This window comes from Ylistrum balloti, unplaced genomic scaffold, assembly GCF_031769215.1.
Source record: "Ylistrum balloti isolate Yb309-2 unplaced genomic scaffold, AGI_CSIRO_Ybal_v1 Utg369568, whole genome shotgun sequence".
NCBI lineage: Eukaryota > Metazoa > Mollusca > Bivalvia > Pectinida > Pectinidae > Ylistrum > Ylistrum balloti.
Window position 1 is genome coordinate 198,312 of NW_026781865.1, and position 245,053 is coordinate 443,364.

A 245,053-nucleotide genomic window follows, 5' to 3' on the forward strand; every position below is an offset into this window, starting at 1 on the left:
CGCACAGAGAAACGTGATTTTTGTGTTTAAACAAGCAACATCAGTTTATCAATGAATCACGGATAAATAAACACTACACATGTATGTAAACTCCCCCTCATCTGCTCACTTGATACATTTTATATATAATTACCTGTACATAGTCTCAGTTCTACTGGCCACGTTGTATTCATCAATAGACATAATGAGGGAATTATTGTACTGTACCTTTTGAATTACTTATAGTTAAGAAATCGCTGTTTTGCAATGGCATTTACGACACTTAAAATGACAACGTTTTGCAGACAAACAACATTGCCTTAAATATATATATATATATACCCAAGTATGCAAGGGTGGAGGGGTAGGGGATGGGCTTTCCTACGTTAGTCGCCTTTTACAACGGTCACCAGGTAACAATAGATTGCAAGGGTGGAGGGGTAGGGGATGGGCTTTCCTACCTTAGTCGCCTTTTACAACGGTCACCAGGTAACAATAGATTTTTTGTCTTTATCAATTTAGTTTAATTTCAGTTTTCAGTTTCTCTACCTTTCGACTCGCAGAGTGAACGATAAACTCGTTCTGACAATGTTTTATATATTGTTTGTATAAAGATATGTAAAGTTTATACCTCAATATACATATGTACAAACAAGCGAACAGAAAAGTCCTATAAATTACAATATTTATGTAAACATGCTCACTTTGTCAATATCGTTTGTTTACCTGTGGATATATGATTATAAAGACAGTGTCCAAAGATGATGGTGTCGCTCAAAACTCAATGTTACATTTCACTGAGTACCGTAACATATACCCTATTGTTCAAATACCCGGCTAGGTAAGATAGACCGCTCTACACGAAATAGGTTAGAGTAAAATAGGTAATATTTCACAGCAGGTAAAAGTTGTACTGTGTACCTCACACCGTCATAATCCGATATCTACATTATATGATAACATCTATATCTGTATTTGTATCTACATTTTAATTTCTCGACAAAAACATTTAATAAAAGGTTATCTATACACGAATCTTCTGACCAATAGTACATTATTTAAAAGTTGTAAATACCTTTACATGGTTTTCTAAATAATTATCAGTTATTGCCAAATCAAAACGCTCCAATAACAAATCTTACAGGAGGAACTTACAGTAAATTGATTTAATATTTAAACATCATCGATCGCATCGTTATTTCTGTAAGTTTAACCAACATATTTTATTTGACTCGGCTATATCAGTGATCTTTGTAATTGACGTCTGTTTATCATGAACACCATTTGTTAAAGGGTAGTAACGTTATTTACAAAGTGTTCAGACTTGTCACTTGTTTTATATTCTAATATGGCTTATTTTTAGCGCCTTACAAGTCAAAGTGGCTAAACATATCCTACATAAGTGTGTTTTATTAAGTAAATTAATATAGAATATATAATATGTGTGACACTCAAATATTTCACTGTATATTACTTGTTATTTAGTGACATTTTAAATCTACTTCTCACCTAAATGAATAATACTTAAAACCAGATTATGTCAAATGGCTAAGTTGAAGTAATAAAACAGTCCTATTAATGATATCAGCATAATTCAAAATCCTCCTTTTCTTTGTTAATAGAATTCCCTTTATATTTTGTTTTTCATTTTATGTTTGCCCAAACTGATCGTAACGAAACGTTTAACAAGAAAATTCTAAAAGTTATGACGAAGATCTTTTTATTGTACATGTAACTAACCCACAAACTGGACGCGACTGTAAATGGCGGTACGGGACCCAAAATATAATTTGCTGAAAATAGAGAGACTTATGTTCACGTAAAACTAGTCATTGATATTTAACAAATGTAACTTGTAAAGTAAGTGAAGATTTTGAAGATGAAACTCTCTATATTATTATTTTACATCATATGTATATATATATATATATTATCAATGAAGTAATATAACGACAGTACAGACAAGTGAATTGTCAAATTTTCGAGGCAATCTGCCCCTTTATCTAGACACATATATTACATCACATAAATGGAATATAAAACAGATACAAAGTTATAAAGTAAATTGAGAACGGTAGTGTAAATTTAGGTGTCTCGGTAATGCTTTCGGCTGATGATGATGATGATGATGATGATGATGTCGATGATGATGATGATGATGATGATGATGGTTTATCGTCTCCGTGACTCTGCCCGTCGCCGGGCATTGTCCAATCGACGTGTGTCGATTCTCTGGCGACGTGCCTTCGGCCGACACGGAAGGCCTTTTACAAGTATCAAAACTCCATCTTTAGTTGTTATAATCACCATCTTCCATATGTATATGGTATTATACACAGTGAGATAAGTAGATAAAATGCGCTAATTTCATGATCAATAAAAAGGAAATTTCGTCTTTATTTTCACATTTTAAAAAAAAAGAAAAAGAAAGGAAAAATACGATTCTAGAATTGAACAGATTGCGTATACTTTTCAAAGTAAATGTTTTGGGGTGGATACTAAAAAACACATCAAAACGATTTCAGTATTTCACATATTGTGAATGCGTTTCAAAATAAATGTGAGTTGAGGGTGATAAAAAAAAATCTGAAAAAAGATTAAAATGCAGAGTAACACGGACCAGGTACGGCCTGCAGTGTAACACGGACCAGGTACGGTTTGCTAAGTAACACAGACCAGGTACGGCCTGCAGTGTAACACAGACCAGGTACGGCCTGCAGAGCAACACAGACCAGGTACGGCATACAGAGTAATACAGACCAGGTACGGCCTGCAGTGTAACACGGACCAGGTACGGCCTGCAGAGTAACACAGACCAGGTACGGCCTGCAGTGTAACACGGACCAGGTACGGCCTGCAGAGTAACACGGACCAGGTAACACGGACCAGGTACGGCCTGCAGACTATGTACGGCCTGCAGAGTAACACTGACCAGGTACGGCCTGCAGAGTAACACAGACCAGGTACGGCCTGCAGTGTAACACAGACCAGGTACGGCCTGCAGAGTAACACAGAGTAACACAGACCAGGTACGGCCTGCAGAGTAACACAGACCAGGTACGGCCTGCAGTGTAACACGGACCAGGTACGGCCTGCAGAGTAACACGGACCAGGTACGGTCTGCAGAGTAACACGGACCAGGTACGGCCTGCAGAGTAACACAGACTATGTACGGCCTGCAGAGTAACACAGACCAGGTACGGCCTGCAGAGTAACACAGACCAGGTACGGCCTTCAGAGTAACACAGACCAGGTACGGCCTGCAGAGTAACACGGACTGTATGTATATCAAATTAGGTAGCCCCGACCCAGGAAATAGCAAACAAGCGATTGAATTACGCACGTATTCTTAATTAAATCTCGGTTCCGACCTGGTTATTTAATGTAGTAATTGTTGACATGAAGAATAGCTATTTTAGGAGCAAGAAAGTTAAGCGACTTTATTTGAAATTAAAAATATGATTTAAAATTGAAATGAACGGAAACCAACTGGCCATGACGTCATCCATAGAATACGATGTATCTTATTTATCAGAATATAGAAAATAAGTCCTTAATAAAGACCATTAAGGTTAACGTTTGGTTATAAACAACACCCAAGAAATAAGATTATCCTAGGAACTAATTAACTCTCTATCAAAATAGCGATATTATACATAAATAAATGAATATTAGAACAATGAATATAAACCAATAATGATAAATTAAAATATTTCACGTGATTAGCATATTTTCTTAAAGAATCTGAAAAGTCGTGAGACAATTATGCCCATGCCGCGTGAAATAAACACATCAGTACAATAAATTTATATTTATCTTAATTTGTCTCCTGAACCAAACATTTATAACACAAGAACACACAAGGTAGCTCTACCATGTTCTAAGTACATGCATATATATATTGTATTTGTCTTGTTCTTTGTGACCATATCTATGTCATAGTATATATCATTGTTATAAAATGTTTCCTTTCAGCATTGGAGAATTCGTATATAATCCTATTATCTTGGCTATAAATTGCATGTATACAGCGAGTGTACCTATAATATGTACTGGGATTATTTATAACACACAAGTACTGACATATCAAACAGACTGTAACTCTGTACTAACAAACATACATTTACAGTTTTTATACATTATATATATATGTAGATCAAAAATCATAAATGACGATATCCTATGATTTTGGAAGTTGTATGACAGTATTGGTTTATCATCAAGTATTTTGGCTAGATATGCTACTCAGTTCTGTGTAACGATCACTGTCCTGAATGGTTGACTGTAGATGCTCTATGTTATACTGAATACTAGTCTGTGTAGCGGCCGACCGCTGTAACTGGTAATGTAAATTCTCCTAACTTAATTTATTTAGTGACTTTGTTGATGAGACTAAAATCTCCACTTCTTTAGATGGTCTTAGACTACGTAGAAAGCTTTTCCCTGAAAAAAAAACTTAAAAGTAGATTTTTAATATTCTTGGTTTGCTGTAAGTTTAAATTATGTAATATTTCGAAATTGATCCATCCAGGTTCTTTCGACGTCGTAATTGATTAAACTATCGTTATATCGCCAACGTGTTTATATATATTTTGACAAAAATAAGGAAAGAAAATAGATAAAGAAATGAAAGTACGACATTCGATTTGACAGTATACGACGTGGCTTACAAAAGTGATGATTTTTTTTCTTACAGATGGAATAGCCGTTGTTGTAGATCTTCAACTGGTTGCGTTATAAGACCTTTTATTCTATTGACAATACCATCCCGAAGAAAATGTTCCGAAATTTTCCTATAAATACTGCTAGTAAGCGACCTATCAAATATTTGCACGTTGATATGTATGTATATTATTTATCTATAATGGTAAAAACGGTGATTGCTGGTTTTAATAATGGTTTTATTTAATTAAATCTATTCTGGAAAGAAATTTGTAATAGAAGACTGTAATTCTGAAGCTATTTTGCTGACATATCATAGCATATGTTCGGGCGTGGAACGTATTCTAATCCGTATGCATTATATCCGGGATATATTCATTATATATACTCCTTTCGGGGTTGAAATTTGTCCTAAATCTCTCTTATAAAATACGGACGTCTTTCTATTTATCTATCGGCAGTTCTTTGTCTATGTTTAAATTGTAAATCTGAAGTCGGGGTTTTAAATACTCCTAAAATAATCGATACGGTATCAAATGTTAGATCCCTCAATTCGCCACGTGTTTAAAGGAGAAAAACGATTTTCTGATAACATGGAATGCGGGCAATAGATATGAACTTCAGGCCGAAACGTTTCAATGTCTTTATAATGTCTGTTGCCAACACTTTACAGGAATAAGGCATTAGAAATTAACAAGTAATCTATAGCTATGCACGGTGATAGAAAGCACACAATTAACATACCGTATATCTGTTAAACCTGTTGATGTCACAAAAACGATCAACAATGCCGTTGTATTAAGAACTTCTTTTAACTGTCAGCAAGATTAAAAAAATTGAAATTACAAATTTTTGTTTCTCAAATACATGAAATTTATTACAAAATATCTTTACGGGTTTCAGCTATGTTCAATTGTGGGAGTAATGTCCCTTTTAATTTCTGGTACGTCCCGCTTATGGATCTGAGGAATAATTAGACAAAATATTCATCGTTGTTTAAACAACTTAAATACGTGTTTTATTGAAATGCTATAGCATATATATTCATTTAGACTTTTAAGTATTTAAATTAGTACAAATCATACCTAAAATGAAAACAAAAACTAATTAAGCACACGTAAATCGTTCAGTGGCTGAGGTTGTTGTATTTCATCAATATTATAACCTGATTTCAACATCTGGTCCACTGTACACAGGCAAGGCGTGTCCACAACACATGGACACAGGACAATAAACCTGACTACACAAATTGATAGACGAAGCCGTGATTCACAAACCTCGCCATACAGCAAGACAGTCATTCATCAGTTGAAGCTTGTTATAGGCGGCGTGTGCTAGGCATTGTTTTGTTTACTTTCCTTATTAGAAAGTGTGGCTTATATACTGAGGCAGTTTGTCACTTGTAGCCAAGAGATCGACCGACCATTGCTTATGTTATACACTGGTCATGTTGCGATACAACAACTATATTTATTCTATTTCCTTTCGTTTCGGTTAATTAATGAAGAATCAAATTTTGAAAACAAATGCTTATTTGCCAAATGGAAAACCTATTATACGATGTACTTTGGTCAATACGATCTCTTAAAACTGCCTTTGTAAGTCTGTGCACCATTAAAATTTTTGCGAATTTTTACTTTCGCGTTTACGCATTACATAGCATGTCGATATTTTTTCCCAATTGTTCTTTTCTATATTATTGAAAATCATTGTAACACGAAAGACAGACATGTCGTCCATAAGTGGCCATCACTGAAATTTTCATCACAGTAAGAGTTACATCGAATTGGAAAAATAAGGACTTTTCAAGATAAACCAAATTTCGTGATATAATGTACACTGTACATTAATTGTTTCTCCATTTCAATGTACTCTAATTACTCGGAAAAAAACATATTTCGCAAAAATGAAGTGAGTAACAGTATGCTAGTTGATGAGTTATGTATGAACTGACTATATCGTGTGTTACTTCATGTTTCTTTCCACAGCCTCTACAACTCCCGATCACTCAGCACTAACACATGGTGTAGAGACTCTAACCCCGACTCCCGTCCTAACGAGTGGTGTGGCTATATCGAGTGTTTCAGCTGCTTCGTCCCCCCTAGTTAGTATAGACAGCCAAGGGAGTAGTCAAGGTGGGGGTCAAATATTATCATCCTCAGAACATATTGGTAATCAAACCGTTTCGTCAATTGTTTCCAATGAAGGGATACAGATTTCAACAAATGACCAAATTCTTTCGTCAACTGGTGCCATTAGGGGAACGATAAGTTCAGTTAGTGACCAAACCACCAACAGTAATGTGTTAGTGGTATCGACAACGAGCAATATCGTTGGGACAAATAATAACGGTGATCAGAATTCAATGACCACAACGGGAAGATATTCAACCGCCATTGCATCAATGACTCTAGGAAGTGACGTCAAGGTTCCGGTGACAACGGCTATTGTTGCGTCTGATGTACATGGAACAACAAATCACGCGAACCCGTCACAATCTATCAATGATGGACTAGTATCTTCGTATACAACGAGTACCGAAATCAATCCGTCATCTTCTGTCAACCAGATGACTGAAACATCTGTGATAACATTAAATTCAAGCTTTAGTGGAGTGACATCTAGTAGTAGTAGAGTGAATGATGCTTTCTTCACTAGTACACAAGATCTGACTGGATCAGACACAATGAAAAGCAGCCAAGGTCGTGATGTTAATTCAGTTTTAATGGTAACTCCTACTTCAGTTTTAAACTCAATTGCCCAAGAATCGCATTTGCAGACAATCTTTTCCTCAAAATTTTCAGCCAACTCCGATTTTCAAAATTCTGCTTCTGTTCCATTGCATACGAGTAAAACCCTGAATTTCACAATATCGGTTCCGATGATGTCAAATATTGCTTCTACTCAGACTTTCGTACAAAACAGTTTTACCGATACGATATCCCCCTCATATATAGAGATTAGTTCTTTACCATTCGTCAGCCAGGATGTAGCCTCTGTAATGTCAAAATCGTATTCTTTAATGTTAGATATAACATCAAAACTTGTCGTGGATTCTAAGACTATAATCCCGACTAAAGCTTCTACATCTATGCAGACAGACGTCCATACAACCATACCAATTACAGAGCGTAGCCTAGAAATGTCATACTCGTCAAGCAGCATTTTCTCGCCGTTTACGCCAAGTGCGTCAAGCTGGTCAGTTGATACACCAATTGTACCTCCATTAGTACTTACATCAGAGTCATCAACAGTCAGTTCACCTGTCATGCCAACAATAATGTTGAGTCCATCATCCATGATGATCGCTACGGCAGTGAATCCACCATTGTCAAATCTTTCTTTGATCCAAGAGAGAAACAGTTCTGCGTTCATGTCTATTGCCATGTCAAGTTTACTATCACCGTCGGGAATGGAGTCACCAGTTACTCCTAGTTTTGCTATATCAGCTTCATACAGTATGTCACTTCCGGCTTCTCCGTCTGTGATGAGAACTTCAACATCTATGTATTCAACAGTACCTATACCAACCACAAACGTCTCTAGTTCATCATCAGCGTCTTTTTCCGGAATGACTCCACCACTGATGACGTCAATGACTTCGAAGTTCATCTCAGCGTCAGGGAGTGTTGGTATTGGCACCCCTGTTGTGACGTTAACACAAACATTGAATATTTCCGGAATGGTTTCACACGTGTCGCCATCAATGTTATCGTCAAATTACATCCCATCACCATCTGTTAACCTGAATATGAGCGCTGTGTCTCCAACATTAACTAGTCATTTGATTCCCCCGAGTGTATATCCAACTCCCTCACCTACGATGTCTCAATCAGTTCCAAGTATCACTTTACCCATATTACCAACAAGAAGCAGTGAAAGTTCGACACTCCCTTCAATGATGTCATCGTCGAACTTTAGTTTCTATTCTCAACGACCGGAGTCTTATAGTACAGGAAGAGTTCTACCTACAGTCCCATCTATATCAACTATACCTACCGGAAGTGCGTCTTCAACGTCCACGGTCACCCCTGCATCTGACTATTACATGTCATCATTATTGGATGTCCAGTCTTTTAGTTTGTCTAGTATGTCACCCAGTACTAACACCTCTCCTTTGCCTATATCCCCTACTAATGTAACTGGGTCAACGATGACCATTGCAAGCAGTATGATTACCCCAAGCTTTGTATATAGAACTGACATATACACCCCTACCCTATCAACACCCTTGCTAGTTTCACCAACACCACAAAGTGCAACTATTAACATGACAGGAAGCATCTCAGCATTAACCCCGACGGTATTGCCGTCTGCACCGTCTAGCATGCCATCTTTGGACAGGGAATTTTCTTCAAGCATGTCTATTAACTCAACAACATTCACAATGACAATAACAAACGAATACAGTTTGAACTCAACTTTCGCGGCCTCCGCTAAATCGTCAGGTGTTACTGTTTTATTATCCACAGTGACAGAGCCAACACCTATAACTGTACAGTCGACGACTGCAAGTGTACATTCAATTCCTACAACGATACATTCCTTGGCTACATCGACATATTCGCCACCTATAGTTTCACTGTCGTCTCCTATACCGATGCAGTCACCGCCTTCAGCAATATTTTCAACCCCTACCGTGATAGAGTCATCGCCTTCAGCCATACTTTCAACCCCTACCGTGATACATTCACCACCTTCAGCCATACGATCGACTCCTACCGTGATGCAGTCAATGCCGTCCGCGACACAGCCAACAGCCTCGACACAAACAGTACCAAATACAAGTTTGTCATCGGTCTCAATGGATTCATCTTCCTTGGTAATAAATATCTCAAGTGGCACTAATGTAATTGTACCCTCGATGACATCCACGATGGTGCCCGATAGGTCGTCTTCTTTGTCCTCGGTGACCTCAATTTTAACTTCTCACTCGTCAGTGCCGGTATTTAATGAATCAAGGGTATTCAATAACATGTCATCTTCACAAATGACCCCGTCAGGACCAGTTGGGATATCTACGAACATTTTGTCACCATCAGCTATTGAAATGACATCGATTCATTTAAATCTAAGTACATTTCTATCATCAGTTTTACAAACACCAAGTGATATTTCATCATCGAATTCTACTATAATGATCTTCCAAACAAGTGTGGTTCAGATGTCATCAACTGGAAGTTTACAGTCAATTAATGCAACACCAACGATGTTTACGTCAAGTATGACGTCATCAACACATCAATCAATGCCCTCTTCTATTACTTTGCCGACCACTTCTGACGTCACAACTCCAGTTATTGCAAGCGGTACGACGACGCCAGCATTAAATACAACACGTACGCTTTCAGTATCTATGACGCCTTCAGTTGTTGAAAATATGACGTCATCCAGTATAACATCAGACACCGTCATATTAACGAACGTGACAATGACAATGTCTGTTAATATGACCAGCACGATATCGCCTAACTCCACGGAGGTGATGTCTACATCAATGGCCCCAGTGACTACTGTACCCACTACTACCCCGACGACCACCACCGCCACCACCACAGAACCTCCCGCAACCACCAATTCTTTTATGGCCACCTACTGGACAGTAACAGGTAAATAAGGCCTCACGTGTTTTTTCTAAGTGATAGGTGTTCTGAAATGATTGTCATTTTCGAGAAAAATGTTCTCCGTCCACGAAAATAGTGTTTGTTTTAAATGAGAATGACACTTCCGTTTTTGAAATTTAGATCATAACCGTGATATATTTTTTTTTACTCTGACTCGTCCAAATTTCGGGAAGTCAATAAATCTCTAAGTAATGGGACTTAACAACATTTGGAATTGTGATTCAGGACTCATCTGAATAACACATACCAAAATTACTGATCTGAATGCAGATTATATTGAATTATTAATGTAACAACAATGCAACTGTTTCTGTTAGGAAAGTTCGATTGTGGATAGAGAACCCAAATCATTTAATATTTAGCATTTATCATATATACCCATTGATTAAAAGTTTCTGCTATAGTCGTCTTTCGCAGACGTTCAAAGGGAAGTAACCGGAGATAAGTTAGTTGGGTATACAACAAAATATTTAAATTCTTTTATGTTGAGTTCTGTATTACATATTGGCTAGCGTCACTTCAGGTATTTTACCTTTCTTTAGATGTTAACGTCCCTGTATCGACGAATGTGAGCGGGGAAGATTTCATAAACAGAATGGAAACAGGACTTGCAAATCTGTACGTTACAGCTTATTCAAGGAAACGCGATATTGATGCTGGTTCCTTCGACAACAACCGAAGACGACGTGCTGTTACAAAAGGCGATATCACAGTCACAGTAAGTGTAAATAAAACACACATGTCAACAAAATATTAATCTGAAACTCTAATTCTATAAAAGTAGGACAAATTTTGAACAATAGGAAAATAATACCCTAAGATATGTGAGAGAGTTGAAGGTGTTTCGGTTATTATATACCGGTATTAGAAATTAACTAGGATTCTTATTGTATTCGTTATGTTTTGATGTCATAATGAATAGATCCATTGTCTGCACATTTTCAATGTGGTAAAATCAATGAACACGAAAGTAAAATGGTAGATTCATTAAATAAAAATGGCAAACTCGGCATGAGGTGAATAATTATACATGTACATTTATTTTCTCGGTCAATACATTTCAGATAAACGGGATATGACACGGGCTGTTTAAATAATGTATGATTCTAATTATATAATACTGCAATGTTGTCTTTGAAATCATTGAAATGCGCATTAAATGCTTTCAATATTTCTATAAGAATTGCAATGAGCATTGAAAGAATAAAGTACCTTGATAAATACTCTCTTTTTTATAAATAAAGAACAATTAAAGAAATACAGCGGGATCGTGACGTCATGTAATGGTTGATAAATTGGGAAATTTGACAACGTCTTGAATATATTATTCTACATCTAGCTTTGTTATTACCTTTTCGAACAGATGCAGGATGTAACACGTGACCAGACTGACCCAGAAAATGTCTCAATGATGTATACAGTAGACAAAGCAGAAGTGCCTGTCCCGTCGGCAGCCAACGCCGAAACAATCAACTTGGTCAGTGATCAAGAAATGGCAATAGAGTTACAATACGTTGTCACAAAGAAAGCAAAACGTAAGTTATAGGGTTATTAAGAGACTCTCAATTGAATATCATCCTCGAACTAAAATGTAGTTTGAAACGCTGTACTTGATAAATAACGCATTGCACTGTATCTTACAGCAGTTCCACACTTCTAGGAATTGCCAATGATACTAGAGGCGGTTAGTATGAACAAGCCGAAGGCAAAATAGAAAAACGATAATTGGAAAAGAAATCATATTCATTGCAACTGTTAGAATGCGATTTGCAATGATGAAATGATTCAATAAAGCTGTTGACCAGTTACGGTAAATACTCTCACGTTTCCATATTGGAAAATATTTATCAGTAAACATACTCTTTACAGCATTAAACTGGGTCGAACCGGTAACAACAACAACGACAACAGAGGCGATGTCTCCTCCTGCGTCAAATAATACCCAGACATGGATCATTGCTGTCGTCGCCGCCGGTGTTACCATTCTCATTGTCATCGCAATTGTGGGGCTGTGTATTGCCACCAAGAAGAAGAAATCAGGTGTAGATGAGGAAGCCGAACCAAAATTGATGAACCTTAAGAACGCTCCATTGGATGACGTAAGTGATGCCAAAGACAACGATGAAATGAAATGCATTGTAAATATGGAAAGTAGACCTTCATTTCTCCTGTTACAGATTATAAAATGGGATAAGGTTTAATGTAGGAAGCCCTCATGAAACGAAAGGGAGCAATGAAGCTGTGAAATGGACATATATCACCTTATAAAGATATTTAATAGATTGACTTTAAACACGTGTAATTGCTGTGAATTAAACTGATAAAGAGAAAGAAAAGATATATAAAATAAGGGAGTGTTTAACGAATTGAAAGATTTTTTTTACTTACTTTAATTATCACCGAGTTTACGATGTGAAACTTTCCAGTATCCAAAGCCAACACATTGGTCGTTTGAAATGGGGGTATGAAAGACGTTAAGTAGATAATTTACCACTAAAATGTACTTAAAATGTAAAGTGAAATAATTAATGTTATTGAGAGTTGTCTCTCTTTTGGCAAAATGACATTGGATAAGGTGAGACAACTCGTTTTATTACAGAACATCTCCATACATGTACTTAAAATGTTTTATAGTCGGAGTTCCGTATTCCCGAAATAAGTTGATGATCATTGCAGTTTTAAACTTCGTGTCAGTAGGAATGTATGCATCATAAATGAGATTATGTTTCCTAATATTCCATATAAACAATGAATGCTATATCACAGTATAATGTCTGTTACGTTCTTATACAGATTCGATTTGTTGTTATGAATACAGCCGATGGGAGAACAGAAATCGATTATAATGATCTTACAGAAGGGAAGGTGTTGAATGTAAGCGGTGGTCTGACTCTAGGGGTGATACCTAATCGATGGCAAGCTTACATACTAACAATTATTGCCGAATGTCTCTTCTTACTCGCAGGACGAGGAGGATATCGGCAGCAGTGGAGGACGTAGTCATTCAAAATACTCAAGTATGGCGGACAGAGAAAGTTCGTCCAACCTGAAAGTTCAGTCACCAAAGAAGCAGTCATACGAAATCACATCTGTAAGGAGTAAGGAGGAGGATGAACATCTTTACGCCGAGGTCAAGAAACCAAAGAAGCCTGACTTGGCTTCAAGGATTGGAAAATCTAAAGGGTACGATTTTTTGTATTCTATAGGGTGGCTATGTTTTGAATCCTCATTAGAATTATTACAAGCTCCTAAGTTTTTGTAAAGATATGCTGTTGTTACACAAACTTATCTCAGGCTGGTTTGAAACTTGACCCAAATATATTCAAGAGATCAAAGTTACATAACTTACTTTTATTTAAAAATTTCAATTTTCTAGAGACAGGGGCTTGTCTTTATCACCGTATTCGCTATTCATTCCTAATGCTTACAACCTCGCCAGGAAAATAAAGCTAGGCAACAAGAATGGGCTGTGGTGTGGATGATATTAATTTGTGAATTTTAAATCATTTTTGTTTAGCACAACCTCATGAACGTCCGATTACGGTTGCACAAAGCATACAGAAATATAACATATTGTTTTATCAATGATACTTGGTGTAGAAAATTACTTGTTTATAAAAGCACTTGCAGTTTATGTATATGAGATGTAACTAAAAGACTTTCTCTGTTATATTGCATAAAGAAATCACAAACTGCAATAAAAGCCTCGTCAGAGTATAAACAAAATATATGTTTTCATGCATTGCACAATACAAATGTCATCTCCACAATATAGGATAATTCAGTCCTAACATTTCTTAAATTAGAATGATTGTAAGTATTATACAATACAAATATCATCTCCATTCCACGTGGATAATTCAGTCCTAACATTTCTTAAATTAGAATGATTTTATGTATGATACAATACAGATATCATCTCCATTCCACGTGGATAATTATCTTTGAAACGAGATATATGGTAGCAAACTATATCATATTCAGTTATACAGTCATGTATTACTTTAATATTAGATCTCAAGATGGCTTGGAGACAGAGGACATAGCAGAGGATGCTGAATTGATAAAATCCCCTAAAAAGAAAAAGGGAGAAAAAGGGAAACGGAGAAATAAACGAAAAGGTAAAATGAAATGAAAAGTTAATTCTATCGTGCCAAATTCTGTAATGTGAATATGTGGATATTCAAAACGAAGTTTGTCAAAGTATTGATTCTGCTCATTTACATTAGCTGATGTTTACAAAGACATGTTATGCAAGCACCTTCCTGATACGGTATTTGTAATGAAAATTGCTGAAACCATTTATGTTTATATAGCATATTGATACAAAATCACCATAATAATAACACGACATGCCAATTTACAGACGGAGAACTGGAAGACGAGGAAAAAGAAGTGATTACTAAAACAGTACACCCAGCTAACCTTTTAGTTCCCCAGTCAGAGCCTTTTGCTGAAAACGCATATTACTCTGCAGAGGTAAGATTTCGCCTCCTATATCCAGAGATTGCTGTAGTAATATGATTTCATTATCTTGATACAACACGTGATGCAATAGCATTTTAATAACATATATCGTATCTTTATCCAGATAGATTAATTAAGAGGATTGTACAAAAAAACTAACTTCAAACAGCAACTTTCAGGAAATTCATAGTAAAATACCGTAGAGACAAATTATGAAATAAACCATAGGATTCGTTAGTGATGCGAGGGCCTAAAATAGTAAATTAGACAGTTTCTAATACTCGATGATCAAAACTATATATACAGTCTGTAAGTTAGTTTTCTATAATGTTCAATAATTTTCAAATGCCCATTTCCGATTGTTTCTTATGATAAATATTCAAGAATGTGTTATACTGAACTGGAAATATACATTCAGGTAACAGATAATGAAATTTATGGGGGATATCTATATATGTGTTTATGAGGTATATATATATATCTATATAGTTCCGCTGTTTTTTTATAGGAAGAAGACGAACTTAAAAAACGAAAAGCTGCAGAGCGAAAGAAAAACAAACAACGAATTAGAGAAAAGAAGAAGAAAGAAAAACGGCAAGGTAATATAAAACATCTTTCAAAATCAACTGGATACGGTCAAAGTACGCTAAATACTCTATAACTCGAGTACAAACCGACCTTAAATCAATTAAGAAAATAAGCCTGTAATATCTTATATGAATAAACCTGCATATGCTTCCTATTAAAGTAAATACACCACGTCTTAGTTTTGAGTTTGAAGAGTATATAAACTGCAGTAAAATTGTGTTATTGATTCAAAGTCACCAATTTTCATTTTTGATTATTTGCATTACAACTAGCTAGGTTGTTAACATTAAAGAAAAAAACACGAGTAAGATATAGTATATATATGAAGCAGTTTAATATCAAGCTTTTTTAAAATGCAAGCATGACGCATCTGTTCAAACTCATTGCTTTGAATTAGTAAATCAGCTACATTACATGTTTCATTTTTGAATCGGAAAGATGCTATTTAAACATGGCCGCAAACATAAAGGCATGAATTTTGGAAAATTAAAGGTTGATCCTTAGATATGATTGTAATGTCACGTTCTTAAATGAGAACAAAGTCTACGGCAAGGGAACCACGATGCATGTTACTAAGTGTCAAACACATTTAACTTCATTCGCATAAGATAATTGAATATTTCCAATGAGATCATTATGCCGGTCGCAAAACTTTCCGAAAATCGTCGTCAACCTGAATTCTGAATTAAGCTGTCAGTTGTCGATATCTTGCACGGAAATCTTATGTCTTTAGTACAAAGAATACATGTGAAGACAAGAAAAACTTTAAGACGAAGACTTTGAGAGTGTTGTTTTATTGTTTAAAGATAAAAGCGCAGATCAGTTGATGGTAGAATATCTAGCTGCACAGGAGGAGATAGACTCAGTACTAGAGGCACCCCCCAATAATGAAGAACTCCCAGATGTGTTCATCCACAAGAAAAAGAAAGAGTAAGTGAAGCACGTGGTTACACTTTAGTTGTCGTATACAAAAGAGAACGCAATACTGCTTCAAATATGCATATTACAGTCACGGTTTCAATTGGTTTCAGAAAAATCGGCGACCTACGTGGTTGCCTGTATCAGGTCATAGTAAATGATTACATTACTAAAATATTATAACTTCGACAATGCAACATTTTACAGAACAAAACACAAAATAACTTAATGTTATTGATTCGTTATTATGTATAAAACTTATAATTAACCAATGTATATATGTTAACAATCAGAGCGCATATAGGAAAAATCAACAAATGAAAAATGTACAAATGAATTTGTACACACGGTGCTAATGAAGAATGAAAATACCATAAACATATATATCAAATAAATTATTTCGTTTATGTTTGCTTTACGGGAACAGAGATGAATTAATTCAAGTTTACAACGTGTATTAGAAACATTCGGAAATGTGATACACATATTACAACGTGTGTTAGAAACATTCGGAAATGTGATACACATGGTACAACGTGTGTTAGAAACATTCGGAAATGTGATACACTTGTTTCAAGGTGTGTTAAGTTCATATTACTAATTGCCTTTGATGTATACACTATCAATAAAGTACCTGCTTTCAATCCAGTCATTACAGGGAAAAGTATAATTTGGAGCGAATGAATTTACTTTATATGCATGTATAAAGAAACGTTGATATACCAGCAAATCAGCTACGGATATCTTTATTCTGTATTTAAAAGGCCCATTTTTGTTAACAATTTATATTTAAAGAATCTTGATTTAAAGGAGTGCCTATGACCTGCGTAATTACCATGTTACGGATATGCGGATATTATCGTTGTTTATTTATAGTCACAATTGTTTTGTAACAATATTGATTTATTGTATAAGCAGAGCTGACACATCAAAGATATCATGACCAATTTAATACTACAAAGATCCCGAATCGCATTCATTATTCATCGATACAACTATGTTTGTTTTTTGTAAGGAATCAATTGGTTTTTACCTTGTTTGTTTCAGGCCTACTAAGAGTACGCTGCAAGGACATGATGTAAGTAGTCTCTACATTCCAATCTATTTGGCACTACGTGTATTGCATTGAATCATCTAAACATATCGTTTTGAAAACCAAACCCTTATATAGATATTTGGCTCTGTTGATATAACATACTAATCAATAATAATAAGTGAAAAAGAAAATGCGATTTGTCTCCAGAACTAAGATTAGTGACATTGTCTCTTTGTTATTGTCGCATATTTCAATCTAACAAGAAATAAAAGATCTCATCTGCCAAGTATAGTCCCTTTGTTAGTTGTGTAATTTAACATTGCTTTTCACTTCCGAAACAAGTGCGAGTCACGATAGTGTTATCACACATGGGTCAATATGAAAGTGTGCAATCTATATTTTTTTCCAATCGAATCTAACTTGTCATGAAGAGGACAACTATATGATAAAAGTAGCATACATGTCAATCATGACAAACATATGCGATATGAACATTGTTTTCTAAAGGTCTCAGAATAACTTCAGTGTAAGATTTTTTTTTTTTTTTTGCGATTTTCTTATAGAATATGGCGTTATCGGCAGAAGAGTCCCTTAACGTAGCGCGTAGCAGGATGCATGAACTCTTAGATGACGCTTTCTCATTGATATCTCCATCCGCCGCCAGTATCACTCAAAATCAACCACCAGAAGATGAAGGGTAAGTAATATTTGTATCAATGGCAAGCGAAAATATGGTTATATAAGATATAACGATTAAAGCATATCTTGACTTTGAATAATTTTGAATCTGAGTACGACACATTTGCAAACATCTTGGATGTGATAATAGAAAATGGTTACTATCAAATGTTTAAGCAGTTATCTCGTTTATGTAAAAAACATTATTTTCATGCAGTTTTCATTCTCCGAGAACTCAGAGTCCAAGGTCACCAAGGTCACAATTGATGTTATTGAACCAAAGGTATATTTTTCATGGTTGTAAACCGCATTGGTTGCATGGTAGTCTAGAGGCATGGTATCCACCAATACTTCAAAACTGAATCTAAGACGTATCTATGTTAAAATCTATGAAAGAAAATAGATATCAGGCTTTTAATATACGTTATGTTTTGAACACATTTTAGTGGTATTACGAATCCTCAACAGCTTTGTTACTTTATCATACCATGAACACATATACTGTACACGATTACCTGGTGCATGTATTTTATTCAAAAATCTTTTTTTCTCTCCATTTCATAAAACTTTTAATTCTTGTTTTTTATCCACCTCGTATGCACTCCTTTTTTTATATCATATGTTTTTGTGTTTGGTACTTTTGATATTGCTTACTCTCATTACAAATTATTTGTTTGACATTTATTTACCAGTTCACGACTAAATGTATCGTATCATATCATTAATGGTAATAAATGTGCTTATACTCATTGTTCTCTTGAAAAATATCATGTACATGAACGGATATTAAAGTACTGGATGAAATGTATGATTGAATGTTAATTTCTTTCTTTGGGTTTTTAGATATTGTCGATATCATCAATACTTAAATCTGACACTGCAAGTTAAAGTTTTGTCAAATTTTTACATTAAAATAATTGTTGATGTCAGTTTTCAGAATGCTTCTGATATGTCCCCTTTACGTTATCTTGTAGCTCTCGTATCAAAGGAGGTGTAGAAATTACAAACGTATACTGAAATATATTGTAGTTGCATAGGACATCTTAGAAACATTTTGAAAACTATAACTTTGTTAAATATTATTTGCAAATCTCAGTTTGCCTGTTGCTAACGTGAACAACCCGTTTTAATTCCATGTTATCATTTCTCTTAATGCCTTATGGTAATACATGGCTTTGTTAGTGTTTCGACATCGTTTGAATTTTATAATTGATGGTAATGGTTATAAATCTGTGCTGAGATAGTATTTTGCTATTGTCTTGCTACAGGAATTTGAACAAAGTATACCCTGCTGATGTCGACGCTATTCCTATAGGGTAATAATTTATATGTGATATTCTCAAGGAAAAAGCCCAGACTGTAAATATGTTCCATTCTTCATACCGAATTCTTCATAAATCATCCATATAAAAAAACCTACTACATTTACCTTTCCATCCTCATGCAAATTCAATGTTTCCCTCATCGGGGAAAAATTGTGTTATTTAACATTCTTACTGAATAGAATGGACGAATTGAATATTAACTCAGATAAGTAAAAACTATTACAGTTTACTGCATCTGTTTTCTTTTCTGTTCCAAACATTCAAAAAAATCATTGAAAAGTTGGTCTACTCTTTTTAGCATTATATAATTATCTTTGTAAGAGAAAGAAAAACGTTACCGATAATCTTCTGTTTTAAGTTGTTGATCATGCTCAGGTTTTCTTATTATTTGTTTTCTGTCTACGTTTCTCAGGAACAATCGCGAGGATTTGGAGTTATACGGGTAAAATCTGCATGGATATATATTGTATTGTCAAAATTCATACAGCATGCCAACTGTATTTAAGTAGATCTTGAGTCAGTTTTCTTTGATAAGAATTAACACAAGAATGAAATTAATTCTGAAGATAAGAATGATTTCCAAAAAAAAGACGAACTTGTAGGATAAATGATGTTCTTGATTCACTGTATAGCATCCTCTCGCTCAGTCTTGCGTACTGAATGTATTATTCACAACTGACCCACAATGAGGTGTCGAACCCATACTCTCGATCGAAACGAGAAAGGAAGACCCTGCTTTTTGTCTATTTAAAGGAATAACAGGGATTTGTCTTTAATATCACCTACTGTTTTCGTCGATTAAAATTTTGTTTTTATGCTGGAAATGAAATATGAAATGATCTATATCCGTTGTAAGTTGTAATACTGCACATTCTTCCACGTTGTGCATTTTTTTACTAAATATGCACGACTGTTTCTCTACCCTTTTCACAGTAGTTGCGACAAATTTCAGTCATCCATTATGTGGATATATTTCTGTGCAGTTTGAATATCAAATATAGGCTGAAAATTGCTTGTAGATTTTACTTCATGGTGTTGTAAATGACCTTTTCTTTCTTTTGTGAAAATATTGCATGATGTCATTTTTATACATTGTATACATCATATATTCATTAAGAGCTATAGAAATTATACCGTTTGATTTTAACAATAGTTTGTCACTTAATCAAGCAAATAAGAATTTTGCTAACAAAGTGTTAATTGTTCACGATACAGTTAATTAAATTGTGTAACTTTTCCCATACAGCCGGAGATGTGTCAGAATGGGAAAGTGCGTCAAAAATAAATCTGGGCGCTTGTGTTAGAAACATGCTTATTTACCCTATATTATCTACTGTGGTTACAGGTCAGAGGTCATACTTGTTGACTCGAGAGCTCCATCACCTTATTCTGGGTAAAATATCACTTCTCGCTTCATGTCACTGATAAATAGGTTTCAGTATGATTATCTGTCAATAATAGTTTAAAATGTGACTTCCGGATTTTCCATTGATAAATCATTGGTTTATGTTTTGTGTTTTATATATACCAAACTGTAGCTTTCCCTGTATGATTGATCAGTCTACCTTTATTTCTCTTAACATTTCTTCATTTGCTGATTCAGCAATTTTCCTTCATCTGTCTGCTTCAAGTTTTACCTCATGGTGTGTCCTGTGACTGCTCTTTTGCTAAATAATTCGTCAAATCTTCGGAATTGAGCTAATGAGATGATATTGGTGTCAATCACATGTACTGTCATATTAGATACAACTAAAACGATTGTGGTTAAATACTGAGACTTTAATTATAACTTGTTTGATTTTTGTGAAACAGGCATGACATATTTCTCGCCCGATCATCGTCACCGGTTTCTAGGTAAATAAGTAATAATATTCCACTGTTCACACAGCGTAAAATCACAGTCACATACCCCTTTCGATCCCAGATGTTGTGAAATATTACAAAATGTACATGGTATATTGCACGATTTTAAAACACACACTCAAGAAATTGTTCACCTCATACATATGCTGATATTTGACGGAAATATTGTATAACTGAATCACAAGTCAAACCAATAAGAATAAAAGACATGTACATCCGAATTGGTTCTGATAATGCAATCAGTTTAAATCAGTCGCGTACATTTGTGTCAAATAGTTTATCAGAATGCTTAGTTTTTATATAATGAAATATCAAAATATGTTCATGGAATCAGGAATCCAACTATTTCAATTAAATAAGAAAAGTACACAACAAGCAAGCAAAGCCGCAGAACATTGAACACATAGGAAGATAAACGACTCTTGAAAGGCCAGTCATCGGTTACAACTTAGTCTAACATTGTGTAAAATTAGAGTTTTTGAAATCCTGCATTTAAGAACAATGTCATTTAATAATTTACACGTACCATTACAAATACATATCAATGGAAACTACGAAAAGTAGAAAAACATAGGTACTCAATCCTCTTTTTTTCATTTTGACTTTTTTGATAAGCTATCCGAATTCAATCTTTATGCTGTTTAATAGTTGTAGACATATAAACTGTATGATCTGTTACATATGATATGTTTTATATAAGTTACGATAATACACAGTATGCATGATACCGAAGAGTACTTATCCTTTTATGCTGTATGCACAACATCACAATATTTTATATACTTCATTAATATAGTATCTTCAATGTATATATCTCCTGCTTTAGCTTTTGTGAACCTTAAATGTACTTCTCTATTATAATTCCTCTTCACAGCTCTGAATCCATCTCCGTACCGGAAGACACTACTTCCACAGGGTAACACTTTATTATGATCCAGGAATGTAGTTTTTCACAATGTCGTTATGCTGAAACACTCGTGGAGTATGCAAATCTGTACTGGTATATGTTGGTAGTTCACTTTGTAATTGTTATCAATTATGTCAAATATGCATTTTAAGAAATGTGAATTTAATTTTCTTTCTTTTTTTTTTTTTGTGATATTTGCATGTACTGTATTAGTGCAGACTTGCTACCATGCAGTAGCGTTAGTATGTTGTTAGGTGCTTTCATGAACGATTAGATGTAGGGGCGTTGCTGGAAACCCAAACAGATGTGACAGTCTTTTGACTGTTATAAACCTTTTTAAGATTTGATGATAGTAAAAAAAACTCAGTTGAGAGCACATTCAGAGACATATGTGTTTTAAGACTCATAAATCATTTTCATACAATCTCGAACTGAATTGAGTTCGTTAAGATGAATAGATGTATAATGTATATCGTATTTAAACCTCACTGCATGTCCTAATGATGAAAGATCAACACTTATATATTGATTACGCAGAGAATCTCTGGGTTGGATGTGATTTGGTGCCCGTATAATTCATTATTTGGCTCTATTGTATCAAATTCCAAATATGAATTGAAAGGCTTTTTTATTTCATTTTTTATTTGTGAGGTGTGGTGACCAGAATGATGTATCCTTATGTGTGTGTTTAAAGACAGTTCTCGGATCAATATTATATTTTGTAAAAGCCTTTGTATTGATATAAAATCATACTCCGTGATCATATACTTACAGTTTGAATAAGATATGCATAGTTATCACATGATTGAAATTGACCCAAGTTCCATCCATCTGCCAAGGATCTGTGGTTTAGCATTTGTTGTCATTACAACTTTTTATTGAGAGACTTCTTCTACCTCCATGATAATGACATTTCGTGCTTAGTACATACCCTATCAGGGACGCAGTATTGTCAAATGTCACGTATTTTAAGGTACGTATGGTTTTATACTGTAAGATGATTGTCATTATCCCATTTTAAAGGTCAGAGGGGGTCAACACATCGTGCTGAATGTTTCAAGTTTCTGCTAAATATGTTTTAGGTGTAAAGTAATTTAATCGTATTTTGTCTTTCTTATACTGTGTTTCTTCTAATAAATGCAAATACATTAAAATGTACTAGTTTCCTTTGTAGTCCAATGATTCTATTCATTTAGTAAGTTCTACTGGTGCATCAATTCCGTATGGTATGGAGTTATGATGTGTAACCTTTGATAAGGGGAAGTGCTAGGGTTAACGTTGTCAGGTCGGTGGCGCTTCACCTTAAGATGTTTTTTAAGCAGTACTGAATCACAAATGCCAATGGTCTGTTGATCATAACTTAGTTCAAGCACTACTAGGATTTATTAGCGATATGGTTTACCATGTCGCTTACGTTTATGGGTCACAAAAGGGGAAACGTGTATTTGTATTCATCACCAGTAGGACTATGTTGTTCTCAAACAGCTCTTACTTAATAAGCAGGAATTATGATTTTATGAGACACGTGATTAAAAACAGCTTGGCATTTATATACATCACTAGAAATAAATATTCTTCTGTACGTCGAAAGTATCACACCATTATCCGTCACATTTAACCGCCTTTGGCTATTTTCACTTTCACTGGGCGCATAGCTGAAAGTAGTGAATACATTTTATTAACATATATGTTAGTGTGCTAAAATTCCACCAAATCGATGTTCTCACTATGAAAAACGCTTACTTGTATTTATCACAGCAACAAAATGTTAATCTTTCTATAACTTTATTAGGTTTTAATAATCGCTTTAACTCATGTCTCGACTAATCAGCACCATGTTGAAAATGTTTTTGTTTCAGGTTTGCGGTATGTTATTCCCGTTAATTGTATCGTATGCAAATACACTTTATAACATTTTGGCCATGAACTTTAAGCTTGTTTCTTTTGTTTCAGATCCTACGATGTTCGGGGTTCAAGTAAGTAGCTGAATTTTATCGATAGATAACTTACATTTTCAGTCAATTTTTATCGGTTATAACGTTTAGAATTTTCCAGGTATTTTAAGAGTATATAGGGTGTATGCTAAAAGATACGGGTTTTGACGTATTCTATGACGTGCTTCCATTCTTCCAAATACCATCAGTGAATTTCATTAGAAATTGGACACACGAAAAACAATATGTTGAACAATGTTGTTTTCTAATCAGTATTGATAACATCTTTATTATTTTGTCAACTACATGTTTGATGGAGTGAAATAATTTGTTACAAACTCAAAGTATGATATGCAATATTGAATGTTTATTTTTACAAGGTACTACGAAGCATAGCCCATTGAAAATGGAGTCTTACAAAGGTGAACCAATACTACAGACATGGAGTCCATACCGTGCGGCTGACCAGGTTGCTCTAATATCCATGCCAAATAAGATGGTAAGTTCCAGGTTTGTCAAATAGAACATTTACAAAAATGATTATCACAATTAATTCCGTTTTTAGATATGAAAAAGATTTTGATCAGGGAAACTACCTATCAATTAATTTTCATAGGATAACTTTGTAATGGTTAATTATTTTTATCGGGTGTTGAACTTTGGGATGATGTTAAGGTGTAGGGCAGTAGAATACGTTAAATTTCACTGTAGGATGCAAAAATAACATCCAATATACTGATTCAATCTCCTGAATCTTAATTAAAATTCAGATTCGATGGAACTACGTCAAAATACAAAAAAACAAAAGGAAAAAGCATAAGGAAAATAGGATCAGTTTTGTATGACGTCAAGTGCTCTTATTATCCCTACGTTGATGACGTCATAGGGACGCATTTGTTTAAAATAATTGTCTGTGTCATACATACATCAAAAATTTGTTTAAAGTTAAATCAAGCCTAGTTTTTGAGCTTTGTAGCATGTATTGTGTTGCCGGAAAGCACAGTAATGAAGTAATTCAATTAAAAATGTTGGAATAATTTTCCATGACTAAATCAATGGTATATCGCCGTTGTTTGTTGAATAACCGAAATTTTGTTTTGATTTTAGCAAACAACCATTGGCAGAACACCAAGCGGTCGAACTAAACGCCCTGCAGCTGATTTAGTAGGTAAAAAATCCAAAGACAGTGTTCCTAAACCAGCATTCCTTAAGTCTAGAGATTTAATATCTAGCAAAGGAAGTACTGTAGATCTCTCCTCAACAAAATCCCAAAATGGTGACGTCGCCAATAGGACAAGTAAAAGTAAATCTGTTTCATCTGAAAACACAGACGAACAAGAAGGGGAGACAACTGAGGTTTTACAGTCAAACGATCAATTTGAAGACTCAAAAATAAGTAATGAAAACGCAATGTTACCATCAATAAGAGAGAGGAAATTGGCAAAAGCGGCAAAGAAACGTGCAAAAAATGGAGGAGGAGGTGGGATTGAAATGAAACTTTTGAACGGAAAGGTAGGACAAAAGCATAAAGAGCCGTTCAAAACTGTGCCAAATGGTGAAGATGAGATGGACATCGTTACTAGGAGTGTTCAAAGTGCTGTGACGCCCGCTTCTACTGTTAATTCTATCAGGAACGAGATCAAGTCAGGTATACCAGACAAAAATGTAGTGACAAGTTTTAGTGGACCTGGACGGAACAGTAGAGCCTCAGGTTCATTAGTAGATATAGCATAACGTCAAACTTAAATATTAGTTCATGTTATGATTGTACAAAAATGTGAATACAATGCTTGTAAGATATCCAAGTAATATTTACAATGCATGTCAAAGTGATTAAGATAAATTATTGATTATAATCCTGAACAATTCACCTTCAATTCAAGCCTATTTATCCCTATTGTCAGCTTCATTATTTCGAGTGTGGTAATATAGAGCGCGTATTTTATTGGCAATCATAACTTTTTCTGTGTTGAAATATAATTGCCCTAATTGCAAGTTTTATATGTTATTTATATAACAATTAATTCCGATGAGCAATCTAATCATTGTGCTAATTTGCCCACTAAAATTGAAAATGCACCAAAAATTGCATGGTGAATCACGAGGAATCAGCGATACATTTACGTATGAATCTCCTAAGCATGTTTTTGCGATGAAACTTGTGACTAAAACTGAAAGTCTGTTTATAAAGATTTAGCCACGTTTAGTGACTGACTATGTTTTAACTGACGACTTACAATTTAAAACAAAAAGAAATCCACTTCTTGAAATATTATTATGTGATGCATTTCGATTTTATTATGTAATTCTGTCGATTGACACGGGTGAATTAAGATGATTAATTCTGTGATAATTTTTCTGTTTTGACAGTATATTGATTATAGATCATGTTCCGTATATTTATTTTATTTATATGATTCAACAACATAGACTGTTGTAGCACCAGCTCATTTCGTTTCATAAAAGTCACTGAAAGCGTTGTATCCGTAAACCTAACTGTGACATATATTATGTACAAAATTGGATTACGTATATGATTTTACAAGCTTTGGAAAAAAGTTTTGATATTTGATTTAAAATAATAGTTAAGATTTAATGTTCAAATACTTAACCAAAGTACCGTTTTATTTGAATGTGTTTTGATGTTCAAATTTTATGTCCGCATGAACTGCGTTCAGATTGATATTGCTTCATCTTAATAGATAACTAATTGTGATTATACATTATTCCAGTCATTTCACAACAACATAGTAGAATTCACGCATACCTAACATATAGGGAACTTCCTATAAAGCCTACAATCATTAGTGTTCGTCCTTACATTTGTAGATTATATATTTCTTTTTGCGCTATAATCGAATACTTTATCACATGGTAATTCAATATCTAGAATATTTCCAGAACTCCTGATATCTAAATTCTGTCAAGAAATCTGTTGCTTTCATTGTTAGTTTTGATTAATAGTTATTATTTATTAATGCCAATTAATGTTGTCCATATTATACATATCATAATCATTTTGTTATATTCATTATTTTCCATGACACCTTCGTGATTTTAAACTTGCCATTTTGTTGTTTAGATTTTAAAAATGAGGATGGCATTCGTTTTTTTTTTTTTTTTTTTGTTATTATTACCACATGTACCATTTGATGAAATGTCATAAAGCATATTGTAAATATGTAACTGACATTCCCAAACAACGTTTTTACTGAGGCAAATTAAGCCTCAGGTCGATCGTTCAATGACACTACGGTACCGCACACACCGTTCGTAAATATAAATGAATTATTTAAGTTTACTTAATTTTAGAAAATAATCTAATCGATTATATCAATATATATTCATATGTATTTGTTATTAGAATGAAATAACTTTTTACATCGATGACACATCAGCGTTATACGTGCTTTGCTGCATTGGCACCAGCTGATGTTTCAGTTTATTTGACTTTTCTCACATGAAGTGTCACAATATGTCAAAATCTGTATAGGTTGTCATTTTCGGGAATGAAATAAAATCATCAAAATGACTACAATGAAGACGAAAAGATTAATGGTGAATACAGAAGTCACGTATTACGTTTGTAAAAGCATTGATTGTAAGTCATATTAATATTTAAAATTTCAAGGATAAATCTAAATGTTGATATTCGTTTTTTACATTTGATTTATCGACATCGTTAAGCAGAACTATATGTCAACGCTATTGATGTTTTTTCATAGTTAAAAACTATAACTTATACATGTATATTCACACCTTGGTCGAAAGTATTACATTCAGTATTGATTCATTTACACAAAATGTGATTATTGATTTGTTAAGTGAATGGTTTTATACAAAGTGTAAAAATTGCAATGCGATGGAATTTAAAAATCAATCAATTTTCAAATAAAATCACAATTTAAATTGTTTTTGTGTTTATGTTTAAATGCTTTCCTGACGAACACCATGTTTACTGTACTGCATGTAAAATGTATTATTATAATCGTCCATGTATTTCATCATGACTTTTGATGTCCATGCAACTTACTGAATCATATGAGGACGCTTTTCTTGTATGTTTTGATTTAATTATTTTCGCAATATCTTATTATGGCAAAAGGTAAACCGCATTTTTGATAATTGAAAATTGTATAAAAGACTGATCAGATTTACGTAACAAAATTAGGTTGTTAGGATAATTTGACCTCTTTACAAAATTAGTTATCACGCTTTTATCGAGTTATAGCATTAAATATTATGCTAGGGCCTATTTTTGCATGGTAATAAAAAAAAATGGCACAACGGTTCTGATTTCTCTAATACAATGTCTATATTTCTTTCAGTATTCACTGGCAGCAGCATAGTTGACGCGTAACAAGTCTGTAAATACTAAGATACTGTTTGATGTCAGATCTCAGGCGAAATGTAATCACTATTTGTAAACTATAACACACTAATTTGAGGCTTTCTGACCTAACATCACTCCAGAGTATAAAAGTAAAAATATTACATGTAACCTATGATTACAGGACATGTTTTACTCCACGGTATAAAACGAAATGTTACATGTAACCTATGATTACAGGACATGGTTTACTCCACAGTATAAAAACGAAATGTTACATGTAACCTATGATTACAGGACATGGTTTACTCCACAGTATAAAAACGAAATGTTACATGTAACCTATGATTACAGGACATGGTTTACTCCACAGTATAAAAACGAAATGTTACATGTAACCTATGATTACAGGACATGTTTTACTCCACGGTATAAAACGAAATGTTACATGTAACCTAAGATTACAGGACATGTTTTACTCCACGGTATAAAACGAAATGTTACATGTAACCTATGATTACATTACATGGTTTACTCCAGAGTATAAAACGAAATGTTACATGTAACCTATGAGTACAGGACATGTTTTACTCCACAGTATAAAAACGAAATGTTACATGTAACCTATGATTACAGGACATGTTTTACTCCACGGTATAAAACGAAATGTTACATGTAACCTAAGATTACAGGACATGTTTTACTCCACAGTATAAAACGAAATGTTACATGTAACCTATGAGTACAGGACATGTTTTACTCCACAGTATAAAACGAAATGTTACATGTAACCTATGATTACAGGACATGTTTTACTCCACGGTATAAAACGAAATGTTACATGTAACCTAAGATTACAGGACATGTTTTACTCCACGGTATAAAACGAAATGTTACATGTAACCTAAGATTACAGGACATGTTTTACTCCACAGTATAAAACGAAATGTTACATGTAACCTATGAGTACAGGACATGTTTTACTCCACAGTATAAAACGAAATGTTACATGTAACCTATGAGTACAGGACATGTTTTACTCCACAGTATAAAAACGAAATGTTACATGTAACCTATGATTACAGGACATGTTTTACTCCACGGTATAAAACGAAATGTTACATGTAACCTAAGATTACAGGACATGTTTTACTCCACAGTATAAAACGAAATGTTACATGTAACCTATGAGTACAGGACATGTTTTACTCCACAGTATAAAACGAAATGTTACATGTAACCTATGATTACAGGACATGGTTTACTCCACGGTATAAAACGAAATGTTACATGTAACCCATGAGTACAGGACATGTTTTACTCCAGAGTATAAAACGAAATGTTACATGTAACCTATGATTACAGGACATGGTTTACTCCACGGTATTAAACGAAATGTTACATGTAACCTATGATTACAGGACATGTTTTACTCCACAGTATAAAACGAAATGTTACATGTAACCTATGATTACAGGACATGGTTTACTCCACGGTATAAAACGAAATGTTACATGTAACCTATGATTACAGGACATGTTTTACTCCACAGTATAAAACGAAATGTTACATGTAACCTATGATTACAGGACATGGTTTACTCCACAGTATAAAACGAAATGTTACATGTAACCTAAGATTACAGGACATGTTTTACTCCACAGTATAAAACGAAATGTTACATGTAACCTATGAGTACAGGACATGTTTTACTCCACAGTATAAAACGAAATGTTACATGTAACCTATGAGTACAGGACATGTTTTACTCCACAGTATAAAACGAAATGTTACATGTAACCTATGATTACAGGACATGTTTTACTCCACAGTATAAAACGAAATGTTACATGTAACCTATGAGTACAGGACATGTTTTACTTCACAGTATAAAAACGAAATATCACATGTAACCTAAGATTACAGGACATGTTTTACTCCAGAGTATAAAAACGAAATGGTTCATGTACCCTATGATTACGGGACATGTTTTACTTTAGTGTATAAAAACGAAATATCACATGTAACCTATGGTTACAGGACATGTTTTATTGACGTTTAAATGTTAATTCTTATCTACCTCGATATCGAATAATGGGGTTTTCCTATCTGAATACAGATCTAAGAATAATGTGTTGAATAATCGTCGACATCTGTCACTAGAATACAGTAAATGCTGATGCTAACGAGTTTCATAAAAGGCAAGAATACAAACAGACAAACAAACAAAAAAACAAACACAAAAAAGCAAAAAAAAAAAAAAAATGATTTGTCATTAAAAAATGTATAGAAATATATTTATTTGATATATAAGATATATATATAACAATATTTTTATGATATTTTCTTTCCTGCCTTCAATTTTCTAACATGTTAACAACGTCCTTATTCAAACTCGACATCGATAAGGCTAGGATATAAAACTGAGTTTGCTGCATTTTTATAAACACGAGACTATGTTTTGAAATAAGGTTTGTGCATGATTACACTCGTCAAGCCATAGTTCATACAAACAAACAAAAGGGGGATTAATGGAAAAGTATACAGGGAATAATATTAGATATTCCTGAAGGTTAAGTGTCGTCTGATTCATCGATGTATTTCAAAACGCTCATGAACACGACACTATGTTATAAAATAACCTTTGTGTAGAATGACACGTTGAACAATATCTCAAGTTGACTTTGTGTTATTTAAAGCAATAGATTAATCATCATTACATTAATGAGTTTTTACATTGTCCTCATAATAAATAATATTAGCAAGAATTATGCCACGTATATGCCATTGCTTACTCATCCAACAGGTGCCCGTGATTACTAAACCAACAGACTGTCTCGTTCCCACCAATATGTCTTATGAAATGTGAACATTTTACAATCTCTCTGTACAGAAGAGGTGTATTATAAAATTGTTTGTGTTATTGAATATTACTTCTCGGGCTCTGATATTCATAAAGTAAAATTCAGATGTGATGGGAAAATATCAATTATGTATCACGGGACATTGTTATTTGTGCGAAATCACGTAATCATTGGTGTAGCACTTGAAATGTGAGACAAACTTCGATAAGATAACAATATAGTAAGGTAATGTTGTGCAATCTTTTTTAAAGTTAAAATCGTTTCTGGTAGCCGATGGTCATTTACGGATATACATGTTGATTTTATGAATTGAACAATTTTATAAAAATGGATTGAAGATTTATAAATAAACGTTTTTAAGACGTTGTCTTAATCTATGTTGTGTATTATATAAGTGACTTGCTGAAACCTTATCATTACACGACTCTCTAGGCACAGAGATATCGGAAGGATTTCGCGGTTATTGACTTCTGCCAAGAGTTCAATATATAGACAGAAATACAGAAGAGCGTTGAGGTACCTTAAACGTGTTTCAGTAAGTACATGGTTATATACAAAAAACACTTAAACGCTGTACGTCGATTTTGTTGTAATTGATAAATGTTCTTTAATGCCATATGCTCATTACAGTTATAACTATAATTCGTTAAAAATAATGAAAAATATCGATGTTCCAGACTTCATACTTCTATCTTTGTAGTAAAGCCCATAGTTTGTAACTCTTTTTTCTCATGTGGCTGAATTAATATAATGTAACTCTTCCTTGTTCTTATCTATCAGATATTTTCTTTTAAAAATGTTTTCAATATGCCTCATGCTATATGGAAAATGAATCATCGTTCGCTTTCGTTGCCTGAAAAAGGTAGGCTGGGATAGATATATAATACTGAATTATTCCGAAACGCATTCTGTGATACTACTCTACTGACCAAGGTCAGGACAACAGATAACATAAGTGTAAACTGTTTGAATCGCTGACTTTGCCGAGTCTCTTAACGGCATTAGAAAAAAACTGTGTGAATGTCAAACCATGGTAGATAGGGAGATGCACTGACCCAATATTCAAGAAACTTTGTAATCGTCAAGTATATATTTTTATTCACACGTCATAACTGATGATAAATCTTGAGCCTTTCTGTTTTAGAAATGACGTTCTATGTTGTAATCCTGATCCTGATGGCAACATTCTGCAAAGGTGATAAACAATATATATTACATACAAAGTGCTTCATACCACATCAACAATACAACAAATACTATTGTCGATGGTGAAGTCAGCAATGTTTTCAAGAACCTGTGCCAATCTGTTACTCTCATTGCATATATACCATCCCTTTGTATTAAATCAATGTGTGTTATCCGTTATATACAGGTTGATAAACAATTTGCGAGGAAGTTTGAAATTTGCTTTACATAAACGTTTGATTTGACTACCACCGTTTTTTTTTTTTTTTTTTTTTTGAAAACTGATTTTAAAATCATTCTGACAGGAGTTTATGAAACACTTCTCGTTTTGACAATTAGTGATATCCTAGTGTATGTATTTAACCTCGTTTAATTTCATAAATCCCATGACAATTGCAATGCATGTTAATATATTAATTAATATTCAGTAGGATCTATCAGAAAAAAAAACATCCAGATTTCCATTTGAGAATAGAGAATTCTTTAAAATCAGTCAATGAATCTTCAATTTTGTTTTTACAGTTGCTCAATTCACAAACATTGCTAACGTGCCATATTAAAATCGAGGCAGCAAAACTTTCAAAGAATGCCTTCATTTGTCGGTTATGTACTGATATTATATATGTTACCTTTACAAAATGTAAACTTTCTTGTTCAATACAAAAGCATATGAAATGAGATTTAATTCCGCTGATCATTATAGTATTATATCTATATTATACAGAAATGAGTTCTGTTGCTAAGACAAGAGATGTAATGACACCGGTTTTGTCTACTACGGCAACGACAGAATGTGTCGACGTGTTTCACCATTGCAAAGCCTTTAACACAACAGCATGTGACGCCAACCATCAAAGCTGGGCCAAAAAGTATTGCGCTAAGTACTGCAGTCTATGCGGTAAGCTACACATTTGTTTGTTTGTTTTTTGTTTTTGTTTTTTTTTTGTTTTGTCTTTGTAATACGGCATTCTAAAAGAATTCTTAAAGCACAATAAACAAAACGTTTGAGTATGGATTTTCAATTCTCCACTACCAACATCACAAATGTATAAGTTTTGTATCAAGTAGGAGGATATTATTTCCAAAAGTCATGTTTGTTAAATATATTGTTACATAAGACTTCAAAGTACTTGTGTCTTATTTTGATGTTAAGACATATTGTCATACCATAAGGATATAAACGATAGAATCGTAACATGCGTGCAGCTGGAATCGGTGTATTTTGTAGATGACGCTTGTGTTGATGTCGAGCCTAACTGTGAGACATATGGCTTGGCTGCTTGTCAAATGGCATTCACATCTTGGGCCGCAAATAATTGTGCCCGCTTCTGCGGATTATGCGGTGAGTTTTAAACTGCTGAATATTTCTTGTTACCGGATTCGTAAAATTGATTACATCTCTGCATTAAACCTTGTTTTGTTGTCCAATGAGCTCTTCAAAATAAATTTACACTGCTTAAAAATTTACATTGCTTTGTAACTAGTTTGTGTTAAACATAAGAGTTTTGTTTCGGTATAATTATAAAGTTAGGTATAATATGAAATAAAAGTGTTCCGAAATGATTCCGTAACCATTTAATGTGATCATGCATTTTTCAATAAATGACTATTTGAAAATCTTCAAAACTAAGATTGTTTATATACGGTATTCTTAGTGACATACCCATAAGAAACGCTTTGTGTTAAACATCTGCTAATTTTCAGTGAATGCAGAAATACCTACCCCACCAAGCGGGGCAATGCCTTCCCGCGCTGGTTGTCATGACACACAAAACTGCACTGCTTATTCTCATGATGTGTGCACGAAATATAATATATGGGCCCGTCAACACTGCGCATCATTTTGCGGATTCTGCAGTAAGGATTTAACTAATTATTTTGTTAACCCAGAAACGAATGCTGCGAGATTTTCAAGACAATTCTAATTTATCTACTGTTTTGTTAAGCGCTTTTCAGTTTCGTAAGCGGTATTTACATATTGGCACAATAATCAAGAGATATTTTTATAGGAAATTGTTAGTAACAACTATATAATACAATATAATAGAAATACATTCATGCAAATGAGTGAAATGCTCTATCGAAGTCATTCTTGGTTTTATACTAGTATTGAGACTATTGAAAGTCATACTATTAAATTCTCTATGTATTGTATGTTCGGACATATATTAATGAAACCACTTATACCTTAAATGCAAAAATACAGATTTCTGACCTAGTTTTCAATTTGAAAATGTTTTGTTCTTTGTTTCAGGCTAAGTTAAGAGAATTTATGTAAACAATGCCTACACCAGCCGCAAATACATGTACATCGAGTTTAGTATCCATGCTATCTTATTAGACTTCAATTTGATGTGAAATAAAAAGAGGTTTTCGCAATATATCTCTATTTTGTCTCCTTTCATTTCTATATTTCAAACAAAATGCAATCAAGTGAAACGTATCCAAATCAAAGTAGAAATATATGGAGGAAAATATCATAAAATGATCGAGTTTCTGGTTAAAACATCTTCGTCGGCGGTAAAATCTTCCAACAGACTATTGACATACCTATGGAGACCAACTGTGCCCCTCTGTTGGCTGACTCGTTTTCATACGAGTCAGAACTTGGATTGGCCAAGGTTTACATAGCGGGTGTCGTCGATGAAGTATAAGACTATTACTCTTCCGGACCACCTGGTCTTATTCTCCATGTACGTTTTCAGGAATTTATTAATACTTTTTAACTTATTACTGATTTGTTTGGTTATTATTGCCTGAAAATTGATAATTGATTTGGCAAAACATTACATGTGTATTATTTACTTTAATGGACACCAATTGTACGTCTGTTTATGTGTGAAAATACATAATTCTTACAAGAATAGGCTTGCACTTTTGTAAACAGAACAGTTTATCACACATGAAAAATTACAGTAATATAATAAACATACGTGTGAGGAAAATAAGTACAAAATGAAAAAAATAATGAATTGGATGGGAAACCAAACATACACCCAAACTATACACCATTATATCACAAAGATAGTTCAAGGAAAGAAATGAGTACAACTAACAACATCATTTTATTAATAAATGTTTGATATGTGGAAATGCTTTATTTGGTAAAAGGCAGTATCCATTTATCGGGGTGGTTTCTGACGGGCCTTGATGTAAGTGATTACAATTTGTCCTTTCGTTTGGTTCTTTTCCTTGGAGTTTCGTGTTTTAGCATTCTTGTTTTTTTTAGTGGATGGGTAATGAGGGTCGTTAGGTTTTCTTTTTTATTACTTGATTAACTGTTTAGTTTAACATTTTTGTTGAAATATTTCGCTTGCTGTCAGCACATATATTTTGTCAATCAATTCCGAAAATGACAATAGCCCGAATAGGCAAACATATGAATTAAATCACAATATAAAAATAAAATTTAATTCAGCTATTATTTTTTTGTTTGTTTATCTATTTATCCATATATTTATTTTTTTTTTCTAATTATTTAGCAAGATTCTTTTTAAAATATACTTTGTTTTAATTGTAATTATTAAATAAGAATATTACTCTTGTTGCAACGCTTTATATATATAATTTCTATAACAAAGCAGGTTTTCCACTTAGATAAGAGGACTGGTAATTTACACTTTGGGCGAATAGATCTAATTGATTCAATAATATAATAATTGTTTTATGTAAATTGAATGTATACTGTTCTTATATTACTATATCAGTTTTCAAGGAGATAATAAACTGTGACTGTCGAACCCTGGAAATCGATTAATTTTTCAATTGATGATATTTCTTTCATTTATTCATACGACTATATACGGCATGAGAACTGTGACAAATAATAATTTAATCAATAAACCCTTAAACATTTCTTACCCTTACCCAGTTTGTTTCAATGTCTTCTTCACAAAATAACAAATATTATACATTATTTCATAGAAATATTTTGTATTGATTTGTGTATATGTGAATGATCTGATATTTGATAACGATTAACAGAATTAAATTTAAGCAAAAGATCTAAATCAATCTCGGGTGTTTAACGTCTTATCATTTCAACTATTTCTTATGAACACAAGCAAAAATAGAGAATATGTTATAAAATTACAAGTTTAAAAGGGTAATATTATGAGATTGAGAAAGCAGAAATATTTCCATAATTTTATAAAAAAAAAAAAAAAACACTTTTTTCACCAATGCATACCTACACTAAATGCACCATGACAATATTATACGAAAAGTTCGCACATACATTAATGCGTTGAGTGGAAAATAAGTGAAGCAATAAGTTCATTTCTTTGCAGCACTTTAAATTGAGATGGTGTGAAAGGGACATAAATCCTAGCATCAATACAATTTAGATTATTTTAGATTATTAAATACTTTGGTTTAATGGTAATTTAAATGCATACAATGGATTATACTTACCTCGACTTAACTATTAAGTTACATATGTATTGCTTAATTCAATCCCTTAATGTTAACGTGAAAGTTAATAACCCTTACCCCATACTTGTACGATTGTTTACATCTGTGAAGACACTTTTTAACACTTTCCTTCAGGATTTGTCTTCCGACCCGATTTCAGCGGCGATCGCCCCAACCAACGTCGTATATTCATCGACCGGTCCTGTATACAAATATAGTCACATCAAAAAACATTTGTATTAAAATGAAAGTGGTATATATTTCGGTAATTTTTTCTTTGATGCTCAATGCTCTTTTTTGATTGTTAAATGCATCATTCAGTTGCATTGTGACAGATTTGTTTTTTACAATTGGTGATCGGAATCAACATTATTGCAATCACTTGTAAGCTTGCAGGTTATATGATTATGATTGTAAGAATCTCACCAAATGATATATTTGGAAAACTTTGTTGCCTCTGTTTACCAGTGAAGTGATCGGAATCTCCTGGAGTATTGTCAGGTATTGTAATGGTTGCCACAGGTTCCATTTTATTTGCTGGATAACATTAAGAATGTGACGATAATGTAATGTGAATTTATTCTCATACTTACATTTAAGACGCACTTACGATGCAACAAGTAAATTTTGACTACTTTGAAAGTTAAATTTTAGACTGATCAACAATATAATAGGTATGTCTAACTATTTTCAAATGATTGAACGTATCCTACTTTATAACGTTTCAAATGATAACACATCAAAAATAATTGACATAATAGGAAAAAGTTTTTATATTGTTTAGTTTGGATAATAATAACGACAGACGATAATAATTTGTTTATTACACATTGCGTCAATGACTCTTCTCGCATGTTGTCGAATATGGACTATCAGAAAGAATTTATCTATATCTTACATTACCAAGGGGATGTTACTCTAATCGCCAGTTATTATAACTTTTGTAACATTATGTTATATATGTAACATAAGTATGTGATTAGATGAAAAGAGGAATAAATCTTACAGTATAATGAAACGTAACTCTTATCGCAAGCTATTTTGACATGTGTAACATTATGTGACATATATAACATAAAAGTATGGTTAGGTGTAAAGAAAGTTAACCCAATTTTTAAAGAGGGTGAGAAAAGCGTTGTCAGTAACTATAGACCAATATCAGTTTTACCTGTCCTGTCTAAACTTCTAGAAAAACATGTTCATTCTACCTTGTATAGATTTTTAACAGAGCATAACTTAATTATTGAAAACCAATCTGGTTTTAGAAGTATGCATTCTTGTCAAACTGCTTTAACAGCTTTAACAAACAGCAACAGGGTGAAGTATAATGAGTGTATACTGATGTATAAAGTTATCAACAAACTATGTCCAAACTATCTAAATTGTAATACCCTGGTCTCCAATGTCCATAACAAGAAAACTAGGTCAGCAACTTCAGGTAAATATGTATTACCTCAACACAAAACTGAAAAATTTAAAAGTTCATTTATATACAATGGTCCTTTACTCTGGAACAGTTTACCAGTTACTGTGACTGGAAGTGGGACATTAAAAACTTTCAAGGTGGAATGCAAAAAACACTTTTTAAATCTATCTTAGTTATGATTCTAACTACTTTCCAGTGGCCTTGTAAGGTTTTAGTACTATGACTATCCAGTAACTTTTAGTTTAGAATTAAATGTCCATCTTTTTAGCTACAACCAATCAATTTTAATATATGCTATATTAGCGTATAGTCGGTTAAATTTTATTATTTGTCACATTGACATATATGTATATTGGACACTTAAATATGTGTTTTAATTCCAATATATATGCATCATGAGCTTTATGTAGTGCACTACTTTTAATTAATGATCCAAATTAAAACTATCATTATGTTCACTGTGATACATTTACTCTATATGTGATGTTATAACCTTTTAATAATACAATGTAATTTAATGTTGTAAATACTGTACATTTTACTGTCGACCGCTTGTAAGAAGAGTCTTTGACTCAAAGTGTTATCGACCTGAAATAAAGTCTATTATTATTATTATTATCATTATATTCTCTTATCATGTAAATTTTACATATAAGTACTAAAGATTTATAAATAAGTCCATCATGCCAGACGCTTTACTTTTATCACAGAACACCTTTCTAGCTTCTTCACCGTTTTCTAAATGCCTAACAATTTTGTCATAAATAATTAATTGTTGATTAACAGCAGAATCTTTTGGTATGAATCCCGATTGATTTTCAGAAATGATCTTGTATGTTAAAAAGTAATTTAACATATATTTTAAAACTATTTTTTCAAGTACCTTACTAAAGATAGGTGTGACAGAGATTGGCCTGTGATTGGATGAGTCAACTTTTCCACCTTTTCCCTTATAGACTTCTGAAACATTCATTACAACCATGACATCATTCCATCTTTTTTGGACAAGAGAAGTGACGTCACCTTCTAGGATGATCACGCTTTATCACCTTCACACGTATCCCCTTATCCTTACCTAACCTAACATAACCTAACCCTAACCCTAACCTTTAACCTAACCTAATATAACCTAGCCTAACCTAATCGTAAACCTGTCGTTTTCAATTGCTTTATTACATCAAAGATGTATTTATACAAAACTGCAATCATGGAAGCGGTACTTATAATACCTTGAATACAGTGAAAATAAATTAACAATGTAAGGAAACGATAATAAGGATCAAATACAGTCTAAACAACTCTAGTTCTAGCAACAATGTAATTCATTGTATTTTTCGACAAATCAGGTGACAGGTGACACCTTAAAGTAAAAGAGACTAAGCGTCCAAACGACACCATACCAGGAAGAAGACAAACCAAAAGCTGCAAAGGAAAACCCTAAAGGCAGAAAACAGAAAAAAAGCTGGAAATCTGATGGACAGACCGAAAGCAGCAAAGGAAACCCCTAGAGGCAGAAAACAGAAAAAAAAGCTGGAAATCCGGTGGACAGACCCAAAGCAGCAAACGAGAATGGATATAAATGCCTTGATGAGGTGTTTAAAGCAACTGAATCTGTCCATTGGGTAAGAAGAGCAGAAGCCGAAACAGATCAAGATGAAGACATCAATGAAACAGCAGAAGCCAGTTCAGAAAAAACCTGACACAGCGCAAAAGCAAGATGGAAACATTTCCAGAAACAATGATGAAGCATCAGAAGCCAACGCATAAAAATCTTACACAGCACAAGCTCAAGATGTGGATTTTTTTACAAATAACCCATCAGATGATGAAATATCTTGTACTAGTACTTTATCTGCATACAGAGGACTAGACATGAGCGTAACTTTATTGTTAAGCCACAAAAACAAAACCAAAAAAAAAAACTGCGGACTCCCCAGGACTCTGATGACGATCTAGATAGAGAAAGAGTTGGGCATTCCTTAGACGACATATATTATGTTGAGAGAACCGAACACGAAGGCACCAAGAAACATCAGTGAGGCCTGTGACGAAGACGTTGATGATTCAGATAAAGACCAGGACTTTAAACCACCATCTCCAAAAAAGAACTTCTAAACCAGTCGTAAACAGTAACAATGACACAACCAACCTAGAAGGTCAGCCCGTTACCGAAATTTAAGACAATGTGGAGAATTCAGAGCGCAAACACCGAACGAGGACAATAGACCGGCCAGTTTGGTCTCCCCGGACTAGAACTTGGAAGCAATGGCCACTGTGACAAGCAACTTCAGGAGGTGTATGCAATTAGCCCGAATGGGTCCAAGCTCTTAACAAAGAAAGCTCGCTTCGTAACCAAAGATGCGGAAATCTTTAGGGGACACCTGGATGACCTCCATCAGCGGCATCGGAGAAGGTTCAAACACCACCACAACCGAAACCACAAAAGCAGCAAGCAAAGAACATCACATCAGCCTAAATCCTGCAGACTTTAGTCAGTCAGCGACCCAGTTCGCAACTTTGGTCCTAGGTATCGAACGTCTAAAAGACGAAAATGTCTCGCAGTTAAACCACCTTATGGAAGGACATAGACAAAGAGTTAGGTCTAGAAACAATAACCAGGTATGATAAGCTGCACCTGGCAGCAAGAGGTCAAAGACAAATACACGCCTGTAACCATAAAGAGCTTCCTGTGTTTCCTCAAAGAAGTCATGAACTTCCTGGAGGTAGAACAGCCACACGGAACACTATTGGAATGGGTTTTCGTTTTTTAAACAATTTCTTCTTGAGATGAAAGGTGAAAATTTATTAGATGTACCATTTACGATAGCTATGAAGCACTTATTTTACCAGATGTTATTAAGAAATATAATTTGAGGAATCAATTATTTTTATCGAAAAAATTAGAATAAAATATTCAGTAGCAGTAGACCTAAATAGGATAGATTTAAATGTGAGGAAGTGTTAATACAAGTATATTTGGGGGAAAAAATGTCGCCACCTTGACGGCATCCTTATCATGTTTTCAGCATCAAGTTCAGTTTGTCGCTGCGCAGACTTCTTAAGATTGCGTTGTACCCTCTTGATCCGAAATGCTGCTGTATGCATTTTGTTAGCATCGGTGTATAATACACCGGACAATTCTAGCTATAACAGCTAAGACATTAAGACCTTATGCATTATACAGGTGGGCGTAATCACGTGTTCTGATAAAATTCTTAATCTACTGATTAGCATAACAAATTTACAAAGGTGGGGTCAACATTTGGCCCCCACATAGATTTATTTTTTCGCCAGTTGTAGATACATGAAAATAATCTACAACCGCATAAATGATTAGTCATTTTAACTACTTATCTTCATACTGGACACCAGGTTGTGCGACCAAGGTACTCTAACATAATGGCAAATACTTGCTACATGACGATTTTAAATGAAAATATTTATATAACAGTCTAAAGTACATAAAATGTCCGTTATTGTGATACCACATATGTTATATTGGCATAAAAAATGTAAACATATTAATAACATTGATTTTAAAGAATGCAAAAAAAAATTCACAAAATAAAGAATTGATCAAAGTTTGTCATGTTCTTTTTGTATAGTTGCAATCACAGTCTATATTTCATACTTCTTAAAAACTTACTACGTATATATGCTGTCTATTGAATAAATTTTAAGTGATTTCAAAACCGGTAAAATATATTTCTAGCAATTAAAACTTGCTTATTGCATAATTTACCATAATCATGAAGATTTAATTTTCGTTATTTTTGTGCCAAACACTGCCATATTTTCCAGTTTTTGTAGTACCAAAGCACTTAAATATTTTGTATTTGTTTCAAAATTAAATTCAGTAGGTATATCTTAACATGGTGTTTTCTGCATTAGAAATCTATCCTCTAAAGAATAACTGACTGTTCAGTTTGTATTATAAAACTTAGCAATGATTAAATACTCGGTATTACTGATAATATGTTATTGTCATCCCACTTTTCTTCGTTTATAATTAAACTTAACAATAATGGATATAAATTAGTTAGATATTCTACTTAATACTTATTAAATGAGGCCAGAAAGGATAACCTTGTCCGACATCAGAATGTGCAAGTATGTTAATTTCCTGAAACATATAAAGGTATTACTATAAAGTATTCATACCATTTTTGCTATGTATCTATAGACAATTACATAAACAAAGTTACACTTATGTCAGACATTTTGTATTAAATTCAAAATACTGCACATATCCCATCAAGTCTACTAATAATCATGTCAGACGTGTGCATAAGTCGTGGTTGCAAAACCAGGTTGAAAGATTTATCTCAAGGACCCCGAGCTCAAGTAAGACATGTATATTTACCCCAGTATAACTGGCTGCACCAGCTGCTGACTGCTGAGTGGAAATTGCTACAAGCGGTACCTCAAGCAAAGGCCATTGCAGTCTGAATTGTATGAACCTTCTGGTATGAGCAATCCAGATGACCTGGCGAATGATGCAGATGATGGTTACACTGATATCATGTCATCCGACCAATTACCACTAATCTCTGTTGAGAAATTATTTTATGGTGGCAATTCACATAAAAGATGTGTCATATGTGGAAAAGAGGGCACTGACCTATGCACTATACCCCAGCGTGCCACGACAAACGTGATATTTTTTCCATTTTCTTTGGTGTCCCTCTGATGTTTGCAATGACCATTGTTATGTATAAATGTTGTGTATTAATCCAAATTCATATGTGCCATGTTGACATGCCTTGTATCATATTGATTGTTTACATAAAAATTTGTTTATAATTGTCACAATATGTGTAGATAGTGCTAGGCAGATTTTTCTAGAAAGCTCGGTTACTAGAATGACCTGTGTGTTTCCGGAAGTTTCTAAATCTGGAAAGTTCGGTTATTAGAATTACCTGGGTGTTTCCGGAAGTTTCTAGAGACACATGTAAACAAGCTAGGTACCTACTAGTCTAGAATCATCTAGAAAAGAACTTTCTAGAAACCTTTAGTGTACATAAGCATGATGGAACTGAGTCTGGGCAGCCTTTTTGAAGTATTAACGCCTTGAGTGAGTTTACTTTGAGACTTCAGTCTGTGAAGGGTGGACTTTTACGGTGATTCAATGATAGTGCCTTGTGGACTTGCACTTATATATACCCAACGAGGAAACAATTCTTGGATTAGTCTTCGGATACCCTGTTTTCTGGACAATCTTTTGTGAATTCTGGTGGATTTGGAGGACTTCCATCGCAAGATAAGTTCTGACTTTTGATTAATTAGTGGCTAGCTCTGTACACCATCGCAATATTTGTAAGTGTACTGCATAAAATTTATTTGTTGTTATTAAATTGTTGAATTGTAAACCTAGCTGTTGGGTTTCATTTGCTGTACGTTAATTCCGTAACGTAACAGCATGTAATTGGTTACATTCTGAATCCTTCTTTGGCACTAGATCTGTAAACAAGGGAACCGTTAGCTCTTCATCTTCAAGAGAGAGCTAATCAGGTTATCAATGACCTTCTTGAACTAAGCAATTTCCTTTCTGCTGGTACTCCAACCAACACAGGCATAGATGTAGACCATCTCAGAAATGAAGAATTCACAGCATGGACTGGTTACACACTTGAACAAATGCAGCAAATCCATAGCATTTGCTCCTCATACATCAATAGAGGATCACGTTCCTCTACATTCCATGCTTTGTTTCTTTTCTGCGTTAACTGAAGACCAATATTTCATGGTCTCAACTTGGTGTCCTGTGTGGTCTGACAAAAAACAGTATGTGACTCACACATTTCATAGTGTCTTAAAAGCTTTGAGCCAGACCGTTTCCTTGGTCCAAGACACATCACCAACGAGGACGCTAAGTGACACAACACTGCCTTTACAAGATGTTTCTACCGGGACAAAGTAACTCTAAACCTTGTTGATACCTATATTTATGTCAAAAAAGTGCTGATCACCCCCTTCAAAGATCCTCATACTGGGGGCAAAAGAAGCGTAACTATGTTTAATTCATGAGCATTGTCTTTCCAGATGGTTATGTAGTAGACACTATTTGGGCTTTTTATGGCAATGCAAATGATGCAAATATCTTGACAAAATTGTTGGAACAGTTGTGCACCTGACCTTGTGGCTTAGTGAAGATGACAATGTGATTGTTGACCGGGGGTTTAGGGATGTGTTGGAGCTGTTGCGAGGTTCAGGGTTTTCTGTGTACATGCCTTCCTATCTTCTGTCAGGTCAGACACAGCATGATACACTTACTGCCAACGAGGACCTCCAGTGCACTAAAACAAGATGGGTTGCGGAGAGCTACTATGGTCCACTGAAACAGTGGAAACTGCTTAGAGAACAACTCAGCTCAAACTACTTCCTTAGTGTCATAGAGGAACTGTTTAACGTAGCTACTGATTCCTTGAATGCTGTACGTGGACCAATTTATGTGTCTACACCAGAGAGGAACTTGAGGGACCGTCGCCTTGCTGCGCGAATGCTATCCCGGTTGGCTCTGCCCAACACAGTACTTGATATGGAATATTTAGAAACAGTAACCTGCGAATCATACCAGTTGAACGTAGCACCCAGATATATTGCTGAGCATCTGACTTATGCTGGAGACTTTGAAGTTTGGGTATATCAGCATGATGAAAATCTTCTCCGAGACCAAATACATTCGAAGGCACAAATCCCAGTCAAAATACAATGTTTGGATTGCGTTTGACATAATCTCTCTAATAAGGTCACTTTAGTGACCTTCATCAAAAGATTTGTATCTTCAAATTGTGAAACTAGCATAAAAATGTCTTTATTTTAACTGATTTCATTTGTGTGACCTTGTACAGAGGTCAAGTTCAACAATGTTAACCAAACTGATACAAATTGACATGAAAAAATACCTTGTCAAACAGCAAGACCTGCAGACTTTTGGTAATTAAGCTGTCACTATTTAACGAAAATGTTTCTTGGTTTTTTAAGCAAATGTGTAAAATGACAAATTTACCGGTTTTCATTTTTTCCAAGAATCCTTCGTTTGAAAGATATCATCTGTGGCCAACTTTTAAGCAAGTTTGAAAAATTGACTGGTTTCGGAAGTATGAAAATTGAAGTGTCCAAAACAGTACTTTTTTTCGAAAGTAATTGTTTTTAATATGAATTTTGGCTGTAATTTTCAACATTTAAGAAATGTTTCTCCTGAAAAAGTGTGATATGTGGTATCACAATGTTGGTTGGTACAATGTGCACACATTAATGACATAATTTCATTGGAATTGCCTTATAATAATGCACTAGAAGGAATTACATTTAACTACTTTAACACCCACCAAGGCGGCAGTCAAGGAGCTTCCATTTTATAAGAAATCAATTCCGAGACTAACTTTTCCTTATTTAAGATTCTGATACCAATATCTGTTTATGGTTATCACATTTTGAAATTCCAAGTGGGGGCCGATGCTAATCTTAAATTCCCATTTATGTTGATCCCACCTTAAAGAGTTCAATAGAGTAGTACCAATCAATTAAATAAACTTTATCATACGGCTGTTTCATTCTTCTTGGACTCGTTGGTGACAGAGGAGTTTGGTGTTTAAAGGTTATCTACGTTTGCAAACATAACATTATATCTTCATTTTTACCGCAGTGCACTTTTTGTTTTGCAAAACAGACTCGATGGTTCGATTCTTTTCGTCTTTATTTCTCAAATTTTCAAACCAATAAAGAAAAAACCCTGTAAACAAAACACATACAGTACATACGTCTTACACACAAACAAACATACTTGCATACATGGAATAGTAAAAGGGCAATAACTCTGTCGACAACTACTATTATAGAACAGATATATTCTATGAAATGTGCATAGGCAATGATATTTAGAAGTATATAATTTACAAATTTTACAAATGAATATATAAATTCATTTATCCAATCTAAACGGTGGTTATTATGTTCTTTATGAAAATATATATATATATATATCATTTCTTACAAAACTATTGCTGTAACTCACACAATTTACAAATATTTAGTTAAAAACACAGCTATAGCTTAAAACATCCCGAACCCATCAGACACTCACCCAACAGCTATGGTGTGGAGGTTTCTTTGAATTTTTCCTCAATGTAAATATTCTGGATTATCCAACCAGAAGCTTTTCTCTAAAGTAATAAATTTACCTCATAAATACTTGGAGACTTATGAACATATGGTAATACATAGAAATAGAATTCAACCAAAAGGATACTTTGATCTTAACAGACTCAATGTCACTTTGGCCTTGAAATTACTCAATGCAAAAAAGTCCCAATTATAATTTTATAAGAATAATTGAATCAGATAAAGTTGTTTAACCTCAATTAAAATACAAAATTGTAGATTGCCTACATTTTCAGAAGTATTGGTTATCCAAAAAGTATATTAAACAAATAAAATAAAAAAAATTCACCAGATAAATGCTTGAGTTCTCTCCAACTCGAAAACATGTCATGGTGTTACTGGTCAGGAGCAGAGTGCCCAAGGTGGCCGAAACCCCTATCCATGTAAACTAAGGCACCTACCCTGACCAATCATATTGCCTGTCCCAATCACACATTTCCTTAAAAGCATTATCTTTAAATACAAAACATTATTTCATATTAGGACATAAGAAACCACGAAGTTAACATTGAAACAAGCAAAGTGCTTAGATACTTGGGCACAATAAGAATAAAACTCTCATAAATGGGAATGACCAAGATAGAGCAAGTCAGAGACTGACGCTCATTCCATCGTGCCTGACCATGTCCTTGTGCGAACATCGGAAGACATTTATACCATTGGGTTTGAGGAGCGGTAAACAGAAAACATGCTTGATCAAACGTCTTACGTCATTCTATGTCCGCTTTATATATTTTGTACATGGGGCCAAAGACATATTGCTAATGTATCAGGTTATTTTATATCCATGCCACTTCATGGTTGGTAGCATATAGCAATACCCTTGACAGTCATTCCGTCTTGATTTAGATTCCACTCATCTATCTTTAATGAATTTTTTTATAGTCAATAACTTTTACGATGTGAAGGCAGTTAAAAAATCATCAAAACCGGCCAATATGAAAACCTTGTCTAACTTTAGTGTAAGTTTAAATAAACCCCTGCATTCGAATATTAAATTTCGTTTCAGATTATATACTATAGCTTCTGGAACTTCAGATTTATAGAACATTCTTTATTATCGATTCTGCAGACAGAGCATTGGTTTCCTTCCAGATTCTGTACCATGTACTTTTCAGTCGTGTATCCAATTTTATTCTTTACCATTGATTCAGTAAACACAACCTTTCATTTCCTTGCTCGTGAGTACACCTCCTATTACTCCTTTCAATTAAAGCCAAATTGCACTAAATTGTTCCTAATTTCCTCCTTGGTCGTCGGGGTTTAATTTCTCTCTGACACAACTCGTTCTATATACTTATAGATCTTTACATCCCATGTAACTTTTTTAACTGAATTTAGACGCTCATCAAACATATTCACTACGTAAATTTGATATATAACGATATATAAGAGCAGACACCTACTACAATGATAACTTCAGTTGACCAGAATAGAGATCTATCAAGGAATCTAGTGACATCGCTTTTCAGTATTTGTTTCCTCTCCGTAAGGTTTACCTCAGCATCGGATTCGGAATTGGCTGATATTTCTTTATGCTTTCCAACCATTTTCCTAGCATCTCCTTTCCTTTCGCAGATATGCCGCTGAACAATATGTATTAACCATACAGGGAAATGGTCGATATCTAGGTCTACATCACATATTAGAGACAGTATTGTCAGTAAGATAAGTAAACAACTGAAACACATTGTCCCAAGCAGAAAATAAGACGCACCAGCAATAGGATCAGATACTTTAGGCATTACTTCCCCTATGCTTGACATATAAACTGCCATCGACAGAAACATGGTGACCGAAAACGAGATTCTTTCGCCAGAGGCGACTGGAAGAAGAAAAACAAATGGGTTAAGAAAGCATAATAGTAGAATGGGAATACACGTAGACAGAATAAAATATTGCGGTTTTCTCCTTAGATACAACGTGAATTCAATCATAGATACAGCTTCGGACAATTTATAATTATAACTAACTGAAGTGCTATATATATCCCACGCACCGTTTGAAGCCAAAAAATCCATATAGATTTTAGACCCGGTGAGGTTTAGTTTAACTTCTTGAATCGTGTACATCCACGGGACAATTATTATTCTACACACATGGGAATCAGTTGGAAAATAGGTCATGTCAATATCACAACTAGATTTTATCAGTTTTCCAGGATTAAAATTCACAGTTCCAGTATTCCACATCCTTATATCAAAACGATCGTCACCGAACTCCCTCAAGTCATCAGCGGACGAAATCACAAAAATTCTCGGTGTCCATACAAGTGATGAGTTCGAGACGTAATTTGTGATTCCATCATATAAACTCGTGTTCCATGCTAGTCTGTAATCTGTCCAGGTAATACCTAGAAAAGTGCTCAGTTGTATTGTTCCAGATATTTCGTCTAAATCTAGAAGAGCCATTACGAACAAAGACGTTTCGACATGAACAGTATCACCGATGTTACTGACCGGACGTAAATGTTTGCTGTAGTTTCGAAACAAATTTTCTTCCAACCGCCTGACATCTTCCATGCTTCCGGTTGCTTTGACAGACGTATACTCCAAACAACAAGTAAAAAATAGCAATAATATCATGCTTGCCATAGCCATTCGTTTGTAATGTCTCTGTTTTCGTACTCAGTCAAAACTCTTGAATCGGATATCTGAAAGTACATGCGAAAAAAAATTATTGTAATAAGCATTCATTAAAATCATGAAATATTTAAATTTATCCTATGTTTATTTTTATGTATAGACTGGTATTGATAGAAATAACCTTTTAACAATCAATCGGATGTCCATGTTTTTTATTCTACCAATATTGTCTTATTGACTACATGCACTTACATAGAAATACCAATTCCAGGAAAACCTATCAATAAAATGATCAATACTATAATGTAGATGCTATAGTATCAAGTCTGCATGTTTTAGTAATGTAATATTCTTTTAGAAATTTCACCTTCGCCGGCTAGTTTCCAGTAGAGTCTGTGTCTGTGAAATCGTGGTTCGAAAATGTCCTGTAAGTTAAAAATACTGACACTAGAGTATTGGACATCATTTAACAATCACGTACTTAATGTGTACTAGTTATATTTGAATATAAGGTGTATTTATCTATTTCCTATTTTACATAATTCAGAAATAAACAATCCGCATAATAACACTTAACTTAAAACAAAAGCACCATTGATAAAAGTCTCTTTCATTGGTATGTAACTTTCAATACTAGATCGATCGACTGTGTCAATATATTAGACCTACGAGTTTTTATTTTATTTGTATTTCATTAACAATTAGTACTTATCACTTGTGAAAATCCAGACAGAGATGATGTTTCTGTTATAACAATAGGTATCATTGACACGCACCAACCTATACCATTGTACTGACCATCATGATGCGTATAGATCCATCAAAGTTCCCTGGTAACTGGTCGTTTACACAAGCAAATAAAGCCTTTGTGCAAACACATACTATAGTGATTTTTGACAGGTATTCGATATTCGGAATGCCAAATAATAGAATTGCTTTACACTGGTCGAACAAACTGTGATGTTACACTAGTTATAATATTGAAGGTATCAACTGTGGCCATATTCTTTTAGGTGAAATATAGCGTATCATTGTTGCAAATTATCTATAGCATCTCCTCCGTTAAATATGGGGTAATCACAGATTTAATCATTTGAACTGAAAAAGCATATTTATTTCATTTATTTGTGCGAGATTTCGTCAGCTAACAGAAACATAACACAGGATCTCAAGACATGCAGATCGAGGAACAGTATGGGGTAGCTTTGCGATTGTTACAAATTGGAACGTGTCTAATGCTCCTCCGTATAACTGTTGATTTCATAACAGTTTACAGCGTCCCCTTTTGGGAACGTGACATTACTCACATTGATTAAGCAGAAGACGTTTACCTTTCCTGAACACGTGGTCTAATTCACCATGTTTTTTTTCAGGGTTATCCGTGTAAATATTTCTTTGATCATATGTTGCCCTAATTTAATCAATTTTGAGCTTTGGTTTTTAACCTTCTGGTAAGTGGTGTGGAACCATATTTTGGTGTGGGTGGGGGATATTTAGACTGGCGGATTCAATCATGCTGAAAACAAAACCAAAATAAACACAGAAACAAAAGTTTTAACAGTAATTTCCAAAGATGCTGCAGATAAGACATAACAAGTTGCTGTGTTTTACTTAAGTTTTGAGGTACTCTGAATTACGTGATTGCAGTTACAAAAACGAAGACAATGCTATAGAATATTTTATATTCATTCTTTATTACACCAAACGAGGTGTTAAGACATCACTTATAATACTGAGAGATGCAATCTAGGCAATAGAGATGACACAAAAGATACACAAAATATCAAACAAATAACCTCTCTGAAACATAGATTATTACAAGCGAGTAACTTATTTCAAATATAGATTATTACAAACAAGTAAATTCTCCCAAATGTAGATTATTACACCAAGTAAATTCTCCCAAATATAGATTATTACAAACAAGTAAAATCTCCTAAATATAGATTATTACAAACAAGTCAATTCTCCCAAATTTAGATTATTACAAACAAGTCAATTCTCCCAAATGTAGATTATTACAACCAAGTAAATTCTCCCAAATATAGATTATTACAAACAAGTAAAATCTCCTAAATATAGATTATTACAAACAAGTAAATTCTCCCAAATGTAGATTACAGCAAATGCGCAGCTTATCCCAAATCAAGATTACTACAAAGGGCCATAAGATATATTAAAACAAAAGTTAAAGTTACAGTTAGGTAGAATGTATAGTCCTAAATAAGGAAGTACATCTTCATATAAATTGTTTCCACCAAGTATCAATTTATATCCAACATATAATGTTAGATTTAGGTAATCAATATGATGTACAAAAAATTTTATCCAGAATCTTAGGTTTTGGAGGGAAAACATACTATCTTCCTTAAACAGCTGTTATCTGCTTATTATTCCTCAATATTTTAATCCCTGGCAAACGAATTTTGCTAAAACACGTGTTTCAGGTTATTGCTTCAAAGTGAATAACAAACAAACCCGTTGTATTGTATTGCTGACAATGGATCATCCTATTGTATTCGCTTGAATGAATTAACAAATCTCTCTGAGATTCTCCTGACTACATGCGAGCTAGATCGGATTTAATTCATTTATGATTAATATGGAATCGCCAATCAAACCGTTTGGAGGGTTGCAAAATAGTGGATTATTAAGCAGCAAAACTTACTTGTGTCGAACACGCTTGAATCGAATGTTTTGTTCGGTCCCGAACACTGTTGAGTCGAACAATGCATTCACGCGTCACCTTGTCTCAGGTGAAATTTCCTGGCTTCGATCTGAATGACTGAGTGTGATCTCTCAGTTCATCTATGCTAAAGAGCCCCACTGTAATTTTTGACCGAACATTAATCCCAGTATTTACATAGGTGCGCAAGTGAAAGTTAGAATTTATACAGAATTAGACAACCAAACTTAACACAAAATACTCTGTAGTCTGTTAATCGTAAATCTACTGCGTTTTATTTTTTCCTTTTTATGCGCATAGCCGTCGGAAACTAAAAAAAAAAAAACCGTTTGTTATTGACACGTTTGTTCATGATATATACACACACACGCACCCTCACACATCAACACGCAGTTGCACATATGTATTTGGTCATTGCATGTCTTACAAAACAAGATTATTTGTAATCATACACTCAGCAATCTTTGACATCATCATCATCATCATCATCATCATCATCATCATCACCATCATCCACTCAACATTGATGCTTTCATAATCATTATGTACACTCAGACTGATCCATGAATATGTACACCTTTAATCATGTTTATAATCGCAAACATTTCTAGTAACACGCACCCATGCACACACGGATATACCCATACACGAATATAGATCTACATTCACATACAGAAATGGAGAAAAGAAAACTTAAGGGATAAGAAATTTAAAGAAAGAAATTGAAGAGAAGGAAAGAAAAGTGGCGAGGATTGTTGAGTGAGATGGTAAAAATAAGCGTAAATAAGAGTAATTCAAACTTTTAATGTTAAACTATAATTTATACATGATTACTCGGTATTGTCAAGGACTAACCTGTATATGTATAATAGAAAGAAGTATGTTAATCAAAACTGTATTAATTTGTCCCATTTTTTCCACTAATTCTCAAATTTACGTTTTACTTTATCTGTGTCATGTAATTATCTTTGATTGTATTAATTTGTGCCTGTAAGTTTAGTGAATGGTGTAAGCATCACATCTTGTAAATATACTGCTTAATAATTATTATTATTTCATTGTCTACTCGGTTACCAGGAAGGGAGTTTTCATGAAGGAGACCAAAAATAAAAGTTAGTTTATTAACTGTGACAGCTTCTAATAAAATATCAAGACTATGTAATAGTTTTTGTATTTCCTGACATTCCCAAAGCATATGAAGGATTGTTTCTTGCTCGGAGTTACACAACTCACAAAGAGGGGGAATAAGATGGGAGTTTGTTGCTAATGCCTGGTATATTACCCTATACTGGAACCACTGAAGTTTTGTATTTGCTGTTACATAGATAGTACTTATACCAAGTTTGTTTATCTATATTACCAAATATACTATTCCATTCTTTGGTGCCCGATGGTAACACGTCACATTTAATTAAAGTATTATAAAACCTTTTTGACCTTTTTTTGTCTTTTTTGGGTTAGAGATAGTATTTGATGCAATAATTTTTGACGGCAGAGACAAGACCGTGATATTGTAAAAAAAAAATGTCTATTAGATACTTTTGGGTAAATTCATCCATTCCATAGAAAATACATCTGTTGGTATCTTTAATTAGATTATCTATAATTAATATATATTTTTCCTAAACCAGTTCTCAAAAAATACAGCTTTACCTCCTGTCTTTATCTTATTGTTATACCAGATTGGAACAGATAATATATTACTCTGAAATATGTTATCCTCATTTATGTGTTAAGTGTACACCAAGCTTTGAAAACACCACACCAAAATTTATTTTTGCACTTTTTTATGCACAGATGAATATAATTATTACCACAGTTTGCAAGAAGGTCAGTGTTCAGGTAAAAAATTATCTTTGCTATATCTTTTACAATCAATCCATATTATCTGAGTTTTATCAATATTCATTTATAATCCAGAAATATTTGCAAATTCATAAAGCTCTCTTATTGTTTCTTGCAGTGACTTCCGCACCTTTAATATTTCTATTGTTCCTTAATTTTATTGCCAAATCCTCTCCACAAAAAATAAACATATAGGGCGCGACCGGGTCCCCCTGTCGGCAGCCCTTCTTGATATCAAAGAAAAAAGATAGGTAATTAAGCCCTGTCTCTGTGTTATGGATAGCTGTGTAATGACCAAAATTAATAGACCTAACAATCAATTCACCTTTTTTCCCCAAAAGTATTTGAAAAATTCTGTTGTGAACCCATCCGACCCAGGACTCTTCTTATTTTTCATAGATTTTAAGGTTTTTCCTGCTTCTGTATATGTAATTTCACCTTCTAGATTTCTAAATTCTTGAGCAGAAAGTTTAGGAAATTCATTGATTGAGATTGAGATCAATGTCTTATGTATTTCTAATATATGACACATCATAGAAATTTTTATAAGAAGAAAAAACTTCTTCCAATCTACTTTCCTGTTTTGTTATCATGTTATTATTACCTGTCTGTAATTTTGGTATTATTTTAGATGTATAGTTTCTGTTTTCTAAATTAAAGAAATAACTGGTTGGTTTTCCCTCTCCTCTGCCCATTTGACTCTTGATCTACTAATAATCCCTTTAATCCTATGCGTTGTTAGTTTTACTAAATCTTGTTTTTTTCTCATTCAATTCTTCTATATTAAAAAATTAAAGAAATAACTGGTTGGTTTTCCCTCTCCTCTGCCCATTTGACTCTTGATCTACTAATACTCCCTTTAATCCTATGCGTTGTTAGTTTTACTAAGTCTTGTTTTTTTCTCATTCAATTCTTCTATATCAATGTTTTCCTGTGCTTCTAGCTCTTGTATTACTTTTTAAAGATTATTTTCCCTTGATTGATGTTATTTTTTCTTGTTTTATGCATAAGCCATTTCCCTCGAATTTCTATGAGTAAGGTTTTAAAAATCATTTATCATTGATAGTAAATTGTATTAATGAAGAAGGAATATTTTCGATATCATTAAGATCATACACTGGTATACAATATTAATTCATTACTATATTGATACAAGTACTTACAATGTTTAAATATTCAAGATGGTGGAGAAGTGAGTTATTGAATTCCCATGTCCCTTTACCTCTCTTAAACTCGTTAAAAGTCACTGATAGGAAACGAATGGTCTGTCCTATACCCAGGATCAATACCTCTATAAATTACACTAGATAGCAAACTCTCTGATACAAGAAAGAAAACTAGACGCGCCTGTTTCACTGGGTTCTTTCTTCACCAAGTATATCTCCAAACATTTTCGTGGTGTTCTCTAAACATATTACAGTTTTCAATAACATCTAATACCCTGTCTCTGGCTTTTGGATTGTTTATATATATATATATATATATTGCCATAACCAAGATCAGGCTTTAAAACAAGGTTAAAATCACCACAAATAATAACATGTGTATTTTTAAAGTCTTCAATGATATCTGTAATCTTTGTATAAAAATCTGGATTATCTTGATTACAAGTGTAATGTGTGAGTCATTTACTTCTATGTCTAGCGCAAAAAAAATCCTGACAAATCTTTGTTTCCTTTGTGAATTTTGCAATCAAAATCATTACCTAGAAGAACAGCTATCCATTGAGAGTTTCCGCGGAAGGACGAGAAAAATTATTCATAACCCCATTCATTTCTTATTAGCTGTTATCATCAGTGAAGTGCGTATCCTGTGAACAATATATGTTTTGGTAAGTATTTCTTAAGTAAGAAAAAACATTTTTACGCTTTTCTTTGTTGGAAAGTCCTTGAACATTGGCTGAATTTATACCCTTCCCCCATTCGATCAACAGCACCGTAAGATATACCATCTCAAACCCAACAGAAAGAGAAAGAAAGGTAAGGAAAGGGAGAAAAGCAAAATCGAAAGAATAAAAAAAACATTGAATGGAATGGCGTTTTGTTTTCTTTCTGTCTGCAAACTGTACAACAATCACTAATCTCACTGGTGATACAAACGAACCTTTGGTATTTGATCACCTCGGCCCTGCGCAATTTGACCGCAGTTCTCTTGTCCCCGGTTATATCGGCCCCATTAAACCCAAGTGAAGTGAAGTGTTTTTAACACATTCCAGATCGAAAGCACTCTCGAGTATCTGTTTGTTGTATCTGGTTAAATCCTCGAAAATGACATCTGGTACATTTCAGCATCCTTCGCGCACGGATGATTTCTTGCTTTTTGCGCCGTCTGGTAAACTTTACGATGACATTCCTTGACTTGGCCTTGTTAAAATGTCATAGTCTGTAAGCTATGTTGATGTCGTTCTCCGACAAGTCAACATGTAACTTGTCCTTCATAAAGGAAACAATTTTTTCGACACACTCCTCAACGGTCTCTTTTTCCGATACGTCCTCTAATCCAACAAACCTGAGTGAGTCCTTTCTGTAGTCTAAACTCCGTCTTATCTCTTGTATCTTGAAGCTTTTATGAGGGTCCTCATTTTCTGTCTGTAGCGGGTGTAATTTTGTATCATATAAGACAAAACCGCTGGGTTCTTTTCCAAAATTTAATCATTGATCGATGTAAAATAGACACTCTGAAATATCGATGTAAAATAGACACTCTGAAATATACAATCTAACGTAATCAAACACTCTCAAATTCACAAATCTCTCGTTACATACTCAATTCTCAACAATTCATACTTCTTTCATAGACTTGTTACATTTCACATAGTCAAACTATGTCATTACTTTTACACTTGAATAAAATATAAGATTCAATAAAATACTTCTAATAATTAAAACATGACCATTCTAATTAGAGTAAAATAACACTTACAACACGTATAGTGCGCTAATGTACAATGTCACAGTCGCACCACTCCACAATATCACCACATCGTCGTTACAAGTTACGGCGCAACTACAACCATTGAATAACCTGATATTACAATTTATGTAATATCTTAAGAAACACATAACGCTTATAAATCCATCAATTACATGATTTATGGATAATACAATACATACGTGTTCACACCTAATACTATTCTGAACGTTCAGTTATATATGAAAATATTACATTCTTCATAAATACAAATACTCGACGGGAAGAATATAAAAGAAATACTAAATAGAAACAACTAGAAAGAAATAAAGCTAGAGGAAACTTACCGGAAAGATGAAATCTGAAGAGCCAAGAACGACCGTCACAGAAGACAGCGGAGATTCAAATGTACCCGATAAAAGAAAGAGACAAAAGATATATACCCAGGAGAAACTTTGGACCAATGAAACAACACCGTCCAAGTCCGTCACATGTCACGTGTCCAGTTGAACAGTGAACCGTACTCACGTACACAAGTACATACCTACACACTACTCAAAGAGTCGCGCTCGCCAATACGTATAAACGCGCGCAGGTAAAACGTGACACTAACGATGTGACCGCGAAAACATAATAATACACATATATATAACCAGTACATTATATATTATATATATATATACTACAATACAAAATATAGCTACTAACTACAGCAAACATTGCCAATATGAAATATCAAATAAATATGACTTAACATGAATGTTACAAGTTATACAATATATGACAGACAAAATATGACCCTATTACATGTCTTTAACCCAAATATTCGCTCCTCGAGACGATCTGTGATCTCAGACTTCTCGGCACAAATTTCCTTCTTGAGTTGGGTCAATTTATTGTCGAGATAGTCCCGTGATATCATAGAGGAAAGGAGTTTCTTGTCTTCCATGTTCCTTTTGTCTTTTACATCACAGAACACACTACTCTGATGTCTGTATTTACTTACAGAGCTACATCTTGTAGCTACCCCTGATAATGTATCTAATTCTGGCATGATAAAGTAGACTTTCTATCAGTAAACAAATCCAGGTAACACAGACTGACAGGTATCGAGATCCGTGTATATATATCACAAATAAATTTACAATGTGCAGTGAGTAGTAATCACTGTGTTGTGGTTCAATCCATTGTCGGGAGAAACGCTTCAAATCACACTTTTTAGAATAAAATGTCTAAAATAAGTCTAGTATTTCTATTGCCCGTTCAGCTACATAATACGGTAACAAATAGGGTGTATCGAAGCCGTCTCGAAAATGCTGATTTATGACAGTTTTATTGGAGCAAAAAATTGCCGACCGACACCGAACCACGTGACGTCACTCCCCCCTTGTTCATGATTTTTAATACATTTACTGGATATACATATTCAAACTATATGCAAGTTTTATTTCATTCTCTTAAAAAAAGTTACACTCTTACGGTGCTGTACGTGGAAAGTTATGCTTCAGTGACGTTGCCGCGGCCTTCACATTTTCGTAACCAACCTCAGTGTCATCGATGTTATATCAATGTAGAATGTTCATGCGTACGTATTTATTGAGTTTTATTTCATAATATTGGTGACAAAACTTGTTACTCTTAAGAATATAAATGTGAGTATGATATTTGTATTACTTAAGGTACCGATCTCACAAAGTAGGCGTATGAGAATGGGTGCGTATTCACGCGTTTCACATTTCATTTTTTGTTTTATATACGTATATTAGTTTCAAGGTTTCCATTTCATTTCCACTGTACAGCATAGTAGTATAAAGTCTTTTTTTCCCTTTTGTTTCGGAAACATTTATATCCATTGATAGTAAATTTCCACATATTCTCTTCTCTATAATACTACTAATGTGTTGGTATGTAACCTTTCAACGTTTTAGTATTGTATAACAATAACACATGTATTCGATCATGACTTCTGGAAAAAAAACAACCTTTTCTTCCATCTGAAAAGAAAATGTTTAATGCAAATTTTTATCGTTCTGAACATAACAGATACGTTTTAATTCACGCGGAGCCTTTCTGGTTAAGCATCAACCATTATGGTTTTACATATCAGATCATGAGCAATTAAGGAAATACATTTCAAAATTTTCCACTTGAATGATCTATTCTGGTTATACTGTAAAGTATTTTCTAGATAAAACAACACGATATATCTTTATGATGGCTGTCTCATAACATTATCATAAACATTTAAAGGGGCTATTTAGTCAAGTTTGTTTATTATTATTTTTTCTCTAGTTACAAATTCATCCGTAAAAATAAAGTTCTATAATCCTTATGAACTATCCTCGCCGACATATTGATACAATCGCGTGTTTTCCATCGGTTTTTAAATTGTTTATATGGGAAACCCTAATCGTCTGTAAAGCACGATAAAATGCAAATGAGCAAGCCGCCTATGCACACTTCGACCTGTGAGCATGCGCAAACGCGTCTGAAAAAAAAACTAAACAAAAATGGCTTCGCAGCCGAAGCGTGTCCATAGCAAGCGGGTCATGTCATCGCACACAAAACGTAGAAAAGGCCAGTGACAGAAAGCTCGTCCTCGAATAACAATAGGAGAGCAGTACGAGAGTTGGGACAAGTTTAAGAAAGAAAAAATTTCCCCAAGTAATGAAGAAGTTGTGAAGTTGTTTGTGACCGCTGGTGATATTTTTTTGTATGTCAGACCGTGTTTGGCAGATTTAAACCATCAAATAACAATTCACCGTGAGTTTTAGTAACTTTTATATGTTTCACAAAGGTTTACCACGCAATTTCTTTCAGGATTTCCTTACGAAAGGAGTTAACGTGAAATCAAACTCACCGTTTCATCATTCGATGCCTCCATATCGGGTGCATTTGTTTACAAACAGTCTTCTTCCCGCCAGAGGGCGCAGCGTTTCGCGCTATATTTGGATTATCGCTAATTTTGACGGGGGCTTCCCCATATTTAAACTGACCACACTGGACATTGGCTACGTTGGAGAAAAGTATTATGTACAGATTTGTTAGTCTGGACACATATATTTTCATTTCCAGCTGAATAGAAAAAACGTTGCTTGACTAAATAGTTCCTTTAAGTGACGGAATTGTTTATGGCTCACCAACAATTAGCGCCATTATCAAAGCAACGGTCACGTTAGAATTGTTGTCATGTTTAAGTTATTTAAAAACGAACACACAATATTCTTCTGTTTTTGTCGGTATTCCGTTCACCAACCTGGCTCAAGCAAAAAATAGCTGACGGTATTCATGCTATTGTAATCGGCAACAAGCCGATAGTGTATTGTTAATTTTTGGTTCTAATTACATGGAAATAGAAAGGAAATTATTGACCAAAAGAAGAGGTGTGAAAGGCAAGCATTGAAATATGATGCATTATCTTCCTGTCAGATAATACTGAAAATAGGTATAATCGTATCATTAGTTTATTTCATTAGATAGAAACCCCATACAAGTGGTATGTACCGGATCTGATAGATTCCGTATGTAGCTGAACCTGTGTTTAATTCTTGTAGATCAGGGAAAGTTTTGATTAATCAAAGAAAATTTGATACTGATCTCAACTGTTCTGATGCAGTTGAAATATGAATAAACAAAACACAGATGTACATAGCATCTTCCAATATAGTTCGAATTATTCTGACGTTCTGTCGACTTTAAGACATTGGCTTGGAGTCGATAAAGGTTAGAATTACGTCCTTTTAAAAAGGAAGAAAAGTAAGTGATCCGTGCTTGGGTCGGTATTCAAACGCTCATTGTGGAAAGAAATCATCATTTTCACATGCATATCGCACATGATAAATGATAAACAATAATAATCAGCACATGTAGATTTAAGATTATAACCTTGATTTAGTCATAAAGGGCCTGTTTCCAGTAATGTTAATTCTCCATAGGAGCCTGCTCCCGTATAATTTCTTATCTAGCTCTGCTACTGTTTTTTTCTTTTCCGAAAAATAATTTTACAACTTTCCGACACCCAGATTTCATAATTTCAGTGAAAATGTATTTTTATAAAGTTGTCAATTTCAGCATCAAAGACATAAGTTCGTAAATAAAAGAAGGTTATCTCGAAATTGTAATTCGCAACATAGTATAAATTTCTTTTAATAAATATTTCCAAAACATCGTGTTTATTCATAAAACATAAAAAATATATATTCTCGGATGAAAATGCACTTGCAGAGACACAATTATGAAGAAAAATGCCATAAATTTGCAATTTTCTCCCGTTATATAGTTTTGGATGCAAATTTCCATCAGAAAATCGGATAGAGCTTTACTTGTTTCATATGTGTACCAAAAATCAGCTAACTCCATGTGGTGGAACGTTCTCATATCGCCGCCTGAATGTGGTTGTAAATTGAAAGAAAAGGGAAATGAGTAGCAACCTTGTCTGAAACCCTATTATATAGCTTATTATATACAAACTTTTATATTGAATATCAGAGCGGATATTTTCATGACAGTTTTATGATGTAAAAAAAAATAAATAAATAAAGTACTGTTTCCCCGTCTCGATCTTGATTACTTGAGAACCATTACGTGTGGAACGTATCAGATATCTCTGGCTCCTGGTTACATCGCCGAACATTTAAGTGATGACGGCGACTATGAGGTGTGGCTTTACCAGCACTCCCCAGACCTTCTCCGATGTCAAATACATTCTCGACACAAAAGCCAAACGAAATATAACGTTTGGATACGGTTCACCGTTTCACCCGATGTTGAGGCCCCAATAAAGGACTACTACTGCCAGTGCCCAGTTGGAGAGAGAACGATGGGAATGTGTGCGCACATCTCCAGTATCTTGTACTACCTTGGGTATTACAGGACGCTGGAAAACTCTCGATCATTACAACCACAGGTAAAGAAATTCCGACAAAACTTGAAATAGTTTTCCATGCGGCAACAGAGTGCATATGTCGAAAGTATGTTTGGGGCTCGATATGAAAGATCCCCGTTACCATGTGACTAACCAAACGTATAAATATAGGTATTATACAATCGCCCGTAGCTATGAACACTCCCGTAAATGCGAAAACCAACCAAAATCATAAGGAACACGTTTTGTTTATTGTTCTGCCTATTTGTCAGCCAATGTCTTCAACCACGGGGACTTGCGAAGTAGCCATCTTGGATTTTTTTATGAAAAAGTGTTTCTCTCACTTTTTTTTCATATCTGTGTACATATTCTCAACATACCGAGCAAATACTCTCGTTTTTTTGTTAATTATCTAAAGAAAGTCGAAAATCGGCAATTCAACCGTAGGCTAATTCAACCCAACATTTGAAAATGTTCCACCACTTACATTTTGATGATTTTTCCTCTCATCAATAGGATATTACTTACTATTTAATAGGATAAAAATTGGTTTGCATCCAACGCCCATAAAAGGGTGTATTCTCTAAAAAACACAGTTTTTGTGTCTAAAATGTTATCATCGAAAATGGCATTTTTGAGATTGTTTCTTCCATAAAACAGCCAAATGGCGCGATGGAAACATGATTTGTTTTGTCACATTCATGCCATGAATGTATTCTTTACGGTGACTATCATTTGATTAGATTTTCATTAATATTTTACATAACATGCACACTTTATCAACACGTAGACAGCTTCTGAAAGGTACAACTTTGAGGAGCCATAAAAAACAAACCAAGTGACCTAAATCTTTATACTTTATAGATTTGTGACCACAACGCCATGGGCAATGCACCACCAACAGGAAATTTGAATCAGAGAAGGGGCCGTTATGGAAACCGGCCCTTTGTCAGAAAATACTGAATGCAAGGAGGACGTTAAGTACTTCGATATCTTTCAGATAAACAAACAAGTTTTTGGCAAGCATCCAACGCTCTGAACACGTTTAAATTCATTAATTCAGAAAATAACAAGAAGTGTTTCTCGTTCGGCGCCTTCTCTATAGATTTAAATTATTTCATTGGTATTTTAGGTGCGGCTTCAAATAATATAAGAAATGCAATGCCAACCCTGTTAAAACTTGTTAGTAGGATGAATGATTAAGTTATAAATGTATAAAGATGCATACACATGTATACTGAGGTTTAAATACTCGTCTGACCGACCGAATAATGACTGTAAACATACTTGATTTAGCTTAAATTTAGCGTATTATATCGCATTTTGGCAAATTAACACAATGATGAATTATTGCATGTGTGATATGTGCTAAATATAAAAATAGACGGAAGCCATCAATTTCTCCAATCAGATTTTGACTGAAAAAAGTTCAGTGCCAAAATCGTTAAAATAAATGTACCGCTAAAATGTTTAGGTTTACTTTTAAAAGGGCGTATTTGCGTGGTCGAAATCTTTTTTGACCAATTAAATACGTCCTTTGATATGTGAAATTGCTCCGTTCCTATTCGGTCACGCCAACAACAATGGCAGTGGATATTCTTTTGAATGGATTAACACTACATGTAATGAAGTCTATTGTCTGAATTTATCTTTGAACTTTACATACGATATAAAGTTTGTTTATATATTACCGAAAAAACTTTATTAAATACATATCAACGGCGTTTTTATTGGCTACCGGCCTTATTTATTTACTTATATTTCTTTTTATAAAATTGTAAAAGGACGAAAATAGCAAGGGGCGAAAATATCCCCGTTTACAATATATGTATTAATTTATTCTTTAACTGTTCCATACAGAAGTTTTTAAGAAAACAAATTTTATTGTTTATTCTATTCATTGCATCAAAGTCTACAACTTCACTCTTCAACTGCAGCTAGATATTTCAAATGTTTGGATTTAGCAATGTGAGGAAGATCAGCTGAAATACTTAGTCGGCCTACATGATAATGGTAGTCTTTGCGTTGTTTGATACTATGAACATTAAAACCAATCGTAAATCGTATAATAATGGTAAAATTATCTACTGTAACAATATGAAAACAACGTTTTGCAGAAGGCAGACGGGAAAATAATATTATCTTTTAAAACGAAAGCGATGTGAATATTACTTATCATGTCATGGTTACTACTATAGTCAAAGAAAAAAGATATTTTTTCCGTTTTTATTGGAAGTTCCTTTGGAGTGAACAGTTGAAAGTTGTTTCGACATAAATTCTAGAATGAGTGTTTTGCTTTAAGTTAAATGAATCAACATCTAGGTAATTCATTAAAATGGAAGGAATTGCTATATAATGTTGATATCGGCTATTAAATACTTAATTCCGTTCAGTGTAATATCAGTTCGTTTTAAAGCATGTATGACCCATTAAATAAAATGTCTTCTTTCATGTATCAAAATATACAGCGTTCTCTTTATTTATACACTGTAAGTCACATATGTCTATTGAACCTCATAAATTAAATGTACGCATTCCTTTACTCGCCTATCAATAGCCATAAATCGTCCAATAGTATCGTCAGAAATCAATGAACTTGACAAGCAGGAAGTGAAATAATAGACAAATATAATAGAATAAGGGCCTGTCAACAGAAAGACATTTGGCGGCATGTTTGGGACCATCAACATGTTCGGGAGAGCTCTCCTTGGTTTGTTGATTATATCGTATATAAGGCCATCGGATTCTTTGATAGCAGGCAGGTAAGTGGATGTCTGACTTACATAATAAAAGAATATCACGTTAATTATCGAGGGCTACATGAACGACATAAACACTACTAAAAACTAAGGAAATTGATCACAATTGAAATAAATCAGACCCAGAGTCAGTGAAGCCCAAAGCATTTGAACAGTTTCAGAGCCGTATTTATTGCATATAAGTGATATATATATTTTCCATGTTGTACTGAATACATAATGATCGTCTAAGTGGTCTTTTTGCTATATTTGCTTATTTTGTTGGGGTTTTTTTCTGAAATTTGAAAATGCTTAAATCATTTGCCCTGTAGAAGTCGGAAAAGTCGATTATATAGTAACGTTCTTAATGTATCTAAGTACCTTAGTAACCGCGACTAACACATTACAAACTTATCGTTTGAGCAGTGGCGGCATTTCATAATGTGATAATATATGTTTCAAAGAGTAAATTTCGGTCTGTTTCACTCATACACGATTCTTACTAAACGGAATATTTCGCTATTGGTCCAGGGATTAATGGTGGTTTTCTTCTACATTCATGCTGATTTAATGAAAACATTAAAACATATCTCTATGACATTTTTTCACAAAGAAACAAAACATGGGGAAATCAGCTGCTTTATTTGTAATTTGTGATGAAGCATTCGGATGTGGTCAATATTAACTTTCTTTATAGGTAGTCTTAGAGTAGCATCGAGTTAACAAGCTATTTATAATTATATTGTTTCTGTTCCTGTTGTGCTTCGTCTCTGGAATATGCAGTAGATATTTTATAAAGTTGTTAGAATACTGTTCACATTGTTTCCCTAAGCACTGCTGATAGGTGTGATTTTCGAGATTGCAGGTGGTAGGCACTGCTCGATGGATTTTCATTCCTCGATGTTTGCCGTAACCTGTATGCCACATTTGATTCATTCGTTTAATGGCACGGTTCGCAATATAAATGCTGTATTGAAATTATTCAATTGAAAAAAAAAATGAATTGTTTGAGAAAGCACATCTCCCCATCTAGTTTTGACGTAAATTTCACTTGGAAATTGTTATCAAGTAAGGCCCTTAGCATCTCTGAAGGGTTCTTGAAGGACGCGCTAACTTCATGTGACAGTTTACTTCAATATGATTCTATATTTGTACATAAAGGTGTTGTTCCCTTCTGTGTATATTTTTCAATCTTCAAGCCGGCTACACAAAAGATACTAAAAAGCAATTCAATTTGCTTTGAATTGCATATAAAGAGTGTTATTTAATACATAACTCCGGGCCCAATTGACGTAACTTCTGTTGTTGTTGTTGTTGTTGTTGTTGTTGTTGTTGTTGTTGTTGTTGTTGTTGTTGTTGTTGTTGTTGTTGTTGTTGTTGTTGTTGTTGTTGTTGTTGTTGTTGTTGCCAACAATTTTTTTCGGGAACTCCTATGTAAATTAATATTTAGGTATGTTGACATGAAAGTTTATTCATTTAGATAACTTCTTCTGTTTGAACAGTTTGACAGTGTCCTAATTAAATTAATCACATTACGGTATAGCTAATTATTTTCTCGGGAATTATATTTCGCTAACTCGTTATCATGACTTAATCAGTGTTCAGATATAAACCTACTTGAAAGTATCTCATTACATAAACATTTATGTGCTATTAAAAGTAGCCTTGCATGACAAATATATTAACGGTAAACAACTAAACAAGCCGGAAGAAGTGATTTAGCATAAAATGAATTAGGATATCTTAAAGATGAAATAGATTAGATATATTGGATATTTTCATGACATGTATGATAATTGTGTGGAGATATATTACACACTAAATCAAATTAAACTGCATTTGTCGTTTTAAAGTGATAGCATTTTCTTGAGACGTGAGAACAGATACGGGAATCAGAGTACAGTAAGATAATATATTTTCGTGGGGATTAAACTTCCTGCTTTTTCAAATAATTGCGATGCCATTTACACTTTATTTCCTTGATAAGTAGTACACATTAATCTACGAGGTTTTGTTGTTAATCATTTCATGAACATCTAAATTCGTAGACTGAGATTACTAACGAAATCATGAAAAATAAAATCAACGACAAACATTATGTGAAACTTTAAAACAAAAGAAGTACAATATCTTCAGTGAAGAGTTCGTATACACGGACCGCCTCGTAGTGTACGGTAATGCCCGCGATAATGTCTGATAGTTATCACATAAACAGCAGTGAACATAGACTTTAACACTGAGCAATTATCAGCACACATTTAAACATGAGAGTGCGTGACTCGGTATAATCTGTTATGATAATGAACTTGTTATTTGTTTTAATCACTGGTATTTTTGACAATAATTCACTTCGTAGAATATGAGTTCGTAATTTGACAGTGAATGTAATTTGTATTCACAGACTAACGAACGTGGTCATTCATACCAATATGTTTTGACTACCTGATATAGAATTTTCAATAACAGGTTGCAGGTTACATATACTGTGGAAAACAGTCATGCAAGTTCTTTATCAGAAACTTGTTTTAAGTTCCATAAAGTATAAGGACCAATATAAAAATTACGTGATCAATGACGTGTACTTTGAAATATTGAGAAATTAATAGAAAAAGAAAATATTGAAACTTATATATTGTAACAACCGGGGTAACTTAACTGAAAGAAGGGTATATGAGTTGTATCAAGACCGAGTTTGAAAATGTAATTTCTACTTGAATAGCAATACTATGAATGAATATACAAAATCTAAATTTGTTGCAAAATAAAAAGAATGAAAATATATGGTACTACCAGATTCTTATTTAACACCGATGGTGATTAAATGCATAGATCCCTGCGTTCAGTTGCACTGGTTTCATGTTACATTTGTTTCTTAGGTTGTTGAGATACTTAGTTCAGTAAATCTAAAATGATTTAGGCCTTTATAATTTGGAACTCTTTTAAAAAAATAGTGCGTCACTCGCTCACTTCAGATACCTTGTCGATTAATATAAACACACTAATAACACACAATAAATGAAGACCTCTGTCCTAGCAACTCTGTCCATAATAATAATATACTCTCCAAATATCTTCAATGTAAGCACGTATAAAAAAGAAATAAGTTTAGAACAGGTGTTCGTTGGTATTTTCGTGTAACTTTATACTTACACATATATAATTTACTATTGTTTTTTTCAGAAACCATGTTTGCATCCGACAGGAACGACGAAGTACAGGATACTACACACGATGTGGAATCTGGAGCAGGTGCAAGCGGACAAGGTAGAGTTTAGTTAAAATCATTCGTATTTATCATTTTTCTGGTCAATGCTTATGTTGACGATGTGATCTTATACTTTCGAATAAAGTTGAATGCTATGACAGGAAGGAAGGCATCAAAAACTGTTTGTGAGTTATAATATGATGAAAATATTTACAAAATTGTTTAAGAAACTATTAAAAGAGACGGTTATCAATTAGGTAATGACAAAATGTTCCTTTCAAAATGTGACTTCGTCCACGATAAAATGAACATATATTCACTTCTTACTTTGGTAAATTATTAAATTGTTTAATTACTATACTACTTCATTTCCGAGGCTGTAAGCATACTATCGAAACGAGTGTGATTTCGTCCTTAGATTCTATATCGCAAGCTTGAACTTAAATGTGGCGAGAGAAAAATATCTTGTGAGAAAGGGTGTTTTTTCAAACAAATTTTGGATTTTACTCGTGTGACAGTTGGCTATGTGCACGGTAAATTAGGTAGGGAGATTTATAACATGTACAATAATAACGGTATACCAAAACGTAGCATAAATCACTCATACATGCCGATGATTGAGAAGTTGTCAAAATTTCATTTATTTGATATAAACACGTTTTCATACATTAGAATGACGTTGATGCAACTCTTAATGTAATAACTGCGCTTAATGTAATAATTATTACAATAAGCGTTGCAACGGCTACGCTTAATGTAATAAAGTTATTTTTATTACATTAAGCGGGACAACTGTTACGTTTAATGTACTAATTATTTTTGAATTACATTAAGCGCCGAAACTGTACTATTGACAAATTTAAGAAGGTCCTTAGTGTAGTAAAGTCCGAAATGAAGGGGGACATATTGAGTCTTCTGTTTTGTATTGTTACGTCATTTTTTGGTATTATTAGGGACCCACAGGAATCACCCTGTTCGTCTGTTCGTCCGTCCGCCTGTCCATCCGGACATCCGGATGTACGGACGTCAGCACTTTTGTTTTCCGATGATAGCTTCAGTTATGATTAGATTAATGATTAGAATGCCATCAAACCTTGCATGTGGCTAAAATGCCAGTTACCTCACTTACACTTTATGATGATCCCCGTCAGCCGTGTCATATCAACGACGTTTAAAATGGCACTTGAAAAATATTTGTTTTTTAAAGATATCAGTAAAAATTGTGCATGGATAGTATCGCAATAATTGTTGATTTGAAATTAAATTGATATGGAGGGGAAAACTTGCCAGTGGTGGGAATTAACATAACTACATTGTATACTTCAGGTACTATACGGTAGATGTTGCATACTGCTGTACTGGTTATTTTTCCAAAGATAATATCGCCTGTGATTTTGGTAAGTTTGTCGTCTGATCTTGACTTCCTGCAACTTTGTTATTCTGCTTCGAAGCGGCACAATTATGGTTTTTATAGAGACAACAGATAAATATGAAATAAGCATGCTATATTTGTGAGTGCTTACTGTAACGTACCTGGTATGCCGACACACTTTCTTCTTTAGTTACGTTTTTCATTTCTGTTCAGTTAAAGCTTCGAATGTAACTAAAAGTACTTAAGATACACGTGAGAGCAGGAAGAACGTAAATATTTGTTTAAAGAACATCCAGCCCTCGGAATTCAATAACAGTTTTAACATGTTACAATTTTAGCAATATGTGCCGGAAGAGTTGATCCAAACGCTTGTAGTCTGTACAGTGCGGACTATGTAGAGTACAGAACTGGTGTTCGTCAACACGATAGTGGCGGAAGCTGTATAGCGCCAGAGGTGTGTGGACATTGTAATGATGGATTTTACGGCAACGGACCAAACTGTGCAAGTACGTCTTCTTTTATCAAGTTTTCTCCTAATACTTAAGATATTTTAATATCTAACGCAAAATAAACAAAAATAATAACTTGTTAAACCTTTTTAGTGTGTCCAAAGATTGCTAACTGCAAACATCAGCGGTGCACGGTTTCCAGTGACGTCAGGTGTATGTACTGTGATGGGGAGGTCGCTGATGTAGCCGGGTGGAGAGCATACACAAGGCACGTTGACGGCATGATTTCTTGTAAACGTACGTATTACTATTTATATTCATGATGTCTCATTTGTAATATACAACATATACATTTCTTAGCTGAAAATGGGAAATGATACAATGTAATGGACTTTTTTTCTTGAGGCGGTAGGGGTGTTTTCAGTATCTGTAGAGACAGTAAAATTGTTATTTTATTCGATAGCATTACCAATAGTTCAAATACAAGAGGAAGTAATTTTTCTTTAGAATTTTAGATATTTCATATAAAATCGTAAGATGTTAAAGTTAAATTTGATGTTTAGAGAGTAGTATATTCTACGCTTGTAGAAACGTGTTCGTGGCGGTCAGACAGTCGTCATTGCTTCCCAGGAACTTGTGATGGAGAAATTGTGGAGAACTGTCAATGTCATGAAGGGTTTACAGGAACCCACTGTGAAACAGGTAATAATCTTCATCTACTCTGAAACCCACTGTGAATCAGGTAATACTTCGTCTGCTCTGAAATGCACTGTAAATCAGGTAACGCCCCCTCAGCTCTGAAAAGCACTGTAAAACAGGGATTGCCCCCTCTGCTCTGAAATGCACTGTAGATAAAGTAATGCCCCCTCAGCTCTGAAATGCACTGTAAATCAGGTAATGCCCCCTCAGCTCTGAAATGCACTGTAAATCAGGTAACGCCCCCTCTGCTCTGAAATGCACTGTAAATCAGGTAAGGTAACGCCCCCTCTGCTCTAAAATGCACTGTAAATCAGGTAATGCCCCCTCTGCTCTGAAATGCACTGTAAATCAGGTAACGCCCCCTCAGCTCTGAAATGCACTGTAAATCAGGTAACGCCCCCTCTGCTCTGAAATGCACTGTAAATCAGGTAACGCCCCCTCTGCTCTGAAATGCACTGTAAATCAGGTAACGCCCCCTCTGCTCTAAAATGCACTGTAAATCAGGTAACGCCCCCTCTGCTCTAAAATGCACTGTAAATCAGGTAATGCCCCCTCAGCTCTGAAGTGCACTGTAAATCAGGTAACGCCCCCTCTGCTCTGAAATGCACTGTAAATCAGGTAATGCCCCCTCAGCTCTGAAGTGCACTGTAAATCAGGTAATGCCCCCTCAGCTCTGAAGTGCACTGTAAATCAGGTAATGCCCCTCTGCTCTGATAACTTATCGAAATTAATGACATAACAATGATTGATGTTATAGCATATTCTCAGCACTTAAACATAAAACAGTACATGGTAAAGATTAAGCGACTTGTACATTGTAAACACTGTAATGCCATAAAATATTATTTATTTATTATTTACTTATCTATTCATTTGTTTATTTATCTTATTTTTTCAGTTATTGATTACCCTACAGTTTTAGCCAATCAGATTAAGTTGTCTGTTCAGAACGAAAACACTAAGTGTCCGGATGATCCAAATCTGACAGAAAACCCAGAGATTGTATGGACAAACAAAGAGGATTTGAATGAAACGCATGCTTACTTTACAGCAAAAAATGCTCTTCAAGGAACAGCTCCGACACCGTATGCATTTATAACGGATTTCAAGTACGGTGTGATTTCTGGAGAAATTAATATACAACTTATTAGAGGTAATTAGATAATTGAATATGTCATGCTCTTAGTGTACCTCGTAGGTTTTGTTATTAGTTTTGCCTCATTTTGTTCTAACTGTTCGTCCTAATTACTTTAAGTCATGAATATCACCGACAAAAGTAAGGACGACAACATAAAATGTATGCAAGTTCTAAATCAGTCATTTTTTTCTCTGTGTTTTATTATACTTTCAATAACATTATTTGTCTATACAGTTTAAATATTTACCTTGCTGTTACGTTGCTCTATTTACCCATAAATGATACAGACGAAGCATGTACATGTCACTTTATACTCATTGCGTATACACAAACAAAATATTCGACATACACAGATTTGATCTTGTGTAAAATAAAGGTTCGTAAACGTTTGTATAGCTAGTCAATTTAACGGTGTTCTCCCAGGAAGTGAGCCGTATGTGTTATATATATTATATATATATATATATATGATATTGTAGAGACATTTAGATGTAGTTACATTTCATATCTTTAAAATAAAAATATCTCGATTTCAAATAAGTTAAGATATTATAGAGATGATAAACCAGATGGGAAACAACGATTCGCAATTAGACTGTCACATAAATATTTGTGCGTGCCTGCGTTTGTGCACGCGTGGCTGCTTGCGTACCTTCAATGATCTCTGTATGTTAGAAATCCAGCACAGTCATGTTTAATGTGTGTTGTTTATAAAGTACAAATAGTTCGTAGTAGACCATGTTACTTCAGCGAAATCTTTTTTCTTAATGTACATTGAACAGCTCAATGCTTCGACCAGGAAGTAATCGAAAAGGGCCCGTTTATTGGTTTGAATTACTGAATGAGGTGAAGCTTTAAAACTTCTTTAGTCACGCCCCTGTACAATTCGGCGACATTAGTTTTAAACGGAATGTGCGCCTTCTATAGTGCGTGTCTGCGTTTGCGTACCTTCAGCTTTCGTATTTTTTATTATTATTAATATTTTTTAAGAAACGGTAAAATTACATTTTGAAGTACCACGTATATTTGTTATACATGACCTGTATACAACGATGGGATATTCATCATTGATCTCAGTATGTTAGAAATCCAGCACAATCCTGTTTTTAATGTGTGTTGTTGATAAACTTCAAGTAGTTCGTAGTACACCATGTTTCTTCAGCGAAATCTATTTCCGACCAGGAAGTATTCGAAAAGGGACCGTTTATTGGTTTAAATTACTGAATGAGTTGAGGCTTTAACAATTCTTCAGTCACGCCCTGTACAATTCAGCGGCATTAGTTTTAAATGTAACGTGTGCCTTATAAAGTTTATAATATAGTATCATGAAAGTTATTTAAATACCACAGGTAACTTCTAGTTTTAACGGGAGTTGGAAATTATACTACAATACCCATATAAGGATACAAATATGATAAAGCTTTGTACCAAATAAGTATTTCTTTTTAATATGAAATGCAAGTATTTTACAGATTTATCATGATAAAATAGTTATTTACTAGACACAAAATGATTCACTTGTTCCTGCATTTCCAATTATGAATCAATGCAATAATTCTCATTTTCAACTTTTCAGTGATATCCATTAAATCATGAGATAACGTACCACATCGTAGGTGATAAAGATGTAGTACTTGTTTTGATTTTTTTTTTTTTTTAATTTTAGGGAATTTTGTAAGAACATTTAGGCAACATACACAAGACGGGATAAATAAAGAAAGAATGACATTATAGATTTAGCAATGTCCTACAGTAATGTAATTTACAATTGGTACCACGGAGGACGTAAAGCAGACAATTCAATTACATGCAGTAATATTATTCGGCGAAACAATCAGATATATTTCTTAATATAAGACGACACTAGAAAGTTAAATATCTCTTTGATACTATAGGTTTAAATTAAGGTTTAAAACATAAGTCACAACGGAAAAATAGATTATCGGTTGTAGGAAATGTCCAAATACAAACAAGGAAGTGCATTAACTTTACCATTGTTATTTCATTATATAGATTTATTCCCTGATCTATTTAACTGGTTTCCGATTATATTGCAGAGCGTAACGTGACGATATATCCTTGGGACCCTTGTGCCAACCTAACTGCGATAGCAAATAGTACTGGTATGATGGACAATCAAACACATTTTAGTAACAGTTCTGACCTTTTCAATAACACCTCAACAGAATTAGAACCTCCGGAATTATTCTGTGTCAATGATATCTATCACATGATCTGCGATTGTCAGGGGAATCCGTCAGTGAATTCTACTTACCTTCCAGACAGGTTGCACACTAACTGCAGGTGTCCTGTCACTGATACCAATGATTTGACCTCTGACCTTATAAATTGTTCATGCTGCGACTCTCCGATGAATAACGACACAAATTGTTCATGTGTGTTTGATATTTCCTACAACTATCCCACCGATCCCTTCATTGTAACAGTTGTGGACAGATTCAACATAGAAAACATATGTACGTCAGCCACTCAGGACGAACCTATTGCGCTTAATTACCATTGTGAACACGAGCAGTCATTGGATGAATGGCCACTTCCGTTTAAGCACAATGACACGTGAGTTTAGTAATTTAATGTAACATAACATACGTTTTGATTGCACACAATCATAAAATACTGTATACCAGAACACAACACTATATTTTTCGCGTTTGTTGGAATAATATTACATTTTGGAAGGTATATTATTAGACAATTTCTATTGAAGAAATAGCGACATAGTCGACCTGTATTTAATACTCCTTAAAACCGATCTAGAATTATTGTTATGAATTATTAATTAAGCACAACCAAGTACTAAATGATACTGAGATGCATAGCTATGCTCTATCACAAGTTTAACAAGAAATTGTAATATTATCGAGTTATCATTTTTATCAAATCATTGTCATTGAAAATAAATCAATGTGCTGGACAAGTGTGAAGACTAAGTAATTTCTTACAATTAACCAGATAAATCTTTTTTTCAGATTTTAAAAAACGCCTAAACTATATGTAATATTCAACATGCTCACCCAAGTACCCGATAAACATTGTAACTAATCATTGCATATTGTATATTATCAGAACATAAGTTACATTGGCTCATTAATCACAAATTAGAGAAATATATGCTGGAATATATGAATCAGTAGAGCATGGATGCAGGAATGGACCAGATTCATCATTGTCTTATAACTATCAACACTTATCAGCTCTAATGAATGACGTGGTTTAATACAAAACAGTGCTACAATTTCTTTCTTTCACTGGTTAACTTACATTTTTATCTTTTCCAGTATTTTTTTTTTCTATCATTCGATGTAAGTACGTTTTCCTCTGTGGGTGTCTCTCTGGACACGCCTTGATCCTTACGGGATACATATGCAGAATTCCCGGGCAAAAATGACAGTTCAGGAAATTCAAGTTGAAGCCTGATTTCTCATGCGACACTTATTGTTGCAAGAGAGTAAACCTGAAATAAAAAAGACTCAGCAGTACAAGTTTAAAATCTTTCAAAAACAGGATTAAAAACGTGTCACTCCTGTAATCGTTTTTTCATACTTCTTTCCTCTTACTTCAAAATTTGGATGCTTTAATCAAAGCCCCTTATGTCTTGTATTTATGAAATGTATATATCCCCTTATATTTACTAACAGTGTGACTTTCGAACTCTCCGCGACCAATGGTGGCTACGTCAAATACGTCGACAGAGATATCAACGTCACTAAGAGATACAACTTGGTCGGTAAAACCTTCAACAATATACATACCATAAGGTTTGACTTCATTGTTCCACGACACTGTCACCTTGATCCCTTGCCCTCTGACCTCTGCGAAGAGGACGACCTAGACACTCTCTCAATTCCAGATATAACATCAAATGTAAGTAATAAAGACAAATATACGAAGATGTGCTTTTTTGCATTACATACTTTTATAACCGTTATTCAGATCATTAATTTGCTTTCAAGTTAATTTTTAAGGATGCATTACAATTTATATTTTTAATGATTCTGTGTGCCCCTTTTTAAGTAGAATTGTATTAAATGTTAGTTAATAAAGTGCTAGTATTAAAACTGATTACGGTCTCGATAATGCTGCTTCACACAATGAAATACTTTGTTAAAATATAACAATGCAATACAACGTCTTCATTTTAGAACAATGCCACATTCTCCTGGTTCGGCTGGTATGACGAGCTGGCCGGTATAGGCCACTACCATTATGAGGTGTTCGACTTAGTGACAGACGGCACAAACCTGACAGAGGGCACTGCTGTCTATAGTAGTGACATCATATCTGCGGATACATACAGTGTAAGTGCATACCCAAAAAAAGATTTGCATTTTTAATTTTCATGTTTAGGTTACGTGTTTATAACGGGTCATAAAGCATGAGAGAGCAGGTTGGTCATACCGTTAAATTGTATTAGGATTTCCATTGAATAACGATTCTATCAACATTTAACAGTCGGACTATCGTTTCTGTAACTGTAAACGGAAATAAAACCTAACCGTCATTTATTAATGTCATTGTTTATACTATAAACTTTTTTATACAGCGTATCTACTTCGATAAGGAGGAAATGTAGGGTAAGACATTCTTGTTCGAAAGGTGTTTCTGTCTTTTATATGAAATTTGTTAATGAATTCACATTTTTTCATTTTGTCAAGTCTCATTTACTGAGCTGAAATAAAACAGAGGATGATCGAGAATAGCATAATTCACCTATTGATGACGTATACCATATGAATATCAATTGATAATCAAACATACACAACTATATATTACACTTAGAAATAAAAATTGTTACCGAACCTCGCTTATTATGGGTTCCATCAATATAAAAAGTTGCTTTGACATATCAATATCAATCTATATCAATGCACGATTTATTTATTACTCAGCTGCCACTTGACATCTATGATGCAGTTCTGTTTCAAAAAAATCATAACACAATACCCTCTCCCAAAATTTATTGGTGGAAGCCTTTCAGGCCTTGTAAAATATGAAAAAAATGTGTAACAAATTTTGAATTTTTTGTTATTTTACAGGACTATTTCATTTATCCACATCCGGGTATGTTCTCGATTATATTTTCTGCCTTTGACAAGGGAGGTAACCATCGTAGCATGAGACGACTTTCCTTGTTTGATAATCAGTCTCGGGTTGAAGTATTGCCCTTGGCCTATACTTATGTAGCAACAGCGTCGGAGAGGACGAACTACACCTGGCTAATTAGTGACACTCTGGCTATCGATATCACTTGGGTCGGACGATTTGTTAATGCCCGCCATGATGCGTACCACTGGCTTCATTCAGTGGAACCTCACTTTGGTGTCGAGGATGTCCTTGATGATCACGAAGGTCATAGGAATGTCAATTTCAGTGCAAATGTTCGAGGCACGTATTCAATAAATTTTGTTATATAGAATACGTACTTTTGTTGATGGAATATCGTGATTAAAAAGCCCAAGAAAGAAACCTTAATGTAGTCGAAATTTCATTAATTTTGACGTCGCTTTCTTACTTCTAGATGATTGTACTGCGCGGATTTGAACATTTACAACAAAACAAATTTTAGATTATTATTCAATGTTCTGAACAATTACTATTTGATCACAAAATGTTTCCCTAATAAATAGTTTGTCATTAAATGATGAATATATTACAGCGCTTGATAATTTTAAGTTAAACCCCATATTCTATAATATAAATAAGTCCCCATTTAACTTATATATTAACGTTTCATTTAAAAGCATACCCCCGTCAGGTATAAAAAGGTCTCTAGACGGTTTTCTGCAATAGACTCTATACTCACTTATTTTCACTTAACTATTATTTAATGGCTTTAAACGATACATGTTCTCAAAATCCTTAGAAAAAATAGACCGATATTGCAGTAAAGAATTCGTATTGGTCATCATTCATGTGTTTCCATGTCGATTATCTCATTTTCCAGGTATTGTGCGATTTGAAGTAGCAACTGAACACGAGATGTACAACGGTCTACGGTTCAGTAACTACACAAATACATCTGATGTGTATGAGGAAGGGACACGAGTCAACATTTCTATGGAAGATGGAGATAAGTTGAACATCATGGTCAGAGCATATGACGCCATAGGCACCTACTGGCAAGACAATATACACATTATACAAGATGTGTCTCCTCCGATCATTGAAGATTTATGGTTAACTCGAGGAAATCGTCTCAACATCAGCGTCCATTCCTTGGAAGAACTCACGGAGATGAAGTAAGATGACACACATTTTTATGTCCAAAATTGAAAAGCAATATATTTTATTATGAGAGTCTTAAATTCCTTAATAAAGAGTAACTCGATGGAAACACGAAAACGGCTGAATAAAATACAATAAACAAATCGGAAAATATATATAAATATATCCTTGAAAACATGTGACATTTGTATACCAAGTAGATATATTTGGGTCATTCGTTAGTCATCTAAACTCAATCCTGGTTCTGTAGTTTCACTGTTACCTATAAGAAGACATCTGGCGGGGATGTAATAGGCAGGGTAGCGAGACCATGTTGTTTTTTGGTTCTTCCAATGCAACAGGATTCCTCACTCACGGGTTTCCTTAATTAACAACACAGATTTCGAGCTTCTTTGGACATTCCTTTATGTAATATTGATCCCAAACTTTCCTGAAACCATTCCGAGAGAGTACTGCCACTCGTTATTACCATAATAGCTTAAAATTAGAATTTGCAGGAAAAAGAAATTCAATAAACAGAGCTGAAGATTCCTCTTTTTTATATGTTCGCTCTACCACTCCTACAATTATAGTTAGGTGACTTCCTTTTTAATTTTAAGAAATGTGCTGTTAGTTAAAATAACTAAGAAACTAAATCGGAATTATATGGTTTTAGCTTCAAAGTGGTATCCTTGTACTTAATCAAGGGTTTACGTATTGATCTTAGTTTTGTGTATAAATTAACCACGTTTCATCAGTTTGAATTTGATTCAAGATTTTAATTAAAACGTTTATCGGCATATTCTCACTTTTTAAATTATATAGTTTGAATTTCATGATGTGTTTACTATCTTTAAAAGTTGTAGTAGAGAAATGAATAGAGAGGAAGGCCTACGTAAATAAGCTTCGTCTCGTGCTGTCTGTAATCAAAATAACAACCATTTTTGCAGCATAGAGTGGCTTACTTATGATTACCATAGCGGTTTACACTCCGTTCAATGGAGGTTGTTTGACAACTTCACTGGAGAAGACATTCAACATGGAATGGATTGGTTAGTCGCCCAGGGAAACACACAGGTGATGTTTTTTCATCATCTGTATATCAGTAATAATATCCTTAATTTCATTTGCTGATAGGCGTTACAAAACAATTGGTTTATAACAGAAAGTAAAATAAACAAACTATACTACTAGTACGTGGAGTTAATGATACCCAATAACACAATAAGATTTTGTCATGATAATATCTACACACGCAGCACATGGCTGTTTAATTTGACGTCATAATCTAATATCACATCGTCATTTGATATAACAGTTCTCTCTCTGTTAACAATATGGGAGTTCAAATTTTGCAACGAAATCATACAGGATTGTTTGAAAGAAAACATGTTTTTAAAAGAATGTTTTTGTAAATCACACATTTTAAATAACGTCATTCATTTGAAAGATTTCAACAATAATATAACTGGAAAATCCTATATTTTCCTGAAGGTCAAATTACACGTTATCGTTAGACTTGATTTCGAGGATAAATCCACTAGTCCTATAATCCATGTCAATTTTCATGCATTTATCATTTCGTTGACACATACATTCCTGGATTTATAGTTAACGAATTACACGAAAATAAATCCCCACAAAATTAATCAGTTTACAGTAAATGAAGACTTTGCATTTGTTGAAAGTAATACTTTTTGAGTTTATTACTCGGACTTTTCTGCTTTTGACTTTTTGAGTGGCATCTTAATAGTTCAATACATACAAATTTAAACTGTGATATTTGGATCTGTCAGAATCTGAGTGAATGCGAAAGTCAGTACGCGTCGTATCCAAGGGGAGCTAACTGCTACTGCACGCGTTACTCTGGATGCTACCATCAACATTTCCATGTGAAGCCTCAGCTAGTGGGTGATCCCAGAATGGGAGGGGTATACACGGGCAAGGACAGAGGAGTTCATAACCATGATTACATATTTGAAGTGACAGCTACCAATAACGCTTTAGTGAATTCTACGCATTCTTTCAAGGTGAACATAACATGTCTTAAAAAATCAATTTGTTATAAATGATTTTATTTGACATATATTGTGATCATTAAAGCATCATTTCCATTGACGTCTTTCGTAATGTTAGCCGGAAGCACAATTTTTATATCTATGTATTTTTAGAAACGTCAACATCCATGTTCTCACTTAAAATACGTACTGTAAAACGTAGATGTATCTACATAATTAAAGATTTATATGATATGAAAATATAACAAAGACGAAATAACTTAGAAAAAATGTAAGTGAAACATGTGTTCTATATCAAAACCTAAAAGCACTTCCTCAATATATCAGCATAATGTTACCTGCTTGAATATTTCCCAATTGGTAGATAACAATTGATACCACGCCTCCTCATGTTGGACATGTCATGGAGGGTCATAGAGGTCAAAGGGAAGTAGATTTCCAACAGGACCAACGTTTTCCTATTTACTGGGAAGGATTCTTTGACAAGGAGAGTGGAGTTTTAATGTACCAGTATGGGGTCGATCTCTCATGCATTCCTAAGACTGAGTTCACTGCCAATGGCCAAGATGAAAAGGTATGCGAAATATTTATGATGTAACCAAAATAAATTTCAACCAAACCAATGTCAACCAAAATATTTCCTAATTCTAACAGTTTTATAACAATAAGATATTTCTCTCGTATAATTAAGTGCAGTCTGATAGTACTTCAGAAGTCATGAAGATTAACTAAACGTTTGTCAACACCTAAAGGTGTGATGTCACAGATTTACATCTTATTTTCCATTAAACACTACCAGCAATTACATCTATTGTAGATAAAGGAGACCTACGGGACATCAGCATTTATCAATGTATCGGGTGAGGCGACCTATTACGTCACAGTGGTTGCCTACAATCGAGCCATGGAAATGTCCGACCCGGTATGTTCTGACGGAATCACCATAACAACAACGGTGCTAGAGGTAACGGAGGTGGTTGTCCATGGGGCAAATGTCAACGGTGGTGTTGTAAGAGATGCTAACGATCAAGTGTGGATACTGAACTCGAACAGGACGCGTAATTATATCACCGATTCTACTTTAGATTGCAGGTTTGTTTAAGCGATAGCTAGCGTATGCAGAGTACTCGTACTCTGTATTGTGTGTCCATTTCATATAGGAGCTTTCGAGATTTTGACTTAAAATTAAGAAGTTTTATAATAAACCTTAGATTTTATACCTCGACGTCGTTTAATGAACACGATTTTAACGCGATATTATTTCCTGTCTGAATCATAGTCTTAATGTTATCCCTTTAATTCCCCAAAATCAAAACAAAGGCATTTTCCGTATTGCAATGATCATATGATCCACATACAGCGCGATGTCTTGAAAAGTGATACCTTTACGGGTATTTAGGGAAAATATTTTCATGAAAAAATAAACAAATAATAAAAAATACAAAATGAAATTAATACAAAGAAAAAAATATATAATATTATCATTTTCCGTAATGATCTAATTACATACAACAATTTCTCTGATACCAATGAGATATATCTGATATATTTTACAGTGAGTAATTCGGGTAGGAAAAGGTAGTGAATGATATCTAGGTTCATCATTCGGTCACCGGAGTGATTCTTGATTAACTGACGCGTAGATGCAATAAAACAGCTTATACAGAAAAAAACACTCAATAACCAACACTACGGAAAACAGATATTCAAAATCAGTCGAACGTTAAAGATTACACTAAGTCATTAAAGATACTTCTATTCCAGTGTTTCAATATTTTCTTCATTTCAGTTTAAGGGCGACATTGATGGATGAAATTTCACTGTTTCCGATCAACCGGTACAATAATGGGACCATTGTAACGAGCTCGGATGGAGAATGTATGAGATCTACTCCGGCACCAAATATCTCCGTTATTGTTCTTGGAAGGAATAGCAATGTAATACATTCACTGTTTCTTACAATCATTTATTTATTATTTACTTTTATCCTTTCATTTTTGTTTTGTTTCTTTCACCCTTCATAATTTATTTCAATATTGTGACTTAGCAATAAATTATCATATGGTGTATTGAATACTTTTGTTTTACAAGTATTTAATGTACCATTACATTTGAAAATGAAATCTGTTATAAATTAACCCATGTTTGATGTTGATATAAATAAAGAAACCAAATAAAAACAATGGAATCAATCATTAGAGTAATTATACAAAGCTGCAGGCATTCCCTCTTGCTAGAATAAATTAAAGTTATTATAACCATGTACAAGGTGGTAAGGAATCGGCCAACTTTTTCAGCTGTACTACAATCCCATGTACACTTAGGTCGAAAATAGTGTGACGAGATGGTAAGGAATCGACCAACGTTTTCAGCTGTACTACAATCCCATGTACACTTAGGTCGAAAATAGTGTGACGAGATGGTAAGGAATCGACTAACGTTTTCAGCTGTACTACAATCCCATGTACACTTAGGTCGAAAATAGTGTGACGAGATGGAAAACTGTTTATAGACAAAAATACACACGACGGTAACAATGTACTGTACGCAATTTTGATATAGTTAAATCCTTTTATATTGCAGATTGAGTTGTCGTGGAAAGTATCGTCAAATGCTAACATTGTGTTTGATTATGAGATCGGTTTGTCTACCATGCAAGTTAGCCCTTCGCCTGACTTGTACCCGTTCACTTCAACAAAAAGGCACCCTCATAGTAGAATCAAGCACCCTGATGTGTTAGAGGGGTCAATATTTTATGTTGTGCTAAAAACGACAACCAAAGCGAACGTCCACAACACCATAGTTAGTATATGGTTTAATGCCAAACTTTAGAGAACTTTATTTTGTCATAATCTACATTCATAAAAATAGAAAAAAATCTTTAAAAAGTGGCGACGTGGCCAAAGCAAAACTTAATTCAAGACAAAATGAGAAAATTAGGGCAAAATATCATCAAATGAAAGTTAGATTTTAATTGGCTACTCTATATCGGTGTACAACATAAATTCTCAACAGCATTTGTAAAGATGAAAAAAAGTTTTCCCCCGTATATAAAGCATAGAAGTAGCGATTTCTAAAAATATTGAATCTACATCACGATCACTTAGAAGTAATTCAAATACCGAACTTCTTCACATCCTTGACTGTAATTTTGACCTCCTAATTTCTAACGATTTGTTTACGTTTTAAGAGTGTTGGTCCAATTATCATCGACACAACACCACCAAACATTGTTGGACCACTTAGCTTGGAATATAATGCTGGATATCTCGTCATGTGGTGGTCTAGTGAGACTGTCTCTGATACTGAAGAGCCGTACGATCTGAAATACCAGTATGCCTTAGGTTAGTAAATTATACATATTTTATAATTTTTTAATTTTATGTAAATATTTCTTACTGTCAACATGCTATAAAAATTCATTTTACAAATTCTGAGATGAAAAGTATGCATGTTCTTGTCTTTTCTTTGAAAATTTTAGATTAAACATCCGAGATATTAATATAACTGAATGAAGATCTGTAAAAATTCCTTTTTACTTAGTACACGATAAAGAAATCAATGGAAATATGAAATACTGAAATGAAATTTTATGAAACAAGTATTTATTTTTTGAGGATTTTACGAGTTTCAGGAAATTTCAAAACAAAACAAATGAAAGATTCTTTTTATCGCAAGACTCAAAAAGAAGCGAAAAATCAAACGGAGGCAGTCATTTTGTTGCGCCCTGTTCTGTTCATTACATAGTGTCATTATCCATATAATGACATCACAAGGGCAAAAAATAAAAAAAAATCCTCCAGTGTGTATTGTAATAGTGACATTCACTCCAAAATATTACACTGCACACTGTCATGCAAAGTCTGTTTTTATTGGTAGGTCATTCACGTTTCGCTACTGATGTACAAGTATTTAGAGATCTACAAGAAGGATCCAACTGTTCCCAAGATCGCTATCCACCCAACTGTACAGCCATCGACTTATCCCAACTTTCCTGGGATATTCACGGTCACCATACTTATTATGCCACCTTAAAGGTTCAGAATACAGCCGGTTTATTTTCTAAATTTTCATCAGAACCATATGTACATGACGTCCTGTCACCGACGCCCGGAAGTGTATTCGATATATCTGTGGAGGTAATCGTAGATAATTTATAAGATAAAAGGTTTCTTAATTTTGTACGATTTATTTACTGTGTAAATTTTTACTTTTCCATAGTGGTATCATTTGGCTGTACTTACTTGTTCTGGTATTATGTAGTAAATCTTGTTTTATAGAGTGTTATTGCCAATTGTTCATGTCAATTTTTCTTAGAAATTCTAAATGATTTACTCGGTATCATGTCATTAGATTAAAATTGAATGTTACAGTCTTCCTGAATGTGGCAGTTTTAAATGACTGATGTGTTGTTTTTGCTGTTATTGTTGTTATATATGATTTTTTCAGACAAAGGATCCCCAATCTATGTGGAAGGTAAATATGCCTTTGATATCAAACAATACAGTGTGCTTCTCTATATGTTAGATTCAGTTACGACATAAGATTCACAATCTTCCATTTTTTTCTTTAAATTGTTTCATATAAAATTTTACCCGTTATCTTTTTGTAGGATATATCTGATATTGATTTCCAAAACGATACCTCAAAACTCTATGTGAAATGGACGGGTTTTTCTCATCCTCATCTGAACGTCACCTACACAGTATATGTCGGTACAAGACAGATGTCTTCTGATGTGTTTGGACCGAAGTATGTTGGATACGAAACAACACTTCTTATTGATGGATTAGTACTGATGCAATTGGAGGTCAGTAATTAAACACATTTTTAAAATAAATAGTATTTTGCAAATGGGTTGAAACTAGTCAATCATGACGTCATAATTGCAACTTTTTAAATTACCGTTCCATCTGAAGGATCACAGTGTCAATCATGCGGAAAACGTAATTGATCTACTTTTTAAATAATGTTGATTGTCGTTTGAAATGACCAAACTATGCGAATCAACATATTTCACGATTTGATATCGTAGGATATTTGTTGTTTTGACACTATGTCATTAAGTCCATATATGTCGTTTATCATTTTGATGTATGTAGTGTCTTGTAAGTAATCACTTATCATCCAAACTAATATTCTGCAGTTTACCCGGTTTTATTAAATATGACACATATCTATACATTAGTGTCCATGTACATTTCCTTACATATTTATCTGTTGTTGATATTTTCCTATTAGTTTAATTTAGCGACATATTTAAATTTAATCACAAACTACACAGTAACTTTGCAAAAGAATGACTGATTCCATTGAATATATAAAATTTTCATTGATAGACCGCAATTTTACCTTGACATTTTCCCATTTAAAGACCTACTACACGACCGTTGAAGCCACCTCATATGCTGGGACGACTTCCGTGACGTCTGACGGAGTTACCGTCGTTTCCACACAGACAGATCTAGATATTAAGATAATGGATGGACTTGGGTGTTTTGATGGAGGTAGGAAACATCATACGTAGAAGCAAAATATTTAATAACATGTTTAAAAATCACTTCTTTATCAAATTGTAAATTTATTTAGTATTAGTGTTGCAAAACCTTAGATTGGTTGATGGCATCAATTGTATTGTAGAACGAATATTATTGAAATGATTTAATCTTGATTTTTTATATGTTTTTTTTTTATAATAAATTTATAATCTACAGGTGAAACCCACAGAAATTTGAACATGAGTCAGGTATGTAAGATTTATATCTTTAGATTAAATTAATTTCTAGTGCACTTTTCTTCTCAACCATTTGGGAACAATGCCTTAAGATAGTATAAACTATGAAATCAGATACATATATTTATATATATTCCCTCCGTAATAAACACTGCATGACAAGTCATCTTGCGGTATCTCCTTATTATTTTGTAGAATAACAGTATTTGTGATTTGGAGTACCAGACATCTAGCACCACCATTGACGCCCACTGGAACATTCCGGATAATTTAACAGCTTTTATTACCAGAGCGATATGGACCGTTGAGGAGCGCTCCCCGTATTTTGGTTTGTATACTTTCAAAAATATTGCGTAATAAAATTATCGTAATTGTTTGAGATAATTTGATGGCACAACATTTGTTGACGACTTTTTATGTTTTCAATCTATTTCAATTTATACTAATTACTCTTTTTTTGCCCGGATAAAAGTGCGCGAAGAGTATTATTGTGGGATGTAACTGGAGTACCTGGATAAAACCCTTGTGGTCGGGCAGGTGCTTATCTGTGCTAATTTCCCATAGATGTCGGCCTAAAGATTTGTTTACCGTTTGAGATCATTCGCCGATTGATTGCTTTGTGCCATCAGTGTTGGTTCACTTGACTTTACATGTAATCCAAATCAATCGACGTGGCACTTGCCTTATGAACTGAATTATCGGAAAACAGATAAAAGCGATTAATTAATTTAACGAAATAAGGAAGTTTAAAACATAAACTAAATACCAAAATACTAAAACAGTATGTATACCGCAGATTTTTTTTCAGTCCAATCAAAATTATTTAGCATATAAATAGCTTTATCTCTTTTCCTAACCTTGCCCAAAGGTCGAAACTTCACCTTATGTGCAAAGTATTGATTTTTTTACTTTGATGTGTATCATCCTAATGACTTGTTGAACAAAAATGGACATAAGAGACCATCCTGTTACACTGCAAACTTTCATGTACACATGTGCCTTTCCTAATATATAACAAACCCTAGCACGCTTGCAAGTAATACCGACATGTCATTGAATGACTATGTCTGTCAATTATAATTAGGAAGTTAAATATAATATATGACCACCAGTTAGTCTTCCAACAGTATATTATATACCCCATATATCCTCAATTGTTCTTTTGACATTTTCTACTAGAGTACTCATCTCACAATGAGAGGTAGATGTGTAGGTGCGGATTGTAAAGATTTCTCTAGAAGAGATATTAAAACCAAGAAATCTGCTAGAAAATGAAATCTTCCCGGTTATTTGATGATTTAATGATATGTGCTTTTTAAGAATTATCAGAAATGGAAGCCACAACATGAAGATCAAAACGTTTGTGTTGATGATGGTGCGTTGCGAAAAATCCCACTATTATCCATAGAGTATATATGTTATGGCCAGTCTTCCCACGTAAGCTGTGGTGTTCTTGATCCTTGAGTATTTGTTTACATAAACTCATAGGGAACATATTAACCCTAAAGTGGAAATCTGCACTGATTAAAAAGAAATGTTGACTCCCAGCTACCATCCAGATCAAAGGAAATCATCAATGATCTTTAGGATATATCACATTTACAACCAAAGCAGGAGTCTTCTTTTACTTTGCATTTCCCCTCTCTGGATGATACGGATTGACAATTCTAGACTGACTGGATATGTACACAGTTCATCCTCTATTGGTATTTACACCCCAAACCACGAGGATGCACTGCTATTGTTCTGGGTAAAAATGAAGTCTGACATATCATGGAAACAGTGTTCAACTCTTTTTAACATGACAATTTCTAGTATATTGAAAATATTTCATTCCATTTTAAAGCATTAGAAATTATTATACTGTTTGAAGATATGTTTAAGCACATGACGAATAGATTCTAGTAGGAAGTTGTATTTTTGTGCTCCAGAAAGTAAAAAGAGCATGTTCTGTATCAAAATCCATCACATTTTCATTTCCTGTTCCCAATGTATTCAAAACTGTTAATCCTTGCTTTGTATATATGGTATCTAACATGGTATTATCAGGATGTTCATGTTTAGTTTTCTTTCAAGTATGAATAAATGGTATTGTAACATTTTCCAAAAATCCATACATTTTTTTCATTTTTAGCACAAAAAGGGCGCTATATTCTTGTGTATGTACATGTTTGGACTGAAATGCTTATATGTAAACGTACGACTACAGAGGCTACCAATAGTACATACAAACTATTGTATTTGCTTCTTCGGCCATTTTGAAATCCCTCCGCGTTACCTCCGCGTCACTTGACCACATCTAATTGTACTGAATGTTACATGGTTAAAATATCATCCTGCCTTGCTTAAATGTATAATAATTTATCATCTGTTTTGTTTCTTTGTTTTCCCATTATTTCATCAAATTTGTACTACCATTGACGTCATAATCCAACGTTGTCTTTCAGATATATGGTTCCAGTTTATGGATTTCCTCCCAACAGATACGTTATTCAGAACTAGAATTTCTTCATTACTACTTCAGCCGGGTCGGAGGTACCGGACTTCGGTTCAGTTCTGTGCTAGAGACTTTTGCTATAAGCCTCAGTATAGCAATGGTATTACCATTGTCTCCAGCCCGCCTGTTAAAAGCCACATTCATGTTCTCGAAAGCGACAATTCCACGGTACGTTAATGATGTTAAAGGCAGCTCATGAACATCTGAAACAACATTCATATATATTTTACATCTTGTACATATCATATTTAAATATTGCAACAGTGAATCGAATTTGTTTTCCTGTCGACCCTATGAGAAGAATGTTCAGTTTAGTTTATGAGTATAATGATACAGGTAACAGATGGCATTATTTTTATTAATCATGACTTTGACATTCTCGATTCTTTGAATTATTTCATACAAAGAATCGGCATGGCTATAACTTAATCTGTGATCGGGAATAATTTTCGTTAATTGGGTCGAATTTCAAATTTGTAATCTTTAAAGAACTTTTTGATAGCTTTAGATTCTGAGCACTGTAGTTATGTAACGTTATTAACTTATTAGATTTTACATTTCAGCTGCACAAAGAAAAAACACATGTATGTAGCATTTTAATGACTGACGACCACCAAGCTTTAGAAATACATGTTTTAGTTTTCTATGTTCCAACAATATTTCTTTTAATTGAGGTTCCATTAATGTATTTTTAAAAGCTTGCAATATTTGAACGTTTCTACGACCCTGATATTGAGGATGAGGCCACGGCACGTGATATAGTGTTTCGGTACCGCTGGGCATTGGCAGACGGTTCACATTACAATTCCTTATTATCGCCGTGGAGCGACACGTACAGGAAGAATTCAACGCACGTAAGTAGATGAAATTAAAACAACAGTTGAATACAATTAGTTTTTTAGTAATTGGATGATACTCTATATCAGTTTATTTTTGGCAACATGATATTGAAACTTTAATACGTGTATACGTGATTACATCTCGGACAATAAATGAGAAAACTAACGAAACATATAGGGTATCTTTGACACGTTCAATATTATTAGTTATGGACATTTCTCACGTTATGTGTATTCTGTAAGGCCATTATATTGCAAATAAACTTAGATAAGATCATATAATCTTACATGTTATGCTTTTAATCAGTTTTATGCTGATGGAAATGTATTCTGAATATGTGTCGAAATGAACGCAAGGAATGGTGTTATAAATTAAAGCAGTTTTTTTATTGCCAAAGCAATCGCTCAGTCAGTAGAAATAATTAACAGAGAAAATGATGTCGTTCAGCGATGTCAAAAGAAACTATTAATTGATACAGCACCTACATAGTTCAACGAATACTGTCTTTAAGCGTTTTTAAACATCTTAGTAAAATTCTCTTATATTTCATGGAAATAAGGTTTCAGATCATTTACAGAGCATCAAGTTCCTATGCTTTTCAATTGTCCATGTGGCGTCGTTCCAAAATCCAAATAAAGAGTTGAAGTAAAAGCTATCCTTCATAGTAGATATAGGGGATGTGTTTTTATTATCATGTTAACTGACACTAATTCTAATAACTGTTGTGAATATTTGCTGAATAGAGTAATACAAGTACACATTGGTACAGAAATTCATATAATTACAGGTGAAAATAACACTTCCATCTCTTGAAGCCTACTTTACCACAACATGCATCCGGGTCATTGTCCAGGGGTACAACAAAGTAAACATCCGGGCAACGGAAAAAGCTGACGTCATAAATTGTGCGAAACCACAGTTTGAATATATTATGTCTACCACGGTTTTAGATGCTGTCGGGCTACAGTCTTATAATGAAGGTACCGAAAATTGTACATTATGTAAGAAAAATGAACGAGAACATTATCGTAATGATAAGTAATAACAATTGCTTGCTTAGTGCCCTATAATTCAAACTTTTAATGAAAGAACTCTCTATTCTCCCCAAAAGGAGAATAGAAACCAAAAAAAATCGAAATATGCAAATGAAACCATTCAAAACACCATTTTTGTGTCAGATGGAACCGCAGTTGAAGGATCAGGCCGTGAAATAAACTTACCTATCAACGAAGCATGGACAGAGGAAGACAAAGACTACACGCCATATACCAACATGCTTTCAGCAGTATGGCCACGTTTGATGCATAGCGAATACACGTGGGCAGTTCTTCTAGTCACAGAGTTGGCTGACTTTAAACGGTTTACTGAAAGTGACATACAACATATTAAGGACCTTTGTTTACATCCAAATACCATCAAGTGCAACACAACAAGTACAAGTTTTAACATCATATTAGCATAACTTTTAATATATCATTATCTGAATTGAGTATTAATCGATTAGACTGGAAAACGTAAAATAAATTGGTTTTGGAACGCTGGAAGTAAGCAAAATATCAAATAAAGAGGTTTTATATAAAGATTTAATGTGCATTATTATATGTTTGCCGATTACTATCCATCGCAACTCTTCAATATTCGTAGTTGAAATCAAATTCCAGTGAAAGTTCCCAAAGAACAACCGTTTTCCATTTACAAATATGTCTTGTATTCTCTCCTAATTGCAAGATTAGCATTCAAGGTCATGCATAATTTTATTTATTCCTTGTTGTTGAGTATTGGTTGCTGTCGTATAATTAGCTTGCGTAGTACTAAGTGGTATGCATTTTATTCGAATTATTCAGGTAAAAATTTTGTCAATGTGCCATTCTCAGAAGGTCAACTCCATCACGGCAAAAGGTATATGATATGTATCCACGGAAACAATATCTCCAGAGAGCAAGAAATATGGACACTCACCTTGAATGAAACCACGGCTTGTAGTGATGGAGTTACCATTGATGTAACTCCGCCTCGTGCTGGTAAGGTGTGGATCGGTCAGGATGAACAGATTGATTACCAGGTAAACATGCTTTTTTAATTACAGACTGGAGATCAAAGGTGCCGATTTCATCAATATCGTTGTATTTATATCTTTTGTAAACCATGTCTTTATTCAAAACTAAATGAAAAATTCTAATGAACATACAGGAAGATTTTTCATTGGCATGTAGAGATGTATTATGACTGACTTTGTTAGTTTTGCTGATTATCAACACGTTATTTTTTTCGAATGTAGATATCCACGTACGATATGTCCATAAACTGGGAACCATTTTATGATGTTGAAGAGTTGGGATTCACACCACATTTGACTGGTGTGAAATCTTACTTGGTGTCTGTAGGTAGGTTTTATGATACGTGTTTTCATTATAATGTAATTAGTACGTCCAAATGCGCGCCATTTTGTGGGGAAATTTTCAATCAGAAAGTTAGAGTTGTTTCATTTTTTTAACACTGGAAGGCAAACTATAGAAGTCCAATAGAGCAAATCGGCTGAAATAGATTAAAAAATAAACATTTAGCAAAAAAAACGCTTGATTAATGATTATTAATAGCAAAAATATCATGTTCGATCAAGATTTTGCCGGGTTATTTCTTAACAGGCACTCATCCGTTTGGACGAGATATTGTACAACTAACCAACGTTGGCATTGTTGATCACGTGACTTTTCACGGACTTCGGCTACAAAATGGACATACATACTATGCTACAGTCAAAGGTCAGCAAATTAACTTTGAGGATATAATCAAGTTATTCCGAGATTTTAACAATGATTAGAAATGAAATATAATCCAAAAACGATTAGTCTGACGTATCTGTTTTCTATTTGTTAATTGTTCTACTACATTCTATTTGAACTCAGTGATAATATAACATAGAATAAATAGATATATGATCATTTAACGAACTTTTAAGACGATGCGTTTAAAATTCTGATGATTACATGTTTTGTTAGTTGTAAGAAATCTGTCGTTCACAAATCTCATTTCACACCTCATCATAATATAGATCATCATTATACAGCTCCACATTATACAGCTCATCATTACAGCTCGTCATTATATAGATCGTCATTATATAGCTCATTATACAGCTCATCATTATATAGATCGTCATTATATAGCTCATTATACAGCTTATCATTATACAGCTCATCATTATACAGCTCACCATTATAAAGCTCATCATTATACAGATGATCGTCATTATATAGATCGTCATTATACAGCTCATTATACAGCTCATCATTACATAACTCATCATTATACAGCTCATCATTACATAACTCATCATTATACAGCTCATCATTACATAACTCATCATTATACAGCTCATCATTACATAACTCATCATTATACAGCTCGTCAATATATAGATCGTCATTGTACAGCTCATCATTATACAGTTCATCATCATATAGATCGTCATTATACAGCTCATCATCATATAGATCGTCATTATACCGCTCATCATTACAAAGATCGTCATTATACAGCTCAACATTATACAGTTCATCATCATATAGATCGTCATAATACCGCTCACCATTTTAGAGCTCATCATTGTACAGCTCATCATTATACAGTTCATCATTATATAGATCGTCATTGTACAGCTCATCATTATACAGCTCATCATTATATAGATCGCCATTATACAGCTTATCATTATATAGCTCATCATTATACAGCTCGTCATTATACAGCTCACCATTATACAGTTCATCATTATATAGGTCGTCATTATAAAGCTCACCATTTTACAGCTCATCATTGTACAGCTCATCATTATATAGATCGTCATTATATAGATCGCCATTGTACAGCTCATCATCATACAGCTCATCATTATACAGCTCATCATTATACAGCTCATCATCTCATCATTATATAGATCGTCATTATACAGCTCACCATTGTACAGCTCATCATCATACAGCTCATCATTATACAGCTCATCATCTCATCATTATATAGATCGTCATTATACAGCTCACCATTATACAGCTCATCATTATACGTCTCATTATTATATAGCTTATCATCTCATCATTATACGTCTCATTATTATATAGCTCATCATTGTAAAGCTCATCATTATATAGATTGTCAATATATTAAGCTCAGTATAACAGAGATCATCATGATATAGTTTACCCTTAAACAGATCGTTATGAAACAGATTGTCATTAAACAACTTATCATTATAAAACTAAACATTATACAGATCGTTAATATACAGATTACCATTATAAAATGTATCCTTATAAAGCTCATCGTTATGTAAATCGCCGGTATAAATCATTTTTATCGTCTGTATTTCAACCAAATTGAAGAACATATAAACAAAACAAATACTCTCTTATAGTAAAAGATAAGTGTTGATATACTTGCTACTGTTGCAGCTTACGATTTCTGCAACAAGTCCACTTCTGCCACATCAGAACCTACACGTGTAGATTATAGCCCTCCAGATAAATCTACTGCACCAATCACAATGCCAGGACGACACATTGTTTCCCGTTCAGCCATACAAGCCTGGTAAGTTAATCATGACTAATATCTATACAGGTTTCGAATTTGGCAATGACGGCAAAATCCGTTGCTGCAAAGAAAGGCTGTGTAACACTGAAATATATGTATGATCTGGTAATATCGACGGTATGGTCCAATATTGACACTGGATCCTAACAAACAAATGTTCGTTGGATGCGTATTACTGGAATAGATATATGATTTAAAATGTAATAGCGACAATACGGACAAGCGAATGTCAAATTTTCTGGGCAACCTGTCCTTTTCCCAAGACACAAATATTACATAACTTACATCACATACATAAAACATAAAACAAATAAAAAAATTATAAATCTAAATCGAGAGCGTTGGTGTAAATGTAGGCCCTTTGGCTGTTTGATGCCTCAGGTCTTATATAACGGAGAAAAATCCATCCCAAATTGTACGATAGATGGTGATTAAAATATAAAAAAATGTATTATATTAATCTAAGTATGTTTTACACTCTAGACACTTAGCGTATATTTTAAAATATTCGTTCCACAACATCACCCGACAAACGTCGACACCTGATTAAATTTGTACGTCTACGTGCTCCGTTCGATATCCGTTAAGCGTAATCTTTACATACAAACTACCAATAAGCAAAAGGTCCAGGGTTCTTATACTGGATCTGTATGTACCATCTATAATGAAATTCTATCAAAGTTTGTTGAAATTAATGAGTCTTACCCTATCTAAATGTTACAGTGATCAAATTTTCTAAAACATTTTAGCAACCTATCAATAACAAAAAGCACAGGATGATGATATAAGGTCTGTAGCATGCTAAGATGCAGTGCAACCAAATTTATTCAAATGAATGATACTGACCTATTTCTGATATCTCAGGAGGGAAATGTGTTAAAAACTCCAAACAATTTCCCAATAAACAAAATTCTCAGGGTTCTGATAATCGGCCTTTACCATGCTGAGATGAGTGTTTTGATGCCTATTTCTGAATTTGATTGACAAGCAGAATTTAGGAAGCAGGTTTTTTTGTCTTGTTGTAGCTGGACTGGTGTATTCATGGACAACGAAAGTGGTATATCCTCTTTCTCGTGGGCATTGGGGTCCGAACCAGGGGATGATGACGTCATGCCGTTCACTTCAGTTGACAGCCTTAACGAATGTGCCGAATCCAACACTGACACTCACCTAAACTTGACCGATGGACAGGCTTACTTTGTATCTATTATAGTAAGTGATCCTGCTGATTCATGGTCCAGGTAATCAATTTTTGACCAATGCCAAATACAATATAATATGACACAATACTGCTAGATTTTGAGGTCGTTGAAAATTTTCATTACACCTTTGTTCTGTTTTCACTACAGAGATATTATTTGTATGAGATTTTACATTTAAATGTGTTTTCATTTGGAAGTACTTTATAGCCATTTGCAGATTGTCAGTAACGAGAAATGTATGTATATTAATCAAGATATTTAAAACACAATTTACATTATTTGTAACTGTAATTAATTTTTCCGTAGGCTCAAAATGGAGCAGGTCTGTCGTCGTTGGCAACTTCTTGGGCGTTTGTGGCAGACATGTCCCCTCCACATGCTGGAAAAGTATATGATGGCATGTTCAATGCTGATAAACATGTCAAAGACGTTGATTACCAAACAAGCACATCGATCATATCCTGTCACTGGGAAGGTTTTCATGATCCGCATACGGCAATAACACAATATAGAGTTTCTATCGGAAAGTGCAAGCAATGTGATGACGTATTGTCCAACTACATTGTTGGGTTAAAGTCAGGTATATTATAGTATTAAATCATTTTTTTCTGGAACTGAGAATTATCTGCTTTTGTAAAGTTATCATATTATTATGATTATATATTTATATTATTATATTATTATCACATATTTCAGAGCTAACTATTGATCATTTGCTACTCCGTCCTGGGCAGATTTATTATGTAACAGTCGCTACATGTAACACTGCTGACCTCTGTGTGACCTCCACCTCAGACGGGGTTATCATTGACAACAGTGCGCCAGCTGCTGGAATCGTCTTAGATGGAATTGGCGGCAAAGATATTGAATATCAATATCACAGGTAAGGCAGAACAGACGACGTTTAACGATAGAATCGACTAAGTATTGACATTGGTTTATGTATATTGTTTATATTAAAGAAAATAAGTGGATGTGTATTTGTAATAAAGGAATGATTTATTCGATTCGTTTTAATTGGGCTTTTCCTTAAGAACGTAATTCAAACTAAACTCAGTTGAAAAAACATGATTGTATTGAAAAATACTCCAATGATATGCTATATGAAGTTTAACCTGTTCGATGCTCGAATGCATACCAGTAAGATCCGATGTTCCTTGCTCCCATTGGAGGATATGGTATTACTTACTGATATGGAGGCAGTCTTTTATGAAGTAAAGGACGCTTGCTTCCCCAGAACACCTGGTCTAGTGTATTTTTTTTTCTCGTGTTCATGTGCCCTAGTTTTATTGAGCTTGGATTGTAGATCTCCTCACATTGTTGGTGTTATCTTTGTTGCTTTTGAAATAGTGTATAGTTGTCAAGTACATCTTTGGAACGGTAACACCGAATCATATTACCCAGCTGTCAAAGAATGATTGAAAATATTTGCCCACGTAAGAAATATAAAGCATAAATCGCCAAAATATCACTTGTGCAATTTGTTACTCACCAGGTACACCCTAAGTGCAAAGTGGTACGGCTTTGGTGATCCTCATTCCGGCTTAAGCCACTACGTAGTGCGTGCAGGAACATCACGTGGTAGTGATGACGTCCTTGCTCCAAAAGATTGTCACCTGAGTGAAGAGTTGGTTTACAACCAGTTAACTGCCCCGTTACCTGTTGGGAAGCACATATTTGTTACGGTCCGGGCCTATAATAAAGCCGGTAAGGACCTTTAACACCGATTTTGCTTTTGCAATACTTATCTATGCATTACATTTCCTGATATATTAACATACATTTGTTGACTTGGTTTGAGGTCAACATGAACTATTGCTTAATGGCGGAAACTGTCGAGTTATGACCGGGAAGTACCGAACAGTAATGAGCTGAGACATAAGCAATCAGCAGATGTTGTCCGATAACGATTGTTCTGCGGCAGATATCTGGATATTTCATAGAAATGTGTAGAGAATACGGAGTGAAGGTGTAAACATATTTATTGTTGCCCTTATTAACAAAATGAAAACTTAAGGGAAGAATTTCAAATCCTGTCTGGGATTCAGGATATATTTATTACCTTTATAAAACACAATAAAATATTAATATTTTGACGACTTTGTGATCTACCTGTATTTGAATATTTGCCAAATCATCATCTGTCATGATTATCTTCAAACAGGTCTATATACCGAGACCTCATCCAACGGTTTTCTGATAGATAACAGTTCTCCAACCTTTGAATTGAGACCGACTCTGTCTTCCGAAGCAGGAACCATGGTTTCCAATGTTTTGATATTTCGTACCAGTATGAAAGTAATATGGCAGGTTTCAGACACGGAGTCCTTTATTGACAGACAGTACATTTCCTTAGAATCTCACATTGGTGGTGACTTCAACCTCAGCTCCAAACAGGTATTATCATACTTTTCAAAATTTCGAGTTGGTTTTAGATTCAATAAATGTACTTTACTCAGTGCATTAGTACAATAAAATATTATATGACAATCCTAAATTGACCAAGATTTACATGACAGGTGTCGTCGATGACGCAGAAGAATATGGTCTTCTTCTCCACGTCCTTTTCAGTGATTTATGTACAAACATATCTTTTGTTCATATTTCTCAAAGTAGCATCGAATATGAGTTTGAGTTTTGAATTTGTTAACAATTTCTTTTGGTTTTGCATATACATTAATATCAACCCAATGATGACAAGGTCATACTTCTATGTATACTTCTGAAATTGAATCATTTTATTTTCAGTTGGACGGTTTCACGCGAGATACCATTCTTACTGACCTTGACCTCCATGACGGCAGTACATATTACGTCACAATTATAGCTTGTAATGGAGCAGAAATTTGCACAGACTCCACTTCACAAGGCATCCTTGTCGATTCTTCTCCACCTACCCGGGGTACAGTTGTTTACTTATCATCTCTCGTAACTCCGTATTAAGAGTATATTACTTTTATTCGAGGAGACAGAAATTCTATCGTGGAGTCAATGTAGAGATTTTAAAATACAATATCAGCAGATAAGTGTTACCAATTGTACTCATGAAACATTCAGGTAATATTTCCATGTTCCAAGTTTCTTGTTCAGTTTTTATAAAAGCTGTGGTCATATCCAGGCTGTTGTCGTGATCATAAATGAACGTTTCATCTATTTTTGTAATCAAGGTCAAAGTAAAAATAGATTCCATACTTTATTAAAACAAATGTGTTCATGGTGTCATTGTGAGGTATTTGATGTCTTATACGTAGTTTTAAATTGTAAAAATTGTTTCGTCTCACTTGTTTCGCGACATTGAAAAACCATAAAAGGAAGGCATATCCCGAGATAAACAATAGGATATGAAAAATTCCTTTGATGGCCAAATTTCATAAAAAAAATAAATCAGGAAAAAGACTTAAATGGACAAGAATCCTAATTCTGGGTCAAAGGTTAAATCGGATTAAAGGAAAGATTTCCGCGATGAGAAAGTACAAAGGTCCAAAAGGTAAAGAGGATTTTTTTTTTAAGGAACTAGTTAACATATATGTTTCTTTCGACCTAGGGATGTTTGCCTTACACACGGAACATGCGGTTAATATGCAACTTCAAAGAAACGTTACCGATTGGATGACATGGTCAGACTTTAGTCTAAAACTTGCATGGCTGGGATTTACCGATGTGCATTCCGGCGTGGAACACTACGTCATTACAATTGGCGAAACTTATATGGCAAATGAAGTGATGCTGGTGAGTTTGAGTATATGGAATGTCAATATCCATATGACTGAAAATGTATTTTTGATGATAGAAAATTACAGTGTAAAATTAGAAGTGAATGATTACATTCGTCCAAATTTTGTTTTATTGGAATCACAAATATATCTGTATATTTTCATATCCGCAATTAGTTCCTAACTTCATTAAATGAATTTGTAGATTTTGATAATTTTCAAGTCTTTTCGTAAACAACTTTCAAATTTTCATCCTGTGTTTTTGTTTATTGTTAAAAGTATCCCGATAAGCGTCTGATACATGATGTGGATACGCCATTCGCCAATGCTGAAGATGCAATACAAGTATTTAAGGTCGGAACTAAACGGCTGACCTCGTCCATGAGTGTCTTCATCTCTGTCACAGCCGTTAATGGTGTACGTTTACTTCGTATTTTATGTAGACTGTAAAGATACATGTTAACCATATTGTATTCTTTGTAAAATTTGTATGGGATTTAATTTATATATAAACGTTGTAATGCATTTTTTGTAAAATTAAAGGCAGGGAAAAGCCATTTAGACATATATTCCGTTTATATGCACAATTCTTTATCATTTGCCTCTCGTTAATTCTATTTCTTATCTCACAATTGACCTTTTATTTTCCAACTGAACTATCATTTTTTTGTCTATACCACATCCTTGAATTAAACGGGGATGTACAACATTGAAGTTTCGAATAACAATGTAGTATTTTAATGTTGATAGGGAATACTTCAGGAAGACGCGTAAGTTATGTGATGCAATTTAATTCTCCTTAGTAAAATGATAAACAGCATAATTATACCACTTGTTTGCTGTAGAAGTTACTTCGATAGTACAATGTGCAGCACAATCAACCGCTTACCCTTGACGGGATATTTTCTTCATTCTGGGATATCATTTACTCAAATACACCTGAATCAGTTTTTAAAAGGAGGAATTATTTTTTCGATAAAATTATCAACATCCATGTTTAAAATGTTTCTTTAATTTCATTTGATATACAAATACAAGAATTGTAAATCAGTTAATGGATGTGCATTTCTTAATGACAATGCAATTTGCTATGCGATATTTCACAGTGCAGATATAAAATTGTATATTTATTTTGTTCCTATACATCAGGCTGGATTGCGGAGTGCAGTGATACATAGCCAGTTTGTTTTAATCGCCGGAGGTGAAATGAATCTTGTCCGGAGATGTACCAGTCTGTCATGTGTTGGTCACTGTGTGTGTTCTCCTCAGGATCAGCTGTGTCCTTCATCACATGCATGTGTCGACGTCACTCACGGTAGCCGACTTTTCTGTTTATGAAGGGATCTAAGCGCTGTTCATGTTAGTTGGCGTGATCGAAGGTTTCTGATTTCATAAACTAATGGTCTGATTTAAAATCAGTATAACAAGTAGAATCAATGCATGTTGTCGATTACATTGTCGAATAGAATTTTCATTTTCCGAATGGAAAATATGTAAACATGTGTAAAGTCAAATATTGCATTCTTCGTAAAAGATTAATTATAGCACTGATGTATTGTGAGAAATATTGCATTGCTCTTACATGCTCGTTCCCAGACAACATAGGAGGTGTTGTAGTGAGAGATATTGAGAACATCCTTTTGCCCTCCGAATCCGATTCAGACTACATATACAGCAACATGGCTATATCTGCCTCGTGGCATTCTACTGGAAAGAAAGTTCTTTGGTAAGGTTTCCATCCTAGCAATGAAAATCCCAAGTTCAATATGAAACCTAATATATCTGATTTTTTTTTGACGGCACAAAATTGAAATGTTAAAGTAATTTAGTATTCTTTCTGGTTAATTACTTATCTAGACCTACTGTCTTTGTGTTTATATCTATAATTGATTATCAGGTACGAATGGAGTGTGGGTTATACCTACAGTGATACCCCGCATGGTGTATACGATCATTTAAACGACCGTCTTTGGTACGACGCTGGCCGATTTCACAACGTAACAGTCACGTTCCCAAAAGGTACGCTAATTCTTACGACGTCATTCTACTTCATTTCTACTTACGTCATTGTACGCTATTTCTTACTACGTCATCCTTACAACAGCTTCATTGAAAATAGTCCATTCAACAGCATCAACTGACAGCTAAGCATTTGCCAAGGTTGCAGTATTTTTGAAATTATTTCGTTTTGTGGTTAGAATTTAAAATAATTCTGTGAATTTCTCCTGGAGTCATTTGTATCTATGTTGCATTAACAAACAAAACATCAGAGTAACAGTCCAAGCGGAATCTTAATTAAGGTGTCTAAGGGCTTCAATTTTCCTTGGACAGATTTTAACCACAAATGATGCTGTATATTTACAAGACATCTTCAGCCTCTGCAAATCCTTAAGATTAAGAATACCTACACTAAATCAAACAAAGTCAGAAATAGAAATACTTCAATATAAGTTTTATTTATTTCAGCGAAGGAATTGAAGAGCGGATTTCAATACTCCGTGTTCATTAGGTCGTGGTACAGTGCCACTACTTACTCTGTATATAAATCAGATGGGGTCACCATTGTCGACCAACCACCTAGTATCACCAGGCTGTTAGGTGCAATGGTATAGTCTCTTAGTTGTTTAGCTGTAGTAATGTATGTACTTAATCAACACAGTATAATACTTCTAATTTGAAACGAGATGCTTTCTGATTTTATATTGGCTCAGCTTTGTTGAGCTTCTTATTCAAAAGTACGCACGCTCTGTTTTGAACAGCACGAAGTTTTAAAACTGGTTTAATCCATAAAACCAATATTGATGTAGTTTTATTTTTGTTTTGTAATTATACCACCCGTTTCAAAATTCTCAAATATCAGTACATTACTTTAGGGTTTTATAAGTTGTCGCAAAATTGGCAAAACTAAATCATTTGGAAAATAATATTTTATTCAAACTATACCATATCATGGAGTTTACACATATGTTCTGGCACTGACAGGTGAAGGAGCGACAGTATGGATCCAACAAGAAAGATGTTGATTTTACAAACGATCCAATGAAACTCTATATCGATTGGCACCGTGTGTTTCTCGCCTCAGAAGAACATATCCAGAAATACGTCATCTATATCAGTCTTTTCCCAGGCGGTTAGTACTGTATACGCTATGCACATGTGTACAACATGATCTCCCTGGAAACGATGTAACGATGCGGAAGACACAGCACATTTTAAGATAAAATAAACAGAAGTAGAAACGTCCTGTTGGTTCTGCATCTATATAAATTAACGGCTGTTATAGTCGATGTTCCGTTTTTAAAGCTAATGTGCTTCCAGTGTCAGAGGTTATGAAAAACATCTGAATCTTTAAGCACCCTCGGAAACAGACAGTTTGTCATATTGAAGTTTATGTTTTCTTCAAGTTCCATAATTATATTTATCATGGATATTATGTTTGTTTAGGTCATGGCATCTTTGAAAGTCGAAAAAGTGTTCCGGCACATGTGACATCATATAACATAACCTGGGCGCCTTTTCGTTCGCAAGTGAAATACTATACTAACGTGATAGGCTATGGGCGGTCTGGTATTTACAATATGGCTGTGTCGGATGGATTTATGTTGGATACTGACCCACCAAAGAGTGGCATCGTATCTGATGGACAAGGTAAGTTACAGACAGGGGAAGGTCTTTTATGGTGTTCAGTTTGAATTGGTCATCAGAGTATTAGATAGCACATTATCATCTTATCCGTATATCTAACATGTACACTTGTATTTGAAAAGTAACAAACTCATTGGTGTTTCAGGAATTCACGATATCGATTACCAAAACGCCTCTAATCAAATAGGTGTGACATGGACGGGTTTCAGTGATACAACAGCTCTGATTGGTTACTATTGGTGTGTTGGTGTAACCAGTGATAACTCGGACTGTTCGATCCTACCCTGGAAGTTTATGGGCCTCCATACAGCCTACTCCAGTAACATTACAACTCTTTTCCCCCAAGGTATTATAAGAGTAGTACATGTCACAAATATATTTTACAAATATTAAGAAATTAAATATTATCGTTACTGCTTTGTCCTTATTTGGAGTATAAGCTGCAACACGATCAATACGGGTCAAATATATCAGATTTCTAGAAAAGGATTGCTGTTATCTATTCTTCAGTATTTTATCTGATCAACCGATCAAGGCTTAACAACATATCTTTGATTACATCTTGTTTTATTTAAAAATTTGGAAAAAAAATATTCTTAAAATGATTTAGTAAAAGACAGTGAAAAACAGCATTTTTGAATTTTAAAAACATAAGATATATCTTTTATTCCCTACTTCTATTAGAAAACGTTAGATGTGGTATTATTCTATCATGCTTTAGGGTATATAATGGTAATTATTATGTGTTACAGGTTCTATGCTATATAACAAAGTCTATGCTGTGGACGTTGTGGGACAGCAGTCTTTGAAAGCTGTATCGGATGGATTCGTGGTTGACTATTCTGCCCCTATACCGACTAAGTATATCTCATGGGATAACAACGTTGTAAACAACCCTTCGTTTGAATCCTCTCTTCAAAGATCCAAACATTTATCGTTCACTGAGGAGCCAGATATATGTAGTATCTTTTCCGTTTATCCTCCTCTGAATTGGAAACTAGAAGGTTGCGGTGGCGTAGTTCATGAAACAAATGATAAAAATCCATTTCTTGTTATTCAAATGTGTGTAACCCAAACTCTGGAAAATCTAGAAATTGGAGCCGAATATAGAGTGTCCTTTATTACTAAACATGTGCCACTACCATCGTCAGTAATATCAAATGCTGAAGGATATGTGGAATTCGGTTCCGAGACACATATGTTTTTTAAACATGAAAAATATGGAAGAAATGAGCCCGGTAACCAGGACAATTCTGAATGGGAAACACATATGTATTATATCCAAGCAAAGTCTGAAAGTGAAACACTGACCATCGGATCAACAGGGCCGTCCATGGGTTTTGCCTTAGATGACATTGCCGTTCAAAAATTGGACAGTGTTACTGATTTCAGTTCTGATCAAGTGGGACATATAGAAACCCAGTTACATTTCATTCACACGAAAACTGTGATCCGTGCCAAATGGACTTTTGAAGATATGGAATCTCCAATCGTAAACTATGCTTGGTCTATTGGTATTTTCCTTTTCTTTTTCTTTTTTTTTTTAATTTCATGTAAATCCCAAATATTCACCGAGGTGCAAAAACAATAAAGTTAGTGGTTGACGGGAACTGGAATCGACGAGAGAATTTAAATTGATAACCTGAGAGCAGTGAATTATGCTGAAATAATACTTCCTTTTTATATCAATTTAAAAAAAACAAACAAAAAGTCCATGCAGTCTCATTTCACTGACTTGATAACTATTAACAAACAAGCCAGGCTTCTAGCTGACAATTCTATTTCGGAGTTACATATATCAGAAAGTATGTTAATTTAAGATATTTAACCTAAATTTTACCCAATGGAAAATGATACTTTTAAGTTTTAGTTAACTAATTGAATAACTCGTTATCATACATCTGTTTCGTCCTTCTAGGACACTTTTAGAGATTTTAGGACCAAAAGTGTGGACATAACAAAGGGTACTAAAACAAAATCGACCTTAACGAAACATCAAATAATGAAGAACTGACAGGAAATGTTCTATTGTTCAGGAAATTGTTATTTTTAGACGAACTAGATACTATACGTACTTGTACTATAATGTACAGCTATGTTTATCAGGTACTGTGAGAGGTGGACAAACCTTACAGCCTCTGAAGAGTGTCGGGAGGAAAACATATTCTTCTAACGGCAACCTCAATCTGGAGCACAACACAATCGTACACGTGACAGTGGTGGCTACTAATGCAGCAGGACTGAGGACTGTACTGCATGCTGATCCAATACTGGTCGATCTTACTCCACCTGTTGTGCTGAAGATAAACGATGGCTCTGGTAAATTAGATATCTTTTTACTTCAAATGAATAAGATATTTTTATTTTTCATGTTAAGGATTTTGTTGAATTAAAGCTTTAACTGATTTTCTTCATTCCTAATTTAGCTCTGTTGTGTAACAATGTTTATGGTAAGAAATGATGACCATATGTAATACAAGAAATTCTTGTATAGGACGCATCTATTATTGTCATGAAGTCTTTCACTGTATCTTTTCTTCTCATTATGTACTGTTGTCTTACTTTTTGTTTCGATGTCTCCAAAGAATTTATTGTCGTATCATGTCCACGTCAGGTATTTCAAGACAACAGTGTTTATGTTGTTGCAGGAGAAGATCTGTCAATGCAATCAAGTAACATTGTAACGGTCAACTGGAATATCATTGATCCCGAATCAGATATACAGTCTTGTGCCTGGGCAATCAGTAAGTGCTAGTATTTTCAAATGGAATTTAAGAAACGACATTGATACTGACATGAAGTGTGCAATAAGCAACAAAATCGTGAATATTAAAAATGAAACACGAATTCTTCGTTCACCTTGTCGTTATTAAGACAACCGCATCGGCAACGAAAGAAAAGAACTAATATTTTGATAATTCCGCTTATCAAAAAATATCAAACTTTCAAACCAATGTAAAATATTGACAATTCAAACATTTCAGAGCTTTTTTTCTTTATCGTTTTTCATTCTTGGATTCTTTCTTTGTAGAAACCGATTCACTTGAAAACGATATCCAGCCATTCACACCGGTTCCTGTGGACGCAACTTCAGCTTTCGTCGAATTGGATATGAGTATAATTGATGGTAAACAAGTGCGTTCCGTTATACAGTGTGTAAATGGAGCAGGATTAAAGGCACAAGCGATCACCAATGGTGTGGAGATCACAACCACGCCTCCAACACTACCACACGGAACCTTTGGTGTGACGGAGATGTCGGACACTGAGTACCCTGCCCAAGATGGCTATCAGAGTAGTACATTGGGTATACGGAGCGAATGGATCCCATCAAATACCACAGGTGTTCACTATGAGGTACGGCATATTAAATGATCGTAAAGACTGCACACAGAAGCACTTTCTTCTGAATAGTACTTTCAAAATTAGTATGGTAATGGATAATAGAAGAAATGAGGAAGAGTAGACTGAAAAATAATGATACCGCATTATACTGGCTTTACGTGATTCCACGACGTTTCAGAAATGTTATGGACAAGAAGCAAGGTAAAACAGAAGAAAAGTTGATCAATTAGCTATCAGCTTATATTAATCACTCTTGTTTGACCCGGATTGAAGGGTCTTATAGTAGGTAACTGAAGCAACAGGAAAAAAGTCATATTGTCTGACAGGTGACCCATTTTTTTTATTCCAATCAAAAAGTTAATTTGCTTTACTATTGAGCAAATCAAATACCAATTTGATTGGAATTTGCTGGCTTTGACTGATGAAGGATCAATTATTGCTGTGTAGATCAACATCATATTAATACTAATATTTAAATAACATGCTTTAAACCAAACTACATCTTGACTGTGATGAAGTATCGTGGTCATGTTAGAAGTACTAAGAGCCTCTGTTAGTTGATTTCCGCAATGAAATATTTACTTTGATTTTATAGTTTGCTGTTAGTGGACCCGGTATATCCTTCAAAGATGTCATTGATCCCCAGGATCCACTGGTGCCAAAAGTATGTGTGCTCGGAGAAATGTTGCTCTCTAACGGAATCTACAATCTTACTGTTAGTGCTGTCAATACGATAGGAATGAAAGGCAACACACTACTTGAGCAGTTGAGGATTCACACAGCTAAAGACAATTCATGCAAAGGTAAGGCATATAATCAACTTAGAATTGATTCAGTATGATTTTATGTCTGTTTGAAACATGTAAGGATAGTTTTAACTATGGGGTTCTACGAGAAAGCAGAAAACACTTACCCTTCCTGGAAAACCTAGACTCATAATCCTAGCACTTGATCATGGGTCTATATGTAAATATTTCTAGATTCTAATGGCATATCGGCATTTTCTATTCTGTTTTCAATTAGCAATCCAACCTATGTTGAGTAATGCTGATAAAGATATGGACGATGCCCACAAAAATAATGCTTTCAAAACTGTACTGTTTTCAGAAGAAAAGTTTGAAACCGTTGCGTCAAGTGTGAATACACTCCAGATATCTTGGTCGAATGTATTTCCGGACGGGACTGATATCCACTACTACGAGGTATCGGCTGGAACATTAGGAGGCGCGGACATTGTCCAGTGGATGTACACTACGGAGGACTATATAGAACTAAGAATCCCAGATAAGATAGTCGGCCAGGATAATGTCATAATACATGTCATAGTTAAGGCTATTGAACATAGCGGTATCTACACCACATGTAAAACAATATTTCATTATTAAACAGTGTATCCAAACAGCTTCCTAGACAGAAAAATATGTATTCAATGTGCTCTAAAATGAGCTTAGCCTCATGTTGACCGATTCTAATACCCTTCATACGGCGTCGTGCGTCTGAAAAAAATTAACACTTTCGACTTCTTCTCAAAATCCTCTGATCCGATTTCAATGAAAATTTGCAGAAACTTTCCCTGGCCAAAGATGACCCCCCTCAAAGGGATCAAATTGACTCGGATTTCAAACTTATTTCAACACCCAGATATGGTAGAATCAAATACTCTTCATTAATGAAAGCATCCTAAGGTGCTTTATCAAAATTGCGAATTTCATGGCCCCAGGGTCTCGCATTTCCCCGTGAGGAGGCGGTAAATCTTACTATAATTTTTATAGGAAAACTAGATTTTTGAGCATAATTTGTTTAGTTCCCATTGAAAATATTTCAAACTTGGTTAGAATTATGAGTGAAGGATGAAGGCTTGATGGTATGCACATTTTGATCCTGACTGACCCCCAGGGGCTGATGTGGGGGACAAAAAGGGTCAAATTTACTTAAATTTCAAAAATCTTCTTCTCAGCACCCAGATATGGTAGAATCAAATACTCTTCATGAATGGATGCATCTTAAGGTGCTTTATTGATCAAACTGAGTTTCACATTTCTTTCCGTGGAGGAATTTTTTTATGACTTTACTGTTATTTTCATAGACAAAATTGCATTTTTGAGTTGGTTAGGATGACAGTTTTGATGGTATGGTGTATTGACACTGGCTTACTATATTCAGTGTCACAATTTCTGTTTCATGACACTTGATAACTATTCTTTAACGTTTCTATTCCATATTTCTTATCTCAGGTGACTGTCAAGGTCGCTTGGCACCTTGTCATTTTAGAGACATACATTTTACAGTCTACAAGCTTCCAGCTTCACCAACAAATAAAATCTCAGCCAGGAAATGAATATGATTACTGAAATGTACATTTGTATTTGAAACTCATCAGGACATCTTATATGACTTTATAAACAAATAAACTTAAGATCAATGGATATTAGATACTTTGTTAATTCTCAAAACCCATAAGACTGCACTAGTTTAATAAAACAGATGAACTGCTGGTGAACTAAATGTTTCCCAAAGTCAAACATGATCTAATACTTTTAAGTGGATCCTATCCATATAAAAATCCAAACATTATACTACTTTCATTGCCACAGTTTCAATATGTCTATTACAACTCAAGAACTTTATTGTCCAACTTTTACCACGTCAGTTGCATCATATCTTAAATATTGTACGTACAGCTTTTTATACCTGTCATTTTTCTTGAAAACACTGTTTTCTTTTAATAAATGTCACTGTGTTTTGCAAACTATTAACCATGTTGAAGGAAATTGTTTAATCTAGGAACATATTTAGTGAACAATAACCTATAATAACCATCATCCCCATATATTTCACAGTATAGGTTTCCTGAAGGATTTCATTTCCCTTCATAATCCATATTTCTTAAATTTACACTACCATTCTCGATTTTAGTTTATAACTTTTTATTTGTTTTATAATCTATGTGTGTGATGTGATTTATATAATATTTCTATCTTAATAAAGGGGCAGATTGCCTTGAAAATTAGACAATTCACTTGTCCATACTGTCATTACTTCATTGATCATATATCTATTCCAGTAATACACATCCAACAAATGTTTGTTAGGATCCAGTACCAATATTGGACCATACCATCAATATTACTTACTAGATTCTATATATAGAAGATCCAGTACCAATATTGGACCATACCATCAATATTACTTACTAGATTCTATATATAGAAGATCCAGTACCAATATTGGACCATACCATCAATATTACTTACTAGATTATATATATATAAGTTTTCTTTTTCACAAAATATGAATGAATAAGATAACTTGAAAACTCAATCACAAAAATAATTTATTCTCTTGGCTGGAAATACCTTTACAAATGATACAGAATAGGTTACGATAAAGTAACAATAACTAAATACGTGAATCCACCGAGAAAAGAAAAGCAAAAACTATTACAGGTGAGCACAACAGCCCACTTTTTAATCTCAACAAAAAATAGCTAAATAATAACAAACATTGCACTGATAGTTCCTAGAAGTGAATGAACGAAGACAAAAAATTAACTCCTGGATGGAGACACTCTATTACAGATATTACATTGCATTGCTATATTACCTGTATATGGACACAAACCATTGGGTTCTCCTGCTCAAGTTAAAAAATCAAGAGTCTAATTAAAACTACCAATAGATTCATGGGTGGGTGTGTTTGATTCAAAACATTACCTTGCATTGTTGCTGTAAAAGTTAATGGGTACAAACTACCATCGTTTTCTGACTGGGCAAAACAAAACATAAATTATCTGACTGGGTAAGGTAAAATCATTAATTTTCACAAGGATCAAATTTCTCAAAACAGGACAGTTTTTCTTGTTGCTTTATTTAGTGGATAAGTAGTGCTAAGGAAATCTTCTACCACAGATAATTGATTCCCAAACATTTGCCTTCTTGGATTAAGGTGGCCACGAAATCACCAAAAATAAATTTCGATGAAAATTAATTACTCTACCATATATACATCAAATATGAATGTTAATATGATACAGTATAATGGATTGTAAGACAAATTTTCAAATGGAAATCAAACCATACAGGAAAGAGACCTTCAAATTTTTACATACTTAGTATTTGTAAATAATCCCCTGTTCAAACTAAACCACATCTTACAGAATTATTCCAGTACCTGATTTATGCAATGTAAGTATATTTCACGATAGCTGATAAGCATTTTTTTCATTTAATTAGCTGTCAACCTGCCAGTCTTGAATATTATAAGACCTGTATGCTGGCAATTTTTAGTTTATAATTGCAGTGTCTTCTTAATTTAGATGATATCATTAATAACTATCGTTTATCTACTAAATTTGACAAAAGTTTCATTTTAAATTACAACAACTTGAAGACATGCGTATGCCTCAACTCTGACATTCATGGAAACTGAATCAAAGACAATACCTGTGTCATTGTAACATAAATTATAGGTGACAGTGACCTTCAAATGACATGCTGCTGCAGTCCTCCTCAAAATATATTCATATAAATTGTTTAGTAAACATTTAAGAGTTATAATAACAGAGGCAACATTTGAACATTTGTGCCCTGTCAACAGTGCTGTAGAAGTATGTAAGCATTCAGGATGTGATAAAGGATACTGTATCTAAAATTCACAAATGACATGTGGAAATTGTATCATTCTTTGAAATTCCACAAAATATTTAATAAAAATTTGATCTAATATTTGAGAAACATTTTTACTACATCTGATGGAGACAAGATATAAGTACATTTTGTAATATTTCTAGTGACAGTGGTAAACCCTCTTTTGATCTATATACACATATATGAAAACAGGAGATCGCCAATAGAGTCAAATTTCCTTAAATTTTCACAGAGGGTAAGCATACACTTAGGTTAATTGCTGGATAAAATGAATGACTGATACTGCTTACTGTTGTATACAACAAAATGGCTTTAGATTATTCAATATGTTAGTTGTTTACAGGTGGTCGTTATATACTGGAGGTCAATAAGGCATGTTGAACATTTCACCCAATATTCAAAAAAGTCTTTGTTTCAGAGTAATAATTAGGTCAATATTAAGCAGCAAATGATGTTAACAATACAAAACAAATCAACCAAAAGAAAAAACACTAAACTATGATGACCTTGATAAAAAATCTCTTGTAATCAGTACCAAATTAAATGCTATTCAGAAATATTATCAGTGATAAATACATCACATCTACATTATATTTGCTGATACAATTTCTCCAATCCATACTATTCTATTAAGACTTTTAAATTAAGCTTTACTAGTTTCTGTTTAATTTAGGTCATAGCACACATTAATAAGACAGCAAAGGTGCATCGTTACAAATACAAAGGGCTGTATAGAGTTCACCATCACTCTTATCAATAACAATTCAAGTTACTTACAAATCAAATGTACTAACATCAACAAACACATTTGCTCAAAATAAAGATTTTGACATTGGAGCACAAAACGAAAACAAAATGTGATGGCTTACATTTCATAAAATTTTGAAATTAAATACTGTGAATCAGACGTAATGTGTAATTAACATGTAAAATCCTACCTCAAAACCGGTATTTATATGTATATATAACAATTCCAAAACAAACAAAAAAGTCTGCTGTTATAACTGTTTCATACCAAGTGAAAACTTTTTAAAGGTGTCAATATTTCTACAATATAAACAGTGCAAATAAACTTCATTATCTCAGGAGACAGAAAACTAACCAGAACTTGGTGTGTTTACAGCACTAGTAATAAAAGAAACAGATCTAACAAAGATAAGAACTGGGACCCATGCAATTCATTATATTGTAAGTTTACAGGATGCAACAAGAGATCCCAGAGGGATCTTGGCGCCCACCATTTGAGGATCTGTTTTCAGTTTTTGAAGATTTGTTTTTTTTTTTTTTTGTTTGTTACAGGTGTTGTAAATGTTCATAAACTGGTCTTCATTGAATGTACTCAATGATGGCACAAGATATTTTTATTAAGCACCTATTAGCAAATATCATTTGAAAAAGATCCCAAAGTATTATTAGATAGCAGTCAGTTACAGGTGGATAATGGACAATATGCTTGTGCTGTATTACTGTCGACATCCAAGATGGCTGCCTGTGGGCCACCTTGATTTCAAATCAGTCCAAAAAAGGTACAATGCACAACTAGGGACCAAGGGAAACCAATATCTATGAAATATCAGAAGGATCCATCCAGTACATCCTTAGATATAGCAGTAACAAGATTTTACTCTCAAAATCCAAGATGGCTGCCTGTCAGCCATCTTGATTTCGGATCAGTCCAAAAAGGTACAATGCACAACTAGGGACCAAGGGGAAACTGCATATGAAATTTGAGAAAGATCCATCCAGTACTTTCCAAAAAATAGCAGTAACAAACTTTTACATTCAAAATCCAAGATGGCCACCTGTCTGCCATCTTGAATTCGAATCAGTCCAAAAAAGGTACAATGCACAACTAGGGACCAAGGGGAAACTGCATATGAAATTTGGGAAAAATCCATTCAGTACTTTCCAAGGAATAGCAGTAACAAACTTTTACTTCCAAAATTCAAGATGTCTGCCTGTTGGCCATCTTGAATTCGAATCAGTCCAAAAAGGTACAATGCACAACTAGGGACCAAGGGGAACCTGAATATGAAATTTCAGAAAGATCCATCCAGTACTTTCCAAGAAATAGCAGTAACAAACTTTTACTTCCAAAATTCAAGATGTCTGCCTGTTGGCCATCAGAAATAGCAAAAAGGTACAATGCACAACTAGGGAAAAATATGAAATTTCAGAAAGATCCATCCAGTACTTTTCCAGAAATAGCGGTAACAAAAATTGTTTACGGACGGACGGACCACGGACCACGGACCACGGACGCAGGGCGATTTGAATAACCCACCATCTATTAGATGGTGGGCTAATAAATCTCAGTAACAGGATTTTAAGAGTTTCCATGCACACTAAAAGTCAATCAGATATAACAAATACTTAGAAGTAAGTATTCTTATGACTATTTATCAGTTTACATGTATGCACTGAAAACTAATAAGTGTTTAGTATAGGAATTGGGAAACATGCAATAAAATATACCTTGTACATTTTAAGAATATCCTCAAACATAGTAAGAACTTTGTGAATTTCAGCAAGCACCAAAAATCTATCAGATCTAAAAGCTTAAGAACTAGAAATCCTGCGATCATATACTAGTTTACCTACCAATATATACTGAATACTCTAAAATACTCAATGTGTTACATGAAACATATTGTGTATCTGATCTAAAGGAATTAAAGTAGCTGGGAACTAAGATACAAGATAACAGATAACAAGGGGGGATCACTGCTGCTGTACATATAAAAAAAAACATCCCACAAAAAAACAGTGATACAATATATAGCACTGTTAGTCACAATCTCAAATATGTAGCAGGAAAAGTCACATCTATAACCATGTACACAACAAAGTGATAACATTTTCCATAGGATAATGCACATCTTTCAGCTATGATAACTCTCAGTCAGTAACTGTTGTAAACATTTTTATACATGTACAATATTATAATCAGTAAAACAATGGTGATTTCATGAAGAAAATGGTGAGAGGGAAAAGTTACACAACTCTAACCTTTTATCATCATACTACCCATGAAAAAATCTACAAGAGGAGAAAATTCTTCAAATACCATAGTGACAAACAATGAACATGTGTATGTTGTAGTTTATTTACTTGGTTTGAGGAGAATCCTTACAAAGAGTCCTCTCAACATAGGACAGGAATGAAGAGGAGCCAGTTTTCTGTGATTATATTCTTTAGTCTACTGTCCTTGGTCTTTTATTCATTTTATTTTGGTTTTTCCTTTTTTTTTTTTTTTGATTCATTAAATTTCCTCTTCTGTGATAAACTAGATCTTCAACTTCTGCACTTTGCTATTTTACAAACTTGTACACAGATTTTAAAGAATTTCAGTTAGGGTCTCAAAAGAAACCCCCAATTTTAACCATACCATAATGGTGTTCCCAACAATCAAAAATATAAACAAAACAAACCATTAACTAACGATTCTTTGGATTCACAATGAGGCCCTAAACACAGATCATGTGATATCAGAAATATTTAAAACGTGCCACTACACATAAAGTACCTTGGTTACACAAAAGCTAGAAAGTACAACTAGATGTTTTCCAAAAACAGTTATGTAAGTGTAGGATGTTTTATATATCTGACCTCTATTTAACTTGTCATCATAAAGCCATCACAATACTCAAACTGTGCATTATGATGTCATCATAAAGACATCACAATACTCAAACTGTGCATTATGATGTCATTATAAAGACATCACAATACTCAAACTGTGCATCATGATGTCATCATAAAGACATCACAATACTCAAACTGTGTATTATGATGTCATGGTTCAAATTTTCTCCTTACCATTTCAGTAAGGTACACATGAAACATATATTTCTTTCACTGACATTAAAATGTCAGACTTTATTGTTGAATTTATATCCAAATCACTAAATCATGAAACGGAACAGGAGTACCAGATCTAAAACAGAATCACTCTCTAGATATTTATTTGTTTTTACAGAGTCAGTTACCATCAAGAATCACATTTAAATATCTCTTGAATATTATAATTATTATTAATCAACAGATATTAGAATGTCATTCTTTATAATTGACTCTTAATTCAAAATTCTGTTGATTATTATTATTATTAAACAGATATCAAATATCTGTGTATATAATTAAATTTTTTATATACAGAAGAAAATATAATAGAACTATTTTGTAAATTTTCAGAGGTAATGGAAAAAAAATAACTGTGATATTACTAAAGAAAACATCCAACAAAGAAATAAAAAATAAACAATAAAAATGTAGAGTGTTTTCACCAAGATAATTATGTAACAGACATTGTTAGTAAGTCAAATGCAAAATAAATAGCAAATGATACACTATAAGAAAATTCACAGAGAAACAGTTAAACAGTTAAGGAACGATTCAAAAAGGGTAGTGGATATGGCATTTTCTTTCATCAAAATTGATATACATCATTTGTATATGATATTGATTATGCTACTCAGTGGAAGTTTATATCCAAATCATTAAATGTGAAAGAAACAATACAGAATGAGTAACATGGTACTTAGTCTAAGAGTTTGGGAATAAATGAACTTTTCATGCTTCCATCTCCTTGTTTCATATAGCTACTTGCTGATAATGCCATTTACAAACTGTTTTTTCTTTCCCTAGAAATAAAGGAGCCAGGTCTTGAAAAGAAAACACAAGTTCTCAAATCAATTGTAGTTGTCAGATCAGAAAATAATTGGGCCATTTATGACTTATCAAACAGATCTTGTTTCTCAATAATCCTAACCACCAACTTAAATTTCAAAATGAACACAATTCACACATGCAGTGATTTTGTCAGGTCAATAACCAGTGTGCTTCAACTCGCAAAATAAAATTCTGCAAAAATTTGGACAACACCACCAACATAAAATGCTGTGAGTTGTGTACATACTTGGTAGTTAGAAATGAGATTTACTGATAACATGATGTAAGTACAGATGTGATAATATCATCTGATACATATCAAGGCTTCCTTCCAGATCTATAATTATCTAAAAACAAGGCAAATCATTAACAGATCAGAAATTGAAATAAAAATTTTAAATGGAAAAAACTATCAAGTCTTTTCTATACATATCAAATGAGTGATATTTTGATAGGCTTGAAGCCTACTTATGGTAGTTACCAGGTAATGGCTGTTTTTCTTAAGGAACTCCAGCTTTCCTCCACCACCTTAAACTGTCACCTTTAAATCACCCTGGCTATTAATTGGACATAAAACAACCAGAAACTGAACTCTCCAAGAATACATTGTGGGGTGGGTAGTGAGGCATACAAATCCAAAATGTTTATCAAGAGATCCCAGAGGGATCTTGGCGCCCACCATTTGAGGATCTGTTTTCAGTTCTTGAAGATTTGTTTTTTTTTGTTTCTTACAGGTGTTGTAAATGTTCATGAACTGGTCTTCATTGAATGTACTCAATGATGGCACAAGATATTTTTATTAAGCACCTATTAGCAAATATCATTTGAAAAAGATCCCAAAGTATTATTAGATAGCAGTCAGTTACAGGTGGATAATGGACAATATGCTTGTGCTGTATTACTGTCGACATCCAAGATGGCTGCCTGTGGGCCACCTTGATTTCAAATCAGTCCAAAAAAGGTACAATGCACAACTAGGGACCAAGGGAAACCAATATCTATGAAATATCAGATGGATCCATCCAGTACTTCCTCAGATATAGCAGTAACAAGATTTTACTCTCAAAATCCAAGATGGCTGCCTGTCAGCCATCTTGATTTCGGATCAGTCCAAAAAGGTACAATGCACAACTAGGGACCAAGGGGAAACTGCATATGAAATTTGAGAAAGATCCATCCAGTACTTTCCAAGAAATAGCAGTAACAAACTTTTACATTCAAAAAAAAAAGATGGCCACCTGTCTGCCATCTTGAATTCGAATCAGTCCAAAAAAGGTACAATGCACAACTAGGGACCAAGGGGAAACTGCATATGAAATTTGGGAAAAATCCATTCAGTACTTTCCAAGGAATAGCAGTAACAAACTTTTACTTCCAAAATTCAAGATGTCTGCCTGTTGGCCATCTTGAATTCGAATCAGTCCAAAAAGGTACAATGCACAACTAGGGACCAAGGGGAACCTGAATATGAAATTTCAGAAAGATCCATCCAGTACTTTCCAAGAAATAGTGGTAACAAACTTTTACATCCAAAATCCAAGATGGCCACCTGTCTGCCATCTTGAATGCGAATCAGTCCAAAAAAGGTACAATGCACAACTAGGGACTAAGGGGAAACTGCATATGAAATTTGAGAAAGATCCATCCAGTACTTTCCAAGAAATAGCGGTAACAAGAATTGTTTACGGACGGACGGACGGACGGACGGACGGACGGACCACGGATGCGGGGCGATTTGAATAACCCACCATCTATTAGATGGTGGGCTAAAAATCTGAGTGCGGTGGGATATAAATCAGTTCATAGTTAACTAATATTGGACTCCATAAGTGAAATGATTGTAAGTGGTTGTCTCACTATAAATTTACCACTCTATCCTACCCTTGCCCCTTACATTTACTTCTGTAGTTACAAAACAATAGATCCACTATGTAGCATGTGTTTATATTTCAACCCCACTGATACATACACTCAATGATTTCAAAACTTAGAAGAATGCGGTTTTGAATAGTTTTGCGTAGAACAACACAACACCCAACATGAAGCTTAGACAAGGTATGTAGCTAAATAACATATGTACGATATTTTGTGAACAAGGCATCCTGGGTATGGAAGAAAACCATGCTACATATTACAATAACATATTTACTTTAATACAGATCAAACTAGACATTTTACTTCATAGAAATCAGTTGATTATTCTACATTTGTCAAATAAATGGCATTGTAATTAACAGAAATCAGTTGAATATTCTACAGGTTGTCAAAGTCATGGCTTTGTAATTAACAGAAATCAATTGTTTAACAGAAATCAGTTGAATATTCTATTCAGTTCAACTGAAATAAGTTAAATTTAATTGGCATAAGTACTGTTTTTAATTGGTCATAATCATCTTATGTATCATGAGCATGGAGATACCATCCACAGAATTCTGACCCAGCATGCTGCAGAGCAGGAGGCAACCTGTACCAGTCAATCTACCAGACACAGTGGCAGTTGTCATAGACTAATGTTATGGTGTCGATGACATCATCAATGTCAACAACTTACACAACAGTGAGTTATCTATAAACTAGTCAGGCCTAACAATTTGTAACAACAACTAGATGCCGATAGAATGAAGACTTTTAAGCCATTAGAAACAGTCATATAGTAATACCTGGTCATCTCATCAAGTTTACAATGATGAAAATCTAAACAGTATCTTTGTAGAAAATGGAGGGTTTATGTAGTATCAACACGGACATCAAATTGTGTGTCTCTATCTCATGAAGTTGTTTTGGTCATGTATCTAAAAGGCAATGTAATTAACACAATCTTTAAATTTTTCATTGAATAGGAGATAAATATCTAACAATTTATAAAACACATAAGATAAACAGATCTTAAAATAGGTAATCTGTCTTAAAGTAGGATATATAAGAGAGATTTACAAACCTAACATTCGAGAATCTCTTAAATTTAAACCAATACAAAAGGTGATGGGGAAAAAAATCTAATGAGATATCGAAAAAGAATTCATATGAAATTTAGAAAAATATTTTCATGAAATAATGCATCAACTTCAAACAACAAATGAGTATCTGGTCCATATTTTCCCAGGTTTTTTTGTATACTCGGAACCTATAGAAATTTTGAACAAATTCAGAAATATCCTGGTTCTGTGTAAATGCATTTCTAAATTTGATGTGCTGATTTAAGGCTGTGTTGTTGAAAAAGAGAAGAAAAAATGTTGATGACTTTTTTTTAATATTTTCAAAATTTAGAAAATAAATCTTGTCATCTTTACTCAGATATTAATATGGAATGCTCAAAATGAACTAGATATACCTATATAATCATCTTTGAAACATTTAGTAAATCATATATTTATATTTATAAAATTTCTTTCATATTTCTGTTGACTGAATGCAGAAAAGGAAGGTGTCTTCCTCTACCAGTATTCAAAACAAAACAAAATCACTTTTAGATATTTTAACTAAACAAATATGAAATAACTTATAACAACCATTCCAGTAAACTATCTTCCCAACCCCAGGGCTCCAGGTTTTCTCACTGGGTATTGCCCATAAAATTTAACTTTCAATCTGCAGAGAAAAAACAGGCAAGAACATCAAAGAACCCCTGCCATGAATGGAAGCAATTCATTGTGGAGTCCTGGGGCTGGGTAGATTTTTTACTCCAACAGCCCTTATTATAACTGGCTTGAAAAAAAATGTTCTTCTTTTTATAAATCAAAAGGATGCATGTTGTTTAATACAGTTAGCACATACAATGCAGCTAGCACAAAAACGTAATCAGGTTACTTTGCTGTTACGTCAGAAAGATTCAGCTGAGAGTGGCAGGGCGGGCATCTATAGGCATGATACCAATGAGAGATGACACTTTATCAGCGACCCAAACTGGTAGCAAGGGGTACACCATTGTCAGTAAGTCTGCACCAGTCCCGCATGGGTAGCGAGCACGGGGACGTTTGGACAGAAGTCCACTACGCATAGCCCTTATGACCGGCGTAAGGTCATCAGGATAGCGTGTGGCACCTGCAACAATACTGTTATACACAGTGTCGAGATACAGCTGACCATAGGTATGACGGGCACTCTCGTCCATAGAATTCCATACCTCCTCTTTCCTGCTCTTTATATTATGTTCTTTCATATTCTCTGCAAGTTAAAACACAAATAAAAAATCATTAGAAACAGGAATTATATAAAAACTTTAATCAAGAAACGTACATAAGGCTTAAACAAAGAAATTTTTATCATAAATCCAGGAGACATCCTTTTAGCAAAACTCTAGTTGCGAAATGTAAGATCCCAAACGAAATTTTTTAAACTTTACAAGTTTTATCTTGAAACATTTGAGCAGCGTAAGTCAACAACATCAGGCATGGATCACAGAATTACTTCACTTATATTACTGGTAGATAAAACTTCTCCCACCTAGAGAAAGTTAATTGGAGGATAATAGCTGATGGTGTGGTGCCTACCTGTGTAAAAGCCTGTAGGTTCAATAACAGCCACATGCACACCCCATTTCTTCATTTCTTGTCGCAGTGTGTCGGTGAAGGCTACAAGCCCATGTTTAGAAACACTGTATGCTCCATTGCCAGCCATTGTTATCCTCCCTGTAACAACCATAATTATACCAGAAATCAACAAAGTCATGCTGATCTAAGCGTATTTCATTCTACAGCAGACTGACAGTATGTATGTTTATGAAGAACATACAGACAAAACTCGTTATCTTGAAATTCAAGGGACCATGGAAAATATTTCGACTTATCCAAAGTTAGACTCAAACGAAGTGTATAAATAAGGATGACGATATCAGTTTCCTAATGTTGATTACAGTTGAACAAAGTAGGGTACGATAGCACGCAAGCAGCGTCGTTTAATCTGTTTTTTCAAATGACGGTTAATAAACAAATAGATTTATTTCTACATTCTCCTTTTACTGTTTATTCATCTAAACAACAAAACGAGAAATATCATCTCCATGCAAATACATTTGTACTCACATTGTTCCATCCTGCACACATGTACAATACCCTTACTGACCAAGCTCATATAAATCATATATTTTACGGAATGACAATAAAATGAAATTAAATGTGCTTTTGTTACGCTACAAAAAACGATGTATAAAGATATAGATCATATCATTATGGCTTTTTTACGAATAAATAAGCACATGAAAAATGCAGTGCTAGACAGTTTTTACCTCAGAATTGTGGGGATCACATTTCGTCAAAAAGTTTGTACTGATTTGACGGTTTCATTTTTATCGTTCCTGAAGATGCATGCAATCAAGCTAAATGTTTTCATGTTTTGTGTAAACGCACTACTTTTTTAATGTACAGGTAAGTCACTGCTACAGGGTGGTGACACTAATTAAGAAACCAAACTTTATTCGGATAGTTAAACTCAAATTAATTGCAAGAGACCAAGTGTTGTGTATACGACGGACTATCAATATGCTGTAATTAGCCAATTGTTACACACATGTGACTTTCTACTTTGTGTATGTATTTGCCGATTTCGTCAGAAGATGTGCCGATGTTAATACAAAAATTAATTTCGAGACAATGAATGACTTTTCCCTTGCCTTTCAATTGAAGGGACTGGAAAATCGTTTTGACTCACCCGAAATTTCAACTCAATATAATTGGAGTCATCCAAACTAAAATTACAAAGATACAGAAGGAAAAAAAATCTGAACTTGAAAATTATTTCGAATCAAACGGAATTTTGACTCAAGCGATTTTGAAACAACAAGTTTTAACTGTATATAGATTATCTTACCTCAGCTTTTATTCATGTGAGATTAATTTCATGACTTAGAATTTTTTATTTTACTAAGCCCTTGACCAAACTTCCCAAAATGAGTCAAGGTCAATGATTTGAATAAATTTACAGAAAGATTCTGGTCTAATAGAATGACCTAAGACCTCTTGGTCATTGAAAAGAAGTTGTTGAAAGATTTCAGTACATTTGACCCGTGTGACCTTTAAAGTAAACCAAGGTTATCAATTTGAACAAATTTGGTAGCCCTTCATATGAGCTTAACACAAACTCAATATCAGGGCCATGTGCTTCTTGGTTTAAGAAGAAGTCATTGAAAAAAAAACACATAAATACCTTTGATGCCTGTGACATTGAAACTGGGTCAAGGTCATTCAAATGAACAATTTGGTTGCCCTTCATCCCAACATTCTACAGGCAATATTTTTTTGTCTTCATCAATCGTTAAGTAAAAAATACACAATATATGTAGGTAGATTGGATGTTAAAATTCTTTTTAATACATGTAAATGACAATAGCTATTATTGAAGTAACACTTTCACGTCACACGCAGCATGACCTTGTTCCATCCTCTCTATATATATATTCACCAGAATAAGGTACAGGGGTAGAACAAGCTCCCAAGATCACCTGTGTACCGGTACAGAACTCAATGATTACACAGATAATTGCATCACTTTAACATAAAATAGGAAATTAAGAAAAAATTGTGGTCAAACCCTTTTAATCTGTCAGATTATCAGAAGTGCATTGGTATGCCAAATATAACCCATATACCACCAGATGTGATTCTGATGTCACATCATGAAGTGAGAATAGTTTCTGTAAATCACTAGTGTGTATAAACTTACCTAGAAGACTAGATACATTAACAATTCTTCCCTTGGACTTGCGTATAAGTGGTAGGAGAGCTTTAGTAAGACGAATCGTGCCAAACAAGTTGATATCTAAGATTTTGTGAAACAGAGCATCTGATGTCATTTCAATCTCAGAGAAGTACCATACCCCAGCATTATTCACCAGTCCCCATAGGCCTGTAAATCAAATGTGAAGAGAAACAGATATGTAAAGCACTGTTTCATAAACCAGTAAACAGTTCATGTGAATAATTCTAAATGACAAATGATTAATCACTAATAATCACTAATAATGATATAGGTAAAATAATGTATCATCAAAATCATGATAAATCACTAATACTGTTATAGATTAAATAATTAATCATTAAAATCATGATTAATCACTAATACTGTTACAGGTAAAATCATTAATCATAATTAATTAGTAATATTGACAAAGGTAAAACAGTTCAATGAGGGTAATGCTAACAGTAAAGTAATATTTTTTTTTTCAACACTGACTGACATTCAAGAAATAATAGTACCGGGTAGGCTTTTTCAACATCTATGCTATATCATCAGTAACCAAGGTACATGTATTGAGATACAGATGTTATTTCTATATGGATGAACCTTTTATCATAAGGTTTAAACCATTTGAATGTTATATACTAACCATCTTCTCCTTCATGGACCTGTATAAAGTTAACAACCTCCTCCACTTGTTTAGTATTTGTAACATCCAGCTGTAGCACACAAACCCTGTTGTGACAAAATCATATTTTCAGAAATTTTTTTTTTTCAAAATATTTTGAAGACGACGCAATGAATAAATATAAGTCATTATAGTATCAAATTTAGTGTATTCTGTGGACTTTTGGCTTTGAGAGTATGTTTTTTACCACTCAAAAGTTAGTTTTGATTTGAGCTTGAAAGGACATGTTTATTTTACATGTTTTGACCATTGGGATTCATGATTTAACTTCTGTAAAATTTCAAGGGTCAGCTGAAGTCCCACATATCATAATTCTTTGTACAATTTGTTTAACAATCTATGTGGATGTACATTGCATACCACAGTGATAATGATTTTCAGATACATGCAAGTGACATTCATCAGTTTCATACTTGTGGAACCAAATTATATAGATATCACATACTTGTTATATGGAAAAAAATATCTAGTTTTTGTTCGTTAAGTAGAGACCAGTCAGTACAAATAGAAAATTACATCACTGCCATCAAGCCCATATCTATCACATAATAATCATAAGGTCTTTTCTTTGTCATGTAACAAGCCAAGTTAAGTTCTAAATGAAAAAGAAACAAGAGTGCCATGGCCCTTAATGGTCATCTGACATTTGACAGATGGATGAACAACCCACTGAATTTGCTGACGGTGGTCTGACAAGTCTGATGAATTCAAATTCTAAACATTCCTCAAAAGTATCAGTAACTCATAAAGCAGGTACTGTGCATGAAAAACAGTTATATATATAAACTTTATTTGTTTTACAACAATTGCGAAACAAGTTATTTAAACTTATACTAATCACTCTTGTTGGCCCGGATGTAAACTCATAAAGCAGGACCCCTTACCTTTTACGTCCTGTGCATGCGTTAACACTGCGCCACCCGACCAAACAGTTGCACAATCATGTTACAATATAATTACTGTGGTAACCATGTTGAAGTTTTGATCAGACTGAAAAACAACTACATATCATCTCTTTCTTTTCTCCAAAACTCCAAATATTTTTCTTAATGGTGTGAATGAAACATGAAAAGAAGTTCAGACTATTTGTTCTAGATGATTTATGTTGCATTTTGGACCAAAGCATAGAAATAAGATTTGGTCAGGACAATCTTGGGATCACTTCATGTATATCTGATATCAATGTCACTCCCTGATAATGTTTCAGGTCAAATTTGGTTGAAATCTACCAAAACATTAAGAAGAAGAAGCATTTTGAAGCAAAATATTGTCTAATTTCCTCTTTTGGGGCCTCGGGCCCAAGTCCCTAGGGGTCAAATCAAACTACTGAATGTAAGAATTATTTGCCAACCTCTACTGATGTTACAGACAAAATTTGAATGAAATGCATTCAAACATTAAGGAAGAGTAGCATTTTGAAAAGGAGTATTGTTTAACTACCCTTTGGTGACCCATCCCCATGTTCCAAGTGGTCAAATCAAATTTATGAATTTATGAAATCACCCTCCTCTCCCAATGATATTCCAGACCAAATTTGGTAGAAATCCACCCCGGTGTTAAGCAAGAGTAGTGTTTTAAAGGACAAGTTTACGGACGGCAAATAGCGCACAGTGCACAACGATGGACGATGCATGATAGCTACAGGTCATCTCGACCCTTTGGGTAAGATAATGTAAAAAAATGAGCCAGGTATTTTTTGGTTAATACAAACCTTTCTGAACAGTTGTTACGAATAGCTATAGCTCCTGGTCCATCTGAGTTCAGACAAGTTGCATACACTCGCATTCCTATACTGTCCAGTTTTTTGACAAGGGCACTTCCAAATCCACTATCACAACCTAATATATAATTTCACATAACAATTGTTGTTACATCACAATATAGAAGTAATTTTAGCAAACTCTAGCAAACTGAATTTGACAGAAAACAAATCAAACAAATGATCTAAATCATTTATATCAAGGCCAAATAGAAAAACAACTTTATGTACAACATACATAATTCTATCAGTAACTGATCATAAATTAATAATTTGTTGAATATTTGACAACATGAACCCAACCATTATGATAGAAAACATGTGCACAGACAAATCAAATCAAACCAATTTGTCATTAAATCTTCAAATTATCATGAATTTACAAACCATTAACAAACCCTTAAAAATATTTCAAATATAAATATTTCCTTATTAAATGAACTTTAGTCTGTTACTGTCATTTGATGAATGAATGATCGCCTGCTGGACCCTGATTAAGAAGTCACAAAGCCGCGTTTACAATATATCATGATAATAGCATAAATCAATGAACAACATCTTTAAACGGACTATTCAGTCACTTAATCCACGTGTGCAATCAAGGGCTATCTTTGGTTTCCCCTAAAAATTATCATGTTAAATTTTAATAACAGCCATGTTAGATACAACATCCTTACTGTATATTGCGAGTAGGCACATCGAAAAAAATGCTTTTAACAGCTAAGCCCCAATATTATTAAATGACATTACCTGTTATCAAAACAGCCTTGTTTCCCACTGGCAAATGGCTCGCGGGAAGCACAGAATATATCAGTAGACAACATACAGCAAATGTCAAAACACCTCCTGGACCTTTGATAAAGAACTGGCATAGAGGTTCTCCAAGAAACAAAACAATCAAACTCAAAACTGATCTGAATCCAAACCTGAACTCGTGTGTCAAAAATTTGGATAAAACGGCCATTGCAAACACAACTGTCACGCTGGAATATAAGACTGCATAAAATATAATATCGTCGTCAATTTCGTTGAAATCCTCAGCGAGATCCATTGTTACGTGTGGTGAATGTTGCAAGAATCCTGCTGCGATATCAACGAAATCAGTGAATACTTTATGCATCACAGTGTACAGCAGCCGCCATTTTTTCCCCAACGACTGAAACGTGAAATAACGGTTTACTTGATTGGGTGATATAAGTGTGCTTTTTTATACAGAGTACCTGATTGGATCATTTCTGCAGCACTATTTCAGTCACTACAATATGGCTGCGCCCATGAAGATCCAGAAGATGCTGTCGGCGATTTTCGTCTTTGTAATCGGATCTTATGGTATCCTGGTGAGTGTGAGTAGAAAGACGTGTTATTTTCTCTACAGCAGGTGTTTCTTTTTCCAAAGTAAGTGGATTAAATCATCTTGACGTAGAAAACACCTGCCACAAGATCGAAGTTGTTAAAGGGTCCTGAGGCTGAAGATTATACCAACCTAGCGTATGTTTTATATATAATTTAGGGCATTAAACTTAATACTAAATGCCTCTGTCACTTTTAGTATTTGTCTGCACCCATGGCATATTTTTTTCAACTTTTTTCTTATTTTGTATACGTGTAATGCAGTAAGATGACGTATATAAGCGTACATGGGTACAGTACACATGCGGGAACAGACAGGCTTTATGATTTGCCTTAATTTTCTTCTTCTGAAAACATGCGTTTTAATACGTCATCTCAGTCACAAGGTTAAGTGATGTAGTATTTTACCAGCCGTTAGCTTCTACGTAAATGTCCACTTTCTGTGGTAAAAACAAATCTGTTGAGTTTCGTCTGTTGCGACTTCTTTTTATTTCTGCACGTGTATCTCTCTATTTCACAAAGAGGCTATTCTCTGTCACTCACACGCTTGCACACATACACACATATAACCAAACATACAACACTCCTCCCCTTTTTCTGAACAGAGTCATCCCATTTCACATGCATTACAACAGTACAGTTCCATTTGCTCTGCTTTGGTGGCATCTATTCCAACACAACTGCCATGGAACCATTTGAAACAGAAGTCACATTGGATCATTAAGGTCCCATCATCTGGTTTCTCACACACACAATAAACCTCTTCCACCTGGTCCTCCTGACTGTTTTGTAGATTTTTGATCCACTGTGGTAACTTCCGATCATTACAGATTTTCAGTCGATCATGATTAACCGCTTTTCTGATCTTGTCCATTTGAACTTCATACACATAAGGTGAGAAACGTTTCAGAATGACCCCGGGGCCTTTCCAAACATCTTTCAGTTTTAGGTTTTGTCCAGGAAGAGAAGCATTGTCAAATAAAAAGACAATATCTCCGACTTTAAACTGCATCTGATGAACTCGAAGGTCATAATCCCTTTTCATCCTCTTTTGTGTGGTAACAAGAGTTTTTCTTGCAAGCTCATTTGCTGTCTGAATTGCCTCCACCAAGTTTTCCACATATGTATCAGAGTTGTTTGCCTTTCCATCGGAGGGAACGCGATACAACAGGTCAACTGGTTGATTAGTCTCTCGGCCCAGCATCATGTAGTTTGCTGTGTAGCCAGTCTGACGATTCACAGAGCATCTTAATGCTCCGGCTACTTGTGGTAAGTACACATCCCACTCGTCCTGAGATTTTATGAAACACCGGATAGCATTCATAATGGTGCGATTATATCGTTCGACCTGCCCGTTTGCAGATGGCCTATAGGCTGTGGTTCTGGTTTTATAGATTTGTAGAACTTGACACAGTGCCTTAAACAAACGGCTTTCAAAGTTCCGCCCTTGGTCCGTGTGAATTTGGAAAGGATATCCAAATCTGGCAAAGAATTCATTTACAGCCGCTCTTGCTGTAACCTCAGCGGTTTGTGTAGGCAAAGGAACACATTCGACCCACTTTGTGAATTGATCAACCATGACCAATATATATTCATTTCCTCTCTTTGTACATGGTAGTGGGCCCATAAAGTCTAGATGGACTCTTTCCATGGGTTCACCAGACTGAAAGAGGGTCAGTGGGCATCGTGCTTTCCGACTAGGCTTTTTCTTCGTATTGCACACAGTGCAGCTCTTTACAAACATCTGTACATCTCGGGACAACCCATACCAATGAAACCTCTGTCGCACCATGTGTTCTGTACGATTTATCCCTTGATGTGCACTTGCAGGGTTATCATGACACATTGAGATCACCTCTTCCCTCATACTTAAAGGTACTACTAAGAAGTCCACCTCACCCACACTGTCTTGGTTGTCTTGTGGATCTCTTCTCCGCAATACACCCTGTTCGTCCAGGAAATACATTTCTCTATTAATCCAATAATATTTTGTAGCTCTATTTGATCCAAAAAGTTCTCCTTCGTCTACAGTTTGTCCAGTCTTCAACCAATCTAGAATCACTTGCAGATCTGGGTCTTTTTCCTGAGCAGCTTGGATTTGTGGTTTAGAATACTGTAAGGAATATGTGTTCAAGGTATTTACACTCTCCTCTAAGTGTTCTTCCCTGGAAGTTAAGAGATTAATTCCTGCAGTTGATACCTCTACAGTAACGAGTCCGTTGTCCACTTGAGCATCTTCTCGCTCGTATCCCAGACGATTCACTCCTTGTGCACTTGGGAGGTTACTCAGAGAAACTGCTTCATCGACGTCTGATATAAAACGATGCCAGTGTTCATGGGCGCGCATGCAATATGAACAACCTCCACAGGGTAAGCTGGTTGGATCCAGGCCATGCTTAAAGCTGTCACATGGGTCCTTTTCTAAGTTGCGCGAAAGACTATCTGCATTAAGATGATCTTTCCCCTTTCGGTACATAATAGTCAGGTCATATTGGCTCAATTCCTCAAGCCATCTAGCCAGTTGTCCTTGAGGATTTTTAAAGTTCAGCAACCAGACTAAACTATTGTGGTCAGTTCGAACTACAAATTTGCGTCCTAACAAGTAGTGTCTGAATTGTCTTATACACCGAATCACAGCAAGAAGTTCTTTGCGGGTAGTGCAGTAGCGTTGTTGTTCAGGAGTAAGTGCAAAACTAGCATAAGACACAGTTCGTTCCTTTCCCTCTTGAACTTGGCAAAGTTCACAACCAATGGCAAAATCTGATGCGTCCGTGTCCAGTATGAAAAGATCATTGCTATTGGGAATTGTCAAAACTGGCGGTGAAATTAGCAGAGATTTCAGCTTCGAAAAAGCTTGCTCTTGTTCCTCATCCCACCGGAAGTGGTTTTTCCCAGTCAACTGATAAAGAGGGACTGCGATTCTGGAAAATTCCGGAATAAATGAACGATGATAGTTAGCAAATCCCAGGAACTGTTCTACCTCTTTTGACGATTCCGGTGTCAGCCATTCTTTTATCTTTTCCACATGTTTCTCACTTGGGGCAATTCCATTGTCACTGATTGTTCTGCCTAAGAATTCAACCTTCTTCTTGAAGAATTCACATTTAGCAGGTTTTAGTTTTAACTGAAATGCCCTGAAACGTTCAAACACTGCTGCTAGGTTTTGAAGATGATCTGTAAATGTTCGACCCAGAACTAAAACATCATCTAGAAAAGCCAAGACAATGTTCCAGGTTAATCCCCTAAGAACCAGATTCATCACTCTGGCATACGTTGCTGGGGCATTACAGAGTCCAAATCCCATCTTCACAAATTGGAATAACCCGTATTTCGTTGTAAATGCGGTTTTGTCCCTATCAGCCTTCCGTAATGGGACTTGCCAATATGCCGAGTTGGCATCAAGTTTGGAAAACCAGACATTATCTGCAAGTGCATCAAGACATTCCTCTATGAGAGGAAGCGGAAATACGTCCTTGGTGGTGACTGAATTGAGGCCTCGATAGTCTATACACCATCGGACTCCTCCATCTCGTTTACGGATTAACACAGGTGCCGATGCCCATTCTGAAGTGGAAGGTTCGATGACCCCTGCATCAAGCATTTTTTGTAAATGTAACTCCTCTTCATTGGAGAAACATGCTGGGGTTCTGCGAAATCGTTGTTTGATGGGTCTTGCTGATCCAGTGTCTATACTGTGTTCTAGGGCGCTAAAGTTACCTAAATCAAAGTCGTTCTTTGCAAAGACATCAGAATGATCCAGGACAAGCTTAGTAAACTGGTTCAACTCATCACCAGAGAGCCTTCCCTTGGCATCATCAAGAAGACACTGCACATGTTCAGGGAGTATGTCCGGTGTCTCATCTGCACATTGCAAATTATTCACAAATATTGGGTCACCATCTTGTTCCATAATCTCTGTGGCTTCACTCACAATAGCCATTTCTGTATTCCTCTTCAGGACTATATTTTGGTTAGTTACATTTACACAATACAGCTTAATATGGGAACTTGTATTGTATACTGATCTTGGAACCAGTAACCCGTTGTCTATAGTAGGTTCTACAACCACACTAGATCCATCCACCGCTCCAGAAAGCCGACAAGCTACCCTCGCCACACTGTTTGGGGGAACCACAACCCGCTTCTGTACATACACCTTGGTATCTGGATTAACTTGGAATTCCTTTCCAGTAGTTACATGAAGAATTTCTCCACGTAGGCGCATTGTCAAAGACTCTCCAGAAATGTCCAGTTGGGCATTGTTAGCTTTTAAGAAATCCAGACCAAGTAAAACATCATCTTCTATTGGTCCAACAAACAGATTTCCACTGTAGCCTTTTGACCCTAAAGTCAGCGTTATTGGTCCGATCACAAAACTCTCAATAGGCTGATTTTTTCCCGCAGCATTCAGTGTTACATGTCTGAGGATCGGTGGTGGGTCCTTAAGCTTTTTATAAACCTCATCTGAGATTATGGATATCTCTGCTCCAGTATCTACCACAGCTCTTGTTTCAAAACCGTCAACTACAATGGGTATCTGAAACATTGACGTTGAGCAAAGACGATCAACCACACCGGCTTCCAACTCTAAGGGCCATTTGTCTTTTTCATTATCTGTCTTGGCCATATTCTCTGTAGTTTCAACATCTCTATCCACAGTTTCGTGTGATGCTAGCTCATTGAGATTAGTGACCATTTCCTTGTCACAAACAAGGCCATTTTGGTTACCTAAGGTCGGGATTCGGCCTAGTTGTCCGACCTGGTGAAGTTTAACTGCTCACTGTCTTTTACATCAAGATCCTCGTGGAGATCTTCAGATGCCTCTAAGACTTGCACAGCTTTCTTATCATCAGCTTTGGTAGGACATTTTGTCTTAAAGTGACCCTTCTCACCACATCCATAACAAACCACTTCCTTTTTGGGGCTGTTTCCTAATGCTGCCAAAATCTGTTGTAGAGATTGTTGCATGTCTGAAACCTTCATTTCCAAGGATGCCAGTCGTTGATTTGTAGTTTGGGATTGCCAACTTGCGCTTGTCTGTTGGCTAGCTGGCTGCTTCTTTGGGAATGTTCGGCTCAAGTTTATGTTGTCCATGCTTGGTTCCTCGAGGGGTTCTTCTGAGGTCACATTATATTTGCCTCTGTCACGGCCATAAATAGCCTTCCTGTTGTGTTGGTAGAGCCGCATCTTGTCAACTACTTCCTCAATCGTTTTTAGACGAAGGTTGGAAACATATTGGCCTGCCTCCTTGTCTATTGCCCCTTGACAAATGGTAAGCATGGCTTGCCCATACATAAAATCATCAGGCAGATTGTGGTAAGCTCTTGTTGCCAGGGATAGTACTCTATCTGCCCAGTCTGCCAACTTTTCTCCTTGATACTGTTGAGCGTTTCGAAGACGGGCCTGGGTAGTTTCAGCCAATTCTTTGAATCCAAAACGGCGCTCCATCCGAGACACGATATCAAAATACTCCATATCTGGGTCACGGTCCAGAAGCATGGTGAAGTATTCACTTGCTTTGCCCTCCAGTACCCAGCACAAATTGTCCTTACATTCTCGGGCATTCAAATTTTCAGATTCAGAGAACTTGGTGAATTTGGTCATGAAAGCTTTCCAATCGGAGGTTCCATCATACTTTAACGTCTTCGGAGCATTCACACGTCCTCGCCTATGAGGTTGAATATGGCGACTCAACATTTCTGGTACGTCATACACTTCACGTGATCGACCTCGAGTAATAGGACCTCTTTCATAATGCCTTGGATCAATCTCATGCTGGTCTCGGGTTCGAGGGTCTCTATCATAATACCGGGTTTGTTGGTATGTTGCGTTGACAGATGAAGGTGAATGCCTTGGTATGTACTCCCTTTCAAACTCTGTACCCCTTGGTAGAAAGTTGGGGGTAGATCGACTTCTATAGGGGCTGGTCTCACCTGCTGATGATAATGGTTCAGTTTGGACATCTTGTTGATAAGGGTGAGGAGTACCAGAGACACCACGTTCATAACTTGGAGAGAAGTCAATGCTGCTCATCATGGCTTCTGTTGGTCTGAGATAGGGTATGGACAAAAATACATCCTGGTTTATATTTCCCATAACCTCACGGAGTTGCATGATCTTGTCTGCAAGCCGTTCTCCAATACCAGGAATGTCTAACAAAGATGTCTTCTCACAGAAGTTAATACGAATCATTGTGAAAGGGGATAAGGCGACAACAGGTCACCAACCACACGATCACAAATCAACGTCTCAGTCTTTTCCAGCTTCTGTCCTCAGTGTCTATTCGAGATTTGTCCTCAGAGGAATCTGTGGAACTTGTACTAGCCTGCACAACTCGAATATCGTTCACTGATTGTTCAAGTTTCCGTATGTCTCCTCTAAGTCCTGCAACAACTTGACCAAACCAAATGCGCTTTATGTTTGACTTTGCATGTAAACCATCATAATAATGTTCAAAACTGTAACGATAGGCTGTGACAAGATTTCGTGCCCTTCCTCGTCGCTTTTTGTGTTTTTTCACAATTGTATCAGCCCACCTTACAGTCCAACTGGTTGGCACTGTCTGATTATTCAAATGATGTATCCTCGAATTAACCTCCAGCACAACTTTATTGTGATGTTCCTGTAGGGGTCTAACTATGTCGTCCTGAACAGGTAGAGTTGAGTTCGCCAGTTGAAAAGCTCTCAAAGATGCCGGAGGGATAGTAATAAAACTTACTTTTGACAATGGTCTGACTTCCTTGATCCGGTCTCTAAATTTTGAAAGTTCTTGAATTAACTCATCTGCTGACTTCCCTGATGGTGTAATTGTTTTTCCAGAAGACTGACGGTCTAAATTCAGTAAGTCATTTATACCTCCTGCAATTTTGATGATGAGTATTTTTAATGGTTCAAATGTTCTAAGGATTGGAATAGACAATGCTTTAAGGTCCTCAATATTTGCTCCTCTCTGGATAATACATTTAAATTTAAAATCAGCTGGGTCACCAAATTGTTGAAAGTTATTTGCCCTGGAGTCAGCAATAAGCACACCTGCAAACTGTCTGTTCATCTAGTAAAAACAAAAACACAACAATAACACAAGCACAATGTGACAAAACACTTAAGTGTGTAAGCAAAGTAAAGATTTGAATATTAATTCGTAAGTCTGGGGTAGCGGTACAATACCACCCACCACACAGAAATCTAGAGTAATCTGGAACTGTAAAACACTATCGAGGTGTCCAGAATCAAATGAAACAACTGTTTAAAAATCGACCATTTCGAAACCGAAAACCAGGGGAGGTGACAACATAACACCTTACTCCAGCCAATATGGTCAAGAAATGAAATGTAATCGGTCAAGCGCTAACAGAGCACCTAACCAGATCGACAATTCACAGCAGTGTTTAATAATGACAGTTAACTGACGGACAGCTGACATAAGAAAGCGCAACAAAAACTGGGACGAAATAGTCTATTAATGTTCCCTCTACCCAGGATACATGAATAAACAAACACGAAAACGAAGTTGACAAGACTTGTAACGAGAACAAATGACATAAAAAATCAAGATGGCGCGCACCCTCTCCACGGGATTCTACACCGTCTTCCCTGAAACCGATAGAAAACTACAGCAGCAATGACAATCCCGGCAGTCCAAATTGCCGACGACGCCAATTGTAGTATTTTACCAGCCGTTAGCTTCTACGTAAATGTCCACTTTCTGTGGTAAAAACAAATCTGTTGAGTTTCGTCTGTTTCGACTTCTTTTTATTTCTGCACGTGTATCTCTCTATTTCACAAAGAGGCTATTCTCTGTCACTCACACGCTTGCACACATACACACACATAACCAAACATACAACAGTGACATAGTCAGTGTAGTCATTTTGGACAGGCGAAATTGGTTTGAAAACTTCCAAACCAAACCGTTAAAATGTAGGGCACTGAAAGATTACTGAATTATAGATAGCGGAGTATTTGGTGAAAAAACAAGTGTGTATACTGTTCACTAAAATTCTTCTGGGATTACAATTTATTATTTCTATGGGCTTATTTTCAGTTGATTTTATAATTTACACAAATATTTCATTGTGTTCGACTGTGATGATGTAGTCAGGGCCTTGTGAATGATTGTAAATCAATCTAGTTAGATCTATAAATAATTTTTGCAAATGAAGGATCATATTTTTGTTTAAATGGTAAATTGAGGTACACAATTTCCATAAGTATATAAGTAAATGAGTATTAACAGTTTTCTTCAAAAGCATTCCTTGAAATGTTGTCTTGTGCAGAACTTTACATTTACATTCTGTCAGCCAGGGTTCGACATTAAGGCACGTCTGAACAACATTGTCTAGTAAACCATCGGTTCGGGTTAGTTGAGACTGCGTCGAGATAGCCCGAATGGTCTAGTGCGAAAAGAATAAAAAATTTGTATTATTTTCATGCATTAATCGTATAATTAATCGATGGCGATAATTGAACCAGCCATTCACTGAAGACAATCTCTAGCATACCTAATAAGATGGTTACATCGCCAAGAGTGTATTGAAAACTTTTTTTTTTCCAACAGAAAAACTGTCATTTGTCACACATGCACAGCATTCCATAGTACGGGAAAAACCAACTATCGTTGGCTAGATCAATTTTTAGACTGGTACCCTGTTACTGTTTGTCGTTATTGGATGGTAAAGTTACAAAAGGGGCACAAGTTTAATGTACTTTTAGTCCAGATTAATTACATTAAAGATTTTGACATGTAGTTGTGTTAGTTTAAGATGTTGTCCTCTGGTAAAGGATCATGAAATGAATATTGACACTGTTTGTAAGATATAACATGTATTACATTCTTTTACATTGTAATTTTGTTTTTGTCTCAATGTTGGTAAAATAACACAGGAGAGAACAAACTTTAAAGATGTTCTTCATTTTTTAAAAATTGTCGAGTAGAAATCTCAAGTGGTCTAGTAAACTGTAAGTTACTAATCCACTAGTCCAGTTGAAAAAAATATTAATGTTGAACCCTGTCAGCCAAATCAAAATTGAATATTCTTAGATAAAGGTGTAATCTGTATGGAACAGAAAGATAAACTACCAACAAAATGTTTAATTTTAAGTTTACTTGTGATGGGTTAGTTGGTCCATTTGCTGCTTACACTACTCTGAAGATTGGCTTGGTTCCTGGTGCAGTATTCTTGAGTGTATTCCTGGGGAGTTTTTTTTTTATATGTTTACTTTTTTGCTTATGGTTGACACGTCTGAGCTCACCTCATATCTGAACACAATAGTACCATACAATGGTAGCAGTTTAGATTTTCCATTTAGGATTCCAGATCCTTGAGTAAGAAAGTCCATATCATAAAGACATTACCAATATACCACTACCGAACAAGAGGTATCTGTTGATTCTCTTAACTCTGAGTGTTGTGTTGTAAACTTTGTCTAGTTCTTCATCATACACATGTTTCTTATTAGCTTATTGTCAATTTGGTACTATAAAGTCCATCATCAATTGTGATTATAATGTCTTTTTGAATTAACATGGTTTTAGTTTGTGAGGTAAATCTGTAAACAAAATAACATTGTGGCAAGTATCAAACTACAGGTTGTTCAACCATCTCATCATTGTTGTAAGTTCTTTGTACATATTCTTTTATTGAAGGAATCCCAATTGTTTTTGGACTCCAAATATTGGAGTCCTTGACACATGCTTTTCCTCTGGGACTCACTGACATTTTAAAAAAAACTGGACAAACTTTTGGCATTGATGCTCTGGACTTAGCTGGGTAATATCCTACAAAAATGACTGGGAAGTGTTTGTAGTATTGGGGTTGGAAGCTGATGTATTACATTTTTTAATAATAGTAGTTGACAGGTTTGTTCTTCCTGCTAAAGTTTTCATTGCTTTCATCTATTAAGGTCACCTGTTAGTATTTTTACTTGTTTTTCTCTAGGCTGAGGATTTCTATGATGGACAAAGGACATTTGATGTTGAACACTGCCTGGATAATGGTAAGTTATAAATATTACTAAGCAGCCCTTTTTCCTACACATGTAATTAAGAATTGCAGTGCACATAGATTGAAAGACCTCTTCACAGATGCTTGACTGATGTAGAGCGTCAATAAAAGGTTAGAATTATAAGGACTTATAAACCAGAAAAATATGGTATCAAATTAGTATCTTATTTAAAATAGAATTTTGGTTTGAAGCAATCAAATTTTTGTTATATATTATAAATTGCATAATTTTGTTCAGACCAAGAAGTGCCCACATTTACCAAGCGAGGCACTGTAGTGGTGAAGTCCGTCAAAAATAACAGAGCCTTCCTTTCCGAGCCTGTCAACTTGTCACTGGATGAGAAGAGAATGCTTAAAGTGAGTATTTATATATTTGATGTCACTGTCTCAGAAAAAAGTTCCGTTTAGGTTGTATTAAAAATACCTGCTTGTTCTTGTTAAGGAATAGTGATACACAGTAACTTGAATGTCAACAAAGATCTCGGGATGACTATTTTGTCTTGGTAACTTTTAATTGTTTGTGAATGTGTGATGTACTTGTAGAATCTGGTAAGGGCCAACGACATTTACAGAGTGCGTATGCAAGTGAGGACCACTGGTAACTCTGAGGAGGACTATGTATATTCCTACACTCAGGCAGTAAGTGAACTAAATAAGACCCTTTGTTATCTTAGACACTGACTGTTTCTCTTACCTTTCCATTCTCTTCTCCTGTATTAGCTGTATATACTTTATACTACTAAAACCCATCCCCCCCTCCCACCCTACAATCCTTGTTTCCCATACCATTCCTCACCACCCAATGCTGTACATGGGCTGTTACTCCTTCACCCACATATCCTATACTTAGACAGTTTCTGTGATGTCCCTCCTCCCTCCTTGACCCTTCCACCAACGATTTGAGAAAAAAAGAAAAACTGAGCATTCACATGATCCTTGAATATGAGTCCTGGACTCCTATATCTGAGTTTCAAAAATCATGTTGCCTTTTTAAAATGAAATTGAACTTATGATATCATATTTTGAATAAAGTCTGTTTACTTGTACATGCTTGTTTATAATAAGTATTTTGTTGATGTCTGTATGTTTTTTTTTTTTGTTTGTTTTTTTAAATAGTGTGGAATCTATGAGTCAGAGTTGTCAGATCATCTATGGATCCATTTTGACCAATCAGGGGAGATAATTGGGTTTTCCATATCCACTGATCCAGCACAGTGTCTTGGTAGCAGTGTAGACAACTCTGACTTGACTCATTGGAATACTACAGTAGATATATCACAGACTATCTTAGGTCCAGCGTAAGTATAATTAGGCTACACTATTTCTTTTGTTTACATTGAAATTGAATTTTTACAGCAAATTTACTTATAAGAGTGTATATCTATACAATATTTTTCATTTTCTTTCAAACTTATTTTCTCACAAGTGTTTCTTCAAAGAAATTTATTGAATATAGGCTTGAAATCATGAATCCTGAAGACTATTATACAACATTATAAATTGAGTGTGGGTTATATCCATATAACTTATGAATCCCTTCTCTTATTAATGGAAAGTAAACATCATACATGAATATATCAGAATTATAAACAATTTAAAGTAAAATATCAGAAGCAAAAAATGGAAAGAATGATTTCAAAAAAAGTTGTTTATAATGTAAACACATGCATATGTACATATATTTATCAAAATACACTTTAAAGGGTGGTACTTAATATCAGAAGCCAGTAGCCAGCTGAAATATCTGCTGTTTTTCAACATTAAAATCTCTTTCTACAACTGTTTAGTTTAATGTGACATGTAAACATGCTTTTACCGAGTTAAGTTAACTGTTGTAACTATTCCTCTGTGCAAATTGCAAACTTTAGTCACTGATCAAAATAAAATGTTCTACAAACCAATGGCACAATTTTGTGCAAATATGAAACTGTTTATTATAATAACTTCATGTCAGATATGAAGTTTTTGAAAATAGAGACATGAAAAGGTTCCATAAAATTCTTTACAGATTTTTGAAAAAGTATATGATTGACATCTAATTTCATTTCCTTATTTGGTGTTTAAAGACCTGACACACAAAGTTACATTGAGAAGATGAAGAGGGATGAAATGGAAAAAGCTAGAGGATCACAAAGTGACAATCGTTCTTTCTTCGCAAAATATGTAAGTACAATTTTTTTCATAATTAAGGTACCTATATATTTTCCAATCAAGGACTTTGATAACTCTTCCAGGCCAGTGTTGGCCTACACAGACACAGACAGAGATTTGAGATGTGTGGGTTGATGCTTCTTATATGTGGTGGTTTGTGTTTCTCTGAACATGTGGTGGTTTGTGTTTCTCTGAACATGTTGTGGTTTGTGTTTCTCTGAACATGTTGTGGTTTGTGTTTCTCTGAACATGTGGTGGTTTGTGTTTCTCTGAACATGTGGTGGTTTGTGTTTCTCTGAACATGTTGTGGTTTGTGTTTCTCTGAACATGTTGTGGTTTGTGTTTCTCTGAACATGTGGTGGTTTGTGTTTCTCTGAACATGTTGTGTGTCTCTGAACATGTTGTGGTTTGTGTGTCTCTGAACATGTTGTGGTTTGTGATGTTGTGGTTTGTGTTTCTCTGAACATGTTGTGGTTTGTGTTTCTCTCAACATGTTGTGGTTTGTGTTTCTCTGAACATGTGGTGGTTTGTGTTTCTCTGAACATGTTGTGGTTTGTGTGTCTCTGAACATGTTGTGGTTTGTGTGTCTCTGAACATGTTGTGGTTTGTGATGTTGTGGTTTGTGTTTCTCTGAACATGTGGTGGTTTGTGTTTCTCTGAACATGTTGTGGTTTGTGTTTCTCTGAACATGTGGTGGTTTGTGTTTCTCTGAACATGTGGTGGTTTGTGTTTCTCTGAACATGTTGTGGTTTGTGTTTCTCTGAACATGTTGTGGTTTGTGTTTCTCTGAACATGTGGTGGTTTGTGTTTCTCTGAACATGTGGTGGTTTGTGTTTCTCTGAACATGTGGTAGTTTGTGTTTCTCTGAAAGCAGGGATAAGGACTGGTCTATGTTGCCATAGTTGGGTCCTTGGGCAAGACTTTTTACCCTGGTTGCTCAGGATAGCATGTGATGGGCCCTCTGTATGACATTCAGTGAGATAGCAAACAAGTACTACAAGGAGACTTTGTATGGTGATAAACCAAGTATACTATTACAAACAGGTTTTGCCTTGTATAAAGAAAATATCAGCTAAGTGTAAAACGTATTGTTTATCCTGTGATGGGCCACCATCAAAATTATGGCTGAAACTCAGGGTAGGGTTTTATTGCAGGACAGTATACGGTATAAACTGAGGGGAAATAGGTTTGACTATTGGCTCATATTAAAGCCATGAAATACGTGTTTTGTTATCTGAATTATCCAAAATAATCAGATATAGATCACCCATGTTGAAAAATTAATTTGGTAAACCTCTGGTCAGTTCAAATAAGTGATAGTTCAAACCAGATTTTTCAATAAAAACAACAATTTTCTGTCTAGGTGTAGTTTGAACCCTTTCTATTTTGTTTCACTTACATTTTGAATTTTTCTAACATATCTTGAGACTACATGTTTAACTATTGACGTAAAATGCTCTGGATAGCAGGCTGTAAAACATAGTCAGATAAAGTCTCAATCCACTCTCCATCAATGTAGTACAGTATATGATTCAAAAGATGATTATTTCATAATCAACATTTTCCCCCTCAGGAAATGCCATCTCTGACTGGTCGTTTCCTGCCTTGCTAGGATGCGTTTAGTCACTTTGTCATGATTTTGGGCAATGTCAACCCTGACAAACTCTAATTTATTTTCACAAGCATAATTTCATATAATTCAAACAGGTTCAACAGTATTTAATGATTTTTTTCAAACTGACGGATGGTTTACAGTACACTTGTCTATCTAGACACATAAGACATGACAAGATTAAAGAATTATTTTTCTGTTTACATCAGCAATCTCATTCAGACTGATGTTTTAGCATTATCATGTGAATGTCTGGCCACTGTCATATGTTTAATGCCAGTCAACAGGCTTGTTACCATTTTCTAGCAATTTTCCCAAGAAATTGTTGAAATTGTTAAATTTATATTTTTATAGAGAGACAGGTGACAAAAAAAGTTAAATCTACAGAACAGCATACATTTAGATAGGCTTATTACCAGGACAGGCTTCTGCTGGTATGTTATTAGATGTTGCTGTTTTATTGCAACTGGGAAACAACTGTCAACTGAAAATATGTGGTTGTGTTTCAGTGATACATTTGTAAAGCTAGACTCAGGCTAATAAGGTGCTTGATTTAATCACTTTTTCCTGTGTGTTTATCATCAGTGGAACACTATTTAACATATCTCCACTTAGCACAGTAATAAAACATATATCTATAATTAACGCGATTAGCTAAATTTACATTTAGAAGGAGTGTAGCTTCCAAATTTGGTATATATATAGTTATAGCTAGTTCCAATCAAATAAGTTCATTTCTGGTAGTGAACATGAAAGACACAAGAATTTGATAGATTTCAGATTGATGAAGCTTTTAATAATTTTGAGAATAAATGTTAATTTTGTACAAAATTTTAATAAGCAATAATATTTGTCACAATAATATCCAAACAGTATTTCACAATTTGAAGGACAACAAAAACACATTCAGCACTTTCATCAACCTTCTCTGTATATATCTACTCTTAGGTGTTGCATGGCCTGTACTGTTGAGGTTGTGTTATCAGGCAGGATACTTTTATCAGTTGCCCTAGATGTCATGCAATGGGCCTCCTGTATGTTGTACAGTCGGGTAGTCATCAGCTGCTTCAAGGAGACTCCACTTCAGAACAACCCCGGTTATTGATGGGATGATAAATCCAGAAATCAGATGTGTCCTTCTATGTCCTACTTTTCCAGTTTTCAAATAAGATGTTAGTTGTTTACTGAAGTCAGAGCTTGCCTCATTAGTTTTTTATCACGCTTGACACTTAAGATCAAATCTACAGACAAATCTCCAGGATACAATGCTAACTACTGCAGGAAAGAAAAGGTATTCAGAGCATGTAAAATGACAGAAGTGTCCATTTTCACATAATCACTATGTGATTTCTTTCAGAAAAGTTCTTAAGAAATGATATTGTATTCATTAAGTAATAAGACCATAATTAGATCATGCACTGAATTTGTGTCTGATTCAATGTTCTGTTTAAATCCAATGAAGCATGAGGGAAATTTCAATTTTATAAACAATTTACCAACTTCTCCACTGAGTATATGATCTCATAAACAAAATAAAGGGATACTACTTTTATTAACAATAGTTTAGCAATGACTCTATTCAAAGAATCAGATACAAGTATTTACCTACGTTCAGAATGATTTTGACATGATGTTAATCAATACACAATAGCCATACATTAACAAGAGCAGGAGACTGATAGCTTTTTTACTGAGACAACAGCAGAAAACATTTCTTTATTTCAATCATCTAAATCACATAAAATATCCAAAAAACCCGAGTTGTCCAAATTGAACTGTAAAATAAGGGAATACAAAAACCTGTGTTGTTACAGTGGAACTGTAGAATATGGGTGTACAAAACCTGTGTTGTTACAGTGGAACTGTAGAATAAGGGTGTACAAAAACCTGTGTTGTTACAGTGGAACTGTAGAATAAGGGTGTACAAAACCTGTGTTGTTACAGTGGAACTGTAGAATATGGGTGTACAAAACCTGTGTTGTTACAGTGGAACTGTAGAATAATGGTGTACAAAACCTGTGTTGTTACAGTGGAACTGTAGAATATGGGTGTACAAAACCTGTGTTGTTACAGTGGAGCTGTAGAATAAGGGTGTACAAAACCTGTGTTGTTACAGTGGAGCTGTAGAATAAGGGCGTACAAAAACCTGTGTTGTTACAGTGGAGCTGTAGAATAAGGGTGTACAAAAACCTGTGTTGTTACAGTGGAACTGTAGAATAAGGGTGTACAAAACCTGTGTTGTTACAGTGGAACTGTAGAATAAGGGTGTACAAAACCTGTGTTGTTACAGTGGAGCTGTAGAATAAGGGTGTACAAAACCTGTGTTGTTACAGTGGAACTGTAGAATAAGGGTGTACAAAACCTGTGTTGTTACAGTGGAACTGTAGAATAAGGGTGTACAAAACCTGTGTTGTTACAGTGGAACTGTAAAATAAGGGTGTACAAAACCTGTGTTGTTACAGTGGAACTGTAGAATAAGGGTGTACAAAACCTGTGTTGTTACAGTGGAGCTGTAGAATAATGGTGTACAAAACCTGTGTTGTTACAGTGGAGCTGTAGAATAAGGGCATACAAAACCTGTGTTGTTACAGTGGAACTGTAGAATAATGGTGTACAAAAACCTGTGTTGTTACAGTGGAGCTGTAGAATAATGGTGTACAAAACCTGTGTTGTTACAGTGGAACTGTAAAATAAGGGTGTACAAAACCTGTGTTATTACAGTGGAACTGTAGAATAAGGGTGTACAAAACCTGTGATGTTACAGTGGAACTGTAGAATAAGGGTGTACAAAACCTGTGTTGTTACAGTGGAACTGTAGAATAAGGGTGTACAAAACCTGTGTTGTTACAGTGGAACTGTAGAATAAGGGTGTACAAAACCTGTGTTGTTACAGTGGAACTGTAGAATAAGGGCGTACAAAAACCTGTGTTGTTACAGTGGAGCTGTAGAATAAGGGTGTTTACAAAAACCTGTGTTGTTACAGTGGAACTGTAGAATAAGGGTGTACAAAACCTGTGTTGTTACAGTGGAACTGTAGAATAAGGGTGTACAAAACCTGTGTTGTTACAGTGGAACTGTAGAATAAGGGTGTACAAAACCTGTCTTTTCAATAGAGTAATCACTCATACCAAACAGGCTCAGGCTATAGTCATGAGGATCTTTAATATTTTGATGGTGTAATTTCCTATGTTTACCAATAGATTATAATCACATTTCCTAACACATAATAATTGTTTACACAACAAGTATTTGTTTATGTTTCTACAATAAAATGTTGTAGTGGAATCATTTGTACATCATACTAGAATCATTATGTTCATAAATAGACTTTGAAAGAGAAACAGTTTTTCTATACTCTAACAGTTAACCTTGGGTTGTTTGGAAGCCTGCACCCGCCGTGCTATCAGAGACTTTCATCTCTGTGTGTGGAAAGGTCATTAATATTTATAAGACACTGCCTCTTTTCTGTGGAGATCTTAAACCTGATGTTTAGTACCAGCATGTACAGATAGACAGGGAGTGTTTATAAATCTGTAAACATTTATATCACTTTATTAGAACGATTAGTGTTTCTGACCTTTTAATAGGAAATAGACTGTTTAAAGTACAATGGTGTGGTCTGACTGCCCTAATGGTGGTGATGACTGCACTTCATAGTTTCACTTAATCTTATCCAGCTTGCAGTCTGATGTTTCATACAATGCAGAATAAGAAGCTATATATATATCAGATATCGGTCAAATGTCATTAATTTCACATCCATTTCACATGCAGTGAAAACTAATTGTAACATTAGCAGCCCCACAGGTGTCCTTTGTTGTTACCATGGTGACAAACAACTCTGTGTAAAATTGACTCCTAGTAAAAACATGATCCAATGCCTAAAAACAGAATTTACATGAGTAAAGGGCATTATGAATCACTCTAGGTAAGCTAGAACAATTGTTGACAGGCATGATTTCAAATTCATACAAATCTTTACTTCTTCCTGTCCACCCATCTGTACACATTCTTTGTCCACTTATACATACACACTTCCTGTCCATCAATCCATACACTCTTCCTGTCTGTAGAGTTGTCACCACTTCCTGTCTATCCATTTGTACAGTTGTCACCACTTCCTGTCCATCCATCTGTACAGTTGGCACCACTTCCTGTCAATCCATATGTATGCAATTCCTATTCCTTCATCTGTATATTTGTCATTAACTGTCAACCCATCAATGCATATTTCCTGTCTACCTATCTATACACATTTCCTGTCCAGCTGTCTTTAAACATTTCCTATCCACCCATCCATACACATTTCCTTTTCACCCATCCATACACATTTCCTCTCCACCCATCCATACACACTTCCTGTCCATCCATCCATACAAATTTCCAGTTCACCCATCCATACACACTTCTTGTCAACCTGTATTTACACATTTTCTGTCAACCTGTCTTTACACATTTTCTGTAAACTCATCCATACACATTTCCTGTCCACACATCCATACACACTTCCTGCCTACCTATCTTTACACTCTTCCTGTCCACCCATCCATACACACTTCCTGACCACCTGTCTTTACACACTTCCTGTCCACCCATCCATACGCACTTCCTGTCTACCTATCTTTACACACTTCCTGTCCAATCATCCATACACACTTCCTGTCCACCTGTCTTTACACATTTCCTGTCCACCTGTCTTTACACATTTCCTGTCTACCTATCTTTACACACTTCCTGTCCACCAATCCATACACACTTCCTATCCACCTGTCTTTACACACTTCCTGTCCACCCATTCATACACACTTTCTGTCCATCTGTCTTTACACATTTTCTGTCCACCCATCCATACATACTTCCTACCCATATGTCTTTACAAATTTCCTGTCCACCCATTCATACACACTTTCTGTCCACCTGTCTTTACACTTTTCCTGTCCACCTGTCTTATCACACTTCCTGTCCACTTGTGTTTCCACAGTTCCCATCTACCTATCTATACACATTTCCTGTCTACCCATCCATACACATTTTCTGTCCACCTGTCTTTACACATTTCCTGTCCACCTGTCTTTACACCTTTCCTGTCCAACTATCCATACACACTTCCTGTCCACCTATCCATACACACTTCCTGTCCACCTGTCTGTACACATTTCCTGTCCACCTGTCTTTACACATTTTCTGTCCACCTGTCTTTACACATTTCCTGTCCACCTGTCCATACACACTTCCTGTCCACCTGTCTTTACACTATTCCTGTCCACCTGTCTTTACACATTTCCTGTCCACCCATCCATACACACTTCCTGTCCACCTGCCTTTACACATTTCCTGTCCACCTGTCTTTACACATTTCCTGTCCACCTATCCATACACACTTCCTGTCCACCTGTCTTTACACACTTCCTGACCACCTGTCTTTACACATTTCCTGTCCACCTATCCATACACACTTCCTGTCCACCTATCTTTACACACTTCCTGTCCACCTGTCTTTACACATTTCCTGTCTACCTGTCTTTACACATTTTCTGTCCACCTGTCTATACACATTTTCTGTAAACTCATCCATACACATTTCTTGTCCACCTATCCATACACACTTCCTGTCCACCTATCCATACACACTTCCTGTCCACCTGTCTGTACACATTTCCTGTCCACCTGTCTTTACACATTTTCTGTCCACCTGTCTTTACACATTTCCTGTCCACCTGTCCATACACACTTCCTATCCACCTGTCTTTACACATTTTCTGTCCACCTGTCTTTACCATTTCCTGTCTACCCATCCATACACATCTCCAGTCCACCCATCCATACACACTTCCTGTCCACCTGTCTTTACACATTTCTTGTCCACCTGTCTTTACACATTTCCTGTCCACCTATCCATACACACTTCCTGTCCACCTGTCTTTACACACTTCCTGTCCACCTGTCTTTACACATTTCCTGTCCACCCATCCATACACACTTCCTGTCCACCTGCCTTTACACATTTCCTGTCCACCTGTCTTTACACATTTCCTGTCCACCTATCCATACACACTTCCTGTCCACCTGTCTTTACACACTTCCTGACCACCTGTCTTTACATATTTCCTGTCCACCTATCCATACACACTTCCTGTCCACCTATCTTTACACACTTCCTGTCCACCTGTCTTTACACATTTCCTGTCTACCTGTCTTTACACATTTTCTGTCCACCTGTCTATACACATTTTCTGTAAACTCATCCATACACATTTCTTGTCCACCTATCCATACACACTTCCTGTCCACCTATCCATACACACTTCCTGTCCACCTGTCTGTACACATTTCCTGTCCACCTGTCTTTACACCTGTCCACCTGTCTTTACACATTTCCTGTCCACATTTCCTGTCCACCTATCCATACACACTTCCTATCCACCTGTCTTTACACATTTTCTGTCCACCTGTCTTTACCATTTCCTGTCTACCCATCCATACACATCTCCAGTCCACCCATCCATACACACTTCCTGTCCACCTGTCTTTACACATTTCTTGTCCATCTGTCTTTACATATTTCCTGTCTACCCATCCATACACATTTCCTGTCCACCCATCCATACACACTTCCTGTCCACCTGTCTTTACACATTTCCTGTCCACCTGTCTTTACACATTTCCTGTCCACCTATCCATACACACTTCCTGTCCACCTGTCTTTACACACTTCCTGTCCACCTGTCTTTACACATTTCCTGTCCACCCATCTGTATACACCTCCTGTTCATCTATCTAAAAGTACAAAAGGTGTAGGATTTTGACCAAATCTTAACAAGACTGAAAATAAACAGGAACAGATCAAAGAAAGAACAGATAAAGTATGATAAATGTATGATTATTTGCTGGTTTTCACACAAAAGATAAACATTTTAGCACAATGAAATGTAACCATAAAGCAAGGTTACATCACTGACATGTTATGTCATGTCATACAGCCATGTCAGAAATATCATAGGACACATGTAATAACACTAGTGTGACATCATAAAGAAGTCATGTCTTGATACGTCACATGATTGTCTCTGTTGTGAAAGCCATACCATCTGTGTCTCTGTTGTGAAAGCCATACCATCTGTGTCTCTGTTGTGAAAGCCATACCGTCTGTGTCTCTGTTGTGAAAGCCATACCGTCTGTGTCTCTGTTGTGAAAGCCATACCATCTGTGTCAAAATAAGTCTGTCCTATAGGGAAATTAACATTGGTGGTTTCACGTATATTTCAGAAATACAAGTTATATGATAAATAGAATCTTACACTTGTGCTGATGTTATATGGAATTACCATTAAATAATTTGATGTTACTTCGGTAATGGCTTGTGACATAAACTATTGAATTCCTTTAAAGAATTCCTTATTACATTGACACTCATTTAAGATGCTCTTTTTATTATCTATTTGGTTATAGGGAAGATTATAAGACTCTTTCGTGTATCAGGGTGAAGGATAGGAATATTCCATCTGAGAGGTCACAAAATGTCATAAAACCCCAGGCTTTACTAAAGGGTTTTCCACATTTTGTGACCTACATTCAGGGTCCGTCATCTGTCATTCTGTCTGTCTATAAAAAGTTCTTGTTATCGCTTTTTCTTGAGAAGTGCTGGATGGATCTTTCTCAAATGTCATATGTAGGTTACCCTTGGACCCTAGTTGTGTCCATTTGATTGTGTGTGATTAGGAACACAAAATGCCAGACAGGTGGCCATCTTGGATTTTTACAATGAAGTTTGTTTTTGTGATTTATTGAGAAGTATGGGATGGATTTCTCTCAAATTTCATATGTAGGTTCCCCTTGGTACCTAGTTGTGCTTTTTAGGTGGCCATCATGGATTTGGCAATTAAAGATTACATCACAATTTCTGCCAAGGAATGTTCAAATTTCTTATCATTGAGAGCAGAAACAGAGAAGAGAAAAGAAGGGAAAAGATCCAACTTTTAAAGAGCAAATAAAGATAAAACAATTATGGACACAACAAACATCTTTCTGGATCCCTCTAAGAATTGAAGCAGTCCAATCTGATGTACATATATTTTACTAGAATTAAGTATTCACTTATGAAAATAAAGTTGTGACATCTGGCGACAAATTTATTTTTTGACTGTAATTGAATAAATTTGATGAAACAGAACATATCATGCCTGTATCGCCCATAGTAGATTTGAAAAGACATATACAATAATTAGATCCTTGTGACCCGTGACAAATTCTCACCTCATCCCATGGTCTGGGCCAGGTTTTATTGCTTTAGTATCCATGATAAAACAACCCCTATAATGAGAGACATTTTATCTTCAAAATATATTTAAAAACTCATGTAAATGCTTAATTGTGGATGAAATATTGTTCTGCTGTGAATTTTCAGATTAAGTTGGCCACTCCCTGTAGCACAAACCTAAAATAAGAGTGCAGTGTGCTTAGCAGGATGTTTTCTGTGCTGTTAATTAAATCAGACATCACACTGACATCTCCTAGTAAAGGTCATCACTGTATCAGCTTTAAAAAAGTAGAGCAGAAATTTTCCTTTTGAACATCCTTTTTTTTCCTTTGAGAATGGTGCCCTATATATCCTGCAATTATACCCAGGGGCCAAAAAAGCATTATTTCGAAGTAAGGGGGCCAGCTTATTACAAAACGATTAAATAGCATTTTTGGTAATTACAGTGAAAGATAATCACCCCTTCATCAGAACATCACCCTGTGAAGGAGGAGAAGGATAACCCCAGGCTTGATGGTTACATTGTCACTTGTAATCATAAGAAAATATATAATGGAGAGATATAATGGGAGATAGGACTTTTTTCCCAAACACCAAAGTCACAGAAATGCATAGTTGGAAGATAAGGTGTTAATTTGATGTGTTTTTGGTAATTAAGCTTGATGATGATTTACTGTGTCCACAAGATTTTTGTATGATCAATATACAGAAACTGTAATTAATGGAATCATATTTTAGTGCAATAAGCTTTACAAATGCTAAAATAAGAATACTTCAAAAATATGTACATTATAAAGTATAGAATTTAGGCAAAATAATGTTTACACTTATTACTTGATGGTAGGCATGACTTTCAGTCATATGACTCCTGTGATAAATTCATTAGATTTACTGTTTTTAATCTTTCAAGATATACCACAACACTAGAAATTTTACCATTTATCTGTTTTAATCAGTGTTATTGCTTAAAATACATATCAAAAGTATCTTCTTCAGTTTTGAAAAGGACAAGATCAGCCATTTATTCAAAATATACCTGGTCTTACTCAAAATTTAGTAGTTTCAGTGTAATGGCTCCATACTAATCCTGTTCTCAATAACAAAGTATCTAGAATCACTGTTTCCACTCATAATGGTTGCTTTGCGTTGATTCCGATTTTCCATCGTCCTCTCCTTTGAGTGATAGCTGCCCCAGCTCATTGAATGATTTTGTCTCTTTTTACAGCAGAACATTTCCTTATAAGTTACACAGAACTTTTTACTGAGGGCCATGTATATCAAAAAGTTCACAGAGGAATTAAGTGTCTCTAAAAAATAAGTTATATAAGATATACATTCTTTTAGATTCCTTGCCTTTCCGAATTTCGAATATTCTGTCCATATATGGGAAGCAGTGCTGTTCAACGCACCCGGTAAAATGCAGGCAGCAAATAGAAAGGTCACTATCATCAACATTATGGTAATGTGAGACTGTTCTCCCGAACCGTGTTTATACTGAACGCTTAAATTTGAAGTCATACTCTGACGTCGTGCCCACGTTTTTTTTACCACGTAGATGATTAGAGGGTTGAGAATGAATAACATTAGAATCGGCAAAAACCTGAACAAGATGTTCATAAGAATTCCGTAGGTTTCATAAAAATCTACATTAGCACCGAGATCAGATTTCAGCAATATAGAGTAGGTCATGTTTCTTTTGATTTTTTGTATGACTTTGTACCTCAGTGCATAGGGTAGAAACATGATGATTGTGAAAATGTAGATTACAAATATCGCAATAAGTGTATGTTTCTTACTACAAAAGCGTCTTGCTTTCATTGGAAAGTGCACCGCTATGAAACGTTCCACACTTAACAGTGCTGTTAACCATGATGTGATGCGAGCAGTCACCAAACTCCCATAGGCTCCAAACACTGGATACATGATATTCCGAACATTTTTTCCTCGAAAGGGGTCCAGGAATATTTGTATGTTAATTCCAGAAAAAAGCAGGCTGTGAATTAAAAACAAAAAATCAGACACAGACAAAGCCGCTAATATAAAGTTGGTTGCACTTCTCATGCGGTGTTGAAATAGGACCACCAAACTTAAAATATTTCCTATAGCTCCAAACATTGATAGTACTGGTATGATAATCATACCAAAAGCAAATTTTATGGATCGTAAACTGTCCTGCGAGATGAATTCATCTGTTGAAGACATCCTAATGGGTGAGGATATCGTTGAAATATTACTTTCGTTGAACATATTGCTTGAGTAGTTTTCTTCCACATTCATATCACAGTGATATCCAAAAATTGCACTAATCATGGGCACAATCCATGGTAATCTGTTCTTTGTTTCCATGTCTGAAGACTGATCGCGTCTTGGTGAGCTGAATAACTATGTGTATCATCACAGACAGAGAGTCTATTTGGAAAAATTGCATCTTTGTCGAACCGCCTAAAATCTGCATGATTTCCATTTATATATACATTCTCAGGAGGAAATCTGATAGTGTTTTGTCATAAGAAATTATCCTAATAACCAATGCTTTAGATCACCATGGTAACCGCATCAATATCTGTTATAATGTTGATTTCCATGATGGGTCTTTCCGCCATTAAAACATTGCCATGTTTTCAGTAATGATTTTGTTATAAGTCTGTTCCAGAAGTTTCCGTCAATAGAAATAGAAATAAATCTGATGTGCGTTGGTAGCCTACACACAATCAAGTGACGTGTTGTTTTTGAAATGGAACGCTCTTGATGATGACGGTGTTTTTCTTTTGATGTCAGATTTACGTAGATGAATTATTACATTGGTGGCTTGCTGATATTATCCTCAATTAGGCAATGATTTACTTAAATCCATTGAATTTAAATGCTGTCTGTTAATTTTCCCTCAATATCTTAAAATCTCTTCAGTTTTTTTAGGATTTTCCATTGAAATAAATTACTAATAATTTAGTCTAGAAATGGTGTTATAAAATACAGGAATACTTCAATAGTATTCAAAACAGCATCAGTAGTTATCAAAAATTCCAACTAAAAAACTATTAATACTTAACACAGCAATATATGATCCTCACTCAACTTGTGTTCAATGACAATTTTTCAGACTCCAGGTACATTTTCTGATTATTGTCCTGTTTCCATGGTAGCTAAACTGAAGGGCATCATGAATAACAAATTTCTCCTGAAATGATTCCATTTAAGTCTTTCTATTTTACGGCTGTCCAATCACATGGATTTGTCTTGGTTACGGAGGCTGGAATGATAAGCTGGTGGTTACCGTGGTGAGCTGTATTGATACCAGCCACACAACTGAAGCTCCTGACTCACAGACATCAGCCTCCTGTTGTAACAAGCAATTCTTACACATGTAAAAATGCCTATCACTTCATACAGCGTCTGAATCTCTGTGTAAATGGATATTTGACATATCAATCATTCTTAATTCATAAAAATGTCAGGCCATATACCTTTTTGTTTGTTTTAAGTTTTTTTTAATTCTGTTTCAAAGATTTAGTGAGAAATTTGAAATTGACATCTATGTGTTGCCATCATTTGATATAGCTAAGAGTCTTAATCTCAGCAGACACTGGTAACAATACATCTTGTTAAATTCTAAAATATCTGTTTGTATTGGTTTTAACTGAGAGTAATATGCAAAATAACATATTCATCATTGCCACTGCCAGATCTGGAATATTGTTGTAGATCTGTAAATGGCGTCCCATGTCATATGTCTGATGTACTTATCTATATAAATAGATGTTAGTATAGAAATAGGCCGATCAGATCCCTCAGAATGTTTAACTCACTTTAACATGTAAAATTCACACTGTGATGTAATTGTAAAAATGAAGTTATGGGTTAGAAGAGATAAAAACTTTGATTCATAAAAGGAACAAAATAGAAAATTCACTCCATTCTGACATATTGAACAATGCCAAATTTATCAGGGTTGCATTTTAGACAGAAAAATTACTTTTATGGTCTGTCTCTGAAGGGTGTTTTCATGTACGTTGTACAGGAAATGATGTATTTTGTAAAACTAAACATAAAATATTGACAAACGTGAGACTAAATGCTGTATAAATTGTGAAATTCATAAATGTAGGATGTTGAATAAGTTTTCATTTCTTATCGCAATTTATCAAACAAGTCTTGGCAGTTTATATTTTTGCAAGCCTTGGTGAAGGAACTATTTAAACTTAAAGATGAGTCTCCTAAAATATCTTTTGAAATGAAAACATAAAGTTATGATATATTGCATTACATAATGTGGAAAAGTTGCCTTTTGGCAGGTATTGAAAATTAAACGGAGGCAGCCATTTTGTTGCATGTTCAATTCATGACATAACATTATTGTCTGTATTATGACATTTTTATCAATTTCTCACTAACACAGTCAATGAGAAAGTTTCCAGTGAATATTTCACCAATGACCTATATTATATGGCAAATTTATATGGATAACAGGCTGATAATATGATAAGTATATACAAAGAAAAATCATGGAAGTAAAATAATCACTTGAAGTTGGTAGTAAAGTCATTCATATACAATAACCTGCATTAGTTTCCATTTCACAAAGTTCATGAAATGAGTCTATGCATACCTCTGGCATTTTTCTAGCAATTCTTTGATTAGCTGAAATTGAAAATGTGTGATGTGTTTATGAGCTTGCTATGAAATGGAAACAAATTCAACATACAATTTATCGTGATCCGAATTTGAGGGAAATAATTAAGAGAAATGTTTACAGTCCAGAGAGAGGATGGTATGTCTATTACCTTGTTAGTTACATTATAATGATCTGGCTGTTTGTTGAGAACAAGCTTTGCTAGACGTCTTGACCCTGACCTTTAACCTTGGCTAATGACCTCCATATTCAAATCAGATGTAATTGTTATGATACTATGATGTCAACCAGAACTTACTTTTTGAGGAAATCAAGAAATAAAGATTCATTCAATGGATATATGGAATGTAACAACATTTCAATAGCAGTTGTGAGGTCACAGTAGGTCATACTGTTTTATTTTGTCAGAGAATAACTTGACAATCACGTAAATGTATTTATATTGTTAATGTTTTTTAGAAAGATTTTACAAATCAGTATGATAAGTACATGTATAATTGCTGTCAAAATACTGTAAATTTGGGGGTATAGTGCGCACTCAGGTATAATGCACAGGTACTTTTTTGGGGTCAGATTAAATAAAAAAGTTTTCTACAGAAAGATTAATTGATTACTGGTAACCGCGATGAAACAGTTGATGTGGTTTGATCCATTGATAATTAGGAAACCACAATCATCGTGACCCTAACATATTTAATTACCTTATGTAAACAAATTCACTCAGGTGCCTGACTTAAGAAGCATGAAAGGCTTGTCTAATTCGATAATTAATGGTTCTTAACAGGTAACAAACACGTTGAGTATGAGGAGATTGATAACACCCAGCTTGGGCTGAACAGTGCTATTGCTCAGAAAACGATGTTGTTTTAACTGTCTGAAAAGTTTCAATCCTACCTTGTCCCCATATCTGTACCTACCGTGGTATCCGAAGGTACTTAATTATAGATTGTTTACACGGACTTCGACATGGGATAACAGCAAACATCGTTTACAGGGAAAGAAAAACTGGACGCCATTGACTACACCGAGAGACTTGAGTTTCGTGCCGCCGGTTGCCACTTCGACATTCAAGAGTGAAATATCAAGGCATGGAAGAAAAAAAAGACTGTCTAAAGTTCCAACCACTGACCAGAAGGGCAGACATAGGTGCGACAGAGAAACACCCAGAGATGGGAGAGAGCTGTTCAACTTTGTATGCGATCACCAAGATGCCAGCATTGCTGCCAATACAACAGAACTGGGCCTGCAGGCCATGCAGATCAAGAGAGGTCATGGGGTCACCAACTTTAGGCATTGAAGGGATGGGCTGTCCGATTTATGAATAGAACGACAATCGCCCAAAAACTTCCGGACTCATTGAATTCCAGAGATACATCATCAAAAAGAGGCAGAAATTCAGACACTACTATAGCCCCGACCAATAGTAAGACTGTGACTATTCCAACGACGGGAAACGAAGAAAAAGAAAAAAAATAGATTCACCGTAATGCTAGTGTGTATGGCTGATGATTAAAAGATTCAAATTTTATTTTTTTTTAAATTTTTTGTTGTTGTTTTTATCTCCAAACTATCATATATGACCGACGACTTTTACATATAACTATGTGAAGGGAGGTAATCCAATATGGCGGACGCAGAACTCGGGAATGATAACCCCAAGAATGGCATGTTCCTGCGTATAATGCGCACCCCCTTTTGAACATGACAGTTTTAGCTTGAAAAAGTGTGAACTATATGCGGAAATTTATGGTACTAACATTGTAGTTTTGTGTTTTATTACTTTAAAATTTGTTAGCTGCATGATCACCAAAGAGTGCCGATGTTTCGGGAATTCTATATGTAGAAAATTAGATTTGGCAATTAATCTGTGTACTTTAATTAATCTTGAGGAAATTTAGAGCGTATTTTATTTGTTTTATAATCATTGCATCATGCTCGTAATTATACCAAACGTCAGATATCACAAATATTGATTGCAACACAGGATGTCAGACTCCATGGCTGTAAGTAACACAATACTGTGTCAAACTTGACTAACCCTCCAATGTCCAGTCATTCCATTACCATTGTTTGTGGGGGTAGGAAATAGGGATGGGAAAAGAAGGAAAGAAAAAAAATAGTAAATATATTCTCAACGCATTGATGACGTGTTTCTGATACGAAATGGGAGCTTCAGAAATATTACATCAGAATAATTCAATAATAATCCCACACTTTATATCCATGTCTGTACAGGATGGTATGTGAGAAGGTATTGTGTTTTTTTCTCTCTCATTTTGTGTTGATATTAAAGGTTACAAAAAAAAAATATAGAAATAGGAGAAATGTCATTACATAATAATTCAGTGAAAACAAGTTTTAATTTAACAATCACCATTCCCCAAATGAAGCTCTGATGTCAGCTGTCAGGAAGTTCTGTCTGACATGAGATGATCAGATGCTGAAACTGACAGGAAAAAAGGCATGATGTGAAAGAATGTAGTTGAAAAAAATGTTTTGAATCTTGACAAATAATTGATAACAGCAATGAAGCATTTAAATTCTACAACTTTTCTGTAATGGTTTGTCATTCAGTTCCCACACACACATATACCATTATACCATTTTATTACCGTAAATATCCTTTTATAAGCTGACAGGACCAACATATTAACCTGAGATTCTAGATTATGGATGAGCTTGTTATGGGACAGCAAAAAATATTTATGTTGAATGCTTTTGAACACCAGTAAACATAGATGGACTTACTTCTAAGCATAGCTTGTTGTCAAATAAATACATTACTGTAATTTCATTATGTGCTATAAATAACAATGATGCTACATGAGATAGTATGAATAAACCATTTGAAGTTACATCTTATCTAACTCAACACTGTAGAAGGTATCTCTCAGGTAATTATCATTTTGTGTTTTCACCTGACTTCTAGATGTATAATACCATAACTTTTGAATTATTGTGGGTATTTTTCATGTTTTTCCAGGAAAATGTCTATGTCTGGTCCCTTTGGTTTCAATCATGACACTGTTAAAACAATTAAAACACTACTTGGTCCGTGATTAAATGAATTGTACATTAAATTTTTGCATCTACATTTCACTCTTGTGAGTTGTTTTGAAAATCATCCTAATTTCCACTCCAATTTGTTTCTTTTGTTGAACTGTAAAACTTGATAAACATGCTTCCAAATTGAAATTAGATCAGTTTATTGCAAAGAATAGCTTAATAGGATATATATCTCTACTATTTTCTCATTATACATGTTAGTGTTAAGCTCTCTCTAATTGTATTAGTTTCCCCACAGACTTTGTCCCCCATGTCAGATTTGATTTGCTGACTGGTTAGGTTTGCCCTATTGATGAGCTGTTCCCATCAGAGAAGCGTAATGCTTTCATCATAGTTCTGAGTAACATGGTAAACAATTTTTTTCCTATTTTCCTCATGATCTTAAAAACCTAGCAATGATTTAATACTTCAGACTTGGTGTATAAAAATTAGCATTTATAGTATGAATATAGTCATGGGATATATTAGTGGGGACAACTGTTACTGTAGCCATTGTATAAAGGGTGGTGATACTTCCTGTTTTCATGATGTCTGTGTGTTTAAGGTAAGGAAATTATTGCAACTTATTTTGAAGATTAGGATTCATAATGGCTTTTTTTTAATAAGGGATGGGGCATATAGTGTATGTGTTCCCTAATCTGTACATCCCACACTGAATCAATGCCATCTCTTGTGAGCCTTTCAACAAATCTGGTTCATGTTTACTCCAAAGTATCATAACATCAAGTTTTGCACCTGATAAATTTCTTGTTAGCACAGCAGCAAGGCATTCCTGTCATCTAGATATTTTCTGGTTTTTGGGGTTTTTTTTTTAGTTTTTTTGTAATGAAATGATAACTCAATCTGAAAGTGTTCTATTTATATCTGTCCTTTTTTATTGCTAGAGACGTTGTTTTGGATTATACATAACTGTTGGCACCTTTAGCATGTAGATAACTGATAAGAGACAGAAGCTCTTACAGAGTTCTAAATAACAGCTCATAAAGACAAAACAAGGCCGCTCTGTTCACAGATGTCAATTAAAATTCAAAATGTATACCCCATCTTAGATTTAATTTCTTATATACCTCAGCCACTTGGAGGAGGCAAACTTAATTTCATCTTTAATTTCTTCAGGAATTTTAATAAAATTTTGCACAAGAGTTATGTTTCTGAGCTCAAAGGTCAGGGTCAAAATTACAATGAATAGATATTTACTTATTTGCATGGAAACAAGGCTTTTTTTACATACATTTTCAAGGTTTGGGTAATTTTTTGTCAATTTTCTTTATATCATTAAGTCTATGAATGAATCTTTTAGACAGGAAGCTACAAATGAAATCTTATTTTTGTTAGGAGTGTTGAAATCCATTCATGAGAAGAAAGTAATATCCAAAAATGTAATGAATAATTATTACAATTCAGAGATTTCAGGAGAGAAAATCGTTGTATATTTTTCCTTACTTTTTCTCAGAATTATTATTCTTAATGCAATTTTGTAAAGATATTATGGACTAGGTAAACATAATTGTTACTGTGTTACCATGGCAAGCTATTCAGAATGAGAGACAAAAATTCATTGTTTACTCTGATGATGCTGATGTAGTATAAGTGGCAGAGACCTCAATAACTCAACACCTAATGATATATACAACCACATGAGATGAGAGCCAGACTCTCCCGCTAATGGTAAATTGGTTCTGACGGGTTTATATATACCTAGTATGTTTTTGTTAGATCAGGGTTTAATTGGGGCCATAATGAGGTGATAAATTCTTTTGTTTATCACAGTGAAAACCTGTATAATGGGGTGTAGTAAAATCTACATGTATTTCTTCTCTACATACAGGAACAAGTGCCAAGTAAATAGTTCCTGTGGGAAGGTATATATTAGATAGAAGAGACTGGTGTTAGTCTATCTAAACAGTTGAAAAGTGACAAGAATGTAAAATTCTTTATACATGAAGTTCCTGTAGGAATGATCTGTCAGTATGTAGATTTGATGTTCCCTCTGTTTGCATAAGTTTAAAGTATTGACACTTAAGAATTAATAACTGTTTCCATCTTCCTTCACATCACACCACAATCAATATGGTTTGTCTATCTTGAGAGTATTGTGATATTGGGTAAATGGGGGGAGCGGGGATATATTAGGATTGGTCTGTCTGTCCATCTGAAACCTTTGGTTTTGGTTTTGGTCAAAATATTTTAAAAGCTTACCATTTGTTGAATAATCGTTTTTGAATGCTGCTACACCTTAATGTTGCCATGTAAAAGGGCCATATGAGCTTATGCTGTGGGATCTTGCATCCGGCATCAATTTTTTTAGCTCACTTGGTCCTTCACATCTTAATTTTTGCCATGTTTGGAACATCGCTTCTTTTTGGTAAAAAAACTTCACCTTTCCCTGCATTATAGTACATAAATAAGGATGGCCGTACCATTTTACTTCGAGGTTTTTAGTGGTCAAACATAGAGGCTATGGATTGGAACTGAAACTAAGTACAATTTGTCCAAATTTTCTGACACCTTCTTTAAAAGTGGTTACTTTTAGATATAACACAGGATTTTTCAGCATCCAAGAGGGTTCTTGTTTATTATGATGATGGTATTGTTGACTGTGATAAACAACAAATCTGCTCTTAGATGTTGAGAACTCGTTATCTATACCTTTACCACATAACAAGAATCCCTACCACGTAGTATCCATTGAGGAACTTGCCACAATCTCGAACAGGTTTTCCCAATGTAACATTTTCTCTTTGTATGTGATTAGTTTGTAATACTTTGCAGAGGCTGTTTTACTTCAGTAATACTAAGTATGCTTGTTTATTTGAGTGGCGTTTTGTCTTTAGGCTTCTTCAATAACTATTACCAATACACAGGGTCTGATCAAGAGCTTTCTGTCCATGTATACTGACATCTCCATATTTGTTCTATAATAATGAGATTAGCGGTAGTTTATCTTTTTGATAAGATACATCAGTTTGATGTCAGATTATTTTGAAAAATATTGATCTTTAACATGTTTTAACAGAAAACTTCTTTCAAGCTTTCTGTTTTCTTTGTAAAGCAAAGACTGAAAGTGATTGAGTCTTGACAACTGTTGACTATTCTGCGAAGTGTGATCTTAGCTGTCAAATTGTCAAGATGCAGTTTTATCCCAATAGCAATCTAACACTGCTAGCAGTCTAAAGGTTATGTGATATTTTATCCTGGTCCATATTGGATGCTAAAATGGGACCATAAAGATGACTTAATTACAGATTTTGCATTATTTCAGACACTTTTTGTCTCCAAGCAGAGATAATTTTTCATATCCAGCCAGCAAACCACACTAAACAGTTATTTGTTGTAACAAGATCCTATCTGGAGGCACTCGCTTGTGTGACCTTATGTCATTAGTTGGTGAGGATATCTAATGAGGATAGTAATTGAAGAACTACCATCATAATCATCAATTAGAGGAGAGAAAATTTAGACAAATGTTCTTGATTTACCTGATGTAGAAGTGTCACCTTTATAACAAAAAGAACAATGGATGTCTAATGGAGTGCCTGGATTAACCATGGTGCTGGCAACATTGTGAACGCTTCGTGTTTATACACTGATAGATTTTAGCTTTGATTTAGGAAACGTGAAGAATTTTCACTGCGAGAAAATTGGTAAATATACAATCACGTTGTATGAAATGCTCTCTGATGTTGTATATATCATGGTCAAAAGTGAGGAAGGTAGAATTTTCAGTGGGTTTGATTAATGTTATTTTTCGTATGAAAATATCAAAGGATTGAGTCATATATTTTCTATCATGCCCTAAATTTTTATTGATACATGTCAAGATTTTTCAACAGCTGGTCCATATGAAACCTGGAATATGATACACACGTCTTAGAGGATAATTTTGTTATATTCTGATTCCACCATTTAATAAGTTGAAAGGTTGTAAAATGTTTATACTCTCTTATTCTTCTTTTATTTGTATGTATTTGTCTGAATGTTTAATTTTAAGATTTCATAAATACACATATGAACAATTCAAACTACCCATACATGTGTAATATACAAATGAAGGAACTTTCATTTTGGTCAATCTGGTGTTATATCAACTTGACTATCATGAAAGTCCTCACCCATCAGTAGATTTCTACCAGGTTAAAATAATACATACTGACCTCATCAATGGTCTGATAATCAACAAATGTCTAGCTGTAGGAAGTATGCAGACCATCATGGCTACCATGTTTGAACGATGATATAGCAAGTGTCTGGTTTCCCCCACAAAGCATATATCCCAAAGTTAAGTACAGGGAAACAGGCCTGGTGGAGGGAAACCAAACCATTTCATTACACAGACACAAACTGGAATTATAAAAATGAAAAACATCAGCTTAATGGTTATAGCCATCTGAATTGGAAAGAAAACATTTAATGTGGTCATTGTAACTGAGTCCATCTCTAGATCTTGTGTCATCTACATGTTATGGTAACAAGCTGCATCCATTTTGTGTATGATCAGCTTTGCAGATATTCCAGAATGTAAGTGCTTTAGCTCTGCAGCGATAGAGGGAGTATGATTATTTTATACTTAATTACTGTTTATAGAATATGTATCTTAGAATGATGTATCACATCATCATCATTGTTAAAAAGAAACGTTAAAACAGCATATTTACATTTGAAACAAACAAGACTATTTCATGTTTTTTTTTTTGTGGGTGATATTGCCATCATCTTACAAACATTGATGGAAAGCCATTTTAGAGTTTGTCATGATTAGAGTTGACACCATCAATGGTGTCAATCAAATTATGACCAAACTCCTGAGTGGTTTTCCATCAATGTTTGTAAGATGATGTCCTAGAATTGTGTGGTCACTGCAGCTTTATTATAATTGTTCAATGTAGCCCTGGACTGATGTGTGTCAGTGACATGAGATTGCTGTCTGGAGTCAGTAATTACCTGCTGCAGTTACACTTTGAAACTGAACACATCTCAGCACTGTAATAGTTCAGATGACAGCTCTGAGATTTTCATTTACAAATTTGTGGCCAATGGAAACACAAATGTCACTTAAGTTATCTCCTTTGAAGAACCCATGTAATTCACTTTGAGCTGCACATAATTTTCAACATTTAAAATTGATTTTATTTCTAATTGATTACTTTGCTAAAAAAAAATTATGTTTTGTTCAAATTAATGTGATTGGGCGTGCGATTCAATTTGAACAAAAATGACTTTAATTGTAATCTTGAGATTACAAAATATAAGGATTTTACTACTAGATGCATGGATGCACAAGCTAATTGTTATGGAGAAATGAGTGACAAAATCCTTTGGATGGTCTGGGACACTTAGGATATTTTAATCCTTGTTATTTGTGAATATGTTCTCTCCAGTTGCTCGTTTTGATTTAACGGTTGTGAGTTTATGCAGGATTTATTATCTTTTTGCAGCCTTTATTTTCAGTTGTGAGTCATGTTTGTTTTGTTTTAGGTTATCTGACCAAAGTTCATAGGGCTGTTTCAGAGTTCTTATTGTTTTGTTTTAGGATTTTTTTTAGGTCACCTGAGACTAAGTCCCAGGGGGACCTATTGTGATCCCCTTTTTGTTCAGCATCATGCCTTATATGGTCCCCAACCCCAAGCAGCCTGAGAAGATGGAAGATTTTTTATAGGAAAATTAAATTTTTGGGTGTAATTTCTTTAAATTCAGACTTGGTTAGAAGCTTTAGCATGGGACAGCAGTTAATCTTACGCACAATTTACATTTGTATTATGTGTACAATGTAGTTAAAGTTATCTTTTTTGTTTTTTTACAAAATCATTTTCTATGATAAGAAGGATTGTAAATCAAGTGACTGTTAAAAGCCTCTTGTTTTTTGCTTATTACTTTATTTCTTTTGGAAATCTACTCTGTCATATTCAATGAAATGTTTCAAGAAACATTTTTAAGCATACGGCAAAACAGTATTTTGAAATATGTTATATTACCACTGTAAGCCCAGGAGTTGTAAGGGTGAGAGCTGTTAAATACCCTTGTATAAGAAAGTAAATGGTTTTTAAAATCTTATATTTTAGATTCATAATTCTTAGAAATAAACAGTAAACATTTTTTTTTTTTCATATCAGTGGAATATGATAGATATTATATACATCAACTGAATTATCAACCAGTCTGACTGAGTCCTGGACACTAGATGGTAATTACCTCTGTCCAATACTGAACAATATCTTAAGGACTGTTGGGCAAACTTCATTCGTACTTCAAGCAAATCGATCTCAGACCAGAATTACATTTCTATTCAGCTTCTTACTAATGGTGAAACATCAAGATCGTATTATGTTGGGTGGATTCACTCAATCCTTTGCTTTCAGTCATAAAGTAAAAGGTCAAGGTCACTTTTACTATAAATAGTAAATTGGTTTCTCCTCAATCTCATTTCAACTATGCATTTATTTTTAGTTTCTGTAATGTGCAATTTGACTGCAGAATAATGACTGTTAAACCTGCCATCCAGTCAGTGTCAACACTGTTTTTTGGGAATACTGGTTTTGCTTTGAAATACTTTGTTTTATTATTTTCATTAGAAAATTTATACAAACTTTAATAGAATTATCATCATAGAATTGAAATGTTAATGGTGGGAACTTTGGACTATGATATCCCTTCCTACTGCTGATTGCTACTCTGGTAGTTACTTATTGGTTTAGGCCTGTCATTTCTCTACTCTCTTTGACACAGAGTATGTATGGGATGTTAAAGTGAATACCATGTTGTGAATTCTTTTTCAGGTAATTATCAAAGTCTAGCTTGTCTCTGAAACCATTTCAGAAATACTATGTTCACAAAACACTGAATACATCTACCATATGTTACACATTCACAAAACATTTGGAAAAGTCATTTGCCTTTACAGAATGTTCTCATATATTTACACACCAACATTTGATGTTTTTAAACAATATTTGATCATTCTACATCAAACAGATTTGGTTGTCCTATATTACATATTTGTTTTTAATAATTTTGTTAGTATTGCCTCGGTATTGAAATATGTTTTAAAAACTCAATATAAAGGTGAACTGTCTATAATGACCACTTTTGTCTGCTCCTTTTAGTGGCCTTTATGGACAGGTTTCACAGGTGGTTTTTATGTGTGATTCAAGAGAAGTTCATCATTAGATATTCTGTGAGAATGATAAAAAGAAGCATCTGCATACACATTCCTTTATACTGTAAAAACATATTTTTTGTGAGGTTCAATTTTCATGGTTTTTCACAAAATCACTATTTCATGGATAGATATAGCTTAACAAATGTCCTTGAAGTAATGATTTCACAGTATCAACAGTATTTAAAGTTAGTATAATTCAACATTTATCCTGCATTAAGCTCAAAGCCAACACAATCTCTGACTCCAGAGTAGAGGGTTGGCTTCTTACACAACAATGAAAAAACATTTGGTTAGCAATTCTGTTGAAGGATAATAAAGGAAGGCTGATAACCAGACACGTGTAAGTATTGGTGTATGACCAGAATCAGCTAAATTTCATGAATTGTTTATAATATTTTTCCAGTATAAAACAGGTTATGAGTCAGCTTATACTGATCTGCCAATGTCTTAGTCTGTTATCCCACCTGAATACCTTAAGGTTTCTGGTGAATTATCAGCGCTTATAACTCGTCTCAAATTCATAAATCACAGTATCTAGTGATCATAAGATTTCTTCTGGCGGCCAATATCAGTCATTTCTGAGGATGGAGTTTATTTGATATAAATGCCAAACTGTGGTTATAACTTTGATAGAAGTTTGATAAACTAATTGAACAAATGTTTTTTAGGCAGAGCTCTAAATGATGTTTTCACAGTGCTGTAGATGATAATGATGATGTGATGGTTTATTTACAACAGTGAGCTTCAACTGATTTGATATCCCACGATGCAATGTACTTTTAATTCTATTAACCGATAAACAGCATTTTCATAAAATTTTGGATTTCACAAATAAATAACGTTTTACAATATAGTAATAGACTATAGACAAATTTGATTGTAAATCATTTTAAATATTTTCAAACAAGGATGAGGCATCATTCACTTATAAACCATCTATAAGTATGAAGAAGGTACAATTCAGAAGTTGTTCTGGTTTCCTAGTAACATTCCTGATAACATCATACTGGGAAATATTGGTAAAGGTTCAGACTGGAATTTGTGATTATCAACCAAGATTGATTATGATGGAAGTACATATAGAAAACCTAAATGGTAACAAAAATGTCTGTATCTATTATTGTACCATACATGTGTATGTGCAGGAAAATATTGTATACAACATATCTCATGAACCCATGGACAGATTGGTTCACATTACCATACATGTGTATGTGCAGGAAAACATTGTATACAACATATCTCATGAACCCATGGACAGATTGGTTCACATTACCATACATGTGTATGTGCAGGAAAACATTGTATACAACATATCTCATGAACCCATGGACAGATTGGTTCACATTACCATACATGTGTATGTGCAGGAAAACATTGTATACAACATATCTCATGAACCCATGGACAGATTGGTTCACATTACCATACATGTGTATGTGCAGGAAAACATTGTGTACAACATATCTCATGAACCCATGGACAGATTGGTTCACATTACCATACATGTGTATGTGCAGGAAAACATTGTATACAACATATCTCATGAACCCTTGGACAGATTGGTTCACATTCTAGTTCCAAGTTCTACACCTGATTAAATTTTTATCTTCCTTTGTCAAGTTAAAAGTTGAAGATCATCCTTGGTGACTTTTCTGGAAAAAAACCTAGTGTATAAGATATCGCATGAACCCTGTACCACTTTTAGTCAATATTCACACCAGAACATCACACTGTCAAGCTCTATACCAGATTAAATTTTGGTTGTTATCAATCAAGGTCAAAGGTCACCCATGACCACTTTAGAAATAAATAGATTGTGTACAAGATATCTCATGAACCACTGGAAAGATATTAAATCATACACACGACATGGCATCACACCCACTTAGGTCTACATTTGATTAGATTTTGATCTTTGTTCATAAAGGTTAAAAGTCGAAGGTCATCCTTGACCATTTCTCAATTTAAAACCATGGTAAAAACTTCCTATGAACCTCGACATTTTAACTTCATTTTTCACACAATAGCATGACTACAACAAAGTCAACACTTGATTATATTCATGTGCTCATCAGCCAAATCCAAAGGTCTCCTTTGACCACTTTTAAAATAAAAACCTTGTGTGTAAGGTAACTCCTTGACACCATAGCATCACACTATTTAGTTCTACACCAGCTTAGATTTTATTTGTCATCGGTAAACATGAAAGGTCATCCATGACCACTTTAGAAATAAAAAATGTTGTGTACAATATATCTAATGACACCTTAATAGATTAACCCTTCAATAGATTTAGACCAGAAGAAAAAGACGAGGAGTTGGAGTTAAATCAGTGAAAATGAGTCCCTGCTTACTTTATTTTTATGTAATTTTATTTTGAAAATTAATATTTCAGTTTCTAATTAATTTTTCATAAGATCATTTATTCGTTATGTGTCATATTCAGTTTGTTTCCTGTCAAAAATCAATTCAGCTGTAAGATTACCAGTTATGTATGAACATTTAGAATAGTTCTGTAGCATGGCTGCAATATTGCTATGGGAGATAGCTTTAATCATGATATTCATACAATCCTGACATCTCCTGCTATTTCCAACACAGTGCGACAGGAAATGTGACTGTATGTCCCCCGACAAAACAGATCATATTAGCGGTTACAATATGGAAGCTTGCCAGACTTAAAACAACTCTCAAAAAACAATTATACCATTATAGAAATCTTTTTTTATCTTGACATTTGTACAAGGAATATAATGTTCATGTCTACCTGTACTTACATGGAATGTTGACAGGTACAATCTGTCATTGCTATTTCTCAAGAAAAGACTATATTGATTTCTTTGTTCTCAAAGATTCCTAGTTGTGTATATTCAATATGTAGACTTATCAGATGAAAAAGTCAATAAAGTCAACAGGAAACCTTGTTCATTTGACAATGAGATTGTTTTCACTATATTCCTGAAATATTCATGGGGCCCATGTTTTTAAATGTTTAATTGAAAGAACAATATGACCACCAGATGGATATAATTGACCATTTATCCTTAAAAAGACATGAAGATTATCCCTTTCTCATTCCTTTTGTATGTTAAAATTTTTCAATCATTCTCTAGTTTCATTTAATGGCTACCTTTTGTACAAACATCGTAATTGTAGCAAAGCTCCATTTAAGATAGGTGGACCAAAAGACCTATCACATGGACGTCTTTGATTTTGACAGTTCATGTTTATCAGAATATGTCAATTTAAGTACATGTGGAATTTTTAATACCATCACCTCTTTGTTACCTGCCAAACAGTATACTTCAGTGTACCTTTAATACTGAGATAACAAATTGAATGCCAACATGTCAACAGAAGCTTAATTCAAACTCAAATTCAATGAAAATATCAACAGGTGTTCAGGAAGGGTACTAGTCTTCTGTTTTATCAACAATACCTGTCATTATTTAATTAAGGAATTCTTACAACTTAAGACCACTTACTATACCTTATACTTATTATCTGTCACAATGATTTAATGATTGAGAGAGTTTTTTTTCTAATTTGAAAAAAAAAAGTTAGGAAGTCCTATCAGTATTTAAGACATGTTATCATTGATGTGTATTTTGGAATCCATTGCCTTCATTGTAGATTGTGTATATGTAACCTTAAATGTGTTGTATGACCCTTTTGATGGTATGTGATGGAAATCTGCATTAAGACTTTGTCTTATATTACAGTAATCATCTTTTCAAAAATGCTCGCTACTAAAAGGAAAATGCTTGGCTTAAATGCTTCTTTTGACTTTCTTATATATAGATGTTGATGTCCACGAGAGTTAATGACTTAATCAAAAAGTTAACAGAAACTGATGATGTATGTCACTATTTTGAAAGGTACACAAGAATTGATGATGCATTCAGAACAAATGTACAAGAATTGATTGATGTCAAAGGTAAACAAGATTTTATGAAAGGGGATTACACAAGTATGATGAATATTTGAAGGGTACTCAAGTATTCATGACACATTCAAAAGTACACAAGGATTGATGATGTATGATAAATATACACTAGATTTGATTACACATTCAAAGAGTGCTACCAAAGAATGTCTGTATGGTAAATAAATGTCAGGTCTGGTTTGGAGAAGGAATACCTTGACCTTGTTGAGGAAAATGAATGTCGGGCACAACAGATTAATCTCTAATTGACTTCTGTAGCTTCAATTGTATTTTACATTTTGCATCAAAATTCTAGTGATATTTCCACAGTTACTTTTAATATGAACTGCTGTAACAGGCATGAAAAAGGTTTTTATAACAGAGCAAAGCATACTTTCCTGCACTACATCATCATATATCATACCAATAGAAAAGTCACAAGGGGAGACAAATATGACCCATTTATGATGTTTTATATATTGTAAATGACCATATGACCTATAACAGATTAGTGAGGTGATATTTTTGTTTTTGATCATCATGACATCAAATATCAATAAAAGTTCTAAAATAAGATTATTTAGAATTACAGATATACCTTTACCTACTTCTTGTAGTTTACTACAATTGTATGCACTGTAATTGTATATTAACCCTAATAATTGATGCATTGAAATACCTCCTTGTTTCTTTACGAAAGAATGCACACAGATAATATCCTAATTAATAATTAATAAATATATAGGTATTTTGTACCTCAGTTTACATAAATGGTGATAATTTTAACATCCTAACAAGTCAAGAGAAGTTAATTTTTCAGCTCTTTTTTTTTTTATCTTTTCCACATTTAAATTTAATTTGAATAGTTGCTTATCAAACTAGTAGAGACTGAAAAGGAGTATGTTTGTGACTTAAGCTTAAGACATCTTCACTTAAATCAATTAATCTATAAAATTTACTTACTCTTAGAAGTAGAATAAGCCCAGAGAAACAATTAAGACAATGATATAGGCCTGGCTAGGATCATATTAGGCTTTCATTCTGTGCTCATATTGATTATGTGATGCTATAGTTTTTTAGAAGCTTTGATTGAATTTGTCTCTCAGCTATCGTGAGGAAGGCTTAAGTACTAGTCCCCCCAGTTTTTAAGGGTGTGTGTCTGATATGTTGTGTGATCTATTATCTTTCTCAGGCAAAGTAGAGATTTTTTCTAGAATGGGAGAAGTCAGTTTTGGTCTAAAATTGGGTTGGAGTGTCCCTGCACTACAGGAATTCTGTGTATAGTGCATACAAAGGAAGGTATAAAGTATTCTCTTGGAATATGAATGGATAGATTTTCACTTATCTAAACATTGAGCTTTCCTTTAAAAGAAAACTCATTGTCATATAAATGGAGGGTACCCCTAGGGGATGAGGCCAAAAGAGGAAAAATAAATTTATAACATATACTTGCACAAGCACAGACGTGGATTTTGACATAATTTGACAAAGAGAGCAATCATTGACAAACAAATTCACCAAAGTGTAAGTAAAGTGTTTTGATTTTTTAGGAAGAGAGTCTGGTTCAGTCCACACGATGATGAAAATCATTGTTCATGCAAACAGTCAAGCTAACGATCAGTTGTTTATTTTTTCAGACTGATTTGTAATCTAAACTTGTGCTTGAGTTGGGCTAAAGAAATCAATTTCATTTCTTTTTTTTTATTAATTTTAGAAGACTTATTTAAGGGGTTAATTACAAAAATAAATTAGCTGTTTTATCATCTGATTGGCTAGGACATTCTTAACTTATTTTTAATTTTACAAAGTTGATTTAAACCAAAAAAAAACCTACAAAAATCCTGTCATGCTTTAATGCAAAAGCAAAAGAAGGTGGGTTGTAATAATTGACTCTGTATTAAGTCTGAGATGTCATTTTTTAACATTTCAACTTCCTGTCAGATTCAGCTAGCATTAGTAAGTCATTAAGGTACACAACTGATGGGCCTCTGGTATGATAATGGATGATGCTTTGTACAAGCATGCTGATGTAGTTTGTATTCTCACAGAACCATGGTCATCCATTCTAACTAAATGCTGTAGTAATGGAGATACATACAGGACGACAGTGTTGACAGTATCTTTGTGAGCCAATGGTGTTCAATATGATTCTCTTTTTATAAAAGGATTGTAAATGATGATAACCCTTGAAACATCGAGGACTGATTGACAGCTGAAGACTGGATATGTAAATACTTGGGTTCCAGGATTTCCATATAAGGTCCTGATTGTATAGAACTTTTCTAGGCAGATACAATCCTGCAGTCAGTGGGTGCTACAGCTAGTATTGTAGTGTTGGACACCTTTTATCTGTCCATATACAGAATGACATACAAGATGGGCGAGATACTCAAATTGTCAATCTAGTGCTTGATGGAGAGTCATTTAAGCAAAGTCAGCAGATTGACACGTCATGTTCACAGGAAGTCGGTCACCCCTTATCTGTTAGGTTTAATCATCACTGATCATTCAAACCTAATAGACTAGACATGTTTATGTTGATATCAGCATGAAACATTAACTCCAATTTATAACACAATCATCAGATAAAGAACAGCTTTAAATCATGTTAAAACATATTTAGTGATACTGAAACCTATAAAGAAAATTTATCTTATATTAATTTATTTTTCTTAAAATTTTAACTAATTTACAACAGATTTCAAGCGTATAAGGATACAATAAACCAATATGTCATTCTTTGTTTCACAACAATTTTTAGCTCCTTGTTCTGACAACTGTTATTTAATCATTTTTCCTTAAATGCTTCTTGTCTAGAGTGGCTGAAATAAATTTGACCAAATTGAGTCTGAAGTATTTTTTGCGATGAAAGAGATACAGCTAAGGACGAAAGGAATTTTTAAGTCCTAACTTGCTATGAATAAAATTCTGGCTGTCCTGTTTGGTACTGAGAAGCCGATACATACTGGAGAAATGTCTATGATATTACCTAGAGGAGCCATGGCTGTCAGTAGAGCATTTAACTACACAACCTCAGGTGAAGATCAGGACCATGGTAGTTTGTGTTTCTCAAGAAGGGGGTATATGGAATGGTCTGAGCTGTGTTAGTTGTGTCATTGGGCAAGATGCTTTACCCCCATTGCTCAGGATGGCATGTGAATGACCTCCCTGATGTTGTTCAGTGTTAGTCACCTGTTACTACAAGGAGTCCCAAATAGTAGCAATAAACCCAGCAAATGTGATCCAAATGTACTAACGTAACAATTTGCTATAGTTGCTACAAACCCTCCAGGCTTCTTGTTATATCTCACTTGTATAGTTAATTTTGATGGGATTCAAATTGGTGGTAAGGCTTTAAGTCTACTCAGGCCGGTGAAGTAGCCCACACAAGCTGTACTGTTGCTTTAGATTTAATGACCTCAGCATGGGCTTATCTTGTTAAGGATCAATAGGTTTTTCCGATTGACAGGGACACCACAGAGAGTAATTATACTATAAAATCAATGTTTCAGAACATGCTGAGGTGATGGAAGTCACGTATGCAATTCATTTATGAAAGGTCGGTCAAGTTGGCAAAATATTTAACAATCAAATAAAGACATAACAGCTGTCATTTCTTTGTTTTTTTTTTTTTTTTGTCATCAGTATCTAATCCATGTTCCTTGGTCTGATTTTTTCAGTGGATGTACATTGTACCATTTGTGCTGATAATGATGTTGGCATCCAGTGCTGATCCACAAGCAGCTGGTGGTGGATCATAGTCCACAGCATCAAAGTAAACTGACTGGATTGGAGAACTTGATCAGCTGAGTGGAACCGTGGATTAGAAATCAACATATCTACTGAACAAGAGGAGCTGTGGACTAGGGGAGAAGTAACAACAGAGGGCATTACCTGTTCTAACATATAGATGAAGGGGGTTGGGGCAAAAAAACATTTAAATATTGGATGAACAGGATGAGAGGAAATAGATTTAATTAAACTCAATTACGAAATAGAAGGAAAGGGGTTTGCTAAGAATAGAAAGGGACATTGAAAAGGTTTTGGGGTGTTTAAGAAAGGAAGGGGTATTCTTCGTATTCAGGGTTTCAAAGAATGAGAAGGGGCATTCTTAGGATTTCTAAGGGGTGTTCCCAGGATGGGGGATTCTAAGAATGGGAAAGTTCAGTGTTTGGTTGGAAGTGCCCAGGTTACCTGTAACAGGCTAAAAAATAAAGAAACATGTCTTTACCTTTGAAGTAGATGGCTTTTAGGTAATTATTTTTGGATTTCACAATAAATAAAGAAATTATGTGTTAAACTTTGTGTGTGAAACTTTGATATCTTATCAGTGTTATTAGTCCAGATTTACATTTTTGTCTGATGCATGGCTTGTCATATTCATAAGCAGTCCAAATATTAACATTGGCAGATTACAATTAAAATGTAGATCTATCTGATCAAAACACTTTTTTTCTTTAAATATATATATGTCAGATGACTGGATGAACTTGATTTATATCTTTAATACTTTCATTTTCCCAGATTAGCTGGTATGTTATTGAAGGTTAAGTGTTCTAGAAAGATGTTTTTGTTTTTGATATTATGTTGTGAGTCACCACTGTCAAGGGTAATGAATGGAGCACCTAGTGTAGTTGTTTCTTAGTCTGAAACTGTAACTGAAACTGGGTTCAGGACGAAGTTTGATCCATAGTTTGATGTATACTGTAAGGTAATTAATTTTTGTGGGAGTTTTGTTTTCATTGATTCCATTGGTATTGTTAATCCATGAATATGCGTGACCATGAAATTCCAAAATCAAGATTTACGTTAATTTCACCTCTTATAGACTTCAAAGTGCTTCTTACCAACAAAACCAAGTACCAACCAAACAGTGATTTCATTTCTTTTTTTATTCATATACCCATGGAAATCCCCAACAGTTGTCTGACTAGAATTATCTGTTGTGTTTGGCCTTCATTATATCCAGATGAATTGACATTGTCTGATGAATGTTAAGAATCAAATTAGAATAAGTCTGTCAGAAACTTTTTATATATCAGTAGGCATTTCCTCCTGTGCAGTTTCAAACAAGTTTATCACGCTGACATAGTTACCTTTTCAGAGTTTGGAAAAAGCAAGTTTAAAAAAACAATAGTACTTGTAAGGAAGGATGGACACGGATTAACTAAAGGGAGATAATTCTGTCAAACTTTGCTGGTGAAATATACAATCTATTAGGTATCTTTCAATAGCGTGAAAATGATACACAGCTCAATTAATATAAACCAAAAGATATAGAAGTCTAGCCAGCCCATTTATTTATGAAAGCACTCTCTTGTGGTCAAACTTAATCTAGAATATTGCTTTTTTTTTAATGGTGCGTGTTCAATTAATTTTAGTGCTAAACTGCATCATGTTAGCTGTGTATCTGATAGCAGAAAAAAAAATGTTGTTTCTGATCAGAATGTTTGGATAACTTTAAAAAGAATGCTGTTCATTACTAGTTTTGTTCTGTTGATTGAATTTAACATTTAAGGTAGGTTTTCAGCATCAAGCAACCAGCTACTTCGTACGTTAACAAAATGATACACAACCAGCTATTTCGTACATTGACAAAATGATCATTTACTAGAGTTTCATTTTCATGAGTCACAGCAAGATAAAACAGCGATGCATGTATTACAGGGCAAATTTGATTAAACATCCTGTAGGGAGTATTCATTATTCAATGTCGACAGGTGTACAGTATTTTTATTGTTATTTTCAATAAAGTATTGTATTCCAGAAAATGTATCCAGATAATTTTTTCCGAAAATCTCTCGACTTCTGTTAGTTTTACTGTGAAATGATTGGTAATGTATTTTATCTAATGTGTTTACAATAGGCAGTATACAAGGTATGATAGTAATGTATTTGATGTATGAAAAGTGTTTAAAAATTGTATAATATGAAAGTGTATAAAAAGTATTTATTACTATTGTATGTTGCATCAATGCTTGTTACACTTCGATTGCACATTCTCAATCATGTATTGCATTAATTAAACACAAAAATGTAGTTTGTTGTATAAATTTCCCATGAAGTGTAAAAAAAAAAAGTTCCATTTAGTACACATTGCGAAATGCTATCAAGCCATGATATCAGTATTCATAATACTAAGTGTGAAAATGTTTAACTAAGATGACTGACTGATTTGTGTCATAATTTAAGCTGTTTTCTATAACTGGGAAACTCCAGTTCCATTACACAAAGTGTGGAGATGTTCAACTGTGATGGTCAATTTATGTCATAATCTAAATGTAAATTTTTTTCTTGTAATAATTCAAGAAGCCACATTGCAAGATTTCATTTCTAAATATGGAAAATTGTTAAATCATTTCGTCGTTACATCTCGTAAAATACACTTGTATGGGTAATTTAGATGTTTACAGGATTCAAGTTGAGCGTGTGTAGCGTTATGATGTAAACACATTTAAGCAGTTTTCTTATCAAATTTTTTATTTTCTTTCCCCAACACAGCTGCATTACATTCCTAAAATATCCTTTCATGAGAGAGAAAATACTTGACTGAACCAATCGTATAACTGATGATGTATGAATACCTGTTCAACACTTTGACAGAAGAAGTAGAAGTATGGTTGTCATACTTTTATATTGTGCATTATCAGCCCTTGCTGTTATGAATCGAAACAGAGTGAAGTAGTGTGTGTTGGTGTGTGAAAAAAATTGTGTTCCTTAAGAAGTTACATGTATGAATCTGTGTGAACTGCATATAAAATCCAGTGGCAAAGTTTGAGATAAGTGTTGATGAATGACACGAGTATTTGTTCCAATAAAGAAGAAAAAAATCAATTGTTTTAACTTTTTAAAAATCCCTTTACAGCCAACAGTATCTTGTATCTCTCAGTGCTACTTGTCTCTCCCCAATCATATAGTACTACTTTCAATATTTCTTTAGAAAACTTCATATATACATTGGAATTTTCAAGATAGACACCACTTTTGTCCAGTTTATTTTGAAGCTCAATTTTAAATGTTTACAATGTAATTCTCTTTTCAGTTTAAATATTTCTCTATGTTTATGTGTTGAAGTTAAAACTTGTGCCAAAAGTTTAACAATTTGAAACAAAATGTAAAAACACTAAATTAAAACCCAGTGAATCGCAGGTAGGTTGTTTACAGGTCGCCATCTTGAAATATCCAGTAGACTTCTAGAACACATACACAACATTGCAACACCTATGGACTGAAATCAACCAAAGCAAACATCACTAGGCCAAAATCAGAACCTTTACCACTGGGCTTAAGTCTAATCCAACACCCATGGCTGAAATCTTTCTGTGATAATGGGCCAGAATTAAATTTACTTCTGCCATGACAGGGCAGAAATCCATCCCATCCAGGACCATCAATATCATGGATTTCTGTCAAAGTGCTGAAACAGGTGGAAAGTAGTCCGGCGTCTACCTAAATTTCTGGTCAGACTGAAATTAAATATTACTTACTATTTGGTTCTGTATCAAGTATATAATGCGTCACACATTTCTTAGTGCCTACCTAATGGTCTTGGTCAATTCAATTAAAGCTATTGTTCTTTTACAGTATTGACATGTCATTTAAAGCACATACTTAAAATGGTCCTTTCAAGTTGAAATAGTCAGTGGGAAGGCTTTTCTTTTTAAAATATGTATGTTGATTAATGTCACTTGCAGTTTTGGTTGGTTCACTCGTCAAAAATATGTATGGGAAATATGATGGATGGCATGGTATTGCAAAACATTTTTTTTCCCCCAAGAGATCTCCTCCAATAGTTCCTTAAGGGGAAATGCAAGACACTAGGGCTAATGAAATTCACAATTTTGGTAAAGCACCTTATAATACTTCCACTGATGAAGAGCATTTGATTCTACCATTCTGGGTGTTAAGAATTTTTTTTAACTCTGCACCCCAGGCCCCTTTGGGATGGGGAGTGTATAATTCATTATTTTGGTTATCTTAGACCAGGGAATGTTCCTACAAAGTTTCATTGAAATCGGTTTAGGGGTTTTTGAGAAGAAGTCAAAAGTTAACAGACACAAGACGCCAGACAAAGGTGATTGTAATTGGTCACCACAAGACTTTGTCTCAGGTGACTTGAAATCTACTTGCAGAAAATATATTTTATACTTTTGTATACTGTAAAGGTTATTTTTATAGTTCAAATTTTCTGCAGTTTAATCAAAAGCATGAAACAAAAAGAATATTATTTCCATGAAACTATTTTTCATAAGGTTCATCTATCCTCAAAAATCACAAGGAAAGAAACTGAACCCTTCAAAATAACCTTTACATTATCAAAGGCAATTGAAAATAACACCAAAGACTGGACTAGTTGTAGTCACCAACTGTTTTATTCAAAGAAGGCCCAAGATTTTATATGGTAACCATAAATTCCATGATTATCTCTACTCTCAAGCGGAGACCCTCAAGGGAACAAAAATAAGGAGTGAGAAAATAAGTAAAGAAAAATGAACAAATCTATGCTTATGGGATATTTCTTCTGAAACATTTTTTTTAAATCATATTTTGTTTTTTTACAATTTTTTTACATATTTTTTTTCAAGTGAAATAAGAGTAACTGCTTCAAACTTAGCATTCATATAATGACATGACGGAAACTTGACGCATCAAAACTTCTATATCACTTGGAGTTTTGCATCTGAATAAAAAATCCTTATGTATCATGTAAATCGAGTTGCACTTTGAACTTCAGCTGTTTTTGCAAGTTGGACAACACATAGTTTCTGTAGTCTTTTGATCGTTAATCACAGCACTAAGTTTTGACTTTGTAATGCTTCGTTTTAACAAATATTTGGCCTCCACGAAACTAATGTATTAATGCCATACACCTGTGAGCTCTCGAGGACTAGCTCAAGGACACACATGTTCACTGTCATCATTATGCCTTTTGATTGTTGTGGTTCTTGTCTCGATTTCCATAATGAGTACATGAAAGGAAAATGTTCGTGTTGATTGCTGTTGAAGTTGCCATACCACATCTACAATACTCACAACTGTTACCATAGCAACATAGTACCCACTATCCAATGCTGAATAAGAAGGTGTGGATAAATGGTTGTAGTTCTTTTTCATAATGCACGATTCACTAAAATAAGGAAATTCGCCGGACAAATAACATAAAAAATTAAATAAAAAAAGACAGGAAAAGAAAAAGCAATCATGCACTGTGACAAAATTCTTGATTTGATTGGTTTTCATCCACAACTTAGAATTCATATTGAACAGACATGAGCTGAGGAAAACTCCACTACTACATCCAGTCTGTTATTATCACGTGATGGTCATGTGACCTCAGGCAGTCTGCTGCTGTGGGGGACGCCCAAATCCTCCACCTTGTCCTCCTCTGGAGTTCCCACGAGCCGAACCTCTTGGTGCACCACCCCTTGGAGCTACATTATACAAAGAAATGCACAAGTTACAACCAAATATGTTCTATCTTTGATGTAAAGATTTCTTTCCAAAACAACATAAAGATAAAAATGCTTTAATACCTGTAAAATGAATCCAAGATGAAATTTCAACATTCCTGATAAATGTGAAAATATCATCTTAAGTAAACAACTGTGCAAAATACACAAGAAATTTTCATACGATATTTGCTAAAGTAAAGCAGAGAAAGTTTTTGTACATTTTCAAAAATGTCAGTTTAAGTCTTAAAGGTGAAGAGACTTTGTATAGGTGGCACTATAACAAGGAACACATTATGAAAGCAGTCTGTTTGCTTGGAATTCCCTAAGCTATCTATACTTGGATTTTTTATTCAAATTTTTCTCTGCAATTTTGTTTGGATTAGATCATAAAATCGTCATGGGTCTGTTAAATAATTTCTAAAAAATAATCAAAATATGATAAGAGTTTCTACAAGTGGTCATAGTCATAAAAAAGTCCCTGAAAAATATTTGTGATGATAACCACTCCTCCAAGTCTTTCTACATCAATACCAGACATTGCCTACATGAAGCTGCTATCCTTGAAATGCATTTGTCTCATATCTATATTTATTCGCTACCAAGTTCAAAAATAGGAATTTCTTTTCTCAAATTTTGTCACAATGCTGATGTATACCACCAGAAATCAGTACAGAATGACACCTTAGGTCAGTGAATGATACTGGTAAATTTATAGCCACCTTGGTAAGTGTCTCCTTTGATCAGTGAATGGTTAATGAATGTCTCCTTTCACAAGTGAATTGGTGAATGAAAATGGCAGAGAGAACTAGTGTCAGATAAGTAAACATATTTTCAACAACATTGATCGTAATGCATTACTGACATTTAACATTTGGTCATTGTGGTTAGGGCAAGGAGTTGGTTGGGATGGCACAATCACAATTTCAAGATTGGATATGAATAAAAAAAAAGTTTTCAAATGTATCACACATCAAATACAAAATAAATTTGTGTACAACATGCAAGGAAAAAATGAAATAACATCATGCAGATATTTTCCTACACGTTTTACATCTCAAACTCCATCCAGCTAAGTCACAAATTTTTCTTATATTATATTATATTTTTCTTTGATCAAACTGTATGCTAACAAGACCAACTTCTTTGGAGTCAGTTTTATCAAAGTGGTGTAGATTAAAGTACATATTATAATCTAAAATGTCAAAACTAGACAATATATGAAAATGATTGTGTACGAGGCCTATCTAAAGGATAATTTATCATGACACACACCTCCTCCTCTATTGTTTCCCCTTGCTTGGCCTCCACCCCCACGCTTTTGGAATCCACCACTGTTGTTATTGCCTCCAAAGTTGCCGTTGTAATTTTGATATCCATCTGACCTATTGTTGTAGTCATTGGAGCGTGGAGGGAAGCCCTGGAAAGCCCCTGTAATAGAAGTATAAGGTCACTAACATGGCTGCGCTGCAGGCAGACTTAGATGTCTCAGCCCCAATTAGTGACAGCAGTATTCTTTGGATTCATTTGGAAACTAGACATAAATTAATTCAATTTCACATACCACTACTATTTACTAAAATAAATTTTAATGTTCCCCTAAAAATTCATTTTCCTTCATAGGTTTACTTCATTCATATCCTACTTGATCAGTTGAATATCTGGTCCTCATCAACATTTCCTTTATTATGACCACTTAAATGTTTTAATTTTTTCTATGTTACATGACAAAAAGCTGTAAAATAACTATAAATGTTTAAACGTACTTTATCAAAATTGTCTGCCTATTTCCTCTAAAAACTTATAAATATATTGTCAAAGAAATTCTTTTCACTGAAATATTGATTCATTCCTTAATTATTTCAATATCTATTTGATTTACTAAGAACAGAACCTGAAGCATGCAAAATAAAAGAAAAATGGGTCTAATGTAAAAAGGTAATAAATAAAGACACAAAGCCATCCATTATCATTGGGATAACTGGAAGGGGAACATACTTTTGTCTTGATCAAAGGTGATGACAAATCATACCATCAATCTATTCAGGGTTTTATTTCCAGATGACTATCAAAATTACCAAATTTTATTGCATTGGATAAAAGAACTGAAAATTTCATGCAAAACTACTCTTCATTCATTGTTCACAACAAGTTTTGAAAAATGGTATGATTCGTCACAAGAATCAAAACAAAATGAAAGTGTTAATAATAATAATAATAATTAGATGACTGACCACTCTGACCACCGCCTCTATTGCCACTGTAGGAGTTGCCTCCCCTTGCACCGCGACCTCCACCAAATCCGTTGGCCATATTTCCACCACGTTCACCACCTCCTCGATTGTTCTTTACTCTGAATCCACTGCCACTGCTGCCTCTGTTGCCACGGTAACTTGAATTGTAATTGTTTCCTGTAAATGTAAGATTTCAAAAATCTTTCATGTCCTTATGCAATGAAATTTTAAACTGAATATCTATTAAGTTTATACAAAAGGAAGGATGGGACCATTGCCAACAGCAATTGATGTAGTAGTGTAGAGGTTTACCCCACAATTGGGACAAAATGGATGGCCTGCAAAAAGTACACAATGTAGTGAAACACCACAAAGTCTTAAGGATCACAAATTAACATTTTGTCCTGTTATATTTTACAAAGTCATTTGTTGATGATGCCAAAAAATACAAGAAAATTTGCCAGAATCATATTAAAATGGTCTGACTAATCCAAAACCACTAAACACTGAATCAGGTGACCCCTGTGTCATCTAAAGGGATCTCTCAGTAGGTGAATCAGACAGAACACATGTGGCACATAGTTTACCCTGATCTAGAGTAGCAGAATTTTTACCAGGTATAAGGTTCAAAGAACCAGATGTAGCCAACTTCTAACTTTTCTGCATATGCAACATATATTCAGAAGACTAACCCTTCTGCTGCATCACAGACATAAATATATTGTATAGCTGTTTAATTAATGTAAGTTAATATTTCAGTTGTTACAGGTTAAACAAGTTCACAGGTGTTAAATTTTGTACATGTTTGTAAACTGATCTTCACTTATACAGGCATGGCAGATATTTTTTTGAGAATTTTATTCACACCATCTTTCTTGAAATGGTGGTCAGTCAGGAGCTGAAAAAAGTATGAGTTAAACCAAAATTAATTTCTTAAGAATTTTTTACCTTTATTGCTAATTAAAAGTGCACATTAAGCTAGTGCAGTGTTTGCTAGAAAGAAAGACAGCATTTAAAATATGTCTTTTAGTGTACAGACAAGTAAATACAAGGCATTGAAGTATCACAGTTCACGATGTTGTTGCATTGTATGTAATTTTTTTATTTGAGTTGAATCCTGATGTTTTATGTTTCAGAATAAGGAAGATAAAGTTTCCTTATTAGTAACTTTTCCCAATTCAACAGAAAATTGTTAGGTTTGGGTTATTTTTTTAATACCTGTATATTGTAGAATTTCACAATAAATTTGTTTTGATCTTTGGCTCACACCAAGAAACGTTTTAAGCTGATACACCCCTTCAAACCATATTTCCCAGCAGAACAGGCATATCCCATTCTTCTCCAGCACCTTACTCTTCACTAAACTATTGGAATTCGCTCCTTAAAAAGACCAACAGTCTCTGCAAGCCTCTAAGTTCTGATCATTAAAACTTGCTCAAGTGATTTAATTTTAGGCGACTCTATTCTCCCTGGCCATTAATGGAATGAAAGAGTTTGCTTAAACTTGTGGTTCAAGATCATCTCAGATCATAATCTTCAGATACTTCTGTTTGTTAAAGTCTGTTGTTGTTAAGTGACATGATGCCATAATTTAAATAAGGCCTTGACCTTTGACTTACCCTGATAGTTTTGCCTTCCAAAGTCTCCCTGTTGTTGACCAAATTCCTCCTGAGCTGGTGTGGATGATGCACTGTACAATTGGGATTGGAACATCTCTGCATTTGGATTCATCGTAAATTTCTTTTCTGCTTGGGTGTCGGTTGACGATTCCTGACCAGCGCAAGAAAAACATTATTTCATCAATTGCTACATTTAAAACGAAGTTTCAACAAGAGAATTTCTCATATTTTTTTCATATATGTGAATGCTGATTCTCATCTAACAGTTTAGTATATAGCTAATACATCTTTGGAATATAAAATGTTGCAACTGGGTAAAAGCAACAGATAAAATTTCAAAACACTTTTCGCAATAAGTACATAACACTAATAAAAGACCATTTCGTTAATATATGTATATATAGCAGTCATATCATAATGCCAACTTAACATTTGAACAAATTAATATGTTCGATATATAGATACAAAGTAAGACCTTTGCACTGCAGAGGCTTAAATACCTTTTTTCAATGCAATCAAATCAATCTTTATTGTTTTGCTTCATACTTTACTGTGAAATTCAACCAACAGGAAAGGCATCAATTACCAAGGCCCCAGTTGGACATGAGAAAAGCATGAATTTAGGAGGGAATTTTGAAGTTGACAGTATGATCAGTACTCAACATAAAGACGACGATTAATTAAGCAAATAACACCTCATGTACACCTTCTATTAGTATCAACATTAGCCTTTAGTAGCCATGTTGAAAATCCTATGATACATATACACTTATTTAACAAATCTTAATCGACTACAATCCACACTGGACTCCTTAAATTTATCTGACATTTTTGAAAGAGATGAAATCAGTAGAAATTTATACCTTGTCTAATGTAAAAAAACAAGTTTTTTATTAAATGTTAAGAGGGTTTCAACATGATGAATGCACCATCAGTGTTCCTCATTATCCCTGAACTAGAGTACAGCTCCCCCCACCTCCATCTGTAAAATTCAAGACCTGTGACCCCAGTTTTCATTGACTCTCCTATATGAATACATTGCTATAGGTAAACTGTATCCCCAAGTTCAAAGAAAGCACACTGCATCACTGTTTCTTACAACTTACCTGTGCATTTGACTGTAATCCAGGAGGCAATGGGATGCTTGGTGGAATTTCATATTTAGATATTGAATTGTCATTTGATTTTCCCATCACACTTTGTGCAAGTTGGGAGGAGGAATCTTTCACAGCAGAGGAAGGAAAAAGGGCATCACTTTGTAAACTCTGTCCAAATGTTTGAGAGGGAAAGTCATTTGTGCCCCCAAGGGACGACTGTTGCTTTGAAAGCAAGGATTGTGTGGATTCTTTATTTGATGAGGTGAGATCATGTGGTGCCTGTTGGGCAAGGTCTCCAAACCCTTGATTGGAGAATGTCTGTGATGATAAACTTTCAGTTTGATGTCCAAGTGGGGCAGGAGGCATTGGATGGGCTGCCACCACTGCAGGGTCCATGTGTGGTGACTCCATGTCAAGTGTGGATTCCTGTAGGAAGTTGAAGTTACCTTGAACTTTGGATACTATATCTTGGAATGGTCGTGGATTGTAAGCATTGTCTTGTGTCTGGTCCTGCTGCTGTTGCTGGGTTGCTGTCACTGTGGATACTTCTGCCGGATTTGTTGCTGTTGCCTTAGAAAAGAATGAGTCTGCCTCAGCCATGGTGGCATATTCGGCCTGCTGTTGCACACTACTTTGACTAGCCTCGTTGGTTTGTTCAATCTGTTGTTCATCAATGACCTGTGGTGGAAGTGATGCCTGAACTTCTACAGAATCTGCTTGAGGGACTTCACTGGAATTGACCACAATAAATTCCTGATCACCAGTAGCATCCTCTGTTGCCTCTTCCTCTTCAGCAGCGGCTTTCTCAAAGTAGCCACAGTTGTTGATGAGATCAAGCAGTTCATTAAGATCCTTGTAGTTTGTTCCGACGACTTCCTTCTCCTTAGCATCCAGCAGACATAGAAGGTGCTCTGAAGCCTGGTTGAGTTGTTCTGCGTAGTTCTCGCTATCACGTGATGGACTGATAAGTTTATATAACTCATCTAGGTGTGTTAGATTTTCTTCCGTCAGAACCTACAAAGATTTTTTAAAAATACACTTCCATATTGAAGATTGTTTTAAACTTTGTTATCAAGTTAAGAAGTTCGCAACTGTGATAATTTCAGTTCGCTTTCCAAAGTGGTAGACTAGTCCAATGTATTTCCAATCTATATAGGTTTCCTCTGGACTTTAAACATTTTATTGTAGTAAAGTCACAAAGCAATTTACTATTAGAAAGACATGCTATGTTTTGAAATATTAGGTGACTATCAATTTCTTAGTGAACCATAAAATTCTTTTCCTAAATCAACATGGAGTATAGTATCTGATGTAACTGCTTACCACTGCACCATGTTTGCCGGTCTGAAAGTCACTTCGGACTTTATCAGACCCCATACTATCCAGCAGGTTCTGAACCTTCAGCATCTCCTGCATGCGTTTCAGAACCATATTCTGTCGCTCTATCTTTTCTCTCTTCAGTTGCTTCTTCATCATCTTCTCTGCCTAAAATTACATAAAAAGGACGATTGTGTATGGAAAGAACATTTTCACTAACAAAGTTTGCTAGCATCCCATATTTCAGAGTGATCCTTCCAATTTTAAGCAAATTTTAACATATTACTTCAGTTTTCAGCAAAATATCATTCACAATTAAGAAGAAGAATTTGTGCATCAGCTAGAACTGCTTCATATTTTGTTTCAAATCTTAATTTGTCAAAAGAAGTTGAAAAATATACTTTATGAAGGATTGGAAATTACAATAAGTATATCAAAATTCCATCCATATTTCTCTTCTCCAAGACTGATGGTGTGTTTTGCTAAAGCACAATCTTAAAGTGGGAGACAATTCAAACAATGATTTTAGATATATTTATACCTTAAAGCTAGCATGATAAAATATGTAAACCTTACATAGATACGTACATGTAGAAAGCTCTGTTCGAATGACAAAAGTTAGTCAAACTTGCTTACTTACATCAGCACTAATGCTTAAGAACTGTTTCTGCAGATCTCTAGCGAATTCTAGTGTCTGCATGACCTCGTCATACTTGTCAACAGCCGCCTGTTGGGGATAGAAAAAAATCACTGTAATTGAACTCAGCCACTAAACATGCATTAAGAAGTAATACAAAATAGCAATATATTTCAATGATTGACAGAAATTTGCCTGCTGTGTTACCTGACCACAATGAAACTCCTGAAAACTATATATTATTCGGCAAACATAAATGTTTCAGGTTTGTAGCAGAAACAATCATGTGTAGCATTTCTAATATACCTTAAACAAATTTTAATAATTGCATTCCAATAATAAAATCAAAGGAAAAACGAACACTTTTAGACCTGTTTGATTCACTAACTGCTGCAATATCATGGCATATTGAACAGCCTTCCCAACATTTTTTCAATCAAAACATTTTTTCATCAGTCATGTTTTTCCCTTAAAAATTGAATCTTCACTTCTTCACTCTTCCTGTTTTTAAATGCTGAGAAATATGAAAATTCCTTTAAGAAACAACAATAATAACTTTAACTGCCAAATCCAAAATGGTTGCATAGTTCATCTGATCAGTCCCAAAATCAGGAGGGCTAAACTAGGGACCAAAGGAAAACCTCTCCAGCAATTCTCATCTAATGAAGTGGGCTAAAAATAGGATTATTTATAATATCCGTCAAAAAAATGGTAAATAGTATTGTACTTACCTGTTGGTCTTTCTCCAACTTTGTTCCAGAATCTGCTTTGGCTTTATAGCCATCCAGCTTCACCTTAAAACAAATATACAATCGAGGCATTAACATCAATATAACACTGGAATCTTCCATCTGCAAGAATTTGGTTGTAATAAACTGGAAATATGCAAATAAGTCTATTTAATGACTGTTAACCTTTAAGAATATTTTCTTTTCTATGACAAGTTTTTAATAATTTCATAAAAGTAACATTGAAAATTAAATATCTGGAGATAAAATTTTAGGATTTGCAAAGTATCTGAATACAACAATTCATGCATCAAATATTGATACTTTGTTACATATTGTTTGAACTGATAGCACCAGTACAGCATCAGTTTGCATTGTACATATCCTTTGTTCATTTTGATTCCGCAGTTCTATTACATATATCAATGATTGTGCTTTCAAGTTTCAGCACTCCAATGGAATTGATTGCCAAGAGGGTAATTACCCTCAAAGTTGAAAAGTTAGGAGTGAAATTATCTTTTACTTTCCAAAATGAGAAGGAAACTTTGTTAGTATGTCATCTGTTTCTAATCGTTATACACATGTAATTCTAATTCTTAATGTGTTTTGCTTAAGCCTAGGCATTGTCCCATGTGTACAACATAGACAAAGGTGTGTTCCGATCCTGGCCTTGGTAAAACTTCCTATCATGCCCTTAGTAAAACTCATAAATTACCAGACCAATGATCTGGGCTTAATGAATTTTACACTCTACTACAGACTAATTAAAAAACCCTGGATCTTGGATCGGTCTTCAAAGTATACCTTGATAAAAAGTTGACAAGAAAAATACCATTCCATAACAAAACTAAGGAACAAATTATCATGCTCAACTGTGAACAGAGTAGAGTTCTGTCAATGTTTATTAATTTACTAAAAATATCATTCATTATTCTCTACTGTTATGTGGTTAGACTGAAATCACTACTACCAGTACATACATTTATAAACTGTATAAAACTACAATTATTTTTTAATTATATACTTATCAACCATTATGTCCTATATCCTTCCTTCCTTTCTCCTTGTTAACTAAACATCTGCCTTCTCCATGTAAAAAAAACACTTCTCCTAAACTACCTCTCTGTTCTTTCTCTTTAGAATATTCCTTCATTTTTCTAGAATATAATTGCTAATTTATACAAGGTAACCGGTTTACTTAATCTAAACCACTTGTCTCTATTTTCCTTTTCTACTATAATGTATAATCTATATTATCTATGATATAAAAAAATGAAAGAGTTAAAACCAATGCCAAATACTACTGCAATTTGTATGAATACAATTTCTTCTGCATAGTCACACCACATTGACAAATTTTTCATGTATAATTTTACAAAAAGGTTTTGTGTGTAATGCAAAAAGGACACATTTAACCTGGAGCACTGGGTTTATCTTTTTAATTAACCTTGAAACTTAAAGCCAGATGCTCAACATTATGAAGAGATCTTAAACATATGATAATGGGGGATTCTATGTAATTTGAATCGTAAATAAAATACCTTTAGGAAATAAACTAGACAGAAAGTTTTTAATTTAGTTCAGTTCTGACTATGCTACTTTACACACAAACGAAAGATATCTATCAACAATTTTTAGACAGTGACCTACTCAAGATTCGGAATGAAGATCGAGTATAAACAATATTTTCAGGAGCATCACAGCATTTTTATGAACGTTCTACTTTGCAGCATGAAGTGCCATTGAAATTTTCCTAGTGCACCAACACTCAGCCCCAAGACCAAACACATCAGAAATTTATGCTAAATAAATTACTTCTACATATGACTGAACAGACTTTCAATGAAAATTACTACTTGCGAATACATCTATTAAGCCTACTTCAGTACACGTTATTGGACTCTCCTCCCCTCGAAGTCAACGGAAAGTACATTTAATGAGGAATGTGTCGATCCGCTAAAGAAAAGTGTTAAATTTGATTTTAATATTTCGTTTAAGTTTCCATAAACAAAACAATATCTTCCTTTACACGTATTAAGCGACATGGATTTCTAGATTATCTTCCTCAATTTACAACATGCTTTATATGTGGGCCGCCATTTTGAAATAGAAGCCGGATTGTATGCCAGTTATGTTCACAGTAATAAATCTGATCATAATGCTTCACGTTTACCAATATCGCCACAAAATAGAGCATTTGTTTGAACCTTAATAAGGAAACATATATGATCAATGATTGTAGTGAACCGCCGTCATGATCGATTGGTAAATACGAGCACCGATTCCATGACACAATTAGAAATATGACTAATTTGTTTCTCGAAAATTCCAATTCTTATTATATTTAAGCACCAAAAACAATACCTTTCGCTTTTCCAAATTGCGGACTTTCTTTTCCACAACCTGGATAACTTGTTTGATTGGTTCATTCGCCTCATATGAGGCTTTATCGGGTTTTGTAGACGCAGCAGGCATCGTTCAACAGCAACAACTCGGCATAAAGACAGTTCACGTGCTCACAATCGTCAAATTTTACCACATTCCCAAATGGTCTAACTGAGAATGTTCGTTTTCTTGTTTAAAACACATTAGAGACAAGCTGAAGCATATGTTGATACTAGCAGACATTTTATTCCGAAAAATAACAATTGTACAACTATATCACGCCTTTACTGTGCATAAATTATTCTTATAATTCTAAACGGCCGTTTGAGATTAGGGTAAATGCTAAAAGTGATGTAATTTCTGGATGTTTTTTTCTCAGTCACACTCATCTTTCCGGGCTATGTAAATACTTCTACCATATTTCAAATCATTTTTAATTGCCAAGGCGTTCCTGGTTAGCACATGTGAATCTATACGCCTTTGCATGATGCAATATTTAATATATTAGTAACTGATTGGTATTTTTAGTTCTTTTGAATTTGGGACAGTCTCACTATTTAAAACAAAAACAAACAAAACACATTCATGCTTGAAAAAGAGTCAGTACAACTGAAACTCTTGCTGGAACGAACGCTGATTAAGTAATTCTTGGTAAACTAACTTGTAAGATACTCGGACACGTAGGTAGAAATATATGTATCCGCTATACATGTATATGTTTTTTAATTTACTCTCTTTCATCCCGTGAATGTTTAATCAATGTTATGAAACAAATTATAATCTTAATGTATCTGACGTCCGTAATAGGCTAATTGACGCAATGCTTTTCGCATTAAACGTAAACTATCCTAGACTAACCTAATTAAACCATCAAAAATATTTCATCACATGCTTACAACTGACTCGTTTTGAAAGGCATATTGAATCCATTTATTAGAGCTGAGATACTGTGATGGGGAAGCTGGCACTGAAAGATGCTCCCTTACCATACTTCCCATGACATAACAATTTTACGTTCGTGTTTAGTGTTTGACGTTAGAATGCCATAGATAGCTGCATCTTGTGTAAACGTCGAAAGCCTAAGCAATTGGAGCTAGAGCACAGCTTACATATAAAACATGTCGAATACAAGCGTTATATAATATTTATTTATTTTACAACAACTGCGAAACAAGTTATTTCAACTTATACTAATCACTCTTGTTGGCCCGGATGTAAGCGCGCGAGGGGTCTTATTGTGGGAAGAAACCGGAGTACCCGGGGGAAAACCCACGTGGTCGGACAGGAGACCCTTACCTTTTCACGTCCGTTCCAGGAGTCGAACTCCGGACAGCTAGGTGAAAGGCGAGTGCGTTACCACTGCGGCCTCCCCAATACATGCTCTTCTGAGCACATGTTAATTACTTATTAACCATGTTCGATTATAAATATATTATGAATCTGTAGAAAATGACCACAATAAAAAAAAGAATGCTAGAACAGCATTTCATTATATAAACTCAGAACACGTATAAAACTGTGTGTCTTGTTTGTCTTTCAACTTTTTTTCTCTTTTTTTTTTTTTAACAAAATAATGACAAATTGTTAGAAAAAAGGTGCGTTATACAACTGTGCTACCCGGCTAGTTCTAAAAGCTATTTACGATGTTTTACTAATTGTACAAGTTAAGTTAGGACAGGTGAACACGAAAAAATCTCACCTGCTTTACACGAGAAGAAGAAGACGACAGCTTTCGGTCACAACGAGAGATTCTGAGGTTGTGAAATCACTTCGAGAGACTTCAATAATACAAATATATGGCGGGAACCTTAACGTCGTGAAGTCGTCACAGAACATTTCAAGGCCGCGAAACCGTGAACAAGGGGTATTTCACTGAAGGTTGAAATGTCACTTCGGGAGACGTTAATATGTCAACTATTCATGACGGGAAATTTCAAGGAGCAAATTCACCACGGGAGACTTTAAAGTTTCGACTAGACATGGAGGCAATCTCCATGGTTGCGAAGTCACGTTGGGAGACATTAAGAACACTGCAAAGATACGATGGAAGATTTCTAATTTCAGACATCAGGACACACCTTGACATGGAAGTACTCCAAAGGCAAAGAAAAAAGTCTGTTTGGATTCTAGAGTACCTTATAGTAAGAACAATCAGGACGTGCCCAGCCAAAGGAGCAATAGTCAACTGATGATCAGAATGAAGGTATTGTCACTGGCTACAAAGGTAAGATTCCCTTGGCCTCAAAGCGCCCACTAACCTGGCTTCAAGTCTCACAGATAATACTCTCACAGACTTCGGATCCTGTGTCCCTTTTGTAGGATAATCCCTTACATTTATTCTGGCATCCTAACCAGATGCTAAGGTGCTGGAAAAGATGAGTAGACGGAACTGCAAAATGAAGTCAAAGCGGAAGATGGCAATAATTAATTTGCGATAGTAGGCGAAACTTCGGATAAAAGGGAAGGACAAAACTTCGGAATACACGTACTTTGCCAAAAGGGCAACCAAAAGTTTGCAAGTGCTTTGCTTAATTTGTAGGAAAGTTTCATTCATAGACCAGTATACAACGACGTGCTCCAGAGCAAGAAGACTGCAAATATGTGTAATTTGCTGCTGGTAGAGTTCAAATCAATATTTGTAAATTTAGTCCAGATTTTCACTTCACCTTCAAACATTGTTTTATAATAGTGAATGTATACCTTTGTGCTGTATAGAGGTTAAAGGTTGTGGAAATTTCTTATCCAGGCGACAGAATTAGTTTTTAAGGCAATTATTGTTCTATTGAAATCATGTATTAGGAGATTGTGAAATGGTTTGTTCTCCCATTTTACTGGGGAAAAATCACATTCATGTCCACAAATACCAGTGGTCAAAATTGTTTTCCTTTGTCATTTGTTTTTCTGTCTTAATATACATATATATTGACTGCATTTTTGCTATTTTTCAGTAGCTGGGTAGCCAGAAGCCAAGAGAGAAAGAACCTTTAGTATTAGCATACAGAAATGGTTAAAAAGGGGTGAAAAAGCTTCAGTAAGCCTTGATCCATTTGGTATTATTTCAACATGCCCACAAAATAATCAGATCTGTTATAACATTGTCCAGTTTTTAAGAGGCAATTCCAATTGTATTGCTTTGTTTTTCTTTGTTTCTCATTGTGTATGGTTAATAAAGAAAGATAGAAAGAAGTTGAAAGGCCACCAAGTGACCATCTCTGATTTTTATATATGCCAGTTCCCACAGACTCTTAATACATTTGATATACAATTTTGATTTTTGAGATGGATTGAATGAAACACCGATTCTTTCATTCAATCCTCTTTGGGCTTAGAATCATTTGTCTGTATTATGCACTTGGTCATCCATGATACACTAACCCTAACTGGTGATTGGTCTTGGGCGGGTTTCAGAAGAGAAAAAAACTGACCAATCAGATTTATGTGACCTATAGATTTGTTTGATGTACAGTGACACAGCAATAGTGGCATCCGAGAAGTTATTTTGCTACACTGCTGATGACTGTTTTCTACAATACCAATTACATATGCTTTCCAGTATTCTAGGTCTACTTATGATATAGATATAGAGTTTTATTGGCCATTGTCAAATTTCAACTTCCCTACACTGCTGTGAGGTTTTAGATTAGCTACACAACTGCTCATTATTTACCATACTAAACTATGTTTGTGTCATTGGATGTCATGAACTACAACTCTTGCCTGTATGTATATTTACTGTCTCCCATTATAAATTATCTTAACTGTGATAACCATTTAAGTCTGTTAGGAATATGCAGTTTGTTGAGGATGAATTCAACCAACAGGCAAATACAGTGATGTTTTAGTAAGTAACAGGTTTAGATGAAGTACTATCAAGTTTGTTTAAATGAGTGAAGTGGACAACTTTGTATGTCATTTTAAACAGCTTATTCTAAGATTATCAACAGTCCCAAGGTTATGATACAAATATTGTCAATTCTCATTTATAATAAATTGCATGTCTCACTGGAATATGTCCCAAAGATAATAATAATACCTGGTAAGTACAAATACAAGTGAGAATTGTGATTAAGTTTGGATCTGTCAAGATTTCTTCAATATATACCAGGATGCAACCTTTTGGTATGTTTTATTACAAAAGTGACGCATTGATAACACCTGAATTGTCAGGATATTGTACTTGTTGCTGAGCATTAAGTTACCTGAAAAGCAAGCAGACAGAAGAAATTATCACACTGGAAGATTGTTTAAAGTATAGGCTGTGTGTGTAAATATAGGTTGGGTATAAGATATGCTCCAGTTCAGGGTTTTATACTTTTCTCATGGTTTAAAAAGGTGACTAGTAATAATAATGCCCCATAGTTAATCACTGTGTAAAATGGTTTTTTTTCTCAATCATAAAATGCTGGGTACCATGATCATGTAATGTACTAAACATGTTTAAAGTTAAAATTTTTACCTTGGGTATGAACAGTATGTACAAGAATTAGGCCTGCTTTGTGGTAATACTTAATCAACCTGAAAAACATAGTAAATTTTTTCCATCCCCCCTCCATTCTCCTCAATAAATTCACTATGTACATAAATACCTTGTCAAGTTTAAACATTGACATATTATCAGATTGATATACAAGTATCCTTTGACATGAAAGAAAAGTTTTAACATTATTTTAATTCTCAAAACTCACTCAAATATGACAAAGTTTGCACCCCACAATATAACTCCTGCAAGCAGTGATGAAAAATGTAACTGATATCTTAAAGTACTTGTTTCAATTTGACTAATGTACAAACTGAAATGGAAGTGAATACATTTCTCAAAATCTGAGGTTACACTAAAATGATGAGTTACTTCCCTTCTTTCAACTCTGTAATCCAAGCAAACATAACAAACAACGCACTTCATTCTATAAACTTTATTGCATTGTGACAAGGTCACAGGTTGTACCAGCAACAGTGAGACTGATTGCCTAGATTTTGTGTTTAGTGGGTTTTACTCAGTACTTCAACATTACATACACAAGAATACTTCTCTGGAAAACAATTACAATAATAATCTTATAATATTGAAAACAATTCTACTTTGGCAAAAATTATGTCATGCAACAAAAACTGTCCCAGTCTACATTCAATAACATCACATATGTGTGAAGAAATTCTCTACTTCTCATTAAAATTTTCTATGACTAACTTTGATTTTGAATTCAAGAACTAGACATTCTCCAAGAGGTAAATCTCAAAATCCTCTGCCATTTATACCTACAACAATCATGTCATTTAATATTTTATAATTGTTACACATAGATATTATTAATGACATATGAAAGTCATTAATGACACCATGAATGTCATTAACAGACCAATGCCTGCCAGTAACGACTCCATAAATGTCATTAATACTTCATTATCATCAAAATGATAACATACAGAATTTAATGAAGTGACATACGATCTAGTTAATTCTATAACTTTTTCAGGTGTGACAATGGTCCAGTTCTAATTTCAGAGCATTAACATTATTAATATAACTTCAAACACATTTTGAAAATTATAATCTATCTTGAGCGGACTTTGAAGTAAGTGAACGTTTCCAGAATATTTTAGTATTGCAATGAGCAAGAAAGTGTTCTTGGATTTCAAACAGATTATTGTTGAATATTTATCATGTCACCTATAATATGTCAATGGTATTATGTTTATTCAGTTGTCTTTCGCTTGTCTAATGTTATACACATCCTATACATCAGACTTGTCTACAAACACTATGTTGAAGACAATTTGCTGAGCATTTTGCTATTTTTCTACATCTCTTTTACTGAAGGCTGAATTTCTCAAAAATAATAAATTGCTAAATCACTGCATCAAGAGTTATGCCAGCATATCCTTTATCTGGGCATGGTTTAAGTCATTACAGAAATACTTCTGGCTTAAACATTTTCATAATTTATCAAATACCTCATTCTTTTCACTAAGAGCTATGCGTGCCATAAGCATCTATACATGCTAACAAAATACTTAAATTTCTGCTCTATCCATGATAACATTGACAGCAGCCGTATCTCATACTACTTTGAATTATTACTGCTTGACATGGAACCTAAGAATCAGTGGCTACATTTTTCATAATTGATTTGTAGCAGTTTATAGGACCATGAACTTTAAATGTAGTTCACTGTAACATAAACTGTTAGTACCAATCATGGTACAAGTACAGTTATCATCACCTGGTAAAACATTCTCCTGATGTAGACAAACCTACATCCAAGTTAATGATATGTTTAATATTTCTATACCCTACACCTACACAGATGTGTCAGTTCACTGTTATTTATACCATGCTCTAGGTTTCACTTAAAATGTATAATATCATGTTTCAAAACTGTACACATACAATATATATCAATTATACACGCAGGTACATAACCCTACTTTAAACACTACTTAAAGTAAACAATAACATGTTCATACCTATATCAAGTGATTTAGATCTAGTTTTTGTTGTGCTTGTAAATAATAAGTGGATTTTATACCGACAAGGATAATTCATGGACTATTAGTAAATACAGTGTTTTTTATACCTTATACAACAGAGTACTGCTGTATATTATGACTAGAAGACACCAAGGAATAGTGGTAACATTTTAGAAGGTAGTGATTATGTCTTATCAGCAACATACACAAGATATTGCGTTATATTTTGATATTAATTAGAAGCACCTCAGTCAGAAATGACCGATATGATATTGGTTACCACTAAATTATCTCCCTTTTATTTCAACCATAAGGATTTTATGAGAAAAAGGAAGTTCCACATTCCACACATTAAAAAAAAAAAACATAATTCATCAAATGATTATTGAAAAAGGAGGCATTCCTGCAGTTACATATCATTAAAGGTATATAACTTTTCAAGCATGAAGGATAATCTCAAGAATAAACAATAGTTTTGACTGAAGTACAATCAAAAAAACATTTTCTGTACTAATATTGTCTAATAACAGCATTGCTAAATTAGTCAAAGAATGTTTTATAAATAAATGAGTCCAACAATGAAAAAAGAAAATAAAAATTGAAGTATCTTGACTTCCTTTCAACAATGTTTGAACCATTATGAACGTCTATCCTATCAACATCCTAACAGAATAACAGAAAAGTTGATTTCTATACTTTACAGTGAAGTGCATGATTTGCTCCATTTCTGAAAATATTGTCATTATGATTATAGAGCAAATGGGGTAAAAAGCATGAATCTGTTTTGGAACAATGCTTGACCACTTCAGAATATCAACTCTTCAAAAAAGTGAGCTAAAAGTCACGGAAAGAACAACATAAAAAGCTTCACACAAAATTAATACAAACTCACACACATCTGAATAATTTTGTGTCCAGAAATAAATCTATAACATAATGTATATAGTCAACATCATATGGTCTTTCTCTCACAAGAGATGAAGACTAATGATATTTTCACTAACAGATTAATTGACAAAAGTAATCAAAATATTAATAAAAGGTAGCTTTTTCTTTTATCCTTTTCACAAGGATTACAAGAAAATAAAAAAAAATTCACCAAAGCAATAAATTCATGTTATGAAATATATCAAAATTAAAACAGAAAATTCAAACCAAGTTACTGAAGTTGGAGTATTGTAAACATGGATCCTTAATCATTATGGCACTGTTAGTTATAGTAAAATGCTGTGGCGTAGATTTGCTTGTTATACAACAGGAAGTAAATTACGTGGTGATAGTTGATTATAATTCAATGTTTACAATCCTAACTGATTCATCTCTGTCCAGGGGTGATATGATGGAACATATCCTGATTGAGATTAAAGAAACATTAAAAGATTAATTTCACTTTATATTTATATGTATTTTCACAAAGTACTTACTTATTTTTCTAGTTTATATTAATTGTTTCCATAAACACGTTTTGGTGTGACATCACAACTATTATACATAATCACTTGTCTGTGATGTCAGAATAAAGAAATACTGATTATTTGTATTCTTTTTTTTTCTTTTGAAATATTTCATTTGTGTTTCAAGCAACCATCAGTGAGATGGAAATGCAAAGCTTTATCTGAAATATAAATATTTTCCACAAAACATCTGCAATCCACAGCAACCCTGAGTAGTTCAACTAAAGTTTATCCATAAATGACTATTTTAAACCTTAAAACCCATTGATCTATGTTACATTTGCTTTGATGTATGCACAGTGAATATCTAGGCGCCATAGCTGGATTCAATGCTAAATACTGCACACAGCACAGTTATGTTTTCATGCCGTTTCCTTCTACATGAAGCATCCAACACTACAATTATAAATATAACATCTGGCTGTCTTGTAGCTCAATAAAATTTTATGCAGTAAGGTCTGATGAAGAATTGATATATCTGAGACCAAACCAATTGTGCTCTTTGATTTTAAGTTCTACTCCGAGTAGCTAACTTTGGTTATTTATGGGGCAATGACTTGATATCCATTAAAAGTCTGTTTTACCATGGGTATTTGATGTCAAAATATACAGTTAAGATCATATCAATGATACCACTTGTTCTCTTCTGTGGTTGGTAGAACTATTTAATTATCTATATGCTTCAGAGGAACATTTTATTCTGTGCAGTTAACATATGACAATTCCCTTTTACACTAAATTTCTGAAGTACTCTGTTTGATTTAACAAAACAATAAAATCCCCGAAATTCATTGCTGTTTTCCCTGCCTACAAGTCACTTCAGTAACCTATATCCGATGTAGGGTCCCAGCGTGGTTTTTCACCATGGCTGTAAATCTACACATCACATCCTATAACCTAGGTTTCTAAGCACCACTAAACAGCCATCTGGGTAAACACTGTGACTGAATTTAGTCACACCAAAATTTTCATATACACTCGAAAACCACCAAGTAGTGATTGGGTGTAATTTATAATCATTTTGACCACTGATATTTATACTTATATTTTGTGTATATATATACTATAAGATGCCATTTTCAACAAAGAAAAAGAACTCTTTCATGAAGTTGAATATTACCACAAAATAAATACAACTGTCAGTTTGTAGTTGGTTGTCCACATCATTCACTCTGTCCGTATTTACAAATGAAAGCACGTCAGTAAATGGTAAACTAGGGCACAGTAACCAGTCAGCATAGCCACACAGATCTTTTTCGTATAGCACACCATCTCTGCTGGCTTCTTAAGCAACATTTTTGGCTTTTTTTCCCTCCCGCAGTTATCTCCCTTCAATAAGAAAGGCATTTAACAGAAATTTTTGGATAATCCGTTATCACTGTAGTCTGGGCAAACCCCCATCACAGTACGCAACAAGTACATTATGTAAACACTCACTTGGGGTAAAGGTCTAGTTGTAATAACATTTGATACACATCAATGTACCATTTGGTGAACACAGAACAAGACCCTCGATAACTCTCTCACAGCAGAATATAACATTGTTGAGATCCTTCAGGATATGAGTAAGTTATACATAAAATATTAACATACAATTAACTATACATTGTGGTCTGCTATGTTCGGGAGATTTCATTACTGTCTGTGCCCTCATTTTGATTGGGATCAGGAAGTTGTTTTATCAAGGCCTTCATAAGGTCCTGCAATATGTCTGTTTCCTTGTCCTCCATCAGGTCAAACTTGATGTTAAACACAGTGAAGTGTGTGAAGAGACTGTTTAGATGTCCATGTATGCCCAGAGTGACAATATCACTATAATGAGCATGGTATATATGTGCAACTATATGGAACAGATACTTGTGGAACTTCTTCACAGATGTTTCAAACGTGTTTGGAAATGGATGTCCTGAAATATGAAAAAAGTATCTATGTTAATTTCCAAATCAATCTATAAAACTTATTACAACATAAAACTAATCTAAATGAAATATTCTGATGCACCTATGAATGGAAATATTGGAAATAGTTTTCACCATATCCTAATGCTAACAGCAAATTTGATTTCATTTGTCTTTGCTCAAGAGATTTTGATCAGAAATGAAACTTTTTGAATATGTTTTCACCATATCCTAATTCCAACAGCAAATTTTATTTCATGTAAGTGCCTTTGTTTGAGAGATTTTAATCAGGAATGAAAGACTTGGTGCAGGAAAATATATTGGAGTTATCCTAACTAAATCGTAATGATTTCAATATGATTTAGAGAATTTAAAGTTTCAATTAATCTTGATGTTTAAGTGTAAGATAAATAGTCAAGAGCAATCTTCATATTAAAATAGTACCAACAGCAAAGAAAGTAAACAATTTTAAAGCAATTTTAGTTTTACTGGGAACAAGGGCAAAGTAGGAGTTTTCCAGACAAAACTGAGTGCAACAGAAATATTTGTTAGGATCTGGAAACTATGGAATATCCCATGTAATTGTATTTTGAGAATTTTTTATATGAATTCATTACATTGGAGGTCTGCCACATCATTTCCAGTCTGAAGCATGCAAGTTTTTCTACGACCAATAACATATCACCAGTAATATCTTTATTAGATCTTCTTACCATACTTTGTAGGAAAGACATTCTCATCAGATATTTCCTTTTGCATGCAAGTTGTGATGAAATCCACATACTGGGGAGCCGAGTACTTATATTTCTTTCCTTTCTCATCATACCATAAAAATTGCCTGGAATTATAAGAAACATCATTAAACATATATGAAATAATGTAACAGTACTCCTAGGTAACATTTTATAACTGAAACTTTGCTCCATCGTTTGATGAATTAATGGTATTCTAAGATGTCACGGCACTTTCAGCAAATAAGTTGTTTCTACATGTATGGACTAATATACTCTCAGAACATTTAACATTTTTGAAATAATTTAAAACAAATTGCTGCAAAATCTGATGCCCTGGTAGTACTATTTTCATAAAAAATGAGTGTACAGACCAAATAATATGTACAGGTAATGTGACATGCACCTGTTTATCAAAGTATTGTAAAAATTGGCTGAAATATTGGCAGAAAAACGTAGCAGAGTATATGCAGAAACAAGAGGCTAATGGGCCTCAAATGTCATCTGATACCACTGTAATGGTTACAATCAACCTTAAAAGTATGTCATAATGTGCTTACATAGACAAGTTTTCTACTGTCCAATTATTCTACAGGAATAAGATGGATCCATAAAAAGATATAATAAAAAAATAAAAAGAAGTCAACAACAAAACAGACTATTCCTATGTATCACCGGAAAACTTGTAAACAACTCCATTATTTCTCACCTAAAACATATACCATGAAATTTACCTTTTTAACATCGGTGGATCCTTCAAGCATGACTGACATAAGTCTACCAGGGAATGATAATATATGAGAGAATGTAACATTATAATCTGTATCATGAGGAATTTATTATACCAAGGTCATATACAGCTGGTCCTACAAGATCCAGTTCTATTCAATTAAGATTTTTTTTAACTTCAGTATTTGTTAAACTGAATATTTAACTGATTTTCAAACTATTATCTCTAGATATCACTATAAGAGTTACAAATTTAAAAGTGTTTTTTTCTTTTCCTAAAATTTTGTGATTTAGTATATCAACAATTTTGTGGCATTAAAATAGATGTTCCAGTACTAGCAAACTATATTAAAGAGCTTTTATTTACAGTACTACCAACTTCGAATCTAATCATAGTCCTTCAAAACTAGGGGTGATGGGATGTTTTAAAGGGTCATCAAGGAAAAGCTCTAACACACAGAATCAATTCTATTGTTGAGTTATCACATCTGTATGTATTTGCATGATGTTCCAGATTATGTCTCAACATTATTTGACTTTCTTACATCTATAACTTGACATCAGATAATTCTTTCTGATTTAAGCAGGTAATGACATGATTATTATCAGGCTGACCTGATCAAATCAGGCTGAGTGGCAACACTGCATTTATCAACAATAAAGATAACACCTTAGGCATACACTTCAACTTAAATTTACCACAACAATCCACCTGATAGCCAATGTACAAATGATATGAAAAAATTTCATAACTATATGTATCCAGGTACTTGGTTGACTGGGGCTGAATACCAGACATGATGCTCACAATACAACAACACAAATTTCAATATCCCCATTCAGCTATGAGAAAATGAGTGGAATGGATAGTTTATTCAAATTTTCAAAGTTCAAGGGTCGTAACTCTGAAAAAATAAGTTGGCAAACAATCAAATAAAATCTTGACATCAAATTGTAGTTCAATATGAGTATCTTCTTCTGTTGAAAGAGTATTTGATAAATCATAGAAAACCAAATTGTGACAGAATAATGGCAAGAGGCAAAACCACATGTACTGGCCAGTTCATGGTGAAGGATAAAAAGTGTTTCAGATCTGTATCTTGACAATTAAAGTTTTACATATATCTCTGTCCACACAATCCAAGTTTCTGTCCAAGGTACATTGACCTGTCTATGGCTTTGCCATTTAACTTTATTTGTCTTTTCTACTTAATATGTTAATGCTATCCAAATACCAGATAAGAATAAGCACAATAGGAAGTTACATGACTGACAATGCCCCAGGGTAATTCAAAAGTGACAACACACCATCCACTAAATCTACCAACAAAAGCAGGAGTGAAATATACTAGACCCACCACAGAGCTGATCTCCCAAAACTAATCTAGCCAGTACAAACACTCAGTCCAGTTTATTTGTAAAATGTTGTTGTAATACAGATAGAAATATAAAGGCAACTGTCAGCTTTCACTTAAAGTCTTGTTTCAACTGTCTCCTCTCACAGTAGGATACAGGGATAAATTTACATAATAGTTATCTAGATTCATGCCAGGACAACTCTCCAGACCTCGGTGTATAATTTTAACATTAATGTGAAATGTCAGGACTTGTCTAATAAATAAGGTTGTTACCTCTAACACTCGCATTCAGTTACCTGTAAAACAAGTATTGCTTTTTCCGAGCAAGTGTCTTAGACCTTGAAAGGTAACATTATAGTATTTAGCATCAAGAGTGAACTATGATACCTGATCTAATCAGACAAACAGATCTCTGTTTCACTTACATAAGAATACCATACATTTTCTCTGAATAACAGCATAAACTGATTTCTGAAAAAACATCTTATTTTTCTACACCAGATTTCAACCAGTTTGTGGACTGTTAATAAATCTTTACATATGATCAATAACTTGACAAGTCACTTGTGGGTCAAACGTTTGCTAGGTCAAGGACTATTCAGAAATGTTATGATTTAAAGTGTGTTAAAAGTAAACAGATTTATCATATCTTTAGTGTCTTGTAACAGACTTGTTAAGACGCCCATAATAAAACTGTAAACTTTGCCCTCAACTCTACCAGGACAATAAATGCAATATGACAAGGTTCTGTGGTCATAAGTCATTGGCTCAAGGATACATCTAGACAGTACTATATACCACCTGAAGCATTTGGTTTTACTTTCCAAACTATCTCTACATATATATCTAAATGAAGGATGCTTTTTATTATCAACAGATTTATTTGTTGGCTTAAAAGTAACTTTTAAGATTTTCAAAAGAGTGTTTTTTCCCCTTGTGTTACATGTATTTTCAGAAAACTAATTCTTAATGTCTTGTGCTTGTATGGTAGCTCTGAATCTCTATTTGAAAATGTATACCATATTCACATTACCTGTTTCAAGGAACACTAAAGAATTTAAATAAATATATATAAATCAATGAAATAACGAGAGTACCACTGAAACCGCTGAATGTTTCCCGAAAACGACTTTATTGGACACAAAAGTTTGACAAAGGGCCATAATTCTGTAATTGTGGGGTTGCAGGCCCTGAATTTGGTATCCTGTGCATTATCTTAGTATGACCAATGTATATACCAATTTCATGATCTTAGTTTGATTGCAAGTAGAGATATGTTCATGCCAAAATATTTTAACAAAGGACGATAATTCTGTATTGAGGGATCATGGACCCTGACTTTGCCACATTACACATTGCATTTGTATGACTGATGTATACATCACATTTCAATATCTTTGTTTAAATGGAGGCAAAGTAATGCTCCTGACACAAACTTTCAACAAAGAGCAATAAACCTGTAATTAAGGGGTTTGGGCCCTAACACTTCATTACCCTACTTTAGATGCAAGCAAAGCTATGTTCTGTACAAGAAAATCTTAATAAGGTCTTAGCTCTATAATTGAGGGGTTGAGGGCTCTGAATTTGGTTCACAGTACATTGTCTTAGTAAAATCAATATATACAATAAGTTTCATGATGCTTAACTGTGGGCAAATGCTCCGGACGTGAAAAGATAGATGGACAGACAAATGCACAAGGCAGCAATTATATTCTACCCCAAATGTTTTGGGGAGCATAATAAAAAAAATAGCTCTGATTTTTTTTTACAATGATGGAGACCTTGTTTCCTTATAAAAATTGAAAAGCTTACTAATGAAACATAAGAACAATCATAACTTTTTATACAAATTATGTCAAAGAACCAAAAGAATGTAAGTCAGGACCTTTTATTTCAAAACATATTTTTGGAAATTACAATAGGCAACAAAATAATTCAAGCGCAAGACCAATAGAAACTGCTTACAGTTTCCAGATTCTGGGTTGTAAGTATCTTGTAACCCAAATCAGATTCTCAAAACAAGTTACAGTGTAGATTTATAACCAACTGACTCTGTCCAGATCCAATACAGAAGTTATTTACAAAAAAATATGTCAATAAGAACATCAGCCTCATCTACATTAATGATAAACACGGGTTTTATCATGTCAGACTGTCAGACAGTGTAACTGATTATCTCATAGTCTGTTTTGCAATGTTATTGTTTACATGATGTAACTTAACAACACTGATATAACATGTTTAGAGAGATAAAACTATGTACACCCTTTTTTACATAAAGAATCTGGACTCAAACATAGATACACAATATTATGAGTAGCGTTTTATGAAAAAAATGGGAAACCAGAAATCATTCCTCCATTTTCAAACTTTTCTGTGTCTAAAGAGGCATATCTTTATAAAATAGAAGTTCAGTGTCAATAAAGCAAGTTAAAAGTGACATCATTACGTTTGTGAATTTCTAAATCTGCTTATAGAAAATGAATCCTATTCAATTAAACATATTAGATTATATGGAAAACATAATTTGGTGCCACAACCAGGATTTATTATGAAAGTATGAAAACGCAATGCAGCATCTAAATACTGTTAGTGTCAGTGATCTGTGGAACAACCTTTTTATATACTTACACATTGCCTGGCGCAGACATAGATGGGCATCCTTCTGATGTACAGTATTCAGATATCACACCATAGATCAACGTTATATGATTGAAAAATGATAAAGCTGCAATGAGAAAAAAAAAAGAAATAAACAAAAAATCATTAATTTTAAAACATAGAATTAAAAAATCAAAATGTCTTTCTATGGCATTTCTATTTGCTATAAATGAGATTTCCAGATATTCAGTAAACTGTATAAAGGAAAATCTAAACACTTTAACATAGGAATGATGAAAAACGACCCCATTTTACATCCACTGTTTATATTCCATTCTGTCACCTTTGGTATCTGACATAAAAATATGATCACTTTGAAGAGGACTTAAAAGGAAATTAGATCTTAATATAGCATATGTATATCATAAATTACAACATGGTGCATTGTACTCATATGTGGATCTTTTAACAGCTATGTTTACAGCTTGGTTTGTTATTATATATGCAGGTTTATAGCGAGTATGTCAAGAGTGTGCTGTGTAACATATTGTCCTGTGAGGGTCATTTGTTAATATATTCTGAAGAAGACACAATAGCCTGACTACCTGGTACATTCCCAAGCTTCAACTCTGTAAAGAAGTGACAAATTTTACTTCCGTTTCCAACTGAAGATGATTTTTCGTTTACAAACATGATTACCATATTTATCAGGCAGTAACCCTATGTCCTGTAATAAGACCAACTACATCTGTTTCATTTTGGAAGAAATACCAACAAATGCAATATTATATTTTGTAACAAGCCAATCACCTACTTTTAGTAAAAGACAATGTTTCAGCCCCCTGGACTTATTTTAGGATAAATGGGGTATAACTTTATTTATCAACACAAATGAATGTTATCAGAAACTGAAATGATGAAGAAAGCTTGGTTCAATTTGTTGAATATGTATTTGTTAAGGATTTCAGGGGTTTTAACTCAAAAACTTAATACACTGTAAGTGTAAACATTGAAGTTTGTTTAAATTATAATCAGATCTTTTCCCTTTAAGAGAAAAGATAGACTTCTCTTTGAAACATAAAATGTGGTTATCAGTGTTAATAGAGCTACAACCATTTCTCACTACATAATCTATGAATGATAAGCATGAAAGAAACAACTTAATACTAACTAATCTTTTACAAATATTGTTTCTTAACAGTGTGTTTTGTGTACCATATAACTTTAAAAATTGCGGCAATTGAAGTACAAAACTGTCAGTACGTTGTTTCAATCAACACACTAAGGTTCACTGTTTCATCAATGAGCTAGTGAGCTATCAAGGCACCTGACTCACTGTTTCATCAATGAACTAGTGAGCTATCCGGCACCAGACTCACTTTTTTATCAATGAGCTAGTGATCTATCAAGGCACCTGACTCACTTTTGACATCAATGAGCTAGTGAGCTATCAAGGCACCTGACTCACTGTTTCATCAATGAGCAAGTGAGCTATCACGGCACCTGACTCACTTTTTTATCAATGAGCTAGTGATCTATCAAGGCACCTGACTCACTTTTGACATCAATGAGCTAGTGAGCTATCAAGGCACCTGACTCACTTTTTTATCAATGAGCTAGTGAACTATCACAGCACCTGACTCACTTTTCCATCAATGAGCTAATGAGCTATTAAGGCACCTGACTCACTTTTTTATCAATGAGCTAGTGAGCTATTAAGGCACCTGGCTCATTTCTAGATGTGAGGATTACAATTATAGTCAAAGAAAACAAGCAAGTCTCATCAAACTGTTAAGCTAATAATTCAGCACTGTAAAACTTTTGTTACACTGTAGAACACTCACTATGTGTTGCTAGCCATTCATTATAATCTAGACATGAAGGCAAACTGACAAGTTTGTAGAAATCGGCCTCTGTTACCCGTTCCCTCACACAACTATCCTCAAGGTACTGTCTTGGCTCTTCCTGTGCAGGAGGTGTTGGAGAATCTTTATCCTTTCTTCTGCCTTTCCTGAAAGCAGACAAGACACATGACATTAGTCAATCTTTATAAATAAAGACATTTATTCTTGTTTGAATGCCACAGCCTTTATAATAGTAATATCCCAATGGTAATTCACAACAATAGAATGGAGAGTGGCCATTTTCATAAGAGGGTGTAAAACTTTTTAAAAGATAAATCAAATATGCATTGCTAAAGGTGACACAATCTTGAATGATGTCTGACCTTGTCATGATGAATGTTCAAGAAGTAAATTCTCATACACTACACCAGTTTGAAGGTACATTCAACTTTGGGTGAGTTTATTCTGAAACACCCAAAGGATAACATGTACTGGTTCTCATGTAAACACTCCAAGACTGTCTGCTCATGACAATCAGTGACAGTTAAATCAGCCAGGAAGTACACCTGTTGCAGGAAAATGCGACAATGTTTACTGGTAATTCTACTGAACAATAATTTGAGCTTATTATCAGACACACATAGGCTTATTGCCAGATACCCCTGGTATATCCATGGACCTTCACTTGTGAATACATGTATTTCAGAACAAGTTAAGTCACCTCCTTACGAACTTTATGGTATTTTGATTTTATAACAGTTGACAAAGTACACATAAAGATATAAACTGTCCAATTATAAGTGAATGACATAATGGATGATAATTTGTTGTAAGTGCAGTAAACAAAGTTAAAAAAGGCACCTGCTAGAGAAGCTACACATATGAATTAGACTCAAGTTTTCTGAACTAAAAACAGACTTTGTCACACAAACACGACAGATAATAACCACTGTTCTTGAGTCAATCTAGGCATAACTAAGTGTGTTGACGGGAGATAGGAGACCTTAGTCTGGGATCACTTCAATAACATAATACATTTATGTAATCAATTCTGGGGATCACTTTTGACACACTCTTACAACAGATATAAACTTTCAGCGCAAACACAATGGAGTCAAGCTCATTTTTCCACAAAGCTGCACATTTGACAAAGATATGACAATTTTACTGAATCCAAATTTTCTTTACTTGTAAAGGACCATGACAAACACTGTATATGGTGACTTCAACCATACTGTAAAGCTGTAATTTCTCTGAGCCATATATGAACAAGAGTTCTGCAAGGCAGTAAATAATATGCTTGTCTTAGGTAAAATGAGCATTTTCCAAGGGGAAGGGAAGGAAAATGATTTTTAATGTCCATTATCAAATTAAAGTCATTTATAGACAATGTAAATGGCGCTAGCATTCAGAAATGACCCATGAAAACTACTTGATTTATCGAGAAGCTATCATGTTTACTCACTCACTTGATAACATAATACGATCCGTCTTTAGACGACATATATAAAGTGATTTTAAACATAAGTTCTGTCAATGTTTGAAGCAATATGATTTTAATATATTTAATGAAAATCAAATTAAATACTTCAGCCAAATCACAAGATCAAAAAGCCATTATGTCTTACTGCCTGAATTAGATCTAACTTTTCCCACTTCAACATCTTCATGCATAATTTTTTCCAAACCTAATTAAAAGGAAGTAAATATTTAGGAAAACAAAATAATTTAGTATCTGGCTTGGTCACCTACCCATGTGAACTCGGAATGTTCTTAATGCAAAGATATCTCTAATAGTATATAGAACATGTTTACATGACACATTTACGCGTGGTTATTTCTAAGAATAGAACCCAACTGATGTCGCTGGCTAATTAAGACTGATATACTGTCATCCACAGAGCATGGACACTAATCCAGAACAAGGCTCATGTATAAGGGACCCGTACATCATCCTTGTAAACACAGATTTCTACAGTATATAACATACTATTTGACAAAGGTCAACCAATGAATCTGCTTAATTGCTTTTTTTACACACTGAAAGTATATACTGTAACAATGTATCTTGTTGAAATACAACAATTTGCTTATGTTATTTCATTGAAACATTTTTTAAAATCTCCAGCTCAGAATGAAATTGGCCAGACTTAACTGTTATTTGAACTTACTTTTTTTTTGAGATATTCATCAATTACATCAATGCCTAATAAGGATAAACATAAATTATAAAAGCCATATATAACGATCTGTCTTTTCTATGACATCAAAATAGATAATCAAGCCATTACTGAAAACATCATATTGTGTTACCATGTAGGAAATAATGTAGGCCTACTGAGGTAGCAAAACTAACTGAAAAGCATCTGGATGTTTGATATGAAAGCGCTTAATATATAATGTATATTTCTTTATATATATCCAATCAAAATGGTTTGGAAAATAACTCTTCGTCTATTCCTATTGGTAGAAATACAACAAAACTGTGAACTCTTGTTCCTACATATGTAAATTTAACTAAGAACATCTCTCTTCTTGCAAACATATAAGGATTCTATTGCCTGTTAAAGTATGATTCTATTCCTCAAGCTTTTTTTGGGCAATGACAATATTTCCATTAGGCAAATGGTGGTAATATAACACACTTTCTTCAGCTGCTATCTAAATGTCAAACAATACTTCCTTATCATTTCTATTGACATAAAATCTAATATCTAAAGTTGATGGTGAGATCTACAAATGAGTATCATTAAAAGCAAGCTTGTAATACCCTCTGCTCTCACAATGGTAAATTACATCCTCGAATCACCATGGAGGGACAACAATGGCACTTAATGGAGAAACAGTGTTTTTGAAACAGCACTTGTCTGTAGACACTCCCGACCATTCCATATCACATGGATGTAGTTTTGTGTTTGATGGAAGAAATCCAAGTGCTGCTGCTAACACTTTTAGAATTGGCTTCTAGTCATAAGGAAAGTCAAAACAAATTTGGTAGACAGGAGTATGATGGAGATCATATTTATAGAAAAAATCATTTATGGAAAATTCCTAGTGGAAGGGGAGCTGTCTCATCAGGATGTATAAGACAGTGCATCATGCCCCCCCCCCCCCCACCACATTTCCACTGAATAATTGTTTTGCTGAATTGTTCACAATTTACCTTCCAGACCCTCTAACCCTCTTGTACAGCATCAGAAGCATGTTTACAATAATAGATTAATGATCAGATTTATTTGCTCAGATTCTGAGACCATGGGTAATCCCTGCTTTAACAATACTTTTATGAAGCATTTACAGAAATATTCAAGATGCTAAATCTTCTTAACCCCTTTCAACATAGACACATCCTAGGTCTAGATATAATTATCTATAAATGTAATTATCATCCATCCTGCCACATCTGTTCAAATCCCTTCTGATCCAATGTATCATCAAAATGGAATTATTAACAAGCAGGTGATCAAACTTATACCATGTATAGGTGGTGTTGTTGATAAATGTTGACCTGTAATCACGTTAAAACAGAACACATCTCTAATTGGTTTTGTCACACAAACATGTTTTTTTGTTTTCTAAACACAACAATGTCATCTAGAGAAAGGACATATCTCAGTTAGTAGTTTGTATATGTTTTGATACACAACCATATGGTCATAACTGACCTATCTACACAGCTATAGTTATATTACAAATGATTAGTAAGCTGCACCTTTTTTTCTTGTGAATCGGGCATATGGCTTAATCACCAGTGTGGCTTATTGACAGGATGAAAACCAGGAACCCATGTCCACTGGATAACAGAACAAGATAGTACCAAGTATTTTTACGAGTACCTGCCTGTCATGTGTTTGTAACTGAAACAGATTTTCCAGAGCCAGCATTTGCAATCATATACAGGATGATTTGAAGACTGAAATAAAAACAACATTCTCGTGGATTTAATTAATCTTACTGTTCAATATGAATCATGATAATATCTTCTGAACTCTCAGGGTTACTTTGAAGCGGATGTTTACAATAGCCTTTTGCATCCTGCGATCAATACGTCATCGTGTTAAAAGTCAAATTCTAGCATGACTGTCATGTTTGTTTGCAATACGAAAGGCTTTATGTAACTTACAAGAATAAAAAATATAGGACTGTAAGGTAAGCATACAAGGGCCTTCATCAATATCTAACAGTACAGACACTGATGGAGAGATTGTTTAGTAAACTATACATAACGTCAGTCCCTATCTCTGTGCATAGACAATCTGTGAATGCAATTAACTATATATTCTTAGATGTTTTAGTTTTCTTTTTTCTTATAGGTAAGAACAAATAAACATCCACAGCAAAATATGCAAGTATGTCTTGTAGAATTGTTGCCAGGAGGGTTTTAAACCAAAGACATTGATCTAATTGTCTGGTGAAATCCAAAATCAACATACCTGTCATGTTGATCAGCCTGTTGTAGACTGAGGCACAAGAATTCAGAAAGGTACTAGTCTATCATGACATGGCCTTTTAACAAGACACATAGAAAACCTGGCATACTGACTAAACAATGCGCCTACATTAAGATTGAATGAAGCTGAAAAAATTGTGTGTATTTCCATTGGGTGAACAGCATGTACTCAGCTATGTGTCTTGCCAAATGGGCACACCAAATGTTTACAACTATTTCCTTTATCAAATAGGTGAACAAAATGTATACAGTGATGTGTCTTGCCAATGGTTGAATAAAATGTTTCCAGCTATGTGTCTTGCCAAATGGGTGAACAGAATGTATATATAGATATGTGTCTTGCGAAATGGGTGAACGAAATGTATACAGTTATGTGTCTTGGCAATGGGCCAACAAAATGTATACAGCTATGTGTCTTGGCAATGGGCCAACAAAATGTATACAGCTATGTGTCTTGGCAATGGGCCAAAAAAATGTATACAGCTATGTGTCTTGGCAATGGGCCAACAAAATGTATACAGCTATGTGTCTTGGCAATGGGTGGACATGGTTATATCTCTATGACTATAAGGATCATGTATTACCAGGTAAGTTTTACTCAATGACTGTGTAACATTACAAATAAAAGGCTTTTAATAACAGCCTAATATGTTCTTTTCACAATGTGTCTATCACCAGTGTTACTGACTGAGTGATCTGTGTATGTACCAATCAATGAGACTACAGATACAGCCCTACAGATTCAGCAAAACTTGCCACTGGATCCAATGTCATGTAAGATTCCAAAGTGTTTCCAAAACATCTCTTTTTTAATTCTTAATAAATTACAAGAAAGGGAATACACCAAAACTGATCAGCTGTAATCCCCTATCGTAAGGGGTGATAATTCTATATCCATTCTTTCTTTCTGATTACAGTTGTATAGCGTTGCCAAGATGTTTAGCCCCAAAGACAGGTGAAATAAATTAGTCAAGGATGACATAAGTATCACAGATGTATAAATTGTCCTTCAACAATTATATATTTACTGTGTCTCTATGTTAGTCGGTGACTTTAAGCATCAAGGTATGACACACAAAGTCACATATTTACAAAATTCTACCATCTGCCCACTGCACGCAATTCCTTGACACAGCTTCGACTCATATAAAATTTTTAGTTACATATATGAAGAATATGAGCTTACATATAACTGTTTTTTGTGTTAACTGTAATAATTCTGAATATGCATTTTCAAAACTTTCGTTATTCTAAATACTTTCTAAAATATATCATTGATTAAATTTCTACCTCTTTACTCCTTGAGGAACATGCTGTTTGACATATTTAAATACTTCCTATAATTCTTCTTGTATTTTAAACACTTTGAGTAATTTTTCATACTTCATGTTCTGTACAAATTACAAAACCTGGCTGCCCATTCATCCTTTATGTGTTTCAGTATGTAACTTATTTTCCTTGAATACAAGAAAGTCTATCACTTAGAAAAGGTGACAGTAACAATCAATATCCCCCTCTATCTACATAAGACTCAAATTAGGAACATGTTTTGTTTAATGAACTCTTTGTATCAAACACTGGTTTTGTATTTAGTTTTTTTTGTACTTTCATTATTATGTACACAATAAATCATCAGAATATTCAACATTATAGATCTGTGTATTGTAATTTTACAGCTGCCACAATGGTTTAGTTGGAACGAGATTGCATAGATTGTTAAACAATTTCTACATCATAGATCACTCAACATTCATGGAAAATGACACTAGGGAAGACAAATGATGATGACGCTGGTTGATATAGCACATCTGTAGATCACAATAAACAGTGAAGATCCCTGTGCTGTAACCATGATTGTAGGACTGGACCATTCTTAAAACTAGGTCTAGTTCCCACATGGAAAGACTTGACAGCCTGAACAACGTGTTTCAATAAACTACTAAATTTCAATAAAAAAAAAACCACTTCATATTTACTGATTGTTAATCAATAGATAATTGCATCATATAACAAGATTTTATTCAGTTCAATTATTTGATCACAGGGTGATAGATAGTAGAATATAAGTGTTTGTAAACCATGCTGAAGTTTCATATGCATTCTACTGAGATCAATAAGTTATGGGATTGGTATCTGAAATAACATACAACAGAACATATATCAGAAACAGACCATAATCAATGATAGTAAAACTGATGTATGTATTACAAAAGATTAGTTTGCAAATCTGAAACAGACCATAATCTATAATAGTAAAACTGATGTATGTATTACAAAAGATTACAGACAACAGTTTGCATATCTGAAACAGACCATAATCTATGATAGTAAAACTAATGTATGTATTACTGTATCAAAGAGAACAACTTTTATCTACAACATGGCTATTGATCATAAGTCTTGTTTATATTCTCAAAGGGTATGTACATTTTATGCTGATGCAGATATTTTCAATGAAGAATAGAGTGCTTTCTGAGACCAGTTTACCAGAAAAAAAGGCAAGCTAAAAATTGTCCATGATCTGTGTAGGTGATAAAATGGTTTGTCAATACAGAGTTTCACAGGTGACCAGTCCAATAGTAGTTAGGAGGAATTAATTGGTCCCAGTAGATAGCTATGATGGGCGAAGAGGGACAGCTATAGCCAGCATTCACTCATAAACTAAATCTAACAGTTGTGAGATATGTTAGCTTCCTTCACAAATACAAGTAGTAATTAATAAATGTCACAAGGTCTCTTATATGATATCCTGTTTCTGATATTTCAATTAGATATTTTGGTGTATACATATATAAATTGAATAGGAAATGTTTTAATTATTTTAAAATGAATCCCCCCATCAAGCTGATACTGCTAAAATAACAAGGCCTTGGACTGTCTCTAATCGATAACACAAAGAGTCCTGGGACAGGGTTAATTTTACATACAACCAGCTATTCCATTATATATTTTTATTCATAATACATTAAATTTCCAAACTTTAATGCAATAATATTTTTTTCCTATGTTTATTCACATTTCTGACTTTCCTAGTAAACATTTCTCGAGTTGTTCTGTTCTTTTGATGAGTGGGTGTATTCTGTATCATTAATTGCAGAATCTGATCCCCCATATGTACAGTTCTGGGGTGAGAATGATCTCTGCAGATTACTTTGAAACAATAAGATACATTTATAGCCTTGATAACTGACATTGACATATCCTCATCAATATGTCAAGCATCTGCATTCACATCTGAATATTTAAATTCTGTAATTTGAAATAATGCAGAGTGACTACAAGTTTCTCTATATGTAATTAAATCAGAATTTAAGAAGAAAAAAAACACAGAATATATTAGAAACTTGTATCAGGATACCTGATAAGGAATTGATTATGTAAAGCCATTTTTTTGTCATATTCTATCTTTAAAAACCACTCAGTATAGGACCTTACTTTTCCTAAAAAGACATGTTTTCCTGCGTAAGGAAAATTGTTTACAAATTATGAATTTTTGGTTAGGTTGGTCAGGTGAATCAGAGCATAAGAAATGTTGTGATATTTGACGATCAGCTGATGACTTATTTAACCTGTATATACCGTATACTTGAAATATGAAAGAAATATTATCACTAATGCATTGACATCAAATATATAGTAATAACATTTTCGTTGGTATCGTCTATATACTTTTCACTTTTTTTAAAAATCATTTCAATATTTAAAGGGTTACTAGTATTCCTGATGTTAATCACTTCGGTTCAGCCAACTAGAACCAAAATTTCATTACAGGATAATATTTGGACCAGATATTTTACTATCTTTTATACATAAATCTGATGAGCTGACAGTGAACCATTGGCTGTGATGGCATCACCTGATGTTTTTACATACATGACCAGCTATAGGAAGAGTAGTGTTTCCTGTTGTTGTATCTCCCCATAAACACCAACAGTCAATAGCCCCAGTCAGGTGACTTGCTGTCCTGATAATTTGACATAAGATCCTTGTCAATGTATGTATTGCATGGTTCTACTGACACAAAACCAATCAGCACTATGTCATATGTTTCTGCATTTTTTCTAAATCTATACAGTGATCAATTATTTTAATGAGTCCTTATTAACTTTATTGCTAAAAACAATGAGTTCCACAATGTAAAATTCGAGTATTTCTAAAAATTCTACAAGTCCAATCAGAATTCTATGAGGACTCCTGTATGTAGATTTATTATTACTATATGGAGGGACCATAATACCTCAGTTAGTTCACTGTTAACGCCTAATGCAACCTCACATGGACACCTTTTGACACAAGTTTGACTCTCTCTATATCTGGCAGTTTGTTTCTAAATAAGCTCAAAAACAGTCTAAGGAACAGTGTTGTTGTTTCTTTACTAAGCCAAGAAATATGGCCCCGGTAGCACTGGTTGACATGCAATGGGTCTCCTGTATGTTGTTCAGTGAAATAGTTACCAGCTACTATATGGCTGTCTACCAGGCAATACGCTCATTAACAAACATGCCTATATGGACACATGCAAACTAAATTGCTATATATCTGGACATGTAACTAACCAAACAGTTGAATTCAGAAGTTGAAGCATTTAAATTACTGATGGACGAAGATTTTATAACAGACAAAACAATGGCATTTCACTGCCGCCAAATGAAGGCCTGAGACTTGAAAATCAAAACAGATATGGTAGACAACAGTAAACCTTGGAAAATTAATAATGACAAAACTGACAGTTGAAAATCTAAACAAGGCACTAACACTGATAAGGTCCCAAACACCAGGCATAACACACAGTTAACTCAGACATCAGCATTTCAACACAATCCAAATGTCCTTAGTTTTCAAGCAAACCTGTTTTCACATTGACATTTCCATTAGGTTTAGAAAATTGGAAAATATTTATTTTCTAGATCTGTCGGGTTCATCAAATCATGCCTTTTAAGTTTTCATTGACAAAGACTTCAGTGATTGTCCTGACATTTGGATCAATCTTCCAGATATTGAATAAGAACATATTTTTTTATAAAATTTACTACTGGAAAAGTACTGAATATAAGGATAATTTCAGTTGGGAAAATATTTTGTAAGATAAAAATTGCATAACTGAAATCATAATTGATCATTTGATACCATTAATACCTTGATTTAAAGAGGCCTTATAAGATTTCCTTAAATGATTCAAATAAACAGTGCACTGTATGCTGGATTTTGTTTACTAAGGTTTGTTGGTGATTACTATAATACTTTGAAACACCAAAAATATTAAAGTGTACCCTGAGAGGTCAGCTATGTTGACCTTGAAAAATAGTTCTGCACATAAAATACACTATGCCGAAAACGCGAATGCCATGGAATAATCCGTTACTGAGAAATTGCGACTTTTCTGAAAAACACACCTTTGGCTGAGAGGCGTTGACCTCGTTTTCGGGCACCCAAACCTGTGACGTCATAAGTTCAACGCTTTTGTTGATGCAGCCATATTTTCTTTACTGTGCTACATGTGATTGTGATCTATTTTGGGATTGTCCGGAGTAATTTCTTTGTTTATTTACGTGAAAGTACTTCACATCTTCGCAATATCTAAGGTAGTGAATGAGGGGTCGGTGAATTAGCGCTTAAATCCGCTAAAATGTCTTCCTATCGAGGAGGGAAGCGGTGTGTATGGTTGTCCTAACACTAACACGGATGGGGTGTCGATGCATGACGTCGATAAATAAAACTGATTGTTGATTAAATAAAAGTATATTTGTTAGGTTGATATTTTGTTATTAATTCTACAACTAAACATTTTAAATTGATAGGCTAGCCTATGACTTGGGCGGTCAAAAAAAAAAAAAATGGCGGTCATAGGAATATTATTCCTTCGTAATCGTGAACGCCTAATGCTCGGAGAAGGCCTAGTCGTGAATGGGTCACGGGAATTTTCACCCCGAGAATTTTCATACTACTATTATATAGTATAGAATATAATTATTAGAATTTATAGAATAGGTTATGTGTGTATGTTGTTTGTATAAGGTGTATTTGGTTTTTAGATCTTCCAGCAGACGATGTTGTTTAGTTATTAATTTTGCGATCGTAAAAATAACAATAAGATCACCAATCTTGATTTGAAAACACAGTTCACAGTGTAGAGATGTCATCTAAACTCATAATCACACCTGTGCCAGGTTAGGTAATTAGCACCTCTGTGGCTGGAAAAAACAATTGTGACACCTGTGAGGCGACACGCCTGTCGGCTAACAACAGACGCGTACCAGTGCTAGGGTAAAAACCAGTCAAATAATTGTTTAAACTTCTAAAACATCAAATTTTTATTATTAACACAGCGGAGGGTGTTATAATTGGTTGTTGACACCCTATCTATATATTTCCTAGTGCTACGAAAATTCCCTGGAAAGAAAAATTCCCCTCGGACGAAACTTCTTCGGTAAGAAAATTCCCGACACCTTGTGAATGTATGCATAGTCTTGCACAAACGCGATTTCCCAACATCAGAAATTGTTGATCGAGACTTGAAGATAGTAAAATTAGTCCAAAACCACACCCAATTAAATTTTGTTTCTTTGAAACGACGATTCACTGTTCGGCTACTTTCACGACTACTGGTGAGACCCAGTGAAGTACGTGCCAATCTATGTTGCCCAAGCGATCGTCACTTTTCGAAGGGTCATTTTCCTCCTCACTGGATACATCGTCTTGTAATTCCAGTTCAAATCGGTAGGGCTGGATTCCGTCTTCAGACGTATCATTCACACCATTATCAGACTCCTCAAAACTCATGCTCAAATCGCTCTCAGTTGCGGTGTCGTTGTCACTGTCAGTCATGTTGACTGCCATTTCTGTTGAACTTATGACGTCACGAGTAGAAGAGCCTCGATTCCGCGGAAATGACGATTCGGCTGATTAGGTCTGGACGGACAGGTGAAAATCGACAACTTTGAGCTTTAATAACTCGACACTGGGGCGACGGATTTTGACGGGGTTTTCATTATTATTATTTTTACGACATTCTTAACATTATATCTAAATATAAAATTACTCTCAGGGTACACTTTAAATATACATATACTTTCTAACCATTGCTATCAGCACTGTAAATTAAAATGGCATGATCTTTGAAATCAGACATGGCTATGGACAGTACTGAAATAGCAGATTTCTATGAATTGTGCTATTTTTTCCCTCTTTGACTCAAATTTTCAACATTCAGTTCTAACAGAATGATATCTGCTAGAAAATTCTACTTTAACAGTGGTATCAGTTGAACTATTCATTAATCTACAGAATTCACCTATGTCATTAACAGTTTACACAGTAGGAAGTACCGGATGTTCATCATGACATAGATTTTACGTTTATAAATTTTATCAGAAATTCAAATCCTTGAATAAAGATATCTTAAAAATCAAGAGACTGAAATAATATTACTTGAAAAAATGGGTTTATAATTAAGTAATTTCCTGAATCTCATGGATTAATTCTGCAACACATTGTTCTGACATCTGATACTTACCACTACACCACTACCTAACAAGTCCCCCAGCTATAAATACTGTATTACCCTATATAATAAGCTCAGTTGGTCCAACACAAAATCCACTTACCATATTTATCCTGCAATAAGCCCATAGGGTCAACATACAAATCCTGACTCAATGTAAAGAGAAGTTTATTGCAGAACAATGAAATAGTTTACAATTCTACTGAACAACATTGTAAATTGGTGGGCTTTTTACCACACATGAGCTTATTGTTGGATAAATATGTTAAGCTTATTACTAAATGCCAATATTGATGGGCAGGCTTATTACCCGACATGGGCTGGTGGGTAGGTGGGCAATACTTCATCATTTATATCAGAATTCACATTACTTTTCATACACAAGACTTACAAACACGACTACAAAATCCCTGATTACATTATGATATAATCAAAGACACGCAGTGCAGTCAAACTTTCTTATAACCAAATTGAAAAAAGTTACTAATACTTCTATATTTAATAAAATTGAATTGATGGTCTAAAGTACCATGTGGACTGAAGTTTTTAACAAAATCAAAATACAAAATTTGTTCTCAGTAATTTCCAGGTTTGGATTCAAACCAAGCCCAGAATTTCATTTAAAAACTTACCAAAAGGGGATTGAATACCAAAAAAATCAATTGTAAGCAAATCTACTGTAAGCTAACATCAAGATTTACAACATCCAAAAGTGAGCCAAGTGAAAAGTCTAGGAATGTTAACCGGAATAAGAACTGACTGCTGTATGTCTTCACCTTCAAATCAATATTTCTGTGCCGAAGGTTCAAAAATCATGTAACACTCTAAAATAATTAAGGAGTTTAAACACCTAGTAAATCCTTCAAACACATTTGGAAGGCTTAATACTCTATGACCGTCATTTCCTCTGTAAACAAGAAACCAGAATAGCCATGAATCCTTCTGCAGTGAGATAGAGCCAAGGTTTGACCATGTCAATCATGATTTCATATTCTAAACTCTGATGATGTATGCCCTGAAATATGCTGCTCACTATTCCATATGAATAAGCTCATTCAGTGCAACATATCATATTCTATAACTATGCTGTAATATTAACAAATAATCCAAAAATAAATAAAAAAAAATGTGACAAAATTTTATTAAAATTATCAATAAAATTGTACACAAAAGATGTCTATAACAAAACCACACACATTAACAGGAAGTAAGAGATTTCCCGCCTAAAAGTGCTAGTAAGCCTACACAACCATTGATATCTTCGTCTATCCTTATCAACACCACTAAAATAGGAGTAAAATTACAGTCTCATTTTGTGACCCCAGGTTCTGGGAAGTGAGCAGGTGTGGCCCGAGCCAGGTGTACTATCCATGATCTGGTTAACATAGTATCCTGTATTATGCAACGTTCTGTCTATAGTAATGTTATTCTGAATACATGACACTTGATATCACTACTATTCAAATGAAGTGAGAGAGAATCATGTCAAACATTTTGTATCAGAAATCGGCTACCATGAACTGAAGATGAGACTATTATGTAAAGATTCCACTCAGACCACTTAGGTTTCTAAAGCAATTGAAGAATGATTATGAATTTCACTTCAATGTTTTATTATTACTCTATGTATATTTTAGACTAATATTGGAAAGCCACTAACTAGTTTTATACAATTAAATTTACATTTGGTTGGATGTACCTGACAAATTAAGATAGGCCAAGCCTAAAAATTATCCTTGTGGTATGTGTACATTGTGTCCAGTGTCATCAATGGACAATAAGCAAATCTTCAGAAAACTATTCTTGCAAAGATACAGTCATATTGTATGAGTCCTTTCAAACATAGAATTCAATCAAGAGTGATATAATGGTAGAAAATACTGACAGATTATCATAAAAACACACTGGTTCAGATTATCGTAAAAACACACTGGTTTGCCTCAACGAGTTGCTAAATCTGTATGCCACTTGTACATTTCTGGAACTTGTATAACTTCAAACAAAGCCGTAAACATGATTCAGAAAACAAATTACCACCATACAATTTTCTGAATAGCTGAATGGTCCCTGAGAAAGACCACAACCTCATCATCAAATGCAGCTCAACATGTGTTAATTTTGTGCTTCATTAACTTTTTCCACAGGCTGTTTTACAGGGTAAGATTATTTCACATGAACTATATCTTACCTCAAGGGGAAGTAGTGATAATTAAAAGTATGCTATAAATTCCAACATCTAACTTAATGTTATAATATAATTATCAGATAATGAAACACAGATACCATCATTGTATAGTTAGCTTGTACCAACTGGTGTGTTTCAGAGAAACAACAATAACTTACCAGATATACTAAAATAATACTAACGCTTAATACGAATCCTGGCTAAATACAGGTTACTGGAAAGTAAAAAGCTTTTCCTACACATCTGGAGGAAAAATGTTTTTTTACGATTTGAGTTTGAGAGGATTTCAAAGCTTAGGTTTTATTGTGAGTTTTGTACTTTCCAGATGTACTAAGGCTTTGTTGGGTAATAACACAAGCCTAGTTAGTATACACCTGTGAATATATAAAATATCACGTTTCTGCAGACTAATATCCCAACAATCATCTCCTATAAGTTTTGTTCAGGAAAGAAATCTAAAGCAACATGAAGGTGTGTTACAATAATGTTTCTGTTTATGTTTAAAGAAGTCATGATTTTTTAAATTTACTAAACTTTCAAAAGCAATCTCAACCATGATACATGTACGTTATACTAAGAAATGCATCAGGAAACAAATTTTTACTCCACTAGTGATAATCTTGTTATCTGGTAAAACAGAAATGTAGAGGGCAAAGCAGGAAGCCACAACACTTATTAACATAAGACCAAGTCTCCCACCCTTCCTTACAAAACACACCCCATCAATTTCTGAGTAGATTGACAGCATATTTAAACATTAATAAAGAAAATGAAATGTTTCCTGAATTGGAAACACTATTTTATCTAATAACAGCAAAAAACATCCAATTTAATAGATTGAAAACAGATATACCAATATTATAGTACTAACATAAACTTGTTTTTTTTCCTATCCCCTACTGTATGTATCCAAACTATGAAGCTATAAATACCTTCCAAGAAATTCATGCAAAACATCGATAGAATTGTACATAAGATTCTATTCCTGTTCTTCGTTTTTGTCAAAAAAATACGCTGATTTTCACTACAAAGGGCTTGAAATTTCAAAACAATTTTTAACTGATAATCATATCACCTGCTTAGTGTTAACGACCTGAAGAACAAAACAAATTGTGCCTGTAGGAAACAGTAAACCTAAACTTCTTTCACTTGTTCATGACCTTAAGGAGGGTCCTACCTATAGGAGTAGGCAAAAGTAAATCTAAAGTTCTTTCACCTGTTCATGACCTTAAGGAAGGTACAAATTTTACCTATAAGAGTAGGCAAAAGTAAATCTAAAGTTCTTTCACCTGTTTATGACCTCAAGGAAGGTACAAATTTTACCTATAGGAGTAGGCAAAAGTAAACCTTAAGCTTTCTATCACCTGTTCATGACCTTTAGGAAGGTAACAGAAATTCTACCTGGAAAGGCAGGTGACAACGGACCTTTAGTTATATCCCCTGTATAACCTTTAGAATGGTACAAATGCTGTCTGTAAGATTAAGTAGCAGCTAACATAAATTCTATGGCCTGTTCATGACCTTGAGAATGGTACAAATTCTGTCTATCAGATATGTTAGCTTAGAACTTGTATGATATTAATCCAGCTGTCTACATAACCAATGCTAAATAGCTGTCCTTTTTTTGTGCCAACTATTGGATTTGTCTATATAAATATGACTAAAAGTTTAGGCAGTCACTTTCAGTATTGACATTGCCAAACACACAACATTCTGACCCTGATCTCTTGTCCTTTGTATACAGTATAGTCTAGTCAAATCTGTCAGAATCAAGTACATACATACATGTGACTATGTGCAAGTGAAACTTGTGATAAGAGATGATAATGTATATAAAGTGGACAAAGTATATCTAGATAAATCATACTAACAAATACTATGGTAATCAATTACTGATATTCACAACAAGGTGAAGGTCACATAGCAATTACCTTACATATCTTGTGATCTGTCATAATGTCATATGATATACACGATTAAATGATGATATTTCATGTGACTTTCCAATCAATTTATCAGATATGTAATGGTGAAATATGGTCTAAATATGTGTCGTTTACCCAAACATTTAAATAAATTCTGATACTAATATCAATGTTATTACAGATGACTAAATTGGAAAAAGCAATAGTGTAGTACCACATTCACAGATCATGTGATAAGAGAAATCCAAAGACACAGGGGTAGGGGAGGGGTAAGGTTGGGGACGGAACTGAAATACCTAAATATTAAATCTATCCCTCAATTGTACCCAAACTGCAAATGATACCATATGGAATGTCTGACATTCCATGGAAAGAAAACAAAACATAATTCATATAAAAAACAAAAGACGAAGTATTTAAAAATAGCAAAACAAAAGAAAATATCTTAAACAGAACTTCTATTTGGTACCACTAAAAGCCAGTATATGATAAACATCTTTTCTATAGTTATGAGATTGATATGTATAGTCTTCGTGAAAATGATAAGCATGGTATTTAACTTAGATATGATTGACAGGATCTGATAAAATCATGTGTAATAGCTTATAAAATTTAATTACATAATGCAAGTACTTTTTCCACTTTTCCACTAAACTGATGTCATTAAAAGCCTTTTTGGACTTCCGATCATGGCCATCTATGATTAAATGTAGTGTATCAGTCTGGTACCATGCACATTGATTTTGGAGGATATGCAGTTACTCATGGTGGTAGAGTGACCAGATGACGAGACAGGAAATAAGCAAATTGTGACCTGCCTGGATGAGCTCTTCCACATCAACATATTATCACTAACTGCTTGAGATCATGGGTTTATCAACATGCAGAAAATAATTTTCACCCAAGTTGGTTTTGCTTTTGTTTATATTATGTAAGGATGGCCTCCAAACTTTAAGCAGGGAGAATGTATGTATTACATGTACATGATTTTTTAGGAAGCTAAAATGCATTCAATATATTCTTTCTCCTTGTGATCGTGGTACAACAATGAAGTATACAGCATAAGGCCCCTTGTAGGATACTCCACCATGCCACATTATACTGACAACAGGTAAATCAGTTGTTACTCTTCCAGAATGCTCAAAGTCTAGCAACAAGTTAATAACTACTATCTTAAAAGATTCTGGTTTGGGGACAGAACGGAAAGCTTTCCTCACTGGGGCAAACACTCAACAAAAGGCCAGTAGTGACACAGTGTTAAAACAAGAAAGGAAGAAGGACCTTTAGAAAAGACAGAAAATATAAAAATGCAAGTTTAGGGGAAGCAGAAACGATTCTTATGCCCTACCTTTAGGGCAGCCCCCAAAGTCCTCATGATCTTATCTAAGGTGATTGAGAACATTTTACCATTAAGAAACTAGGTTGATCAGATTTCTTAACCTAAATTTGTTTTATCGAAAAGCATGTTTTATTCACTTCACTCCATAAGTGAAGTCCATAGATTTGATAAAAATATAAAGGTAGATGAAAGCTGTCACACTGTAGAACACATGTGAGCTGTATAATTTGCACCAACTGTATATGTACACCAGGATGGATGAGATAATTGTCACCTCAGGGCTGCAGTCAAACACAAACACTAACAAGTAAAGTAGAGATTGATGAGGAGCTGATACAAAATCATACACAACAGCTGCTACATTTTACAGGATACAAAATGCATGCTATTTTATTGCATGCATGTAATTAAGTATCAATAAAAAAAAGTATAAGGAAATGTCTTATATGTTAAATTTACATCAAATGGGGCGGTCAACTTTGGCCGTGAAGTGGTATGTGGTCGCTTGACCACATGGTTTTCCCCTGGGTATTCCCATTTCCTCCAATCCAGGCTAACAAAATTAGTTAATAAAATCATCTTGTTTCACAATTATTGTAAAATAAATTCAGTTTGAATTTCTTTTATCAGTTCAGCTAATGCTAAATGGTAAAATTATCAAAATAAAGATACTGATACTATGACCATATGTTTTATTCTATATAAGGGATTTCTGCTGTCTTTTTAAATATAAGTGACAGTACAATTCAGGGTTAGGATAATCAACATCAATTAAAATCACCTTAAATAAGTAATATTAGAACACTTACCATAAATTAATGACGAACAGCATTCCTGTCGTCATTTTGAATGAAGCTCCAAATTTCAACATGAGCTGAAAACTCTGATTGGATTATCACCAGTTGTTTCGTACAAGAAATAATTCCCATTCAGAAGAGTAACTCATTCTACTGGTTACAAATATTGTTACTAATTCACAAGGTGTGGTGTTGTCAGATAGATCACAAAGGTGTTAATTTGTAGCTCCGGTTGTTATGAAAAACCCACAATGTGAAGCTACAGGTATGCTACATCACATGCCTAAATGACGATGACAGCAATAACAGTCGCTTCTGATACTGATAACAGTCGCTTCTGATAATGATAACAGTCGCTTCTGATACTGACCACAGTCTCGGGTGTACCTAATTTATCTGTAACAGTTATCACTTGTGTCCAGCGATCAAAACATCACATGTCCCAAACAAACAGAAATTTAACCTGAATCCTTGTGTTAACATCACCAGACCTTAAAGTAAGATTGAATATGAAAGTGTTCCACAAACGGAATAAACAGTGACACTGTATCTACTTCACTAAATCAATTGATCTCATCGATGATGTCAGTACTGTAACATCAATATATACCTCTGTATTTGTCATGACAGAACACACTTACAAACAAGGGTAAATAAACCTGACTCATTGTACCGCCAAATGAAAGCACATGGTGTGTGTATACACTAACAGAACTTAGAAGGAAGGATATGGGTCGGTTCAAATCCTAGTCTGTCATTGGCTCATAAAGGTGGGCAGGTTGTATTCAAATTGCCCAGATAAGAATATATGTACATTGTCATGTGTCATGGTCACATGTCTATTTATAGAGTCAGCCCTACAGTGAACTTTGAACCCAGGTACTTCACAAGTCAGGTGTAGTGAAGTAAATGATATACACAGATTAACTGGATTAAGTTTTGAATAAGGCAAAGAAAACACCATCATTCCTTTAAATATAAATATGTAAAAAAAAAAAGCAGATGAGTCACAATTACTTCCTGAAGTAATTTTTGCAGTGGTTAAAGGAGACATATCACATTCCAATTCTATTTAAAGATCAATTTTTGATAATTAGTGAAGGAGCTATTAATATGGTGTTATTTCAAAACATGATCTAAACATACACATTACTAAATGTATACCTATTTCTTAAGCATGTTTTAATAAAAAAAAACATTGCTTAATGTTTAAAACAAAGGTCATAGTTTATTCATAAAAGTTAGAAAACAAATATTGATATAGAATATTGTTTAAAATATGACATACAGGAACAGTAATTAGAGACAGGTGTATATACTGTTCACCATGTGTGTATTTGTGTGGACATATGTTAACAGTGACTAATACATTAATTAGGACATTATACACAAATGTACCTATATATAAATACTCCTCATACAAGTTAAGGTATTCATATGTTAAAGGAAATACAAGTTATAGAATGACCATATTTTTATTATAAGGTAAACAAATTTTGTAAAAGTGTGGTCCAAATAGTATTCAGTATAAAAAGTTAGGTATAAGAATATAGCTTTGAAATAATTGGTAACTCCAACACTTTTTCAGAAAACAAATTAATTGAAATCAAATAAATTTTATCAAGATAGCACTGAGGGAAACTCAAAATGCTATTTTTCTATAAGTTGACTTTTTGATGTTTCCTTCTCATAAAGAGACATGATCTTTTGAACACTGATCATCTGTGTATGAAAATTATGCAATACTCCAGCGAGCTTTTCTTTGTACAGTAGCCTAGAATCCAACACAATCTAATGCTTATCACGAAATTTCCAATTGCAAATCAATGTGCCAGTCCATTATAAGTGTAAGACTGAGAAAAACTCCCATAAATGGTTGAAGGTAGTAAAATACAATGTTCAATTTCAAATCATAATAAAATGAAAATATTGGTCCAATCAATACCTTTTCTATTTGATATGGAACAGGAAAGTTTTGATACAAATGTAATCTTGTGCAGGTGATGTACCTGAGAAAATATTACAGTAAGGGTGACTGTAGACTGTGCAATATTTATTCTTAAGGTTGGTTTAATGCAATGATATATGCTGATTCATCGAAACTTATTTTCCGAAATCATTTCCAAACTTAGGAAAATCTTACAATAGATTTAAATACAGGTCCCCAAAATTTCATAAACAAAGAAGCTGGTAATACAAACAGTTGACATTTTAAATTCTGAACATAGCAACATAACTTGAGATATAAAACACACCATCCATCCGAAGAATCATACTTCCTGTCTTGGAAGCCAGTGGTCATAAATAGTTGCTGTCAAGTACTTGTACATATATATATTGATCTTACTTCTCTTACACAATGAGAAATGCTTTACCAGTTCTATACCCCACTCCATGGTGTGACTTGATACCATTCTTATATTACCATATGGCTATATTTGGGATCTTATAGTTTGTATGCCATAACACGACACGCAACTCAGTACATACATCTCATATGTAAGCTTTCTAAAATACAACAGTTAAATTCAAAACATCACTAAAAACATCAATAAAAGGATGAAAATAACTGAAGTGAAAAATAAAATGTAAACGAAATACATGTTTTTGAATTTTTCTACAATAAAAGCACAATAAGCTGCCCTAGTTTATGGCCCTACATTACTGTAACATCTGATAGTATTAGATACAAACATCCACATGCAAGTCATGGATGTAGTTTTTATAATAGAAGAGAGGAACCATATTTTCATTTGATACATGAACCTTATACATACAAACATGCTACATATGCTTGAACTGATGCCAACCCACAAAATCAGAAATTCAAACTATGCAAAATATTTGTAGCATGTGCAGTAATGAAAGCATATTTACAAACAGTTTCTTGTCAATGACACTGTCTGCAATGCCATTATACAAACTTACCAAATTTTGATTGCAGTCAAAATAATTGTGAATGCAATGTTGATAATCACATCAATAAGAAGTCATTGTATAAGGTTATTTATTACTAGACTTTTCAGAGATGTGCTTTATTGATTAAATAAATGTTATTTTTATTGTACTGTAAATGCATTTAATTTTAGTGCAAACAAACTTTTAGCTTGTTCAAACTTTTAGCTTGTTCAAACTTTTTGGCAAATTAACAATATGCTTAATTTTTACATATTTTTCTTAAAAATTGATTCTCAGAAATCAGAAAGGCATGCACATGTTTTCTGTAAGGCTTATAGTCATAACTTCTTGCTGAATTCTATAAATGTGTTTTTTAAAAGTATTTCATACAAATAAACCAGTTAATCTCATTCAGTAGGTAAAGAGTACATTAGGCAACATCCTACAGGGTCAGGAGACAGACAGATACATATCAGCCAGATGAAAAGTAGACCTGAGATGATTAATGATGAAACTGATAAATCCTCTCCATGTATTATATACTTGGGCAAGTCTGAGTACAGTTCTGAATGTATACTGTCTATACCTTGTCACCTCCTCACAGAACAACCTTGTCTATATTGCTTCCCTCCCATCATTCTCTCCCCATCAACCTTAATTAAACTGACAAGTTCAGACATACAACTGTACCTGGAACATCAACATTATCATCATGTTATAATTAATAATGTTTCCAACAAAGGATCTATTTCTTTCTCCGAAAAGCATAGGTCATATCTACACACATAATGGCCACAACTTTTTGAGTACACATACAACTTTTCAAAAACTAGATCAAGATTTCCAATAAAAAAAAATCTCACCTGACAGACTTATTGTCAAAAGAACATTGACTTTGTAGATTTCATTTATTAAAAGAAAATTACAAGGTTAAAGTTTAGACTTAAAAGGCAAATTAAGCATTCTACTTGAAATTAGATAATAATACCACAAAATTTAAATTAAAAAAAAAAAGGATGAAAAAAAAATAAAGTTGACAAATCTTTTATAATAAAGCATGACTAGATTAGTCAAAAGGTCAAGCATACCACATGACCCTCTGGCCACTGACCTCTGACCACAGAAGTAAAACCACATGTGAAGAAGTACATATCCCTGTAAGCTATACCAGCCTAATGCCTTAGTTACACACTGATGAATAGACAATGTATCTGCAGAGATATACAAGTTTTAGTGTTTACCTTAATGAAACATTTTTTATTGTGTAGACATAAAGATACACATTTTTTTGTATGTCTATAAAGATAGTTAGCTTGTGTCTACCATAAAAACCAATACAACATCCATGTAAAACACGACAAGCAGATATCAAGTCACCTTTTTTTCATGACAAGAGACAGTTTGTGTGTATAGATGAGATATTGTTTCTGTCCATTTTATGTCAAATGAATTATAAACATATCATTTTTTTTCTTAATTTAATACCTATGTAGATTTTATCTAATGATATACTACTACAACAAATAAAACTGTAAATATATGAAAACTAGAATTAAAATCTCTGAACAACAGACAGTCAATCTAAAGACAGAGCTACTGTAAAATAAAATATTTTCATGAGACTCAAGTTTTGTGGTGTTTTATAAGCCACAACGGTATATAAGCTTCATACTTTCTTACGAAGTGGTGACCGTTATGCTGACCATTGATACAACAGAGGGCAATTTATCAAGATCATCAGTGTAACATTTAATAATGTTTGCAAATGAATTATACACAGAGTTGCTGTTTTTCAAAAAATGTAAAATAGCATATATATCAAACTCCTTTGGCTTGGCTGCCTTCACAGATTGTCTACATAAAGTTACAGAGCCTGACATTACTTATGGTTTACAGTGGTGTCTGTACTGTTAAATATTGAAGAAGTCTAATAAAATATTATTTCTTATAAGTTTCATAGAATTTGACCTATAACCTGATGACCTATCGGTCCAAGTATGCAAAAGGCTATCGTAATTTCTGCTATTGCTTCAAAGTAACTGCAAAAGTCCAAAAGACATTATTGTGATTCATATTAAAAGGTATGATTAATTAAAACCACAAGTTATCTTTATTTCAATCTTCAAATCATCCTGTATGGGATTGCAAATGACAGTTCTGGACAATCTGTTTCAGCCACAAACATGTGACGGGCAGGTAGAGGTAAAAAAAGACTTAGGACTATCTTGCACTGCTGTATGGGTCACTTCCTATTTTTTTTCATCCTCCTTATTTTTTTGTCCACATATAAGATGCACTGGTATATAAGCTGCATGTCCGAATCGTAAGGAAAAAAGGTGTGGATTATAATCGGAAAATACCATAACATGAATTTGTTAAGAGTACTAATGAAATGAACAAAAGTAAAGCTGTATGAAAATAAATGATTTCACAGTATGCACTTAATCACTAAACCCAAGTTTGTCATTTATTGTTTCTCCTTCAACAACAACATCCATATTCATACCAAGTAACCTGGATTTGAACACAACACTATTGATTCATGCTATAAATTTGTATGTTAATGTAGTACCACCACCACAAATGCAGACCATGATTTCTTTGCAGAATTTAATACTACTTAATAACATCATTTAGCAAAACAAAAACAAGTCGGTTTGTATTGATAAGGAAGAATGCAGCAACTCTTTCCAAAAATAGTTAAGATTTTTTACTGTGTTATATTGAGTGACTCGTCTTCAGCAGTTTTCACACTGGTCGTTTTTAATAACAGCCCCAAAATCAAACAATACACAACTAGGGACTAAGGGAAACTTATATATGAAATTTGAGAATGACCCATCAAATACCTTTCAAAAAATAGCATTAATAAGAATTGTTTCGGGACAGACAAATGGACACCGCACCACAGACGCAAGTCAATTTGAACAGCCCACCATCTGAAGATCAGGTGAAGATCCGAGGTGTGAAGTTTGATGCTTCTATCCATGATGTTTTGTGTTTCTCAGAAAGCTGAGAAACGGTCCAGTCTATGTTGTTGTGGTTGTGTCCTTGGGCAAGACATTTCACCCAGATTGCTCTAGATGGCATGTGACAGGCCTCCTGCAAGTTATTCATTGAGGTAGCCACCAGCTACTACAGGGAGACCCCACATTCAAATGACCTTGGATATTCCTGGGGCAATAAACCCATCCAACCAACAAACACACATTAATAATTATCACATGCATACTAAATACTAAACCCAATATCTGAGATTGTTTACCTGCTACAGATCACATACCAAGCTATTGCAAAAGGAGTTCCTAAAATAAGTCTTATTCAATAGTTCAGTTGTTGATGTGAATGTAGAATCAAAATAAACTACCTAAATATGTAATCTATAAATCAAGCAACACAACAAGTGCAAATTTTGTCTTCATACATGTATGACAATTATTAAAACTGTCAAGAATTTTAACTAGGCATTTAAACCTGTACTGCATTCAAATGAACAATCAACGGCTCAAAGTTATTAAAACCACATGAAATATGGACAAAATAGGAAATTTATTTTATGTATTTATGTTTTTTTATATCCTGTATTTTAACTGTTTTGAACAGTAAGTAAACTTATAAATCAAATCTGGCACACTATACACAGCTAGAATATTTCATACAATGTCTAATATGGCTTTTTGCCTGAATCTATCATCTTCCCTGAGGCCAGGAACCAAACACGTCATAGCTATTGATTTAGTTTGATCTGTTTATATCAAAACAGCATTCCATCTTGCCTTTAGCACATCAAGCTGTGTACATATGTAAATTTGTTTGGATTTATGTCCCTTTGTTGATGAAAAAAAGAAGGTCCCTTTATATAAAGCCTGCTTTCCTTTTTTTATTATAGAAGAGAGAATATTGACTGTTCTGTTTAATCAGGTTTTTTTCTGGGTACACTCGATTCATACAATCTGAGATTTTATATCACTTATACATTAGTTATTTGTTCTTAGATGTAAAATTGCCACTCAGACTCCTGAACACTGTAACATTATCATGTATAGAATGGTTTTTAAAAAGAAAATAAATGAAAAAGAAATCCAGGAAAAAAACAATTATAGAAAAAGTTTTAAAAGTCAAAATTGAATAAAGCCACATGCATGTGTTATCCTTTTTTCTTTTTTTTTAAATCATGCTTCAAAATGGAACAAGCACAACTAAAGACCAAGTAAGTGTCAAAGTTCAAAATTTGAAGAAATAGTGATTAAAATTTATACTGTCAAAATCAAAGAGAGCCTGTTATATACAAGAAATTTCAGAGATAAGATGATTGGTTTCTTGATAGTTTCAAAATTGAACCACTATTTTGTTTTATCTCTGTAACTAAATGCATCCCCTCCTTGCTTGCTGCAAATCAGTATCAATGTTTTCTATAAACATGATCTGACCTTGTGACCTTGACCTTAGAATCCTGCAACACAAACTCATTCAAGTTATTGTTAAAAAGAAAGGTATTATCGAAATTCCAAAAGGAATGGAGTGGCTGGAGTGATTGCAATGATGGGCATAAAAAAGGAAACTTTAAGATAGTCTCTTTTTTCATTATCATAACCAAGTCAATATTTTATTCTCTTCTGCTATTCTCAGTAATGAGAACAGTTGTCATCAGTTATAAAATATTCAAAAGACTAATCCAATCAGATACAAATGGACTGACTTTTTTCTTTCCTCTGCTAATATTAGCAGACTGCTGACAAAATTATCACAGGCAATAGTAACAAGTATACAGATAATTTGATCAAATCTAGAGTGTCATAAATAAAGAAAATAATTCCATCATTATTGGTTTCAGTTCTGGAGAATCAAACATTTACTTCAGATCAGAATGCCTAAACAGATGATAGGAGTCTATTGTTTTTAGCCACAATGACACCTAACTGCAAAATCTGTTGATGACTTGACGAAAAAGGAGACCAAGATAGCTCTGAGTGTTGTGTCTACATAATTTCAGTTGAAGATAACATATGCATGGTTTGATACTTTCTTCCCTTGCTGGTTTTTGTTGCTCAGAAAACTGAGAAATGTACCAGCCAGTGGTAATGTGTCCTTTGGCAAGACACTCTAACCTTACTGCTCTGGATGACAAAGTTTACAAGAGGGATAAAGCTAGCAAACAGACAAGACTCAAATGAAATAAATAAATTTGACTAATGTCAAATTAACCTAATTGCTAAAACTTAACAAACCATCAGATGTGACTGTCATTTTCTTTTCCTAAAGTGCAATGTATGATGTTTATCAAACTTCTGTCAGCAGGAATAAGGGTTCATATTTACTGTTTACAAAATGTCACCACTCTTTACTTCCTAAAAGTTGGCTTTCACCAAAATTAGATGACTTTTCATTTCGATATCTCAATCCATATCTTCAAGATAATGATCTGGGGAAATGCTTTTCTTTCCCTTTATGTTTCTATTCTGATGTGGAGACGGGGCCTGACACTCACTGCTTTGATGTGAAGATGCTCCCTTTACTCCCCCCTCATCCATCACACTTAAACATAGCTACTGCATGCACCTGGTCGTGCCACTAACCCAAGACACACATCTTGGCTACAAGACATCATTACCAAGTGCACTGATACACCCACGCAATAAAAGCATTATATTCTGCTTTGTAAATAGCATGTCTTCACTCTCATTCCAAAAACACCAAAGACAGTAATTATGTAGATCTCAGAATAATGAATTTAAATTCACTTTCCGCAAAGAATCAAATGCAACTGAATTTTTACACTATTTATCATGTTTAAATCTTCAATCCAAAGTGGAAAATACAGCAAATGTAATTATAAATCAGACCATGTTATCAGCCATCATCATCATTATCAGTTTTATTTGAGTTTTTAAAGGAAGTGAATAAATCTGGAAAAGATTTTAAAATATTTCAAAACAAAAACAAATTATTAAGGAATCTTAATTAGTAGCTGAATTCACATAAATGCAATCTCTAGATTTAGCTAAGATAGGATAAATGAGATAACATTTCTGAGTAAGGTTCTTAACAAGCCTGGTTTTTTACCATGCCAGTAACACATCTTTCATATAATAAAGCATCTAAAACATGGAAAAGTACCTGACAAGTACTAGTCAATATCACCAACTCCAAAATCAGAGACTAAATCACACATCATAATTCTGTGTCGCCAACTCCAAAATCAGAGACTAAATCACACATCATAATTCTGTATCACCAACTCCAAAATCAGAGACTAAATCACACATCATAATTCTGTATCACCAACTCCAAAATCAGAGACTAAATCATACAAAACTGTATCATTAAAAATAGAACCAATATACGAGAAAATAGAAAACAAGTTTGTATAAGAGTCTATCAAACTCTATAAATTACTGAATCAGTGACAAAATGCTGAACTAAAGAAATACTTGGACTTTTGAGTCAGGATATTTCTTAAGTTCAACATTTGTCAGTGAACATAAACATGAATGAACATTAACAATGTCCTCATACCAGTTATTCAGGTTGCATTTAATCTTTCATCATCTCACATGAGTGATACAATTACACAACCTTGAAGAGCCTTGTAAAAATAAATCTATATTAAACTTGTATGTATAAGAATCATATATGGATATACCAACCACATTAAACATTATCTAAATTTTGAAAACATAAAATTTTTTCATGTAGTTTCCTTAAGACGATTGACCTGCCTTTCATCTGTCTCTATTTGGATGTACAGCATTAACTATGGTGGTGCCCCTGTCAGTGTACACAATTTAGTTACCTGGATCCTCTCTTTGTCAGGTAGAGAAACATGCTCATATCTTCCTGTAGAACTACACATGCATTCATGCAAGCTCCTGGTAGAAATGACTAGGTGTTTCTGATGATGTTTATTCACTACCACTCAATGGGATAGAGTCCCATGTTGAGGTTATACATAAGAGCTTATATTATTCACAATCACTCAAAGGGATATTATGTGTGGTACAGAGGTATGCAGAAGTGATTTCTTCCTGTCAACAAATACCTATTTTGTTTTTAAACCAGCAAGAATTGCTCTGTGGAGTGATGTATACATTAAATATGCCACTGGATGTGCTTTCCGTGTTAACTTTATTAAGTCATACTCTGTATCATTATGGTTATGTATCGGTGTTGCTTTTTATGGAAGAGATATCAGTATATAATACTCTCTTTTGACCAATACCACTTCATACTATCTATGACTATATGCCAAACAAAGCCATGTAGCACATCTAAGGAGATGGTTTTGGCAAGCATTGCAAGGGAAAATCTTATTCACAATATTCATATTCACTGCATGGGATGGTACTACAACAAACATCATGAAGGAGTTATACTCACTCCTGCCCCTCTGTTGTTGGTTCTTAGAAATCATCCCTAGTCACTCTATGCTCTAGCCCATTGGCAAACATTGTACATAAAGAGTCATACACTTTTTCATGATCACTCTGTGGGAGAGCCCCTTTGCAAACATTGTAAGTGGCTTTGTTTCTCCACCTCCCTGGCCACTCTATGAGATAGCCACTTAGAAATGATGACAATTCTTTTTAATTATTCTCTATGGTTTTGTATTTAAACTTGGCAGAGAAATCATGAACAACTTATAAATACAGCATATATTATCTGTTTAGAACAGACAGAACTTCCTACATGAAAATGGTGCTAGAGTCATCCTACAAAGGCCTACCAATTTCACTAAAGAATTCATGACAGTTTGACCTTATTGAGGGCCATTAGGGTTCCAAGATCAAGTTTAATTAATGGTTTTCAAGAACTGTGCATAAGTATCTGTAAAACATTGTTCACTTGGGAATCCAAGACATTTCAAACTTTAAATTTAATATCCTGGTGGAAACACTGCTGTTACTATGTAATCACCACCAATGCTGTATCAGCAGGAAAGGGAATGCATTGATAAATACCAGCTCCACACAAATAAAGGCACAGATTTCATTGGCAATATGCCAAGTGCCAATAATGTCTCATTAAAATGGGATTGCTGGGTGTACCAAACTTGAAAAATTTCAATAAATTGATTGGACATTAATTGTTGTGTAACATTAGTGACTGTAGGTGTTTAAGCTGATTCAACGACAACACTCCCAAACAATCAATGTTTTCTGGGCTAGGTCTTCACAATAATCATCCTTTGTTTCACAAGGAATCTTTACAGAAAGAATGAAGGCTGTAGAACAGCAAAACTACAATTAGAACTGAAGAGGTGACAACAGTAAGAACCAGAACACCAAAGCATGACAACAAAGCTGAGGTGCCTGAGGTAATGAAAGTATCAGCAGAGCATATTCACAAAACTTTCTACTACTTAAATAGATTGTTACTTCTGTTCTTCACTTTTGAACGCCCTGTAGGTTTGTCAATTTGATTATAACATCATACAATATTTGTTCAGTAAACTTTATCTCATTATAATAAAGATTGAAACTGACTCCAACTAATACCATTATAACAGCTTGTTGAGACCCGTCACCTCTTTCTAATAACTTCAAGTTCAATGTGGGGCATCCTTACCTAGTGTTTCCAATATCATCATTCTCTGGGATTAGCCCTTCATTCTATTTCAAGTATTTATATTTCTTTGATTGTAGATATTGACCAACAAGAAGGAACTATTTGAATTATTACAATGTACAGATGAAATTGTTTGGGCTACAATAGGGGAAGATATTGTACCTAATGGCTGAAACTGATGAGGTCTACATAGAAGCCTTAGAATGGAGCAAAACCTAAGGTGGAAGAAACAAATGACTGACTCTTGAAAAATGGAACAATTCAGAGCTATGAGCGGAGATCATTAATACATCAAGAGAAAAACACTTTAGTAAAGCAGGGCGGCTGGAACCAATGAAAGCTAAAGATGAGCTAGACTTCAATGTATATAAAGAGTTGGAAACCTGAAAGCTGCAGGTTTAGAAACAAACATTAAACAGGGTTTTATACATAAAGAACAACAAATAGAATTATTACTATGAGAAATAATACAACAAACTAGAAAGCTAGGAAGAAGTGATCAGATTCCCAACAGCTACCCATCATCCTGACAAATCTAATTACTTTTGCTCCACAATGTTCAATTACATACACCAGATGGGGTCTCCTTGTATAACTGTACTAACTGGGTTTATGTAGTTCAGTATACATACTAGACAAAGAAAGCATGTACAGTAGGTATACCACACCTCTTGTCATTGCAGTATGCACCGTTACTGTTGTTTTGGAACTTTTTGATTCTATTATAACCTGCTTGCTGAGTATCTTGTATCTTGACCATCAATGATAAAGCACCAAGTGATAAAGTATCTTGTAATTTTATATCTTCTATTAATGGAAACATCATTAGTTCTTTATCAACTGTGAAGAAAATGTGATATAAAAATAACAGCAGTGAGTGTCTTCTGAAACAATTTTAGATACTTACAAAACACAGTATTTAATATGATACCAACTTAACCATTTCACTTCAGAGCAAGTTTAGCTATATGTTTGGTGTAACAAAGCTTAGCTTTTGAGCAGAACACACATGTAAACTGCTTTCATATATTACATATCACAAAATGAAAGAATGATTGTTGGTCATTTAGCCTAATATGTATAGAAATGGGAAACATCTACAAAAATGACAAAGTTTACAAAACAAATATGTTAAGATCACGCATCAATATATCGACTTTGTCTCTAGTGTTACAGGGCCCAGGAAACATCAATGCCTGTACAACCAAGTATGTGAACAGATGTTTCTTGGTCAATATATCCTCAATTATTATTGGCTAGATACCTTAACACATCCTTGCATCATTCAGGCAACAGATAAGACTCATTAGAGAGTTCCAACAGTGACAGTGAAGGTAATTATTAAGACAAGAGGCCCATGGGCCTTAACGGTCATCTGACAAAAAGCAAGCCAAACTTAGAAAGTGGTTGAGGTCATTCATTTGAACAAACTTGGAAGCCTCTCCTCCAAGCATCTTACAGGCCCAATATCAGCACTCATGGACTTTTGCTTGTTGAGAAGAAGTCGTTTGTATATTTTAACATATTTGACCCCTGTGACCTTGAAAGTGGGTTGAGGTCATTCATTTGAATAAACTTGGTAGCCTTTCCTCCCAGCATGCTACAGACCCAATATCGGCACTCATAGACTTTTGCTTATTGAGATGAAGTCCTTTGTATATTTTAACATATTTGACCCCTGTGACCTTGAAAGTGGGCCAAGGTCATTCATTTGAACAAACTTTGTAGGGCTCCATGCCAGCATGCTATGGGCCAAGTATTAACCCCCTAGGCCTTCTAGTATTTGAGAAGAAGTTATTTAAAGATTTTGACATATTTGACCCCTGCGACCTTGAAAGTTGTTCAAGGTCATTCATTTAAATAAGCTTGGTAGCCTTTCCTCCCAGCATGCTACAGACCCAATATCGGCACTCATAGACTTTTGCTTATTGAGATGAAGTCCTTTGTATATTTTAACATATTTGACCCCTGTGACCTTGAAAGTGGGCCAAGGTCATTCATTTGAACAAACTTTGTAGGGCTCCATGCCAGCATGCTATGGGCCAAGTATTAGCCCCCTAGGCATTCTAGTATTTGAGAAGAAGTTATTTAAATATTTTGACATATTTGACCCCTGTGACCTTGAAAGTTGTTCAAGGTCATTCATTTAAACAAACTTGATAGCCCTTCATCCCAGCATGCCACAGGCACAATATCAGCAATCTGAGCCTTTTGGTTATTGAGAAGAAGTTGTTTAAAGATTTTAACATATTTGACCCCTGTGACCTTTAAAGTGGGTCAAGGTCATTCATTTGAACAAACTTGGTAGTCCTTCATCCCAGCATGTCACAGGCCCAATATCTACACTCTGAGCCTTTTGGTTAATGAGAAGAAGTTGTTTAAAGATTTTAACATATTTGACCCCTGTGACCTTTAAAGTGGGTCAAGGTCATTCATTTGAACAAACTTGGTAGAGCTCCATGCCAGTATCCTCTGTGCCAAGTATTAGCCCCCTAGACCTTCTAGTATTTGAGAAGAAGTCGTTTGAATGAAAAGTTTACGGACGGCGCACGGCGCACGGCGGATGGCGCACGGCGCACGACGCACGGCGCACGGCGGACGACGACGGACGAAGCATGATGACTATAGGTCATCGGACCCTTCGGGTCAGATGACCTAATAATCCAAATGGGGTAGAAAGCAAAGTGATATTTTGATCTGACCATTACTGATCAGACCAGTACATGTCAAAGTTTCACTTTATCTATAAAATTGACTGTAACTGTACCATCAGAAAGTATTCAAAGTTATGATAAGCATGATAAAGCATGGCAAAAACAAACATGTAATTTGTTTAAAAACAACTGATGAAGGGTGTTTATCACAAAACTACTTCAATTCATTCAAAAAGAAGAAATTAATTATTTAGCATTAACAGGTATTTAACCAACTTGAATTTTCAATGCACCACAGAACCACCCATCTTCATAATAAATAAACAGCTGGGTTTTTTTTTTTAATTTTTAGTTGAACATATCTTCATTTAGAGGTTATTAAATCAAAAGCTATATACTGTAGCCTAGTTCCATATATCACAATGAGAAGAATAAAATTTGTCAGTGAATTTAGGACAAATCAAATACTGTTAAAGATTCAAACAGCAGTGGTTTAAGAAGCAGTAGCATGCATTCATTAATTTTGACCAAGTACATATAGAATGGTATATATAAAGAGAACCAATTGTTCTTTTTCAACATCTATCAATCATTCATAAAAAAAAGTCAGTGGTTTTACATGTATATATGACTTAAATATGTAACAAAAGTGTAACAGAGGTCATTATCTATTTCAATGCTTCCTCTAGGAATCAAACCCGGGACACCTTGTTTACTAATCTGACGCTCAACCAATCGAGCTAAAGAGAAGTTCTCTTTAGCCGTATATCAAACAGCGGTGGTTTCAGTAGCAATTCATTAATTTTGACCAAGTACATATAGAATGGTATATATAAAGAGAACCAATTGTTCTTTTTCAACATCTATCAATCATTCATAAAAAAAAGTCAGTGGTTTTACATGTATATATGACTTAAATATGTAACAAAAGTGTAACAGAGGTCATTATCTATTTCAATGCTTCCTCTAGGAATCAAACCCGGGACCCCTTGTTTACTAATCTGACGCTCAACCAATCGAGCTAAAGAGAAGTTCTCTTTAGCCGAGTGGTATATTGCGGCAAGTATTTTACCAGGGTTACATACTCCCCCTCCAGGAAATAAATCGTCCTCGAGTTTCCAGGGTTACAGCGATGCTGGTAGGGCATGGCTAAGTACTATTCCCAGGTCCCTACATGGGCGCCAATGTAACAGAGGTCATTATCTATTTTAATGTCTCTGTTAGGAATCGAACCTTCGACACCTGGTTTACTAATCTGACGCTCAACCAATCCAGCTAAAGAGAAGTTCTCTCTAGCCGAGTGGTATATTGCAGCTAGTATTTTACCAGGGTTATAAAAGGATTTTTTTTTTAATTTTTCAAGTGCCAATTTATTTCTTGTTTTGAAATATGCAAAATTATCACTTATTTACACAATCTGACTTTCGAACTTAACTTCTACAAGATTATGATCTTAATTCAGTGAATCAAATAATGAAGTATAACAGATTTAAATACCTGAAGAAAACATCCATATTGTTCTTGTTAAAGACTCGTGCCAGGAAAATGCGTATGAATCGTGTTGCATCTATCGGCTGTAAACACATTCTGAAGAGCCTTACATCCAGAAACTTTATAACTTTTTACTGTACTGTTGAATAATCATATCCCCAACATATAAAATCTCGGTAACAGATGGCCTCGTACTATTGATTGTGATTTGTGATTACAAACTGTGTTGCTGAAAGTATTATATTCATCACTAAAATGCTGAAGTCATCATAAGTGTGGAGCTCAAACAAAATGTCATATTTATTTAATGTGTTGCATACCGAATATTGATTCTACTAAATAATTTTAGTGTTATGATATATTTACAATGATAAAATTCATACAAATGTTTTTATTTTTATTTATTATTTAACACAATAATTATAGTTAAATAGTTAATCAACTATCATTTCATTTATCAAACTAACTATGCAATCATGTGCAGTATTATATAACCAATTAAAGCTACAGATACTGAAAAACTAAGGCTCAGCAATATGAAAGAGTTACGTCCCATCTTTAAAAGAGTTTTCTCCTTCCTATAAAGCCTGGATTGCTCGACCTGCTATGTTTGGCTGAAAGTGAACACAATGGAATTCTAAAGTTTTATAACAATTTCTCCATTGGGTCCGACATCTCAACCACCTGGGGGTCAGCTTAACCATACACAAGTCTCTTTCACCCAAGCATGCTTCATACTTTCTCTGAAAGCTGTCATGGTTGCCTCTATAACCAAGACATTTTACACAAATTCAAAGCAATTGCTTTGGATAGCATATAGTAGCCCTCCCATGTGATGTTCAGTACAGTAATAACCACCTGATATAAGAAAATCCCCCTTTCAAAATGATTCTGGCTATTCAATCAAACCAGCAATATATAAAAGCATATTAACAATTTCCAATATTCCAATTTCCAAATAACTAAGTTGTCAACATTACTTGTATTAGATAGTACTCTCGTTGGACCTATTGAAATAATGTTATCTTTACCTAAATGTATGCATTACAACTTTTAATCAATAGGACAGACATGTATAGCAGGCAAATAGATCTGAGAAAAGAGCCAGCTGCTTCAGTGCTGTGAGGTCACTCTAATTGCACAGAGGTACACATATTGAGACGAAACAGAACAGTTTCATAGCATGAAATAGCACAGTAATTGAGCTTATCACATGCTGAATCTTGCGAGACTGAAATTTGTCCTTCAATCTCCGATTGTAATTATCAAACAAGTCTAATGCATTGTTTGCCAACAGGGAGTGAATTATTTACCCAATCCTAATGATTCATAGAGGTTATATATGGATAGCTATATGACATTCTAAACATCCAAGGCAAATATTACAAGGTTTCACATATGAACCTCCTTACAAAAATAACTGATAAGAAATGGAAACCCCTTTACTTGGATACTGAATTCATAAATCATTGTGGAAGGCAAGTACGGTAATTTGAGATGGATTTTTGAAAATTTTGACTTTATAAATCTATTGCTATTGGTTTTTCTTATTATCATTTGAATGTTATGTTTACTAATTAACAAGGTCCATGTTTGCAACTTTTGTTTTATGCTAATATTGCTCGTAGAGGGGCATATCTTATTGATCAGTGCCCATTCATCCATGGTTCTCAGGTCAGCTGTGTGCTTTGTTTCTAATCATTCTCCCTCCTCCCCCTACAACACCGATTTCCTACTGCATCATTACTTTGTGAATACTTGTTAGAGCAGTAGCCATATAATCTTTGGCTTTTGTGTGAATCAATCCATGTAACATTTATCAAGATGGATATTCATTCCCCATCTTGAAACATTGTTTACAATGTATGCTTGGATTCCTATTGTGGTAGCTTTCTTTGGGTTACACTCTCAATTGTAACTTGTAAATTGTAAGATTTACTACAAGGTAAAAAACCACTACAGATTCCGAGTATTTTTCTTCAATTTATATGATCTTCATCAACATGTTTCGCCCTTGTCAGGCTTCAATGGAAGAAACATACTCAGAAGCTGTAGGTTGTTTACCTTGTATTGATCCACCCTACGACACAACCGCCCTGCACACCTTTGGGTAACCTGCTGAAACCCGGAACCGCCTACTTGAAATTATGTTGTTGGCTCTTCCCCTTTACTGCTTCTCTATTAGGTTTAATTCTTGGAAAATATTACCCCCAATACTCATTTTAATATCAATATGTCTGTAGAATATACTGTCTAAAGTGTTCTCTTTTTGCTGATTTGTCTGTTTTCAGCTCAATTATCACTCTTGAATACTTAATTCATTTATGAATCAGTTTTCTTACTTTCTTCTCGTTAAGGAAATGTTAAGAGTCTTCTCTGTGAGTTGTCAGCTCTTAAACTGCTTCTATCAGTAATTAAAGAGTCAATTACTTCCTTATCCCTCTTGAATTTATTAAAAAAAATTGTCTATCCTGCTTTGAATTGCTTAGAAATCAAGCTCAGAGGTTTAACTTCAGGTTAACAGCAATGTATATAGTGTATATTTAACTTATAGTTTAAATTGAGAGTGTAGTCCCTGATATACAAAATTATTAGATTATTCAATAAATATGCTTTATTATAGGCTCCATACATATGTACTAATATATATGAAATGTAAATATAATCAAATGTTTAATGGTACCAAATGGTTTGACAGTAGATTTTAATTCATCATCCTATGATAAAACTCAATGTAATTAAAAGGAGTAATATTACTAGATTAGATTTCTGCCATCTGAGTGCCACTTGGCTATAAAATAAAACATCACTCTGGAGACAGGGATAGTTCAGTTAAGAGAATTAAGAGAAGAGTAAGAGAATTGGCCCACATAAACACAGGTTAATATCTAAGGTGCACAGTTGATGCTTCTTTTCTGTGGGAGTTTGGGCACAACACTTTACTCCAATTGCTCTGTTAGGCATGTGACTTTTTTTTTTCTAAATGATGTTCAGCGTGATTGCCACCACCTACTACATGAACACATGGCTCAAAATGGTCCTAGCTGTTCAGGCCTATAAACCTAGCTAAAAAAGTCTTATGCAAATTGCCTTTGTTACACTGCAATTTACATCTAATATAACCTTCTTAATAATACACCAAAAACAAACCCAGCACAGGTTTAAAGATGCATAAGCTATCCCAATATAGTTTAATATAAGCAAATACACAATTAAAAAGTACAACTGACATTGACAAATGACCATAAATAAGAGAACACATTAACATCAATAAACAAATAAGTGTCTCATTTGCATCCTTAGAAAAGATTAACATGAAATACATAATGTATTCATTATATTGTGAATTGTTGGCGGAAATAAAGTTTATAGAAAATTAAATAATCTTCTGGAGTGGCAATTTTATGAGTTAATACTCTAGTATATATTTCACCATTTTTTTCTAATAACTGTATTAATGTTCAATCTGTCAATAAATATATATGTTTGATAAACAGAAATTTGTAAAAATTTATTAGCATTCACAAATTCTTGCAGGATCTGTTATAAAGTTAGTATATATGTAAATATAAATGATAAAAAATGTTCGTTATATTTTTTATTCCAAGTGAGGTTAAAGGTCATAATTTTGACTCTGATCAAACCACTGTATGAGTTATGTCCCTTTTATGCAGTACATACAAGAATAATTTTTTTTTAATCTTTCTTTAATTGTGTGCAGATACCAGGTCTGATAACATTAAGTGCTTAAAACTTTCATGCAGAATGTGAAAATACATCAAGCAATTACTTTTTTTGGTCATTCTAGATCTATTTTATGCAGCTTGTTGCAAGGGATGAAACATACTTTGTCTAGACAGTGAATTATTTTGCTGTAAGTAACAAATTGTTGCTAAAATGTTTACTATATTTTTGAAGGATCAACCTTTAGATTGGAGGTAATGAGTGTGAATACCACCACTTCCATTTTTTGTACTTCAGATTTTGAGATTGAAAGTTTGAATTTGGTTGCTTTTCCGTTTAAGGTTTTGAATTCCAATCTTGTTTTGCTGTAAGTTTTCTGTCTCCAATTTCACTACATTTACTTGTTCAACATTGGCCTACTGGAAATTGTGTTTAATATGATCTCAGTCACACAGCTAATGGAGCATATGCTTTTGTAACAGAGGTCATTATTTATTTTAATGCCTCCGCTAGGAATCGAACCCGGGACCCCTGACTTTCTAGTCTGATGCTCAACCAATCAAGCTAAAGAGAAGTTCTCTCTAGCCAAGTGGTATATTGCGGCTAGTATTTTACCAGGGTTACACTTTGACAGAGCTGTTAGCCAGTGTACTATCATGCTAGATGTCCAAGTTCAATTTCTGTTTTCTTTCCCATAAGTGTGACTACAGATGGAAAAATTGCTGCATCGAAAAGTTTCTAGCTTAAAGTCTTGCATGACAATTTAATCGCAAAATGCCAGGCAAATTTAATACATATACTCATTATGGAAAATCTATGGAGGTGATACTCCTTTTGACTGATATCAAACCTTTTGATATACACAGAAAGATTTTACCTCACCACTGTTCGTTTGCTTTATGTTTAGCCTTAAAAGGTGGAAATTTAAATTATACATTTATCTGCTTATACCTATACAATCACATTTATTTTATTTTGTATACATATTTCTGTCTTCATATTGGTCCATTTACCGAATGGAATGCCGTGGATTTTCCATTTTGAGGCGAATCGATCAATCCGGCAGTCAGCATCATCAACAACAACAGGTGCACCTATGACATCTGCAGTGAATGTAGGTCAATTACTTTCCCTCGTTGGTAATTTCAAAGACATTTATTCCGCAGGCCAATCATGGACAATGGCATCGCTATATGTTAAGTGAATATGCCAGAAAACCACGGAATACGTCTTGCAGCAGTATCAGGACCTGTATTTTACCATTCTGGCAGACGATCAAAAATCGATGTCAAGTTCTGACGATTCAATGTTTTGCTTGTGTAATTTGACGGGTTTTACTCACCCCATAAACCAGTCCATAGTATCTCGGAGATACTCCGGTAACTTGTCCAGCTTGCCTCTTGGTCAGTATTCTTTTGTCAGGAGCGGCTAGAATACAGGACCCCCTCTATCTTTACGACCCTTCGATCCAAAACAATACCTCAATATGGCGACCTCTTGTTCCCTGCGCACTTACGATGCGCGAAAGAGTTCCAATTCAGTTCAGCGTATCATTTTTGCTTAGTAATCATTTAACGAAGCATTGTATCACAAAAACTATATTGGTTTGATGAAGTAATTGTTCCAATAAACCAAAGCAATATGGTTTTATTTTCAATTTTTGATTGTATGCGGTATTTTTCACAGACCGGTACCTCTGTACGCTAAGAGGGCAGAAAATGAAAGTAGATCACGTGACGAGTACATTATCTAAAGAGACTTGCATAGGTCCGAAATGGGTCATTTTAGCGAGTCTAGATTTAGCAGAAATGTTGTCAATATTAGATATTTATCAAATGTACGTAAAATAGATTGCTCATTTACCCTACAAAGTGAAATTTTAAAAAAGAAACGCAAAATACGCCATATGCACACATGTGCTTAATATAACGCCAACAACCATGAACTATAATTTGCTTATAGAACGTCAACAATCATGCATCATGATGTACACATTTCTTATGTTCCAATTTCGAAAACTTAAAATTCATCATTCATAAGAAAGTCAAATCAGCATTCCTCGTGTTTATAATTAAAGTGCATGCATTTGTTGATTGCAGATGTACTATTGTTCCGTATCCATGTATGGTGACCGCCTTATATTCCGAATGCACAATAGTCCGAAGGCCCTAAAGTCCAAAGGCCCGATAGTCAGAAGGCCGCTAGTCCGAAGGCCCGATAGTCCGAAGGTCGTTTGTCCGATTTGTCTTGGAATATTTACATAATATTGCATAATTTAAATCGAAATACTTGCCCTGAATAGACAATCAACTACAACCATATACATGTACTTCTGTACAAAAAATAATGATTGCTATTCTAGCCCCGTCAATGGTCTGGCCGTCTTAGTCTGTGTGGATCAAACTTCACCCATGTTTTTTTTTTTTTTTTTTTGCTTTTTCGTTTTTTTGTTTTTAATAAAACTTTATGATATTTTACCATGTTAATGATTAATAAGGAGTTGTTAAGGACACACTTGCCTTTGGACGTCAATACAGCGAGTAATTTTACTTTCCAGATGCAAAGACAAATATATGGCATTTTTTTTTTTTTTTTTTTTGTCATATTTAGCAGTTTACGTGTAAATATGTATTAATAATTATACGTTTGATCTTGCTTGCAATCTCGCTACCCATTGAAGACAATATACGAATTTTAGAATAGTTGAAACGACTTAAATCATGAGGTTTGGATAAAATAATCAATTCCCCAGTCATTATTGAGGTGACTTAGGAACCTTTTGCCGTTCCAGGTCCTTGACCATTCCCCCTGAATATTGACACCATCTACTTCATGCGGAATCGGCGGTAAAACAGTCGCCCGCGCTCGTTGCAACCTTGTCCTCATATGCGGAAAGTCCGGCAGTTCTTCAGCACCATCATCATCGTCATCAACAATTTCCGCCAATATTTTGTCGGAGGTCCGTTTTATTTGGACAGTAGGTTCATCTTCAATCGCTGCTTTCATGCAGCTAAAAGCAGCTCCAGACTGGATGACGACATCGTCTGCTGGATGTTCGTGTTCCGTACTCTTAAGTGTTTACAAAGGATATATATATATACCGTGATTCATAGTTTAATAACAGATTTGAATTTGTTATCTATATCATAGGATTTGTATTTGGGTAAATTAATCTACAAATAAAATAAGAAACATTCTGTTTCACGTCTATGATAAAATACCTTAACATTTATGATAGATTGTTTTAAAATAGAACATGTGGCTACCTATTTCAAGAGTTTACCAGCCAGAACATATCATGTGATATATACGTCTCTGGCCAGAAGTATTAGCCTTGATTTCGAATGTGTTTCCCGTAATGCCGTCACTCAGACATTTCCAGCAGCAGAACTCAAAGGATGACTTTTCCACTACACAAAAGCCATCTGGAAAAAGACGCAAGAATATAGACTTCAGACTGACTACAAGAACTTTCCTGAAGTCCAGAAATGTGTCTGCCGTGCAGCAGCTTTGCCACTTCTTCCACTACACTACTGGCTACATGCCCTAGAAAATGCCCCACAGAGAGAAGACTGTCTGAAACTCAGATTATGTCACAGAGACATGGATTGAAGGGCGATATCCACAACCAAAATGGAACCACTTTCTAATCGTAGGACCCAGCACATCCCAACATCTACAAGATCTTTGAGGAGTTCCAGCGACTGCAAGCAGCTACCGAGGTGAAGATAATCCAATATGCACCAGGCGAACAAAGACGAAAGAAAGCAAGGAAATACAGAGAAGTAGAAGAATGTCTAGCAAACCTAAAGGCTGATCTAATGAATGGGACCAAAGACTGCATCCAGTATGGAGACGCAGCGTTGTGACATTTATAGTGCTTAATTTGAATCATGTTAGAACTATTGATTATATCATATTGAAGCAGAGAACCTTTTGAACATAAGTGCTTTGTTTAAAAGATTGATATGATAAGATTGATAGTGCCTAACTATAACATGATGTTGAATGAAATGTATACTTGTCTGTATCAATATATATATATTATATATCTATAATGTTTATGATGTTTGTATTGATGACATTGCAAGAATACTAGTATATAGCTAAATGAACAATATCAAATTAATTACTTGACTTCCTTAATTTGTATATTCAAGGTTCCGTTTCGCCTTAGCTGACTTCATCCAACCTGGTTTTGGCATTAAGGCGAAATGGGAATGATTTTTTACCATGAAATTGACAGCTAAGGCGAAATGGGAGTAAGCCATTTGCGGTCGGTATCGCAATTTTTATGGTATCTGAATCCATCATACACAAGGATTTTACCCTGTTTTATTCCATCCATACAGTATGCCATGTTGTTCAAAGGACAAACTGGTTTCTGTTTGAGCTCTTTGTTTCTACGCAAGACTTTTAAAATGTTTATTTTTTTGTTCCCGTACCGCTAGTTTTCATTTTTTTTTTCTTTCTGCTATTTATTCGCGCCACTCATGCAAGTCGGAATCCATGAAACTTTTACCGTGCTGGATTTTCTCAGTTTTTTTCGCGCCATCTTCGCCGCTCATGTAAGTGGGATTCCCCGTACTGTTTACAGTGCATGATTTCTTCTACATTTTTCGCGCCATTTCTGTTAACATTCACATCGTTTACGAAAAATATAAGTCGCCTTTCACTTAACTATTATAGTACAAGATAAAAGAATAGGGCCATTTTTGTGCCGAAACCTGTAATAAATGTTACGAAGATTTCTGTTATTATTACCTAACTATTTTTCTCTCCAGATTTCGTCATTATTTCATTTACAGTTAAATAAGAAACAAAAATACGTAACCATTTTCGGACTATCGGGCCTTCGGACTATTGGACCTTCGGACTATTGGGCCTTCGGACTATTAGGCCTTCGGAATATAAGGGTGTCACCTTATATTATATATATTATATTATATAGTCACTTTCAATAGAATCATTATTGTAAGAACCGTGTGGATGATATGTAATGCTACAGACAATCCCTCTGAGAGGGGTGCCATTTTTTCATGGATTTCAAAACAACCTTCAACAAAGTATGTCAGCGACTGCTTCTATACAAACAAAGAAACGCGATGAAATTATTGGAAATATTCTGGGACGGAGTAATGTCTTTTAAGAAGCCATACAACCAAACCGTTATTATTGAAACTGCATTGGAAATTGTGCAACTGCATAGAGCCGTGTTCTTCACGGGAATGTTCTCGGTCCAATACTGATTTGGTGAATATATTGCCAATAAGAAATCCAACAGATAGGGCACTAGATGGTGGAAATCAAATCTGATACAGACAAACATGTGGATTCAAAATACAAATCTTCAACCCATAGATATTATTCAAAGTAGGCTAAGTTTACAGTATTGCTAAAATTGATTAATGTTTCTGACAAATGTTTCAGTGTCTTCATATCTACATTTTGAACGTCTCAATCCAGATGAAGAAAAAAACCCACAAAACTTCTCATCGTCAGCCTGATCACCAGGGCGGGGCTACCTGTAAATGACAAAGTCACTCTTGCGAACGGCCAATGACGGACAACAGACCAGAAAAAAGGAAAGGCCTAGGTGAATCTGGTTCAGCAAAAGGTTGGGTACATTAGCTAATCGTAAAAGATCTTGTTTAAGTTCGATGTTGTTGGTAAAAGACAATGCCACACAAGATAACGCATAACTCAGCTACCCCCCCTACCCCCCCCCCCCCCCATTCAATCTCCTTCTAATTAAGAATCACCTCA

At 34.4% G+C, this 245,053-nt stretch overlaps 7 protein-coding genes across 10 annotated transcripts; 3 read left to right on the forward strand and 4 right to left on the reverse strand.

Moving 5' to 3' along the window:
* The first annotated feature begins 9,517 nt into the window (after positions 1–9,517).
* LOC132560474 (serine-rich adhesin for platelets-like) lies at positions 9,518–25,715 on the forward strand. Its single transcript, XM_060225174.1, has 20 exons — positions 9,518–10,250; positions 10,808–10,983; positions 11,629–11,800; positions 12,135–12,364; positions 13,231–13,448; positions 14,280–14,386; positions 14,632–14,744; positions 15,241–15,331; positions 16,127–16,250; positions 17,286–17,316; positions 17,838–17,971; positions 18,170–18,235; positions 19,221–19,268; positions 19,690–19,719; positions 20,623–20,670; positions 21,090–21,131; positions 22,015–22,056; positions 24,001–24,023; positions 24,362–24,480; positions 25,089–25,715. Exons 1-20 carry the CDS (start codon positions 9,518–9,520, stop codon positions 25,713–25,715), a joined length of 3,174 nt encoding a protein of 1,057 aa, XP_060081157.1.
* A 6,606-nt stretch (positions 25,716–32,321) lies between these two features.
* LOC132560579 (uncharacterized) lies at positions 32,322–34,619 on the forward strand. Its single transcript, XM_060225278.1, has 5 exons — positions 32,322–32,370; positions 33,085–33,258; positions 33,589–33,702; positions 34,065–34,217; positions 34,615–34,619. The coding sequence occupies exons 1-5, from the start codon at positions 32,322–32,324 to the stop codon at positions 34,617–34,619; spliced, it is 495 nt and encodes a 164-aa protein (XP_060081261.1).
* An 83,186-nt stretch (positions 34,620–117,805) lies between these two features.
* On the reverse strand, positions 117,806–124,215 carry LOC132558887 (retinol dehydrogenase 7-like). The gene is made up of 6 exons (XM_060223540.1): positions 123,846–124,215; positions 123,048–123,174; positions 121,298–121,383; positions 120,634–120,816; positions 118,467–118,604; positions 117,806–118,140 (listed from the first exon to the last, which is right to left on the reverse strand). Exons 1-6 carry the CDS (start codon positions 124,213–124,215, stop codon positions 117,806–117,808), a joined length of 1,239 nt encoding a protein of 412 aa, XP_060079523.1.
* Positions 124,216–124,357: 142 nt separating this feature from the next.
* Positions 124,358–172,083, forward strand: LOC132558992 (ER membrane protein complex subunit 10-like). The gene is made up of 7 exons (XM_060223637.1): positions 124,358–124,432; positions 134,384–134,441; positions 134,688–134,806; positions 134,993–135,088; positions 135,566–135,747; positions 136,516–136,612; positions 168,930–172,083. Exons 1-7 carry the CDS (start codon positions 124,358–124,360, stop codon positions 169,008–169,010), a joined length of 708 nt encoding a protein of 235 aa, XP_060079620.1. The 3' UTR covers positions 169,011–172,083.
* LOC132561488 (FMRFamide receptor-like) lies at positions 147,418–148,987 on the reverse strand. The gene has a single exon (XM_060226222.1). The coding sequence runs from the start codon at positions 148,813–148,815 to the stop codon at positions 147,532–147,534; it is 1,284 nt and encodes a 427-aa protein (XP_060082205.1). The 5' UTR covers positions 148,816–148,987; the 3' UTR covers positions 147,418–147,531.
* Positions 172,084–173,599: 1,516 nt separating the features above from the next.
* On the reverse strand, positions 173,600–184,844 carry LOC132561792 (caprin-1-like). 2 transcript variants are annotated; one of them, XM_060226529.1, is made up of 9 exons: positions 184,695–184,844; positions 182,334–182,396; positions 181,606–181,692; positions 180,972–181,133; positions 179,658–180,662; positions 178,552–178,702; positions 176,933–177,109; positions 175,974–176,129; positions 173,600–174,680 (listed from the first exon to the last, which is right to left on the reverse strand). In XM_060226529.1, the coding sequence occupies exons 1-9, from the start codon at positions 184,803–184,805 to the stop codon at positions 174,583–174,585; spliced, it is 2,010 nt and encodes a 669-aa protein (XP_060082512.1). In that variant the 5' UTR covers positions 184,806–184,844; the 3' UTR covers positions 173,600–174,582. The 2 variants fall into 2 exon arrangements, with proteins under 2 accessions (XP_060082512.1, XP_060082581.1); XM_060226598.1 differs by lacking the exon at positions 175,974–176,129 and having other exon boundaries at positions 184,695–184,842.
* A 4,769-nt stretch (positions 184,845–189,613) lies between these two features.
* LOC132558658 (MOB kinase activator 2-like) lies at positions 189,614–240,767 on the reverse strand. Of its 3 annotated transcripts, none has more exons than XM_060223435.1 (5): positions 240,630–240,767; positions 201,799–201,965; positions 199,985–200,081; positions 195,249–195,373; positions 189,614–194,543 (listed from the first exon to the last, which is right to left on the reverse strand). In XM_060223435.1, the coding sequence occupies exons 1-5, from the start codon at positions 240,644–240,646 to the stop codon at positions 194,254–194,256; spliced, it is 696 nt and encodes a 231-aa protein (XP_060079418.1). In that variant the 5' UTR covers positions 240,647–240,767; the 3' UTR covers positions 189,614–194,253. The 3 variants fall into 3 exon arrangements, with proteins under 3 accessions (XP_060079418.1, XP_060079341.1, XP_060079270.1); XM_060223358.1 differs by lacking the exon at positions 240,630–240,767 and adding an exon at positions 229,687–229,724; XM_060223287.1 differs by lacking the exon at positions 240,630–240,767 and adding an exon at positions 220,008–220,069.
* Between the last annotated feature and the right edge of the window lie 4,286 nt (positions 240,768–245,053).

What these genes read in the sequence shown, in the direction of transcription:
- LOC132560474 (XM_060225174.1), top strand. Translation starts at nt 9,518, where the DNA reads ATGGTGCCCGATAGGTCGTCTTCTTTGTCCTCGGTGACCTCAATTTTA. An exon ending in CACCTACTGGACAGTAACAG is followed by an intron (nt 10,251 to 10,807) that starts GTAAATAAGGCC and finishes ACCTTTCTTTAG; the next exon opens with ATGTTAACGTCCCTGTATCG. An exon ending in ACGCATATTACTCTGCAGAG is followed by an intron (nt 14,745 to 15,240) that starts GTAAGATTTCGC and finishes GTTTTTTTATAG; the next exon opens with GAAGAAGACGAACTTAAAAA.
- LOC132560579 (XM_060225278.1), top strand. Translation starts at nt 32,322, where the DNA reads ATGACGTTCTATGTTGTAATCCTGATCCTGATGGCAACATTCTGCAAA. An exon ending in TAAGTACTGCAGTCTATGCG is followed by an intron (nt 33,259 to 33,588) that starts GTAAGCTACACA and finishes TGTATTTTGTAG; the next exon opens with ATGACGCTTGTGTTGATGTC. An exon ending in CCGCTTCTGCGGATTATGCG is followed by an intron (nt 33,703 to 34,064) that starts GTGAGTTTTAAA and finishes GCTAATTTTCAG; the next exon opens with TGAATGCAGAAATACCTACC.
- LOC132558887 (XM_060223540.1), bottom strand. Translation starts at nt 124,215, where the DNA reads ATGCATAAAGTATTCACTGATTTCGTTGATATCGCAGCAGGATTCTTG. An exon ending in CGTAACAACTGTTCAGAAAG is followed by an intron (nt 121,384 to 123,047) that starts GTTTGTATTAAC and finishes TTGTCACAACAG; the next exon opens with GGTTTGTGTGCTACAGCTGG. An exon ending in ACCTACAGGCTTTTACACAG is followed by an intron (nt 118,141 to 118,466) that starts GTAGGCACCACA and finishes TTTAACTTGCAG; the next exon opens with AGAATATGAAAGAACATAAT.
- LOC132558992 (XM_060223637.1), top strand. Translation starts at nt 124,358, where the DNA reads ATGGCTGCGCCCATGAAGATCCAGAAGATGCTGTCGGCGATTTTCGTC. An exon ending in TGAACACTGCCTGGATAATG is followed by an intron (nt 134,442 to 134,687) that starts GTAAGTTATAAA and finishes AATTTTGTTCAG; the next exon opens with ACCAAGAAGTGCCCACATTT. An exon ending in TATATTCCTACACTCAGGCA is followed by an intron (nt 135,089 to 135,565) that starts GTAAGTGAACTA and finishes TTTTTTAAATAG; the next exon opens with TGTGGAATCTATGAGTCAGA.
- LOC132561488 (XM_060226222.1), bottom strand. Translation starts at nt 148,815, where the DNA reads ATGGAAACAAAGAACAGATTACCATGGATTGTGCCCATGATTAGTGCA.
- LOC132561792 (XM_060226529.1), bottom strand. Translation starts at nt 184,805, where the DNA reads ATGCCTGCTGCGTCTACAAAACCCGATAAAGCCTCATATGAGGCGAAT. An exon ending in AGTTGGAGAAAGACCAACAG is followed by an intron (nt 181,693 to 182,333) that starts GTAAGTACAATA and finishes TATCCCCAACAG; the next exon opens with GCGGCTGTTGACAAGTATGA. An exon ending in TCTTAAGCATTAGTGCTGAT is followed by an intron (nt 181,134 to 181,605) that starts GTAAGTAAGCAA and finishes ATGTAATTTTAG; the next exon opens with GCAGAGAAGATGATGAAGAA.
- LOC132558658 (XM_060223287.1), bottom strand. Translation starts at nt 220,069, where the DNA reads ATGTTGAAATTTGGAGCTTCATTCAAAATGACGACAGGAATGCTGTTC. An exon ending in TGAATGGCTAGCAACACATA is followed by an intron (nt 200,082 to 201,798) that starts GTGAGTGTTCTA and finishes TTCTCATTGCAG; the next exon opens with CTTTATCATTTTTCAATCAT. An exon ending in ATGTCTGCGCCAGGCAATGT is followed by an intron (nt 195,374 to 199,984) that starts GTAAGTATATAA and finishes TTATAATTCCAG; the next exon opens with GCAATTTTTATGGTATGATG.